This window comes from Zalophus californianus, chromosome 4 (genome assembly GCF_009762305.2).
Source record: "Zalophus californianus isolate mZalCal1 chromosome 4, mZalCal1.pri.v2, whole genome shotgun sequence".
Lineage (NCBI taxonomy): Eukaryota > Metazoa > Chordata > Mammalia > Carnivora > Otariidae > Zalophus > Zalophus californianus.
Window position 1 is genome coordinate 31035363 of NC_045598.1, and position 288358 is coordinate 31323720.

Consider the following 288358-nt stretch of genomic DNA (forward strand, 5'->3'; position numbering starts at 1 on the left):
AGAAGGGAGCCTTCCATGTATCAGGATCTTATGGGTCTTTTCTTTTTTCCCAAGTTTTTTTTTCTCCCCCAAACTTTTTTAACTTTGGTCTTATACTTCTATTACTTAAATTCCCGGTGGTCTTCTTTGTTAGATTCCATTTACATTTTGCTGGAGTATTATCTATTGATGTGAAATGTTGGCATGTTCGGGAGCAAATGGTCAAGAAAAAATTCTTGAGACATCTCAGTGCAAAAAAGGTGGTTTAATGAAGCATGGGGACAGGACCTGTGGGCAAAAGAGGGCTGCACTGGGATTGTGAGGAGTGACTGATTATGTACTTTAAGTTGGGAGCACATTAGGGATAGTGTAAATCTCTTAAGGAATTTGGAAACAAGGTTTCCAGCTAGCTAGCTGTTGTTAGGAAAAGGTCATTTTTGACTGTCTAGTAAAACTTTAGTCATGAGACCCTTCAGGGTATATCAGGGGGGCCATATGCATGGAGGATGATTGCTAACATATATCTTGGGGGGTAGAGATAAAGGAAGTTTCCAAGGGGATTTTTACAGGATCCTGGAGGTCAGGCTAATGTCCAAGCTAAGGTTGCCTTTTGCCTCTGGCAAAGTATTAACATTGAGGCAGTTAAACTCCCAGGGGAAGGTCACTCTGCCTGTCTCAAGGACTTGTCAAAGGGCTACAAGTTGTAAGGAAATTTAATTTTTTTCTACATTTCTTTTGCCTTTGTTCTCCGCATCATCTATGAGTAAATTTTTTTTCACAGCATTTGATATTAAGCATTTTGAGTTCCTACACATTTCTTATTTTCTCTCACGTTCAATTGACAGTTTGGCTAGGTATAGAATTCTGATAAAGTTTATCTCCTTGACCAGACTTCAGACTCTTTTGCCGTTCTTGGGATCTGTCCTCAGCCTGCACAGTCCAGTTTTAGCAAGAATCCTGTTAAGTCAGTTTGGCAAGAATTCCACTGCTATCTTTTTTTTTTAATTCCATTGATATCTGATCACCATTGATATTTGATCAAGTTCCTCATTCCACACCCTTGATGTCTAAAGAATCCTGTTAGACAAGTTTATCAAGAATCCCCCTACCCTGGGGCACCTGGCCGGCTCAGTTAGTAGAACTTGGCAACTCTTGATCTCAGGGTAGTTTGAGCCCCCTGTCGGGTAATAGAGATTACTTAAAAATAAAATCTTAAGAAAATAAAAAGAATAAAGAATCCCCTGAGATCCCCTTGCTCTGCTCGTTGCCTATAAATCGCCAGCTGTCTTTGCTGCATTTGGAGTTGAACTTGTCTTACTGAAGCCTCTTTGCTCTATTGCAATAGTACTGAATAAATCTATCTTTGCTGCCTCTAACTACTGTCTGGCTCTCGTTCTCGACAACTCTGGGTTCAAATAGTTTTTCCCTCACAACTTTGAAGACATTCATTACTAACGATGACAAGTCTCACTCCTTTACAGAGAACTTGTTTTGTTTGTTTGCTTGCTTGCTCCCCCCCCCCCTTTTAGGATGTCTCAGTGCCTACTCATATCCCTATAGAGAGAGCTAGCCCAAGTTTCCTCTGCCTGTGTGTTTTTTCAATAGACCTATCCCTTAACCTTGAATTCTATGTGAACAGGAGGTATGCATCATATCATTAGGCAGGCTTCTTCATAGGTTGCCTGGGGAGTAGGCAGGCTGTCCAGTGATATGACTGACTCCAACATGAGGGTGGAGCACACTGCATGAATCATCCCCGAATAAAGCCATCGTTCCCCCACCCACAATACCTTTTATGCAGAACTGATCTGCTTTTTGTCAGGCTAAATATTCTGTCCAGGAGCCTGCTCTAGGTAAATCCTCACTGTCTTCAGAAAGCATCTATGCTGTGATTAGCAGACAAACCTTTAAAAGGAAGCAGTTGGGTTCTTCCTCTGGTGGATTGTCTTCCTTTGCCATATTGTCTATTGGAAATTCACCCTCCTCTGTGCTATTCCACATCACAAGGACTGGAAATTTGGGATCTGCATTTTCCAAAATCCCTTCGCAGTGGAGTTCATGTTAGTGCCAGCCAATGAAAGGCATTCAGGCGAGATATGGGTAGAAAACAAGCAGCAGAAACCATGCATTATCCTTCCTCAGGCAGCAGCAAGAAAATAAGAGGTTTTGCAGTGGCTTCCAGGTAATTTCCCACAAATGGCCCACCGAAAACTTCTCGTGGCAAGTCTGGGAGCAAAGGATGACTTTCTCTGACTTTCAAGCCTCCAGTTCTTCTAATGGTTTGGTAAAACAGCTATTTTCCTGAAATAAATTCCTTCCTGCTTAAAATATCTAGAGTAGTTTCAGTTTCCCTGACTGATCCCCTTCTGACACAATGACCAAGACAAGGAAAGCTGGGAAGATAAGCCTACTTTCAGACAAAATTGGCTGGAGAAAGTCCCATACTGTGAAGGCAGGAGGTGGCCGCTCTGAGAAAAGACAAGAGCCGAAATCACTAGAGCTCACACAAAGAACAAAGGGCCAATAACCCTTAAAGGAAAAGGTGACTGGGAGGGTGGGGGCTTTTAGACTGTGAGGACACAATTTTCTTTGTTACTACCGTATCCTTAGTGCATGGCATGTGCTTGATACAAAATTGGTGTATGAACATGTTTAATAAATGAATAACCCAGTAGAGGACTGCACCTGTCTTTGTGCTTCAGTTAGGATGCTTTTGGTTGCAAAATCAACCAAAAGCATTTTGGTTGGAAAATCCAACTTGAACTGGCTTGAGCAATAAAGGAAATCTATTATTCCACATACCTGAAAAATTTTTAGAGCTATGCTGAAACTTGATATTAGAACTTCAGGCAAAGCTTTTCCCAACAGCTCAGCGAAGATCTAATTTCATTTCATCCCTTAGTCTCTGCCTTCTAAAATGTTGGCTTCATTAAAATGAACTTCTTTTCGGGGTGCCTGGCTGGCTCGATCAGTAGAGCATGTGACCAGGGTCATGAGTTCAAGCCCCATGTTGGATATAGAGAGTACCTTTAAAAAGAATACTTTTTTAAAAACAAAGGACAACAACAAAAACCCTGACTTCTTTGTTGTTCCAACACTGATGTCTATACTTTCACGGTTACACACGTTCTCTTTCATGTCTTATAGAAAACAGGGGTCTTTGGTCTAGCATTCCTAAAAAGCATAAATTGGATCGTATTAGATCACATACCCACCCCTGGACCTATGGATGTGGCTAAGTATGTACTGATACGCTCCACTCACGAGTCAGAGTCAGCTTCCTTGGTCAAAATGAATGCTATGAAGGGAGACAAAAAAATGTTTTCTATTCTTAATATATGGTCTACTGTGTTGCCAGTTCTTGGGGGACGCTCATCTCTTGTATAGCTGGGGTTGGGCACAGGAACTACTTGCATGGGGAGTCACTGGGTAGATGTAGACTCCACAATGGATGAGACATATCCAAATGACTCCACTTAGTGGGAGAGGAGCCTGTCTATCTCAAAACAAGCCCCAGCCATTCTCCAGGCAAAGATCTTCATTCTCTGGAACCAGTGTTGATAAGGAAGAGGGAATGCCTCCATCTAGGATCCAACCACAAGAGGCAAGGCCTGGGAGCTTTAGAATTTCCAAAGCTACTGAAATGAGTGATCTAAAAGCCTAGATCCCACTTCTCTTACTTACTCCATGACTTAGCTCAATAATTTGTTCCCTTTCACTTGTACATCATCAGAATGCCCCTCCCTACTTGACTGTTTCCAGGAGGGTATAAATACGCTGTAATTTCTCCTATCATAAAAATGTACCTCCTTTGAACTTTGCACCTTCTTCTGGTTATTGCCCTGTTTCCCAGATCCCCTGTTTTAGAAAAAAAGATCCCTTGTAAAGTTGTATGTACTTTAAGACTCTGTTGCCTCTCCTCTCAATTTCTCTTGAACACATTTTAATCAAGCTCATATGCTTATAACTCCACTAAACTGCTCTCATCAAGGTCACTAATAATCGCCACTTTGCTGAATCCCAGGGTTACCTTTCAGTCCCCATGTCTCTCAGCTTCTCAATAGCATTTGGCACAATTGGTCACACCCTCCTTCTTGAAACCCATTTTTCACCTGGCTTCCAAGACCACATGCCCCCCACACCTTTCCTGCACCTCGCCTGATCCTCCTTTTCAGTCCCCTTAGCTTGTTCCTCCTAACTTCTAAAGGCAGCATATCGTGAATTGGTCCTCATAACTCTTCTCTATTTATACATATTCCCTGGGTAATATCCAGAATTTGCTTTAAAATACTCCAGCCTTGGGGCGCCTGGGTGGCTCAGTTGGTTAGGCGTCTGCCTTCCACTCAGGTCATGATCCCAGGGTCCTGGGATCCTGGCTCCCTGCTCGGGGGAAGACTGCTGTCCCTCTCCCACTCCCCTTCTTGTGTTCCCTCTCTCGCTGTGTCTCTCTCTGTCAAATAAATAAATAAAATCTTAAAAAAAAATTACTCCAGCTTTGGGGTCACCTGGCTGGCTCAGTTAGAAGAGTGTGTGACTCTTGATCTCAGGGTCGTGAGTTAGAGCCCAACGCTGGGATTAGAGATTACTTAAATAAAATAAAATAAATAAAATAAAATAATAAAATAAAATACTCCAGCCCAGGGAGGAATGAGGAGGGATGGGACAAGACTAACAAAATATTAATCATTGATAAAACTAGGTGATGGGGGGCGCCTGGGTGGCTCAGGTGGTTAAGCATCTGCCTTCAGCTTAGGTCATGATCCTGGGGTCTGGGGATGGAGTCCCACGTCAGGCTCTTTGGTCAGCAGGAAGCCTGCTTCTCCCTCTCCCACTCCCCCTGCTTGTGTTCCCTCTTGCTGTCTCTCTCTCTCTGTCAAATAAAAAAAAAAAACACACACACACACACACAAAAACTGGGTGATGGACACACAAATATTCATCATATTATTCTCTCTACATTTGTATATGCTTAAAATTTTTCCATAATAGAAATAAATGAATAAATAAATACAATCTGTATACTGAACACTTCTATATTCATGCTTCCAGGCCTTTTTCCCTAAACTCCAAACACGTGTTTTCAACTCTCTCCTCAACATTTCTACTTGATGATTCAACAGTCATTGCAAACTTAACATGTCTAAAATGAACTACCTACCACAACCCTCCCCACCCCATAAAAAACTCGCCTCTCCCAGGGTTTCCTGTCTCTGTAAATGACATTACATTCACCCAGTTGTTCAGACCAAAAACTTTGGAGTCAACCTTCCCTCCTCTCTTTCAGTTAATAAGCCACATCCAATCCCATCAGCAAATTACACTCAGTATCTGACAACTTCTCACCACCTCCAGTGTTACCATCCTTGTCTGTCATTATCTATACCGAGTCTCCAGCCTCATGTCTGGGGCTGCAGCTCTCCCTGCAGCTCTCCCTGCTCTCCCCCTCTTTACTGGGCTCCAGTACACTGGCCTCTTGCTGTTCCATGAGCCCATGAAGCAGACTCCCACCTCCAGAGCTCTGCTGTTCCTTCTGCCTGGAATGCTTTTCCCCCAAGCATTTGCCTGGTGTAAACTCTCTCTTCATTCCAAACTCCATTCAGTCATTACCCATGCAGAGCTTTCCCCAAACAATGTATGTGAAACAAATGCTGCGTTCACTGTCTGTCTCCTTTCCTGTTTAATTTTCCTCCTGCTGTTTTATATATCCATTTGTTACCTGCTTTGTAAGCTATGTAAGAACAAGAACTTTGTCTTGTTTACTGCTATATCCCCAACACCCAATGGCTTGTGTTATGGCACAAGGAGTATAAGTAAACCTTATTTGTTGAGGGAACGAATGATTAGATGAATGGGTCTCAGATAAGGGTAGAAGATAGCTCTGTATTTGAATCCTTCAGGATGAGAGGAAGTAACTCTTCCCCACTTCCAACTTCTCCTGTGCTCCCCAGAACCATGCTCTGTCCCTTTAACAACCAAAGGTTTTTTCTTAGGGTGGAATCAACTAAGTGGGTGTCACCTTAGACCTACTATCCTTTCAGGAGGAAGGCAAGGAGGATCTCTCTGTAACCCCATGAAAGCACCAACTTGCCCAAGTGAGTCTATCACCTGATCCAATAATGGGATTGTGAATGCTGCTAGCGGGTCCCTCAACTCCTATTTGCCTTGGCAAGCCTAACTTTTATGACACCGCCTGCTGCTCATTTCTAAAACGTTTGCCAGGCTCTGCAACTCTGCTCTGCTTCAGGATCTCAGGTGACTGAATACACAATTCATAGATGGGCAGAGGGTAAATCCAAGCTCTTTCATCATGACCTACAGATTCTGCCTCCACCTAGCTCTTCAAACTTGGGTCTTGGACCACTTTCCTTCTTGCTCACAAAGTTCTAGCCAAAATAATCTTTCTGTTTCTCAAATACCCCAAGCTCATTCTCACTTCAGGGCATGGGCACTTGCCTCTCCCTCCTCCTAGAATGTTCTATCCCCAGATCTTTGCATGACTGGCTCCTTCCTTTTATTAGTTTTTCAACTCAAATGTCAGCTCTTCAGAGATGCTTTCCCAAAGACCATCCATCTCTATGGCATCGTTGTCTTTCATTTTTTTCAGAGTAATTTCTTTTTTCTTTTTTCTTTAAACTTTTTATTGTTATGTTAATCACCATACATTACATCATTAGTTTTTGATGTAGTGTTCCATGATTCATTGTTTGTGCATAACACCCAGTGCTCCACGCAGAACATGCCCTCTTTAATACCCATCACCAGGCTAACCCATCCCCCCACCCCCTCCCCTCTAGAACCCTCAGTTTGTTTTTCAGAGTCCATCGTCTCTCATGATTTGTCTCCCCCTCCGATTTCCCCCCTTCATTCTTCCCCTCCTGATATCTTCTTCTTCTTTTTTTTTCTTAACATATATTGCATTATTTGTTTCAGAGGTAAAGATCTGTGATTCAACAGTCTTGCACAATTCACAGCGCTCACCATAGCACATACCCTCCCCAATGTCTATCACCCAGCCACCCCATCCCTCCCACCCCACCCCCACTCCAGCAACCCTCAGTTTGTTTCCTGAGATTAAGAATTCCTCATATCAGTGAGGTCATATGATACATGTCTTTTTCTGATTGACTCATTTCACTCAGCATAACACCCTCCAGTTCCATCCACGTCGTTGCAAATGGCAAGATCTCATTCCTTTTGATGGCTGCATAATATTCCAGTGTGTGTGTGTGTGTGTGTGTGTGTGTGTGTGTGTGTGTGTGTGTGTGTGTATCACATCTTTATCCATTCATCTGTCGATGGACATCTTGACTTCAGAGTAATTTCTATTCTTGTCCATTTTTGTTTACTTGCTTATTGTCAGACTCCTTTCTCTAAAATAGCGCTGACCAATAGAACTTTCTGCAGTGAAGGAAATGCTTTTATATCCAAGCTATCTAGTACAGTAGCCACTAGTTGCCAAAAGACTTAAGCAGTTGAAATGTGGCTGGTGCAACAGAGAAAATAAATTTTAATTTGTATTGCATTTTAATTAATTTAAATTTAAATAGCCTCATGTAGCCAGTGGCTACTGTACTGGGCAATGCAGTTCTAGAATGTAAACTCTTAGAGAACAGGGACTTTGTTCATTTTATGCTTTGCTGCATCCCCAGAAATTAGAACAATTAAATAGTCCTAACCAAGATATTCTCTAGAAGATGAATTCTTGCCAAGGTCTAGGGTGTGGATTGGATACAGTCAACACTAAACCCTCAATTGATTTGACCTTTGTCTTAAGAACATCAAAGTGAAGGTCAAGATCCCCTTTCTGAAAAACAAAATGTTGCCAAAAAGTCAGTCAACATCGAAAAAAATTTTTATGCAATTAACTTCGTAATTCCCCCAGCAAACATTGCAACTATTTTTTTTTTATTTTATTTATTTGACAGAGAGAGACACAGCGAGAGAGGGAACACAAGCAGGGGGAGTGGGAGAGGGAGAAGCAGGCTTCCCGCTGAGCAGGGAGCCCGATGCGGGGCTCGATCCCAGGACCCTGGGATCATGACCTGAGCTGAAGGCAGACGCTTAACGACTGAGCCACCCAGGCGCCCTGCAACTATTTTTATTTTTGCATACCATCTTCCAGATTTTGTCCACATGCAGATAGATGTATTTTCAACCTTTTGCACAGAAGACACCATCAAAATTTTGTCCCTGGGGGAACAACTCCAAGGCCAAGGTCTGTGGCTCAGATGGAGCCTGATTCCAGAGTCATTTGCCTGTGGCTCACCCAGGGAGGAGGAGCCTTTGCTTCCCACAGGCACTGGGAAAGATCTGGGAGTGGAGACATGGGACTTGGCCCCGGGTTTGCAGCAACTGATGATCCTTTGGGGCCAGACATGGACCACAGCAGGTGTTCTGCTAGTTTATTCGTTCATCCAATAACCACTATACTCTGCTGCAGAATCTCCTAAATATTCTCTTTGAGTCTACGGGCTCTATTTTTTCCCTTATCATGGCTGGGTAGTAGACCAACCATAATTTATTGAACCTATTATGTACTCATTTTTAGACCTTACAGAATTTTGCAATCGATTCTTCCTACATGGAGCTTTTTACTTTCATTGTACCATTACCTTACACTGTAGTAGTTAGGAGTGCAGGTTCTAGAAAGAGAATGTCTGTTTTTTGACACTAGTTCGATGACTATCTGTGGTACTTTGGGCAAAGTACTTCTCTGTCTCAGTATTTCCTCTCTAAAATAGGGTCACTGGGGGCGCCTGGGTGGCTCAGTTGGTTAGGCGACTGCCTTCGGCTCAGGTCATGATCCTGGAGTCCCGGAATCGAGTCCCGCATTGGGCTCCCTGCTCAGCGAGGAACCTGCTTCTGCCTCTGGCCCTCCTCTCTCTCTCTCTCTCTCTCTCTCTCATCCTCACTCTCTCAAAATAAATAAATAAATCTTTAAAAAAAAAAATAAATAAAATAGGGTCACTGGGATGCCTGGGTGGCTCAGTTGGTTAAGGGTCTGCCTTCAGCTCAGGTCATGATCTCAGGGTCTTGGGATCGAGCCCCACATTGGCTCCCTGCTTGGCAGGGAGCCTGCTTCTCCTTCTGCCTGCCACTCCCCTGGCTTGTGCTCTCTCTCTCTCTCTGATAAATAAATAAAATCTTAAAAATAAAATAAAATAAGAGTCACTAATACCACCTTCCTCATAGGATTGTTGAGGGAATTGAGAGATACATTACATGTAAACGCTTGGTCCTAAGTTAGTAGTATTCAGTAGGGGTAACAACTAGTATTATTACTTATTGACACAGGAATAATTTCAAGGATACTAGTATCTTCAAGACTGTTTCTAGATTGTTGCAATGGGTGTACAAACTAAACATATTACATATATGGTAGATATATTAAAAAAACATTGAATTGTATACTAAATGAAAGACTATGGCTAGTTATGACCATTCTGTTTTTCCAAATGGTATTCTTTTTATTTTTTAAGATTTATTTATTTATTTTAGGGAGTGGGGAGAGGAGCAGAGGGAGAGGGAGAGAGAGAATCCCAAGCAGTCTCCACGCTCAGCACAGAGTCCAATGTGGGGCTTGATCCCATGACCCTGAGATCATGGCCTAAACCGAAATCAAGACTTGGGACGTTCAACCGACTGAGCCACCCAGGCGCCCCACCAAATGCTATTCTTGTCTTCATTTCTATTCTCACCTCAATTTTATCACAGTCGCATCAGCAGTAGAGGATATTATTTTAAATACAGCATTCTTTTTTTGCAAAGGGTCAAACGGAATCCTAAATGTTCTTTCTGTGGGGTTTTTTACCCCTCATTACTAGCAAGGAGGAATATTATTGCACATATTGTTTACAGTTTGTTCCTCTTCTTCAAACTCTTTGCCCACCTAATTACTGCAGCTGAATCCCTTTTTAACAATCTATTCCTTTTTTTTAAGTATATGTGCTGCTGAAGCGAGCACCAATCTATTCCTTAATACACCTATTTCGGTCACAGGAATGGATTGGTCTCCAACAGGGGAGCTTCGAGGAGGCCCATTGTTTCTCTGTAAAGGACTCCTCAGTGTTCCACCAGACCCATTTTCCTCATTAACCAAGGATCTTCCCATTAACTAGAGCCTATCCCAGCATAGTCTTTCTATCACGAAGTACCTACAGAACAAGAAAATTGTTTGAATACCCACTCCTTTCTTCTTGATCTCTGCAACTGCTGATTGGGCCTGGGAATTCTTCCAAGGCAAACATATCTTCTATTTCAGGGAAGTGCAAGGTTCTTAACTATCTTTGAGGGGCCTATTCCAGCTAACAGTTCCACAGCATGCTCACAGTATAGCTTCGGGTTGGCAAGACCCCCATTTTGGAGACAATAAAGCTCCAACTGGAAAGAAGCCATCACTACCTTTTCCTAGCAGGACAGTGTTTATTAAAATATATGGAATGTTGTCATTGTTATGGTTGCATCTAAATAAACTGAGGATGACATGCAGAGAAGTTGGCCACATGCCCAAACAGGGGCCTCCTAGTCCAGAGTCCAAGCTCTGTTAGTGAACCAAAGAGGATCAGAATCAGAGAGTTCACTCACAGTATCCAAATTCACAAGAGTCTAAGCCTTCATAAAGGAATGCTGAAAGTTCCCTGAGAGATGAGAAGCGGAGTACAGGTGTTAGTTTATGTGGGAAAAGGGAATGGTTCAGTGGTAGGGGAGACTGGATGCTCTACGGGTGGGCTCCTGTTGGTGCATCCTGCTTGTTCAGATGATATCCTGAGACCATAGATAACTCAGTGGCTTTATTCCTTCTAAAAATAGCCCAGGAACAGTCTGTTCAGGAGGGGCCACTCACAGAACTTCTAGCCACCCCCATCCTGAGGGAGAACACTGCTGGGAGAAGTGAGCAATTAGGGAGAATGAGGTTATTGGTGCTATTCCTTATTCCTTTGTCTGCTGGTACCCAGTAAATAAGCACCCTTCCCCTCTTATTAATAGCCTTGTGTTAGGAGAGATCCATTCAATGGTCTCTTGTGGGTGAATTAGAAAGAATTGGAAGTTCTTCTATCTTTAATTCGTCCGGCTCGTTTGGGAGCCATTTAGGACAATACAAATGCCAACTTATTAATAAATATTCTCTTTGATGAGATAATCTTGTCTGCTGAGAAGCAAAATAAAAGGCTAGCCATTTAGCCCTGAAAAGCACTGGGATGCTTCAGGCTCAGCTTTATTGGAGATCAGCCAGAAACACTAGGCCATCAGAGTAAACAGGGTCTACTCAAGTGGACATAGTTCTTTTCTTAGAACAAATAAAAACTGTTATTTCTAAGTGAAATAGAAAATGCACATAAGGTTATTTCACCATAAGAGCAGTTATCAAAATTTGCAGACTACACAAGGTAATTAAACTATACAGAGGTCAGCAATCCCTGACTGCTTGCTGGTTGCCCTCAGAGTTATCACAGTAGGAAACTTGGAGAATGTAGCTTGTCTCAAATATGCCTTCTGTTTGGGACTCATTCTTTTTAAGGTCGCCGCTGCCAGCAAATCAGAGGTTAGAGTACTAGGATTTTACCAGAGAACACAAGCTTCAACTCTATGCTGCCAACACCCTTAAAAGTCTATTGTAATAACTGTACAACATACTTTTCAACTACAAAATAATTTTTTAATATTAAAGTCTAACAAAAAGAACTTACATTTATGGATGATTCCATGAGCCATATTCATCTTCAAAACATCTTTTTTAATTTTTTTAAAGATTTTATTTATTTATTTGACAGAGAGAGACACAGCGAGAGAAGGAACACAAGCAGGGGGAGTGGGAGAGGGAGAAGCAGGCTTCCCGCCGAGCAGGGAGCCTGATGTGGGGCTAGATCCCAGGACCCTGGGATCATGACCTGAGCCAAAGGCAGACGCTTAACAACTGAGCCACCCAGGTGCCCCCAAAACATGTTTTCTAAATTCCTACTATATGCGAGGCACTATGCTAGATCCTGGAGATAGAGAGGTGATCAAAAAAGAATAAGTAGGGCCTTGCCCTCTTGGGACCTGCACTTTTGTGGGAAAGCCGATACAAATGAAATAACTATGTAAACAATTATAAAATTACGCTTCTGGTGAGTTCCAAAAAGAAAAGGTGTAGGAAGGGGATTTGACCTGGACTGGGAGGTCTGTGGCTTTTCTTACTGAAGTCACCTTTGAGCTGTGATCTCAAAGATGTGTGTACTTTGCAAAACTTGAGTTAGAGATGAACAGGGTAGCACTTTATTTTATTTTATTTTATTTTATTTTTTAATATTTTATTTATTTGAGAGTGAGAGCTCAAGAGCACAGAGGGAAAAGCAGACTCCCCGCTGAGTAGAGAGCCTGATGTAGGGCTTGATCCCAGGACCCTGAGATCCTGACCTGAACCAAAGACAGATGCTTAACTGACTGAGTCACTCAGCCACCTCCAGTGGAGCATTTTAGACAGAAGGAGGACTTGGGGAAGGAGGAAGTGTAGAATCTGCCCCCTCACTGTTGGTATTCTTAACACCTTCTATAGGTCACATCAAAACTATTTGTTGGTAGCCCTGGCCTCCGTGGATGTCCAGGGGGAAGACAAAGCCCGGTGATTATCGTTAACATATATTGAGCACTTAACTGTGAGCCATGAACTTTGTCAGATGCTATAGAGGAAAATGTGCTCTTCTCTGTGTCTTTCTCCTTTACTCTCACTCAACTACCGTACTTCACTTCCGACACCAGATGTGCAGAGTTTCCACACATTAAGCAATTCTCTGACACCAGCTAAATGCCCTACAGTTTAACTCAATTCTGACCCTGTAGCATCAGATCCCACAAGTTAAGGGTTCAATCCCACAAGACGGCTCCCACCTTCTGATGTTAATCACAAGTTCCAGTTTATCACCTGTACTTTTGACCAACTGACTATAAGTCTAGGTTCTCATGCTCCCGTGCTTGGGTTCAGTAATTTGCTAGAATGGCTTACAGAACTCAGGGAAACACTTATGTTTAATGGTTGATTATAAAGGTTATATGATAAAGAATGACCAGCCAGATAAAGAGACATAGGGCGAGGTCCATGGATTTGGGATGCACCACCATCCCAGCTTATAAATGTGTTCACTAACCCAGAAGCTTTCTGAACCCCATACTTTTAGGATTTTTATGGAGGCTTCATTGCAGAGACATGATTGATCATTAACTCAATCTCCAGCCCCTTACTCCTTCTCAGAGGATGGGTGGGGGACTGAAAGTTCCAAGTACCTAATCATGGCTTGGTTTTTCTGGTGACCAGCCCCATCCTGAAGCTATCCAGGAGTCTACGAAGAGTCATCTCTTTAGAACAAAAGACACTCCCTTTGCCTGGGGAAATTGTAAGAGATTTAGGAGCTCTGTGTTAGGAACCAGAATCAGAGATTATCTAATTTAAGCCAACAACAACCTAATGAAGTGAGCTCAATCATCCCCAACTTGCACGGGAAAAACTGAGATGCAAAGCCCAACGGGAGACAGCAAGTAAGAAATAGAATGATAAATTTAGACTTTTTCCAATTTGACAATTACCACACACTATTTTTTTTAAAGATTTTATTTATTTATTTGAGAGAGAGAGAATGAGAGATAGAGAGCACGAGAGGGAAGAGGGTCAGAGGGAGAAGCAGACTCCCCGCTGAGCAGGGAGCCGGATGTGGGACTCAATCCCGGGACTCCAGGATCGTGACCTGAGTCGAAGGCAGTCGCTTAACCAACTGAGCCACCCAGGCGCCCTTTTAAAACAATTCTTGAGTTTTAAAGGTCCTTTGGAAATTTGGGATTGGTAGTGAATAGAAAATATCTGTGGTTTTTCTTTTTAAGATTTTATTTATTTGAGAGAGAGAGAATGAGAGATAGAGAGCACGAGAGGAAAGAGGGTCAGAGGGAGAAGCAGACTCCCTCCCCACTGAGCAGGGAGCCCAATGTGGGACTCGATCCCTGGACTCCAGGATCATGGCCTGAGCCTAAGGCAGTCGCTTAACCAACTGAGCCACCCAGGCGCCCGAAAATATCTGTGTTTTAAAAGGCTTTCGGGGCACCTGGTTGGCTCAGTCAGTTAAGGATCCGACTCTTGATTTTGGCTCAAGTCATATCTCTGGGTCGTGAGATCAAGCCCCGTGTTGGGCTCCCCTGTGGACGTGGAGCCTGCTTAAGATTCTCTCTTGGGGCGCCTGGATTGTTCAGTTGGTTAAGCGTCCAAACTCTTGGTTTCCACTTGGGTCATGATCTCAAAAGTCCTGAGATCTAGTCCCACTCCGGTTCTGCACTCAGCACGTGCCCCTCCCCTCTGCTTGTGCACTCACTCTTTCTCTCCCTTTCCCTCCCAAATAAATAAATAAATAAATAAAATCTTAAAAAAAAATTCTCTCTTCCTCTCCTTCTGCCCCCCCGTTTCTCTCTCTCTCTCTCTCAAAAAAAAAAAGTCTTTGGAAATTATGAAGTTCATCCATTTAATTCATTCAATTAATATTTAGTGACAGCTCCTATCTGCCAGGCATCATTCCAGGCACTTGGAATAGGTGAGTGAGCAAACAGGACAAAGATTCTTGTGGTGCTTGTAGTAGGGGAAATGGACAACAGCAATAAACATAATAAATAAGCAAACCCATAATATGTTGGAAAGTGATAAGTACAATGGAATTAAAAAAATACAACAGGGCAAGAAGGATTGCATTTTATTTATTTATTTTGGGGGGGTTGTCATTTTAAATAGGATGGTCAAAGTAGGTCTCATTGAGAAAGGACATTTTTTTTGAAGACTTTTTAAGGAGGGGAATTTTGCCATGTGGTTGGGGAAGGGGGAGGCCCTTAACAGAGGAACTGATATGTGTAAAGCCTCCAGGGCAAAAGTGTGCCTAGTGAGTTTGAGAAACACTGACTAGGCCAGTGTGTCTGAAGGAAGAGGAAGCTGACAACAGGGGCAGACAGCACCAGATCAAGGAGAGCTTCATAGGCCATTGTAAGGACTTTGCTTTCTTTGCTCTATATCAAAGTGTCTCAGTCTTAACACTGTTGACACTTTGGGCAGGGCAATTCTTTGTTGTGCAGGACTAAGACAGTAAGCAGCATCCTTGGCTTCTCCCCACTAGATGCCAGAAATACCCTGCCAATGAGACAACCAAGAAGGTCTTCAGACAATGTCCAATGGCCCCTGGAATGGAACCTTCTTCCTCTCCCTGGTCAAGAACCACTACTATAGATGCTATGGGAAGCCATTGGAGGGTTGAAAGCAGAGTGACATCTTACACATTTTTAAACAGCTTTATTGACATATAATTGCATGTCATAAAATTCACCTGTTTAAAATTACATTTCAATGCTTTTTAGTTTATAGTTATGTAGTCATACCATTGTTGAAAAGACCATTCTTTCTGATTTAATTGTTTTAACACCCTTGTCTAAATCAACTGTAAGTATAAGAGCTCATTTCTGAGCTCTCACTTCAATTCCATTGATCTGCTTGTCTATCTTCATGCCACTACCACACTGTTTTCATTACTGTAGCTTTGTAATAAGTTTTGAAATCAGGAAGTTTGCCTTCCAATTTGTTCTTCCTTTTCAAGATTGTTTTGCCTTTTCTAGATCTCTTGTATTTTTAAAAAAATATTTATTTGAGAGAAAGAGTGCAAGCAGGGGAGGGGCAGAGGGAGAGGGAAAGAATCTCAAGTAGACTCCCTGCTGAGTGTAGAGCCTGATGTGGGGCTTGATTTCACAACCCTGAGCCAAAACCAAGAGTCAGATGCTCAACTGACTGAGCCACCCAAGTGCCCTGAGGTCTCTTGCATTTTCATATGAATTTTAGGATCAGCTCGTCAATTTCTGCAAAAAGTCTGGGTGGGATTTTGATAAGCATTGCCTTGAATCTGTAGATCCACTTGGGGGATATTTCCATCTTAGCAACATCAAGTCTTATGATCCACAAACATGGGATATTTTTTGCTTATTTAGATCTTTAATTTTTTAATGACATTTTTAGTTTTCTTCCTTTTTTTAAAAAAATATTTATTTATTTATTTATTTGAGAGAGAGAGAGAGAGCATAAGCAGGAGGGGCAGAGGGGGGAGAGAGAGAGACTCTCAAGCAGACTCCATGGTGAGCTTAGAGCCAAGCTGGGACTCAATCTCAGGACCCTGAGATCATGACCTGAAGTGAAACCAAGAGTCAGTCCCTCAACCAGCTGTGCCACCCAGGTGCCCCGACATTTTTAGTTTTCATTGTACAAGTCTTACACTTCTTTTTTAAAATCTATTCCCAAGTATTTTATTCTTTTTGATGCTATTATAAATAGGCTTGTTTTCTTAACTCTATCTTTGGATTATTCATTGTACAAAGGCACCTGATTTTTTTGTATTAATCTTGTTATCTTGAAATCTTGCTCAATTTGTTTATTAGTTCTAATAGTGTTGTGGTTTTCTTTTTCCTTAATAAATCTCTTTCTCTTGAGGCACCTAGGTGGCTCAGTTGGTTAAGCATCCGACTCTTGGTTTCGACTCAGGTCATGATCTCAGGGTCCTGGGATTGAGCCCTACACTGGGCTCAGCACTCAGTGTGGAGTTTGCTTGTCCCTCTCCCTCCCTGCTTCCCCTTCCCCTGCTCTCTTTCTCTTTCTCAAATAAATAAATAAAATCTTGAAGAAAAAAAGCTTTCTCCCTTGTGCTTATCTTCATATTTCTAAATAATACACTATGTCACTATTTTTTCTTTTTAAAGATTTTATTTATTTATTTGAGAGAGAGAGAGCACGAGAGAGTGGGGTGAGGGGGTAAGGAGGTAAAGGGCAGAGCGAGAAGCTGACTCCGCACTGACCAGGGTGCCTGATGCGGGGCTTAATCCTGAGACTCCCGGATCATGACCTGAGCTGAAGGTAGAAGCTTAACCTACTGAGCCACCCAGGCACCCCAATGTCATTATTTCTTGATTTATCATCTATTTTTGGCTTCCTACTATAATAGGGGTTTAGCTTACTTAAAGCCACCCCATCTCCTGCTCTCTTCTTAATTAGTAATTCTAATCAATATTTTACATATTTATTTTATGTCTAGGCAACAATAGAAAGATATCTAGACTCCACATTTTTGTAAAACACAAATATCAGCGACCTTCCTTCCCTTCAGCATTCTTCGCCACATTCACCTCCCAACTTCTGTCACTTGTATGTCTACTTTTATGTGACCAAGATGAAAAATGTTTACATTCAGTCTTCTGTGCCTTGTTAGAAGTTGACTCCAAAAGTTGAAGTCAACAACATAATATTTCTACTGTTTTGACTGTGTACTTATCATTCATAGCAAAGCCAAATCATAACTTGTAATTTACATAAATTAATTATATTTCCTTTCTTGCTTATTTTTTGTGTGTTTTTTAAAATTAAATTATTGGCAACGCTGTTTATGATGAGCAAAGGAACTCATTTTCCCGCTATTGGCAGGAAATAGCCAAAGAAGGGTTTTTTTTTTGACATGATCTCCTTGATGTGAAAATTCAAAGAGAGATGAAAATAAACAAAAGATTTTATTCACATGGTAAAAATAACATAAATTTAAGATATGATAAATTATGGGACGTCTCAATTTATGTTTTAACACCATGTCAGTGACCTAGTCTAGTTTATAGGCAGCTATTTGTTGTGATACAGATTTTACGCAGTGTTTCAATGTTTTTTATTCTATGTAGTCTTTCTGAATCAAATGTATATTGTTTGTCAAATGAGTCTATACACTAGTTCAAATGTCTAAAAAATTATTCTATTGGATCCTATGTACCTGCTCCTGAATATTTCTTCATAATGTCCTTAGATAAGATCAATTTTAGTGAATTTGATATTGCTACTAGTATCTCGAATCTGTTAACTATGAATATATTAATATTCAGTTGAGTAAACTGGAAAAGTTAAATTCATTTCCAAAGGAAATGAATAGTCATAGCATAAATTTAATGGGAACAAGCTGCCATATTTAAAATGGAATATAAATGTTTCTAAAGGTTTGAGTTGCATTGTAATTTAAACATATGATTTGGTGTGGCCATATATGGTGTGTGTCAATGTCTGCCACTGGGAGACCAGAAGGAACACACCTGTAGTCAATCAAAGTAGGGTTTATTGGCTCATCACCATCCAGGAGACAGTAAGCCATGGGGTCAGTGGGGTGTCTCTGTAAGAAGATGCCATAAAGGACTTAAAAATGTGAGCTTGGGCTGGATGATTTAGGAAAGGGTTTAAGGAAGTGTGGCTTTGCCTTGGATTGGATACTTTCAGGAAACAGGAATAATTCTGTGAAAGAGTAACTTAATAACGTTTATCCAAAAGTCAGAAGGAATAGAGCAGAGTTAAAACTCTACGGGTAAAGGAGCAGTAACAGTCCTGTTACCCGGGAAAAGGGCACGTGCTCAGTCGCTTTTGTGATTTAGATGACATGATTGTTTTTGTCTATTCAGATGTGATCATGGAGTGGTCTTGTTTTGTATGCCTCTATCATAGAGTGCCCTTATCTGATGTCTGTGCTCTGCAAAGTGTTTTATGGTCAGCAGAACACCATGGCTAAGCCATGAGTACCAGGCCAGCTCCCAGCTATGATAAGGCCGAGGTATAAGTACAAGGACAGCTCCACATGGAAGGGGCTGCTTTTCTCTCTCTCATGATGTTAAGAATGTTTATAGTATTGGGTGGGGGGGGGTGTCTGGCTGGCTCAGTCGGAAGAGCATGCGCCTCTTGATCTCGGGATCATGAGTTTGAGTCCCAGGTTGGGTATAGGGATCACTTAAATAAATAAATAAGTAAAAATTTAAAAAGAAACGTATATGGTATAGATATATCATGTGTTACAAATTAAGCAACTGACAGTTCAGATAAGAAAATAAGTGAAAATTGAGAGAGGTATATTGAAAATTTTAAGTACCATGGTAAAAGTAGAGCAGATGAGGGAACGTTAGAGAGATGGAATTGCACTGTTGAAGAATCCAGATTTTTGCATAATTTTGTTTAATTTCTATTCAAATTATTATTTGTATTAGACTAAGATAAAAATAATGAGGTGAGGGTTAAAGGGAGCTTAAGACTAAAAGCCTTCCACTCAGTCCATAAGATGGTTAAAGTCTGCTTTGTTCTGGGCCAGCTGACACCCCATAGTCACTGAGAATGGTACAAATGCCGCCTTAGGTCCTACATCCCTCACATTCTCCTTCATGAAAAGAAACCAGGGCTTCTTGGAGGGCAGCCAGTGCCAAATCTCCAGGCAAAGAAACTCCTGGTACATCTTGTTCCTGACGGGAAACAGCAGTTCTTCGGGGATCTCACGCATGGTGTTGGAGGAGGTGAACAGGCCAGTGTGAGAAGATGTTCATGCTTGGGGACAGTTAACACCACATATTGAAATCAATGACTGTCATCAAATGGAACAAGTTAAATCTATTTAAAAAAAGCCTTAAATCCAGGATAACATGAAAAAAGAGATATTAATACGAAGTAGTTTTGTTTTTTATTTCAATGGTTTTTTAACGTGAAGTAGGTTGAAAATATAATTGCATTGTGGAGGTAAATGATCAATGTATATTTATAAACATTTGGAAATACTATTTACTGATTAAGCCAAATTATGAGAAGTCCACCTTAAAGCTAAATAATTGCAGGGGCGCCTAGGTGCCTCAGTCGTTAAGCGTCTGCCTTCAGCTCAGGTCATGATCCCAGGGTCCTGGGATGGAGCCGCGCACTGGGCTCCCTGCTCCGTGGGAAGCCTGCTTCCCCCTCCCACTCTCCTGCTTGTACTCCCTCTCTCACTGTGTCTCTATCTGTCAAATAAATAAACAAAATCTTAAAAAAAAAAGCTAAATAATGGCAAAGTTTACCCTACAAGGCAGCACTAGAGATAAAATGTGAGCCACACATGCATCTTTATGTGAACATCTAAATGTGTTCTAGAAGCCACATTTAAAAAGTAAAAAGAAACAAGTACATTTAAATAATATATATATAATTTAATTTATATTTATATATATATAAATATAATTTAAATAATATATTTATTTAATCCAGTATACTCAAAATATTATAATTTACACATGTGATCAATGTTAAGATAATGAGATTTTTTTTCATTCTTTTTTTTTTCATGCAAAGACTTTGAAATCTGGGGGCGCCTGGGTGGCTCAGTTGGTTGGGCGACTGCCTTCGGCTCAGGTCATGATCCTGGAGTCCCGGGATCGAGTCCCGCATCGGGCTCCCTGCTGGGCGGGGAGTCTGCTTCTCCCTCTGACCCTCCCCCCTCTCATGTGCTCTCTCTCTCATTCTCTCTCTCAAATAAAATAAATAAAATATTTAAAAAAAAGACTTTTGAAATCTGATGTGTACTTTATCATCAGAGTTCATCTCAATTTGTACTAGCCACGTTTCAAGTGTTCAACAGCCATATATGTCCACAGGCTACCATGATGAATAACACAACCATAGGCCTCGAAAACGAATTGCTTGGCTGAAGAATAACTCTGAAAAAAACCAGTGCTTTTTATGATAACAAATGCCTCATAGGTCCAAACTGTGAAGAAAGGCAAGAGGTACCTAATAAAGGGGTGGGCTTCATAGGAAATCACAAAAACATCTCTTTATAACGATAATCAACATTTATTTAGCACTTTCCATGTGCCAGACGCCAGACCAAGACCTTCACAAGGGTTATCTTATTTATCTTAATCCTCACAACACCCGTTAAGGTAATAATAAGGGCTGACATTCATATAACAATATTCTGTTCTAAACATTTTGCATCTATAAATGCATTTGATCTTAGGCAACCCTATGATGTAGTTTCTGTTAATATTCCATTTTAAAGACGTAAGACAGAGATTAAGAGCCTTATCAAGTAAGTACAGAACTAGAATCTGTTTAAGGCTATTTGTAAAATATACATTGTTTATGATTTTTCTTGTCTTAGAAAAGTCATGGTGATGGGCGCCTGGGTGGCTCAGTTGGTTAATCGACTGCCTTCGGCTCAGGTCATGATCCTGGAGTCCTGGGATCTAGTCCTGCATCGGGCTCCCTGCTCGGCATGGAGTCTGCTTCTCCCTCTGACCCTCCCCCATCTCATGCTGGCTCTCTCATTCTCTCTCTCTCTCGCAAATAAATAAATAAAATCTTAAAAAAAAAAAAAGAAAAGTCATGGTGAATGCAGGCTAAATGTATTGTGTGCACGAATGAATCTGAGGTCACTTTATACTGCTAAGTGATAACTGGACCATAAAAGACGTTGTGATTTTGTAGTACTTTTTAAAGTTTTCTCCAGAGGTAAGATAAAAGCAGTCCTATCAAGAACCACTAAACTCCTCATGGCTCTGAAAAGGCCTTTGAAACAAACAAACCAGTGAGAGATAAGTTCTCTTTTCTGTTGTAATAGCCTTAGGAAAGTGGACCCAGAGTGTTACCGAGCCAGCTTTCTTACGGCTACAAACCGGGGAAGGGAGATCTCATAAAATGCTGTCTTGGGCTTTTCAAACTTTTCCCTACAGGGATCCAGTACCATTATGACATGTCTCAAAAAGTTTCCTAATTTCACATCTGTGGTCAGTTCACTACAATTTTTTTTTAAAAAGATTTTATTTTTAGGTAATGCCTCCACCCAACGTGGAACTCCAACTTATAACCCTAGATCGAGGATCATATGCTCTACTGACTGAGCCAGCCAGTCATGACCATTTTAGGGAGAACTTTGAATTGTAAGAATGTGTACCAGGGGTGCCTGGGTGGCTCAGTTGTTAAGCATCAGCCTTCGGCTCAGGTCATGTTCCCGGGGTCCTGGGATCGAGACCCACATCGAGACCCGCATCGAGACCCGCATCGAGCCCCGCATCGGGCTCCCTGCTCAGCAGGAAGCCTGCTTCTCCCTCTCCCACTTCCCCTGCTTGTGTTCCCTCTCTCGCTGTGTTTCTCTCTGTCAAATAAATAAATAAAATCTTTAAAAAAAGAATGTGTACCATTTCTTTCTATAGAAGAATATCTTTGAAACTATTTGGTTTTATAGAAACATCCATTCTCAGATTCATATTGAATTGCAAGGGACCTCCAATAGCCAAAACAATCTTAAAAAGAACAAAACTGTATGTCTCACAGTTCCTAATTTCAAAACTTAATCCAAACTGCAGGAGTCAAAACAGTTTGGTCCTGGCATAAACACAGACATAAAACCAAAGGAATAGAATAGAGGGTCTGGAAAAAAACCCTCACATATACAATCAAATTATTTTTTTAACCCTTGTTTTAATTGAAGTATAATGGACACAAATTTTATATTAGTTTCAGGTGTGCAGCACCATTTATATCCATTACCAATAATAAGTGTAGTTACCACCTGTCACCATACAAAGTTGTTACAATATCATTGACTATAGTCACTGTGCTGTACCTTCATCCTGTGACTTATTATTTTATAACTGGAAGCCTGTACTTCTTAATCCCCTTCACCTATTTTACCCATCCCCCAACCCTCTCCCCTCTGGCAACCACCAGTTTGTTCTCTGTACTTATGAGTCTGTTTCTGTTTGTTTGTTCATTTGTTTTCTTTTTTAGATGCCACATATTCTTGCAGGTCCATTCAGTACAACTAGAAAATAGGATGTCAGCTAGGAAATAGATTTATGGACACACATCGACATGAACATAGATATCATGTGCCTTCGAAAGTGTTGGGCTGCAGACAGCTCAGATGGGCTTGCGAAAAGCCCAGTGTTGAAAATTCAAGAATTCTGCAAGCAGCTGTTAAACCGATGGTGGTTTGAAATCAGCCATAGTAGGAGTATTTATACCACAGAAATCAGGAAATGCTACATATCGGTGTGGTTTTTTTCTAATTAGAAAGCCACTTCACCAGCACACCACTACATATATCACACACATGTATCTACTTTTTTCTCTCTCTCTTTATATATGATAGTTAATTTTAACTCTATCTCTATCTACATGCAGACGTGCACACACACGTGCACACACACATACACCATGGGCTCACACTTCTACCTTTAATTCCTTTTTTTTAAAGTTTTTATTTATTTATTTGAGAGAGAGAGAGAGAATGAGCAGTGAGGTGGAGCAGAGGGAGAGGGAGAAGCAGACTCCCCGCTGAGCAGGGAGCCCGATGCAGGGCTCAATCCCAGGACCCTGGGATCATGACCTGAGCCAAAGGCAGACGCTTAACTGACTGAGCCACCCAGGCGCCCCTTTCTACCTTTAATCTTTTTTTAACATCAGAGTTTGTTCTAGTCTTTACCATTTCCATATTTGTAACTGTCTTCCCCAACAGTGAGAAACTTGGCTCCCATAATTCTTGATATATTCACTTTTTATTCAATCTCCTGACCACAGGAACCATCTGCTTGGCCCCATCCCCACTGATTCTGAGTGAGAGAGCTGCCTCCTTTGCCCTGAGGGCCTACCAGTCCTGCCCTTTCAAGCCGCACTTCAGCCCAGCCCTGCCAGTCCAGGCCAACCCACCAGAGTTGCCTTCTTAGCCTGGGTCCCATCAACCCTAAACTCGTTAGCTAAATCTTGACTTTACCTCCTCACATTTCCTTGTCTCTCTTCCCATTAAACATGCCTGTTTCCCTATTGTTTTTGAGCTCATGGTTTTGAGTAGTTAATTTATTCATATGGGTTGCCAGATAAAATACAGGAAGCCCAGTTATGTTTGAATCTGGGACATACTTATACTAAAAAAGTATTTGTTGTTTATCTAAATTGGAAATCTTAACTAGATGTGCTGCATTTTAATTTGCTGAATCTGGCAATCCTAGTTAGAGAACTACAATAAGCTTCCTTTAATCCTAATCACAGTCCCTGGGTCATCTAAAACATGATCTGTAACTACAGACTTCCCTGCACACACTGGCCTTCTAGTTCTTCCTGGACCAAGTCCTATCCAACTACCTCTGCTTGAAAGACAAAGGTAAGTCCCCCTTCCTGGTCTCACTTCCTGTACAGCACCCTTTCTCTATCCTTGGTCCGCACATACTGCTTTTGCTTCCCATCAAACAACCACCAGAATTACAGACAGAAGCACACAGTTTAGTATACAACTAGAGGGTTTGGTTTACTAAAGAGTTCACGTGTTTTTTCGTTGAATACACACAAAGGAGATGAGGCTGTTCCGTCAATCCTCCAGGAAGCTTTACCTAAGCTAAGCTAGCTAGTAGTCTGTGGTATTCCACAGAACCCGCTGCCTTCTTTTCATCCCTCCGCCACGATTTTTACCTCCTTATATTGAAAACTCTGTTTGGAGTGGGTGGGTGGGTGGAAAGAAATAAAGAAAGGAAGGAAGGAAGGAGGAAGGAAGGAAGGAAGGAAGGAAGAAGGAAGAAGGAAAGAAAAAAGAAAGAGAAAGAAAGAAAGAAAGAAAGAAGAAAGAAAGAGAAAGAAAGAAAGAAAGAAAGAAAGAAAAAGAAAGAAGAAAGAAAGAAGAGAAGAGAAAAGAAAGAAAGAAAGAAAGAAAGAAAAGAAAGAAAAAGAAGAAAGAAGAGAGAAAGAAAGAGAAAAGAAAGAAAGAAAAGAAAGAGAAAGAAAGAAAGAAGAAGAAAGAAAGAAGAAGAGAAAGAAAGAAAGAAAAAAAAAGAAAAAAAAAAAGAAAGAAAAAAAAAAAAAAAAAAAAAAAAGAAAGAGAAAGAAAGAGAAAGAAAGAAGAGCAGTGAGGTGGAGCAGAAAGGAAGGAAGGAAGAAGGAAAGAAAAAAGAAGAAAAAGAAAAAGAAGAAAGAAGAAAGAAAGAAAGAAAAAAGAAAGAAAGAAAGAAAGAGAGAGAAGAAGAAAGAAAGAAAGAAGAAAGAAAGAAAAAGAAAAAAAGAAAGAAGAAAGAGAAAGAAAGACTATCTGTTTGATATGTTTCATTATGGAATTGTACATATACATATGCCATACTGAAATGTGGGCACTGAGGGATCACAGAGAGACTTATTTTTTTTTAAGATTATTTATTTATTTATTTGAGAGAGAGAGATAAGAGAGAGAGAGAGAGAGAGCACATGAGATGGGGGAGGGTCAGAGGGAGAAGCAGACTCCCTGCCGAGCAGGGAGCCCGATGCGGGACTCGATCCAGGGACTCCAGGATCATGACCTGAGCCGAAGGCAGTCGCCTAACCAACTGAGCCACCCAGGCGCCCAGAGAGACTTATTTTTTACTATCTATTTTTCTGTGCAGATTTTTTAAAAACAAGGGCATATTTTACTTATTCAAAAATATTTAATTTTTTAAAAGAGAAATTATCTGTTTATGTGTGGATCCCTCACTACACAGTAAGATGCTGCTTGAGGTGGGGGACCGTGTCTATTTCAATTTGTAGTCCAAGAGCCCAGCACTGTATCCAGGTCAGAGTCATCATCTGGCCTGTTCACATGTATAATAAAAACAGCATTTCCTCCCACTGATTCATTTCTATTACTGATAGTATGATGTTATCATGATATTATTTAAGATAAATTAATATTTATTAAATTATTTAATGTCAAGCATAAGTTAATGAATAGTAAAAATAATTTCAAATTCAAATACTACTTGAATCAATTTAAATAAAAGAAGTATCAAAATAATAAAACCTATGAAAGGATTGGATTTTTCTTCTTTTTTTAAAAAGATTTATTTATTTGAGAGAGAGGTGCACATGAGGGGGAAGCACACTCCCCGCTGAGCAAACACTCCATCTCAGGACCCTGAGAACATGACCAGAGCCAAAGGCAGACACTTAACCAACTGAGCCACCCAGGCACCCCGAAAGGATTGGATTTTTTAAAAAAATTAGCTCTATTGAGGTATAACTAACATACAGTAAAATAACAACATAAATGTACAGTTCAATGAACTTTGATAAATGTATATACACATGTAACAATGACCACAATCAAGACAGAACATTTATGTCAGCCCAAAAGTTTCTGTGTGCCTCTTCTCAATTTCTATTCCCTATCCCTGGCCACTGGCAACTACTTAATAATTATATTACATCTATTAATGGATTTTAAATATATTTAATTGCACACAATTAACAGAATGTCTGTGTTTCCTTTTAAAACCAAAAAGCAAAGGGCTGCCTACAAAAAAGTACAAAGTTTGACCGTATTCTTGTTTTTTTTTAAGATTTTATTTATTTATTTGACAGAAAGAGAGAGAAAATGAGCAGGGGGAAGGGGCTGAGGCAGAGGGAGAAGCAAGCCCCCTGCTGAGTAGGGAGCCTGACATGGGGCTTGATACCAGGACCCGGGATCATGACCCCAGCAGACACTTAACTGACTGAGCCACCCAGGCTCCTCGACCGTATTCTTGTTTTAATCCCCTTTTTTCTGATTCTCTCTTTATTTTTAGAGAATAAATTTGCCATTTGGCATAAGCAAGAAAAGTGGAAAGTCTGCCTAATTTTCTTTTCTTTTCTTTTAAAGATTTATTTTTTGACAGAGAGAGAGACACAGGGAGAGAGGGAACACAAGCAGGGGGAGTGGGAGAGGGAGAAGCAGGCTTCCCGTGGAGCAGGGAGCCCGATGTGGGGCTCGATCCCAGGACCCTGGGATCATGACCTGAGCTGAAGGCAGAGGCTTAACGACTGAGCCACCCAGGCAACCAAGGCTGCCTAATTTTCAAGAACAATAGTACCAGTTGCCAGTTATTGAGCATCTATTATGTACCAGGCACCATATTCACACTTTACACAAATCCATCTTCTCATTTGATACTCACAACAACACTGAAAGGTGGGTATTTATTATTATCTTCATTTACTGTGTGGCTCAGATATACCCATAACCTCATCTAATCATGGTTAGCACAAATGTACCACACATGTAGCAATAACCCCAATTTTTAAGCTCTAAGCAACTCACCAAATGCTTAAGTGGCAGTAAATCTGGTCTTTCACCCAGGTCCCCTCCCCAGTTCTCCCAAAAATAACTAGAACTACCACTGTCACCCTGCTGCTCAAGGATTGCTGCCCTCTTCCAGGCCTCTGAATTTTTCATCTGTGGCCCACCGTCTATGCTGGGGCCAACTCCCGCAAGGCTGCGAAGGGCCCCCCCCCGCCCCCCTGCAGGGGGTCAGTGTAGCTGGCAAAGATCTTCAAACATTCCCGGGATTCTGAGTCCACGATTCCAAAAACAAAAGCCCTCTAGGGGCAGTGTAGCTTAATACCTTGGCCCAACCTAACAAGGTAGCTCTGCCCACGTTAAAATTCTGTTACATGCGAAGCTTGAGGCTCAGAGAAGTTCAATAACGTGGTCGAGGTTGCCTGCGAGTCAGTAGCAAGATTGGGGTTCTATCTCAGTCTGTCTGACTTCAAAACAGTAACGGCTTTTCGCTCTGTCGGGCTATCTTTCCTGATCATTCATTAGACTGAAGGGAAAAGGAGAGAGCAGAAAGCAATTAAACATACAGAGAGCAACTACTCTGTGCCACACCCCAATCCATGAAGGAAACAAAAGAGGAGACGCAACACTTGAGGGGGGGGCGAGCCAGGGGTAAGTTAAAGCAGAGAAGAGACTGAGAATACAGGTGGTTTTGCTGATGATGGACCACGAATTCCACACATTATAACCCATTCAGTCGCTCCAGTCAGGCATCCAGCAAATGTTCGCGCTTGCCATGGCCTCTGTGTGAGGCACTGAAATAGCGCGGGGAACACACAGGCCTGCACGTTTATGACCTAGTGAGGTGGTGGCAGGGGTCTTAAACAAATAAACTAATACTTACATGCATAATTACAGATTTTGGTAAGTACTAGGAAGAAAAAAAGAACAGGCTGCTAGAAGAGAGACAAGCAAAGGACATACTTTAAGAGCAGAACCCTGAAGATTGAGAAGGAGCTGGATAGGTAAAGAATGTTCCAGACAGACAGAACAGCAAATACAAAGCCCTTGAGGTAAGAAAAAGATTAGGGTGCGAGGGGCTGAAGGAAGGGCCAGTCTACCATGACTGAATAATACTATCTCTTCATACCATTTAGTCTAAGTCTCAGGGAGTTGCACGAAGAGGTGACAAATTGAGCAAAGACACAAAGGTAGGAAAACGTGTATAAGGGGTGATGGTGAGATATTTGGGGAGCTAGCCAAGAGCTCTGTGCTCTTAGGAATAGCAAGTGGCGAGTAGTTGAATTTAAAACCCAGGCTGAAAATTTTGATTCTTTTTGGAGCGAGAAAGGGCTGAACATTTTTAAGCCATGGAGGTGAATTTAGGAAGATGAATTTCAGGGAACAAGTGGGGTGACCTAGAAACAGGGATAACTGTTGGGACACTCTCGCGATAGCTTAAGCCAGAGAAAAGTAGAACTTGTCGAATGGTGGTGGGACAGGGAAGGAATCTGTCCTTCCATAAATCCAACAAATGTAAAACCCCCCAAAAGATTTTAGAATAGCAAAGAATAGTTCTCTGGCGGTGGGGGGAATCTCTGGCAGGAAGGAAGGCTGAAACAGCGTCCGTGAGACTTTCGAGTTTGCATCTCCTCTGAGGGTCTCTGCCTTTGGGACCCCCCAGTCCTTCGTCAAAACAGAGCAACAAAGCCTCCCAGAATGGAACACTAGGCTCCTGGGATCCCAGGGAGGTGATGAGTCCAAAGGAGAGAGACTGGGAGGGTGTGGTGACAGTCACGGGGGCTAAGCGCTCAAAGGAGGTTCTGGAATATAGACACTGCTCCCTCACCTTGCAGCTACTCTCTCCCCCTCCCTGCTCTTCTCAGACCTTTAGAAGACATTACGCTGTGTTCTGAATATGTACCCATTCCCAGGGCATGGATAAGTAGGAATGGGTCAGAGAAAAGACGGATGGAAGAAAGTTTCCTGAGGACAAATGGTTAGGATTTGGAATCTAACCTAATTAGATCTTGAGGAAACGAAAGAGAGAGAAAATAATTATGGGGGTGCTGGGTGGCTCAGTCATTTAAGCGTCTGCCCTCGTCGGGCTCCCTGCTCAGTGGAGAGTCTCTTTCTCCCTCTGTTCCTCCCCTTGCTCAAGCTTGATTGCTCTCTCTCTCTGAAATAAATAAAACCTTAAAAAATAAACAAAATAAATAAAAGAAAATAATTATGAAGAAGCCTGGGTGTGGGATGGGGTGATTTAAGATCTTTTAGCTCCCTTTACACCCATCCTACCCGACCTAAGCAAACTTCTGATGCTAATTTTGTTTCCCAAGTTGACTTTTCTATAGGGACGCCATTATATTTCTTAGGGTGAATTAGTAAATTGGGCTCTTGTGACTTAATCACCACCTAGGTGAAATGATAGAGTCAAGTTCTTGAACTTGCAAATCGGAAATTCTAGCCTAATCAGCAACTTTAATGATCCACAATATAGGTCTGTCCTCTGATCATTTTGTGTCTCACACAGCAGTCATGAAAATAGACTGTTTCCATAGTCACTATGTGTGGGAGTCTACAATAAGGGAAGCTAAAGTTATTCTCCGAGACTCAACCTCATAGAAACAATAGTAATCTTATTTATTGAGCACTTATTATGTGTCCAGACCTCTTCTGGTCACTTTAACGATCTCTCTTTTTATTTTATTTTATTGTTATCATTTAAGAGGTGGGGAGGGGCAGGGGGAGGAAGAATCTTCAGAAAGTTCCACACTGAGTTCGGAGCTCAACACAGGGTTCAATCTCACAACCCTGAGATCATGACCTGAGCCGAAATCAAGAGTCAGATGCTTAACCGACTGAGCCACCCAGGTGCCCCTAACGAAAGCTCCTTGGATACATGCTAATATTATGTCCATCCTAAGATGAAGAACCTGAGGCTCAAAGAAATTAAATGATCTAAAGGCCCACAACTAATACACAGTGGAGCTGGGATTCAAACCCAGCAAACCTAACTCCAGAATCCTCTGCTTTTCATGTATTTTGAAAAGAAGTTACTACAACTGTGATAGATATCCACAATGTTTTTTGAATCTGAAAAGATGATTCATTCTGCAAAATGAAACTACCCTAAATCATCACTTGTAAATGTATTACTGATGGTGTATTGAGGGATACCCAGCTCATCAAGGAGAACTGGGGTTATCTGTAGAACTAGAATATGACTCAAGAAAGTTGCAAATAAGTTAACTGTATTGTAACTTCTGGGGATAAAAAAAGCAATATGAAACCCAGGGACATCCTTTATTCATGATACTTTTTTTTTTTTTTTTAAGTAGGCTCCACACCCAATGTGGGGCTTGAACTCATGACCCTGACATCAGGAGTCACATGCTTTACTGGCTGAGCCAGCCAGGTGCCCTTGTTCAATGACCTATTTCTGCCCCTAGGACAGTACCTGAAACATAGCAGACCGGCTATGAATATTTGTTAAACAAATGAAGAACGCCACTCAACACTGCCCTTCAGTCTTCATGCACACATTTAGTAAGTATTCTTTCCTATCTTGCTGTGAAATAGCTCTAACTCTGAAGTTTCTTCTCTCCTCCAACGTTCAACATTGCCTCTCCCCACCTCCTTAGTGTCACCTCAACAATTTATCTTGTACTTCATGGAGGAAGAAGTGCTCAGGCAGCAACTCCAGAGTCTCCCACTGCCACATAGACACACTTCCCCACATCCATACCCATATTTGCCAGCGTCCCTCCTGTTAAAATTAAAACATGTCTCTCATTTCTACCCTAGACCAAACCTTTTCCTGTATTCTGGATGCCATCTCCTCTTGCCTTCTCAGGGACTTTTCTCTTGTCCTCTTTTTTTTTTTTTTTTTTAAGATTTTATTAGTTTAGGGCACCTGGGTGGCTCAGATGGTTAAGCGTCTGCCTTTGGCTCAGGTCATGATCCCAGGGTCCTGGGATCGAGTCCCGCATTGGGCTCCCTGCTCCTTGGGAGCCTGCTTCTCCCTCTGCTTCTCTCTCTCTCTCTCTCTCTCTCTCTCTCTCCCTCTCCCCCTCTCCCCTCTGTCTCTCATGAATAAATAAATAAAATCTTTAAAAAAAAAGATTTTATTAGTTTATTTGAAAGAGAGAGAGAGAGCACAGGTAGGGAGGGTCAGAGGGGAGGGAGAAGCAGACTCCCCACTGAGCAGGGAGCCTGATGTGGGGCTCGATCCCAGAACCCTGGGATCATGACCTGAGCTGAAGGCAGATGCTTAACTGACTGAGCCACCTAGGTGCCCCAACATCGGCCATTTTGTTTTTTTTTTTTTAAGATTTTATTTTATTTATTTTTTTTAAGATTTTATTTTTTATTTATTTATTTGAGAGAGAGAGAATGAGAGATAGAAAGCACGAGAGGGAAGAGGGTCAGAGGGAGAAGCAGACTCCCCGCCGAGCAGGGAGCCCGATGTGGGACTCGATCCGGGACTCCAGGATCATGACCTGAGCCGAAGGCAGTCGCTCAACCAACCGAGCCACCCAGGCGCCCTAAGATTTTATTTATTTATTTGACAGAGAGAGAGCACAAGCAGGGGGAGTGGCAGGCAGAGGCAGAGGGAAAAAGCAGACTCCCTGCCGAGCAGGGAGCCTGATGTGGGGCTCGATCCCAGGACCCTGGGATCATGACCCAAGCCAAAGGCAGATACTTAACTGACTGAGCCACCCAGGTGCCCCGTCCTCTTTTCAACATCACATTTTTTCCTGTTTTCTTGTATCATTTCCATATGCACACAACCGTTACTATTTGAAGATAAGAATTTCCTTATCTTTAAGAATTCCTTCCAAAATCTCACATCCCGTTATAGCACAGTCCCATTTTTATGTTCTTTTTTTCACAGAAAAAAACTTCTTAAAAGTTTAAAATTCCTCCCTTCCCCATCCTACCTTTTTCACTTCCTTACCTCCAGTTAATTATTCAACCCTCACCATCAGGCTTCCATACCAGAGGTGCACAGAAACTTCTCTAGTCAAGGCTATTAACAATACCTATGATGTCATATCAAGTGGTCACTTTTCTGTCCTCATCTTACCAAATTCTTTTTTTTTTTAAGATTTTATTTATTTGCGAGAGAGAGAATGAGAGATAGAGAGCACGAGAGGGAAGAGGGTCAGAGGGAGAAGCAGACTCCCGCGCCGAGCGTGGAGCCCGATGCGGGACTCGATCCTGGGACTCCAGGATCATGACCTGAGCCAAAGGCAGTCGCCCAACCGACTGAGCCACCCAGGTGCCCTTACCCAAATTCTTGTTAGCAGTCTATACACCTGACTATTCTTTTCCTGCCACTTTCCTTCTTTTTGTCTTCAGGGGCGCCTGGGTGGCTCAGTTGGTTAAAGCGACTGCCTTCAGCTCAGGCCATGATCCTGGAGTCCTGGGATCGAGTCCCACATTGGGCTCCCTGCTCGGCAGGGAGTCTGCTTCTCCTCTGACCCTCCTCCCTCTCGTGCTCTCTCTCTACCATTCTCTCTCTCAAATAATAAATAAATAAATAAAATCTTCTTTTGTCTTCAGGAATATTCCACCCTCTGGTTTGTCCTCCACCTCTTTGGTGGCTCCTTCTCAACATTTTTGCTAGCTAGATTCTACTCTTGTGTATTAATGTTGGGATGATCCTGGACCCTCCTCTTTTTTTTATGTTTGAGGTCACAAATTATGGGTTCATCATCCAAACCAAAGCATAGGTGGACATTATATGGCCTGCAGCTTTAAAAATGGGGAATTGTGTTTAAAAACCTGGATTTCCAATTTTTCTGGGAGAATTCGAAGATCTAACAAAATGGGATCTACATTCTCCCATAGCAATAAATTGCTGGAGCTGAGTACCTGTGGCCTGGGTCATTTCTTAATCAGTTTACTATTCAAACATCTGATATCCAGCCTGCTTCATTCACTTAGGTTATTTGCCAAAGGTGTATAAGAATATGAGTTTGTTGGGGGACAGCTGGGTGGCTCAGTCAGTTAAGTGTCTGCCTTCGACTCAGGTCATGATCCTGGGCTCCTGGGATCGAGTCTTGCATCAGGCTCCTTGCTCAGTGGGGAGCCTGCAGCTCCCCCTGCCTGTGCTCTGTCTCTCTCTGACAAATAAATAAATACAATCTTTAAAAAAAAAAAAAGAATATGAGTTTTGTGACCCTTAGTTCACACTTTCCCTAGGAGAGCTCCTTCAATTCCATTTAAACACTGCAAACTTTTAAAGTTTCTTCTTTCATTTAACATACAGTTGCCCACAATATGCCAGGGTCTATTGTACCAGAGGCCCTAGGGTTACAGCATTGATAAAGTAAGTCACCCTACTTTCAAAGACCTTACCTTCTGTTATACGTCAGTTATATCTCAATTAGAAAAAAAAAAACTTTACCTTCTGGCAAGGGGAGACACACAAAATAATGATAATGTAAAGCCAATTAATTTGAAAAAAATTAAAGAAGAGAAAGGGGACAGAGAAAGCTATTTCAGATAGGGTCATGAGGAAATGCCTCTCCGAGGTGATACCTGAACCTGAATAAAATGAGAAAAGGAATAGTACACTAGAGAAAGGAATAAGTAGGTGCGAAAGGTCATGGACCTGGTTTGTCTTGTTCAAGCATGCTAAGGCCATTGTGCCTGGACCCACAGTGGAGTGAATAAGAAGTGGTGGGGAAGTGAATTTGGAGAGGTAGCAGGGGCCAATAAGGTAGGACTTTGTGGGCTCTGGTAAGGATGATGGGAAGCCACTAGAGTATTTTGAGCACAAGGATGCAATCTGTATTATGTCTTAAAAGTATTAATGTATTGTCTGGAGAATCGACTGCAGAAGGACAAGAATAGAAGTAGCTAGTTCACCAGAAGGATTATCACCTATGTTTAGATGGTCGGGGGGCCGGGGGAAGCGGATACTAGTGAAGAAGTCTGTGGGTAGAGCTGAGGAGGTAAGAATGGATTCCATTTGAGAATATATTTTCAGTCTAGGGCATGGATTAGATAAGGAGTGTGTGAGAGAGAATGGAGATGAGCATGACTCCAAAGTCTTGGGCGCCTGGGTGGCTCGGTCATTAAGCGTCTGCCTTCAGCTCAGGTCATGATCCCAGGGTCCTGGGATCGAGCCCCGCATCGGGCTCTCTGCTCCGCGGGAAGTCTGCTTCTCCCTCTCCCACTCCCCCGCTTGTGTTCCTTCTCTCGCTGTCTCTTTCTCTCTGTCAAATAAATAAATAAAAAATCTTTAAAAAAAAAAGGTCTTTGGCTTATGCAGCTGAATGAGTACACGGTCATTTACTAGGAAAGGAAAAGTTTGGGGCATGTTTTGTATGAGATGCTTGTTAGATATGTAGAGGAGACAGGAGACAGAGTCTTGATGTCAGGACGGTGGTAATAGTTAGCAGGTTCACTCTTATTATTTGTAAGGTCAGGAATAAGAGCACAAACGGCGATCCATATACCATATGTCGAGCTATTTAGAAATTGTAACTAGAGGCTCCTGGATGGCTCAGTCAATTAAGTGTCTGCCTTTGGGTACTGGGATCGAAGTCCGCATTGGGTTCTCTGTTCAGCAGGGAACCTGCTTCTCCTCTCCCTCTGTTGCTCCCCCTGCTTGTGTGCTCTTTCTTTCTCTTTCTGTCAAATAAGTAAATAAATAAAATCTTAAATTTATATTTATAAACTGCCAAAAATTGTTTTTTGTGTTTTAAATGTTATTTGTGTCTTAAAATATTCAAATTACCCATTAAAATGCAAAATAAAATAAAAATATCAGAATTTTAAAGATTTATTTATGTAAGTCATCTCTACACCCAGTGCGGGCTCAAACTCACAACCCTGAGATCAACAGTTGCATGCTGTACTGACTGAGCCAGCCAGGCACCCCTCCAAATATCAGAATTTCAAATCAAAATTTTATAAACAATGCTGGAAATAGAAAGTTATCCTTTAAAACCAAATTGCCTTATTAAATATTTTTTTACTTTATTTTTTGCCTTACTAAATATTTTTATACAAATAAAGTTACTCCCGATATATTCCCAACTCATTGTTTATCTATTGACAATATAAAGAATCAGTCTCTCCACCTATGTTACAAGTTACATATGAATATAAAATTTAAGGGTCAAAAGAATTGTTTAGTATTGCAAAATTTTCTTCAGCCTCTATGGAAAATTGTGCTAATTCATTAGTTGTTTCCGAACCATGAATTTGAACATGAAAAGAAGCAATTTTAAAAAAGTAACATTCACTATTACTGAGAAATAATACTTGGTTATGCAAGAATATGTTGCATTTGTGCTCTAAGAGGAAGAGTATGACAAATTAGTGTTTTCTCTTACCTAAGTACTTCTGCTGTTCAAATTCTCTTGGCACTGCAAAGCGGTACCTGTTTCTCTTAAGTGGTTCCACCCAAAACCGTAAAGGCATTAGGATGCAGTTGCCTTTCAGTTTTGTTTTTTTAAAGATTGTATTTATTGGGCAACCTTGTCGGGACCCCTTTCACTCTTGAGAGCTTTTTCTGTATCTCCACTTTAAATAAACTTCTTGCTTTACTCACAAAAAAAAAAAAAAAAGATTGTATTTATTTATTTGAGAGAGAGAGAATGGGAGAGGAGCACAAGCAGGAGAGAAGGGGCAGAAGGAGAGGGAGAAGCAGGGTCCTTGCTGAGCAGGAAACCCAACCCCAGACCCCGGGATCATGACCCAAGCCGAAGGAAGACAGTTAACCGACTGAGCCACCCAGGCACCCCTCAGTTTTTTTATATTGTGATAAAATATGCATAACATAAAATTTACCATTTAACCATTTTTTTAAAGACTTATTTATTTATTTGGGGGGGAGGGGCAGAGAGAGAGAGAAACCCAAGCGGACTCTGCGCTGAGCCCTGAGCCAGACACAGGGCTTGATCTCATGACCCTGAGATCAGGACCTGAGTGGAAACCAAGGGTCAGACACTTAACCAACTGCACCACCCAGGTGCCCACCATTTAGCCATTTTTATGTATATGGTTCGGTGACATTAAGCATATTCACATTATTATTTTTTAAAGATTTTATTTATTTATTTGATAGAGAGAGACACAGTGAGAGAGGGAACACAAGCAGGGGGAGTGGGAGAAGGAGAAGCAAGCTTCCTGCTGAGCAGGGAGCCCCATGCGGGGCTCGAACCCAGAACCCTGGGATCATGACCTGAGCCGAAGGCAGACACTTAACGACTGAGCCACCCAGGCACCCCGCATATTCACATTATTGTGCAACCATCACCACCATCCATCTCCAGAATTTTTTTATCTTCCTAAATTGAAACTCACTGCCTATTAAATACTAACTCCCTAGTCTCCCTTCTCCCAGCCCCTTGCAACCACTGTTCTACTTTTTGTCTCTGTTTTTAAATTCTTAGGATACCTCACATAGGTAGTATCACGTATTTGTCTCTGTGACTTACATATTTCACTTAATATAATGTCCTTGAGGTTCATCTATTGTGTAGCATGTGTCAAATTTTCCTTCCTTTTCAAGACCAAGTAATATTCCACTGTATGTATACACCACATTTTGTTTATCCATTCATCTCTCAGTGAATGCTTGGGTTGTTTCCACCTTTTGGTGATTATGAATAATGTTGTTGTGAACATGAGTATACAAATAACTGCTCAAGTCCTTGCTTTCAATTCTTTTGGTGCCTTCAGTTGAGGACATAGAGCAAAAGACATGGAAAAGATGTTCCTGAGCTTGAATAGTGGTAGTTATAAAAGCAAATATTTAGAGTTGTACTTTGTGGTGAGTGCTAGATCTTGAAAGACAGAGAAACCTGTGTTCTTTAATATAGTTATAGAGTGTATGTGTGTGTGTGTGTATGTATACATGTACAGAGAGAGAGAGAGATTTTTGCCAAGGCATGGTGCCTTTGGATGATATTAATGGACATAAGTATGTAAATGGTATTAGAACTGGGTGAGTATAGCAATGAGTGTAGAAAGAAAGGTTAGAACGCCTGGGTGGCTCAGTCAGGTAAGTGTCCAACTCTTGATTTCAGCTCGGGTCATGATCTCAAGGTCGTGGGAGCCCCGTGTTGGGCTCTGTACTCAGCATGGAGTCTGCTTGTCCCTCTCCCTCTGCTCCTTCCCACTGGCCACACTCTCTCTCTATCAAATAAATAAATAAAATCTTAAAAAGAAAAAGAGTTTGAAGGGCTGTGCTTGTGACATTTAGAAGTCAGAAAGAGAAGGGAGAGCAAGAAAAGAAACCCGGAAGAAACACCAGGAGAATATGGAGACATGGAAGCCAAGTGAAATCCAATGTTGGGGAACGATCAGCAAGCCCAAACACTGCCAAGAGACTAGATAAAGGACTGATAATTTGCCATTTGATTCAACAAAAATGGAAATTACTGGTAACATTAAAAAAAGCAGTTTCAGGGACGCCTGTGGCTCAGCCAATTAAGTGTCTGCCTCTGGCTCAGGTCATGATCCCAGGGTCCTGGATCGAGCCCCATGTTGGGGAGGGAGTCCCTGCTCAGCAGGAAGCCTGCTTCTCCCTCTGCCTGCTGCTTCCCCCTGCTTGTGTGCTCTCTCTCTGATAAATAAATAAGTAAGTAAGTAAATAAATAAATAAATAAAATAAATCTTTAAAAAAATAAAATTTAAATTAAGAAAGCAGTTTCAGTTAGGAGTGGGGAGGAAAGCCTGGCTGAAAAGTGTTCAAGAGAGAATGAGAAGAAAAGTACAAATGGAGGGTTTGGCCAGCTCTTTATAGGAGTTTTTCTATAAAAGAGAGCAGAGAAATGGGACGGAAACTAGAGGAGGATGTGGTGGAGTCAAAGAAGGTTTGTGGTTTTCTCTGTTGTTGTTGTCTTATAGCAGGAACATAACATGGCTGTGCATCTCCAGCCCTGCCCTTCCTGAAGTTCCAAAGACATATATCCAAGTACATCCATTTGGTTGTGTCACAGGAAAATTAAAATTAACCTGTACCTGTCCCAAGCAGAACTCTTGGTTCTCTCTCCCCTTTTCCCCAACCTGTTCTTTCCTAATTCTTCATTTTTCTCGTTAGGCATCATTGCCAACCATTCAACCCCAAAGCCATGCGGCCATTTCAGATTCCTCTTTCCCTCACTCCTCATAACCGGTGCATTGTCTGATGGTTCTGCTCCCAAAATGTTTCCTTAATCTGTCTATCTTCACAATTGGGACTGCTACAATAGCTTCATTCTTGCCTCCCACCACCTATTCTGCATATGGTAGCAGCAAGGGTATAAATCAGATGATATCATACAACCACTTAACACTTTCCAGTAGTTACCTGTCACACTTTATAAGATTTATTTATTTGAGAGAGAGAGTAAGAGAGAGCACGAGTGGGAGGGGGCAGAAGGAGAGGGAATCTCCAGCAGACTCGCTGCTGAGTGAGGAGCCAACGACATGGGGGCTAGATCTCACAATCCTGAGATCACAACCTGCATCAAATCAAGAGTCAGATGCTTAACCGACTGATCCACCTAGGTGCTCCTACCTGTCACACTTTAAATCCCCACTGCTTGCCTTGAGCTATAAAATCCTATATTATCTGGCCCTTTTCTCCTTGCCACCTTCCCCGTCTCGAACCACACTACAGATACACTGACCTTCTCTCCATTCCACCCAATCCCGCCTTTTTTAAAACCTAATTATTTATATTCTAAAGATACCAAAAAAGTACAGAGAATATTATAGAAAACCATGTGTCCACTACCTAGATCTAACACATTAATATTTAGTCACATTTGTCCATTAGAATATGCTGTTCTCTGAATCTCTCTTACCTGGGAAAGTGTTCAGCACACAATAGGTACTAATCAATCAATGTGGATGTAGGCAGTTTACTATGCTAATATATGAAGCTTTCATTCATTCATTTACCGGCTGTATATTTCCATGTGGGAGTATACCATAGTTTGTTTATCCATCTCTCTACTGTTGAACATTTAGGCTCTTTTTGATATTTTATCATTATAATAGTGTTGCAATGAACATCAGCCACATAGTGGTTAAAAGGTCAGATTCTGGGGGCTCCGGGATGGCTCAGTCAGTTAAGTGATGGACTCTTGATTTTGGCTCAGGTCATCATCTCATGGTCGTGTGATCAAGCTCATTGGGCTCCATGCCGGAGAGATTCTCTCTCTGTCTCTCTTCTGCCCCTATCTAAAATAAAAAGAGGTTAGATTTTGGAGCAGACTACTTGGGATTGAATTCCGGGCACCATAACTTACTAGTTCTGTCACTTTGGTCATGTTACTTAAATTCTCTGTGACTGTTTCCTGAATTATAAAATGAAAGTAATAATAGTAACTTTTCATGGTATTGTTAGTAGGATTAAATGTGTTGAAATATGTAAGGAACCTTAAAAGTGCCTGACATATATTAAATCTCAATGAATATCAACTCTTATTATTATCATTAGGAATTGCTGAGTCACAGGACATGTATATCTTCAATTTTATTAAATATTACACATTCTTCTAAGTGATGTACCAAGAAGTGCCTCCACCAGCAATGCATAAATTCCATATTCTTAAATCCTAAAACATGGTACTAATTTTAAAATTTCTGCCAATCTAATGGGTATGAAATTATATCTCTATATATTTTAAGTTTATTTAATCTCTACACCCAGCATGGGGCTGAACTCACATCCCTGAGATCAAGCATCGCATGCTGTTCTGAGCTAGCCAGGTGCCCCATATATTGTTTTAATTTGTACTTTGATAATTACAGTGAAGTTAAACATCTTTTCATGGGTTTATTGGCCATTCATATATCTTTTTTTGGTGAACTAGCTCTGTATATCCTTTATTCACTTTTCTACTGGATTGTATGCTTTTTTCCTTTTGATTTTGGGAACTTTTTTGGATATTAATCTTTTGATGGTTTTGTATATATGAATACCATCTAGTTTTTGGCTTGTTTTTGTGTTGCACCTTTTAAAACTTATTTTGTTAGAGAATTAACAAATTTTAATGCAGTCAAATCTAACAATATTTTCCCACATGGTTTGTGCTTTTGGGATCCTATTTAAGAAATTCTTCCTTATTCTGATATCACACAGATATATTTCCTGAAAAATATTTTGAGACCTTTAATCCATCTAGGATTTATTTTTGGATATGGTTTGAAGTAGAAATCTAGTTTTATTTTTTTTTCTATTGGAAAAAATTTTTTCAGCACCATTTCTTGAAGAGTTCATCCTTCCCCTACTGATTTGTAATGCCCACTGTTATAATGCACCTTCTCATGGAACTAGTCTTCATTTCAGCTTCATAACCTTTGCTTATGTTCCTTCTACTGGGGATGCTTTTCTCTCGTTCTTTAGATAGCAGCTCAAGTGTCATCCCTCTCATATCTAGGTATGTCTACATGTACGTCAGGCCCGGTGACTCCGTGACTCCAAAGAGTCTGGAAAGGCTGAGGCAGGTAGGAGTGAGGCCTCCAATGTTGCCAGGGCGTCTGTTAGAAAGGCCGCCGAGAGGAGGAGCAGCCTGTGTCCCAGTGACGGAATCCGGTCGGCGCCCGCGTCGCCAAGGAGTGCGTCACCACGTGCGGTCGGCCGGGGGCGGGGCCAGGTCTGAATCACGTGGCTTGGTTGCCTACGCGCTGCTGGGCCGTGGGAAGATGGCGGACGGAAAGGGAGACGCCGCCGTCGCCGCCGGGGCCGGGGCTGAGGCTCCGGCGGGAACGGGAGCCGGAGACGGAACCGAGACTGAGTCCATGGCTCGGGGTCATCGCCCTGCATCTCCGGCGCCGGGAGCCCCGGGACTGCGACCGTGCCTGTGGCAGCTGGAAACAGAGCTGAGGGAGCAGGAGGTGTCGGAGGTCTCATCTTTGAACTACTGCCGGAGCTTCTGCCAGGTGAGGGGCTGACTGGCTGGCTGAGGGCGGCGGGGTGGGGAGGCCAGGGGAAGAGGCCTCCGGATCCGTTGCCGCAGCCGGGGCCGGACTGAAAGGCGCCACCTTCGTGTCTCGCCGCGCCCCCGGGCCGGGAAGGCCCAGCTCGGGAAGCTCGACCGCTGGCCCCCCTTCACCACTGCCCGACTTTGGCCACCGCCAGGGCGGGTTGCGCTGGGCCAGACTGAGAGCCCGGAGGGCGCCGGCGGCTCCCTGGAAGGGCCGTGCCCTGTCGCCGTTGCCTGTCCCCCTGCCGGGTGGTTGGAGCGCCATTGCCTCCTGAGAGATTGATTACTCGTTCCTGCTGGGAGATCCTTTTTTGAGTGCATTTCTCCAAACTGGAAAACCTGGGTTTTCCTGAATAATCCGGAGATATGTGTTGGGGCCGGAGACTTATCTTTGGAGTCAACGTCATGTGGGCCCCTAAAAGGTCTGACAGTTGGCTTTGAAAGGCGTCTAGGGCTTTCTCATTAGGGATTGTGGAGCCCATTGGTTGTTTTTTTTTTCTTTCTTTTTTCTTATTTTATTTTATACATACATATATATATTTATTTATTTTTTGAGGCGGGGAAGGGGGAGATTGTTAAGCTGTTCTTTTCACCTCTTCTGTATTCCTTTGAGGATTGTGCTACCAGGAATGAGGCTATGGAGCCTTGTAGTGGTTATTACGGTCTTTGAGTAGAAGACGATTGAGAAAGATGTGGAGTGTGGTCTCTTTTGGCAATGGAATGGCCATTTCTGTGCTGTAGTGGGTCCTAACCCGTGGTTACATATTTATTGGAATGTTTAGTTTGGTCTCCATGGCCACTTCGAGATTTTTCTCTATAAATTTAAAGATATGCCATTATTACTTCTACTGTTTGTTCTGCCAGGTTTCAGGGCCAACCCTCTGCTCCTCACCTGGGGTATCTTAGAGAATGCAAAATAATAGTAGTATGTTGGGGGCGCCTGGGTGGCTCAGTCGTTAAGCGTCTGCCTTCGGCTCAGGTCATGATCCCAGAGTCCTGGGATCGAGCCCCACATCGGGCTCCCTGCTCAGCGGGAGGCCTGCTTCTCCCTCTCCCACTCCCCCTGCTTGTGTTCCCTCTCTCACTGTGTCTCTCTGTGAAATAAATAAAATCTTTAAAAAAAAATAGTGGTATGTTGGTACTTGGACTCTTGATGAGTAGTTGAGTGTGCTAGATAAATTGCAGTGTTCCAAAGTTGTAATTTTAGGGGACAGTTTGCTCTGTTGGTCCAACGGAAAATAAAAAGTAGGCTTGCTTGATTGCTTTTCTTCATCCACTCTGCTGAGCCAGAGACCTCTCATCTCTTCAAAGGGAATTTTGTCCTTGCGAATACATTGTATCATTATAGTTTTTATGTATACACTCTGCAGCATTTCCCTGCACCAAGAAGTGTTGAAGTGTAATCATTCTTTGCTTCTTCCCTAGTAATGAACATGCCTACTTTACTACACACATTTATTCTACAAACTTTTACTGACTGCATTGGATGGTGTCAGGCACTTTACCAAGTGCTGAGGAAACGAGTAAGACAGCACTTACCCTTGATGAGCTTACAGTTGGGAGGAGGTGATAGAAATAACAGTATTTCCAAAAACAGTTTTGGTAATGATGGAAAAGGAGGTGTTGTAGAGACAGTGGAGAGGGGAAAGCCGTCATGGGACATCCTGATGGGAACGACAGTTAACTAGTAAAAATAAATTAAAAGTTTAACTATGGATTGTAGTTATGAACTTAGAAGTAACTGGGAGAGGCCACTTTAGATAGGGTGGTCCAGGGAGCCCCTATGTCTGAAAGGATAAAAATGAGTCATGGGAATGTTGGGGGAGGGGAAGGGAGGGGAGAGGAGCGGGCATTTCAGCGCCAAAAGGTAGAGATGAGAAGGAAAGTTGAAGCTTTGGGAGGATGGGGAGCTAATTGGACAAGGAGGAGGAGTGAGGAGGAGGACAGGAGAAGAAATGTGGTTTTGGGGGAAGCCTTCTTAGCTTGTGTTGTTATCTTAGAAAGATAACAAGAATGGATGTAACTAGTCAAATTGAAGCTTGTCAGAGGATACAGTATATATACATATATATTTTCTCTCTGTCTTTTTTTGTTTGTTTATGCCTGGTGCTTGCAGCTTTCATCTCATTTTAAGTGAATGTTTTAATGTCTTGAGTCTTGGTGACACCTAGAAATGTAAGGGCACCGAAGAATTTAAGAAGGAAAGTACTTTTATAATTTTTTTCTATGAGTTTTCCTTTTGGCCTAAAAATTTTCCCAAATTATTTTTTTGGACTAATAAATGAAATAAGAAGTTCCTGTGATGACGATATGTTTTAATAGGAAGCACATTGGATTGAGCGCTAGTTGGGTCTTAATTCTGACTCTACCACTTATTAGCTAATAACCTTGGGCTAACCGTGCCTGTGGAATTTATTTTGTTTTCTGGCCTTTATCTCCTTATAATGCTTTATACAAACAGTAGAATAGAAAGTTTATATACAACTCTTCACAATATTTGTCACAATATTTTTGTCACTTTTTTTTTTTTATCAATAGCCCAGATAAAATCAATTCAGGGTGTCCTTGTTCATAATTTTATGATGAAGGAGGAACAATATCACCATTCATATTTGGTTGACTAGCTCTTGGTTTCACATTTGAAAGGCAGAATATAGATTGATTCATTGACTCACTATGGTGTGCCTGACATTGTACTAAGTGCTAGTGATAGGAATGTGCCCTCTAGGAGCACTTAATATGTAAAGATAGGTAGCTTGATTTGTGCTCTTTGGGATACTTAACTGCCACAAAAGTATTTTCATCAGGGATTTAGTTTTTTGGGGTTTTTAGAAGATTTTATTTATTTGAGAGAGTGCGAGCACAAGCAGGTGGCAGGGCAGAGGCAGAGGGAGAAAGAGACTCCCCTCTGAGCAGGGAGCCGATTAGGGGCTTGATCCCTGAACCCTAGGATCATGACCTGAGCCAAAGGCAGATGCTTAAATAACTGAGCCACCCAGGTGCCCCATCAGGTATTTAGTTTAGAAGTGTTCCAGAGACTTAGATTGTACCAAGTAGGTCCCTCCTGCAACAGGCTGGGACCATATTCTCTCTAGCTCTTGCAGTATGGCTCTATCTTTGGAATTGGACCAAATCAAGAAATAAACCAACATATGAAAGGATAGAGAGCTTGTCTCATTCTGGGCATGTTTTCAATTTTCAGAAGTTTGTGAAGATGATAAAAATGAAACTTAAAAAGTAATAGTTACTAAGAAAATGATACTTAGATGAACTTGTATTCAGTGAACATTTGTATTCAATGACAGTGGGAGATGGCTTTTTTCTCCTTTGCCTTAATTCCTTTTCTGAAAACATTTGTCTTCCAAATGGTGTGGATAAGATTAACTCCAGAAAACAAGTCTTTGTTGAAAAATTGCTAATATCCTCTCAAGTTTTTGCTGTATTTTGGGCATCATGATTCCTAAAGTTTTACAACTGGTAGTTTTCTATGTAATACATATTTTCAAGGTTTTTTAAGTAACATTAACAAACTTGAGATTATTGGGTGAATGATTATACTTTGAGAATAGCAGACAAAGTAGTTTTATGAGTAAACATTGTTATATGAAGCACTCTAGGTTCTAGTCTAATAGTGACTATAGATTTTTAAATGTTAAAATAAGTAATTACAGCATATATTTAAGTTTCTCCTAGGTCCCTGATTGAGTACAAAGGGTCTAAGTCAGATAGGCATACTGGCTTCACCCTTTAAGCTAGAGATGTGACCTTGGTATGTTATTTTCTTTAACCCTTAGTTTTCTCACTGGCAAATAGAATAATAATAGTACTTACTGTTATCCATGTAAATGTATTGTTGTATGGACTAAATAAGATAATCTGTAAAAAAAAAAACAATGTTCCCAGAATTGTCGAGTTACCCAGATTTCTTTATTTTAGAATAAAAAGTCTTCACCACCTTACCCCCGGTTTACTTATCAGCTCTTAACCTAGCCAGTCCCATCACCATAATCCTACTCTTATTTAGGGGTACTGTACTTGGGGTTCTTGGACCAAAATGTGATCTCAGTTACTCCTGTGATTAAAATTTTGCCCGTGAATTTCCAAGTGCATTATTTTGGGAAAGGTGATCTTAATTTTCATTTGATTCTTCAAGATCCAAGGCCTATCTTAGGCTTTCAGTAAATATTTACCAACTGCTTGATCTCCAAAAGGATCGAATTACTACTTTTACAAGATCTCAGGTCATTAAGCATTCTGTCTTTGCCTTTCACTATGCTGTTCTGTCCTTTTCTCTCATTTTCTGTAGGGCAAATTTTCCTTGTTTAGGGCCCAGTGCAAATACCACCTCCCCTGTGAAGCTTTCTCTGATTTCACTAGATTTCCTCTTAGATGTTTGTGTTCTTTTGACACTTTGTACATACTTCTGCTTTTAACTCTTGCTTTTCTTGCTGTCACTGCCTTAGTTCAGGCTTCATAATGTCAGTGGAGCAATCTTTTCACTAATTCTCTTGCTTTCTGACTGGCTTCATCTACAGTCCGTTTTGGTATTCTTTCTAAATTGTAAATATAGTCTCATTAGGCACTTTATTCCCTAAAATTCTTAAATAGTTTCTTTTTTTTAATTTTATATATTTATTTGACAGAGAGAGACACAGCGAGGGGGAGTGGGAGAGGGAGAAGGAGGCTCCCCATGGAGCAGGGAGCCCGATGCGGGGCTCGAACCTAGGACCCTGGGATCATGACCCGAGCTGAAGATAGACGCTCAACGACTGAGCCACCCAGGCGCCCCTAAATGGTTTCTTACCCCAAAGACAAGATAAAATTCTGACTTACTAGCCTAGCCTGGCACACAAAGCCTTTTAGAATCTGGACACTGCCTCCCTCTTTACCAGCTCCCAGCTCCCACCTTTCCAGCTTCTTCTTTTTTTGACAGGGCGGGGGGTGGGGGGGAGTCTACCTTCACTACAGTATCCATCTCTCAGTTGGCCTAATTAGCCTCAAGGTCCTCCCTTCCCCATCTGCCTATTTATCTTTTAAGACCAGGTTCAGATATTAAGTCTTTCAGAAGTGTTTTCTGATTTCAGCAGACAGAATGAGGTGATTCTTTCACTTAATGTACATCTTTTATGTAGTTGTGGTACCTGAATAGTTGTTTCTATTTTTTGTCTCTTTGTTACTGACTAGTAAACCAACCTGAGCAGGGGTCTTGTTTAGTCTTTTTTGTATACTTTGTACCTAGCAATTAATGCAGTGCCTGGCATACAAAACTAATTTGTTGAATGAATTTTATTGTAGAACTTCATGATATACTCAAGAGGTGAGTACTTCAAAAGGAACACTTGCTGTAAAATCTGCTATGTTAAAAAGCAACTTTATCATAAGTTACTATAAAGGAACAGGAGAGGACACTTGGCTCATTTCTTGGAAACATAACTTGTCAACTTAGCCTACATCTGCGGAATGAGGAGTAGTGTTGTTAGAGGGAGAAAATTGGAGGCATTATAGTATTGAGGAAGAGTTAGCAACCTAATAAGATAACAGTTTGAAGATGTAGAGCTGGAGAGGAATCAGTCTTCCTATAACTCCTTGAGACTGGTGGTCATGAAAACTCTTGAGCTCTTGTTCTTTATTTTAAACGATTTTTAAATACTTTACCTTTTCTTTTTTGTGCTGCTTTCTCTTGGGAGATGTCTAAATAGAGACTAGATGACAGGTAGTTATAATGGCAGAAGCTAGCATTGCACTGCATTATGACCAAAATGTAATTATAAATGTGACTTGTGAAGCAGTGAGAACTTTGGATGCTGTCATGTACTTGGTATCACCCAGTCTCTTTTATAGTAGTGATTCCTGTGTCTACCTGTGGATCATGCTCTTCTGAACAATGTTAATAAAAAGTCTAATACAAAGCACCATTTATTTCAAGCCTGCAAAGGCATTGGTAAACTAAAGTGTGCTTTGTTTTCACTTAGTTCTAGACACCTGTCACCTCTCCCAGAGGCCTTCCTTGACTATCTTAACGCTTCCCTATCTTCCAACTCCTTAACACTGCTTTCTATTTCTTTAAATCACCAACTACTATCTGATGTCTATGACAAATATGTTTGTCTGTCTGTCTCTGCATCTGGAATGTAAGCATCATGAAGGTGTTGACTTTCTTGTTTACCCAGTGCCTGGAATTGTCCCTGACACTTACTGGGTATTCAGTCAAGATTTGTTGCTCTTTTATCTCCTCCCTTCCTTAAATCCCTGACTAGACTTCTTGAGAGTAACAAGTCTTACCTGTCTTTATTAAGAAATAGGGACATGTTTTGGTTAGCTAGTTTATGTTGCTTCCCAGTAGGGATTGGTCTTATTCTTCTTTATCTTGATTACTAAAGAGTAGAAATTAGGGCGCCTGGGTGGCTCAGATGGTTAAGCGTCTGCCTTTGGCTCAGGTCATGATCCTGGGGTCCTGGGATTGAGTTCGAGTCCTGCGTCGGGTTCCCTGCTCAGCGGGGAACCTGCTTCTCCCTCTGCCTCTCTCTGTCTCTCATGAATAAGTAAATAAAATCTTAAGAAAAAGAGTAGATATTAATTTTATTTATGCTTTTTAAGAATTTCCCATGGTTATCTATATTCCACAGATATTTAAAGTAAAGCCCCCCCCCTTTTTTTAACAGGGTTTCCTTAGCCAGTTTGAAACATTTATTTGGGATATGATTGACATCAAACTGGAAAACTTGTACATAGATAAGGGATTGGGCAAGATGGTATAAAAAAAAATAGATCCTTCAAGCTTTCATTGCTCACTAAAGCCAGCATATAAGCCATTATATGAAAAATTAGAGGGACTGTTTATTTACTTATCAATCAGTCTTTTATGTGCCAAGCACTCAAATAGATGGTGTTATTTTCATTTTACAGATAGAAAACTGAGACTCAGGGAAATTAAGTAACTTTCCCAGGGTCACACAGTTAGTAAGCTGTGGCAGTCTTCAGACTCCTAAGTCCATGCTCTTTTTCCTATATCAGCATTTCCTAAACTGTGTTTTGTTCCATGAGTTCTGTGTATTAGTAATTACTTCTTGAAGTAAGGATTGTATAATCATGTAAGTTGGGATAAATGTTTTTTAATGTATCTTCTTATATATGTTAAGATGCACTGTGAGTCTCCTAGAGAGCATTAAGTGTTGTGCAGCATTTGCCAAACTTGGCTGGTCCAGAACATTAACATTTTGCCGTGTTCTAAACCTGATATCACCCCCATATCACATGTTTTTCTTTCATTATAGCAAAGTAAATCACTGGGGAAGAGTGGATTGCTTTATGTCTGCATACCACTGAATTTTGATTCCCCAGTTTCAGCCTAAAACATGACTATGAGCTTTTTATGAAAAAATTTCCCTTCAAAGTTTTTGCAGGTTTTGAATTATACTTACTGTCCCATATGAAAAATATTTCCATGTATTGTAATTTTTTGGAAATTGAGATTGAATTCTATTTCAGACATATCTTGAGTTCAGGGTTATTCATTTAGTTTTACCTGTATTTCTGCAACATAGCTAGCTAGGGAACTACAAATGTATTTGTCTATTTCTTCTCATTTTTGTGCTATGTTTGAATTCTTTAATTTGTTTTTTTAATGCCTTGCTTGTCTTTTTTGGGGGGGATCTATTAGGTTACTGTGCTGACATTTGATTACATAGTATTTTTACTCCCAAGGAAATAGCCTAAGCGTGTCACATTAGCCAGCACAATAATGCTTTATTGATACGGACACACGTAGGAATTATTACCAGATACGATAGAATGAATGGCCTAGTTTTGAAATTGCATTTTTATGATATATGGTTGTATAAAATAGGCATATTTTTCATTGTGCTTTCATTTTCTTTACTTTGCTTTTTAAATATGTATGCTTAAAATACATAAGGTATCTTAAAGTAATAAAACTAAATATGGGGGCCACTAGGTGGCTCAGTTGGTTAAGTGTCTGCCTTCGGCTCAGGTCATGATCTCAAGGTCCTGGGATCAAGCCCTGCATCAGGCTTCTCCCTCTCCCTCTTCTCTTCCCCCCCACCCCCTACCCCTGCTTGTGCTCACACACTCTCTCTCTTCCTCTCTCAAATAAATAAATTCTAAAATCTTTTAAAAAGCCTAAATATTTACATTTAAAAATTTTTGTGATTCTTATATGTGCTCATTCTAAAAGCTTAAGATGTATAAATGAAGAAAGTGAAACCACTATGTAATCTCACTGGTGTTTTAGTCTGATTTTTGGAGAAATATGTATACAGTATGTGTGTATATATAAGTATTAAAATTAAAAAAGAAATTTTGAGTATAGTTGACAGCGTTACATTAGTTTCAGGTGTACAAAATAGTGATTCAAATTTTCTGTATGTTATGCTATGCTCACAAGTGTAGCTACTGTCTGTCACCATACACATTATTACAGTGTCACTGAGTATATTCCCTACGCTGTCTTTTATTCCCATGACTTACCCATTCTATAACCAAAAGCCTGTATCTCCCACTCCCCTTCACCCTTTATTTCCATCGTCCTACCTCCTCTTCCTCTGGCAACCATCTGTTTGTTCTCTGTATTTATAGGTCTGATTCTCCTTTTTGTTTATTCATTTGTTTTGTTTTTTAGAATCCACATGAGAGTGAAATCCTGTGTTATTTGTCTTTCTCAGTCTGCCCTATTTCACTTAGCACCATACCCTCTAGATCCAACCATGTTGTCACAGATAGCAAGATCTTATCCTTTTTTATGGCTGTGTAATATTCCATTATATGTATGTATATGCATTTGTCTGTTGATGGACACTTAAGTTGTTTCCATATCTTGGTTATTGTAAACAATGCTGTAGTAAGCATAGGGGCGTATTTATCTTTTTGAGTTAGTGCTTTTTTTCCCCTGGGTAAATACCCAGAAGTGGAATTATTGGGTCATACCTACTTCTATTTTTACTCCCCCTCCCCCATTTTTACTTTTTGAGGAGCCTCCATACTGTTTTCCATAGCGTGGAAAAAAATTCGCTATACCAATTTATATTACCACATGTACAAGAGTTCCTTTTTTTTCCCCACATCCTCATCAGCACTTGTCATTTCTTGTCTTTTTGATTCTATAGCCATTCTGATAGATGTAAGGTGATATCTCCTTGCGGTTTTGATGTGCATTTCCCCGATAATTACAGCTGTTGAGCAATTTTTCATGTGTCTGTTGACCATTTGTATGTTTTCTTTGGAGAAATGTCTGTTCAGGTCCTCTACCCATTTTTTAATGGGATTACTTGATTTTTTTTGGTGTTCGGTTGTATAAGTTCTTTTTTTTTTTAAAGATTTTATTTATTTGACAGAGAGAGACACAGCGAGAGAGGGAACACAAGCAGGGGGAGTGGGAGAAAGAAAAGCAGGCTTCCTGTGGAGCAGGGAGGCCAATGAGGGGCTCGATCCCAGGACCCTGAGATCATGACCCGAGCTGAAGGCAGATGCTTAACGACTGAGCCACCCAGGCGCCCCTAAGTTCTTTATATATTTGGGATATTAACCCCTTAGCGGATATATCATTTGCAGATATTTTGTCCATTCAGTCTTTTTGTTTTGTTGATTGTTTCCTTTGTGATGCAAAAGGATGTAGTCCCAGGAGTTGATTTTTGCTTTTGTTTCCCTTGCATTAGAGATATATCTAGAAAAATGTTGGTAGGGCTGATGTTAGAGAAATTAATACCTGTCTTCTTTTCTAGGGTTTTTATTATTTCAGGCCTCACGTTCATTCATTCATTCATTTATTTTTAAAGATTTTATTCATTTATTTGACACAAAGAGAGAAAGCACAAGCAGGGGGAGCGGCAGGGAGCAGGAGAGGGAGAAGCAGAAGCCCTCTTCTGCCCCCTCAATCCCTCCAGTCACTCCCCAGAAGAGTTAAATCTGTGTATTCTTAAAAACTCAAATCTGCAGTTTAGGTTTTAATTTAATATATTGAGAACAATTTTCTATATCAACATATGTTGAGCATGTACCATAATTAAGCCATTGTGTTCTTTATTGTTATCATAAATAAGGTTGGAATTGAAATCACTGTATTAAAGAGAATGTTTATTTTAAATTTTGCTGAATACTGGCCTACAAGAAGTTGAATATGTACTCCTGTCAGTAGTGTTTGGGAGTCCCTGTCCCTTGCTAACTCTGGTGTTACTAAACTTTTTAATATTGGCCAGTCTGATAGTGGCAAATAATTGCTCTTGTACCGTTTTACTAATTTTCATTTTAACAGCATTTGCATGCTTTTTCGCATGTATTAGATATTTGAATTTTTTTCCTTTTGAGGTTTGTCTTTACTTTTTTCTTTTACAAAATGTTACTAGTTGAAAGTCATTAAAATGTGATTGTCTAATCATTGAGTGTGATCATGTAATCTTAAGCTTCCATGCTGCTTTGAGGTTCTCAAGATGCATAGTTAGTTGCAGCCTAACCTGAAGCCATTGGAATATATGAGACAAATTAGTGATTGATTGTTGCTGTGAGAAATGTCCGTGTACTCATTTCCAGCAAACATATATTGATGTTTTATATACCAGTGCTACTAGACTCTAGGAAGACTTAAGTCATAGCTGAATAACTGGAAAGACCCTAATGCTTTCCATTAGCTAACTTTTTCTTATATTGTTATTTTGATAGGTTTTCAAATAATGTGCCACAGAATGGATGTATGACCTTGGGCCAAATCAGTTTGTTTTGGGGGCTTCAAATTGCTGCTTAAATGAGATAATCTCATTACATCAAAAACTAATGATGTATTGTGTGGTGATTAACATAACATAATAAAATAAAATTTAAAAAAAGGGAAAAAATAAATGAGATAATCTTTAAGGTTTGGTTCTCCTTCAAAATTATATAATTCTGTTGAAAAACATTTGCTAAGGATTATTTTCTAAGTCGTCTCCAAAGATTTATGTATCCTTATTGAAATAAATGAAAAATAAATGTTTTATTTATTCAATACCTATGTTATAAGCAATCATAGAAAAATATAAAAGTGATGAAATTTTTGGGGCACCTGGGTGGCTCATTCAGCTAAGCGTGTGCCTTCGGCTCAGGTCATGATCTCAGGGTCCTGGGACTGAGCCCTGCATCAGACTCCATGCTCAGCGGGGAGTCTGCTTCTCCCTCAGCCCCTCACCCCTCTCCTGCTCTCTCTCAAATCTTAAAAAAAAAAAAAAAAAAAGTGATGAAGTTTTTGAAAATCATTTAAAGTGTTAATACTGTATTTCTGCCCCCAGTGAGTTATTACTTATCCCTCTAGTATAAATGCCCACACCAGTGGAAACCACTCTACTAATTTGAACTGAAGTTACTTGTTTACATTAGTTATGTTCATTATCCTTATTTGGCTTTTTCCTTCAGAGTGAAATCTTTATTTCAGTGTTTAAGGGACTTGCTAAATGAAAATATTAAATCTAGAACAAAATTATCCCATAAAGATCTAACAGTAAATGTGGATACATCAGATTTGGTCAGTCTTATGAAGTGGATAGCATATTCAGTAGAAAGGAGATTTGAGGGCGCCTGGGTGGCTCAGTTGGTTAAGCGACTGCCTTCGGCTCCGGTCATGATCCCGGAGTCCCGGGATCGAGTCCCGCATCGGGCTCCCTGCTCAGCAGGGAGTCTACTTCTCCCTCTGACCCTCCTCCCTCTCATGTTCTCTGTCTCTCATTCTCTCTCTTGCAAATAAATAAAATCTTAAAAAAAAAATTTTTTTTTTAAAGTATTTCATGGAGGGCAGCTTTCCACCATTTTCCTGTTGATGTACAGCTCATTGAAAAAAAAAGTTTCCTAGATGTTTATAGAGCATTTGCAGTATGGGTTTAGATTCAGAGAGCCTATGATGAGCTTTGTAGACTAGAAATGTAAGTTACAGTAAATTTTTTTATGTTTTTTTTTAAAGATTTTATTTATTTATTCATGAGAGACAGACTGGGGAGAGAGAGAGAGAGAGAGAGGGAGAGAGAAGCAGGCTCCCAAGGAGCAGGGAGCCCGATGCGGAACTCGATCCCAGGACCCTGGGATCATGACCTGAGCCGAAGGCAGACGCTTAACCATCTGAGCCACCCAGGCGCCCAAATTTTTTTTATGTTGAAACGATATGGATCCATATATAGTGGATATAATGAGTTTGACCTGTTGTAACTAACAGATCGTTCTATATACAATTTTTTTGATTCATTTGATTATTGGTTTTAACTTGGTTTATTGTTTGGCATTTAACTTATGTATTTCATTTTATTGAAATCCATACATTATCAAAAGTGATTTGAATTTGTAACACATTGGGTTTGAGTCCCTGGGTAAAAGGTGGTCATGTTTTCATAATCATATGTTTGAGGGAAGAACTTCAGAAGTTATCTTGTTCACTCCCTTTCCAGCTTAAAACTTCTAAGGGGGAAACTCCTTCTCAGTCGAGGATGTAGGCTGAGGATCAAAATACAGTATCAGTAAAATTCTGAACATTGACATAATTAATTAATTAATTTTTTTGCTTGATGAATAAGTTTATTATTGTCTTTATCTGAAAAATCTTCATAGAAAATTGTGGTTTGGTTTATTAACTCTCAGCAGCCCGATCCTGAGCTCTAGGGAAGCTTGCCTTCTTCTGAGCTACCCGATCTTTCTTTTGGGCAAGAGACATTTTGGGACGGTTCCACCTCTTCTTTTTAACTTCTTAGGCTTCTTCTCATAAACTGGATTCTCTCGTATAGCAGCTTCTTCATCATGTCTGGAGTTACGTTGTTCTTTATGTATTGAGAGAATTGTTTCTTGTAAGCATCTTCGTCTTCTTCCATTAGGTAACGCATATAATCTGCAACATTCTGACCCATGATGTGCTTTCGATGTACTTCTGCATTGAATTCCTTGCTTTCTGAATCATAACCAGGGAATCGTTTGGTACTGTGAGGGATAGACAAGCCTCCATCCACTGCTCCTTTGAGGGCCCCCAAAACTTTATTTCCAGTAGTTCTGTCAAGCCCTGCATCCAAATAGGTGAAGGCACCAGGTTGACCATCAGTGCTTTCCACATTGTATTCATCTCCAGTCACTTCCACTTGGCCTTCATAGATCTTGTCCATGCCAAACCTATTTAGGAGCCTGTGGGCCAGCAGCAGGCCTGTACAATATGCTGCAGCATAATTTGTCAGGCCAACCTTCACAGCATACTTTGGGAGTTCATGAGCATAAGCCGCACAAACTATCATATCTCCTTCTATGCGGGCATAAGCAATCTGACAAATGATATCTCTGTTGGTTACACGACCTATCATCCTATATTTAGGTGTGTTGTACTTATTTTTATCTTGAATTACCAAGCGTTTCCGGGCACAATAATCAGTTTTACCCTCTCGTCGTCTTCTAAATTTCACTTGGTATCTCTTGAAGTAAGCCTTATTCTTGACAACCTTAACAAACCCCAACCTGCAGAACAGAGACCAGCGGCCGCGGCTCGCCACAGACCAGCAGGCCCAGCAGCGCTCCGCTAGGGGGAAAAAGCTGAACATTGACATATTTATTTACCACCAAACAAAATTCATGGCTAGTGCATCATTAATCTGATGTGAACACACACCTAAAAAATAGGATCTAACCATTTCCTTTTAAAAATTCCCAGAAGTGCAGTTTGGTCAACATTATGCTGCTCTCCTTTGTAGGATTTGAATGAAGCAGTGAGAATCTGGAACCAAATCTACTTAGTTGAATTTGTTTTATTTATTTATTTTTATTTATTTAGAACTTTCTAAAACGATTTTATTTATTTGAGAGAGAGAGAGAATGCATAAACAGGGGGAGGGGCAGAGGGAGAAGGAGAAGCAGACTCCCTGCTGAGCAGGGAACCTGACATGGGGCTGAATCCCAGGACCCCAGGATCATGACCTGAGCTGAAGGCAGACACTTCACCTACACTGAGCCACCCAGGCACCCTCGAATTTGTTTTAGTATACAGTTGTATTTTACTCTAATCAAAGATACGTATCTGAAAAACTGTCTTAATCAAACTTCATAAAAATAAGTTAGCAAATCCTTTAATAATACTACAAAGCATCAGAAGCAAGTAATTACAGAATACCTGCTATATACTACTCAGTATGCTGGGTTCTGGTCTACAATGATGAAAAAACAGATGTGTGTGGTTCTTGCCTTCCTAGTTTATTGTCTAGTGGAGAAGATAAACATTAAACAATTTTTATGTTATCTTTGCTTATTGATACAATAGAGCCGTAGTCAGTGTTTGATTATTTATTCACCTTCAGATTAGTTTGTCCTTAGGTAAGAGGAGCGTAAGGGAAACAATTCCATGCTTAATTATTGCATAATAATTTTGAGGTCTAACATAAATGGTTTTGAATAAACATTACTGTTCTTTTCCAATTGGTATAGATTATAAAGAAATGATTTTCCATGCCACTTGTCTATAATCAGCTTCATTGGTCTTGGTTGCCAAACTAAAAATTTGAAGTAAGTATACAGTTAAGAAGGGAAGACCTTACTAATTTAAGGGAGAGTAGGAATGCTAGAAATCTTTCATATTTTAGGTTTGGAAATGCCAAAAATTAAGTACCCTTTGAACATTCCCAAACCATAAGACATTTGAGCCCAGGAGGTTATTATAAAGAATTGGAAAGCTTTTGTTTATGTACCTAAGGCATTTGTACCAAATTATTAATAGGGGTTATTTGGAGGTGGGGAATTGGGAGTGGAATTAGATGGAATATAAGTGAGATTTTTCACTTCTTTATTGCATACAAAATTTTAAAGTGGTGGGATTGCAGGTGAATTTTACTCTTGTTGTATTTCAGTATTTTTTCAAATAGAATTTAAACAGATGATAAGGTAGTACTATATGTGTTAGTATGAAAGGATGTCCAAGATACAAAGCAGTGATGTGATGTATAGAAAAAGTTTTGAAAGAATACTAAAGTGTTATGTGTTGCATGAATTAGTGGGACATTCACTTTGTTTCTTGTATTTTTATATGGTTTGTACTTAACCTGTTACCCTTTTGTTTTTATTTTATTTTAAAAAATATTTTATTTTTAAGTAATCTCTACACCCAGCATGGGGCTCAAACTTACAACCCCAAGATCAGGAGTTGTATTCTCAACCGACTGAGCCAGCCAGGTGCCCCACCTGTTAACCCTTTTAAATTAATTTTCATTTTATCAACTGTTGTTTCAGTACTTGTCTTTGCTTCTCTCCCTCCTCCTGTTTCCCTAGCCCTTGTGTCTTTTTCTCCTTTTACTCCTTTACTTTGGGTCTGAAGGAATACCCTCTGATAGCTTTCTGAGATCTTGCCTGTCTCTTGTTTGTGTTAGGCTTGGTGTAAGAATCTAGGTTGAAAACCAGTTTTGCTCAGAACTTTGAAGCATATGTTAAAAGTCAAATACCTCCAACTTACAAAGCAGTAAAGAGTGTATAAAATGAACATGACCTAAGAAATTAAATGATGAAGCTACCTATGTACCCTTTCACAGATTCTTTTATCTCCCGCCACCATCCTGATTTTGGTATTTAATCATTCTCCTACATCTCTTTACTTAGCATTTGTGCATTTTAATAGTCTGTAGTATTTTATGTGTTTTTCAGCTTTATTTAAATGCTGTACTATATGTATTCTTCAGAAGTTTTTAAAGTTCAACATAATAGAAAAATAAATTCAACATAATGTTTCTAAGATTTATCTATATTGGTATGTGTAGCTTTGGCACATTCGTTGTTCAGTGGCGTGTAGTGTCTTATTATGTAAATATATTATAATTCATTTGTCCATTCTTTTATTAATGGATTTAGAGGCATTTATTTACATTAACTGTTGGGGTGGACATCTTTCCACTCTATCTTGATACATGGGTACAAAAATCTCTTTAGGGTATATGCTTAAAGGGGAGTTTCTGGGTTCATCTATAGGCCTGACTTCAACTATAATAAATACTGCCAAGTTATTCTCTGAAGTATCTGTAGCAGTTCATGCCAGTTATCAGTGTATGAAAGTTAACGTTGCCCCACATTCTTGCCAATACTCAGTGTAGTTAAATTTTAGCCATTCGCGTGGGTGGACTGTGGTATCTCATTGTGGTTTTAATTTTTTTTCATGTTTACTTGTAAGGAGTTACCCGTTTAGTTATACTTATTGCTATTCATATTTCCTCTTCTGTGAATTGCTTTTAATTATTTTTTAGTTGGGTTATTTGCCATTGTATTTTATCTTAGATTTTATTTTTTAAATAATCTCCACACCCAACATGGGGCTTGAACTCAGAACCCCAAGATCAAGATTTGCATGCTCTACTGACTGAGCCAACTAGGCGCCCCTTATTTGTCTTTTTCTTTACTTTTTTTTTTTAAGATTTTATTTATTTATTTTTTTTGTGAGAGAGAGAGAGCGCACACAAGTGCAGGGAGGGAGAGGGACAAGCAGACTCTGCGCTGAGCGTGGAGCCCAATGTAGGACTCAGTTTCACGACTCTGAGATCATGACCTGAGCCGAAATCACGAGTTGGCCACTTAACCACTTGAGCCACCGAGGTTCCCTGACTTTTTCTTTTTTTTAGTTTTCTTTCTTTTTTTTTAACCCCAACTTCTTCTTTACAGTTTTTATGGAATTATGTATGTTAGACATAAATCTTTTGCTGGTCATATACCTAGAGTTATCTTCTCTCCAGTTTATCGTTTCATTTTTTATATTATCTTTATGCACCAAAGTTTTCTATTTTTTTGCAGTAAAAATTATAAATCTGACAATTGAAAAATAAAATTTATTTAAATTCCTTTTATGATTTTGTGTACTTTTGGCCCATATGTCTTCATTTTCTTTTAATTTTATTTTTTTAAAGATTTTATTTGTTTGAGAGAGAGAATGAGAGAGAGAGCACATGAGGGGGGGAGGGTCAGAGGGAGAAGCAGACTCCCTGCTGAGCAGGGAGCCCGATGCGGGACTCGATCCCGGGACTCCAGGATCATGACCTGAGCTGAAGACAGTCGCTTAACCGACTGAGCCACCCAGGTGCCCTCTTCATTTTATTTTTGGTGCACCTAGTTGGCTTAGTCAGTTAAGTGTCCCACTCTTGATCTCAGCTTAGGTCTTGATCTCGGGGTCGTGAGTTCAAGTGCCGCGTTGGGTCTGGATCTCTACGCCCAATGTGGGGCTCGAACTTACAACCCTGAGATCAAGAGTCACAGATTCCACTGACTGAGCCAGCCAGGCGCCCTGTGGCCCTTATGTTTTTAAAAACAGTGTTGTCGGGGTACCTGGGTGGCTTAGTCATTAAGCGTTTGCCTTCGGCTCAGGTTATGATCCCAGGGTCCTGGGATCAAGCCCCACACTGAGCTCCCTGCTCAGTGGGAAGTCTGCTTCTTCCTCCCCCACTCCCCCTGCTTGTGTTCCCTCTCTCGCTGTCTCTCTGTCAAATAAATAAATAAAATCTAAAAAAAAAAACAGCGTTGAATTATAATTGACATACAATAAACTGCGCCTAGTTAAAATGTTCAATTTGATAAGCTTTGGCATATCCAAACACCCATGAAATCATCACCATAATCAAGATAATGAGTATATCCATCACCCCTAGAAGTTCCTTCTCACTCCATTGCATTTCCTCTTTCCCTACCATCTTGCCACTGTCACTCAACTATTGATCTGCTTTCTGTCTCTATAGGTTAGATTGCATTTTAAAGAATTTTATATAAATAAAACTCTGCAGTGTCTTTGGCTTCTTTCACTTAGTATAATTATTTTGAAATTCAAGTTTATATTACTAGTTAATATGTTTTCTTGCTAGGTATTGTGTGGTTCTGTCATGATTTGCTCATTCACCTGTTGATAGACATTTGGTTTCTTTCTTGTTTTTGGCTATTACAAATAAAGTTGCTGTGAACATTTATGTATAAGTCTTTGTGTGGACAAATACTTTCTCTTGAGTAAATACCTAGGTGGAATGGCTGGATCACATGACAGGTTTTTCAGAGTAGTTGTATCATTTTACATTCCCACCAACAATGTGTGAGAGTTCTAGTTTTCCACCCCCTGATCAACACTTGGTGTGGCCACTCTTTTTCATTTTAGCCATTCTAAAATTAGTGGTAGCTCTTTGTGGTTCTAATTTACATTTCCCTAATGACATTTTTATTTTATTTAAAGATTTATTTATTCATTTGAGAGAGCATGGGGCAGGGGCCGGGCAGAGAGAGAGGGAGATGCTTAACCAACCATCCAGGCCCTCCTTGTTTTTTTTTTTAAGATTTATTTATTTTTGAGAGAGAGATATCCCATGCGTGGATGTGTGAGTGGGGAGAGGGGCAGAGGGAGAGGGAATGGGAGAGAAGGAATCTTCAGCAGACTCCCCACTGAGTGTGGAGCCTAACATGGCTTGATCTCACGACCTTGAGATCATGACCTGAGCTGAAGTCAAGGGTTGGATGCTTAACTGATTGGGCCACCCAGGTGCCCCACTAATGACTTACTATGTTGAGTACTTTTTCATGTGTTAATTTGCCATCCTTATATCTTTTTTGGTGAAATATCTTTTCAAACCTTTGCCCATTTAACAAAATGGGTTGTTTGTTTTCTTATTGTTGAGGTTTGAGAGAGGTGTGTGTGGGTTTCTGGACATAAACCCTTCATCAGATGTGTGTGTGTGTGTGTGTGTGTGTGTGTGTTGGTTTTTTTTTAAATTTTTTTATTTTGGCTTAGATGGCACAGAGTGGGCAGAATGGGGATGGTGATTTGTATCACTTCTAATAAGTTATATACATTCTGACTCTGGTTCACTTGGGACTCTCTGGAGGGAACACCCTTGGCCATGACAGATTTTATTGTGGTGATGTGACCAACAGGGAAAGCCTGAGGTGCTGTGTACCTGCTTATAGGGAGCAAATCACAAGGATGAACTGAGGTGGGTGTCAGACATTCTGGACAGAACTGTTGGTGAACTCATGTGAGATACTGTCAAGAACTACGAGGAAATACTGGGTAAGACAGGAAAGAAAAGTCCTACCTAACTAGGTGGGCACACAAGCAGCCAAGCCATGGTTAATTTCTATTAAGTTGATCCCTTCTATAACCAGAGAGTTGATGGGTCGGGGAAAAAATGGAATCAAATATATTCTTTGCAAAGTTACTCTCCTAGGCTGTGGCTTTTCTTTTTATTCTCTTAACAGTATCTCTTGGAAAACACAAGTTCTTAATTTTGATAAAGTTCTTGTCTATCAACTTTTTCTTTTATGAATTATGTTTTTCATGTTATATATAAGAAATCTGCCTGTCTCAAGACTACAAAGATTTTCTTCTGTTCTTTTCCAGAACTTTGAGGTTTTACATTTAGATCTATGATCCATTTGGAGCTAATTTTTGTATATTGTATGAGGGGTGGATGGAAGTTTTTTGTGTTTTTAAAATGAATATCTAAATGTTCCATATCTTTTGTTGAAAAGACTGCTTTCTCATTGAATTAAGAAATTGCCTTTGCACCTTGTTGAAAATCAATTAGCCATATGTATGTAGGTGTATCTCTGGATTCTCTTCTGTTCATTGATCTATTTGTCTACCCTGATGCCATTATCCTACTCTTGGGTTGCTTCTTTGAACAGAAAATATAATATGAAAGCAATATTGCACATAGAGATAGGAAGTAGAGTGGTGGTTGCCAGGGCACTGAAGGGAGGGAGTAATAGGGAGTTATTGTTTAATAGGTTCAGTTTCAGTTTTGCAAGGTGAAAAGAATTCTATGGATGGATGTTGGTAATGGTAGCACAACAACATAAGTATACTTAATGCCACAGAACTGTACTTTTAAAAATGGTTAAGATGATAAATTTTGTTATGTCTTTTTCTTTTTTACTGTAATCTTTTATTAAAAGCTGTATTGTACAATGTCTAGGGCAAAATGAATAGTCAGTTTCAGTTGACTGATTCTAAAGTAATCAAGACCCAGAGAGGTTAGCTGGCAAACGATGAGGGTAAGAGGTTTGAATGCACAGCCACAGGGCATATTATTTCACTATTTTACACAGCTCTGTCTGAATTGTAATACTTTTCACCAGTGTGATAAAGCTTGGATTTTAAAATCGCCAAACTTAAAAAGTATTCTAGATCAATCCTTTTATTAATAATGATTCACTAAAACAGAAATGGGGGATGTTTGAATTTATCCTCTTCTCCCCATCTTCCTGTTGCATGCTCACCCACTTATGTTTCTTGAAAGTTGCTAATCACAAATCTCAAGACATAAAGTTGACTCTTTGGGAGTGTTTTTTAAATTGTAGTGAAGTGTGCATAATATAAAGTTTACCATTTTAAGCATTTTTAAGTATACATTCACTGGTGTTGAGTATATTCCATTGATATGAAACCATCACCACCATTCATATCCAGAATATTTTCATCTTCCCAAACCAAAACTCTGAACCCGTTAGACACTAATTCCCCATTCCTCCCTCTCTCCAGCCTCTAACAACCATACTTCTTTCTGTCTCTTAAGAATTTGACTGTGGTACCACGTATGAGTGGAAACATACATTATTTGTCTCTTTGTGATTTGCTAATTTTACTTAGCATAATGTCTTCAAGATTCATCCATGTTGTAGCATGTGTCAAATTTCCTTTTTTTTTTCTTTTTAAGATTTTATTTATTTATTTATTTGTCAGAGAGAGAGAGCGAGAGAGAGCACAAGCTGGGGGAGTGGCAAGCCGAGCAGACAGAGGGAGAAGCAGGCTCCCCGCTAGGCAAAGAGTCCAATGTGGGACTTGATCCCAGGACCCTGGGATCATGACTTGAGCCCAAGGCAGATGCTTAAGCAACTGAGTCACACAGGCATCCCTCAAATTTCCTTTTTTAAAAAAGATTTATTTTAGAGAGAGAGAGTGGGGGTTGGAGCAGAAGCAGAGGGAGAGAGAAACTCAAGCAGATTCTGCACTGAGTGCAGACAGAGCCCAACGCGGCTCAGTCTCATAACCCTGAGATCATAACCTGAGCTGAAACCAAGAGTCAAAAACTTAACCGACTGAGCCACCCAGGTGTCCCAAGTTTCCTTTCATTTTTAAGGCTGAATAATATTCCACTGTGTGTTCATACTACAATTTGTTCATGGATTCTTGGGTTGCTTCCACCTTTTGGCTATTGTAAATAGTGCTGCGATGAACATGGGTACAAATACCTCATCACGTCCCTGCTTTTGATTGTTTTGGATGTATATCCAAAAGTGGATACTGGATCATATGGTAGTTGTTTTAATTTTTGGAGGAACCACCATGACATTTTCCACAGTGGCTGCACCATTTTACATTCCCACCGGCAACACACAGGCGTTCCACATTCTCCATTTCCTTGCCAGTGCTTGTTATTTTCTGTTTTTGGTTTGTTCTGATGTTTGATAATGGGCATCCTAATGGGTATGAAATAGTTATCTCATTGTGATTTTGATTTGCATTTTTTTAAAGATTTTATTTATTTATTCAGAGAGAGAGCACAAGTGTGGGGAAAGGACAGGGAGAGGGAAAAAGAGCATCTCAAGGAGACTCAGCACTGAGCATGGAGCCGATTCAGGGCTCGATCTCATGATCCTGAGATCATGACCTGAGCCAAAACCGAGAGTTGGGATGCTTAACCGACTGAGCTGCCCAGGTGTCCCTGATTTGCATTTCTTCTTCTAATTTGTTTTTAAAGATTTAATTTACTTTAGCAAGAGAGAGAGTGTGAGTGAGCATGAGCAGGAGGAGGGGCAGGGGGAGAGAGAGAGAGAGAATCTGAAGCAGACTGCCCTGCTGAGTGTGAAGCCCAATGCAGGGCTCAATCTCATGACCCATGAGATCATGACCTGAGCTGAAATCATGAGTCAGGCACTCAGCTGACTGAGCCACCCAGGTGTGCCACCTCCGATTTGCATTTCTTAATTAGTGATGTTAAACATGTTTTTATGTGCTTTTTGGCCATTTGTGTATCTTCTTTGGAGAAATGCCTATTCAAATCCTTTGCCCATTTTTAGTTGGGTTATTTGATTTTTTATTGTTGAATTTTAAGGATTCTTTATATATCCTGAATATCAATCCCTTAACAAATATATGATGTGCAAATATTTTCTCCTGTTCTTTGGATTGCCTTTTTAGCATGTCGATAGTGTCCTTTGGTATATAAAAGTTTTAAATTTTGATATAGTGCAATTTGTTTGTTTTTACTTTTGTCACCCATGCTTTTGATATCTTACTCAAAAAATCATTGTCAAATCCAATGTCATGAAGCTTTTCCCCTGTTTTCTTCTAAGAGTTTTTAGCTCTTACATCTGTATTGAGTTAATTTTTGTATATGGTATAGGGTAAGAGTCTAATTGCTTCTTTTGTGTATGGATACCTAGTTTTCTCAACACTGTTTATTGAGAAGATTGTCCTTTCTCTCATTGAGTGGTCTTGACACCCTTGTGGAAAGTCACTGTACATGTAAGGGTTTATTTCTGGGTTCTCTATTCCATTCGTCTGTATGTCTGTCTTCATGCCAGTATACATTGCTTTGATTAATGTGGCTTTGTAGTAAATTTTGAAATCAGGAAATGTGAGATCTATAACTTTGTTCTTCTTTTCAAGATTGTTTTGGCAGTTCAGGGCCCCTTGAGATTCCATAACAATTTTGGGATGGATTTTTCTATTCAAAAAAAAAAAGTGAGATTTTGATAGGGATTGCATTGAATCTGTAGATTGCTTTGGGTAGTATTGGCATCTTAACAATAGTAAGTCTTCCAGTCTGTGAACATTTCCATATCATGTTTTTCCATTTATTTGTGTCTTCTTTCATTTCTTTCAGCAGTTTTGTAGTTTTCAGTGTACAAGTCTTTTTGGTTAAGTTTATTCCTAACTATATATTTGATGTTACTATAAATGGAATAGTACTTCCTTTTCAGATTATTCATTGTTAGTGTTTAAAAATCAGCTGATTTTTGTGTGTTGATTTTGTATCCTGCAAGTTTGCTGAATTTGTTTATTCTCATTGTTTGTTTTTAATGTGGAGTCTTTATCATTTCTACATATACAATCATGTTATTTGCAAGCAGTGGTACTTCTACCTACTTTCTCTCAAATTTGGGTGCCTTTTATTTTTTTCTTGCCTAATTGCTCTCACTAGGACTTCCAGTACTGTGTTGAATAGAAGTGATGCAAGTGGACTTTTTTTTTTTTTAAAGATTTTTATTGTCAGAGAGAGAGCACAAGCAGGGGGAGTGGCAGGCAGAGGGAGAAGCAGGCTCCCCACTGAGCAAGGAGCCCAATGTGGGACTCGATCCCAGCACAGGTCATGACCTGAGCCGAACGCAGATGCTTAACTGACTGAGCCACCCAGGCCATCCCTTTTTTCTCCTGATCTTAAAGGAAAAGCTTTCAGTCTCACCATTGAGTAAAATGATAGCTGTGGGTTTTTCATCTAAGGATCTATATTATGTTGAGATAGTTTGCTTCTATTCCTTGTTTGTTGACTGTTTTTTATCTTGAAAAGTTGTTGAATTTTTCAAATGCCCTTTCTGCATTAATTGAAGTGATCTTGTGTGGGTTGTTCCCTTTATTCTGTTAATGTAGTTATTACATTGATTGATTTTCATGCACTGAACCGTCCCTGCATTCTAGGAATAAATCCCACTTGGTCATGGTATCTAATCTATTTTAATATGCCATTGATATTAGTTTACTAGTATTTTGTTGATTTTTTTTTTTAAATCAGTGCTTCTAAGGGATATTAATCTGTAGTTTTCTTGTAGTCTTTCTGGCTTTGGTATCAGAATAATGCTGGCTTCATAGAATGAATTAGAGAGTGTTTCTTCCGCTTTGATTTTTTTTGGAAGATTAAAGTTAACTTTTGGAGCTGTCCTCATCCAAGCTCTCTTCCTTACTGTTACTGATAACTCAGATGAAGATACTTATAGATGGCTATGGTAATTTTTAGGATGATCTCATAAAAGAAATATATGAAAATTTTACTCAACTTCACCAGTAATGAAAAGATTGTAAGTTGAATAAACACAATAATTGTATTTCCCCTATCCAGTTGATGCTCAAAAAATTGTATTTAGATTGTAATATACAATAAATTTGACAGCTTCCAATCTGTCACTGTCTTAATACTAATAATAGGAATGTAAATTGGAACATTTTCTGGAGCACAATTTGGCACTATGTGAAGCCTTAAAAATAATGCATCCTTTGACCCAGCAATTCCATTTATAGGATATTATCCTGAGAAAATTGTCATGGATACATGGAAGAAGTTAGAGCAGTGCTTTCAACATTATAATAATGCAAAGTTAAAACCATAATGTCCAGAAACAGAGAATTCAGTACTAAATTGTGGTACACATACAAGGCTGTGCAGCTATAACATACTGAGGTTGGAGAAAATTTTGCAAAATAATGTGTAGTATAATTCCACTAAAATGCTTCTATTTAGGCATTATAAAAACCTCTCAAACTTACCTGTTAACAGTGGTCTATTACCTGGATGGTAGTATGGATTCTTGATACTTTTATTTCTACTTCTCCATCTCTCTATTTTTCAAACAGTAAGTGATACTAGTTTTATGACAGAACAATAAAAGGCATTCTGTCAGAATTCAAAATGAAATGATGTAAGAAAGTATAGTTGAATCTTATGGCAGAATCAGTATCTAAAAATAGTCTTGGTAGGCTGAGATGATGGACTGAATCCAGTGAAATTTAATCAGGATGGATGAATTAGGTAAGTACGATAGAGTAATAAATAATATTTCTGGGTTTAAAAAACCAACTATAACCAGTATGGAAAGTGTGAGGTGGGGCCCAATAGTAACATACGTGAAAGACTTAAAGGTTTTAGTTGACTTTAGCTACCTTCTGTGTGTGAGCAGCCAGCCATTTATTTTCCTCCCCTTCTTTTTCATCTCACACCAGGCTTAGTCTCTTTATGGGAAGCCTCCAGTGTTTCCTCACTGAATGATGTTAAGTCTTGTCACCATTAGACCCCATTTGTTTTAGTCATTTCTGACTTTGTTCAACATTGCTATTTGGAGTCCTGTTCCTCTTACTTTTGCTTTTTCAAACTTGACCCATATTTCAGAAACCGAACTCAGTCTTGCTGGAAGCCTGTTTGTCATGGTGTGGTCACATTTTACTCAAATATATTTATTTCTGGGACTTTTGATGTGTTGAGAAATTAAAATCAATAAAGTTTCCCACTTTATGTGCAAAATTTGAAAAATGCAAATCCTTTTCTATTATTAAAAGTGACGTAATTTCCTTTTGCCATAGGACATGTAGCTTTAATGATAAATACCAGATACTTTTTTTCATTTCTTTGTGAACCACCAGCATGTGGGGTGTCAATCAGCACCATTGCTGCAAAAGCTTCCCAGAAGCAGTCACTTTAATGATTCTGCTTGCTGCAAAATATTAAAGATAGTGCGAAGGGGAAAAAAGAATTTAAAAGCACACTTAAAATAGTTGTAGAATTGTGCATTCTGAGAAGACCTGAAGCAAAGCGATGAAGTGTGGGCTCTGGAGCCAAATGACCCTGAATTCAAATTTAAATCCTGAATCCAGCAGTTACCTAACTGGGTGACTGGGCAAATAACTTAATCTCTCTGTGTCTTTGTTTTTTTCATTAAAAAAAAAAGATTTTAGGGGTGCCTGGGTGGCTCAGTCAGTTAAGCAGCTGCCTTCGGCTCAGCTCATGATCCCAGGGTCCTGGAATCGAGCCCCGCGTCGGGCTCCCTGCTCAGCAAGAGCCTGCTTCTCCCTCTCCCTCTGCCTGCCATTCTGCCTACTTGTGCTCTCTCTCCCTGTCTCTCTGTCAAATAAATAAAATCTTCAAAAAAAAAAATTAAAAAAAAGATTTTAAGTAATGTCTACACCCAGTGTGGAGTTTGAACTTACAACCCCAAGATCAAGACTTGCATGCTCCACCAACTGAGTGAGCCAGGTGCCCCTTTGTTTCCTCATTTTTAAAATGGGCTGGTGATAAATCATTTAGTTCACAAGGTTGTTGTAAATTGTGTTAGTAGCATGTAAAGCTCCTAGGAGAATGCCTAGCTTATACCATATGCTTAAAAATACTATGAGTATTCCATTGGGAATATTAGTCTTGAACCATTTGAGTTTTACTTATTTATTATTATTATCTTTTAAGGGCATTTTTTAAAAGATTTATTTATTTGAGAGAGAGCATGCACACACATGAGTGAGAGCAGCAGGAAGAGCAGAGGGAGAGGGAGAGAATCTCAGACTTCCTGCTGAGTGTGGAGCCCTACCCAGGGCTCAGTCCCAAGACCCTGAGATTACAGCCTGAACTGAAATCAAGAGTTGGATACTTTGCTTAACTGAGTCACTGAGGTGCCCCACCTTTTGAGTTTTAAATGGCGATACATCTCTACATAAAATAAGACCATTCTATAAAATGCTCCCTCTTTGGGGCTCTTGGCTGGTTCAGTTGGAAGAGCATGCAACTCTTGAACTTGGGGTCATGAGTTTGAGGAAATTGGGTGTAGAGTTTACTTTAAATAAATAAACTTAAGAAAAAAGAAATGCTCCCTCTTTGATAGTTTTAGAAAATAGGATGCCGCCAATCTCTTTGAAACCATGCAGTGAGGAATATAGAAGGAATTCGGATGAGGGGAGGGGCGCCTGGGTGGCTCAGTCAGTCAAACGTCTGCCTTTGGCTCAAGTTATGATCCCAGAGTCCTGGGATGAGCCCTACACCAGGCTCCCTGCTCAGCAGGGCATCTGCTTCTCCCTCTCCCTCTGCTGCTCCCCCCCTTGTGCTCACTCTCTCTTTCAAATAAGTAAATAAAATCTCTTAGGAAAAAAAATTCGGATGGGGGAGATTTTTTTTTTCCCTCCTAATCGTAAACCTAGTAATGTTCATTAAACTTTGGGAAGTTCAGAAAACTATAAAGACAAAAAATTGTTCATAATGCTACTACTGTCCCAGTGCTAGCCATATTAGCATTTTAGTTGAGTTCCTTCTAGGTTTTTTCTTGTGCATTACTTTTTTTTTTAATGTACAAATCTGTTCTGATTATAACACATACAAAGAGGGGCACCTGGGTGGCTCAGTCAGTTGAGTGCCTTCGGCTTGGTCATGATCCTGGAGTCCTGGGACTGAGCCCCACAACCCTATGTTGGGCTCCCTGTTAGCGGGGAGTCTGCTTCTCCCTCTCCCTCTGCTCCTCCCCTGCTGCTTGTGCTCTCTCGCTTGCTCACTCTCTCAAATAAATAAATCTTGGGGAAAAAAAGCACACACATATACAGAACTGGAGGGTATTTAGCCTAGAGAAGTAAACTATTGTAGAAGTCAAGGTGAGTCCATAGTACACTATGTTGGGGGCCTGGTCAGGGTCACTGGCTATAGACATAAAGTATAGGGGCAGGAAAAAGGTATTTCTGAGGTTGAATCAACAAACTTTTGGGGCAGTGATGTCAAAGATATTTTTTTTTTTTAGCTCTCGCTCATGAAAAAAGAGGCAGATAGAACATAGGAGGAAGAGCATATTTGCTGGGGGGGATGTTTGTTTTGTACATAGTGAGTTTGAGAATTGAGGACATTCAGATGGAAATGTCAAATAGGCAGTTGAGGTATATAACAAAGACTTGAGAGGTAATCTGCCTGGGATATGAATGAGAGCATCCCAGTAAAAATGTTTAAAATGAACAAAGATGGTATCTATAAAGATATAAATGTATTTGACCTCTCAGTATACCTTGCTCTAAAAGGGCAGGTGCTCAGCATAGTATTGCCACATAGAAGGCCTTTGTGGAATAAATGAGTTAACTGGAAGAGAGGAGCCATTAATTTGGTCTCTGTAGAATCCTAATGAACTTGTGGGAGTCATATTTATTTTAATTTTTTTTTTAAAGATTTTATTTATTTGACAGGGCACCTGGGTGGCTCAGTTGGTTAAGCAACTGCCTTCAGCTCAGGTCATGATCCTGGAGTCCCAGGATCGAGCCCCACATTGGGCTCCCAGCTCAGTGGGGAGTCTGCTTCTCCCTCTGACTCTCTCCCCTCTCATACTCTCTCTCTCAGATAAATAAAGTCTTAAGAAAAAATAAAGATTTTATTTATTTGAGCATTCAGGAGCCGGGGGGAGGGGCAGAGGGAGAGGGAGAAGCAGACTCCCCGCTGAACAGGGAGCCCAACATGGGGCTCGATCCTGGGACCCTGAGATCATGACCTGAGCTGAAGGCAGACACTTAACCGACTGAGCCACCCAGGCGCCCCAGAGTCCTATTTATTACTTACCTTCCCTTTCAGTTTTGTTGGTGTCTAAAATTTAAAATTTTTTTTTTTAAGATTTTATTTATTTTTTTGAAAGAGAGAGACACAGTGAGAGAGGGAACACAAGCAGGGAGAGGGGGAGAGGGAGAAGCAGGCTTCCCACTGAGCAGGGAGCCTGATGCGGGGCTCTATCCCAGGACCCTGGGACCATGACCTGAGCCAAAGGCAGAGGCTTAACAACTGAGCCACCCAGGCACCCCTAAAATTTCAATTTCTAAAGAGAAATGAGACCTCTTTTTCTTTCCTGCTTCTGATGGAATGTTATTTGGATGTCTGTAATTCATTTAACTTAATCTTGAATTTTTATTTTTATTTTTTTAAAGATTTATTTGAGAGAGCGAGAATGAGAGAGAGTACATGAGATGAGGGGGGGGTCAGAGGGAGACGCAGGCTCCTCGCTGAGCAGGGAGCCTGATGTGGGACTCGATTCCGGGACTCCAGGATCATGACCTGAGCTGAAGGCAGTCGCTTAACCAACTGAGCCACCCAGGCGCCCTAATCTTGAATTTTTAAAAGGTGATAGTGAGGAAGATTGTTCCAGTGATTCTTCAGATGCTCAAAGTATGTCATAATGGATATGTTAAAGGGGACCTATTTATTTGGACTAACACATGAGGGTGAAAAGATTCAGGAATATAAGAATATATAAAGCAGTATAGGGCAAGCTGTAAACATAAATACCCATGAGGTATTGAATCTTTGAAATTGTGTAACTTGTAGAAGTCTTAATGGAATGGTTGTGTCAGAAGATACTAGGTTGGTGTCAGGAGCATTCTGAGTGGGAAGGTGGACTTGGCAAGACCCACCTCATCTGTATGCACTGTGCCCTTCTCTTTATATACTTCAGGCAGCAGTTGGTTAATTTGCATGTGTGGTTTCAACTGTCACACTGTATTGACTCATTCAGAAAGCTGCATGAGGATAGGCACCCCCCATGTCTTTCTCCCCAACACCTAGCATAGGTTAGAGTAGGCTTCTCTATAAATGTTTGTCCAGTGAAGAAAATGGTGAATGGATCAGCAAACATTTAGTGAGACTTGAGAGAATATTCTGTGGTGGTAGAAGTGGGTGGAGAATTGTTAGGCCTGTAAAGATTGATAACACATAATATCTGACCTCAGGGAGCATAAAATCTGCCATTGAGTGTCAGTTTGTCAAGTTCTCTGGTTTTAGATTAACCAGTGCAGACAGTAAGTAATTCACTGACCTGAAACAGACTTTGTTTCTAACAAAGATTTTAATAAATTTCTTCAGAGATTGTGTGAACTCTTACTTATATAACAGATAAGCACATATTCTGCGTTCCGTCTCTGTACTCATTTAGCTGCAAAAAGGATTGTTATGGGTGAGTTTTAGGATCCTGTGTTATTAAGTTTTTTTTTATTAAAATTTGGAATTTGATTAAATGAGGACATAATGCTGTTCTGAAAATACAGAAGGAGCTCACATCTCTATAAAGTGTGGTAACGGCAGCAAGATACTTAATTGAATTGATATACTAAAATAAATGGCTTGATCATTCAGATGTGCAAAGACCAGATAATCCAGTGTGTTAGCTAACAGTTTTTACTATATATGGTGTAATTGTTTATTATATATTTCCTTTAAGGTTCTTCTTTTTTTTATTTTAAGTAATCAAGACTGTTCTTAATTATCGGAACTGATACGGAGACTTAGTTTGGAAACTAAAGCTGCAGAAAATCCAGTGGAATTCTGCAATGCTACCACAGCTATTTGTAGAAAAATTTCAGGCAGAAAAATTAAAGACAAGAAGTTAGGACTTTTTGAAGAAATTATTCCGGGGCAGGGGGTAATGAATTCAAATCACATGTAATTCACTCAGGATAAAGTTACCCTCTGAAAATAAGCCTTTCCTATAGAAGTAGCCCCAATCAAAGAGTTAGGACTAACCCAATCAGAAAGTAGAGGAAAAAACTTCTATCCTGCCTATGCATAATTCAAGCGCTAACCTAACTAGATATATCAACTGACCATAAGCAAAACCTAATCAGTTGTTAGGAGGAAGATACATATTAAGAGAGTACAACTCTGTGGAACCTAGAGAATCCCCAAACAAGAATTCAGTAGTGATTTTCTAGCATTGTCCAGAGAGAACATAAGCCAGCTTTCCACCATCATTTGAACAAATCCTTGTGTTGGACAGATGTAGTTTATCAGGCTTGATTGTATTCCATTTTCCTTTGTTTTAGATTTCATACTACCAGTGCTCCCTTCGGCAGCACATATACTAGATTTCATACTACCAGGTACTGTCTTAGATAACCACAGTATGGATCATGGGGTACTCTGGGTGGTAATATGACTATCCCTTATTATAAACAAACAAATTGGCATTTGGCCTACATGTTAATTTTTAAAAATAAACTTAGTTAAAAATATAAATATGACATCATTCTTTCATAAATCGGTTAGTGTAAATCAGGCCTAATCAGTTCTGTGTATGCAGGGAAAAATGGATTTTATGAAGTTATGGAGCTGAGGATCATACTCAGGAATAAGTCTCTTTTTGTACAAGGTAGGGATCATAGCCTTATTCTCGGATACCCAGTGGTTGGCACATGGTTGGGGCTCAATTTAATGGATTAATGAAACTCATCATTATTGAATTTCAGAGATTGAAACTCCAGACCTCTATTGAGAACAGCTATAGACATTTTGTGGCTTTATTCTTAGATTTATTCTCATGTCAAAAGAGCAGTTTTGGCTTTTCTTTAACTCAGCAGAATCAATTCATTAAGTGATGAAAATAGAATCCTCTAAACAAATCAGAGCCTAAAAAGGCAAATAAAAGGTGTATGCATTTATTAGAAAAAAAGGGGAGGGACCATGCATTTGAGAACAAAGACAGTCTGTTTTATTGTTTTTATTGTTTAATTAATACTTTAATTTTATTTTTTTAGACCTTATTGCAATATGCAAGCAACAAGAATGCCTCAGAACATATGGTGTATCTTCTGGAGGTATATCGACTTGCCATTCAAAGCTTTGCCAGTGCACGCCCATATTTAACTACTGAATGTGAAGATGTCCTCTTAGTGCTTGGCAGATTAGTACTGTAAGTTTAAGTACTTAAGTCACTGTTAAAATTGAGTACTTTAGATTGTAATGTTTGCTTGACTTCTCTTTACTATGACATCACGTTATTCAGAGCACCGAAAGTCATACCTTAGAATGAAATTTCCTTTGCTCTGAGTCTTCATACTCTGGTTCCCAGGAGATAAAGTACAAGTGAAGCTCCAGCCAAACATAATCAACATAATCTTTAATTGCCTCCAGAGTCTCTTTTTACTCAGGCTTAGCCTCCAAGAATGATACATTTTCTTTCTGTCCTTAGGTATGGATCAATATAAGTAACAGAGTAGCTGGAAACTGTAGTGGTCTTTGAGGGGAAATAACTATGAAATTTTGCAGTTCAGTTATGTTATTTGAACTAAGAATAATTTTACTAGCAGAAAATACCAGGATATATATAAGATTACCACCCTGAGTCCATGATAATTTAGCTGCTGTTTTAATATTTGGCTGCCTAGTAGCAGATATAACTACACCTTCAATGTAATTTTCATCTGCAAATTGAAAAGGTACAACAGCTATTCAGTTTTTAGATTGGTTTAGCTTACAGGTTGTTTGGAAGGATAACTTCTAATCTGTGAGAGGTAAAGAAATGGCCTTCCCAGTCCTTCTTTTCCTCTGCAAGTGACAAGAACCTACATAGATGACAGTTACATATATTTATTTCTTTATCAGCTGAATTGACAGTAGCATGAGCTCCTGTTTTTGTCTTCTGGGATCAGAACGGTTCCTATTCAAGTACCCTCCTATACCCTAATAAACTAAACTGCTTGGAATATTTTTTCTAAAAGGAATATATTATTACCAAATGTTTTAAAGCCACAATGTAACTGTAAAGCCTCCTGGTTTTTCTTTTTTTCTCTTTTTTAAAGTCGAAAAGCCAATATAAGTATGTTGAAGAAAATTTTAAAGAGTAAGGAACAAATTTCAAATAGTCTAAACAAATGTAAAATGTATATTCAGTATCATTGTCATACTGTATTTGATTATGCTTATAACCACATTTATATCCTGACTTCATTATTTTACATTATAGGAGTTGTTTTGAATTACTGCTTTCAGTGTCTGAAAGTGAACTGCCATGTGAAGTCTGGGTACTCTTCCTTCAGTCTCTACAGGTGAGTTGATTTGGGCTGAAAAAAGATCACTGTTTAGATATCCAAGACACCTAGTTAATTTCTCCCAGCAAACTAAAATGGAAAATTTGGAAGAAAAACAAGTATATTGTATATTGATATTAAGTTCATGAAATTTTGAGAAAGAGGTCTTCCAAATGAAGGGGTGTGTTAAAAATTGCTTTTGTCTTTCATTTGGTTTTGTTAGCCTTTATATAGCTTAGGAGTCAACACAAGTTTTCATTACTCAGAAACAAAGTTTAAAAACAAAAGCAACGTTTAGACAGAATAAAGCTATTAAAAATGTAAAATTGTATGTGGTTATAAGGTAGGAGTATTTGGATCATTCTAAGTACACTTATCTAGTAATTTCCCCCTAACACTTCAGGGATTGTGTCTAGCATTATAAGTCTCTCAAACAACCAAAATACTCGTCATAGATTCTATTCATGCATTTTACTTACAGAAGAGCTACATTGGCTCTCATATTGGCTTGATTATCAGCTTTCTGAATAGGTGAGCACATCAGAAAGTTTATGGAGGATAGAGTAGGATAGGAGGAAAATACAACAGGAGGCAAATTTGCGTGTTACTGATAGAGACAGAAAAACTATTCTAAAAAATAGACACAGTGGTAATAGCGGTCATTCATTATCACTGTGTACTAAATACTGCTCTACTGTTTTATGTGTTTTTTGTCTTGTAATCAAATTACAAACCTTATAATGTAGGGATCATTTGAATCTCCACTACAGACAGGGAGACAGGAGAGAGTGTTGATTAGCTTGCCCAGAGTTACACTCAGATTTATAGCCAGAGCTTGCTTTTGGCCAGCTGCTCCTCGAGGACACAGACTGTGTAGTAGTCTGGACCTGTGTCGTGTAGGCACAAGTAAGGATTTGAATATTAACAGACATACTTGATTATCTGGAAACTTCTTTCCTCTGGGATATATAACCCAAAATGAAATGATAATAATGTTAATCTTTTTCTTTTTGGGGAAAAGAGGATTGTTTCTGGTTGTGTCCTTGGCCTATTTTAATTTAATTTTTTTTTTTTTTAATTCATGAGAGTCAGAGAGAGAGGCAGAGGCAGAGGGAGAAGCAGGCTCCCCGCCTAGCAGGGAGCCCGATGGCGGGACTCGATCCCAGGACCCTGGGATCATGACCTGAGCCGAAGGCAGACGCTCAACCATCTGAGCCACCCAGGCGCCCCGAGAAATTCCTTGGCCTATTTTAATCCCTGTGATGTGATCCTGATTCGTCACATATTCATAAAGCTGCTAAAATCATCTTTCATACATAACACACTGATTTTGTCACGCTGTGTTTTGAGGCCTGCCAGTAGTTTTGTCCTGTCATACAACAGTCTAGAAGGGCAAATCTCATTAATCTTGTTTGGGTTGTTACTATTATTTATAATAGTATTATTTGCAGAGAGAATACTGTCATATTTCTTTATTATTTTCTTAGATTGTATGCCTGCATAAAATATTTGCCTTTTCCCTCTACCTGTGTGTCTTTTCCTACCATTTATCATACAGGATATATTTTTGAATATGTGTTCAGTAAAATAAATGCAGTAGAGGTACAGATAAATGTAAGACATGGTCTCCGTTGAAATCTGAAAGGTTAAAACCCTGAAGTTTTGTTATTTTAGTGATAAATGGACAAGGCAGCAGATAGTTTTGGGGAAGGTTTTGGTAAGAGAATAGTTTTATCAGAGCAGGCCACAGAGAGAACGCTCTCATTCACTGTTTTCAGCTTGTGTAACCCTTCCGGGTCTTTTACGTATGGATATGAAAATATACCCTGAAATGGATTTTCTAATAAACAAAAATGAGATCCTATTTTTTGCAACCTTTTTAAACCTAATTTTATCATAGTTGAATGTCTAAGTTTGTATCTATAGTTCTCCCTTATTTGGAATGCCTGTGCTTCTGTTATGTGGTTGCACCATAAATTATTTTGCCAAATCTGTTATTTATTGTAAATAGTGCTAAAGTGAACTTCCTGTGCTGGTATTTCTGTATTGTAGATTTCAAGATGTGGACTCGTATATTTTTTACCTTTAAAAAAAAATTTAAGTTTTAAAATGATTTTTAAAATTCTACCATAGTTTTTTTTTTTAAGATTTTATTTATTTATTTGAGAAAGGGAAAGTGAGAGGGAGAAGCAGAAGCAGACTCCCCGCTGAGCAGAGAGCCGGATGTGGGACTCGATCCGAGGACCTGAGCCAAAGGCAGACGCTTAACCGACTGAGCCACCCAGGCACCCTCTACCATAGTTTTTAAAGACTTTAATATTACCCTTTAAAAGTAACATTGCTATAATATATACCTGTTGGTAACAAAGGATTATACACATCATTCTTATGCAGAATATACTGTATTTTGAACAGATGAAAAATAGAAAGCTGCTTTTATATTTAACCCAGACTGTGGTCTTTTATTTTAGTTTCTGTGTATCATGGTGGATAGTATTATTTTCTGCCAAAGTGTGATGACACAGGTCTGTTAAATATTACATATAAGGTAATCAGACACTGCAAATTCTGAAATTTTTACATGGAATCTTCATCTTCACTGTAGAATAAATGCCTGTCAGCCTAAGTTAGGGAGAAAGAAGCCTGAGGACAATTCAAGCCCTTAAAGGAAAAATTGCAGCATCGGTTAAATACTGCTATTAGTAAACTGTTAATTGAAAATAGCACTTTCTGTGTCAATTCTCAATTTTAAACCCTTTCTCTGCAGAAGGTAACTCAGCACATTGGGAGTGCATGTGTTAAAAACCTATAATTCTGACATTAAAGTTAAGGGAAAAAATGAATTTTATTTCTTGTATTTCACTTAAGTGAATATAAGATTATATTCTTAGGTCTGTGAACATCATTAACTTATATTTTCCAAAGAATATTGCTGTAAATGGAAGCTTATGTTTCTTGAGAATTTTAGCATTCTAAAATAAGAGAAAACACATTAAAATTTTAAAAGATGGGAACAACCAATAATCCCCACTAGTAATAGAGGACAGTGGAGACATATACTTAATCTTTTATGTCAAGTTAGATTTCTGACCCCTTTCTCCTGACCCTTTGTGTACATAAATATTTTAAAGAACAAACTATTGGCAATTGTATTTTGTTTTCTGAGGAGATAGAATGATAGCTGATAACCTAGACTTTCCATGACATTTTATATAGAGCCACTTTTCATTTAAAAAGTCATTTGATAGAAGAATTTAAACAATGAAAAAATGTATTTATTGGCCTCATTAAGTAATATTTCTATTAGGAGGAATAGGTTATCTTTGTGAGTACTGCAGAATCCTTTAAAAGAAAGTTGAACAGTGGCCTTAAAATAATTTAGTAATGTGAGGTTGTAAATTGAATTGTGGTGAAAATTTTACCTAAGGAGAATTTAAGAAAACATTTTAAAGGTGCCCTTTAATTTAGTGAAAACACCCTGGTTTCATTTTTTAAAGAAAATAGTAATAGGGGCGCCTGGGTGGCTCAGTCGTTAAGCATCTGCCTTCAGCTCAGGTCATGATCCCAGTGTCCTGGGATTGAGCCCCACATTGGGTTCCCTGCTCAGCGGGGAGCCTGCTTCTCCCTCTCCAGCTCCCCCTGCTTGTGTTCCCTCTCTTGCTGTCTCTCTGTCAAATAAATAAATAAAATCTTAAAAAAAAACAGCAACAATTCACAAAGCTTTGAGGATAGGTTTTGTTCCTGCTTATTTCTTTTTAGGAAATGCAAGATAATAGTTCCTTTTGTAGATGTTCAGATACATTGAAAAGGCAAAACTTTTTTATATTGCTTATTAGCCTGTTTTCTGGATGTGCTGTTTTTGTTTTAGGAGTCACATGATGCATTATTGGAATTTGGGAATAATAACCTACAAATATTGGTTCATGTTACCAAGGAAGGGGTGTGGAAAAACCCAGTTCTTCTTAAAATTCTGTCTCAACAGCCAGTAGAAACAGAAGAAGGTAAGCCTTAAAACTTCACTGACTATTTTGAAGCAAGATTTAGATCTAAGAGAATTAGAATTCATTAATGGGTTAAAATTTTGTGAGTATCACCTGTGTATCTATACCCAGTCTGTTCTCCTTTGAATAGTAAAAACTAACCATTACATTAGCATTTAATGTTTTGGCTAAATATTTTTGCATTTTTAGTAGTGTTTTAAATATTCCTTGTACTTTAAAATGTTGCATTGAGTAACAGTGTTCATATAAAGTTCCTGAGATACAAATGAATAATCTGTTTCTAGTCTTTGGTATATGGTAGAGCTTTGCTCATATATTGTTCACTGGTTACTACAACTAAGACCATGAAAAAAATTACTTTTTTATTTTAAATGTATGAAATATTGGAATTTAGCATTTTGTAGAGAAACGCAAAGAATGAACATTTTTATTTGTAAAATTATTAGTTTAAGACCAGAAGATTTGTGGATTTGAATTGATATTTGCATTTTAGGCACACAAAATTATCTCATTTAAAACCACCAATTGTGATTTCATTTGCTTTAAGTTAGTAGAAAAAAGGATCACATTGTGTTAAGTATGTTTCTGGAATAAAAATGAAGTTCAGGAGAGTTTTTATACTTTTGGTATGTCTTTAAGAGCAAGAGTATGTCTTGCTCTCTATAGGCAAGCCTAAGCCCAAGAGGAAGAAGGGTGGAGTGGTGTTAAATGTTCCCACTTTATTTTCTCTTGATGTACCAATCAAATACATCACCCCACCTCAGGAATTAACAGTACTTAATTTCTTTTCATATAGAAAAAAATCAAGAAATGGGGAGAAGCACTGTTCTCCTAACGTCTCGTGGTATCCTATCTATTCAATAAAATTTAAGTACCTACTATCTGTAAGACTCTGAGTGGGTAGAGAACACCTACATATCTTAGGAATTATTCTGTGTCCCTTCTTCCTCCTACCTCTGAAGCCATTTTATGAATTCTCATGTGCCACTTGAGCCTCCAGTAAAAACAAAAATGGGCTTTCCTGTTAAAAAAGGGGGGGGGGGGAAGGCCGTTTTTAATGACCTTAAATGTTACCATTTTTTTTACATGATGAAGTATATACAAGGTAAACTCTCAATGATCTTTGCGATTTATTTTTAAATGGTTCAGGAAAAGAAAAGCTAAGTAAGGAAATACAACAAAACAGTTCAATTGTTGAATATAGATGGAAGAAAGGATATATGATTAAAAATTATTTTGTAAGGGCATCTGGGTGGCTCAGTTGGTTAATCAGCTGCCTTCGGCTCCGGTCATGATGCCAGGATCCTGGGATCGAGCCCCGCATCGGGCTCCCTGCTCAGCGGGGAGCCTGCTTCTTCCTCTCCCTCTCTCTCTGCCTGCCGCTCCCCCTGCTTGTGTTCCCTCTCTCTCTCTCTCTCTCTGTCGATTAAATAAATCTTAAAAAAAAAAATTATTTTGTACTAGGGTGCCTGGGTGGCACAGTCGGTTCAGCATCCAACTCTTGGTTTTGGCTCAAGTCATGATCTTGGGGTCCTGGGATTGAGCCCCCCATAGGGCTGTGTACTCAGCAGGGAGTCTGCTTGGGCTTCTCTCTCTCCCTATCCCTCTCCCCCTCTCACTTGGACTTTCTCTTAAATAAATAAGTGAAAATTTAAAAAAATTATTTTGTACTAAAATGACAAAAATACAGAAAGAATACAGCTGGGAATGAGACTTGTCATTGTACGCTTTATTTTCATTTTAAATATTGAAATGTATGGCTGGATTTCCTTTTTAAAAAACAAAGTTAAGGGGTGCCTGGGTGGCATAGTCAGTTAAGTGTCCGACTCTTGGTTTTTCCTCAGGTTGTGATCCCAGGGTTGTGAGATGAGCCCCACATCGGGCTTCATGCTCATTGTGGAGTCTCCTTGAGATTTTTCTCTCCCTCTTCTTCTGCCCCTTCTGCTTGTGCTGTTTCTTGCTCTCTAAAATAAATAAATCCTTAAAAATAAATAAAAAAGTTAAGATACATAACTTGAAATGAATTTTAAAATGCAAGATTAGGGACGCCTGGTGGCACAGTTGGTTAAGTGACTGACTCTTGGTTTCAGCTCAGGTCATGATCTCAGGGTCATGAGATCAAGCCCCGTCCTGGGCTCTGTGCTCAGTGTGGAGTCGCTTGAGACTCTCTCTTTCTCTGCCCCTCCCCCATGTGTACTCTTGCTGTCTTTGAAATAAATAAATAAATCTTAAAAAAAAAATGTAAGATTGGTTTGTGTGTTAAAAGTTGATACAGTGGTGTAATTGGTTGTAGTATATTGAGTAAAGTAGTTTTACCTCGTAGAAATAGTAGCTACAGTTGAGAGTGTTATGTGGTAAGCACCATGTTAATGCTTTCCATATCTCATTTAGTCCATAAACCAGGTAAGATTATACATGCCCAAGGCCACGTAGTTAAAATTGGAGGGCAGAATTTGAACCCAGGTGAGGAGATATTAAAAGTTTTTGATTGAAGAGTGATAACCACTCAGTTGCAAAATACATGGTTTTATTAAACTCCTCTAATAATGTAAGGCATCGTGCTTAGTGCTGAAGGGAATACAAAAGTTAACAAGACATAGTATTTGTTTACAGATTGCTGATGGTGTAGGAAGGGAGATGACAGAATCATAATAGCTAGTACTGAGCATTTACCCTGTGCCTGGCCCTGTGCTAACTATCTGATCTGCATTACTGGTATTTCATTTATGATTGGTTCAGTTCTGTGAGGTGGCTATTACTAACTTTTTTACAGATGAAGAAACTTGAAGCTCAGAAAAGTCAGTTAATTTGTCCAAGGGTCTCACAGCTTAGTATGTGCCAGGGTCATGATTCATCCTCACCTTGGTGGTTCCAGAACCTGAGATCTTAACCTCTTTACACTGTAATCCTTTATTCCTGTACTTAAAGAGAAAAGTAAGTGTAGTGAAAGAAGTAAAATGCTGTGAAAATTCAGAAGAGGGTAGGATGTATAGATGACACGCCTGTATTCATGGTGGGATTTGTGAATATGCTTACAACCTGGTAGGACAAATAAACAGCAGAATCTGATGTTAGGCAGAGTAGGATATTGGGGTGGTAGATGTGGCAGGCAATATATGGAAGAATTAGATTGGAGAGTTTAAAAAAGAATTGCTAGGATACAATAAGGGTATAATAATAATTGAAGGACAGAGTTGGTAAGGAAGGATAATGCCAAAATTTCATTTCTGTATGATTGAGAGAATACCATTACTGAAAATAGAAGGAATGAGGAGCTATTTGAGTGGGAGATATGATTTTGAGTTCATTTTGTGGAATTTAGTGCCTGTGAGACCAAAATGGAAAAATCCAAGTGGAAGTGATCTGTTTTCCATCCATACTTTTTGACTTTGACTATATTAGAGTATCTATGGAATTTAAAACCAACACACACTCCCTCCCCTTCTCCCCTCCCCCTTCCTTTTCCTCCCTTCCTCCCTCTCTCTCTCCCTCTCCTTCTCTTCTTCCTTCTCTCCCTCCTCCCACCCCAGGTCCAGGCTTCACCTGCTAAATCAAAATCTGCAGAGTTGGAGCTCTAGAATCTAGACCTTTTTGAAGTACCACAGGAAATGGGCACTTTCCACCTATATAGAATGAACTGTATGATATATTTTAGTGGGAAAATAAATAGGTCCTCTGTACTCAGAATATTTCTGGAAAGATAAACAAGAAGTTGGAAACAATTGTTTTTTGGGGAGGGAGACTAGAGTACTGGAGTTAGGGCAGAAAGGAGACAACTTGAACTTTACACCATTTTTTGTGCCTTTTGAATTTTGTGTCATGTGCATATACGGTTATTACCTATTTTTTAAGGAATTTTAAAAACTGTAAACAATAGCCAAACTGTGGAAAGACCCCAGTTGTCCCCACCAGCTGATGAATGGATAAAGAAGATGTGGTGTACACACACACACACACACACACACACACACACACACACACACACACACACACACACACACACTGGAATGTTACTGAGCCATCAAGAAGATTGAAATCTTGCTATTTGCAACAACGTGGATGGAGCTAGAGTGTATTATGCTAACCGAAATAAGTCTGAGAAAGACAAATACCATATGATTTCATTCATGTGTAGAATTGAAGAAACAAAACATATGAATCTAGGGGAGGGAGAAAAGAGGGAAACAAACCATAAGAGACTTAATGATAGAGAACAAAATGAGGGTTGATGGAGGGATGTGGGTGGGGGGTGGGCTAGATGGGTGATGGAGGGTATTTGTTGTGATGAACACTGGGTGTTGCATGTAATTGATGAACCACTGAATTCTCCTGAAACCAATAATTGCACTGTATGTTAACTAGCTAGAATTTAAATGAAAATTTGAAAAAATAAAAAACTGTACAGTTTTGATGTAGTTAAGACTGGGCCAGTGTTTAATCCCTCTCCCTGCAGTGGTTTATCATTAATAATTTCTACTCCATAGATGGCCTGTAGACATAGTAACATGGGCACCATCTGAGAGGCTTGTTAGAAAAGCAAAATCTCAGGTCCTATTTCCAGACCTACTGAATTAGAATCTGCATTTTAATAAGATACCCCTCGTTATTCAGAAGGCACTTCCAAGTTTGAGAAACACTATTTTCGATGAAATACCTAAACAGTTTGTTTGCTCATGACTTGTCTTGACATACAATATTATCCATTCTTTAAATAATGGTATATAATGATGTCACATACTTCTTGAGTATCTGCTGTTCATAAATTGAGGGATTATCTGGAACACTGTGAAAGTCAGTGCTCAGATGCGTAATATTTAGTACCGCTCAGAGCAGCGTTTTCCAAAGTGTGTACTGAACCAGGAACATATATTTTACATTGTACTAATAATATGTGTAAAAGGGTTCTCTGGTCAAATCAGTTTGGGAGACATTGGGTTAAATAAAAGTGAACAGTTTTCTTTATTGCAGGACTGTTCAGAGATTTGACCAAGGAATCCTTTTTTTTTCTAGGACTATCTCTCAGGTCTTTTGGTCGGTGGAACACACTTTGAGAAATTCCTGGTTTAGAGGAAAGAACACCACTGGCTTTGGAATCCTTGGCAAGTTACCTAATTTCTCTGAATATTAATTTTCCTAACCTTAAAGTGGGGATAATAATACTTGCCTTGGTGGTGGTGTGAAGAATAAATGAAAGGTATATAGAAACATTCAGCCTAAAGCTTGGTACCTCATAAAAGTGTTCAAGTGGTGGTTGTTAATATTACATAGGTTACTTCTTTTTCTTGCACTTATGCTTACAGTTCATTTCCGTATTCCGTAATATCCTTATCAGAAAGTGAGGGAGGAGAAAATCAAATAATTAATTTTGATAAAATATTAGTTTTATTAAGAGGTTTGGTGTTCAGAATAAAACTACTAAGTAATGTGGGAATCATTAGCAAATTTAATTTATTTTGCTCTCTGCTCCATTAGATGAGTATTGAGATCAGAATAAACTTCCTAAGTTATATCAACTGAATTTTTATTCAGTTGATACAACAAACCAACAACAAAAGATATCAAACTTTCATCTTAACCTTGATGTGTTATGAGGTATGTTATCAAACTTTTATTTTTCCTTTTTTCTAGTCAATAAATTGATTGCACAAGAAGGACCTTCCTTTCTGCAGATGCGAATAAAACATTTGTTGAAATCTAACTGCATCCCTCAGGCCACTGCTTTATCAAAACTGTGTGCAGAATCAAAAGAAATTTCAAATGTGTCATCTTTTCAGCAAGCCTATATCACATGCTTATGTTCCATTCTCCCTAATGAAGATGCGATTAAGGAGGTGAGTAAAGCAAATAACTGCTCTTGTCATTCACACTTATGAATTTAATAGATTTTGGTAAATGTTGCATGGCAAGATGAAAACCAAGACATATTTTTTTCCCCTGACTACTGAAAAGTGCCATTTTAATTGCATATAACTGTTCAACAGATTGAATATATAGTTGCCTTGTAGGTGGATTTGAAAAGTAGATAATTAAAGAATATGCAGTTGGGTATTTTATGTGTTTGGGCAAGATTTGCTTTGAAATCTTCAAATGTGAAAGTTATTTTAATTGATTTCTCTGTGTTTGGGAAATGCCAAAATTATTAATACTGATATCAAGGGATAAACTAAACAGAATGGCACTTAGCTGTAGTTTAAGTTACTTCATACATGTAAGTGTAAGCAGAGAAGTGTAGGACTTTAGAACCCATGAATACATTTTGAACTATTAAGTGGACAAGCTGGATACTATGGAAAATAATAAAGCAATTGAGTCTTTTTAAAAAACTATGTCAGATTACATTTTTTTAACCTGAATCATTTTCTTTAAAAAAGTTGGAATTTGCTTTCTCTAATAGTTTTTGATAAATTATACAGAGAAAGATGAGGAATTCCTAGCTATATTCCGTCATCTACCTATAATTCTCTTAGATCTGATAGATGGATTCTCACTTTACCTCTACACTGAACTTTTCTTATTAAAGGTTAGAATTCCAAGGGTCTGATTTATGACATAAAGTAATTCTTAAACTTTAATGACAATTTCAACTTACAGTTGTATATATAATTTCCTATTCCAAATGTAACTCTCTCTTTCTACCTCATTCACTCCAGGACCAAAAATCTGTTAATCCTTTCACCTGTTCACTGTCCCTCATCCTTCTCATGTACTCATTTCCCTCCTTACTCTTCTTTGCCATAGTCAATCAAAATTATCACTCCCTGAGTTCCTCCACTGGTTTCTCCCTTAATTGTGCTTATTTGACTAACGAGCATCCTGATTATCCCTGTCTTTACCTCCTCTGTATCTTTACCTGCACCAGTGGGGTCAGACTTGGGTGAAGAAAACCAGCCTACTGATTTTACTTGAAATCAGTCACACTAAATTTTTTTAGGCCATTCTCTTTCCACTTCATAGATTACTATTTCATACTTTGTTATTTTTCTTCAGACCTATACTGTAATGCCTTCTGCCCCATTGCACTTTCCATTGATGAACTTTCTCCCTATTTCCCTGAGGAAATTGAGGCAGTTGGAAGAGAATTTCCAAAGCTGCTTCCATGACATCTGTTCACCTACCTGTATCTATGCATGTGCATACCTTTGCTTCCATTACTAAGGATAACTCTATCTGTTCTCCTACCTAAGGCAATCCCCTTGACTTCAGTATCACATCCCATCTGCTCTCAGCCCCTCAAGAATAATGCTACACTACTTCTTTTCTCTATTGCATCATCAGTCACCCCTCTGCTGTAACCATCCTGTCAGCATTTATGCTGTTCTTTCTTTCATCTTTAAAAAGGAAATCTTTAGATTCCACTTCCCCTTCCAGAGACAGCCCCATTTTTCTCCTGGCCTTTCAGCATAATTTCTTGTTTGAATTGTGTGAATTTACTGTTCTGACGTTTTTCTCTTTGAACACATTGTTTGTTTTATAAGATTTTATTTATTTATTTAGAGCTCAAGATGTGGGGGGGCAGAGGGGTGGGGGGGGGAGAGAGAGAATCTCAAGCAGACTCTGTGCCGAGTGCAGAGATCAAGCCCCATGACCCTGAGATCATGACCTGAGCCAAAATCAAGACTTGGATGCTTAACTGACTGAGCCACCAAAGCACCCTTGAACACATTGTAATATGGCGTTCGCCCCTGCCAGTCCAGCACATCGCTAAATCCGATGATGATTTCTCAGTTTTCATCTTAGTCTGACTTGTTTGTCTTTTAAACTTTTAACAGTTTTCCCACTTGGATTCTAGGATATAACTTAACTCTCTTGGTTTTTTGTGCACTTGACTGGTTAGTCCTTCTCAGTTCTACTTTGTTCTTCCTCCTCATCTCTCTGTTGAGTAAATGTTGCAATACTCTAGGACTCTCCTTGTGCGTCCTCTTGTTTTCTACCTATACAGACTCCCTCATTGATCTCTCTTAGACTCATGGCTTTGAATACCAACTATGGTCAGTATCTGCAATCTCCAGCCCAGCCCTCTCTTCTGAACTCCAGACTCATATCCAGCTGCCTAATCACTGTCTCTACTGGCATGGCTAATAACATCTCCAGACTTCACATGTCTATAGTGAAGCTCCTGATCTTCCTTTGTTTGTTTTTATGGGCTTTCTACTGAACAAAGTCTGTAGCTGTCCAGGCTCAGTGTTGGAAGTGGAGGTGGGGAGGTAGTGAATAACCAGCTGCCATTTTTTTGAGTCCTTACTATATGTTAAGCACTATGCTAAATGGTTTATATAGATTGTCACATTCAGGGGCACCTGGGTGGCTCAGTCATTAAGTGTCTGCCTTTGGCTCAGGTCATGATCCCGGCGTTCTGGGATTGACCTCCACGGGAAGCCTGCTTCTTCCTCTCCCACTCCCCCTGCTTGTGTTCCTTCTCTCGCTGTGTCTTTCTCTCTGTCAAATAAGTAAAATCTTTAAAAAAAAAAGATTGTCACATTCAGTTCTCACAACTCAGAGGTAGCTCCATTTTATTGGTGGGGAAAGTGAAGCTCAGATCAAGTAATAGGTTTGTGCTTACATGAAAGTGGTTACACTGAGATTCAAACCTGAGTTTGGTGTATACTATCACTAATATTATATTAAAGATACAGGATAATAAATATTATCCTAGGTGATATATACCTAAGGGTTTATATGCCAAATGGTGTCTTAGGCATTGGAGAATCCACAAGCCTCTGAACTGGCCTACTTGTTTTCACTCTTGCCCTCTACATTTTATTCTTCCCAAAAGTAACTAGAATAATCTCTTCAAAACTTAAGTGGGGCCATGTCACTCCCTTGATCAGAACCACTCAACAGCTTTCCATCTTCTTCAAAATAAATCCAGAAGTCTTTATTGTGTGTGTCATGGCCTCTGGCTACTTCTATAAATATCTCTGACAGTATCTTGTACAACTTAATGCTCACTACTCTCTAGCCACCTTGTCTTTGCTGTTGTTTGAACAAACCAAGCATATTCCTGACTTAGAGCTTTGTAATTGCCATTTCTCCTGCCTGGAATGCCCTTCCACAAGATCATTGATGGCTTGTTCCCTTAACATCATTCACATTCCTCTTCAATATTGCCATATCAGGGAGACCTTCCTCACTGTTCCATCTAAAATACTATCCTAGGGGCGCCTGGGTGCCTCAGTCGTTAAGCGTCTGCCTTCAGCTCAGGTCATGATCCTGGGATCCTGGGATCGAGCCCCACATTGGGCTCCCTGCTTCGTGGGAAGCCTGTGTCTCCCTCTCGTGCTCCCACTCCCCCTGCTTGTGTTCCCTCTCTCGCTATGTCTCTGTCAAATAAATAAAATCTTAAAAAAAAAAAATAGTATCCTATCCCCCTACTTTGCACTCTTTTTCTTCAAGTAATACCTATTGTCATTATAAATATATACAGATACATCTAAAATGGCCCCTTTCATTCTCTGTCCCCTTACCTACCTGTTTCTTTATGTTTATATTACTACTACCACTAGACATCATATTTGCTGCTGCTTTTCCTCCCACTAGATTGAAAACTGTAAGGATGGGGACATAGGTTTGTTCACTGCTGCATCCCTACACTCTAGAAGAATACTTAGCAGCATAATAGGCATTCATGAGAGACTAACTATAAGCCTGTTTGCTAATTTATTTATTTGCATTGTTGGGAAGGGTAAGGAGATAGGAGGCTGCTTACCTCTAATAACAGCTGCAATATTTTGTGTTTGGGAAACTTAATCATAATTAAGTTACAGTAATGGTTATATTCAACACCTGATATACACCAGAAGAATTCAGAAGAAGCGAAAATACTAGACCATGGATTGATTCCTCTTCATTCTATAACAGTAACAACTTTTCCTTTAATGTCTCAGCCTTTGTTTATTTAAAACTTGTTTAATTTTGTTTGTAGCATTGTATGAGACATTGATAAAAACAGAAGAATATGTATTGCCTAGTTTGATTGCCAGAAACAATTCTAGGAAGATAAGTACTAAGCTCTATGCTATTGCCCCTAAATTCTGTAGAAGTGTAGAATCTTTGTGGACTGGCATATAAGGCTTTATAAAAATTGATCCTTCAGTTGGACCTTGAAATGATGGTAGGGTTTGGAAGGGTAGAAAGAATGGTTTTGGGATAAGTGCCTGTGATAGTAAAGGCAGAGAAATGAATGTATACATTACAGGGGCCCACTAGAGCACACCTTGCCACGACAGAGTATGTGTTGAGGTCTTAGGAGAAATAAGACCTCTTGGGTGGGGAGAAGGGGAAGTCCTTGGGGACTCTAGTGCATTAGAACTTAGGTTTGAGGGTCGCTTGGTGGCTCAGTCGGTTGAGCATCCAACTCTTGGTTTCAGCTCAGGTCATGATCTTGGTCATGGGTTCAAGCCCCACATCAGGCTCTGTGCTCAGCATGGAGTCTGCTTGAGATTCTCTCTTCCTCCCTTCTACCCCTCCCCTCGCTTATGCGTGCTCTGTCTCTCTCAAATAAATATTGGGGCACCTGGGTGGCTCTCAGTTAAGTGTCTGCCTTCCACTTAGATCATGATCCTGGGGTCCTGGGATTGAGCCCCCGCATCAGGCTCCCTGCTCAGTGGGTAGTCTGCTTCTCCCTCTCCTCCTGCTCCTCCCCCCGCCCCCGCTAGTGCTCTCTAAGTCTTAAAAAAATAATAATTAAATATTTTTTAAAAAAGAAAGATTTGATGCAGTAGAAAGTAGGAAGGTTTTGAAGGTAGGAAGCAAAATGACTATTCAGTGTTTTAGGAAGCTTAAGACAGAAAGAGGATGTATTAGGTTTAGAAGAGGTTGCATTTAGCAAGAGGAGAAAGAACAGGACTTGCTGATAGGACAGATATAAGAGGATAATGTGCAGAGACGCTGTTAAGAGACTCATAAGGCCTGGGAGACCAGAAGAATGGTAGTGTTCTGCTAACTGACTAGAATGGCAGAGGTGTGGACAACAGGGACGACTTGGGAGAATAATCGGCTTTGTTTTATTCATGACCTGTCCTGGTTTAATAACAAGACAACAAAACAGGATTTTTTTCCTGAAGTTACATAATTATTCCTTTGAACAAATTTGTTGAGTTTGTAAGGAATGGAGTTAGAGGAAATGTGATTTGATTCTGTACAACAGAGGTTGGCAGACCATGGCCTGTGGACCAGATCCACGCAACTGCATGTTTTTGCAAATAAAGTTTTACTGGAACACAGTCATGCCCATTTGTTTATGTTTTATGGCTGTTTTTACTCTACGGTGGCAGAGTTGAGTGGCTGTAACAGAAACTACCAGGCCCACGAAGCTGAAAATATTTTATATCTGGTACTTTATAAAAAATGTTGGCTGGACTCTACAAGAATCAGATTTTCCAGTGTATAGAAACATTAAATATCATTTAGTGTAACCCTCTGTGTTTTACCAGTGATGAAACTGAGGCCAAGATGATAATGTTTCCAAGGCCCTACCTGCATTAAACTAGAGAGTTCAAACCCAGTTTTTAACACAGATCTCCTTGCTTCCTGGCAGTACAACTTATTTCCAGTTGGTAAACATGATGAGCCATGTTAAAATAGGAAACATCTTAGTGGTACATCATTCTGTTCAGATTTATACATTTATATACAGGTGTTATTTAAAACAGTTTTATAATGATTGGGATTAATTAGTTAAATGTATCAATGTAAAAACATTTAGCACACATCATAAAATTATTTTAAAAGGAACACTGCTACCATCATAATTAGTCTCTTCTCCAGTGATGTTTTCTTTTGCAACTGACAACAGAATTAAAGAGAATTTTAAAAATTTGCTTTGGGAAAGTACTAATGAATCACTAGGTGTTCATTAATTGGAGTTTTAAAATCAGCATATGTTCTAAGGTAACAAGAGTTCTATACACATTTGCCATTTGCCATCTACTTGAACTGAGTTCAGGAGAAGAGTCAAATTAACTTCAGCAACAGCTGGGAATAAAAGTACTTGTACGTTGGCTCCTGTGGGTATCACTATAATGGTGTGTGTAATAGGAAACCTCTGATGGGGAAGATTTAGCCAGGCACATAACAATTAAGATTAATTGAGGGGATCAGCTTGAAAGCCAAAATTCAGAACCCTGAATTCAGAAGTCAGTGGAATCCTCAAGTTCTAGTTTCATTTAGAGTTGAATGAGATGATATTGCTATTAATTTTACATATGAAAGGTTTTTAATTAAAGTTACAGACTTGGCCATGGCCTAGTGTCCCACGTGGATGTTTCCTATATTTTTTTCATTACTGAAAGAGGAAATCTTCACAAAGATCAAGTTTTCCACATATAAGAATAATGATATTTCAAACATGAAACACTTCTATTATTATGAAGAGCCAAGGAATTGGTCAGTAGAACTCTAGGCATAGTTAAGATAGAGTCCATTTCAGTTTTAATCCCTGAATGAACTGTATCTTCAGTGTCTAATGTTAATAGACACAGCAGGAGAGGTTTGTTTCTTCTCTTGATGGGGAAATGAAAAGACAAGCAGGACTTAATTTACTCACTAGTCTAACACTGTTGGGAATTGACACAATCACTAGGTATAGATGATAAACAGAGCAAATACATTTAAACAGGACCCACTGAGAATTCAGTTTGGGAGTAGAAGAAAAAGTAAACAGGAGCATAGAAATTTTGGGTGTAGCTTAAATAAGAATCGAGATTAAGATGGCTCCTGAGCAAGGAATAATAATAGTGTATAATTAAATTTAAAATTAAAATCTAAATAATTTTACTTCATTATATGGGAAATGAATGGTACACTAAAAAAATACATTAAAGGTAAAAAGGCTATATGAAGAAATTGAGGATTTGCCTATTTAAATAATTTCTTTCCTAAGGCAGAGTTCTTTTAAATAGCTTTGAAGAGATAGCTTCCCAGGTGCCCCAGTTTTAAAATGTTATGAGAAGCAAATTATTTGCATTATGCCTTAGAACTGATCAGGAAAATACTAGATTGAAAACTGCTAATCTGGAGAAAGATAAATGATAAAATATTTCAGTAATGGCACTGACCAGAATACTAGTTTACCTTGGTAGCCTAATCATGAAAATAAGTAGGCAGATACGCTGCCTCTGCTGACCTCCTCTTATGCCACTTGGCTACCTGTTATACCACTGGTGTTTAATTGGCTGATTATTATGAAAGTCTTCTAATTGTATCTGTTCTTATCCCTATAGTTCATTTCCTACAATATCCAAGGTTGTCTTTTTTCTTTTCTTTGGTTGGTTAAGCATCCAACTCTTGGTTTTGGCTTAGGTGGTGATCTCAGGGTCGTGAGATTGAGCCTTGTGACAGGCTCTGCCCTCAGCAGATTAAGATTCTCTCTCCCTTCCCCCCCCCCACCCCCATGCTCTTGCATGCTCGCTCTCTCTTAAATAAATAAATCGTTAAAAAGTAAATAAAAGACACTTTGTTTTGAGATAATTTTAGATTCACATATTATTGTAGGAAATAGTGTAGACCTACTTCCCAGTTATTTAACATATATTCATTGGAGGAGTCTGTTAGGCACTAGAGATAAAATGATGAACAAGACAAAAGGGAGAAGAAAGGAGACAGTATTCACATACTGTGAGACTGAGAGGGAGAGGTCTGATTGGAAATTAAGAGATCCAAGTCATCAGCATTTGAAACCAGAGAGCAAATAAGATTAACTTTTCAGAACCCCAGAAATTAGCTGAAGGCTTACTACAGTCCAAGGAGGTTTTATTCAAGGAAAACAGATGAATCTCAGTAAGAACAGTGAAGTTGGTGGCATTTTAACTTGCCCTAATTCTCATGTCCTCCCCAGTTTCACAGTAATTTTGAAAACAAACATCCTCGAAACTACAGTAGCTATGAAAACCAGCAGCCTGGCAGCCAGCTGAGGAAGCAGAGTGGATTTTGGAACTCGGCAAAAGCTTATCCCCAGAGAATTGTCAGTATTTGATCTTTCTGGCATCTTTCTGAAAAGCTCCATTCTCAAGACTTGTCTTTATTTGGCTCACAGCTCACCATGCCAAAAGCTCTGTCCTCAGTGTATTTGCCATAAACAGTCAGTGGTAATTGTTTAACATGACAATTTTCCTCAGACAATTGTCTGAGGAGGCATTACCAGTCAGGCTAACAAGAGACTGGCCCAAAAGATTAAAAAGAAAACCTGGGATATGGGTTGTCCATAGGGGATTTTGAAAACCTCTGATATATTCCTAGAATTCTATAAGGTAACATGCATGTACAGGGCTATGTGTCTGGTAAGGAATGGCCCAAGATTGCCCTAATCCCTCACCTCCTGTGTACCTTGAGGCTCTCTGCACAAGTAGGAAAAGAAAGGCAAGGCAGAATTTTAAACTGCCTACTGAAATACTGAAAGTATGCCCCAACACACAGAACCGCTTGGCAAAAGGAGGGACTTACTTATTCAGGTATTTAAGTAAATTTCTTGAATATGTTGAACATGTAGCCGACCAGTAAGCTGACCAAGCAGAGACTTGAGTGGCCACACATGTGACAAAGAATACAGACTTTACAGAATTATTCTAAGAAAGTCATTAAACAAACAAATAGTAATAATCACAAGCCCTAAAGAGGTGAGGGAATCTGATTTCCACAGTTGCCACAATATATTACTTAAAATATCCACTTACCATGTAAAGAAACATGATAGTCCATACACAGGGGAAAAAACAGCCAGTAGAAACTTTTCCTAAGAACACCCAGATACTGGACTTACTAGACAAAGAATTATAAATCAGCTATTACAGATATACTCAATTCTTGTCATTTGTGTAGTTATGTTCTATATACTGACTGCAAACACTGAATTACCAAATACCGAAACCATTGCTCCTAGGGGAAATATGTGGTTAGGTTCCTGCAAGGCTCTGGTCGTGACATTTTTGTCAACTGAAGAGTACATAATTTTGTTCTATGTGTGCTTCTGTTAAAGACACCTTATTTAATATATATTGTTGATTCATTAACATTGAACTCACAGGCAATAGCATGGTAACTCAAGCCTGAATGAAACTTATCTAACACGTGCATTTTCTCTGTGAGGCACATCAAAGCTTCTTGCATTTAGCACTTCACTACACTGGGGAGCTATTTTAAACAGTGAAATCACCAGAGAAAAGCATAAAAATGCAAAAAGAAAAATGCCACTAAATAGAACATGAAAAAGACACTTGTTAGAGTATGAGAACTGAAACTAGAAGGCATAATGTCACTTTGGCCTTAGCTGGGAACGTGCACACCAGAGGACTCACATTTTTCACCACTCTGTGCATGTTCATGAATGACTCTGAAAGCATCATGAGTGGACTTTGGAAATCAAAAATACATTTTAGCAAGTAGTCAAATTTGTGATTACAGCATCTGTGAATAATGAAGATCAACTCTATATTCAGAGAACCAAAGGAACCAAGTGTAAAGAATTAAGGGAAAATATGAGAACAGTGTCTCAACAAGTATAGAATAGAGAAATAAATACAAATTACAAAAAGGAACCAAATAAAGGTCTAGAGTAGAAAAGTATAGTAATTGAAATTATTTTGCTAGAGAGACTCAACATCAGATTTGGATTAGCAGAAAAAAGAATCCGCAAACTTTGAATGAAAGAGGTCAATTGAGATTATGCAATCTGAGGAACACCTGAGCCCCAACATACATGTGTTGACAGAATTGAAGGGGGAAATAATTCAAATATAATATTTGGAGACTTTAATACCCTACTTTCAATAATGGATAAACCACTAGACAACAAAGAAATGAAGGCTTGAGCAACACTGTAAACCAACTAGACCTAGCAGACATCTATAGAATACCCAGCAGCAGCAGAATATACATTAGTCTCAAATGCACAGGGATCATTCTCCAGGAGAGGCTACATGCTAGGCCATAAAAGAAACCTTAAAAATTTTAAAGTTTGATTGAAATAATACAGAGTATGTTCTTCAGCTGCAGTGGAATGAAATCAGAAATGAATAACAGGAGGAAATTTGGGAAATTCACAAACGTAAAAATTAAACATCTTCCCAAATAAGGATTGGATCAAAGAAAAAAAAGAGAGAAATTAGAAAATATATTGAGATGAATGATGAAAGCACCACACACCAGAATTTATGGGATGCAGCTAAAGCAGTGCTTAGAGAGAAATTTACAGTTGTAAAATGTCAATCTTGAAAACGAAGGTCTCAAGTTAAAAACCCTACCGTCTACCTTAAAAACTAGAAAAGGAAAAGCAAAGTAAGCCCAAAGCAAACAGAAGGAAGGAGATAATAAAGATTAGCATGTAAGTAACTGAAATAGAGAACATAAAATCAGTAGAGAAAAGTAATAAAGTTGGTTCTATGTAAAGATCAATGAAATTGATAAACTTTTAGTTGAACTCAAAAGAGGAAAGAATACTCAAATCACTAAAATTAGAAATGAAAGAGGACATTACTACTGACCCTACAGGAATAAAAAAGATTATACAGGAATGCTATGAGGAATTAAATACCAAAAAATTAGATTTACTTAGATGAAATGGATAAATCCTTAGAATTTTTTTTTTAAAGATTTTATTTATTTGACAGAGAACACCCTGGACAAATCCTTAGAATTGATACAAGCTATTAAAATTGACTCACAAAGAAATAGAAAATCTGAATATACCTATAACTAGTAAAGAGATTGGTAATTTAAATTTCGCACAAAGAAAAACGCACATCCACATGACTTCAGTAGTGAATTGTACAAAATATATACAGATCATAAAGTCTTGCAAATAATAGAAGAGAAAGGAATGTTTCCAACACCCTGCTGTGAAGCCATCATTATCCTGATAACCAAAACCAAAGATATCCCAAGAAAGAAAGCTATAGACCAAAATCCCTAAAGAATAGTGATGCAAAATCCTCAACAAAAAACAGCAAGCCAGGGATGCCTGGGTGGCTCAGTCAGTTAAGCGTCTGCCTTGGCCTCAGGTCATGATCCCGGGGTCCTGGGATCGAACCGCATGTCAGGCTCCCTGCTCAATGGAGAGTCTGCTTCACCCTCTCTCTCTGCTCCTTCCCCCACTCATGCGCGCGCTCTCTCTCTCACAAATAAATAAAATCTTAAAACAGGGACACCTGGGTGGCTCAGTTGGTTAAGCATCTGCCTTTGGCTCAGGTCATGATCCTAGGGTCCTGGGATTGAGTCCTGCTTTGGGCTTCTTGCTCAGTGGGGAGCCTGCTTCTCCCTTTGCCTACCACTCTCCCTGCTTGTGCACACTCTCTGATTAATAAGCAAAATAAAACAAAACAGCAAGCCAAATCCAGCAACTTACACTTTGATCAAGTGGAATTTATCACAGGAATGCCAAGTTGGTTTAAATCAGTCAATGTAATACACCATATTAATGGGATAAAGGACAAAAGCCACATGGTCATTGCAAGAGAGGCAGAAAGCATTTAACAAGGTCCTACACCTTTCATGTTAAACACACTCAAATTAGGAATAGCAGGGAACTTCCTTAGCCTGATAAAGGGTAGCTATAAAAACCTATGAGTGATGTATTTAAGATAAAAAATTCAGTGGTTTTTCCTTAAGATCAGGGACAAGAATGGGTGCTTTTGCCACTTTTATTCACTATTGTACTGGAAGTTTTAGCCAGGCCAATTAGGCAAGAAAAGGGGAGGTGGGCATCCAGATTGGAACTGTCTCTGTTTGCATATATTATCTCGTATAAAAATAATCCTAGTAAGATCAATATACAAAAATTACTTTTCTTTATATACATCTAACAGTGAACAACATGAAAATGAAGTTAAGGAAACAATTTCATGGATAATAACATTAAAAAAACAAAATATTTAGGAAGAAATTTTTAAAAGGAAGTACAAGACGTAGCCACTGGATTTATAAAATGTTGAAAGAAAGTAAATAAATGGGACAACATTCTGTGTTCGTGGATCAAAAGACTTGATATTGTAAAGATGGAGGTACCCCACCTTCCTCTTTTGCAGAAATTGAGAAGCTGATCCTAAAATTCATGTGGAAATTCAAGGGACCCAAGATAGCCAAAACAATCTTGTAAAAGAACAAGTTAGAGGGGCATCTGGATGGCTCAGTCAGTTAAGCATCCGACTCTTGATTTTGGCTCAGGTCATGATCTCAGGGTCTTGAGATAAGCCTGGCATGAGGCTCCACTCAAGAGGCTGCTTAAGATTCTCTCCCTCTTCCTCCACCCCCCCCCCAACTCATGCCCCTTCTCTCTCTTAAAAAAGGAAAAGTTGGAGGACTCACACTTCACTAAAAAGTTAGAGTAATAAAGTCTGTGGTACTGGCAAAAAATAGGCAGAAAGATCAATGGACTAGAATTTAGAAATAAGCCTTCACACTTAGGGACAAATGATTATTTATATGAATACCAAGACAATTCAGTGGGGGAAAGAATAATCTTTTCAATGAATGAGTCTTTGACAACTGGTTATCCACTTGAAAAAGAATGAAAAAGAATATATATACATATATATAGCTGTATATAGCCATATATACAGTGGCTATATATTTTAAATCATATATAAAAATTAACTCCAAATAGATCATAAACTTAAATATAATAGCTAAAAATGTAACATCTTGGAAGAAAATACAGGAATAAATATTTCAGGCCTTGGAGTAGGTAATTGTTTCTTACATTTGACACCAAAAACATAAGCGACAAAAGAAAAATAAGATTTCATCCAACTCCATCCAAAGGACAACATAAAGAATGGGAAAAAATATTTGGAAACCAAAAATCTTACAAAGGACTTGAATCTAGACTATATGAAGAACTCCTACAAGTCAACAATAAAAAGGCAATCCAGTTTTAACAATGGTTAAAGGCTTTTTTGTTAATTAATAGACTTTTTTTTTTAAAGCAGAAACAGTTTAAGAAAAATTGAGTGGAAAGTACAGAGTTCCCAAATATATCTCCCAAATCCCGTTTTACCTATTAGCATCTTGCCGTTAGTCTGTTACATTTGTTACAATTGGTGAACTAATACATTATTGTTAACTAAAATCCATAGTTTAAAGTTCGGTCTTGGTATTACACATTCTGTGGCTTTTGACAAACTTAAAATGACATGTATCTACCATCACAGTATCATACAGAATAGTTTTACTGCCCTAAAAATGTCCTGTACTCCGCTTATTCATCCTTTCCTCTCTTCCCCCAAGCCCCTGGCATCCATTGATCTTTTTACTGCCTCCACAGTTTTGCCTTTTCCAGAATGTCATATACTAGGAATTATGTAGTATGTAGACATTAGCTTCTTTCACTTAGCAATATGCATTTAAGGTTCCTCCATATCACTTTGTGACTTTATACCTCCTTCCTTCTTCCCTTCCCTCTCTCCTTTCCTTCATCACTCCTATTGCTCTCTGCTTTTCTTTTTTTGAGAGCATGTGCTTGTGAGCTGGGGGGAGGGGCAGAGGGGGAGAGAGAATTCCAAGCAGGCTCCATGCCCAGTGCAGAGCCGGGAGCAGGGCTTGATTCCATGACCCTGAGGTCATGACCTGAGCTGAAATCAAGAGTTGGACGCTTAACCTACAGAGGCACCCAGGCACCCCTCTGCTTTTTTTTTTCTTCTTTTTTTAACAAACCAGAGTCCATGGTTAGGGTTCAGTCTTTGTGTTGTGGTGTTTTGTACATTCTGTTATCTGATGTTCTTGGGAGTCTAGTTCTGCTTATTGTGTATGCTGCATTTTCTGGAATGACTGGTGTATTTGTGCTTTTTATAGTTTGGGATTGTGAACTCAGTTTTGGTGGGGTGGGTGGGAATAAGGAGTGCTTTATTTCTGAGAATTCTAATATGCCTTATTTAGCATATGTCTCTATAAATCAGTTTTATATTTGCTTCTGCCAGGTGATTCAGAGATGTTACCAGCCGGAACCTTCTTTTTATTTTTTCTTTTTTCTCATTTTGGGGTTTTTAGACAACAGAGTAGTAGTATGGCAAATTCCAAGTTGGAAGGACAGGTTATAAATACTCAAATATTTTTTTATCCCAGCAGAACCCAGGATGAGATTGCCATCACCCTTTCTCTGAGTTTTTAGCTCTTTAAGAGTTCTAACTATGCAGAAGGTCTCACTGCCAACTTCCTGTTCCTCTGTCCAAGCTTTATCATCTCCCATCCATAAGTTGTAAAACACAAGCGTCTTAGTGAAATTAGCAATGATCCAGCAAGTTAGGGCAGTTGTCTGTTCACACTTAAACACTTTTTCCCCTTCATGATTTATTTTTTTAAACATGTTATCTATTTATTTGTCAGAGAGAAGGAGAAAGAGAGCACAAGCAGCGGGGAGGGGGAGGCAGAGGGAGCAAGGAGCCTGATGCGGCACAATCCCAGGACGCTGGGATTGTGACCTGAGCCGAAGGCGGATGCTTAACTGACTGAGCCACCCAGGCATCCTGATTTCTTTTATTTCTTGAATGTTCGGCAAGGCATTTCTGTTTTACCCAGGATTTCTAAGTGCTTTGCCACGGGAGAACTTGCAGGCATTACTCTTGTCAGGTCCAACTCTTTATTCCTTATTCAGCACCAGGATTGGCAGGAAGGTATGTAACTACCTACCTACATACATACATATACACACACACACCACATATATATATGGTTTTTATATATATAAAATTCATAGGGTAAGGTGGTACGTTTTCATCTTTGCCACCAGAGTTTTCAGCATTAGCCACTTTATTCCTTTTTTTTTTTTTCTTGAAAGATTTTATTTATTTACTTGAGAGAGGGAGAGGAAGACACAGACCCCTGCTGAGCAGGAAGCCCAGTTCGGGGCTTGATCCCAGGACCCTGGGATCATAACCTGAGCCAAAGGTAGATGCTTAACCAACTGAGCCACCCAGGCGCCCCTGAGCCACAGACAGCACTTTATTCCTTATGCTGAAAGTTTTGATTCTTCTAAATACAAATACCATTGATAGTGCTTATGCATGATTTATATTTTTGTGTCATTAAACTTAATCAGACTTTGTTATGAAGTAGATTTTGGTAAGGAAAAATCTGAGGAAACTAGTTAGAATTTTGAAGGCTTAAGGTGTGGAATGAATGTTCCTGACCAGTCTTTCAGGTGCTTTTAAGTTCTTGGCTGGTTCTGCTCACTCTCCTTCCATTTCAGTTCAGTAAATGTTTATTGACTACTCTTAGAAACAAAACAATCACATGTCCTCCAGTCTCCCGCTGTTGTTAGCCTATATGGTACCTTTATGGAAATTGGCAAAAAGTACCTCCTCTTTCACATTGTTGCCTTCCCGAGGTCTCCCTTCTGTGAGGAAGAGCCTCTCATGCCAAAACTTAGGGCTTGGCAAGCTGACTGAATTTCAGCCTCCATTAACCTCCTTAGCTGGTTATCTTTGTATAGTATGAAACTACACAACTCTAGGGCATGGCCTTATTTAGATGTCTTCTAGTGTGCAGTTGTGCTCTGTCCAAAGTCTCTAACCTTATTTAATCTGACCTTTTATTCACTGAATGCCAGCTTTAGCGGTAAATACCATTCTTTACAATTACATCACATAACCTTTCCCTGCCTCCTATTCCATGATGACTCTTATATTTATTAGTTTGTTCTTTCTGGCATCTTTTTTTTCTTTTTAGGCCATCCCCGCCCATATGCATCTAGACCCTGATATCCCCCAAGAGCTATTTTCCTTGAAGCCTTCTTTGCTTACTCTAGACCACATTAATTTTGTCTTCATTCTGTCCCACTTATTTATCCTGTGGCCTCTATGTTATTTATCTTGTGGTTCTTTTATTCCAACAAATATTTATTGATGTTCTCCCAGGTGCCTAGTACCGTTGTAGGCACTGAAGATACAGTGCTGAATAAAAACAGATTTTTGCCCTGACAGAACGTATATTCTACTAGGCAAGATAGATAGTAAACAAAGACTTAATTATTTGACGCATGTGTCCTACTCGTCTTAATAGCTATAGAATGTAAACCACAGGGATATGAATCATATTTAACACAAAAAAATGCGTTCAGTACCTATGCGGGTATTTCCTTGATACTCATTGAAATTCTCCGAAGCTTGTCAGTGGCCTCAATTTACAGTAACTGAAAAGTATTTTATGGCATAAATTTGGTTTTTAGTGTGTGGTTTTAAGGTATTTATTAGAAAAGGTTGGGGACCAGTAGTATAATCATACTTTACTAGTGAAGTGTTAGAAGTATGTCATTTTAATTTACTGGATTTTTCTAGTTTTTATTTTCCTGTTTATTTACTTTTGTTTCTTTATCATAACTCTTTTTCCTCTGTATTCAAGAAAATACGGGCTTTGGGGGCAAAATACTGATACTCTTTTTAACTAAAAATGTTAACTGAATGCTTACTTGTCACATAAAGATCCTAAAAGCAGGCACTAAGTGGGATAAAAGCATGAGATAAGATACAGTACCAGCTTTCAAAGGATTTAGAATCAGGGAGAGTAGGTAACAGATTGAAGGATTCAGTTTCTTCATTTGTAAGAATGATAGATTTTTTTCATTACTTAAACGAAAGTGAAAAAAGTCTAGAAGGATGCCCCTGTGTTAGTAGCATCAATAAGTATGTGTGAGGCAAATGAGTTCTTGAATTGGAAGGTTGTACAAAACCCCACTATAAACTAGTCCTATTTTCTTTTTTTTCTTTAAAGATTTTATTTTTGAGAGAGAGAGAGCACCCGCACTCAAGCAGGGGGGAGGGGCAGAAGGAGAGGGAGAAGCAGGCTCCCAGCTGAGCAGGGAGCTCCACATAGGGCTCTATCCCAGGACCCTCAGCCGAAGGCAGACGCTTAATCAACTGAGCCACCCAGGCACCCGCAAAGGTAGTTTTAAAATACTCTGTACCCGTTGTAGCAGTTAACATACATTGTAATTCTCAGCAATTGCCTGCTTCCTCATTTATTATCTGTGACTCAGCTGTGATTTCCATGAAGGCAGAAATCAGGCTAGTTTGTATCCCCAGTACTTAGTAAATAGCACTGCTTTGAAAGACGTGTATATTTTAATTTTAACATGGCTGTTTTTTTCCTGTGGATTTTGTGCACAGAGGATTTTGGATATCATTTGGAAGACTGTGGTCTTGTCTCCAAGGAATTCATAGTCTGGTTGGAGAGCTTAAGTTAAAAGCTCAAAACAAGAAAGTAATAAAAAGGCCAGTATGAGTCACTAGTTCTAAAGTTGACCCAAAGTAGAATAAAAAATATCCCAAATAAAAATGTTGATAAGATGCTGTGAATTCACAGCAGGGCAAGAGATCTTGGACACTAGAGTAATCTATAAGGAGGACTTCATGATGAAAAAAGTTTCCACTGAATGTTGAAGGATGGGGAGGATCAGCTTGTGCGAGAGGAGGAGAGCTGTTTGTTTAGGCTTACTATACACTAACAGATAGTGTTCATCCATAGAGTATTTGTAATAAATGGAAATAATAGAGTTATATATGCTTTATAAACTACTAATCTGGGTTTTTCATACCATATCCTCCCCCATCGTTTTAGGTTAGCGAATTTTGACTTGAAAGCTGTATTTCTAGCTTCCTTCACTTTGGTTCCAAGGTGGAAAGCTCCTCTCTGAATTGTACCCCTTTAAAACGTAAGAGCTTCCCTGTGGGAATAAAATGACATGAGATTCATTTTTCATTTTGTTTACTCTTCTGATTATTAGCCACAGTTGACTGGAGATGAGAAATAGTCTCTTCTTTTACCTGTGAAGTAGAAATAAAATTGCCTCCCTTGCTAATTTTACATATTTATCATGCTGATAAAATGAGATAATACAATTATCTCATTCAAGTTATTTGAAAAGGATAAAAAATGTTCTAGAAATGCAAGTTGTATGTTCTTTCCATTCTGATTTATATGTCTGACTTAGAGAGTTTTTCATGCTATTTCTCAGTGTAGAGATGTGATATTGCTGTTACGTTGCAAAATCAGATTTAGAATTCTTGGTTTTGGACAGGAGCTTGAACATGGCCTGGATGGTAGATGGCTGCTGTGGAACAGCTGTTGTTTCCTCTTGCTGTGGAATTCTCATTTTGGTCCCTCAGTCACTTCAATTTTAAATGCCCTATCGTGGGCCTTTTGTCTCTGGATGACCCTTCTGATACATTGAGCTGTGAATGAGGTTATGGTTGTTTAGGGCATTAGTAAAATTCCATCTTCATTAAGTATGATGAGGTCTTTTTTTTTTTTCCCTTACCTGAAAACTGAATTTAACTTTATGTTTTAGGCTTTAACAACTTAACTTTACGTCTCAGTACTCCTTCGATATAAATTTGCATCAAGTGTGATCTTGCATCTGAGAGTGATCTTTTGAAATGCTTTCTAGTATTCTTAAGGTTGACTTTCTTTTTTTCTTTTTCTTACATGTTTCATGAAAACAGTTTTTAACAGCTCTTCTAACATGCTCCCTATTAGCCAATTCCTGTTAGAACATATTTTTTAAGACTTAGCTGTAACTTTAATAGGCACAGATATCACATTTTTATTGATGTATAATTGACGTATTAACATTGTATTATTTCAGGCATACATAATAATATCCGATATTTGTATATGTTGTGAAATGGTAACCACAATAACTCTAGTTGATGTCTTTCACTGTACATAGTCACAGATTTTTTTTCTTGTGATGAGAACTTTTACGATCTATTCTCCTAACAACTTTCAGATATGCAATACAATATTAACTATAGTCACCATACTGTACTGAAACATATTAAATTCTTATAATAACTCCATGAGGGAGGTCCTATTATTTACATTTTTTTTTTTTAAGATTTTATTTATTTGACAGAGAGAGACAGCGAGAGAGGGAACACAAGCAGGGGGCATGGGAGAGGGAGAAGCAGGCTTCCCGCCGAGCAGGGAGCCCTATGCGGGGCTCAATCCCAGGACCCTGGGATCATGACCTGAGCCGAAGGCAGACGCTTAATGACTGAAGCCACCCAGGCGTCCCTTATTTCCATTTTCTAGATGAGGAAATTGATACGTAGAGTTAATAAGAAGTTATATGACTTACCCAGGGTCACACAGCTAGCAGCTATAGAGCTGAGAAGAGAATATACACAATCTGGTTTTAGAATAATTGCTTTTAACCACTATACTATACTGTTCACTGTGTCATTGTATTGTCTTTGAAAACATGAGAGATGGGGATTCTGACATGGTCTTAGAAGTGAGATGATTCTCTGAGAAAATGGCATTTGAGCTAAACTTTGAAAGAAGCCTTTCTATGCCTACCTGAGGGTATGACTAAAATTAGAGACTTAGAACCACCTATTGATAGGAACTGCATAGCACTTTGGAAGAGATGAGCTAACTCTTACATACCTCATTTACCCTGATATATGCTTCATTTATCCTGAAATTTAACGTTGTTTTGTACATTTGGTGTCTGGTATTGTTAACATTTATAGTGCTGACACATAGACAAATGACAAAGAGATTATCCTTCATCTTCTTTATTAAGATAGGGAAGTGATAAAATAGAGTTGAGAAAGGGTCTTTAGAGGCCTTATTCTCCTGTTTTATTAGTATGTAAAAAGAGCCCCAGAAAATTCTGATTTGCCCAGAGGTGGTTTTAAGATTTCTATATATAGCATAAATGAAAAAGATGTATTTCTAAGTGTATTAATTGTTTGAAAATCCACTTATGCCAAAGATTTTTTTTTCCTTAACTCTGTGAGAAAGCATTTGAATTTAAAACAGTTTCTCAACCGGCCTCCTTTAGCCTTACTGGCAGTAAGGATAAGCCTTGTATTTTTCTATCTGTAACTATAGTGACTTGAATAAAAGTGAAAGAGAAATAGGGGTGCCTAACTGGCTTAGTTGTAGGAGTATGCAACTCTTGATCTTGGGATTGTGAGTTCAAGCCCGACATTAGGTGCGGAGATTATTTAAAAATAAAATCTTTAAAAAGAAAAAGTGATGGTACTTCAGGTGAATAATCTGAAGTTATTATGTATAATTTGACTTACTTATATGGTAGCAGTGTTCATGAATAATTCTTTTTTTTTTTTAAGTAGGCTCCATGCCCATTGTGGGGCTTGAAGTCACCTGAGATCAGGAGTTGGATGCCGTACCAACTAAGCCAGTCAGGCGCCCCATGAATAATTTTTTTTAACTGTACAAAAATGTTTTTATCTGCATTGGGACTGCAGTGGAACTTCCTTATAGTGTTTACTGTCTCCTCTTTAATATTTTTTATATGAAATATTCCAGAAGACTCAGCCATGAGTTAATAGAAGAAAATTATATCCTTCTAATTGCCTCATCAATTATCAAAGATAGAAAACATTAAAAGAAGCTTCATATTCCATAACAAAATTTACAGGAAAGTCACCATTTTCTTTTTGACTCCATCTTCTCATTTTTGGTAGATCGCAAAGGTCGACTGCAAGGAAATCTTAGACATCATATGTAATCTGGAATCCGAGGGTCAGGACAACACGGCATTTGTTCTTTGTACCACTTACCTTACCCAGCAGCTCCAAACCGCGAGTGTGTATTGTTCTTGGTAAGTACGTTTACTCTTTATTCTCTTTATCTGTTTAGCACAGAGTAGGGCATTTAGAGTTTATGTACAACATTGGCTTGTTTCAAATTTAAAGCCTAACTGATGTGAATTAAATCTTGTTTAGAAGCTGAACCATTTAATTAAAAATATTATTGGTTTTATCTTTTCCAGAAGAGTCCAGAAATAAAGTGAAGGTAAAGTTTGAGCCCCTCCTGTAGAGGGTGGTCTGTTAACTTTAAGATACATTGTCTTTGAAGATAAAACTATGGCAACATGAAACACATTGGTGATAGGTCATTTTCCTTTACACTTACTATATCTTCTGGTAGTCATTTCCCCCCCTTATTTGGAAACCCACTAATTATGTAGGTTTCTAGGTCACCCTTGCACTAGAGAAGGAAATCCATTTGAATAGTAATCTCTTGCAATTCTGGTACTATATAGCAGAAGTGCACTGTTTTAGTTTTAATTCAATTTATATCTTGTTTGCTTACAGAGTACTTAGTTGCTAAAAAGGAAACAGTGAGTGTAACCCACGGATCTTTCATTCTAACTGTATGGAATCTATTTAGGCCAAAGGGACAGACTGGTACACAGGAAACCTCTAGAATGTAAGACTGTCAATAAGTATCATACTAGTAGTATGGATAATGCTATAGGATACTAGAGAAAGGTGCTCTCACTGTATGTTTAAGAAAGGTGTCAAGGAGGAGGTATTATCAGCTTTAATTCAAAGAATGGGTTGTATTTGCATGATCTTGATGGGAGGAACCTTGAGCATTTTAGAACCCAAGGATGGCTTGAAGTTGAAAATGAGCATTTTGATTGTAGGAAATCCCAGTGAAGCCCTTGGTGTACTTTAACCTTCATTGATCTCCTTTTGGAGCATCTGTGTGTATTTGTACAATTTTATTATTATTAGCATTTTATGCTACTATATTTCTTTTTATGTACTATTTTGCATAGAAATATTATTTGTGGGGTTGCCTGGGTGGCTCAGTCGTTGAGCGTCTGCCTCCAGCTCAGGTCATGATCTTAGGGTCCTGGGATCGAGCCCCGCATCAGGCTCCCTGATCCGCGGGAGGCCTGCTTCTCCCTCTCCCACTCCCCCTGCTTGTGTTCCCTCTCTCACTGTGTCTCTCTCTTGTCAAATAAATAAATAAATAAAATCTTAAAAAAAAAAAAAGAAAAATATTATTTATGTACTGTAAATTATCTTACCCAATCCTCATAATTATCATTGTGCAGATGAGGCAGTGGAGGACAGAGGAATCCGAGAAGTCTTGTGATTGCCCAGGATCTTAAGGCTAAAGTGATAGAGCTAAGATTCACATCCAGGATTTTTGACTGCTAATCCAGTGCTTTTCTTCTCCTTCGGTTGTTTTCCTGGCACAGGGCCAGAATTCAGATGGTAGTCTGCTACCACTGAGTCCACAATGCCAAAGTTATATGTCCTATGAGAAAGGAGATAGTGGAATAGGGAGTTAAATATATTTTGTAATAATCATTATGGGCATTTTGTCAAGATACTAAAAAAGAGGTGATACAAATAAAAAGAGTTAAGTAGCAGTAAGGGTTTTGATCATTAAGTAGAGGAGTTTTTTTTTTTCATACATTACAGATTAGAGATTTTAGCAAATATACTCTTAATCCCCTTGATCTGTTTAACCCGTTCCCCCCCTCACACTTCCTCTCTGATAACCACCAGTTTGTTCTCTGTATTAAAGAGTGTTTTTTTATTTGCCTCTTTTTTTTCTTTGTTCATTTGTTTTGTTTCTTAAATTCCATATATGAGTTAAGTCATGGTATTTGTCTTTTTCTGCCTGATTTATTTCACTTAACACTGTACTCTCTAGATCCATCCATGTTGTTACAAATGGCAAAATCTCATTCTTTTTTATGGGATATATATATAGTATGTATACACACGTACACATATATATATCACATCTTTTTTATACATTCATCTGTTGATAGACACTTGAGCTGCCTCCATATCTTGGCTATGGTAAATAATGCTGTAATAAACATAGGGGTGCACATATCTTTTTGAATTAGTGTTTTTGTATTTTTTTTGGTAAATAACCTAGGAGTGGAACTACTGGATCATATGGTAATTCTATTTTTAATTTTTTGAGGAACCTCTGTACTGCTTTCCAGAGTGATCGTACCAGCCTACATTCCTACCAACAGAGCACAAAGTTTCCTTTTTCTCTACATCCTGGCCAATACTCGTTATTTTTTGTGTTTTTTGTTTTGACCATTCTGACAGGTGTGAGGTGATATCTCATTGTGGGGTTTTTTTTGTTTGTTTGTTTGGTTTTACGTATTTATTTATTTTTTTAAGAGAGAACTCTCGAGGGGGGGCGGGCAGAGGGAAAGGGAGAGAGAGAGAGAGAACCTTAAGCAGGCTCCATGCTCAGTGTGGTGTCCAATGCTGGGCTCCAGCTCATGACCCTAAGATCATGACCTGAGCCAAAAGTTGGACACTCAGTTGACTGAGCCACCCAGGTGCCCCTCATTGTTTTGATTTGCATTTCCCTGATGATTAGTGATGTTGAACATCTTTTCACTGTGTCTGTTGGTCATCTGTATGTCTTTGGAAAAGTGTGTTTTTGTGTGCTCTGCCCATTTTTTTTTTTAAAGATTTTATTTATTTATGTGTCAGAGATAGAGAGCAAGAGAGCAAAAGCCAGGGGAGTGTCAGGCAGAGGGAGAAGCAGGCTTCCCGCTGAGCAAGGAGCCCGATGCGGGCCTCAATCCCAGGACTCTGGGATCATGAGCTGAGCCAAAGGCAGACACTTAACCAACTGAGTCACCCAGGTGTCCCCTCTGCTCATTTTTTAATTGGGTTATTTGTTTTTGTGTGTGTTCCATTGTATAATTTCTTTAAATATCTTTTCCCATTCAGTAGCTTGTCTTTTCATTTTGTTGATGGTTTCCTTTACTGTGAAAGCTTTTTATTTTGGTATAGTCTCAATAGCTTAATTTTGTTTTTGTTTCCCTTGCCATAAGAGACATATCTAGAAAAATGTTTCTATGGCTGATATCAAAGAGATTACTGCCTGTGTTTCCTTCTAGGAATTTTATGGTTTCAGGTCTCACATTGAGGTCTTTAATCCATTTTGAGTTTATTTTTGTGTATGGTCTAAGAAAGTGGTCCTGTTTCATTCTTTTGCATGTAGCTGTGTTGGTTTTCCCAACACCATTTGTTGAAAAGATTGTCTTTTTCCTAGTGTATATTCTTGCCTCCTTTGTTGTAGATTAATTGACCATAAAAGTGTGGGTTTATTTCTGTGTTCTTTATTCTGTTCCATTGAATAATGTATTGGTTTTTGTGCCAATATCATACAGTTTTGATAACTATAGCTTTGTAGTATGATATTGAAATCTGGGGTTGTGATACCTCCATGTTCCTCTTTTTCAAGACTGCTTTAGCTATTTGGGGTCTTTTGTGGTTCCATGCAAATTTTGGGATTATTTGTTCTAGTTCTGTGAAAAATGCTATCAGTATTTTAATAGGAATTTCACTGAATGTGTAAGTTGCTTTCGGTGGTGTGGACTTCTTTTTTTTTTTTTTAACAGAGTGGGAGAGGGATTGGGGAGGGGCAGAGTGAGAGAGGGAGAGAGAGAATCCCAAGCAGGCTCCATGCCTAGCACGGAACCCGACACAGGGCTCAATCTCAGAACCCTGAGATCGTAACCTGAGCTGAAATCAAGAGTCAGACGCTTAACTAACTGAGCCACTGAGGCGCCCCAGGTAGTGTGGACATTTTAACAATAATTAGTTTTACCAACTCATAAGCATGGAATCTTTCCATTTGTTTGTTTCATCTTCAATTTCTTTCATCAGTGTTTTATAGTTTTTAGTACAGGTCTTTTACTTCCTTGGTTACGTTTATTCCTAGGTATTTTATTCTTTTTGGTGCAGCTGTTAAATGGGATTGTTTTCTTAATTTTTCTTTCCACTACTTTATTAATGTATAGAAATGCAACAGATTTCTGTATATTAATTTTGTATCCTGCGACTTTACTGAATTCATTTATTGGTACTAATAGCTTTTTAGTGGAATCTTTAGGGTTTTCTGTATATAGTGTCATGTCATTTGTAAATAGTGAAAGTTTTACTTCTTCCTTACCGATTTAGATGCCTTTTATTTCCTTTTGTTGTCTGATTGCTGTGGCTAGAACTCCCAGTACTGTGTTGAATAAAAGTGGTGAGAATGGACATCCTTGTCTTGTTCCTGATCTTAGAGGAAAAGCTCTCTTTTTCACCATTGAGTATGTTTGCTGTGGGTTTTTCATACATGGCCTTTATTATGTTGAGGTATGTTCCTGCTAAACCCACTTCGTTGAGAGTGTTTATCATGAATGGACGTTGTACTTTATCACATGCTTTTTTCTGCTTCTGTTGAGACAATTATATAGTTTTTATCCTTCCTCTTATTAATGAGACATATCATGTCGATTGATTTGTGAATATTGAATCACCTTGCATCCCTGGAATAAATACCACTTGATCCATGATGAGTAATTTTTTTAAATTTATTGTTAAATTTGGTGCTAATTTTTGTTGAGGATATTTGTATCTGTGTTCATCAGAGATATCATCCGGTATTTTTCTTTTTGTGTAGTCTTTACCTGGTTTGGGTATTGGGGTAATGCTGGCCTGCCTCGTAGAATGGATTTGTAATCTTTCCATCCTCTTCTCTTTTTTAGAATAGTTTGAGAAGAATAAGTATTAACTGTTCTTTAAATGTTTGGCATTTCACATATGAAGCCATCTGGTGTTGGACTTTTGTTTCTTGAGAGTGTTTTGATTACTGACTCAATTTCACTGCTAGTAGTTGATCTGTCCACATTCTCTGTCTCTTCCTGATTTGGTTTTAGGAGGTTATATGTTTCTAGGAATTTATCCATTTCTTCTAGGTTGTCAGATTTAATGGCATATAATTTTTCATAACATTCTTTTGTAATCCTTTGTATTTCTGTGGTGTCAGTTATTCTCTTTCATTTCTGATTTATTTATTTGAAACTCCCCCCCCTTTTTTCTTTCAAATGAGCTGAAGGTTTATCAATTTTGTTGATCTTTTTTTTTTTTTTTTAAGATTCTATTTATTTATTTGGCAGAGAGATACAGAGAGAGAACAAGTAGGCAGAGAGGCAGGCAGAGGGAGAGGGAGAAGCAGGCTCCCCGCTGAGCAGGGAGCCCGATGCAGGACTTGATCCCAGGACCCTGGGATTATGACCTGAGCCAAAGGTAGCCGCTTAACTGACTGAGCCACCCAGGCGCGCAATTTTGTTGATCTTTTTAAAGAACCAGCTCCTGGTTTCATTGATCTGTTCTATTTTCTTTAGTTTCTATTTCATTTATTTCTTCTCTAATCTTTTTTTAGTTCCTTCTGTCCACTGGCTTTGGTTTCTGTTCTTTTTCTAGCTCCTTTAGGTGTAAGTTTAGGTTGTTTATTAGAGATTTTTCTTGATTACAAAGTAATTTTAAAACTATAGTCATACAGTTCTTTTAATATTCCTGATAGAGGTTCCCTTTTAGAGTGACCCATAACTTTTTTTTTCTTCCTTCTTCACTCAGCCACATTAGCCCTTCCAAGAATGTTAGTGGCTCTAGGATTAATGCTGCTCCCCTGCAGCAGGAAGGGATTAACAGGGATTTCTCTCTTGTTGGCCTCCTGAGGAGGTATAATGAGTAAAGAAAATATTAAGTCACTTCACACTTTGTTAAAACTAAGCTTCTTCCAAGCAATTCAAAGAGAATAGGATCTAAAATTTTCAAATTTGGAAACTTTTTTTTTTTTTTTACCCTTGCGTTGTTTTCATAGTTGTTTGTTTTGCTTTGGGATATTGGATATTGGAATTAGAATAACTACAACAAAACAGTGAATTTTACTAAAGAAAATGAAACTCAGGAATTCTGTTCAGATAGGATAGATTCTTTGTTGTGCTAGAAATGCTAGAAATTTCCTGTGTTGAAGATAGTGGGTTATATGGAATATTTGGAATCTGACAAAAGCAGTCACTTATTTTTTAAAAAAAATATACTAGGGGCGCCTGGGTGGCTCAGTCGGTTAAGTATTTGCCTTCAGCTCAGGTCATGATCTCAGGGTCCTGGGATCAAGCCCTAAGTCGGGCTCCCTGCTTAGCGGGGAGTCTGCTTCTCCCTCTCTTCCCCCTGCTCATTCTCTTTCTCTCAAATAAATAAAATCTTAAAAAAGAGAGAAATTTTCTTCAGAGATATTTATAAACCACAATAAAATATATTACTTTATAGCAGTCACCATATTATTGATCTCAAAAGGTGTATGGCTTAGCTTCTTCATTAACCCTGGCCCCAAATGAGTTTTGGCTCTCTGCAAAAATCAAAGACGTGCTGGAGGAATGAGTTTCCTATAGATGTCTGCAGTGGCAATATTCGAGTAACCACGAAAATTATAAAGATACCATTTTGAATGGGACAGTATACATATAGATGTGTAATTACTATTGCTACTTTTGTTTTTTATTTTTATTTTATTTAAATTCAAGTTAGTTAACATATAGTATATTATTAGTTTCAGGGGTAGAATTTAGTGATTTATCAGTTGCATATAACACCCAATGCTTACTTACATAAAGTGCCCTCCTTAATGCCTATCATTAATTACCCCATCCCGCCACCGAGCCCCGCCTCCAGCAACCCTCAGTTTGTTCCCTATAGTTCAGAGTCTCTTATGGTTTGCCTCCCTGTTTTTATCTTGTTTTATTTTTACTACTGCTACTTTTAAAATAAAGTTCATACAGGTGAACCTTAAACCTCTACAGAAAGCTTTCAGCAAGTTTGATAGGTTGATATTTGCTTTCTTAGAACTGAGTTTAAATCTTGTATGTGGTACATTTGTGTTTTTCAGATATAATTTCATGCCTGTTCTTTCCTAGCCTAGCCTCTAGACTATGATATACCAGGGTCAACATGTATGTTGCCCTCAGTGCCTGTCAAAGACCACCATATATGTTTTATTTAACCCAATTTTTTGGAAATAAAAAGTTAAAAAAAAAAGTCATGAGAATCAACTACTGTATTTGGAGGAGCTGCCTTTAGGGGTGGTCACTCCTTAATTCCACAAAGTTTTCTTTGCCTCATTCCCAAAATGCCTAAGTTCTGGATATCAGTGTGACGTATTAGCTGGACTCCAGGGGCTTCCTGCTATGCCATAACACAGTGTAGTTTAAAGTTCTTGCTTGGTAGCTAGATCTCTGCCAAAATGTGTTTCCCGCTATTAATAGAACTAAATTTCCTTTCCAGTTTTTATAAATTTGTGTATAATTTGTTGACTTGAGGTAGGCAGGGGGCTAATTTGAGGCATTGGGTTAATAAATTATCTGAACATTGGAAGCATCCATACAGTGGAATCATTTTCAATATATATTCTTTAATGGCTATCCATTTTAAAAAATCGTATCATTGTAGTAATTGAAGAAGTGTTTGTCCTTCCTCGTGCTGCATGTATGATCCAGCAGGCTCTGAGTTACTATTTATTGGTGGTTTCAGTTTTCCAGTGTGCAGATGTGAATGGATGGTATCGCGGCATTTTCAAGAGTAATATACTGTTTGTTTTGGTTTCATTCAGGCAAGTTTATATGTTTGGGTAGGTAATAGCAGTTCTAAATTATTGAAGTGTAATTGTGTAAATAGGCATAAAAACAAAATACATAACAATGACCTTTTCTGGTCACGGGTATTTGGATTTAAGATAACTATAGCTTGAAATATTTAATTTGGAATAAATCAAGCCCTAGACATTCTGATTGATTTTTTTTATATTTTTTTTTCTTTATTTTTTTTAAGATTTTATTTATTTATTTGACAGAGAGAGACAGCAAGAGAGGGAACACAAGCAGGGGAATGGGAGAGGGAGAAGCAGGCTCCCCACTGAGCAGGGAGCCTGATGCGGGGCTCTATCCCAGGACCCCGGGACCATGACCTGAGCCGAAGGCAGACACCCAACAACCGAGCCACACAGGCGCCCCTAAATATTTATTTTTTATTTAGAGAGAGAGCGCACATGCACACAAGCAGGAGTGGGGTGGGGTGCAGAGGCAGAGGGAGAAGCAGGCCCCCCGCCAAGCAGGAAGCCTGATACAGGTTTTGTTTCCCAGGACCTTGAGATCATGACCTGAGCTGAAGGCAGACACTTGACCGACTGAGCCACTCTCAGGTGCCCCTGATTTATTTTTTTAAATTATTTAACGGGTGCCTGAGTGGCTCAGTTGGCTAAGCGGCCAACTTGTGATTTCAGCTCACAAGTCATTTTCAGTCATGGGATCGAGCCCCGTGGTGGGCTCCTCGCTCAACAGGGAGTCTGCTTGAGATTCTCTCCCTCTCTCTCCCTCTTTTTCTCACCCCTAAAACAAATCTTAAGAAAAATAATTTGAGGGGCACCTGGGTGGCTCAGTTGGTTAAGCATCTGCCTTCAGCTCAGGTCATGATCCCAGGGTCCTGGGATCGAGTCCCACATCAGGCTCTTTGCTCCGTGGGGAGCCTGCTGCTTCTTCTGCCTGCTCCCCCTGCTTGTGCTCGTGCGCACGCTCTCTCTCTCTGACAGACAGACAGACTAATAAATAAATAAAATCTTTTTTAAAAAGTTATTTAAGAGACTTTTCTCAACTCTACTTACCACTTTATCAGATTTGCCTAACTTTAAACTTCTAGCTAATTGATGAATTTTATATCGTAGATATTCCTTATCCTTTTCTCTTCATAATCAGGTTTTACTGGTTTGGTAATTTTGTTCTTTACAAATAGGATAGATTTTATACATATATTTTGATAGAACTCCTTTTTATCTTTGAGCATATATAATTCTCCACTTCCTTTGTTATTCTGAATTTTGCACTATTCTCAAAAACTTTTTATTACTAAGGTACTTAACATCTAAAAGAAGCAATCTTGTGAGTTTAAAAATGAACAGTCATCCCAATTACTTGCCTGGCCAGTAGCTCTTTTCAAAGGTGACCTGTCTCAGTTTTTACTTTTCCTGGTTAGGAAAGCAACACTAGTCACCAAAGACAAATATTTAAAGTCATTTCAAGTTAATTTTATTTATTATAACTCAAATTTGCCATCACAAAATATTACAAGCTTTCATCATGTATCTTTTAAGGTGTATATCCATTTCAGTCTTTGAAGCAAGTTTTATATGTTTGTAAGAATTTTACAATATGAGAACCCCAGTTACCTCTTTAAAAGTATAATAATATAGGGGTGCCTGGGTGGCTCAGTCATTAAGCATCTGCCTTCGGCTCAGGTCATGGTCCCAGGGTCCTGGGATCAAGCCCCGCATCGGCTCCCTGCTCCACAGGGAAGCCTGCTTCTCCCTCTCCTACTCCCCCTGCTTGTGTTCCGTCTCTCGCTGTGTCTGTCAAATAAATAAATAAAATCTTAAAAAATAAAAAGTATAATAATGTAAGTTCTGTTAAATATGTTTATTTTCTGTTATAAAAAGAAATATGTTCATTTGTTAAGCTTTGTATTTGTACCCAGCTTCCTAGAATAGTCTTTTAACAGCAGTAAGGTATTAGTGTTCTAGAACTGGCTTGTGAAAATAATACTTTTTTAATGAAAATTATTTAACAAATATTACAGTATATATTGGAGTGGACAGAAAAAAAAGTCACTTTTTTTAAGTGATAATATTCTCTCTTTAGTTTTACCAAGTAACTTACCTTGCATTCATATTTCACATTCATATTAGCATTTTTATCCTAGGCATTTTTGGGTTTCTAATGCTTTTCCTTAAGAGTTTTCTCAACCCATTCAATGCTTTTAATTACCTTAATATTTCCAAGCTTTTCTTTGTTTCCATGATGAATATTTGTAGGATTCTTGTATTTTAGCCATTTCCAAGAGTGCCGTTTTACTAGTTTTATTAGTAAATATTTAAACATCCCCAAAGGGGCGCCTGGGTGGCTCAGTTGGTTAAGCGACTGCCTTCGGCTCGGGTCATGATCCTGGAGTCCCGGGATCGAGTCCCACATCGGGCTCCCTGCTCAGCGGGGAGTCTGCTTCTCCCTCTGACCCTCTTCCCTCTCGTGCTTTCTATCTCTCGTTCTCTCTCTCTCTCAAATAAATAAATAAAATCTTTAAAAAATAAAATAAAATAAACATCCCCAAATACATGCCTAAGTAGCATCATGACATTTTAGAGCTGGAAAGGGGCAGGAGATTAGTGTGGAGAAGTATACTGTTAGGATATTTATTTGTTGTATATATTTTGTTAGCGGTGTAGGGATGTTTGATGATCCCTGCCCACTAGGATAAGGTTTTAATTCAATGTAATTACCAGTGTAAGGGGTAAAACCTTTTGGAACACTATGGGATCTTAGTGTTTTAAAATGTCAGCATAAAGGGGTGCCTGGGTGGCTCAGTTGGTTGAATGTCTGACTCGGTCTCAGCTCAGGTCTTGACCTCAGGATTGTAAGTTCAGGCCCCTCGTTGGGCTCCACACCTAGCCTAACATGGAGCCCACTTAAAAATGTCAACATAAAGGAAGTAGTCTTTGTTGTTTTTACTTTTCCCCACCGCAAAGAAGAAAGAAATGGTGGAATTTTCAGGGAGGATTCTCAACAATTTTACCAGTTTGAGAGGACACAATAGGGAATATAAATAGCTTTTTCCCCATGTTTTTGCTTATTTTTACAAATAAACAAAACACCAAAATGGAGTGGGGAGATGGACAGCAAATACCAGTTGCTTTAAATGTTTTACCTTAATCTTTCTTTTTATAGGGAATTGACTCTCTTTTGGAGTAAACTGCAAAGAAGAATTGACCCTTCTTTAGACACTTTTTTGGAGCGCTGTCGTCAGTTTGGTGTCATAGCTAAAACACAGCAGCATTTATTTTGCCTGATTAGAGTTATACAAACTGAAGTGAGTAATTTTGCTTTTTTATGATGATTGTCCTGAAACGAAGAAATGGGTGGGAAGATAACTTCTCAGGCAACTCCTCTTAGATGAGGGAAAATGAGAAATAATGGACTTTAATAAGATTATGGAATTGGACATATCTAGCTGTTTCTGCAGATTGACCTTCTGGAATCCACAGCTTTTCTTAATGGAAAATAATGATTTGAAGTGACAGACCATTAGAGGAAAGGAAGATTATGTTTTTGGGCTATCACCTCAACTACTCTATATCTACTTTTACTAGAACGATTTTCTATTTTTTATGCAGGCATGTTTGTTTGCATGTTAACATTATTATAAACGAAGAAAATATATTTGTACTTTTTGTATTTTCCTTAAGAACGGAGTGATACATTTTCTAAGTTTTGAAATAATAGAACAGTTCTAGAATCAACTCTAGACAAATAGTAAACTTCTGTGCAGAAATATTTATTTCCTAAAAAGAATTGAAGTGCCATATGTAAAGCGTTGTGTTTTGGGTTCAGCCCTATATATATATATATATTAAGACCAGCGTAGAGATTCAGGATGAATCTTATACTATGCTCTATTTTTATGTTGTTTTTAGTGTCTGCTCATGACTGAGCTCTCAATATACCCGTATCTGTAATGGCTATTGGGTATGTTTTATGGGTTAATTCTTTGACAACATCCAAGGATTGTTTATACTAAAGTCAAGGCACAGTTGTATCTTTGATAAATCTAGTCTCTTTTAATATTGTAAACGTCTGTAGCCTGTATTTCATTTGAAATTTGTTGGTTTGGACTTCTCTAGGGAAGACCGGAAAAGGTAAAATATTTTATTAAAAGTAAATTCATGGTCAGATAAGTTAGGTGATAATTATTTCTAATCACTGTGAATGCAGTTGTATCTTCTATCACAGAAACAACATGTGCAAGTAATTATAGAACTTGCCTTATTTAAAAAAATTAGTTTTAGAACTGGCCTTTAAAAAGTTTTGTAATCTTTAAGGAAAGTATTAGTTTTCTATTGCTGCATAAGAAATTACCACAAACTTAGCACTTAAAAGAACACCCAGTTTGTTAGCTACAGTTTTGTAGGACACAGTGTAGCACAGTGTAGCAAGGTTTGCTGCTCCGAGTATCACAAAGGTGAAATCAAGGTGTTGGCCAGGTTGCATTCTTATCTAGAAGCTTTGTGGAAAATCCGCTTCTAAATTCATTCTTACTGCTGAAAGAATTCAGTTCCTTTTACTTGTAGGACCAAGGTCCTCATTTTTTTGCTGGCGGTCAGCCACGTTCTGTTTTCAGTGACTAGAAGCCTCCCTCATCCCATACCTGCATTTTTTTAAGCCAGCAGAGGTATAAGAAATTCTCCTAATTCGAATCTGGCTTCCAGACCTAGATTTAAAGGGTTTAAATGATTAGGTCAAGCCCACCTTGGTAATGCACCTGTCTACATAATCATAGGAATGGGTACCGTATTTACAGGATCCACTTAAACTTGAGGAAAGGAGATCATACAAAGGTGAGGGTCACTTGGAGTTCATCTTAGAATTCTACTTACCATGCGGAACCACAGAAAATGGGAAAGCTACCAGAGAACTAGGGAAAATGGGTTTCTGACACAGACTAAGGAATTTGCTGTCCACTTGCATAACCAGAACCCATTTCTCTTTAAGCCTAGCCTAGAGTACTTCCACTATAATCATTTGTGATAACTAGCCTGAAGGGTAGAAAAGATGTGGACTGGTAGGTGGAAGGGGAGTGAGTGTAGAATTCTTTACAAATTGAGAGACTCACCTCTAGGTTTTTAAAGAGAGATGATCTAACCTATTGCAATTAGGATCTAGTTCTGCAGTGAATGGTAGATATCCCACAACAGTAGTGGTCTAAAGAAGATGGAAGTTTCTCCCCCTCTCATATAGGTAGATAAACCAGGCAGAGTGGCCAAAGTTGCTTTTAGTGGCTCCACATACCAGAAACCCAGGTTCCTTTTGTCTGTCTGCCATCAACACAAGTTTCCATCTCATATTCTAAGACCTAACTATTCCAGTCCTCGGTATCATGTCTCCATTCTAGATAGCAAGGTGGCAGGGGGCAAGGAGAGAGGGGCAAACTACACAAACCACACTATGGTACATCTTTTCTCACTCCCTCCAGTAGACACACACACCACCATATCTAGCTGCAACGGAGATGAGATATATTCATTATTTCAGATTACTTTGTAACCAGATAGAAATCAGTCATTCTGTTTTTGTAGTAAAAGAGGGGAGAAGATATTGGGAGACAGCTAGTAACCAGTGACATAGCCCTTGGGATGGAACAGGTTAATGATGCTGAAAAGCTTATGTGGGGTTTAGGCCTCTTGCAGAAGGCAACAGTGAGTGTATAATGGAGAGGGCTTTATATAGTACCTCTTTATTTTCTGGGCTTCCATTTTCTATAAATAGCTTAAACCAAATCATCACATAAAAGTGCTTAGAGTAGGGGCAGCTGGGTGGCTCAGTCGGTTGAGCATCCGACTCTTGATCTCAGCTCAGGTCTTAATCTCAGGGTCATGAGTTCAGGCGCCAATTTGGGCTCCATGATGGGCATGGAGCCTACTTTAAAAAAAAAAATCGGGTGCTTAGAGTTGTTAGGCTTTAAAAATAGTATGACAGAATGGATGTAGATGAGGTTATATTTTGAAATGAAAGTAATAAGAGGGATCATCTTGAATCCAGTTTATTTGGCCGCATGGCCCTTTTTGGTGGAACATACAGTGCTTACTGTTTGCAAAACAAGACTTTGTCTAGTTGAATTCCTTCTCTTTAGTAATGAAAAGCTGAAAATTAGAGGTATGTGACTTGTAAGGATCATAAAACTAGTTTGCAGCAGAGTCAGGACTAGACCATGGGTCTTTTGAAAAATTGCATAATATGATAGAAGATTATCATTTGTAAATCAGAGCACAGGGGACTTGAAGGGTCTAGTAAGTTTTAAAGTAACTCATAGGTTCTCAACAAATTATTATTAATTTGTTAAAACTCCTTTTTAGAAGACTGAGATAAACAGCAAAGAATGTCCATTCTTTCCTAAACAGCCAAATCTGGTTGAAAAGGTAAAGTCTGTGAAATCACTAAGCACTTTTCAAAAAACAGTCTAAAAACACTGTTAATACATTCTGAACAAGTATAACAAGAAGTTACTTGTTAAAACAGTGGTGAATAAATTAGAATTAGGATATGGAATGTGGAGCTGAATTTTGAAGGCATTGAGGGACATGACTAAATTGATTTTAAACCAGGTAGCTGAAAACAAAGAGTGGTGTGACATATTATATCCAGGGCACATAGGTTATAGCCATGTCAGATAACCTTTGGAATTCTTATAGGCTATAAAGTGGTTAAGAACTGAGGTTATGCACAAAGATTGCTTTAAGTTTAAATCCTTGTTCCTCTGCTCACTACCTGGTGACATTGGGCAATTAACATGATGAGCCTTGGTTTCTTCATCTATAAAATGAGGATAATGTATAAAAAGAGTATTTGGAGTAGTGCCTAGAATGTAGTAAAGATTCTGTAAATTGATGATAGTTGTTTCATTGTGTTCATAGAATTTGGAATGGTGCCCAGCACAGAATAATTGCTTAACAAATTGATTACCGATTTGAGCAGTAGAATTTATCCTGTTATTTTACATGGTATTCATCAGAATACTTACAATATGCCAGCAATGTAGCAATCACTTTATATTATCTTACTTCATTTTTATAATAATGTTAGGAGGGAAATCTAGTATTACCACTGCTGTTACCACTGCTGTTACCATTTTATAGATGAGGCAGCAACAGCTTAGGAATTAAGAACTTGTCACTGCAGTGAAGCTGGGGTTCAAAGGCCATCAAAGTCTGATCGAAAATTCTATGCTCTTGGGGCACCTGGCTGGCTCAGTTGGTAGAGCACACGTGTCTTGATCTCGGGGTTGTGAATTTGAGCCCCACATTGGGCACAGAGATTACTTGTTTGTTTGAGATTACTTTAAAAAAATTTTTTTTTATTCTCTTAAGTACTGTATTTTAAGCCACTCTGCCATATAATTCCACTTGTCTTTGTTCATAGTATTTTCACATTCCATTTCAGCCTCTCACATAAATCATCTTGTATGCACTAGCCTTTTATCACATATGACCAGAGCTTTTTCCTGATTTTTGAATAGTTTCTAAGAACCCGTTGCTATAGAGAGATTTTAAAATTTCTCTTGTTTTCCCCATGGGAAGCTGAGATACAGTACACCTATAGCTAATTAGTACTAAAGTACTAATTCTTTTAGGAGAAAATGGGGAGGGGCCCTTCCTTGGGTGGCTCAGTCAGTTAAGCATTGGACTCTTGATTTCAGCTCAGGTTATGATCTCAGGGTTTGTGAGACCCAGCCCCACGTTGGGCTTGATGCTGGGCATGGAACCTGCTTAAGATTCTCTCTCTTCCTCTGCCCCTTCCCTCTCTCTAAAAAATGGCGGGGGAGGAAATGGGGAGAATCATTTATTTTAGCCTTGAGATTGTGAAAACACCCAGCTGTTCATGACACACGTATTTCTTGAATTGAATTCAATCCTAGACTCACCTTTATACAGGTGTTCCCTCTTATACCCATTTATTTAAGCCATGTCCTTCCTAACCAGCTTAAGACAATTCTTTTTTTGAATCCTTCAATGACCTTATTTATCCTGAATTCCTTTGAATTCATGTACCTTTATTGTTTATACATTTGGCATATAAGCAAATTCCTTGAGGGTTAGAGATTGCTTTAGTATGCCAGTGCCTTTTGAAGTTGGACATTCTGTAAATGTACATTGGTTATTGTTCATGGTTGTAACATCTAATCCAGTCCTTTGCATGTTGAGACAAGAAGGATCTAAATGTAACTTGCAGGAAGAAAGATTAAAGATAAATTTAAGAACTCTAAACATTTTGAGAAGTGTATGTCTTACCAGTGAAAGTTATGTATTATTTCCATAATGAAAAAGAATAATAACCCCTCCCCCCGTTTTTCTTATAGGCACAAGATGCTGGTCTTGGGGTGTCAATTTTACTATGTGTCAGAGCTCTTCAACTCAGATCAAGTGAGGATGAAGAAATGAAGGCATCAGTTTGTAAAACAATTGCTTGTCTTTTACCAGAAGATTTAGAAGTCAGACGAGCCTGTCAGCTTACAGAATTCTTAATTGAACCCAGTTTGGATGGATTTAATATGTTGGAAGAACTGTATTTGCAACCAGATCAAAAATTCGATGAAGAAAATGCACCAGTTCCAAATTCTCTCCGATGTGAGCTCTTACTAGCTTTAAAGGCCCACTGGCCTTTTGATCCTGAATTTTGGGACTGGAAAACTTTAAAGCGACACTGCCACCAACTGCTAGGACAAGAAGCCTCTGATTCTGATGATGATTTAAGTGGCTATGAAATGTCTATTAATGACACAGATGTTTTAGAGTCATTTCTCAGTGACTATGAGGAAGGTAAAGAAGATAAACAATACAGAAGAAGAGATTTGACAGATCAGCATAAGGAGAAAAGAGACAAAAAACCCATTGGTTCTTCTGAACGATACCAGAGGTGGCTTCAGTATAAATTTTTCTGTTTGTTATGTAAGCGGGAATGTATAGAGGCCAGGATTCTTCATCATTCTAAGATGCATATGGAAGATGGAATTTATACCTGTCCAGTTTGTATTAAAAAATTCAAGAGAAAAGAAATATTTGTTCCTCATGTGATGGAACATGTTAAAATGCCACCAAGCAGAAGGGACCGCTCTAGAAAGAAATTACTGTTGAAAGGCTCTCAAAAGGGAATTTGTCCCAAGAGCCCCTCTGCAACCCTGGAGCAAAACCAGTCATTGGATGAACAAGCCAAAGGAGAGTCTCATGAATATGTCACATTCAGCAAATTAGAAGATTGCCACCTGCAAGACAGAGATTTGTACCCATGTCCTGGCACAGACTGTTCCCGTGTATTTAAGCAATTTAAATACTTAAGTGTGCATCTTAAAGCTGAACACCAAAATAATGATGAAAATGCCAAGCACTACTTGGATATGAAAAACAGAAGAGAGAAGTGTACTTATTGTCGACGACATTTCATGTCTGCTTTTCACCTGCGGGAGCATGAACAAGTGCATTGTGGTCCTCAACCTTATATGTGTGTATCTATAGATTGTTATGCAAGGTTTGGATCAGTGAATGAACTACTTAACCATAAGCAAAAACATGATGATCTGCGTTATAAATGTGAATTAAATGGCTGTAATATTGTTTTCAGTGACTTGGGACAGCTTTACCACCATGAAGCACAACACTTTAGGGATGCGTCTTACACCTGCAACTTTGTTGGCTGTAAAAAGTTCTATTATTCCAAAATTGAATACCAGGATCACCTCTCAGTGCATAATGTTGAAAGTGCGAATGGAGATGTGAAGAAATCGGTGAAACTTGAGGAGGCTGCACCAGGTGAAAAGCAAGATTGTATTGATCAGCCCCATCTACTTGACCAAACTGATAAATCACATTTACCTGAGGATCTTCTTTTCTGTGCAGGATCAGCTAGTTCTCAAATAGAAACTGCAGAAAATCTGAAAGAAAACAGTGACAGTAATTCTAGTGATCAGTTAAGTCATAGCTCTTCAGCTTCCATGAATGAAGAGTTAATTGATACACTGGATCACTCTGAAACCATGCAGGATATATTATTATCTCATGAGAAAGTCTTCGTGCCCTCCAGTTTAAAAGAAAAATGTTCCAATGTGGCAGTTTGTTTTGATGGGACTAAGTTTACCTGTGGTTTTGATGGCTGTGGTTCCACGTACAAAAATGCAAGAGGGATGCAAAAACATCTACGTAAGGTTCATCCATACCATTTCAAACCCAAAAAGATAAAGACAAAAGATCTCTTTCCCTGTTTGGGTAATGAACATAATCAAACAACTGAAAAGTTTGATGCAGAACCTAAACCCAGCTCAGATACAAACAGTGACTCTCCAGATGAAGGTCTAGATCACAATATTCATACTAAGTGCAAACGAGAATATCAAGGTTATTCCTCAGAAGCTTCCATTTGTGCTTCTAAAAGGCCATGTACAGAGGATACCATGTTGGAACTTCTGTTACGCTTGAAACATTTAAGCTTGAAAAACTCAATAACACACGGATCTTTCTCAGGGTCATTGCAGGGGTACCCATCCAGTGGTGCTAAGTCTCTTCAGTCGGTTTCACCTACTATCTCAGACCTTAATTTTCAGAATCAAGATGAGAATATGCCAAGTCAGTACCTTGCACAGTTGGCAGCTAAGCCTTTTTTCTGTGAGCTTCAAGGATGCAAATATGAATTTGTGACCAGAGAGGCTTTGTTAATGCATTATCTTAAAAAACATAATTATTCAAAAGAAAAAGTCCTTCAGTTAACCATGTTTCAACATCGGTATTCCCCATTCCAGTGTCATATTTGCCAAAGGTCATTTACAAGAAAAACACACCTTAGGATTCATTATAAAAATAAACATCAAATTGGCAGTGACAGAGTAACTCACAAACTGTTAGATAATGAAAAGTGTGATCATGAAGGCCCATGCTCAGTAGACAGATTGAAAGGTGATTGCTCTGCAGAACTTGGCGGTGATCCCAACAGTAACTCTGAGAAGCCACATTGTCACTCTAAAAAGGATGAATGCAGTTCAGAAACAGATTTGGAGTCATCTTGTGAAGAAACAGAAAGTAAAACCTCTGATATTTCATCACCAATAGGTAGCCATAGAGAAGAACGTGAAGGACGAGAGGGACGAGGTAGCAGGAGAACTGTTGCCAAAGGAAATCTCTGCTATATTTTGAATAAATATCACAAACCATTCCATTGTATCCATAAAACTTGTAACTCCTCATTCACCAATCTAAAAGGCTTAATTCGTCATTACAGAACTGTACATCAGTACAACAAAGAACAATTATGTTTAGAGAAAGACAAAGCAAGAACCAAAAGGGAACTTGTCAAATGTAAAAAGATATTTGCTTGCAAATATAAGGAATGTAACAAACGTTTCCTGTGTTCCAAAGCTCTTGCTAAGCACTGTAGTGACTCTCATAACCTAGACCATATTGAAGAGCCTAAAGTGCTTTCTGAAGCTGAATCTGCAGCAAGGTTTTCCTGTAACCAGCCTCAGTGCCCTGCTGTTTTTTACACATTCAGCAAGTTGAAGCACCACTTGATGGAACAGCATAATATTGAAGGAGAAATACATTCAGATTATGAAATTCATTGTGATCTTAATGGCTGTGGCCAGATTTTCACCCATCGGAGCAATTATTCTCAACATGTATATTACCGACATAAGGACTATTACGATGATCTGTTCAGAAGCCAAAAAGTGGCAAATGAAAGGTTACTAAGAAGTGAGAAGGTGTGTCCGACGGCACTCGCTCAAGGGCATGAACATCAGACTACCAGGAGATCATTTAATGCTAAGGCTAAAAAATGTAGTTTAATCAAAGAAAAGAAGGCTCCAATTAGTTTTAAAACAAGAGCCGAAGCCCTTCATATGTGTGTGGAGCAGTCTGAGCACACACAATACCCCTGCATGGTTCAAGGGTGCTTGTCTGTGGTGAAGTTGGAGAGCAGCATAGTGAGGCATTATAAACGCACCCATCAGATGAGTAGTGCCTATTTAGAGCAACAGATGGAAAATCTTGTCGTCTGTGTTAAGTATGGTACCAAAATTAAGGAGGAACCCCCTTCTGAAGCAGAGCCCTGTATAAAGAAAGAAGAAAATAGCTGTGAATCAGAGCACACAAAGCACAGCCATTCCCCAGGTGACAGTAGCGTGACTGCCCAGAACACGGATTCCCTTCATCCAGGGGAAAGGGAGGGAGGTCAGAAAGGATGTACAGAGAGCAAACCAGTGTTTGATGCAGATAATCTGCTCTACAGAGGAACTTTGAAATGTAATCATAGTTCAGAAACCACTTCTTTGGAACAATGTAATATAGTTCAGCCTCCTCCTTGTAAAATAGAGAATTCCATACCTAATCCTAGTGGGATTGAAAGTGGGACTTACTTCACAAGTTTCCAGCTGCCTTTACCAAGGATTAAAGACTCCGAAACTGGGCAGCAAAGTTCAGGGCAAGAAAACACTGTAAAAAATTCAACCCATGTCCCAAAAGAGAATTTTAGGAAGCATCCACAGTCCAGGTCATTTGACTTGAAGACTTATAAACCTATGGGATTTGAATCTTCATTTCTGAAATTTATTCAGGAAAGTGAAGAGAAAGAAGATGATTTTGATGATTGGGAGCCTTCGGAGCACTTAACTTTAAGTAATTCTTCACAACCCAGTAATGACTTAACAGGGAGTGTTATGGCAAATAATATGGTGAATGACAATGACCCTGAAGTTGACATACCTCATTCTTCCAGTGACTCTGCAATTCATGAGAACCTGACTGCAATCCCACCTTTGATAGTAGCTGAGACAGCAACAGTTCCTTCCTTGGAAAACCTGAGGGTTGTATTGGACAAAGCATTAACAGACTGTGGAGAGCTTGCCTTAAAACAGCTTCATTATCTTCGGCCAGTGGTTGTCCTTGAAAGATCTAAGTTTTCCACACCAATTTTAGACTTGTTTCCAACAAAAAAGACAGATGAGCTTTGTGTAGGAAGTTCCTAAATAGCAATTTTGTTTTAGAAACAGACTGGCTCCAACACTGCAACATGGGGACAATTGCCAACTTGAACAAAGGCTGAGAACCAGCCACACCGTTGTTTAGGGTAGAATAGGCTGTGTATTTACATGAATGTATAATATCTATGTCAGCAGTATTGGCTGAGTCCATTAGCTCTCCAGTTGGTTTATTGATTGGGGTTTTTTTTTGTTTGTTTGTTTATTAAAAAAAATGGAACTGTACTCTTGTTTGGTGCTAATTAATACATCAAAAATATATTGGGGCTTCCTTTTTCAAATTAAGTGTGCATGATTGTATATGGAACAAATACTAAGATCCCAGGGTGGGAGGGCTAGGGAAAGGGGTATGGAGTTCTTACTTGACTTGAATGTGCACCTGAGGGTGCTTTGTGTAATATATTGTACACTACAGCATCTTATATTTTTTGAGTTGAGTTTCAATAAATTACAATTTTTCACCCATTTCTTGTTCACTCATAATGAGTTTTCATGCCATACATAAACTGAAACTGCACTTGTATTTTCTGGAATGTGCACTTATATTTTGCCCCAGTAGTTTTTCTTTCTTATTAACCAAACCATAGTTGAAGCTTCTTTCTGAATGACTATTGTCTTAAAATTTTTGTGCAAAGAAAATTCTGAAATTGAGTAATTAGCTCTTAGAGTCAAGGTAGCTCCCAAAAGAGGATGTCCAGGATTTACCTGGATAGAAAGAGAATACCAAGCAGGACATGAAGAGCATAGATGGATGCAGTCATGTTTCCAGAGAACTACAAATAATTTGGTAGGCTGCAATGAAAAGGGAGCACTGAGTTGGATGAGATTATTGTAGAGAGAGATGGGCAGGAACCCAGCCATGAATGCTAAGGAGTTTGGACTTGAGTCCACAGGCAGCTGAGAGCCTTTGAAGGATTTTAACAAAATAACATGATGTTAATTGTAATAATGTTAAATTAACAATTTGTAGATCACTTGAGTGATTTGAGGAGCTGAGAATGGAAACAGATACTAAGACTGTTGAAGTATCTGAGGCAAATGTGATGAGTACTGATGGTTGCAGCACTAGGAAGAGGACATGAAATTGAAAAATTTAAAGAGAAGGTTGTTAGGCTTTGGAGGGTGAAAAAAATACTTTGAGGAAAAAAAGATTCAGTAGTGATGCATCCAACTGGGGAGGGAATACAAAGGGAAGAAATGAATTTGGGGGAAGAGAATGGAAAGCCAAGATGAGCTTGGACTTTGGATGTGTTGAGCCTCAGTGGACTGTGAGCCATGTATGTCTGTTGATAAGGAAAGCAATGTGTTCTTACAAATACAGCAGCTTTATTTTCTGTTCCTTGTGAGGTTCTCAAGTCACTTTCATTAGCTAGCAATGAAGTGATTCAGACACTCCTAACATTCCTTTCTTATGCCTATGGTTAGAATTTTAAGATCTTTTCTCTGACTCTTAAACCTTGTTTCTTTGGCTCTTAAGCAATTTCATTCTGCCACCTCCTTACTGTAAGTCTAAAGCACACCCCTGCCTTTTTAAATTCAAGAATGCCCCCTAAATGGTGGGTATAAGTTGGGTGTGCCAGACACTTTCATTCTATTATTTTGCCCAGAATTCTCTTGTTTCAGGGTTTCCCCATGTTCATGAACACCTGTGAAAGAGAGAGGGTGGGGAATGATGGAGAAGAAAGTTTTTGATTAGCATTCCTAGAGGTTCCATCTCAAATCTATCCTCTCTTCTTTGTCCCAGGTTGCCTACTTCTGACCTGCATTGCCAAGAACATAGTCACTGGAGGATGGAATTGGTCATTAACCAAATATTTAAGTGCACCCATATTTAGAGACCATTTCAGATGCTTTGGGAGATAAAAATACCAAAGTAAATTTATCAAGGCATCTGCCGATGTGGAGCTTTCATGTGAGGGCTGGGGTAGCTTAAACATTATTAATCAAAGTTTGGCAGTGGACCAGCAGCATGGGCATCACCTCGGAGCTTGTTAGAAATGAATGTCGGGCCAGGCCCCACTCCAGACCTCCTCGCCCCAAATCTGCATTTTAGTAAAATCTCTAGATGATTCATAGGCACAGAAAAATCTGAAGGAATGACGAACAAAGTGGAAAGTACCGTGAGAATTCAGGATAATTACACTTTTTTAAAAGCACTTTACATAAAATTATTGAATTTTCATAACTTAATGAAGTAAGTGCTCTTACCCTCATTTGACAGATAAAAACTTAAGGGTAAAGTGTTCTGTCTTGCTGATAAAAGCTGGGAATAGGGGGCGCCTGGGTGGCTCAGTCGTTAAGCGTCTGCCTTCAGTTCAGATCATGGTCCCAGAGTCCTGGGATCGAGCCCCGCATCGGGCTCCCTGCTCAGCGGGGAGCCTCCTCCTCCCTCTCCCACCTCCCCCTGCTTGTGTTCCCCCTTGCTGTGTCTCCCTCTGTCAAATAAGTATTAAAAACAAAAAACAGGCACCTGGGTGGCTCAGTCGTTAAGCGTCTGCCTTTGGCTCAGGTCATGATCCCGGGGTCCTGGGATCGAGTCCCACATCGGGCTCCCTGCTCTGCGGGAAGCCTGCTTCTCCCTCTCCCACTCCCCCTGCTTGTGTTCCTACTCTCGCTGTGTCTCTCTCTGTCAAATAAATTAATTTAAAAAAATCTTTGAGAAAAAAAATAAAGCAACCGCTCAGGTTTTAAAAAAAACAGAACTGGGAATACGTGGAGCCTAGTCTCCCAATTTCTTCTGATATCAGAGAAGGGAACTTAATGTGAAGGAAGAACATTGGAAAGTTGCAAGTGACATTTAAATAAGTACCAAAAAACGATAGTTATGTAATTGAGTATATTGTTTGTGGAAGTGAATAATGGGAAATAAAGTTTGAAGTATAAGTAAAAACCAGGTCATGCAGATCCAATTCCAATCACACATCTATTATTGACATTTTCTCATTTGAGGAAAGAAAGGAAAACTGGTTCATACTGTTTCTGTGAGTCCATTTTTCTTTCTGAGAGAAACTTGTAAAAATCAGAAAAGTTGCTCAGTCCCTTCTCCCCACTTCCCACCCCCACAATAGACTGTGATGCTGCCTGGCTTTATATTCCTAACTCGGGGGCAAAGCCTCCTCCTAGCTAGAGCTGAGTCTGGAAGGAGTGCCCCACTCTAATCTAACCTGCTTGGTCTATACCTGCAGGAATAGATTCTGTGACAGACTGCATTTGGAGGTCTGAACCACTTTGAGAAAGGAAACCAGGATAGGAGATTTAAAAGCCTGTCAACCTGTATTTGACAGGTTTAGCCTGGAAAATAAAGAAGACTGGAAGCACAGGAAAGATAGCCAAATATTCACTAAGCGCATACCATCTGCTAGCTCCCAGGTGTTGAACATGACACAGTAGGTTTTCCTGCATTGTGGAGGTTAGAGTCTAGTAAAGATAGACAATAAACAAAACACTACAAATGAAGTGCTACTAAAGAAACTATGGCGGTGATGGGACCTCAAAAAAGTCCAGGAAAAGCTTCCTTGAGGAAGCAATGTTTGAACTGAAACCTGAAGAACCAGTAGGAATTAGAGAGGATAATCCTATTGTGTGCAAAGGCTTTGTGGTGTATTCATGACATTGACAAGTCTGGTATAGCTAGTGCTGAGAGTCAAAATGGGAAAGGGAAAGGAGAGAAGGCTGCGTAGGTAAACAGCAACCAGGTAGTTTAGTGCCATGTAACCAGCTTCTAGATTTTGGATTTTGTCTGAAAGGCAATGAAGAACCTTCTGAAGCCATGAAAGTAGGCATTGCAGGAGTCATAAGTTAAGAGTATGTATGCCAGAGTCTTAATACAGTCTGATGTGGAAGACTACTGGGTGGAAGTGACTGCTGGCTGGCTGTCTGGATAGATGGATAGATGACTCTGTCTAAAAGTGGGCTGAGATGCCTTGCATAGTGATAATTCTTCATTGGAGGTTTTCAGGTATCTAAGAAGGGAGTCAAACTATAAATGGGCTTTTTGGACTAGATTCTTTTAAGGCACCTTACATAATTGAGATTGACAATACCTTGTATTTGGTCATGGATGTCACTACAAATAATAGTTGCACTTATCTATACGGGTAGCTTGTTCTTTTATACAAATTACCAAATTCTCGTTACAGGCCTACAAGGTAGGAATTACTCCCACTTCACTAATGAAGATATTAGGGCTCAGGTTAAGTAAATTTGCTCAAGGTAACAAAGTTAGTAGGAAAGTCAAAAATTTTAACCCAGATCCATTGTACTCCCAAAGGCCTATGCTCTTAACAGCTACTCTGTAAAGATTCTATCCAAACAAGTACACAAATAGGGTAATAGGCACTTGATGGATGAAGAGTTTAGGCCATAAAGATATTTAGAATTCTTCCAGGGGACTTTGCATTCACCTAATATTTAATGCCCGCTATGTGCCAAGCCCTAGGGATACAGTAGCCAATTAAAGGGACATGGTCCCTCTCTTCCTTAAGTTTACAACAGTCAGGGAAGACAGATGTTAAACCAAAAATTGCACAAATAACTATAACTGGGTTAAGTGCTTTGAAAGTAAAGTGTAAGGTGCCATGTAACAAGGAGATCTAGTATTGAGAGTCTCAAGTAATGATTTAGTTGTCACAGCCCCATCTTTCTCCAAAAAGTTTCTGGTTACCATTCTTTAATGGTTCCTGACCTATGTTTAACCTATAATAGCCAAGTCCAGAGTCTTATCTGAGTCATCTTTATTCCTTGCTAGAAAGGATTCTGACTGTTGTCACTCACTAGCAGACTGTGGGTTTAACATCAATAGCAGTCACTCATATATCAGTAGGCCATTTCACCCTGACATAAGTACTGCATTTCCAATAGCACTCTAGACTCCCTTTTTCTGGATGTCTCTGACACCCCAAGCAACTTGTCATACCACTTCCTACAAGAACAAAACAACCGTTCCTCCTATTCCAAGCCTCCCTGTTACTGTTCTTTCAACCAGAATGAACAAATTGGAATAGCATCAGACAGTATTTTTCTAAAAATTGTCATAACCTTTTCTCCTCTTTTTGCCTCTCCCCTCCTATTGGTGCAAACCCTCTTTTGGATTCTTGCTGTCTTCACAGTTGATCTCAGTTTAGAATATACACGTGAGTGAACTCTTCCAAGTTTTTTGGGTACAGACCATAGATACTGTATTTTCATACCTCCTTGCTGAATGTATATAGGTACTAGTCAGTAAATAATTGATTTGATAACATGCCATATAAGTTATTATACAGCACACTACAGTTCACAAAGTGTTTAGAAAATTATACCGTCTGTTTCTGATATAAACCTTGCAAAGGATGTGGAATCCCCATCTGTAACGAGATGAGCAAAGTGAGGCTCAAATATGTTTAGTCTTCTCAAAGATCACAATTTCTAAACAATAGTGATGTGTAAAAAAAGGGAATGCTACAAAATAATCCAGTAATAACCTCCCTCCATATTTACCAAGTAAACTATTCATTCTTTAGGAAAGCTTTCTTTAAATTCTCTCCTCAAATCTCCACTTAATCTGTTTTCTCATTTGCCATGTGACAATAATTGCTGTCCCTTCCATCCTGTCCCTTCCATGCTGTTCCAACATTGGAAATGTTCTATACACTCTCCAAGAAGGTAACCACTAGCCACATTGGCTACTTAAATGTAATTAAAATTAAATGTAAAATTCAATTCCTTGGCCACACTATTCACATTCCAAGTGACTAGTGGCTACCATATTGGACAGAGCAGATAGAGAATATTTCCATCATTGCAGAAAGTTCTATTGGACAGTGCTGTGCTACAGCTAGAACTTGCCAAAGATCAAGGAAAGCAATATGACTGAACTGAAAATCCAGGCCATGTCTTGTTGGTTTTGATTGAGAAAATTCACTGGGTGAGTGGGAAGCAAGCTGACCTTTAGAACGGTGACATCACAATGCACAGTTCACAGTGGCTCTAGAACACCTGGGCTCCAGGCCACTCTCCCTAACTCATATCTAGGTTCCTGAAGCTTCTATACATGTAGTTCCTGGAGCTGCTGTCTTATTAAAATGTCAACATCTTTTCCTTCATCTTCATCTGTCTGGGACAACATCGTAGATTATCTTTCTCTGAGCTCGATATGGAATTGGCTACAAGCAAGTCTTCTGGGAGAGACTAGTCCACCTCAGCAAACAAATTTGGGTCTACTAGATAATCTTGCTCCAACTGTGCAAGTTATCCTGGGGATTTCCTTTTTGCTTTTGTTGGGAATAGGAGTATATGCCTTATGGAAACGAAGTGTTCAGTCAATTCAGGTTATACTCTTTTGTTACAGAGGAATTTAAATAGTTCTAAATTGAAATTTGGTTAGCTCTCTCCTGCATTGTGCTACCCAGTTTTAAAACCATGCAGATGAGCAAAGATGAACCCTAGTCTCTGAAACTGGTTGAAACTAGGTTAACCTTAAAAACTTTTGCCAATTAGGTTTTGAGCATAAAATGCTCTTTCTCACAGTAGTCTTCGACTAGTTCTAGAATAAAATAGATCACACAAGTTCATAAACTGAGAAGGCAGCCTAACCCCAAATTTACATGATCACATATTCATCTTTGATTTTCTACTATGTGCCAGACACCATGAGGGCCACCTTTTAAAAGAATAGGCATTACAGATATAATTGGGATCTTGGGTTTGGCCTTTCTGTTCTTACTGTGACATTGTTCTGTAACCGATCACAAGGCATGTATATTCATTTAGGCATCACAATATTTTCATTATTTCTTTGTTTTAACAATATCAGGCTCAATAAATTTACAGGGGTTCTTTTTGGGAATAGGAGTATAATTGGTTGGGATTGTAAGAAACATTTAGGATTTTACATACTTCTAATCACCAATAATAACTTAATAGTTTAATCACCAGCAATAATAGCTATATTTACAATATTAGTCAAAATGCTTTTAGAATCCCAACAATTCCATGAAATGGATAGAGGTTATTTTCATAGGACAAGGAAACAGGTGCATTGAGGTTCAGTGGAAATCTAAGGGGGTAGGATTTTTAAAAGGACTTTCTTAAAGTTTACTTGGTAAACACTGAGAGAAGTTATTACTGGATCATTTTGTAGCATTCACTTCATATATCACTACTGTCAAGGAATCATGGTCACATGCATTCTCTTAACCTTTCAAAACCCTGCATGGATCATTTTGTAGCATTCACTTTTCATATATCACTGCTGTCAAGGAATCATGGTCACATGCATTCTCTTAACCTTTCAAAACCCTGCATGGTAGGCAAGGCAGAGAGTATCATATCCATCTTGTGGGTGAGGGAACTTGGTTATCACTGAACCAAGTTGACATAGATTGTAAAAACTGGCAAATCTGAGATTTGAACCTAATTTTTAGGATTTCAAATTCAAATCTTCTCCAAAATCTCATTTACTATAATCCAGCTAACCTAAATCCCCAACAGGGATATGTGGGTATACACCCACATTTCAATTAGCTAATCAAAGAATATAAGGTAAAAACAAAACAAAACAACTATTATCTGTAATTCTGGGTTCTGCTCTTGTTTGGTTAATGTTCAGCTCAATTAGATGAATTTGCAGCCCTCCAGACACCTCAGCCAAGAAAGAGGTAGTATAGCAAGTGATTAATAGCATGAGCTCTGGAGTTGGACTGCTGGGGTACAAACCTTGGTCCCATCACTTGCTGTGTGAACTGAGAGCAACCAGCCTCCAAAACCCCACTTTCCTTATCTGTAAGATGGGTTTGTCAACAGTCCCTCCCTTAGGGTGGTCATGAGGGTTAAAGGAGATACTGTGTGTGTATAAAGCTCAGCACACAATGAATGAATACTCAATAAACAGTGCCAGTTATCATAATAAGGAAAAAAGATGATTGGTTTTTAATTTTTCTCCTGACAGGAATCTGTCCTAGGTCGTTTTAAAAAAAAAAATGTTTTACCAAAAAACTAATGATGTAATATATGGTGATTAACATAACAATAAAAAATTAAAAAAAAAATGTTTTCCCCCATGACCAGGAAATAGAGTATTTCAGACCACAGTGTCCTGAGGGAACTTACATGGAAGTCAGAATTCCTGGATTTCAGTCCTGGCTCTGTCATTTCCAAATATATGACCTCGGACAATGTTAGGGTCCAAACAGGAAGGTATTTAAATGGCTACCCAGTTCTGGGCTTTTTCTACATAAATAGGTCATTCGTAGGCAAAACGACCGCCTAGCACAGAGCCCTGCGTGTGGCAAATTTTTAGCAAATGGTGTGTGTTATTATCTTTATTAATTAAATGCAAATAACAATCCCTGACCTGCCTGTCACTCTATTTTGTGATAAAGATCAAAAGACAAAATAATAGATGTGAAGATGTTTTGCTGAACAGAAGGCCTGGTATAGGAATGAGGGATTATTGTTACTACTAGGTTTTTGCTTTGAATCCGAGGCATTCCCATGAATAAACAAGTAACGTTCAACTTCTGTTGTTTTATTTTAGAAAATATTGTTGTTTGTAATCACCCTCTACAAACTTTACAAGAAGGGCTCAGATTTTTTTCAGACTTTGCTGGTCAGCCCAGAAGGGAATCATCTCCCAATTCAAGACAATAATCTCTTTCTGTCCTTGGGTCTGCAAGAGAGAATTTTGAAAAAACTTCAGGCAGTGGAAAACAAAGTGAAGGACCTGGAGGGGATGATCATTTCCCACAAACCTGCCACGAAGAGGGATTGCTCCTCAGAGCCTTACTGCAGCTGCTCTGACTGCCAGAGCCCCTTGCCCACATCAGGGTTCACGTCCACGTCTGAAATGTGATGGACTCCAATCTTTTCCAGGAAAGCACTGTCTTTCCCTTGTGTGTGTGGTGGTGTATCAATAAAGATAGAGAACTATATCGAAATGACCCTGCAAGGACTGGCTCCCTATTCGGTAGGGCCCGGCTTCTACTTACGTGTGTGGGATAATGTGGGGTGTACTAGTAGTCAAAAATGTCTCGGAGATGATGATGCCACTGGGTAGGCTGGAGGCCATAAACAGCCATATAGAAAAGGAAAGCCAAACTGGAATCCATGGGAAAAGAAGGGAAAGTGGGTCAGGGATATGGCCTTGAGCTCCATGCTGAAGAGGTTGGATTAGATAGAATAAAAACAGCAAAAAAGTGCTGCTGAGGGCAGTGCTGTGGACTGTCCTATAGAGGTAGGCTGGCTCTTGTGCTGGCCTTCAGCCTAAAGGTCTGTCTGCATTAATTACCCAGAGATGGACAAGGATGGGGTGGACATAAAGGACTCTTTACTTTTATCCAACTTTTATTGATACTTACTCTGGGCTAAGCATTATGATAATCCTTGGGAATCTGTCCTTTGTGTTTCAGGAGCACCCATTTTGGCTGGTTGGGCTGGTAATTTCAGAACAAGGAGTTATATATAATACAGTGGGATCACATCATCTTGAATTTAGCTGAATTCTCCTTTGTGAATCCCAGCTTGGCAGGGAGGGAAGGAGGCACCTACCTGTCATTTCACTTGATGAGTGTGTACTCTGACGGGCGTGGGGGGGATGGCAGCAGATCATCCCCTCAGTGGGTGGGTCTCAGATTCCACAAGCCTTACAGTGTGTGCATTTTTGCCACAATAAATGTGATTATACAGCCATTGAAATACTTTGTATCTGACACCCAAATGAAATATTTCATTTGTGCAAAGAAAGACACAGTGATTTATTGCCATGCTGAAGAAAAACCTGGCTGTGCTATTCAACAGGAGACAATATAACAATCTCCTTAGTGGCATCTTCCTAAGGGATTATGAGGGTAATTTTGACCATAATTTTTGTCCAGTGTGCGGCATTAAAATGCAACCTCTGTATAATATAGTGTACTCAGTGTAAAAACAGGTCAGTGAATACAGGGTAGGTCCAGCAAAGGCTGTGCTAAGGAAGTGACACTGAGTAGTCCCATAAAGGGTTACATGGGCAGACAATGAAATGGAAGGTATTCATGCTTCACAAATTATCTTGGAGCCATATAAAAAAGAGCGAGGCTTGGCTGGAAAGCAGGAGAATTTCAGGGTTGCTGAAGCACTGGCTACTTCCTAAGCTACAATGAAGAATTTTGGCTTCAGGGTAAGACACACTAATCTCATCCTCAGATCAGCTTTAATTCATGATGTGGTGAACAGAACAGATGGAAGTTACCAACAATGTGCATTATCTGACAGTGTAGGTGAGTAGTTTGTTAACTCTGCTGCTGAAGGTGTGCCATGCAATCTTTTAAAGTCAATTTCTCAGGGCAACTGGCTGGTTCAGTCGGTGGCACATGTGATTCTTGATCTCGGGGTTATGAGTTCGAGCCCAATGTTGGGTGTAAAGATTACTTTTTAAAAATTTAATTAAAAGAAATTTGGAAAAATTAAAGTCAATATCTCAATTTTTTGCACTGTCTACATTTCAGTGTCTTCCTGTATAGTTCCAGTCATCTTATCTTAGTTATGTCTCTGGGGTATTTTTTTTTTAAGATTTTATTTATTTATTTGAGAGAGAGAGAATGAGAGATAGAGAGCACGAGAGGGAAGAGGGTCAGAGGGAGAAGCAGACTCCCCGCTGAGCAGGGAGCCCAATGTGGGACTCGATCCTGGGACTCCAGGATCATGACCTGAGCCGAAGGCAGTCGCTTAACCAACTGAGCCACCCAGGCGCCCAATCTCTGGGGTATTTCAAAGGGAAGTGTCGGAAGAAGGGCCTAGAAGAATAGACTGATGTCAGGTAATGAAGGCACTTAAAGGTCATACCATGTTGTTGGAAATGGATCATTGTAGGTTTTCAGACAGGAGAGTAACATAGATATGGCAGTCTCTGTGGGAGATAGAATAGAATGAGCTAGATGTAGAAGATAAAACAGGCTGGCTGCTTCTATGAGGATACACAGTGTGGTAGAAACTGAGGGAGCCACCTTGTTTCTGGCTCTCAGCTCCCCAGAAAGGGTGTGTGATTCACACCACAATCACAAGAGATTGACACCAAGTATTCATTCCCAGTGTGGGGAGTTGGTCATTCTTGAGACCAGAGCACTTACATCCAGGGCATCAGTTAAGGAAACTTGGATGCGTGCTAAGCAGAGAATCAAGGCAAAAGGGAGAAAGGGCTTGAGAGCTACTTTATCCTTCAGGTTAGATGGGGTAGATGAATTATCCTACACCAGCGTCCACCGCTCTAGAGAGGAGAATCCTTATCCTCCAAATTCAGGCTGTCTCCTTTGGCAAAACCCTGACAATAACCTGTTTTGAGGCTCCCATTTCGGTCTTCACACACACCCGCCCCTCTATTTACAAACACTAGCTTTCTGCAGTGAACAAATGATTCACTTTCCATACTTTATTTTCCCTCTGCTGATACCACCCTAGTCTAAGCCCCCATCATTTCTCACCTGGATTCTCAAAATGGCCCCTAACTGGACTCCCTGCTTCCATCTGTGTCCCTGTTCAATTTATTCTCCACACAGTGAGCAAAGAGATGTTAGTTCTCTGCTCAAAACCTTCCAATGGCTTCTCATTTCACTCGGAGTAAAAGTCAAGTTCTTAACTAAAGGACTGTGCATGTTGACATGATCTGCCCTCCCCCTCCTTCTTACTCTCCTCTTTCCCCACCCTCTTATTCCTCAAATACGCTAACCATTGTCTGGTCTTAGGGCCTTTGCACTTGCTATTCACTGTCGCACACTTTCCCCAGATACCCATGTGGCTTCTTCTCTTACTTTCTTTAGGTTTATGCTCAAATGTCAATCTGAGAGGTCTTCCTTGACTATTTTAAACTCCTTTTTTTTAAAGATTTTATTTATTTATTTGAGAGAGCGAGCGAGAGAGCGAGAGAAGGGGGAAGGGCAGAGGGAGAGAGAGAATCCCAAGCAGACTCCTCACTGAGCCTGGAGCCCAACATGGGGCTCAATACCATGACCCCAAGCTGCAACCAAGAGTTGGATGCCCAACGGACTGAGCCACCCCATCTAAACTGAAGGATAAAGTAGCTCTCAAGCCCTTTCTCCATTTTGCACCTTCTTTGACTATTTGATATAAAGAAGGTGCCCTCATGCCAACATGCTGTATCCCCTTTCCCTGCCTTTTCTGACAGCATCTATCACCTCCTCCACTTTTACTGTTATGTATTTGCATATTATCCATCTTCCCCTCCACCTACCCCAGGCCACTAAGAATGTAAGCTTCAGGAGAGAAAGTTCACTGTCTAGTTCACTGCTATATCCCAGGCACCCAGAATAATGCCTGCAACTTAGCAGATATTCAATATTCATCGAATGAATGAGTGAATTCCAGTCTTCACTTGAGAAACCTCTTACCAGCTTCCTGTTCCCTTATCTCTTCAGACACATGGTGACAGATCAACACTGTGATGCGGTTCTCCCAAGTACGGGGAGCTAGTAGCTAGTCTTTATAGGGCCAGATACACTGCTAAAAGCTTTACATGATTTTTCTCATTTGTTCCTCACAATAGGAGGGGGTATGTACTATTATTCTCATTTTACTGATGAGAAACTGATGCACAGAGGGGTTAAGTAACTTGCTAATATGTGGTGCAACTGTGACTGGCACTCAACCAGCCTGATTCTAAATCTGTGCTCTTCGCCACAAAGTTTGGTTGGCAGGAGTTTCTGTGAGGCTTTTGGACAAACTGCAGCAGGATGGAGCTGGATGAACCCAGAGAGATGAAGACAAGAAAACCGAAGAGGACGTGGCAATGACAGCCCAAAGGAGAGAGAATTTTGAAAAAATGTTTATCCCCTCATATTTTTAAGTTGATAACTAAAAGTTTTCATCATAGGGGCACCTGGGTGGCTCAGTCGGTTAAGCCTCCAACTCTTGATTTCAGCTCAGGTCATGACCTCAGGGTTGTGAGTTGGAGCCCCGCTGGCTGTGGAGCCTGCTTGGGATTCTCTCTCTCCCTCTCCCTCTTCTCCCCCAACCCCCACTCATACCCAATCGTGTGTGTGTGTGTGTGTGTGTGTGCGTGCACGCGCGCTCTTTCTCTCTCCAAAAATAAAAGTTTTCATCATAAATTTAAATAGCTGCAATAAATGTAAACTCTGGCAAAATGTAAATAATGACATTTGAAGATAAAGCTGTTAAATCGTTTTTATAGTGTATCCAACGGATTCTACACAACAATGGCCATCATCATCCACTTAAAATTACACAAATGAGCTCTTTTTTAAATTTTTAAAAATTAACATATAATGTTTGTTTCAGGGGTACAGGTCTGTGATTCATCAGTCTTACAATTCACAGCGCTCACCATAGCACATACCCTCCCCAATGTCCATCACCCAGCCACCCCATCCCTCCCACCCCCCTCCACTCCAGCAACCCTCAGTTTGTTTTCTGAAATTAAGGTCTCTTATGGTTTGTCTCCCTCTCTGGTTTCATTTTTCTTCATTTTTTTCCTCCCTTCCCCTATGCTCCTCTGTCTCATTTCTCAAAGTCCTCATATCAGTGAGATCATATAATTGTCTTTCTTCATTTCACTTAGCATAATACCTTCTAGTTCCATCCACATCGTTGCAAATGGCAAGATTTCATTGTTTTGATGGCTGCATAATATTCTATTGTATGTATATACCACATCTTCTTTATCCATTCATCTGTTGATGGACATCTAGGCTCTTTCCATAGTTTGGCTATTGTGGACATTCTGCTATAAACTTTGGTGTGCACATGCCCCTTCGGATCACTACATTTGTAACTTTGGAGTAAATACCCAGTAGTGCAATTGCTAGGTTGTAGGGTAGCTCTATTTTCACACAAATAAGCTCTTTTACATTTGGTAATTCTATATTGTTCTTTTATCATCTCTAAATTATATTTATGTTCTACTCCCCCATAAAATGTTATCCAAATAATTTTTGTTTCAAAAACTTTTTATTGTTTAATCATGATAAAAGTATTATTAAGAGAATTAAAAAAAAATCCTGTAATTGTATAGCTCTCTGTATTAGAATTCTGAGTTGAGTAATCATTACAATTATCTTTAATATACCTCTGCTCAAAATGGCAGGATTATAAATTTTGATAATAGATAAATATAAAAGGTAAAATTTTACTGGAAATGCATCTCTCAGTGAGATGGATGGGGCTTCCCCACCAATTAATGAATGTATCTAAATGACTATTTCTTGCTGCTAGATTAACAGGGTTCAGTTTCAATTTTCTCTTTTCATAGATACAGTGCCAAGAAATCCTACTCACATAAATAAATGGGAATGCTGGTAATTTTGTTACAGAAATGTCAGTGGGGCGCCTGGGTGGCTCAGTTAAGTGTCTGCCTTCAGCTCACGTCAAGATCCTGGGGTCCTGGGATTGAGCCCCGCACAGGGCTCCCTTCTTGCGGGAAGCCTGCTTCTCCCTCTCCCACTCCCCCTGCTTGTGTTCCCTTTCCCCCTGTGTCTCTGTCAAATAAATAAATAAAATCTTAAAAAAAAGATGTCAATCAATTCTTTGGTTTCCTTCTGAGTGATATGCCAAAAGTCAAACAGTGTTCCTTCCTCCGCTGACAGTTCAATTAGGTCTACTACTAATTCTGTCGAAGGCAAAAAACAAAAAACAAAACGGAAACAATCTGTCTAGCAAAAGAATTTATCCTGTCATTAGCGTCCTTCACTTTCTAAAGTGATTTTTAATTATACTGATTACTTTCTCTCAGAGGCATTTAGGAAGAGTTGGGAAGTTGGAGATGTTAATTTCAACACATCTTTAGCATTACAATATTAACTGTAATTTAAATATATTTTAGTTGCAGCTGCAGATTTAGCTCAATTTATTGTAAATAATAATTATGCAAATTAGCAACGCCAGTCTCTTTGACAAACCAATTAACCAGATTAGACTTTCCTTGGTGAGAAAAATTTTCCCTTTTCACGTCAAATAAATGTGTTAACAGGTGTTCCCCTGACTACATTTCACTTCTCAATTCTAAGATAAACATGGCACCAGGCTTTGACTTGAGTTTGTCCTTAGAGAAAGTAAGGCGCTTTCAGTTCAGCTGTTTTTAACCTATGCTTTCCTTGCTTCGCTCCAGAACACTATCTCAGGCAAAATGCCACCTCCACCTTCACTTGGGGTGGCAGAGGCGACGTCTTCAAACGAACATCTCGTCACTACCGCCCACTCTCCAACAGGCCTGCACTCAGAACACCCCAATGCGGGCCAAAATACTACACTTTTAATACCAAGTCTCGCTCCTAGCTATCCCTTTAGCCCTAAGGTATCCCGGGCGTGGACACGGGTCGAAGTCAGCCCCTCCGCCGTGCTTCCCGGCCACCTCAGGGCGGGAGCGGCGGCCCGGTCTGCGTCAGCCCCCGCTTGGTCCGGACTACCAGTGGGCTCGCCCTGGCCGGGAAAGCCAGCGAAAGCCTGGGACCGAAAGACGCGCCTGCCGCTCGGGAGAAAGCGAGAGCTTTCCTGACCCAGGAGGGAGGCCGGAACCCTCGGCGGGAACCGGGCGTGGCGGGGAGGGAGGGGGAAGAAAGCTGGTGTCACGCAGGTCAGCGTGATCGGACCAAGCCACCGAGCTGGGGCCGGCTGAGGCCGGAACTCGGCGTAAGAACTTCGGCCCACGTCGGGCCGGAAGTGGAGAAGGCGCGATGGTCCTTTTCCGGCAGAAAGTAGGAGGTCCTGGGGGCGTCGCCATGGGGAAGAGTGTTGGTGTAACACTGCGGGCTGCGCGGAGGGGGTGGGATGGAGGCGGGTGTCGGTGTAGGGGCCCTCGGAAGGGACGGATATCGCTGTGGCACTGCGGGGACGCTCTGAGGGGACTGGTGTCGGTGTGGCACTGGTGCACGCTGAAGGAGCCGGCGGAACCGGGTGGCCATGGGGATGTGGGCATCGCTGGACGCGATGTGGGAGATGCCAGCCGAGAAGCGTATCTTCGGGGCTGTGCTGCTCTTCTCCTGGACAGTGTATCTTTGGGAGACCTTCCTAGCACAGCGGCAGGTGAGCCTAGACAGGGCCCACCCGACCCCGACACCTGGGCAGCCCAGGCCAGCGTCGATCTCGACCCCGGGTCCCTGGATGATCGCTGTGGCCCCAGCACCCGCTTCGACCCCGGGGGTCCCTGCGAGGCCTCCTAACTTGGCCCGATGGCGGGCTTGGCCTTGAGGGTATCTCGTGCCTCTGGGAGGTTTTCCGCAACGTGATCCTGGGACCCAGGCGGGTTAGGGCCTGGTGAAACGGAAAGCAGGGCTGCCGCCTGGTCAGACTTGAGCTCTGGCCCACAGCTTTCTCAGGCCCCTCAAAAGGAAGGCAGGCAGGCAAATTTTTAGTAATTTTGTCATAGAAATGTCAGTCGGGGCGCCTGGGTGGCTCAGTCGTTAAGCGTCTGCCTTCGGCTCGGGTATTGATCCCGGGGTCCTGGGATTGAGCCCCGCATAGGGCTCAAAAGAAGAGGCAAAATTTTTAGAATCACAACTTCCCCATGACATTCGTGTAATCATGCGCAACCCCGGGGTTAGGAAACCCTTTTCTGAAAATATAAAGACTTCACAGTCCTTCCTGAACTTTTTTTCTAAAAAAATAAGGATACAGTATGTCGTTTTGCCCAAAGAGCAGTATTTTCTTGTTTTAGTTAAAAACGTCTTTATTATTGTTTAAGCATTTAGAACTGTGAAGCAGGAAGTGAAAGTTACTTAATAACAAATTTCTGGAGATAATCATAATGAACAGCCCTCTGGGTTAGAGATCTGAACTTTTAAATGAGATTTTAAGTTTGTGTCCTTTATTGCAATCTCTCACTGCTGATTTGCTTTACCTACACTCTTCTATGTTGTCACAGAATTGTGTCAACCATGATGGTTATTTATGAGAGCCTTTCTCTTTTTAACTGCTGGAACTCTTTTTCTTGAGCATTACAGCTATTTTCCTCTGCAAATTTCTTCTCAGATTACATTCTGCTTGAATATATTGAAATTTTTAGTTTTTCATCAATGTCTGAGTTGTATCTTAATCTCTTCTTTTAGTCCAGAATCTTTACTTATTTTTAAATAATCTTTTGAGTCATCTTGTTTGTCTTTTTTTAAGTAATCTCTGTGCCCAACTCAGAACCCCAGGATCAAGAGTCACATGCTCTACCAACTGAGCCCGCCAGGTGCCCTTAGCCCAAGTGTATAGCACTGGGTTCTCTGACACGGATATGTTTGGCTAACTTCATGAGGACAGAACCTTGAGGGCCTAGAGAAGATCCTTTGCATAAAGTAAACACACAGTATATACTGTTGAAATTGGGGATGAGGTATTGAACATCTCTCTTTAATGATAAGCCCAATTACAGTAACTACTTTTCAGTAATGTCTCCTTTACTCTCTTATGCGTTGAAGTACTGCTTTTATTGAGGGTCTGGTAAAGTGCCCAACAATATATAGAGAAGCCATGTGTCATAAAACCATTGCAGGAGATGCTGTCCATTATATTTAGTTTTTGTGCCCTGTATTATGTCCCATGGGCTGAAATTACTGTTTAGGATTTGATGTGATGATAGAGTTTGTCTTTCTTGAAGACCTGATCTGTTTCTATTTGTCATTCCTCAAATTTCCCTTAATTTGGTTTCTAGGACCACGTTTAATAACTAGTCACAATATCTGTTAATACTTACGGCTAGCATATTTGCTTCCTTCTCCTTTCCATGAATTTGTTTTCTAAATTATATAGGATGTATGTTTTACTTGGAGTGAGTGGTACCCTTTGTGATGTACCATTTTGGTTTACATACGCAGACTGAAGTGCGATACCCCTGATTTTAATTTTACCTAGTCAGCTAGCTGCAGCTTCTCGTTCTGCTTTTACTTTCCTGAATCAATTGTTTTAGTGATCAATGCACTTGATTAAATGCAGTATTATGTATGAATAAAGCAAATTCAGTAGGCTATACAATAAATGCTATAAGCCACTCAGTGTTTGATCATAAATGACGACTGTAATAAAAAATGAGTTGGTTTGACTCTCTCAAAGTGTTTTCTTCAAAATATTTCAGAGACGGATATATAAAACAACAACTCGTGTACCACCAGAGTTAGGACAGATCATGGATTCAGAAACCTTTGAGAAATCCCGACTGTATCAGCTGGATAAAAGTACTTTCAGCTTCTGGTCGGGACTCTATTCAGAGATTGAAGGCACTGTGAGTAATTTACTTCTTGGAGAGACTATCAAATTGTTTAATACTTTGTAATGTTTGTTTTCATCTTGTATTTTTGTAACACAAAAGAGGGTGCCATATCTACAAATCCCAGAATGCTTTCTTAACCTTTGTCATCAATAGTAATGGGTGTAGAGCAAAAGAGGCTGAAACGTAACTGTCTGGGAGTTGAAAACTGTGGTGTATGATAACTGTCATAGGTCAGGTGTGAAAAACAACCTTGCGTTGTTAAGTTATTCTTATAGCAGTCCCTCCTCGTCTTCCTGCCTCTTTTTTTAAAGTTTTTTTATTTTTTTAAAATTTTTAAAATATTTTATTTATTTATCTGACAGAGAGATACAGCGAGAGAGGGAACACAAGCAGGGGGAATGGGAGAGGGAGAAGCAGGCTTCCCGCTGAGCAGGGAGCCCGATGTGGGGCTCGATCCCAGGACCCTGGGATCATGACCTGAGCTGAAGGCAGACGCTTAACGACTGAGCCACCCAGGCGCCCCCCCCCCTTTTTTTTAAACTACCGGTTCCTCCTCCTGTTCCTGTCTCTCTCTTTTTTTTTTTTTAAGATTTTATTTATTTATTTGAGAGAGAGAGAGAATGAGAGATAGAAAGCACGAGAGGGAAGAGGGTCAGAGGGAGAAGCAGACTCCCTGCTGAGCAGGGAGCCCGATATGGGACTCGATCCCGGGACTCCACGATCATGACCTGAGCTGAAGGCAGTCGTTTAACCAACTGAGCCACCCAGGCGCCCTCTCTCTTTTTTTTTAATATTTATTTAAGTAATCTCTACACCCAACATGGGGCTCAAACTCACCACCCCAAGATCAAGTGTCACTCGCTCCACCAACTGAGCCCATCAGGCACCCCTCAGAATGGTTTCTTTCTTTCTTTCTTATTTTCTTTCTTTCTTTTTTTAAAATTTTATTTATTTATTTGAGGGTGCCTGGGTGGCTCAGTCATTAAGCGGCTGCCTTTGGCTCAGGTCATGATCCCAGGGTCCTGGGATCGAGTCCCACATCAGGCTCCCTGCTCCATGGGAAGCTTGCTTCTCCCTGTCCCGCTTCCCCTGCTTGTGTTCCTGCTCTCGCTGTCTCTCTGTCAAATAAATAAATAAAATCTTAAAAAAAAAAAAAAAGATTTTGTATAATCCATCCATAAAAAAAAATAAAAAAAAATAAAATTTTATTTATTTATTTGAGAGAGAGAATGAGCACAAGCAGGGGGAGTGGCAGAGGGAGAGGGAGAAACAGACTTCTTGCTGAGCAGGGAGTCTGACCCAGGGCTCCATCCCAGGACCCCAGGATCAGGACCTGAGCCAAAGACAGACACTTAACTGACTGAGCCACCCAGGCGTTCCCTTCCTGCCTCTATTTTTTTTTTTTTAAGATTTTTATTTATTTGAGAGAGAGAGAGAGAGCACGCATGCACATGCAAGCATGAGTAGGGGCAGGGCAGGGGCAGAGGGAGAGGGAGAAGCTGACTCCCTGCTGAGAAGGGTCCCCCTTCCTGCCTCTATCTTAACTCTGACTGTCCTCCACATTGGAGCCAAAGGAATTCTGAAGTACAGGTCTGATCATGGTATTCTCCTATATAAAACCTAACACTGGCTCACTGTTTCCTTCAGGGTGGAGCCCATATTTCTTCATATGGATTTTTGAGGTCCTTTTTTTTTTTTTTTAAGATTTTATTTATTTATTTGACAGAGAGAGACACAGTGAGAGAGGGAACACAAGCAGGGGGAGTGGGAGAGGGAGAAGCAGGCTTCCTGTGGAGCAGGGAGCCCGATGCAGGGCTTGATCCCAGGATGCTGGCATCATGACCTGAGCTGAAGGCAGACGCCCAACGACTGAGCTACCCAGGCGCCCCTTTGAGGTCCTTTTTGACCTGGCCATTGCTTACTTCAGCTTCATCTTTTTATTCCTTCCCCCAAATTCTTTCCCCTTCTTTTTTGTCCATCTCATACCCAGCATGGTTTCCTGTGACTTCAAGTCTTTTCACATACTGGTATCTTCTAGTGGTGCCCACCTCTTCAAGTCCACTCTCACTGGAAGCTGATTAATCCCCACTCTTCCTATTAGGTTCCAGCTGAGACATCATCTCTTCTAAGAAATAGTTTGAAACTTCCCCTGTCCCTCAGAATTGAATAAGGTATTATCCTATCATTATTCCTATCAGAGTACTTATCACATTCTATTGAATTATCCTGTTGACAGGCTGGGAGTTCCTTAAAGAAAGGATACTTTAAGGTTTTGTAATCTTTTGGTACCTAGTGCCTGGTATAAAATAAGCATATGATCTGTATTTATTGAGTGAAACAGGTGACAAATCATTTTTACTTAGTAAAACAAACCCAGTCTTACCCCCATGCCAAAAGAAGAAAGGCTCTATAGTGTAGAGCAGTGTTCTCAGTCTTTTTTTCATGATCGACTCTGGCCCCTGGCCCTGTATAATTTTAGATTTTTTTTTTTTTTTTTTTTTAAGTAGGCTCCATGCCCAGCATGGGGCTTGAACTCACGACCCTGAGATTGAGCGTTGCATGCTCTACCAACTGAGCCAGCCAGGTACCTCTAGACATTTTTTTCTTAATCACCCCTCCATGAAATTTTAATACCACAGATATATTATATATCTCTTTCTGAACTGCAGGTCACCACTGCTGTGCCTCAGTTTTCTCGTCTTAAAATTGTGTGGCAATGGGGCGCCTGGGTGGCTCAGTTGGTTAAGCGCCTGCCTTCAGCTCAGGTCATGATCCTAGGGTCCTGGGATCGAGCCCTGCATAGGACTCCTTGCTTGGCGGGGAGTCTGCTTCTCCCTCTCCTTCTGCCTGCCACTCCCCCTGCTTGTGCTCTCTCTCTCTCTCTGACAAACAAACATAAAATCTTAAAAAAAAAAATTGTGTGGTAATAATTTCTCATTTATAGTGTTGTTGAGAGGATTAAATGAGTTAATATATGTAAAATGATTAGAACAGTGCCTGATCATTGTAAGTGCTCTGTAAGTGTTGGCTATTATTATTTTTATCATCATGATCATGATTATCATCACCCTTCCTCCATAACTCTCTTATATCTCCTAGTATCACTAAGAGGAAGATTCATATTGAAAGTAAATGAGATCAGCTACCACAACTGTTTCATCAGTTAAAGAGAAAAAACCAGCTGTTCATGGCTTTGTTAAGTAATAAAAACATTGTCTAGCTAGTCACAAAATTTTCCTTGACAGTTATGAACTAGTATGGTTAGAACCAAATCTTAGAAGACTTTCCCATTTCCTCAGGATGATGAAAAAGTAACAAAGAGTTAAGAAGAAAAGTTAAATCTTCGTGTTTTAGAAAAATTAGTAAATGATCTGAAAAAATTGCCTTGGTTTTTGGCATACATAGCAATTGCTAGTAATTAGTCTTTTCAGTATTGATTTTTTCCCCCAATATTGATTTTTTAATTATATTTTTACTAGTCCAAGTCTATTTTAGTTACTGAGACACTGAAGATTAGTATTGAAACCTGATGCTTTCCAACCAAGCCAGGAAACGTAGCTTTATTGTGGATTATATTTGGCTTTGGTTAATTTATCTGAAGCATTTCTTCTGTTAGAGTCCAAGCAGGAAATCAGCCTTTACAGAGAGTTGGAAGTAGAGGTGGTGAATTTAGACACCATCCTCTTTCCTCACTAATGTTTGATTCTGTGATATTCTTTGGCTTACCCTGCACAGGGCCATTATAAGAAAAACAGGCAAAATATTTTCAATCTCCTTAGTTATCACTAGTAAACAGTTCCCGGAAAGATGGGCAGTAGCTTGGTGGTTACGGTTGGTGAGCATGGGGATGGCTTAGTTTGTTCTAGGAGAGGACAGAGGCAGGGAGAACATATAGAATGAGAGCTTCGTAGTGTGCTGTAGCTCTAACCAGAAGCAGTACTGGTTTGTACTGGGCTAAAGCTGGGGATAGTAATTGTCACCATCATCATCATCATATGGGTAGTAGTGATTTTCACTTCATATATTGTTTTTATATTTATCATTTTGTTTGATCTTTACAAGAGTGCTTGGATTTATGGACGAGAAAGCAAAGGCTTAGAGAAATTAAATGGCTAGTCTATTTAATGGCCAATGACATTAATAAGTGGTAGAACTGGGTTTCAAACTCTGCTCTTCTGAGTCTTTAAAATTACATTGAAGAAACCATTCTTTTTTTTTTTTTAAAGATTTTATTTATTTATTTGACAGAGACACAGCGAGAGAGGCAACATGCAAGCAGGGGGAGTGGGAGAGGGAGAAGCAGGCTTCCCGTGGAGCAGGGAGCCTGATGCAGGGCTCGATCCCAGGACCCTGAGATCATGACCTGAGCCGAAGGCAAATGCTTAACAACTGAGCCACCCAGGCGCCCCGGAGAAACCAATCTTTTTTTTTTTTTTTTTTTTAATTTATTTATTTATTTTAGAGAGAGAGAGGGAGAGAATCCTCAAGCAGACTCCCCACTGAACCCGGATCCCAATGTGGGGCTTGATCCCAGGACCCTAAGATCATGACCTGAGCCAAAACCAAGAGTTGGACCTTAACTGACTGAGCCACCCAGGTGCCCTGAAGAAACATTAAAACTCCAGGGACATGGGCGCCTGGGTGGCTCAGTTGGTTGGGCGGCTGCTTTTGGCTCAGGTCATGATCCTGGAGTCCCGGGATCGGGTCCCGCATCAGGCTCCCTGCTCGGCGGGGAGTCTGCTTCTCCCTCTGACCCTCTTCCCTCTTGTGCTCTCTATCTCTCATTCTCTCTCTCTCAAATAAATAAATAAAATCTTAAAAAAAAATAAATAAAACTCCAGGGACCACATCATAAATGTGCTACATTTATCCTTGGGGAATTAGTAGCTATATTTATCACAGGAAGCATTTTGTGTTACTTTGAAATCCTGTTCTGTTTGAAAACAAGTTCATTAATTCCTATTTTATCTTGATTAGAATTAATAGGTTTTTATCTTTTGGTCACAAAGAACAAGTGCAAAGATTAAGTTAGACTTTTTTTTTTTTTTTTTGCCTCCTTTTTTCTACCTGAGGGAACATAAGTGGAGGCCTTTTTTGACTAATTATAGGTGCCCCTGTTCACACAAATGTGACAGAGAACCCACAGAGAAGATGTCCAGCCTTTCTGAGACAGACTTTCGTCATAGCTCACAGATGTTAGTGAAGACCCGTCAGGAAGTGGAATGGCTGGGCAGTCGAGGAGGGCAGTGTAGAAAAGTTCAAATTGTTGTTTCTCTAATTTCTACACATTTCTGAGTGAGCACCTTAGCCTTTTTGAGCTTCATTTTTTTCCTCTTTAAGATGAGAAGTCGAGGGGCGCCTGGTTGGGTCAGTCTGTTAAACGTCTGCTTTTGGCTCCAGTCATTATCCCAGGGTCCTGGGATTGAGCCCTGCATTGGGCTCCCTGCTCAGCAGGGAGCCTGCTTCTCCCTCTCCGTCTGCTGCTCCCCCTGCTTGTGCTCTCTCTCTGTCAAATAAAATCTTTAAAAAAAAAAGATGAGAAGTCAATACATATTAAACCACGTCTCACGTGATTTGTGGCAAGGACTAGGTGAGCGAGACCATGTCAATGAAGCAGTTAATACAGTGCTCAATACATAGCAGTGACTTCAACCTCTCTGAGTTTCAGTTGCTTCTTCTGTAAAGTAGAGATGACTATATGCCGTGCCTGATTTTCAAGACTCTAGTGAAATCGTATATGTAAAAGTATTGGACTTGTTTTTGTTGGGTTCATTAGTTCTAAGACATCTCCAGCAGCATGCTCAGTGAGATTATCAATAGAAACTTTACTGTTTACTGGGCTTTATATTTCATTCCCCAAAGTATACTAAATAAGGCTTACAACAGCAGTTTCCAAAAGCATTCATAGATGCATTCAAAGTTCATATTAAAGCTACCCTTGATACATACTTAAAAGCTGGACTTTTAATAATAGGTGTTTCAGCCTTTCACCAGAAGACTTATAAATCCTTAATTTTGCATTATATATTAGTTTTGAGAATAGGCTGAAAGAAGTGCCATCTCAAGTCAATTAGTTCAAGTGGAGCATATACCATACAGTGGTGCCAAAGCATGTCTTTTGGGGAAACAGGGTTTATATCCAAGATTGAGTTAGGTGCAGAAGAATGGAAATAGCTGGACGTAGAGTTAAGGAAGCCTTTAAGACAGCAGTTTATTAAACCAATTATTTTCAGACTTCGGTGTACATCATTTTACCTGGGGACTGCTGGGCTCCACTTTCAGTTTCTGATTCAGTGGCTCTGGGGTGGAGCCTGAGTATTTGCATTTCTAACACATTCCCAGGTGATGCTGCTGCTGCTATACAGAGACCATATTTGAGATCCATGGCATTAAACCAAGCCAGCATACAGGAAAACATCTAAAAGATGGATAGCACCAAGTATGCTTGAGATTATGGGGAACAGGAACCATGAGGTACTGCTGATGAGAGTGTAATTTGGTATAAACACTGTAGAGAAAGAACAAGCTGATAATATACCGAATAAAGTTAACGGATCACCATGGATGGATCTAAAAATTTGTAGAGTGTAAAAAGTAAGTTGTAGAATGATAAGTACAATATGATGTCATTTACATGTAATCTTAAAAAGCATATATAAATCACTATAGTATTTATGGATACATATACAAAAATGGAAAGTAGATTGGAAGGCTACCCATGAAATACCTAATAGTGTCCAAACTCCTCAAAACCACAAGGAACCATGTGTGAACCAATGAGAAAACTGTGCTTCTAACCAAGGAGTGTGATTGATCACTGTGTTCCTGAGGCTCCACAGAAAGGAAAAATAAATTGATTCCTTTTGAGTTCCATAAATTTAATATCTTTTGGGGGAAGTTGTGTTTTAGAAGCATGTATTCTTTTCAGATTTTAAGACCAGCTCACTCATTCGAACGTCATGGTGATTTGGTGAATATCTTTATTCACTTTATCTGCCCAAGACAAAGGGTGGTGCTGGAAAGGGGGCCTCCTCCTATGAAACCCTGATTCCTACCGCAGGACTCACCTTTTCATTACCTGGGGAAAGCACAGATACCCCATTTTGTCTCTCAGTTTGGTAAGTGGACCTGACTCTCCACCTACACTGATACTAATACTTTGTCCTGATTGAAAGGGGCTGTTTCCTTTCAAGGAAAAGCCACTTAGGAAGCCACATAGCCTGGTTCACATTCCATTTATATTGCTTATCAGGTGTGGGATTCTGGACAAATTGCTTACTTTTTCTCTAAGCTTATTTCCTGATTCATAAAGCCTTTGTTGTGGTTTTTGGCAAGTTGTTTTTTTTCCCTCCAGCTTTATAGAGATATAATTCACATACCATACTAATTTATCCATATAAAATGTATAGTCAAGGGGCACCTGAGTGGTGCAGTTGGTTGAGCATCCGACTCTTGGTTTTGGCTCAGGTCATGAGCCTCAGGGTCATGAGGTCGGGCTCCGTGCTCAGGGGGGAGTCTGCTTGAGATTTTTTTTCTCCCTCTGCTTTCTCTCTCTCAAATAAATAAATCTTTTTAAAAAATAAAATAAAATAAAATGTACAGCAAAAATCTTTGCTGGTCTAAACTTAGTATCTCAATTGGCTTGTATTCATCTAAATGCATAGCTTATCCTAAATAAGATAGATTTCTTTTTTTCTTTAGAGATAATTATTTTGTCCTTCTTTTCTTTTCTTTTTTTAAGATTTTATTTATTTGACAGAGAGAGACACAGAGAGAGAGGGAACACAAGCAGGGGGATTGGGGGAGGGAGAAGCAGGCTTCCCGCGGAGCAGGGAGCCCGATGTGGGGCTCGATCCCAGGACCTCGGGACCATGACCCAAGCCAAAGGCAGCCTCTTAATGACTGAGCCACCCAGGTGCCCCGTCCTTATTTTCTTTATAAAATGCTCTCATCTGTTAGTTTTTAGTCTGTTCAAATGTAACCAAAGTGTGTCTCGTTTTATAGCTAATTCTTCTTTTTGGAGGAATTCCTTATCTCTGGAGACTTTCTGGACGGTTCTGTGGCTATGCTGGCTTTGGACCAGAATATGAGGTATGTGATTCATTAGCATATATTTTTTAGAGTCTTTTTGCTTGGCCAGCTTTATATGAAAGTTAATTTTTTGACTCTGTTTTTAGGCTTGCTTCTCTATTTGTACAGTCATTGTCCACACATGCTTTGTTAGGATAATGCTGGTTGTTGTAGCAAACTCCAGAATTCCAATGGCTTATCACAATAGTTTATTTTTCAAAAACATAATAGCCTAGTGTGAGTATTTTTGGTCAGCAGGTGACATTCTTCTATGTGGGAAGCTAGGGACCTGGTCTTTTTTCATCTTAAGACTCTGCCATCCCCTTAGTGCCCCAGAGTTCTCTGCATCCAATAGGCAGATGGAATGAGGGGGTGGAGAAAGTACATCCCCTTCTTATCTCCCTTGTCTCTGAAGTGTCCTTTGCATTCACATTTTGTTGGTGAACCAGTCCTTTAGTATCAGATGTAAGGGAACTGGGAAATGGTGTCTCTGGTTAGGTAGCTATTTCTCTGGGACAACCCCCTTGCAGTGAAAGGGGAAGCCTGAATTTTGTTGAACCCACTAAGCAGATACTCTTTGCCATATGCGCTTAGCAGATACTTCAAACAAGGACAGAGGGTGTAACTTCTAGAATCTCCATGGAGCTACTTGAGTTGACTACCCAGTCTTACAGAAGCTCCATTTACTGGGCAAAGCCTTAAGCCTGAGACTCCCCACCTGTGATGGATGCTAGGACACTGTCTCCTGACTTTTTCTTGGAAATTGCCAAGTCTCTTCCCTCTTTCCTGATTATTTGAAATGATGGCTCTCTTCTACATGTATAGGTACCTTGGGTTTTAATTCAGCTCATCCCGTGTCCCATTTCTATATACCTTTTTCGAAAGCAGCCAAACTCTTTGAAGACCTCTTCTTCCTGGGGTATTAATGTATCTTCATTGACTCTTGTCCTGGTCTGTTCTATGTGGCGTTGTGGTTTACTTACATATTCTCTGCCCTGTTTCAGAAATTTGTAAAGATTTTATTTTTTTTAAATAATCTCTGCCTGCCGTGTGGGGCTCGAACTCACAACCCCAAGATCAAGAATCGGATGCTCTACTGACTGAACCAACCAGGCACTCCATTGTTTCAGAAATTATTTAAGGTGGTTTCATGTAAACATCATGACTGACTCCTTATGCATTTCTCATCTTAAATGTCTCTTTCTCAGAGAGACCCTCCCTGACCACTCCATCTAGAGTAACAAGTCTGCTGTCACTCCTCAGTGACACACATCACTGTGTTTCTGTATTTCTGTATTAAAGGCACTTACCACTCTTGGGGCACCTGGGTGGCTCAGTCATTAAGTGTCTGCCTTCAGCTCAGGTCATGATCCTAGGGTCCTGGGATCGAGCCCCACATCGGGCTCCCTGCTCAGCGGGAGGCCTACTTCTCCCTCTCCCACTCCCCCTGCTTGTGTTCCCTCTCTTGCTGTCTCTGTCAAATAAATAAATAAAAATCTTAAAAAAAAAAATAAATAAAGGCACTTACCACTGTCTGCAGTTACCTTATTTACTTTTTATCTGTCTCCCTGACAAGAATTTTAAGCTCTAAGGGGACAGAGACCTTGTATATTTTCTTCACTGCTGTGTCACCAGTGCCTTCAAAAAGTTTGATACCAGACATTTAACTTTTTTGAATACATGGAGAATGAATGCATGGATGTATGTATAAAGGGTTCAATATAGCATTGGAATGACTGCTATCATGGAAGTAACCTAGGTGTCCACTTATACAATGGAATAGTCTAGAGCCATTAATAATGAAGAAATAGCTATATATTGATATGGAAAATTTTTACGAGATATTATGTGAGAAAAGCAAGTATTCACATAATGAGTACAATATGATTGCATTTTTGGAAGATGGGATTCTCATTCAGTAGGTTTAAGGAAGGTCCTAGAATCTGTTTTTTAATTTTTTTCCCATCTCCTGTTTGGGAACAGTGCTGAAATAAACTGCCCTGCATGTTATAGCCAGAGAAATCTTCCTTTCTCATCCCCTCTCCCTTCTTCCTACATTTAGAAACTTATATCGGCTGCATCTTTGTTACCGAATCAAAGGTGTTTTGGTGGTGGGTGGTATACTGACATTTACCTTAAAAGAATTCCATTTTACACCATGTGGTGAGAGGGCCTCATCACCCTTTCTCCCTCCCCCAACTCCCTTCATACCAAGTAGCCCTTTTCCTCCACTATCCAAGAAAAGTTTGGAAAGAGAAATGAGGCAGTTCTTGGCTTTTGAATTTCGTAAGGATCTGTTGTGAAGGCACTTAAAGTAGTTCTTGAGGGCAATTTCTTGGTTTTTGGCTTCTTGTGAAAACTTTAGGACATCCCACCCCACCTGCCCTAGTCCAGCACTTAAAGTAGTTCTTGAGGGCAATTTCAATGGTTTTTGGCTTCTTGTGAAAACTGTAGGACACCCCACCCCACCTGCCCTAGTCCAGCTTTTTTGATGCTCTGCGATAAATTTCTGTGCCTTGCCCCACCCTTGTCCCAAGGCCTGTCATCTTGTCATCTTCCCCTTACAGGGTGCCCCATGCTTTTGCAAATTGCAAGGCATTCCTCCTCCTTTCCTTGTCTCTCCTGTCCCATTCATTTACCTCTTTGTTCAGAGGGGCATCCCGAGTCTCCTCAGCCTAGTAAGTCTTGCTTGAATTCACCACTGTATGTGGTTGTCTCTCATTTTTTAGTCCTTCTTTGTCTGTATGGCTTCAGGTAACTTTAACATAGTGCCTGGGTAATAAAAGAGATACTGTTTCATTGCCTCCTTCTCTCAAGTAAACTCAGAGGGTAGCGATGTTTCAGACCTTGCATTACCCATAGAATCAAGCACATTGCTTGGGATGTAATAAGTGCTCAACAACTACTTGTTCATTCGTTCACTAATCATTCATTTGAAGAACGAATTAATATTACACTATAAAAACTGCCATTTTTTTCTTCTTGTGTTTAGATCACTCAGTCCTTGGTGTTTCTCCTGTTGGCTACACTTTTCAGTGCATTGACTGGTTTGCCATGGAGTCTTTATAATACTTTTGTGATAGAAGAAAAACATGGTTTCAATCAACAGGTAAACTAGAGAATACACATGTTCTCTTTTAAATATAAAGACTTTTTTGTGCTTTCTTCCCGTCTGCTGGTAATAATTGAAACATAATTTGCTACTTTATTTTTTTAAAGATTTATTTATTTATTTGAGAGAGCAGGGGAAGGGGGAGAGGAAGAGGGAGAGAGAGAGAATCCCAAGCAGACCCCCGCACTGAGTGCAGAGTCCATGATCCTGAGATTATGACCTGAGTCAAAATCAAGAGTCTGATGCTTAACCAACTGAGCCACCTAGGGTCCCCCATAATTTGCTATTTTAGAGCATGAATTAATTGAAGGGAAAGGAACTGCAGATATGGTAAAGATCATAGCTTAAAGTCTTGCCGTAAACTCTTCGTACTAAAGTCTAGTGTTTTTCTGCTAACATTTAAATGGTGTATTTTGAACTATAAAATGCCGTTTACTTACTGTATTAGGCTACCTATTGTCATATAATATAGACTCACTGCCTTTTAACTTTTAAAATTGCTTTAATAACGTACCTTCTGTATTCATTTATTAGTTATTTTAAAAGCATTTTTTCAGTTTCTTGTGATGATCTTTTCTTTTTTCAGACTTTGGGATTCTTCATGAAAGATGCAGTCAAGAAATTTATTGTGACTCAGTGCATTTTATTGCCTGTGTCTTCACTTCTACTTTACATTATCAAAATTGGGGGTGACTATTTTTTTATATATGCCTGGCTGTTCACATTAGTTGTTTCTCTGGTGAGTAAAATCTTTGTTTTGGTTTCTTTTATAAGATTTCCTTGGTGAGTTAACGGTGATTTAATCTTCATTAGCATGTGAGCAGTTCTTAAGAAGCAAATGAAATATAAATAAGTGGTCATATAAATTTCCCTCTTGGTTTCTGCTTTTGGGTATAGAAATAGAGAGCTGACTCTGACCATAGATTTTCTCCTCCTAACGGTGACTCAAATCCTAGAAGCTGGTTGTTAGTTTTGTTAATGATCCAGTTGTCAGGCAGTTTTGGACTATGCATTTGTGAGTTGTCACTAGAATGGATGACTAAGTTTGATCATTTAATGACTCTTTACTGAGCTCCAGTGCCTAAAATATTGTGGATGTTTTAATAGACTTTATTATTTATTTATTTAATTAAAGATTTTATTTATTCATTTGAGAGAGAGAGAGACAAAGAATGCACAAGCAGGGGGAGAGGCAGAGGGAGAGGGAGAAGCAGGCTTCCCTGCTGAGCTGGGAGCCCGACGTGGGGCTCTATCCCAGGACCCTGGGATCATGACCCTAGCTGAAGGCAGACACTCAACCATCTGAACCACCCAGATGCCCCTATTGTGGAATTTTTTTTTTTTTTTAAGATTTTATTTATTTGACAGACACAGCGAGAGAGGGAACACAGCAGGGGGAGTGGGAGAGGGAGAAGCAGGCCCCCCGCTGAGCAGGGAGCCCGACGCGGGGCTCAATCCCAGGACCCTGGGATCCTGACCCGAACCGGAGGCAGACGCTTAACTGACTGAGCCACCCAGGTGCCCCAGCCTATTGTGGATGTTTTGAAGAGAGACTAGATTTAAGAGGGATAAGAAAAAGAAAGCCTAAACGTACCCAATTTTGTCCTGCCCTCCCTCCCCGGCCTTTCCCCTCCTCCTTCCTCCCTTCTTTAGCCCTTCTCTGTTCCCTTTTCCCTTCCTCCTCCCTTTCCTTCTCTCGTTTTTCTCCTTCCCTCCTTCTGTTCTCCCTCCCTTTTCCTCTCACCCCCCACCTTCCCTTCCTCACGTCTTTGCTTCTTCTCTCTACCATATTCTAAACCACTTCACAACACACACTACAACACAATGAAAACCGTCTGTTCACAGCCTCCAGAAAATAGCATCTGTTAGCTTTTCAGCCCCTCTGATGATGAGGTTTACTTTAGTCTGAATTACCATCATGTTCACTGCTTTACTTTCTACTGGTGGGATCAAACTCTGAAAACAGGTGCTGGTTGGATTTACACACATCTGTGTATGGCAAATGAAGTGAGAGGAAAGAGAACAGAGGAAATGCTCCCAAAATGCTTAAGGAAGTGCCATTCCAAACACAGTGGATAGTTTTGCACTGCAGGTAATTAATTTTAGCAGACCAACCAAAAAACAGCACACAATCAAGCTCTAGTAATTATTTTTCTAGCAAAGACTGCAGGTCTCTCATGATTACTCTCAAAGGCAGAATTCTCAGTTATGATGGGCTTATGAAGTGTCAGAAATTCCCAGGATAGTTTTGAATGGACCATTTGACTTTTCAGTTATTACCACATAGAGACTACTCACTTTGATTTAATTTAACAAATATTGAGCACTTACTCTCTGGTATTATTTGGGTCTGGGAATACCAGAGCAAATAAGAAAAGATCCATGTTCTCAAGGCTGGATCTCAAGGCTGTTTTAATATAATCTATATATATAGCAGTTTTTCTTTAAGAACATATTCATAGGTTGTTCTGACATTTATTTTTCAGGTGCTTGTCACAATATATGCTGATTATATTGCCCCTTTATTTGACAAATTCACACCTCTGCCTGAGGGAAAGCTTAAACAGGAAATTGAAGTAATGGCAAAGAGTATTGACTTTCCTTTGACTAAGGTGTATGTTGTTGAAGGTAAGGCTACCTGGGGGTAAGGAAGTTTTATTCAAGTGATTTGTTTTGATTTGTTAGGATTTTATATTTTGCCTTTTCAAGATTTCTAGGAATTGATGACATAGTCCAGGGATAGAAACTAATAGCCTGATACCAAGCCTGCTCTTACCTGCAGCTGTATTTGGTTGGCTTTACAGTGTTGTTTGGCCAAGGCCTTCTTCACTCCTTGTTATATCATGTGTATTAGATTGATTTATGTACCTTTGTTACCTACCTGGCTCCCTCAGGTAATTGAGTTGGACTTTTGCATAGTCAAGTTCCATTTAGCACTAGTTTGGGGGCTCATAAATAAAACCAGTGTTACTGGCTTTGTCTCATCCAACAAAACTTCCAGTGTTCTGGAGGAGTGTGATTTCACTTGCACATTACCAAAAACTGTATAGTACCTTTGGAAACTTCAGATCAGTATTCTCTGCTTTTTTGATAATTGCTTTTTTTTTTTTAAGATTTTATTTATTTATTAGAGAGAGAGAAGAGCAGGGAGAGAGGGAGAAACAGGCTCTCCGCAGAGCAGAGAGCCCGATGTGGGACTCGATCCCAGGACCCCAAGATCACGACCTGTGCCGAAGGCAGATGCTTAACTGACCGAGCCACCCAGGCACCCCTGATAATTGCTTTTGAGAGTTAAGCTATGTATTAGTTTACATAAAACTACTAAAGTCTCAGGCCCAAAAAGATGTAAAGTATAAGTGTTGTATGATACCATGATTTTTGGAATCTACAAATTAAAATCCTCATAAATGCGTGAGACTGGTTCTGCCTCTGCCACTTAGCAGCTGTGGGATCTTAGATGAATCCCTTCACCCCTCCAGGATTCAGCTTTGCTTCCCCTAAACCATGATTTGGCAAACATTTTCTGTAAAGGGCTAGTCAGTAAATATTTTAGGCTTTATGGGCCACATGGTCTGTCTCTGTCATAGCTGTTCAATCCTGCCATTATAGTACAGAAGCAGTCACAGATAATACATAAACAAATGAGCATGGCTATGTTTTGTTTTTTTTTAAGATTTTTTATCTATTTGACAGAGCAAAAGAGCACAAGCAGGGGGAGCAGCAGAGGGAGAGGGAGAAGCAGGCTCCCTGCTGAGCAGGGAGCCCGATGCAGGGCTCCATCCCAGGGCCCTGGAATCATGACCTGAGCCGAATCATTAACCAACCAGGCGCCCCATGAGCATGGCTATGTTCTAGTAAAACTTTATTTATAAAAATAAGTGGCAGATTAGATTTGGCCTGCAAACCACACTTTGCCCATCCCTCTTCTAAACTAAAAAAAAAAAAAAAAAAAAAAATCACCAGTGAGAAACAGCTGTATTGGATGAAGGAGTGGAAACTGAGAAGTAATTATGGGGTCCAGGAAAACAGAGATGGCCACAATGGAAAAGAATGAATTAACAGCAACTAGAAGAGTAGAAATCTCAGACATCTAGTGGCTTCTGAGGTTATACAGCCCAGCTAAGGGCACAGTTGGGACATCTCTATGGGGGAAATGGTAGAATGACAATCCCACTACTTTTTAGGCTCTGAGAGCGCTATTCTTTTAGTTAGTAAACTAGACGTATACGAATCAGTACAGTAGGACCATCTTTTAGGGACTTTTACTGATGGGGCAACCTAAGTTGCTTATCACTTAAGTGATAATCAGATAATATGAAATGACAGCTAATGATATCACAATAGAGGTAATTGATAAGATAGGTAATATAGACTGTCAGTGCCATGTGGTTTTAGATGAAGTAGGGAAGGCTTTATGGAGAATTATAACATGAGCTGGTACTTTATGGAATATCAGAATTTAGCGTTTTTTTTTTCCTCACTCCCCAACCATCTTGTGGGGCCGGCTCGCACCTAAGGCAGGAAGACAGTGGCTGCAAAGAAGACAAAAAAGCCACTGGAGTTGATCTACTTTGGGTTCCAAATCAATATGAAAAGTGGAAAGTATGTGCTGGGGTACAAGCAGACTCTGTTAATGATCAGACATGGCAAAGTGAAACTGATCATCCTCACCAACAACCCCCAGCCTTGAGGAAATCTGAAATAGAGTATTGTGCCATGTTGGCCATAACTGGTGTCCATCACTACAGTGGCAATAGTATTGAATTGGGTATTAGAAAGTGGAAAGTACTGTGGAGTATGCACACTGGCTCTCATCGACCAGGTGATTTTGGTATCATTGGAAGCATGCCAGGACAAACCGGTGAAAAGTGAGTCGTACAAGATTTTTTCTTTAATAAAACTGGCCAGAGCTTGCTTGAAAAAAAAAAAAAAAAGATTTGAGGAGGTGGAAGGTAGCATTTCAGAGGTCAGGCTGTGAGGTCAATAGGCTTGGGTTTGAATCGCGGTTTTATCACAAATTACCTGTGTGACTTTGGCAACTTACCTTTGCTAAACAGAAGTTTACTGATAAGTAATATAAGTTTTTGTTAATAATGGTAACAATCCTCAGAAATATTTTGAATGATTAAGTGTTGTTACGAATAATAACAACATACATTATGGATTTGTAAGTTGATAGGGATATTGTAGTGAAAAGCCAACATTCTCCCAAAACATATCAGATAGCAAGTGTTGTGCAGAGAATGAAACTAGTGTGATGTGATCAAGGATGACTGAGTAGATACTTTAGATTGGGTCATCAGGCAAGAGCTCTCTGAGCGAGTGAATCTGAGTTGACGCCTGAAGGAAGAAGCCATCCATGTTGAGATCTGGGAATGTGGGAAGCCCTTCTAGAGCTTTGTGTCTGCAAGAAACAGAAGTCCAGTGTGGCTGCAGCACAGCAGGAAGGTGTTATGACATGAAGTGTGAGACACAGGCAGGAGTCAGACCACATAGGCCTCGGTAAATCAGGATAAGAGCTTGGGTTTTATTGTGAGTTTGGGGGGAAAAGCCATTGAAGGTTTTAGTGACATGGTCTGGTTTGTAGTTTTTAGATATTGTGGGTTGCTCTGTGGAGAAGAGATTGTAGTGGGAGGGCAAGAGCAGCAGCAGGTGAGCAGTTTGGAGACTGGCAGTGGTCAGGGCGGAGATCAGGCAGCTTAGACTAGGACAGAAGTAATTTACGCAGAGAAGTAGATGCACTGGGGATATGTTTCAGGGGTATAGTTGATGAAATTTACTCGTAGGTTACCTGTGAAGGAATTGAGGAAAGGGAGACATTAAGGGTAATGACCTAGATTTTTGGCCTGAGCAGCTGGGTAAATGGTGGTTTACTGAGATGGGAAAGCTGAGCAAAGAGTAGGTTTGTGGGGAATTAAGTTCTGTTGGATGTTACGTGTTGCGGTATCTATTGAACACTGGATTAGAGTTCCTCAGACAGTGGTTGGCTCCAAGTGAGCAATCAAACCAACTGTGGCTGATTGAAGCAGGAAAATTCCTTATTGAGAGAATCTTTGATAGCTCACAAATCACCAGGAAAGTTAAGTTTACAAGCTTGGAAAATAGGCTGTTCCCAGGGAGATGAGGAGCTCAGAATCTCGCTGTAGAACCGGTCTGGTGAGGACCCTGCTGTTGCCTCCTGCTGTTGAAATCGGTGGTTTGCTCTCTTAACATCCCACCGCTAGCACCCATGGCATTAATTCCTCACTGCCCAGCTTCTTTGCATAATTAGCTAAATCTTCAGAGTCCCCAGTGGGTGTATCTGATTGACTGAGCCCCAGGGCATGGGCTAGGTGCCAGGAGTGCTGGGGACACAAATATCTGGCCTTTTAGATTTCTCAGAAGCAGTCTCCCACAACACTTACATGGTGAGAAAGTCCCTGAACTCTGAAAGGGGGGGGGGGGACCACACGCACACACATAAGAATATAAACAACAAATCTGCATTATCAACATCCTTGTGGAGATGCAGAGATGGCAGATAGGCAGCTGGATATACAAGTCTGGAGGTCTAGGGAGAGGGCAGGGCCAGAATATTGATAGGAAAGCATCTGGCACAGAGATGGTGTTTAATGCCATGAATGGGGGCATTTAGAGAAGACAAGGGGGCTCAGGCTGGAGTCAGCAGGGGAAGAAGATCCAGTAACAGAGGCTGAGGAGGAGTCTGTTGAGGTAGGAAGAAAGCCAGGAGAAAGTGTCATTTCTTTTGAGACAGGAGAAAGTCTTTGGAGGAGGGAGTGGTCAGCTGTGTCAAATGCTGCCGAGAGCTGACGGTAAGGCGGCATAAAACATAAAGACACGGATGGCAGTGCCTTCCATTGGTTTTCAGATCCTCACATACATTCCTTTGTACCTCAAGTGGTCTCATCAACCCATTCCGTAAACACTCATAATTGAATATATATTACATGCCAGCACAGTGATACAAAAATCTTATGGTCTAGGGTAGGGACCCCTAAGCTTTAGTAACTGTAAGAGTTTTCAGGAGAGTTTGTTAAAAGACAGATTCTTGGGCTCCATTCCCAGGTGTTTTAGTATCTACTTTTAACAAGCGCCCCTAGGCGACTCTGGTGTAGGTATTCCTTGGGCTACACTTTGAGAAAGTTGGACCAGTGGGAGATACTAAGACATTAATTTTATTTTGTTTATAAGCGTACAGTCTGCCTACTTCCATAAATAACTTAAGGCAGCTTTTAAGAAATATTTTTATTTAAAAATTAGAATCAGAGAAGACAGAAATGAGAGAGAAGTGTAAGACCTCTGAATGATACATAGCTTTCCAGATGCTGAGGTCCTATACCACTGACAAAATTGGACCACGTGTTTGGCTCTTCTCTGCAACGAAACCAAAAAATGAGAAAATAATAAAATAAATAAAAAGCTACTATTTATCAAAGCCTTCCTAAATGCTAAGCGTACTGCCAAGCGTACTGCTATATATGTACAATATATTGTATCCTAAATTTATTGCTAACCATACTTTATATTAGAAGTATGAGTAGATACAGAATACATATTTTCTGTGAGACATCTCAAATTCTCAAGAGAAACAAATGTTTTATCATTTCTTTTAAAAAATGTATATAAGTAATAGTAGTAGTTTACGGATCAGGCAGTATATGCATTGATTTGCTTAGAATTTCTCATGTAATCTTTAATCCAGCTCAATGAGGTAGAGATTAGCCTCACATCATAAACAGGTAAATAAAGCTTAAAGAAATTAAGCTTAAAGAAATTAAGGAAGTTTCTTATGTTTGCACAACTACTACATGGCAGAGCCAAGATTTGAACCCAAAGTCTGCTCTTAACCACACAGGTCCCTGCACAGTGTAGAACATTTAGAAAATAAAGAAAAATATAAAGAAACAAATAAAAAATCACCCATAGTTCAGCTTCTGTTAGCCACATACTGTTAGGTATGTTTTTTTTTTTTCCAGTCTTCTTTAAAAATGGCTTTAACTTTTCCTGATTATAGAAGTAAGTGTACTTATTTTATAAAGGAGGGAACAAAAATCCATAGTTCCAGAAGCCAGTGGTAAACACTTCAGTATTTTGAAATATGTCTTCATAGGCTTGTTTTATGCTTTTCTATTTACATGTACTTTTTTTTCATGACAATAATGGAACCTTATATATATGAAGTTTTATATCCTTCACAGTATATTGGTGAGCTTTTTCCTATCTTGTTAAGTCTCTTCAAAAGTATTGCTTTTTTTTCTGGCTGGTTAAAATTCCATTTCACAGCTCTACCATAATTTAACCATTCCACTACCGTTGGATATTTAGACTTTATTTATTGCTGTAAAGCTGCAACGAGCTCAAGTATTTGTTGGCAGGACTGTAGGAAAGCAGACACTCTCCACTGCAGGTGGTGATTTATATTGATAACAGTTTTCTTCAGATATTAAACAGTTTGAAAATGTTAATGTCCTTTCCACTAATGCAATTTCTAGGAGTCTCTCCAGAGGAGCCCAAACTTTTTAATTATTTTCCATGCTTTGAACTGTCTTTTCCTTAGGATCTAAACGCTCTTCCCACAGCAATGCTTATTTTTATGGCTTCTTCAAGAACAAGCGAATAGTTTTGTTTGACACCCTACTAGAAGAGTATTCTGTACTAAACAAAGACATCCTGGAAGAGTCTGGCATGGAACCCCGCAAAGATGGAGAAGGGGACAGTGAAGAAATAAAAGCTAAAGTTAAAGTGAGTTCTTCTTTTCCTAAGAGACCCTGGCTTAGTTTTTATAAACAGTTCCTATGACAACTCAAAATAACATCAGTTTCTATGTAGTGAGTGGTAAATTCAAGGAGACTATCAAATAAGAACCCCATGGCCCCTTTATAATTCTGGTATTTGGGAGAGATTATCACTGTTATTACATGCTAACTACTTCTCAAGCTTTTATAGAATGTACCCATGAAAATTAGAAGCATAAGATAGGAAAATTCTTATGATTATAAGCTATCTTTAAAACAGGGATGTTGTATATATTCCCTATATGTTTATGTTCAAAGAATTCCACCAGGCAGGATAAAGAGAAGATAAACATCTGATTTTTAGCTCATTGAGACACAGTAATGATAGACTTTGGCAATGGAGAGACTTGGATTTGAATCCTGGTTCTGTCATTTAGTAGCTGTGTGTCCTTGGGTACACTATATAGTGTTAGTCAGTTTTCTTTTGTTTGACAAATATTTATGGAACACGTGTTCTGTTCTGAGATACTTTGCCTCGCACTAGAAGTGCAAGAATAAAGAGGGAAACTTTGCTCTCGAGGAGCTGATAGTCTGAAGGGGAGAAAGTCATCGAAGCCCAGTACATTATGATAATTGTAACAGTGAAGCTTTGTATCCTGGACGCAGTGGGAGCACAAGAGAAGACATTTCTTAAATCTGACCTGAGTCTCAGAAGCTTTTTCTGAGTTCTTTCCTGGATGAGGTGAGGCTGAGGCTGATTAGCAAGATCTCAAGTACCAAGACTAAATGGGGGAAGAGGGACAATGATAAGAAACAACACAAATTTAATCAGAAACAGTTGCCAGTATTTGTATATATATGGGAATGTGCTATTGGCTTTGGTGTCATCCAGAGATGATTTTGGATCTATGTAACTCTGGGCAAGTAAGTTCTCTAAATCATAGATTTCTTAACTAAAAGATAATGCTAGCAGGGTTTCTCACCTTGGCACTATTGCCATTTTGGGCCAGGTAATTTTTGTTGTGGGAGGGTATCTTGTGCATCATAGGACATTTAGCAGCATCCCTGGCCTTTCCCCACTACATGCCAGTATCAACCTCCCCTACCCTCAACAGTTGTCACAACCGAAAATATCTCCAGACATTGCTAGATAGCCCTGGGGTGGGGGGTCAGGGATTCGGGGGCAAGATCATTCCTGGTTGAGAAACACTGGGCTAAAGATGCCTGCCTTTTAGGGTTGGGAGGATTAAATGAAGCAATCTAGGGGAAATACCTTGTACTCCATTTTATGCATTCTAACTACCAGAAAATAACTATTATCTTTCGAACATCCATTTCGATCCTAAAAAAGAAAGTCAAGTAAAGTGCCTAGCCTAGTCATATGTATGTACAGGAGGCAAGATTCTGTGAAGGGATTAAGTAACATTTGGAGAAGGCTAAGTGCTTTGATTTTGCTTATTTTTGAAGTGAGTTTATCCTGCCAGTTAGGTTGCTTGGTCTGACCAAGCATCAGGATTTTAAGCTAGGAAGAGATCTTAAGGTCATCTCATCAGTAGGAAAACTGAAGTCCAGAAAGGGTAACTCAGCAGCGGCAGTGGGGAATCATGCAAGTTCAGCAAGTCAGCCTGCTTAAGAGGTATCTACATGCCGGCATGCAGGGATGGGGGTGGATAACATCATAGCCAAACCATGACGTTAGATAGTGGTCCATTGATTTCAAACAATGTAGTGAAATACTGACCTTTAGTATCTAGGGGAACATTATTCTTGGGCTTAAATCTTACAAAAGATTAGATAGTCTTTAGAAGTGTGTTGAGCAGAGTTTGAGTTATTTTGCTGACTTCTTGAAAAGCCTGCTTAATTTCATTGATAACTACAAATTTTTAGCATCTAGGTACAGGTTACATGATGAAGATACATTAGACATAGTCCTGCCCTGAAGAACCTATAGTAGAGGAGACTAGCCATGTACACAGATAGCCCATAAATTAACACAGGCTGTGGTAAATAGTGGCTGGAATACTGTGGCTTTTAGAAGTTAAGAAATTAATGAGAATTCTAGTGATAAATAGTGGCTGGAATAGTGTGGCTTTTAGAAGTTAAGAAATTAATGAGAGTTTTAATAGACATTTTCTTAGAAGATATTTGACCTAAGTAGAATTTTGACTTGGGATTGGGGCTTTTCAGGTTGAAGTTATGGAATGAATAGAGCTATAGAGATTAAAAACAAAAAACAACTACATGCTGGCTGTTCTGAGACTAATGATTATGTGGATTTTTGTAGATGGAGATAGAAAGGTAGACTGGGACCAGTTTATAAAATTCTTCCTGAAGACATCGAGTGGTTGTTTCAGGGGCCTGGAAGGTTTAGATTGATTTGGGTAGAAGCCAAAGCTTGCTTTAGGAAAATTACAATTTGGTGGCAGCATACAGGATAGAGCAGACTGGAGGCAGGGAGACTTCTAGGGGCCTATTGCATCAAAGTAACCAAGATAATAAGGGTCCGCAGTAGAGTGAGAATCAGAGTAAGTGCAAGAGTCACAGTAAAAGGTGGATTTAAAGTACCTGGTGATTGCTGTTGTGGGGAGTGAAGGAAGTCAAAGATTGACTCAGCACAGAGAAAGACAAACACCATATGATTTCACTCATACGTGGCATTTGACAAATAAAACAAACGAGCAAGGGGGGGAAAAAAGAGGAAGAGGCAAAGCAAGAAACAGACTCTTTATAACTATAGAGAACAAACTGAAGGTTGCCAGAGGGGAGGTGGGCAGGGGGATGGGTGAAATAGGTGATGGGGATTAAGGAGTGCACTTGTTGTGATGAGCACCAGGTGATGTACGGAAGTGCTGAATCACTGTACTGTACACCTGAAACATAACACTGTGTGCTAACTATACTGGAATTAAAATAAAAAACTTCATGAAAACAACAACAACAAAAATTGACTCAGCACTCATTAACTATAGTGCTTTCCGGTGCATGTGCCACACTACTATTTTAGGTAGCATAGCAGGATCTTAAATTTGAATAGCTATATATTAAGGTAAATAAAACTAGTTCATGAATATGGCCATTTAGGACAAGGCTAAGTTTTAAAAAAAGTGAATTGGTTTAAAGAAAGCTGTTGAGTAAATAATCACACGGAGAGCACACAGATGTAGCAGAAGTTTAGGAAACAGTGGTTTATTCACCTGCTACTGAACGCCAACTGTGTACAGCACAGTGTCGGGGGAGGGGTTGCAAAGATGGTTTTCAGTCTGGATGAGGTTGAGAAAATGAAGCGATTCATTTAAAGTTTAAAAGAAAAACAACTAAGTGATCTGAAATCCCTCCTCAGAGAGAGCTAGTAATGTTTTGATGAATGGCTCTATACTGGTTATTAACATCTTAAAAGATGCTGAGGAAACTTAACTCTGGGATTTTACCCTTCTGGAGACAAACAGAGTATTTGGAACAACCTGTCTTGAAAGTAGTTTGAATAAAAGGAAAGGTAAAACTCTAGAAAAGCTGCCCTTTTGTAGAAGAAAAGAAGTATGTCCCAGCAAGTGCTAGGGTTATGTGTAAGTCTCCCCAGTTAATAAGAGTAATAGAAAGGGCAGAGGCCCCAGAGATGTGGGTTTGGGGTTTACCCACTACTCACTAGCAAGATGATCTGAAGCAAGACATTTTTAATTTGTCAGCTTCCTTTTCTTCATCTCTAAAATGAAGATAGTAACCCCCCATCCTGCCCAGTTTGGTGGTATTGGGATCAAAGAGTCAGTGGGTGAATCTTGTGAAAAATAAAGTGCTTTAGAAAAATTGAAGATGTGTGATAGTTCTCTTTCTTCCTTTATGTGAAGTTAGTTTGGGAAGTAAAGGAAATCCAGTTTTGTCCAAGAATCTGTCGTAAGGAAGTAAGTCTCCTTTGTGTGGAAAGTGACCCTCGTTTAAGTTCTCATTCCAAATCTTTGTGACTCTGTGTACTTCCAAACAGCGTCCTAAACCCAGCCACATGCCACGACACAGAGGCCTGTGCTATCCAGTAGAGAGCTGGTTGTTCTATGAAAGAATTCATAGTTCATATCGGGAAGCCAGCAACTAGTAAAAACAGAGGCCTGAGGACCGTGTTACTTTATCTACAGTGAGGCTACTGAGAGCTGCCTTACAGCAGTGGGGTCATGAGCCGCTCGTAAACTGTCTGATACATCCGCGTCTGCCACATAGGCCATCCCTGAGTGGAAGCTATTATATTATTACTGTTATTAAACAAAACAGCCATATTTTTGCTTATTGTGAAAACAACAGAAAAGTTAGAAAGCATGAATAATCTAGCTGACCATAAATATCTTCCTATATGTATTTCTCATCTTTATAAACTATCACTTTTTTCATCATTCTCCTCCTATTGGATATATGGGTTTCCAGTTTTTTGCTGTTAAAAATATTCTTGTAGTGAATATCTTCATATGTGAATCTTCACTCTTAATTTCCCCCTTGGAATAGATGTCTCTTAATTGGTGCTTAAAATTGGTACTCTTTCTTAATGGCCCTGAAGGTACAGGCACACATGTGGCCCTGCCTTTTAAAGAACTAGGTCAGTTTTTCATTCTTTTGTTCCCCTACCAGATAGGCTCTGACCTCAATTTCAATATTTGAAAGGAAAAGAGATAATAAATGTCGATGCTGTCTTGCAGATCTCTTTATCTTTCTCTGTTATGTTATCTACCCAGAAGAATTGGAGAAGGAGAGGAAAAGTGGTAGAATCAGTCTGGCTGCTTGTGTTCCCATTAGGTTGCATTTTTCTAAATTGTATAAAACAAAATCAGTTCCACATTCATCTGTTTTTTTTGTACTTCACCCTTTTAAGTAGCTGCAGTTTATTTCAAAACCCTTAGCCTTCACTTTTCTAGGATGTATATTCTCTAATTTTTTGTTGCAGGATACTGTGTGTGTCAGTAGGTCAAGCTGGTTTATTATTTGGCTCAGATCTTTATATCTCTTTGATACTTTATTTGCTTGATGTCTCATTATTGACAGAGGTGTGTTAACAAATCTATTCATAGATTTGTCAGAATTGATACATTCCGAAGAAATAGTATTAGGTACATATAAATTCAGAATTAATGCATCTTCCTGGTAAATTCAATCTTTGACCGTTCTGTGGTGACCTTCTTTAATAATGCTGTTAAATCATCTTTTTTTTTTTAAAGATTTTATTTTTAAGTAATCTCTACCCCCAACATGGGACTCGAGCTTACCACCCTGAGATCAAGAGTCCCATGCTCCACCAACTGAGCCAGCCAGGCACCTCTTGAGCCACCTTTTAAATTGATTTTGTCTGATGTTAATACAGCTATAGCAGTTTTTTTTTTTTAAGATTTTATTTATTTATTTGAGAGAGAGAATGAGAGATAGCACGAGAGGGAAGAGGGTCAGAGGGAGAAGCAGACTCCCCACTGAGCAGGGAGCCCGATGTGGGACTCGATCCTGGGACTCCATCCTGGGACTCCAGGATCATGACCTGAGCCGAAGGCAGTCGCTTAACCAACTGAGCCACCCAGGCACCCGCTACAGCAGTTTTCTTTTGGTTAATGTCTGCTAGATGTCATCCATTTACTTTTTTAAAAAAACTAGTGAGCTAAAACTTACCATTTCAACCATTTGTAAATGTACAGTTCCGTGGTTTTTAGCATATTCATCATGTTGTGCAACCAGCCACCACTATCTCATTCATCCTTTTACTTCCCACCTTACCATCCTCTGTCTTAGATGCCTTATACAGGGCAAGTAGGTAGGTTTTGTTGTTACGGTTGTTTTTATTTTTATTTTTATTTATTTTTTAAAGATTTTATTTGTTTATCTGAGAGACAGAGCAGGAGTGCGGGGAGGGGCAGAGGGAGAGGGACAAGTAGACTCCCCATTGAGCGGGGAGCCCAACATGGGCTCGATCCCAGGACCCCGAGATCATGACCTGAGCAGAAGTCAGACACTTAACTGTCTGAGCCACCCAGGGCCCCCATTATGGTTGTTTTAAAATCCAAACTGAGAGTCACTATCTTTTTTTTTTTTTAAGCTTAGTTTATTTATGTATGTTGTGATTACCGATATATTTGGAATTCTTTCTACCATATTATTTTATGCCCTTTTCTTCTGTCCTTTCCATACCCCGACCCTACCTCCAAACATACACATGTACACCTTCCTGCTTTTTTTTTTTAAGAACTGTATGAGGGTTTTTTTTTTTAAATTATATTTTAGTTGTTATTCAGATTGGAAGGTTCTTGTATGATTGTTCTTTCAACTACTGCTGTTAAATATTAAGCTTGCCCATATAACTTAAAATCTTAAAATATCCAGTTATCTTCACTGCTTCCTGAACAATCCAGGGACCATACACCCTTTGATCCAATTATTCCTTTCATCTTGTGTTTTAGTTTTGTTTTAATTTTTAGCCCACAAATTAGCATTATCATTATCTTATGCAGTCATTATTTAGATTTATCCCTATGCTTACCTGTTTATTTGCTTACCATTCCCTATTCATCTTACACCTTCCTTTTTGACATAACTTTCCTTCTTCCAGAAGTATATGTTTTAGCAACTTTTTTTGAAATTTCTGGGTTTTGTTTTTATTTCATTCTCAGTCTTGGATGTCAATTCAAGACTATCTTATTGAGTTATTTATCTTAGCACTTTATTTTTATTTTTTTAAAAGATTTTATTTATAGGGGTGCCTGGGTGGCTCAGTTGTTAAGTGTCTGCCTTCGGCTCAGGTCATGATCTCAGGGTCCTGGGATCGAGCCCTGCGTCGGGCTCCCTGCTCCTCGGGAAGCCTGCTTCTCCCTCTCCCACTCCCCCTGCTTGTGTTCCCTCTCTCGCTATGTCTCTCTCTGTCAAATAAATAAATAAAATCTTAAAAAAAAAAGATTTTATTTGAGAGAGAGAGAACACAAGTAGAGGAGAGGGGAAGAGGGAGAGGGAGAAGCAGTCTCCCAGCTGAGCAGGGAGCCCCACGTGGGGCTTGATCCCAGGACGCTGGGATCATGACTTGAGCCGAAGGCAGACACTTAGCCAACTAAGCCACCCAGGTGCCCCATTATCTTAGCATTTTATTTATTTATTTTTTTAAAGATTTTATTTATTTATTTGTCAGAGAAAGAGAGAGAGAGCACAAGCAGCCGGGGAGGGGGGGGTGGGCGGCGGCGGCAGGCAGAGGGAGAAGCAGGCTCCCCCCTGAGCAGGGAGCCTGATGCGGAACTCGATCCCAGGACCCTGGGATCATGACCTGAGCCGAAGGCAGACGCTTAACGACTGAGCCACCCAGGCATCTCATCTTAACACTTTCAAGATGCCATTCTGGGGTGCCTGAGTGGCTGAGTTGGTTAAGCATCTGCCTTTGCCTCAGGTCGTAATCCCAGGGTCCTGGGATCAAGCCCCACGGCTGGCTCCCTGCTCAGCCGGGAGTCTGCTACTCCCTCTGCCCCTCCCCCTTCTGGTGCTCACTCTCTCTCTCTCAAATAAATAAAAATAAAATTTAAAAAGATGCCATTCCATTGTGTTATAGCTTCGTTGTTCCTGTTGAAAAAGTCTGCTCTGAGCTTATTGTTAACTTCTTTATAGTTCTCTCTGGTTGTTCTTAAGATTTCTCTTTGATTTTCATGTTCTGCAGGTATGGACTTCTTTAACTCAGCCCTACTCGGGATATATTGTCGTTCCTAAATCTAACAACTTAGATCTTTCCTGAAGTTTTGAGAATTCTTAGCCAATTATACCTTTGAGTGTTGCCTCTCTCCCATTCTCACCAGTCTATCTTTCTGGAATTCCGGTTAGATGAATGTTATACTATCACATTCTGTCTTCCACAAGTGATAATCACTCTTTTTATCTTTTCCGTCTTTTTGTCTCTACATCCCAGTGCACTGATTCCTTCTCTGGATATATTTACTCTATTCTTTAACCAGCCCGTTGTGTTTTAATTTTAAAGCTCTATTTGTTTCTTTTTCAAGTCAGTTTGGTTGTTTCTGGATGTCTCCTGTTCCTTCTTCATGTTCATAGATCTCTTCTTTGTGTAAAGTATCCTTTTTAAAATATTTTGTGTCTAACAGTTCCATTATCTAAAGTCTTATGGAGCTAATGATGCTCTTTATTTTTTCTGCTAACTCTTACTCATTGTTCCATCATTTTCTGAAGTCTTTGGCAATTTTTATTGTGAGCTCACAATGCATCACTGATTTTAATCTTTAGGAATCCTGAGGGGTCTGGGTTTAGGGTACAGTCCTCAATTAGAGGATTTGCATTTGCGTCTGTCATCTGTCCCCAGTGCTCCCAAACTGGAAGTACTTTCATCTTTCAGCTTGGGATTTTTCTGGACCATACAGATCATGATTTTGAATTTTAATCAGAGACTTTTTTCCCCACTTTAAGTAAGACTTAACACAATTGGGTGATTTTACCACCGTATTTTTTTCTAGCTCACTCTTTGACTCAGAGTGTAGTCTTTCATGGATTTATGCAAGGGATCTCAATTTCATCTCCTCACCTTTGGCTTTCCCTTACTTTCTAATAAACTAAACTCTATGTCTAAAAGGATATTTATGGGGTGCCTGGGTATCTTAGACAGTTAAGCGGCTGCTTTTGGCCCTCATAGTCTCAGGGCCCTGGGATTGAGCCCCACATCGGGCGCCCTGCTCAGCAGGGAGTCTGCTTCTCCCTCTCCCTCTGCCCCTCCCCCCACGCGTGCTCTCCCTCTCTCTCTCTCTCTCTCTCAAATGAATAAATAAAATCTTTAAAAAAATTTTTTTAAAGGATATTTATAATCCCTTAAGCATTTTTAGATGTCTGAGAGTTTTTCAGACTAGTTAGTAATGTTGCCAGAAGCAGGTGTCCAGTGGTGGGTATGTATGTATGTTTGTGTTGGTGAGTAAACATGTATGTGCACATGTGTGAGTGTGTATAAGATTAAATTGTTCATTGTGTCTCGGCACTATTTACGTTGAATCTGGGAAGTTATAAACAATTTTATTTGGCTTAGTAAACATATTTCATTATTGATTTGACCACCATTTATGTTTAATTATTTTGCAGTACTGTAATAATATGCAAATGGTTACACATGTGTCAACTGAAATTATTTTATTTGATTGATGAATATTGAATAATTTACTTTTACATTCATAATTGTGTAAAAGTTGAAAGCACAGGTCTACCAGACTACCTGGCTTCAAATGCCAGACTTTGGCTTTGTGGCCAGAGGAAAATTAGTTAACTTCTCTGCCTAGATTTTCTCATCTGTAAAATGGTAATAATAAGAATATGTCATATGGTGGTTGTGGTGTATAAATGAGATAATTAAGTATTTAGCACAGAGGGTCTATGTTTGTAGTCATTGTTTAATAAACGTTAGCAATTTTTGTAGTTATTTTTTTCATCTTTCCTGGCCCAGTCTTCATATGTGTCGAAGGGGAAAAATTTAAAATTTTCTCCTTATATAATGTCTGTTTCTTCCATATTGCTTTTTTATGGATCTAATCTTCCATCTTAACAACTTCCCTAATATATCTGATAATTCTTGGTTGTCTACTCCTTAGTAAGAGAATGGGACTAAAAATTTGCCTGGAGTCTCTGAGCCTGTCGATAAGGTGTTTTCACTTTGGGCTTTGCTGTAGGCTTTTTGCCGGGCAACACCTGGTGTTAGTATCCTCCAGTCTTTCCTGGTGGAGTGGTCCTGAATTCCCAGGGAATACTCTTTTGATCTTCTGCCTGGAGGGTAGTGTTCTGGGAGCCAGGTGCGGGGGTGAGGGCTGGGTCAGGAGAGAGAGTTGTCAGTATTCAGCATACCCTACCGACAGCTAACCAGTTACATAGTCTGTTGCTAGCGCACTCTAGTCTTCGCTGTGCCCAACCCTTGGTTGAAAAGTTCTCTTCTTTTGCCCTATCCAGAGAGAATAAACGTTCAGGCTCCTGCCACAATGAGGGAGGAACAGTTGCCTTTTGGTGTGGAGCTGGAGAAGGAATCTGAAGCTTTAACTACTTCTGAAACCGCTCTTTCCCAATTCTTATTTTAGGGCCTTTCCCTTTTCTCCCAGTTCCAGAAGTACCTAATGTTGTTAGTTCCCAAGCCCTTTGCAGACTGTGTGGTGTAAATCAGGCTGGTCTGTTTGCTCCACTGCTGGCTTGTGAGTCAGCTTTCTTTAGTCTGCTAAGTCTGTTCATATGCCCATATGATTTCCTGGTTCTAAAATGTTGCTGTTGTCACCTCTCATGTTTTCCCCATCCATGCGGGTTTGTATCTTTTAAAAAAGTTCCTTGACTATAGTTTTAATGGGGATTTTGGAGGGAATAACATTAGTTGTGAATTGTGAATGTTCTTTCCACCATCTTAACTTGGAAGTCTCAGTTTTTTAAATGGCAATTCATGGTGTATTGGGAGGTGATCATAAGTGATATGTGCTTATTTGTAGATGATTTGGAATATAGGAAAGATATAAAACAGTTAAAACACCACCATAATTGTATCATGTAGAAAAACTGCTGTTAACATTTGATATATATCCAGTTTGTTTTCTGTATTTGTTTTTTTTTTTTAAATATTTTATTTATTTGACAGAGAGAGACATAGCGAGAGCAGGAACACAAGCAGGGGGAGTGGGAGAGGGAGAAGCAGGCTTCCCGCGGAGCAGGGAGCCCGATGTGGGACTCGATCCCAGGACCCTGGGATCATGACCTGAGCCGAAGGCAGATGCTTAATGACTGAGCCACCCAGGCGCCCCTCTGTATTTGTTTTTATATACACATTCACATTTTTTCAAAATTGGAATCATTATTTTTAGTTTTGTATCATGCTTTCTTCACCTAATAAACCATTTTCCCATGTCAGAACATAATTTTGGAAACATTTCTAATGGGTTTACAATATGGCTGTCATATAACTTTGTCATGATTTATTTAAATATTGTCTATTAATAAAGATTTGTGTTATTACCATTCTTTTTTTCTAATAAGCTTCATGAAGTCAGGGAATGTCTGTCTTGTTCATGATTCTTTCTCCAATGCTTAAGCTACTGTCTACCATCGAGTGATTCAGAGAATGTTTTATTAAGTAGATGAGAAGTTTTGCACAAAAGTCTGATTGTTTTCTTAAGTTAGTTAGAATCTGAGAAGGGCTCTTACTGGATTAAAAGGCATAAACTTTTTGAAGGTTGTTAATAATTTTATTTTCAATGTGTTCTTTGATTTAGAATAAGAAACAAGGATGTAAAAATGAGGAAGTGCTTGCTGTACTTGGCCATGAACTGGGGCACTGGAAGTTGGGACACACAGTCAAAAATATCATTATCAGCCAGGTAAGTTAGGAGTGACAGTTCTCTTTTTACGGCACGGTAGTCAAAGAAGTATGGCAGACAGGAGAGGTGGTCTGGTGGAGAGGTGGCTGCATCTCCTGGCTTCCTGACTTAATACCTGTAATCTCAGGCAAGTTCCTTAAGCCTTCTCTGTCTCCAACCCTTTATTGAATGATAATACCCCCTAGGACTGATGTAAGAATAAAGGAGTTAAGGCAGGCATGTAAAGTCGTATGTGGAAGCAGTAAGGACCGTGTCATTTTTATTGCTGTTACCACCATTGTGGCCCCCTCCAGAATCCCTCAGCTCTAGGAACTGCGAAGATCAAAAGCCATGAGCCTTGATAAGCTGGACATTAAAATGCTTTCTTTTTAAACTTTTTTTTCTCATTTACAAGCCATTATATATCTATTGAAGAGAACTGTAGTAGCTATAAAGAAGAAAATAACAATTCCTGTAACATTCTTCCTCTGGGGTCTAAATCAACTCTAAAGCAACAGTTACCATGGTTGTGAGCCTCCAGGCAAAATAGCACTATATCCTGCTGACTGGTTCTGAGCAGATGTGGCCTTAACCGAGTCTGAAGTGGGTGTTTGTTTTTGTTTTGTTTTCATGTCAGACGGGTAATGTGCTAAGGTCATAACAAGGTTTGAGGGAGGCAGATGTCACACAACGGCATAAACATCCAATCATCATACTTAAGAACTATAAAAGGATCAGAAGTGGGTCTTTGTACCTTTCTAAAGGCCTGCTATTTCTGGATGGTGGTCTACATGGGAAGATCTGTGCGCTCCTGTGGGCCCTTCCTGTTGCCTTGCATCTTTCAGTAAAAAATGAATTCCTTGGCTTGAAGCTAATTGTATGGATAGATGGCAGTGAGTAAGACAGTAAATAAGTCCAAATCCAAGTTTAGAGTATTTAGTCTAAAGAGGAAAATCACTGCTGCTTTCATGAAGGAAGGGGTGCAGTGGAATCAGGCTACCACGAGGTAGTGAGCTGGTCCCTGAGGTGTGGTACCCCATCCAGGGAGGGGTTGACTGCCCCTTCTAATAGATTGTGCACTCAGGAAAAGCCAGTGGAGGGATGGATATCTAGGTTGTTGACTAATGCACTGACTCCTTCCCTGGCACCTTGGCCATTTTGTTCAAGAGCACCTTGACCAAGTCCTAGAGTGGCTGGGGAGAGAAGCTAACATCCAAAGAGCAGGTATCTTCTCCACCTTATTGAACGCCTCCTTTACCGTGGACTCTTTTAGTGAATATTCACATAGGACCAAAGTACTATCATACTCTTGGCTAGTTTTGGAAGTTTTTTCACATACCTCTTTTCCAGATCTTGTTAGCCATCCTAGAGTTCGTTTCAAGGCCCTGATCATTCAGCCAAACTATTATTTGCCCACTGCCAATAATTATATATTTTTAGCTCAGGCCTTCTATCCTTCCAGACTGAGTGGGCAATGAGATACACTACCTAAAATTTCCCTCACTGAGAGTATTTCCTTCACCGCTGCCTTCCAGGAACAGCCCCAAGTGATTCTGTAATACCACAGCAGCCCACTTTCAGCCAGTGCCAGAAATAATGTATTATTTGTAAAATGGGTGTTCAACTTTTTCATCCTCAAATGATTATGGGGAGCTCCCCGTGAGTAAGGGTTGATTGAGGGGTGGCAGGAGTTGGTATACTGGGCGTATAAGCCACTTGCTCATTTAACTTCTCTCTTCATGACATCCTTCATTCCCACTTGCATAGATACCACTTAGACCTGATGTTAGAATGCTTCGGGGCATACCAGTTTCCTGGCTAGGTGGATCATCAGGAGGGGCAGCTCAGGCTGCAGGATCCTAGTGTCCCACGGTCAGGAGTCAGCCTCTGGGAGGACCCAGTAGCAAACCAAAAGTTGTTTTTCAAAAGGCAAGTAGTTACTTGACATAAATGGCACGCATAGCTTCTAATCCTAGGGGCCTTCCCTGTGCTGAAGTTTTCTTTTGGAGCTTGTCGTGTTGGATCCACTGAGTTAACAAGGACTGAATGGTAGAGCTGCTTGTGCTTCATCCTGGGCCAGCTGGTGAATCTTATGCTGAGCCCCACTCTAGGCTGGTAGCTTTTGAGGCATCTGGCAAATGGTTTGGAGCAACACATTCAGATATGGTACCTCTGGCCTCTAAGATCCTGACCTGCCAAGGGAAAGAATGGTATTTGTTCTCCAACCTTACTCTAGCACCCCTTTACTCATATTTTGGTGCAGACTTTTGATTTTTTTTCTCTTGTTTATTGTTAAAGATACATCTACTTTTTTCTTGGACCTAACTGCTCAGTACAGCTCCAGTGGTCCTAAAGAGTATTCAAGGGAATCTTGTTTTTTTGGAGCTTCCATATCAAGGTGAGGTGGAAGGCCTTATGTCTGATTATGATTTAGTGCAAACAAAGCCAGAATCCATTCTAGCCCTTTAACTTTTTACAGAAAGAAAATACTCCATTGCTATTGGCCACTTCAAACCCTCAGTCATAGGAGGCTCCACTTAGGCCTGTCCTTACAGAAAACTATACAGGTTAGACATTTGGGGAAATTTTATTTTTCTTTCTAGAATAAAATTATAAAGTTACCTAAATAACTTTTTCTGTGATTACACTAACACCATTCTTAGAATCACACCATGATGTCTGATTCTAGTTTTTTGGTGCTTCTAAAATCACCTTAGTAATAAGTTAGAAATTTTGTGTCTTTCTTTCTAGATGAATTCTTTCCTGTGTTTCTTCTTGTTTGCTGTATTAATTGGTCGAAAGGAGCTTTTTGCTGCATTTGGTTTTTATACCAGCCAACCCACTCTAATTGGATTATTGATCATCTTCCAGTTTATTTTTTCACCTTACAATGAGGTAATGTATAATTGTTAAAATTATCTCACATATGCCCTTGCATTTCAAATCTAGAACCTTTAAGATAGTGAAAAAAGGAATAAACAAAACTATAGTTTTAACAAGTAGATGAGACAGTCTTTTAGTCTCTTGATTGACTGGCCCGTCTAAGAAAGTAGCAGAAAAACCCAAGCCTGTTAGCAGGGGGAAAAAAATAGAGGACTAGACTTTAGTGGTGGAAACCTTGATCTAACGTGTACCTCAGAGACTTGGTGGATGGAGATTAACTATTAGAATGCTATGTCCTAGATCACACATTCACCAGTGCTTGGCTGAAAATCTTCTGTGTGTGAGGGAATGAAACAATGATAGTTGAGTATATGTATGGCTAGATGTGGGAGGCTGTATGACACTGCTCCTCTGATCTGTTCTCTGACTACCCGCTTCAGAATAGCCTTGGGGGAGGGGTGGTGCCTGGGTGGCTCAGTCGGTTAAGCGTCTGCCTTCGGCTCAGGTCATGATCCCAGGGTCCTGGGATCGAGCCCCATGTCGGGCTCCCTGCTGCACTGTGGGGAGCCTACTTCTCCCTCTCCCTCTGCTTGCTGCTCCCCCTGCTTGTGCTCTCTCTCTGTCAAATAAATAAAATCTTAAAAAAAAAAAAAAGAATAGCCTTAGGGGTCACACCATAGGCCCTTTAAATCAAAATTGGGTGTGTTATGGTAAGTGAATTTCAAGAACCACTGCTCAGATTGCTCAGTAGGGGGACTCCATGCAGGTGGTAAGGCATGGATTAATGAGACTGTATATTAACAAATCTGATGATGGCAACATGTCATGATATTTGATAAATTAAGTCAAATTAAGCCAAGAAATAATATTGGGGATTTTGAGATGTCTCCATTCAGAAAGATTCTTTCTTTGAGACAGGTTGTAAAGATTTTAAGATAAACCAAATGAATCCTCTTTCTCCATTACAAAGGGGGAAGGGGTTCAGAAAGAACAATAGAGAGGAATAGATGATATTTGCATAGCGTTGTCCATATAAACTAACAAAGTTTTCCAGAGCATGGAGATTTACTACCTTTAGAATCTTTTTTTTAAACTGGGGAAAAAATGTTTATAAAATATTTGTAAAATATGTATAAAAAATTTTATAAAATTTTACATATAAAATTTTATAAAATTTTTATAAAATATTTATAAAAATGCCTTATGCAGTTTGTTACTGCTTAAAGAGGTTAGAGACACTTTTTTAAAAATTTATTTTATTATGTTATGTTAGTCACCATACATTACATCATTAGTTTTTGATGTAGTGTTCCATGATTCATTGTTTGTGTATAACACCTAGTGCTCCATTCAATATGTGCCCTCCATCATCAGGCTAACCCATCCCCCATCCCCCTCCCCTCTAAAACCCTCAGTTTGTTTCTCAGAGTCCATAGTCTCTCATGGTTCCTCTCCCCCTCCAATTTCGCCCCCCTTCATTTTTCCCTTCCTACTATGTTCTTCTTCTTTTTTTTTAACATATAATGTATTATTTGTTTCAGAGGTACAGGTCTGATTCATCAGTCTTACACAATTCACAGTGCTCACCATAGCACATACCCTCCCCAGTGTCTATCACCCAGCCACCCCATCCCTCCCACCCCCCACCACTCCAGCAACCCTCAGTTTCTTTCCTGAGATTAAGAATTCCTCATATCAGTGAGTTAATATGATACTTGTCTTTCTCTGATGGACTTATTTCACTCAGCATAATACCCTCCAGTTCCATCCACGTCGTTGCAAATGGCAAGATTTTGGGGTTTTTTTTTGATGGCTGCATAATATTCCATTGTATATATACACCACATCTTTTTTTTAATTTTTTTTTTAAAGATTTTATTTATTTGAGAGAGAATGAGAGAGAGAGAGCACATGAGAGGGGGGAGGGTCAGAGGGCAAAGCAGACTCCCTGCTGAGCAGGGAGCCCGATGTGGGACTCGATCCAGGGACGCCAGGATCATGACCTGAGCCTAAGGCAGTCGCTTAACCAGCTGAGCCACCCAGGCGCCCTATACCACATCTTCTTTATCCATTCATCTGTTGATGGATATCTTGGCTCTTTCCATAGTTTGGCTATTGTGGACATTGCTGCTATAAACATTGGGGTACATGTACCCCTTCGGATCACTACATTTGTATCTTTGGGGTAAATACCCAGTAGTGCAATTGCTGGGTTGTAGGGTAGCTCTATTTTCAACTTTTTGAGGAACCTCCATACTGTGTTCCAGAGTGGTTGTACCAGCTTGCATTCCTACCAACAGTGTAGGAGGGTTCCCCTTTTTCCACATCCTCACCAATATCTGTTGTTTCCTGACTTGTTAATTTTAGCCATTCTGACTGGTATGAGGTGGTATCTCATTGAGGTTTTGATTTGGATTTCCCTGATGCCAAGTGATGTTGAACACCTTTTCATGTGTCTGTTGGCCATTTGGATGTCTTTGGAAAAATGTCTGTTCATGTCTTCTGCCCATTTCTTGATTGGATTATTTGTTCTTTGGGTGTTGAGTTTGATAAGTTCTTTATGGATTTTGGATACCAGCCCGTTATCTGGTATGTCATTTGCAAATATCTTCTCCCATTCTGTCAGCTGTCTTTTGGTTTTGTTGACTGTTGCCTTTGCTGTGCAAAAGCTTTTTATCTTGATGAAGTCCCAATAGTTCATTTTTGCCCTTGCTTCCCTTGCCTTTGGCAATGTTTCTGGGAAGAAGTTGCTGTGGCTGAGGTCTTAGAGGTAGCTGCCTGTGTTCTCCTTTAGGATTTTGATGGACTCCTGTCTCACTTTAGGTCTTTCATCCATTTTGAGTCTATTTTTGTGTGTGGTGTAAGGAAATGGTCCAGTTTCATTCTTCTGCATGTGGCTGTCCAATTTTCCCAACAGCATTTGTTGAAGAGACTGTCTTTTATCCACTAGACATTCTTTCCTGCTTTGTTGAAGATTAGTTGACCATAGAGTTGAGGGTCCATTTCTGGACTCTCTATTCTGTTCCATTGATCTATGTGTCTGTTTTTGTGCCAGTATCATACTGTAGAGACACTTTTTTTTTTTTAAGATTTTATTTTTAAGTGACCTCTACACCCAGTGTGGGGCTTGAACTCACAACCCCGAGATCAAGAGTCACGTGCTCCACTGACTGAACCAGCCAGGCACCCCTAGAAAACACTTTTTAATGACATTGCCCTTTCTATCTTCTGTCACAGTTCAGGCATGCCTTAAGGACAGTGAGCTATGTCTACTAAGTGACCCCCCTCCCCGGTTTGCTTTTTAAGCAGTTATGCTATTTATTTAACTGATTTTTTTGTCTCTTCCTCACTGTCAGGCTGATAATCCTTACTACTGTCGGTGTGACTTTGCCTTACATTGTTGTCTCTTTCTAGTTTTCATCCTTAGCCTACCCTAGGTGGGGAAATCAGATCATCAAACTCATTAAGTAGCAATTACTAGATTCTGACTGATTTGAAAGGTCCTATTGGAAGTATAGGCATGCCCAGTGTTAGCAGTTATCCTTTGTGTCAGCTAATTTGGCCACACAGAGGGTTTTTGTTTTTCTTGTTTGCTTCCTTATATTGAGTGGTTGAGTTCGCTTCAAAAACCACCTAAATAAATGTGGGTATTAGAGTAATTTGAAATGTGATTAATCTGCAGAGATACTAGCAACTGTTTAAAAAATCTTAGCCCAGAAGATTTGTTTCACAAACAAACAAAAAAAACTTATGCTAATGTCAGTGTTTAAGAAGGCATGACAGGAGGGACACCTGGGTGGCTCAGTTGGTTAAGCGACTGCCTTCGGTTCAGGTCATGATCCCAGGATCCTGGAATTGAGTCCTGCATTGGGCTTCCCACTGAGCAAGGAACCCGCTTCTCCCTCTGCCTGCCACTCCCCCTGTTTGTGCCCGCCCCCACACCGACAGGAAGATAAATAAAATTTAAAAAAAGAGAAAAAGGAACCCAATATGACATTGTTTCTTTAAAAGAAAAAAAAGGCATGATAGGAAAGAGCTGTTTTCCTGGGAAAGTTGGGGAAATTGCCCTATTGAGAAGAGTTTGGAAACCTACAGCAGAGCAGGAAAGTGCAGGTATAATATCTGCTTATGTTTTTACTTATTTAATAAGAGATTCAAAGAATGCTTGAAATCAGATAGGTTGATAGGGGCCAACCACATAATGATTCTATCCTAAAAAACTATTCAAGATGTAGAAAGAAATTTCAGGCAGAATTCAGATAGTAGCTTTGAATATGTTTAAGAAGGTATTAGGAACTCCCAGACTTTATTTTGAAACTATTTGCTAGTAGAAATGAGAGGTACAAATGAGAGACTTTTTTTTAAACTTATTTTTTTTAATGCTGAAGTATTTTAAGGTAAGAACTAGAATTCATGTCGTTCATCCTGAAGTACTCCAGTGTGCAAAGAAATTGTTTTTCCCTCAGAAATTTATATTTTCAAATGAAATTTGACTCCTTTGTAATGGTCATCTTCAGTGACTGGATACTTATTCTGGCAATGCTGCCATAGCTCAGAACATTGTAGAAAATTCAATTGTGAGGTTGTCATTTGAGGCTGAAGCCTCTTATGTGGAACTAGCAAGAATATGTTTTTATAGAGAAAGAGTCTGAATGAAAATCACCACGACTTAACTCTGACCCTGAAGAAGGTGATGTGTGTGGTCTGCAGAGCCACTGAGACTCTCAGTGCCATCACCTTCTAGCTATGTGACTTCCACCAAGTTACTTCACCCCTCTGAACGTCACCTTCCTCATCTGAGAAAGAAGCAGTAAGAGTAATTACCATGTGGGATGGTTGGGGAATACGTACAGTGCCTACCTCAGTGGCTGACACATGGCAGATTCTTAAAAATTCGTGTTTTTTTGGTCAGAATAGCATTCATTGGGATATATATCTGTTTCTGGTCTGTTTGCTTGGGGGGAGAAAAAGCTCAATTTATAATCCCCCACCTCAGGTTCCCTAAATACGAGTGATCTTTCTCTGGGCCTGCTGCATCTCCTATCCTGAGCTGACCTCCCCTGCAGGCCTTGCTCATGTAGCTGTCTGGGGCAGCAAAGGAGGGGGCAGTGGTTAAAACCCTTCTGTTTACTATTTCAGGTTCTCTCGTTCTGCCTAACCGTCCTAAGCCGCAGATTTGAGTTTCAAGCTGATGCATTTGCCAAGAAACTTGGGAAAGCTAACGACTTATATTCTGCTTTAATCAAACTAAACAAAGATAACTTGGGATTCCCTGTTTCGGACTGGCTGTTTTCAATGTGGCATTATTCTCACCCTCCGCTACTGGAGAGGCTTCAGGCTTTGGAAAACTCAAAACAAGACTGAGGTGCCCAGGGTCTGCGACTGAAGACATTTCTGATTATTTCTGTCCTGGCAGCATGTTCCAGCTCTTGATGTTTTTAAACTTTTTTTTTTTTTTTAAAGAAAAATTATTAAGTACAGAAAAACCCGGATTTAAATACATTTACTATCTCATGTCAAAAATGATTTTAATGATCCATTTCTTAAAGAAACCACTGGATGAAATTTTGAGGCTTAATGTTTTTAAAGGCATAGTTTTATCTTTAGCATCTAATTTACCATCAACTTTTAAAATTCTTTGAGAAAATACAAAACTTGTTTTATTTACACACTAATATGGAATCTGCATATAATGTGTTCGGGGGCATACGTTTAAAAGGGGAACACCACCTCAGTCCTCTCTGAGGCAGAGACAGTGTCCCAAATGATTGTGCTCATATCTAAGTTGAGATTTGTTTCTGCTTTCATGCTCTTGTGATCTAACATGGCCAATCAATGTTTTAAATAAGGAAGAAGATAATCGGTAAGGCTGATGTTAATTAAATGAAAGCAGTGAGAAATACGTTCTACTGTTCTGCCAAATTTCTCAGTTCCCTCTCTTGCTTCACACTGATCAGGAGCTTCTAATAGTGCTTTGAAATTTAGAATGTTTTAAATCACTGGGTTTTGTTTTTGTTTTTAGGAAAATATCAGTCTTTATCTTTCTACGTGGTGGGTATGGTCCCATTAGGGGTAAACTGGTATTTTTCAGAACATTCAGCTTTTTTCTCATTTGTACTTTTATTAAAAAATAGTGCATCCTTTCACTTAGCAGAAATTGCCCTATCGAACAGGTTTTGCTATTTTTAAAGTGGCAGAATGTGGAAAGAAGAAAAAAGGAAATGTTAAGAGACATAAGGGTGAAATACTGATGTTTCTTTTAAGGTATTTCAGGAAAAAATATAGTTTTATATCTCTTTAAAGGACAGAAGAGTTTTAGTTTTTATTTTTGTAATTTTTATCAGGAAGTCATAAGTACTATTTAATCAGGCCTGATTCCATTTTTGAAAATCACAGTTCTTGATGTGCAGCTAATTTTTATTTTCAAAACAAATGTCATGAAAGATTTCCAGTTTTCAGAGCTGTGTGTTTGACTGCTTCAAATCTCTGTCCATTTTCTGAATGAGAACTGACTTTGTGCCAGAGCTCCCATGCTCTGGTAATGTTTCCCTTCTGGGCGTTTATTCCAAAGTGGAATCAGCTGTGCACCTTTGGTATCTGGCCAGAAAGTCTTTTACTCAGCTCATATTTGGGTAATGTCTTTACATGGAAATATAATAAAAATGAAGGTCTAGTTTAGTGCTGCATTATTTATTTTCCTAAGGCTAAAGAGGAGCAGTTTTTTGCTTTTATCCAGCATCCTTTATCTGTGAATTCACGCTGTGATAACTGCCTTTCCTTCCTTCTGTGCCTTTAAATACAAATTTCAGTTCTGCACAAGTGAAACATTAAAAATTGCCAATGCAGATTGATACTGGACTTTGTCTTTGATTTGACAAAATTGTGTGTCATTTGTTACCTAGATGTGTGTTTATTACCCCAGAAGAACTGAGGGCTGGTCATTAAGAGTAGGAAGCAGCAGCCCCACTGCTGAGTGACAACAGCGCCACCCTGTGCCTAACCCGCACAGTCTTCCTCCGTGTCTTCCTCCTGCTCCGCTCCAGAGCACCTGGTTCTTGGTGTTTCCTCAGAAGCTGCATCTGGAAGCACTCCTCCATTTCCATCAGCTCAGATGGTCCTGGGCCTGTCTGGTCTGCTCCAGCTGCCTCTTTGGGCTCCTTTACCTGTGGCAGCAATAACTAGCTTTTTAATATGTGATTGTTTTGACCTAGTCCCCTCCAGTTTATGGATCGCAGAGGCATAGGGATGGCAGACAGTACCAGTGGATTCCTGAGGTATTGACCAATCAGGCAGGAGGAGAGAGGCCAGCAAGGGAGGTGGCGCTCTGTACCCTAATACTCGGTGGATATGCAGGGGGCAGGATGAAACAGATCCAGGCCTCAGGTAAAACGGCATGATCTCAGCAGTGTTGATCTCTGAATTGAAGGTAGAGTGTACACTGCCTTTGTCTAACTTGGCCCTTTGTGGAAGTCTGAGAGCTACTAGTAAATTTTACCTCTGTTTCGGATAGGAGCAGAGTTCCTAGGATTAATTCAGTAATTTTAGTTCCAGTGATGGTGCCAGCTTGCCCTTGGCCCTTACAGTCTCACTGTCATCCCTAATCCTTTGTGCGGTATTCCCCTCCCTGAGGAAGCCTTCTTCCGCTTGGTCTTCCTCAGTCCTTTGGATTCTTCTGCACATATATGCATTATGTTACTTTGACTGTTTTGAGTGTTTTATCATCACTAGCAGGAAGCTTACTAAGTACTACCTGAGAGCCTTAAGTTCTGTCCTAGGTGCTATACAAAGAAAATTACAGGGAACTTAGATCCAAAAACTCATGTTTCAAGGCCACCATGATGTGAGCAAGTAACTTGTATATGAGGCTATACATAGAGTTTGGTGGGAAGGCAGAAATAACCCATAGTGGAATGGTATAGTCCTGTTCAGACAACATGGATAGGAAAACGTCTGGGTCTCCTCATCCAGGATGCGTTCCAGGGAGGAGGATTTCCCAACGATTTGACCAGAGACAGATAGGATGATACCCCCATGTTTTCTAAAAATCAGTGAAACCAGAATTGCCCACACCCAGTGAGCAGGACGAAGCCGGCATCTGAGATACCAGCCTGTACCTTCAGGTCAGAGCTCCTCTCCTGGCTCTCTGGAGGATGGTTGATAAACAGGGAAGATGTAACTTCAGGTTAAGACCCGGGGTTCTACAATCCAATATACCACATACCACTTACTAGTAAAATCTTGGGTAAGAAATGTGAGTCTTCATTTCTCCATCCGTTACTTAGCAAATACCAAGTCCCTACTCTGTACCAAGCTGTGCTCTCGGCACTGGGGGATACGTTAGTAAATAGATGATAGAAAAATCACTACCTCATGGAGTTTACATACTAGAGTGGGGGAGACAGACAATAAAATATATATATAATAGGTACTAAACAGTGACACATATTTTGGAGAAAAAGAGCCCGAGGTGTGCAAATGTGTTGGGAGTGGGAGTTGCAATTTATTATTTTTTTAAAAGATTTTACTTATTTTTTAATTTTTTTTAAAATTTGTTTTATTTATTTTGGAGAGAGCACACGCATGCACACAAGCAGGGGGAGGGACAGAAAGAGAGAGAATTTCTTTTTTTTTTAAAGATTTTATTTATTTATTTCAGAGAGAGTACAAGCAGGGAGAAAGGGGCAGAGGAAGAGGGAGAAGCAGGCTCCCCACTGAGCAGGGAGCCCGATGTGGGGCTCGATCCCAGGACCCTGGGATCATGACCTGAGCCGAAGGCAGATGCTTAACCACCGAGCCACCCAGGCGCCCCGAAGAGAGAGAATTTCAAGCAAACTCCACGCTCAGCGCGCAGCCGCAGCCCCATGTGGAGCTTGATCTGACAACCCTGAGATCATGACCTGAGCTGAAACCAAGAATTGGATGCTTAACCAACTGAGCCACCCTGGCGCTCCGGGAGTTGCAATTTAAAATAGGGTGGGGGCGCCTGGGTGGCTCAGTCGTTAAATGTCTGCCTTCAGCTCAGGTCATGATCCCTGAGTCCTGGGATTGAGCCCCACGTCAGGCTCCCTGCTCTGTGGAAAGCCTGCTTCTCCCTCTCCCACTCCCCTTGCTTGTGTTCCCTTTCCCGTTGCAAATCTTGCTGTGTCTCTCTCTGTCAAATAAATAAAATCTTAAAAAAAAATAGGGTGATCATAAAGTGTTGCTAGAGGTGATGTCCGAACAAAGACCTTACAGAATTGAGTAGGTGATTTGCAGGAAGCAGGTGTTTTGGGGAAGAACATTCCAGGAGGAGGGAATAGCAAGTATAAAGGCCTTGATGTGGGAGTGGGTCTGGTGTGTTTGAGAAACCCCAGAAGGCCAGAGTAGCTGGTATGGGATGTACCAGAAGGAAATAGTGGGAGATACAGTCAGAGAGGTAGGGACAAGGCAGATTTTACAGGGTCTTGTGGGCCATTGTAAGAACTCCAGCTTTTCCTAGGGAAGCCATCTGAGGGTTTGGGGCCAGAGAGCAGATCATCTCTGTTTTAACAGGATCACTATGTTTGCTTTGTTGAACAAGGGTGCCATCGGTGGACTAGTTGAGAGGCTCTTGTAATACTTCTGCAAAGAACTAAAAATGGTGCCTGGGTGGTAGTCAGGGAGGTGGTGAGAAGTGGTTGGATTCTGGATGTATCTTCAAGGCTGAACCAACAGGATTTGCTGATGGAGCAGATGTGGGGTGTGAGAAAAAAAAGTAGAGGATGATCCCAGTGTATTTAGCCTCAGTAAGTGAAAGCATGGAATTGCCAGTAATGGATGGGGAAGGAGGAAGGAGAAGGGCGTTCTGGAGGGGCAGGTTGGGACTTGCACTGTGGGCAGCTTAAATTTGAGATGCCTACCAGACTTCTCAGGGGAGATGTTGAGGAGGCAGTTGGAAAAATGGATTGATTTAAGGGGAGAAGTCTGGGTTAAGGATGTAGGGATGGAATTTAAAGCCATAAAGCTGAAGGAGATTACGAGAGGAGTGAGAAAACAAGTGGTTCAAGGACAAGCCACGTGGCCCTCTGACCTTCATGTACAGGGAGATTAGAAGTCAGCAAAGGAGTGGCCTTTGCAATGGCCCACAGGACCCTGTGGAAAGCTAGAAGCCAAATCAGACAACACTCTGTCCCACTGAAGGGAGCAAAACTATGGGATGGTAGCAGTAGGTAGAAATGGGGTCGAGAGAGTTACTGTATTTTTTAACATGAATGGGGATACTACCTGTGTCACAGGGTTGCTGTAAGGTTAGAATAAGATCATGTTTGCAGGGTGCTTAGCACAGATATCTGGTCATAAAAGCTCAATAAGTGGTTAATAGTAATAATAGTTACTATTAATAATTTACCATAATTGCTATGATGTAAATAAGCACAAGAAACAAAAGTGCCTAACCCAGCTGGCAGTTGGGATGGAGAGGATCCCCAGAGGACATGATGATCAAGTTTTGAAAGAGGAGCAGGAATCCGCTGGGGGGGGGGCGGGAGTGGTATTCCAGGGAACAGCAGGTACAAAGACATGAGAACATGGGGCATTTTAGGAATCGCAAGAAGTTAGGAGAAATGAGCCTGAAGAGGGAGATGGGCCAGGCTCGAGGGGCTTTTGTGCCATAATAAAGCACATGGATATTATCCCGAATAATACTCATTTAGCTAATAGGTATTAAGTTCCTGCTAAATACTGTATATTGTTGAAAGCTCAGAGGATCCAGCAGTGAACAAAACCGACAAAATTCCCTGCCTTCATAGAGCTTACGTTCTAGCTGGGGAGACAATGGTATTTGTGGAATGAATGGATATTTGCTGAACAAAAAAGGAGAAATCATCCTGGTTGGAGATGAATTAGTGATGGGGGTGAAAGCCAAAGGAGTTAAAGATGATCCAGATTTCAGGCCTGGGCACCTGGTAGATGGTAGAACTAGTTACTGAGATAGGGTACACTGAAGAAGCAGTTTGGAGGGAGGGGAAAGTCTGCAGTTTAGGACAGATTGAGTTTGAGGTCTTTATCAGATAGGGTAAGGACACAGGTCTCCTCATCCACCTAGAGCCAGACCCACTAGACTTTGGTTGATTGTGACCTCACGGGCGGCATGACAGAGGCCCAGTAACCAAAGCAACTGGCTGTGGGTCCTATCACCAATCGCAGCCTTGTTCTGTGGATAAGAAACAAGCTCTCCATTTACCTTGGAACTATTTCTGCCCTTATCCAGATCCTTTAGGGCAGCCTCCGGACTGCTGCTCTGCTCTTCTCGGGCCGTGATTACCCGGCAGAGGACCTCGTCAGCTTCTAAGCCCACCTGGTGCCACCATATCAATGCCCACTTCAGAAATTGCCCAAATACCCAGCCGCCAACTTGAGACCCTGTGTGTCAGTAAAACACCAAAGCTCTGGTTGAAAGCCCTCATCACTGTTGATTTTAGCAGCATGGGTTGGACGCCAGCCATTTGGGTTGGAAGATTAGTGACTTACTAAATTACTTGAAACAAAATCCCATCTTCCAGACTCCTGGAACTCTGCCAGGGGCAGGTTTGGGACCCTGAGTCCTCAACAGTCTACATTATGGAGGAGAAGCTGCTAAACCTCTGGGAAGGAGCTGGGCTGACTTGATGCAAAGCTCCATTAGGCTTCCTGCATCCCCCTTTTCTTTATTTTTTTTTAATTTTTTTTATTGTTATGTTAATCACCATATATTACATCATTAGTTTTTGGTGCAGTGTTCCATGATTCATTGTTTGTTCATAACACCCAGTGCTCCATGCAGAACGTGCCCTCCTCAATACCCATCACCAGGCTAACCCATCCCCCTACCCCCCTCCCCTCTAGAACCCTCAGTTTGTTTTTCAGAGTCCATCATCTCTCATGGTTCGTCTCCCCCTCTGACATACTCCCCTTCTCTTCCTCTCCTGTTATCTTCTTCTTTTTCTTTTTTCTTAAAATATGTTGCGTTATTTGTTTCAGAAGTACAGATCTGTGATTCAACAGTCTTGCACAATTCACAGTGCTCACCGTAGCACATACCCCCCCAATGTCTATCACCCAGCCACCCCATCCCTCCCACCCCCAACCACTCCAGTAACACTCAGTTTGTTTCCTGAGATTAAGAATTCCTCATATCAGTGAGGTCATGTGATACATGTCTTTCTCTGACTTATTTCACTCAGCATAACACCCTCCAGTTCCATCCACGTCGTTGCAAATCCTGCATCCCCCTTTTCCTAATTGCAAACAGGGGAGTTGAGTTCCTACTTCATTTTTGTTATACTAGACTTTTGTCTCTTGGTTCAGTTGGGGAGGTTCATTCTTGATGGTGAAAGAAGTAACCTGGCTGCTATGGGCCATCTTGGAACATGCCTCAGCCCCACACAAGCTGAGACCAAATCCCTTCCTTCCTGGTGTGATGATTGGTGGGGTCTCCCTTTCAGCATCCTGAACATACTATTTATTTACTTAATAACTATTGAACACTTGCTATGTGCCAGGCATGTTTTTTGTTTGGTTTTTGCTTTGTTTTGAAACTATTTTTCTCCTTTCAAATGCTTTTTTCGCGCGCGCGCGCGTGTGTGTGTGTATACCCTTAAGTTCTCAGCAAGTTTTAATTATACAATACACTGTTCCCAGCTGTAGTCACCATGTGATTAGATCCTCACACCAGGCAGTTTTAGGTGCTGGGGAATGGAGCGGCAAACGGGAGACCAAAGTTGCTGCCCTCCGGAGCTTACATGATGTCGCTGAATAGTGCCAAGTACAAAGGAGAAAGAACGAAGCACGGAGGGGAACCTGGATATCAGGCTGGGGATGAGAAGGTCACTTAGGAGTAAAGACTTGCAGTGAGGGCACCGGCAGGGATGGGATTTTGGGGAAGAGCAGTCCCAGCAGGGGCGCAAGGCCGAGGAAGGAGGAAGCCCCTCGCCACCAGGGACGAACCCCCACCCTGCTGCTCCCACCCTCTTCCCCTTGTCGGAGCCGGCTCCAGCAGACACAGCGGAAGTCGGGCCGCCTGGGGGAGGCGGGGTTGCTGTGATACAGGATTTGTCGAAGCAGCGAGGGTGAAGCCCCCTCTGTGGCCCTTGGGGCTACCTCAGCTTATCTTTCCTGTTTGTCCCTCAGTTGAGACAAGGGGACTGAGCCGTCACTGTGTGTGTGTGTGTGTGTGTGGGGGGGGGGGGGGGGTGGGGTGGGAGAGGCATGACTGGGGGTGGGCTAGTGAGAGAAGGGTGCCCAGCTTGGGTGTGTGTGTGTGTGTGTGTGTGTGTGTGTGTGTGTGTGTGTGTGTGTGTGTGTGTGTGTGTGTGTGTGTGTGTGTGTGTGTGTGTGTGTGTGTGTGTGGGGTGGGGTGGGAGAGGCATGACTGGGGGTGGGCTAGTGAGAGAAGGGTGCCCAGCTTGGGGGTGTGTGTGTGTGTGTGTGTGTGTGTGTGTGTGTGTGTGTGTGTGTGTGTGTGTGTGTGTGTGTGTGTGTGTGTGTGTGTGTGTGTGTGTGTGGTGGGGTGGGAGAGGCATGACTGGGGGTGGGCTAGTGAGAGAAGGGTGCCCAGCTTGGGTGGGGACCTAGTGCCAAGTTTAGGGGGAGGTATAGGAGGGCCCAGACTTCTGCAAATGCTTGGCTCTCACACTGGTGATTTCAGCCTTCAGGAGGGGCTGAGGCCAGCAGAATGCTTCATTTGGGAACAAATGCCCCAAAGCAATAATGGAGCATGGGGATTGGTCACTCCCTATCAAAAGCTCTCATCCTTGCCTGGGTCCGAGGTACCTGTCATGCCCTCCCCTGCCACTCCTGCTGCTTGGAGCAGCTTTGCTGGCCTACAGAGCTATGAGGCTGAGAGTGCCCAGGGGTACTGATCAGATCCGAGCCAGTCTCCCCTAGACGTCCCGAGCGAAGGTGGTGTGAATGCACGTCCCTTCTGCTCTCATCATCCGGGTCCCACAGACCTGGGAACCCCTAAGGCAGGAGCGAAGTCTTTCAGTCCTGCATGACCAGCTCCTGTCCCAGGGCGAGCATACGGTGGGTTCTGGGTCTCAAGAGGACCCTCTGTGTGCTAGGCCCTGGCAAGATGCTGGGTGTGTCCTACTGGGACATGGCTGAGTCCCTGCCGTAGCCAAAGGCTGGGAAGGAATTTGCCCAAAGTTACACAGCAGGTCACCGTCCTGACTCCACCGTCAGGTTCTTCCCACAGATGCTCCTCAAATGTATTATGCTGTCTTCTTGCTCACAGTTCGGGGAGTGCCCAGAGGAAGGTGCATGCATCCAGCAGGAATGACGCCCAGCAACTCCCATCCTAGTTTGTACCCAAGTCAGGGGCTTTTATTTACAGAAAGGCCTGGGTGGATCTCGGGGTGGGTGGGTGGGTAGGTGGGAGGGGGTGCTGCCAGGAAGAGAAGGGGGATGGGTGTTTAAATACTCAGATGGGAGGAAGGCAGGGAGGAAGTAGTGGGGCTGGCTTCAGGATGGCCACCTCGGGGTAGTCACCCAGCAGCAGTCACCCAGAAAGTCCAGGGGAGCGAGGTGGGGTCAGGGACCCATACCCCAAAGAGGGTAGCAACTGGAGGATGGCACAGATTAAGGAGACGTTTGTTTTGGTAACTTCTGAGTCAGGTTCTGGGAAGGAAAACCACCCATCTCTTGGGAGCTGGGACTCTCCAGTGACACTTGCCCTGTCCGTTGGCCTCCACCTTTTCATTCCAATGTCCTCCCTTCCCTTCCCCCACGTTTTAGAATTTCCTTCTCCTCAGGACTCCAGGGGCCCAGATGGAAGGTTCTGGGAAAGCTGGCTTCCTGGTCTGAGCGATGGGATGTGTGTCCACCCAGAGGGAACCTAGTCCTCTCCCCCCAGGATGCCCGCCAGGCTCTGTCCTGGCCTCATGCTCATGGCCCTTTGATGGATCCAGGCTCCGTGAGGCGTGCAGGGGCGTAGGCTGAGGCTCCAAGGCAGGCCGCAGGCTCACAGAAGCCTGGCAGCCCCACGGGGCCTGGCAGACCTGGTCGGCCTGCTTCTCCCGAGGCCCCTGGGGACCCTCGAGCTCCATCCTTGCCGTTGATTGCCTGGCCGGGCCGGCCAGGGAGTCCTGTGTAAGGGAGAAGACCCAAAGACATCAGGGCCTTCTCCTGTCTCAGCCCTAGGATTCTAAGTCCCGTTCCTCAGGGAGGTGGGGTGGGGGTGGCAGGGATGAGATGGAGACTGAGGGCCGGAATAGACACTGCCCCAGACACAGGTTCTGAGAGAGTCGCATGGCACTGCCCATCACTCCCAACTCCCAGTCTGTGAGTTCTGGGAACAAATGCCTCCTCATTTTCCTCCATGAAGCAGATTTTGGTGCAAGCCAGGAAGTTCTCAGCATCTCAGCTGTCCAGCTCCCAGCCAGACCCCACCCAGGGCTCCTGGGTGCTCCAAAGGGATGCCAACGCTGGATGCATGGGACGGAGGCAGCTGAGCAGGAGGCCTCCGTGGCAGAGACCCAGGTGTCTGGGGGGCAGGAATCCCAGAGCTGAGGGGCAGGGCTGCTGGGCAGGGCCCAGGGCTTACCGGGGATCCCCGGGGGCCCAGGCATCCCGGGGTGCCCGCGTCCCATCTCTCCCTGGTCACCCTTCTCTCCACGTTTTCCTGCAGAGAAAGAAAGAGGCTGTCGTTTTTCAGAACTGGAGAATGTTTTTTCTACTTTGGCTGCTATTTCATTTCTGTTTCACACACAGCAATTATGCCTGTTTTGTGCTAGTTTATACTAGGGGAAAGTTGGAAATGCCTGCAGAACTGGTTAAATAAAGGAAGGTCCGGACAGGATGGAAGGCTACAGCAATCAAGTTCGTGACAGGAAAGCATCTAATAATAATCATAGCTAGCATTTACTATGTGCCAACTCTACATAAATTACCTCCACATGCAATCCCCAGGACAATGCTATGAGGTGGTTGTTATTAACATCCCCCATTTTACAGATGATAAATCTAAGGCCCAGGGAGATTAACAGGGAAGTTGTCCAAGTCTACAAGGAGAAAGTAGTAGAGTCTGGACAGACAGCTGTCTTGTGACTCGAGTTTGCAGGCTTTACTACTTTGCTAACCTGCCTCCGGGCTTCCAGAGACCCAGAAAGATGTTTAGGGGGCACGACAAAGCAAATTTATAACAAAAACACCACCCCCAAGAAAACCCCCAAGTTATAAAATAATACATTGATCTCCATCAATTTGCTACTGAGAAAGCAAGCCCAGGAGTCACATATGACTTCTGGAAAACGTTGCTGAGGGAATGGGGGAAAGTGTACCTCATCCCGAGAGGGGGGATGATGAAAGAGAAAACAAGAGGCTGAGCCATCAGCCCACATAACCCATAACCCAACCCAGGCCTGGCCTTGGCCAAGTCCACATCGCTCGGCCCCCACCCCCACCACAGAACAGCACTCACCCTTGGGCCCTGTGTTGCCAATCTGACCCACGGCGCCCACGATGCCAGGAACGCCCCGAGGGCCAGGGTGCCCATGGGGTCCCTGCTTGCCTGGGTACCCAGGAGGCCCAGGGGGTCCTGGAGGACCCACCATCCCGACTGCACCCAGGGCCTCCCGCTTGGCACTCACAGCGACCTCTGCCAGTTGCTCTGGAGGGAAGGAGGGAGGGAGATGAGAGGTGTGTGAGATGGGGGTCCGCTCAGTAAAACAGGAAGGCAGAGCGTCCCCACGCCGGGCCCCTGGACGTGCAGACGCAAAAGGTGCGTGTCTCATCTCCCCTTCCTCCGCGGTTTGCGGAAACCAAAGGTCCGGCGAGGGCAGAGATGTACAGAGGTCCCGGGCCTCTTGGAAGCAGAGCTGGAAGGAGCACGCAGGCCCGCAGCCCCTCGGGCAAGGCCACTTGGAGCAGCTCCCGAAGGGTGGCACCGCGCTGACTGGGAGTGGGACGAGGAGGGGTTGCCGCCCCCGCCCTCACCTTGCATCATCTTCATCATCACGGTCACGATGTGCTGGTCACTGGCGTCTCGGCCCTGCAGGCAGACAAGGCCCTCCAGGAAGAAGCCCCTGGCCGGGCCCCCCCCCCCCCCCTCCGTTCTCCCACCGGAAGCACATGCCGCATCTGACGGAAATCCCTCCTGCCGCACCCACCCCCAAGCTGTCGGTTGTGGGGCCTCCTGGAACCAGCCCCGGGGAAGCCAGCTGGCCCCGGGAACTCCCAGCCTTTGGGGCCTCGGCAGCACCCGCAAAGGGATTTCCTCGCGGGAGACTCCCCGCTCCGGCGGGCCGACTCACCGCCACGCCCTGTCTCCCGGGCAGTCCCGGCACGCCTCGGTCTCCAGCCAGTCCTCGAGGGCCTGGGGGCCCGGGGTAGCCCTGCACCCCCGGGGCGCCCGCATCCCCGCTGGGGCCGGGGTAGCCGGGTTCTCCGCGGACTCCTTGCTGCCGGGGCGGGGCGGGGCGGGCGGTGGTGCAGAGCGGGGGGGTGAGAGTTGGCCCGCGCCGGGGAGTTCCGGGGGGGGGGTGGCGGGGAGGGGAGATGGTGGGGGAAGGTAGGGGTGGAAGGAGGGGGACGGTGGGTGGCGGGACAGGAGGAAGGCGGCGGCGTCGCAGGGGCTGGACTCACCTGTCCTTTGGGCCCCGGCTCGCCAGACTCGCCCTGCAGGTACAGGGCAGCTGGGTCAGGACCCGCCGAAGCCCCGGGGCCCACCCCCGTCCCGCCGGCCGCCCCCGCGCAGCCCGCTCACCTTCTCGCCCTTCTCTCCCGGGAGGCCGGCCACCCCCGGGTCGCCCTGCAAATGAAGCCCAGCGAGTCAGGGCACCTGCGGACCCCCACCGGCCGCCGCCGCCGCCCGGGACGCGGGGAAGGGAGGCGCGGCTACTCACCACGCTGCCGCGGGGGCCGGTCTTCCCTGGGGAGCCCTGCAGCAAGCGGGGAGTCAGGGACTTGCCGAGTTCCCCTCTCCAGGGATGGCTGGGTCCACGGGGTCCTCGCCCCCCAACCCCGGGTCCCGGCCGCACCCCTCTGCAGCTCCGCCTCGCCCCCCAGGGCCGCGCGGGACCCGCCCCAGTACTCCTCCCGGGAAGACCTGGAGCGCTCAAGGAACGACCTAATTGAGCTCCGTTGCCCCCCCACCTCCGACCCTGCAGACCTTGGGGCCTCTTTTCCAGGTATTTTCCAACCCCATTTGGTACCTTGTCTCCCTTGATGCCTGGCAAGCCTTGGGGCCCTGGAATTCCGGGGGACCCCTGCTCCCCCTTGGGGCCCTGAGGAGAAAAGAATCCAGAGCAGGAAGTCAAATGAGGTGCCCAGGCCTGCTCCCCACGGCCCCTCACAGCGGGCCTCCACTAACCTGCCGTCCTTGAGGGCCTGGCTGCCCCCCCGGCCCCCTCTCACCCTGGTCACCCTGCAACGGAAAAAGAGAATGACCCACGGACACGCAGCAGGGGCACCCCGTCCTCAGCCCCGTGTCCAGCCCCCAGCCCCTGCTGGGCAGGATGCCCTTCCTTCCTGCTGTCCCAGCATGGAGGTCCCTTGCTCCACTTCACAGGCCAGCAGCCAGGCAGTTCTGGGAAGGCCTCACATAGGCTGGGCAGGACCCGGCAAGTGCTAGAGCCACTGATGGGACCCAGATCCTGGGTCCAGTAGAGCCAGCTGCTGCAGAGACCCCTGGGGGAGGGGGTACCACTGTTACCTTCTGCCCTACGATGCCTCGGGGTCCGATTTCTCCTGGAGGTCCCGGCTCTCCCTGGCAGACAGAAACTAGGAGTGAGCAGTAGGCCTGGTGGACCCGTCCCTTCCACAGCTGGCTAACCCCTACCCACCCTGGTCACTTTCTCAGGGAAGCCTTCCCTTACCCCTGTTCTCTGGGTCCCTGTACTTTTCCTTCACTAGGACCCCACACAGTTGTAGTTAGTCATCATGTGATCATATATTTAAGATCTGTCTTCTCCACTAAACTGTAAGCTCCGTCTGAGTAGGAGACTATCTCAGCATCTAACACATTGCAGGTATTTGGTGAATGTTTACGGAAGAATGAATGAATGAATGAATGAATGAATGAATGAATGAATGACTCTGCTGGATTCTTAGCCCCAGTCAGCTTGGCTATCTGAGGAGATCACGCCCGGACGGGACAGAGCCAATCCCCCCCATCACTGCATTGTACATAGAGAAACAAGGATGCAGAGAGGAAAAGGGAGTGTCCCTGGGTCAGTGGGTCAGTGGCACAGCCCAGACTGGCATCCACGGCAGCCCCCAAACTAGGGCTTCACCACACACTCTCACCCAGGCCCATATGCTGAGCGCAGGGTCTTCAGGCCTGGGAGGGGGACCAATGCAAAGAGCCCTGTGTCCAGGGTCGAGCACTTACCTCCTTCCCAGGAGGACCAGAGAATCCAGGGAGGCCCTGCTGGCCTGGTTCACCCTGCAGGAAAACACAGGTTTAAGGTGAGTCTGGGGGGCCCAGTCAAGCTCTTGACCTTGGAGAAGCCTGATGAACCCGAAACAGAATCTAGAACTACATGGACTGGGGAGAAGGTGTTCTTGGTCAGGTCCTCTGGATTGGGAGCCATACCATCCTGTCTTCACAGAAGGTGGGAGTAAGCGGCAGGAGGGAGGTGGCTAGGCCCAAGGGACTTGTGTCCAGGCCATGTCCTTGAGCCTTGGGTGAGGCCCGGGCCTTGCAGCAGTCTTTCAGCCATGCCCCTGGACCCTGCCCGCAGGCTCCCTTGCTCACATGAAGCCAATTCTGTCCCCAGCTTGGAGTCACCTTACCTTGTCTCCTGGGTCTCCTTTTGTCCCAGGCTGGCCCGGCACACCCTGGAGAAAGAAGTTGATACCAGTTTCTACTCTGGCACTGGGGAGCCCCAGGCACCTCCTGCTTTACCTCCCATCCCCAATCCAGATCCCCTCCCTTCTTCAGCCCTGGCCTGTGGAAGCCAAATAGCAGAAGGCCCTCCCATGGCATCACAAACTTGACTGTGCCCTGAGCCCTGGGGGGAGCGGAGCGGGGTACAGAGGGGCCTGTAGTCTGTGGGGAGAAGAGAAGCACCCCGTGCTCACAGGCACACGTGATACAGGAACACGGTCTGCACCTGGGCGTGTTATCTGGCTTGGGCCTCAGGACCCCCAGCAGGGAGGGAGGGGGTTCCCATGGACTGGGCTCCCGGAAGGTGTGGGATGGAGGTGACCCTGAATGGTGAGAAGGCACAGAGAGATGGGGAAGGGCATTCCAGGCCAAGGCACCTGCAAAGGCCCGAATGTGGGGGTAGAAAAGGCAAGGCCACGTGGGGAAAGGAGAAGACACAGAGGAGCAGTGGCTGATGAGGACCGAAGGGCAGGGTGGTGTCCGATTACGCTGGTCCCTGAATGCGAAGAAGAGCCGTGCGGACAAGCATTGTGGCTGTCCTGTTCACAACTTTCCCTGCCACTCAGCGTGCCTGGGGGGCTCAGTAACTAGTTCTTGGATGACTGGATGGGATGACTTTCCTGGAGGCAATGAGGGCCATGGAAGGTGCTGTAGCAGGGCACAGCTAACACGGAGAGCTGGGTTGGTCAAAGAGAAGGCTGGAGCAACTGTCCAAATGAAGAGGCCTAAGCCAGGCCAGAGGCCACAGAGGTCCAGGTGGGGACAAGGACTAGAGCAAGGTCCCTGGGTGTGTGGATTTCTGCCTCATCAGCCACTCGTGCCACAACGGGGCAGTGGGCAACACTGAGGAGGAGAAGCAGTTTGTCCATGGGGCAGCCCCCAGGACTCCACCCCATACTCACCGCCAGGCCCTGGTGGCCCTGGTTTCCTGGCCGCCCGGCCTGTCCTGCACTGCCCTGGGAGAGACAGAGAACCAGAGGCACAAGTGAAAGCTCCAGCTAGGTCTATGGCTTCCACCCAAGGGCAAGTAGAGAAACTGAGGCCCAGCAGCGAGCAGGGATGTGTCAGTGACACACTTGAGGATCTCAGGCTCCTGGGCCTCCAGGATCAATGTGGTGAGACTCGGGGCCTGAGCTGGGAGGGGCCCTGACCCTCCCCAACCCAGCAGCAGTCCCCACTCCTACCTTCATGCCAGGTGTGCCTGGGGACCCGTCCTTGCCATCGATGCCTGGGGGGCCCTGCTCAGAAGGAAAGTTCAAGGGAGACTCACGGTGGGGAGATGCCTGTGGTCCAGCCACCCACCCATATCCCTCTGTGACAGCTGCAGTGTGCAGGTCGGAAGCGCGTCTGGTTATCTCGAGGACCCCCACCAGCCAACTGGGAGAGGGGAGCAAAAATGGGAAGAGGATTTGGAGGGATGGACCACAGTCCTTCCTCTGTGTGGGTGACAGGTGTTCCAGATGGCCCCAAGCTTCCCCAAACTTCTGCTACAGCACCACATGCCCTAATTACAGGTGAAAGAACTAAGGCACAGCAAGAGGGTGTTTCCCAAGGTCACAGAGCAGCCCGCCTGCAACAGAGTTCGGTCTAGAATCCCAGGCTCTTCGTCCTCTAGGAGCTTGGACAGAGTTGACCCCACTCTCTGGGTAGGCCCAGGCCACTTACGGTTGCTCCCTTCGGGCCTGTTATTCCCTGGGGTCCTTGAACACCTGGGCTGCCCTGCAAAGTAAGTAGAAATGAGGTCACCTTCAGGATGCTGAACCCCCAACTGCCTGTCCAGAGAGGGGAGCAGCTGAGAACAGTGGCCTCCGGGTCCCAGGATCTCTCTTGGCACAGGCCACAGCGTGCAGGGGCTGGAGGAGAGGGGCCTGGGAGGGAGTAGAGGTCAGCACCGAGGCGAGGGGCCTGGGCCGGGCCGGGCAGTACAAGGGAAGGATCCAGTACTCACTGAGACCTCCCTCACCTGTGCTCTGAGTGCCACTTACTGAAGAAACACAACTAAATACAACGTGTGGACTTTGTTTCGGTCTTGATTTGAACAAGAACCCTGAAGAGACATTTTTGAGATAACTGGGAAACACGGAAACACAGACTGGTTATTTGCTGACACCAAGGAATCATTGATAATGTTGTTGGTTATGATAATGAATGATATTGTGACTATGTGAGGAAAAGTCCTTATTTTTAAGAAAGGCATACAGGAGTATTTAGGAGTGAAATGACATGATATTAAGGGATTTGCCTGAAAAGATGAGCAAGAGTGCTGGATTAAGTGAGTGTGGCAAAATGTCAATTTGGGGAGACAGGTATATGGAGGTTCACTATATAATCCTCTCTACTTTTATGTATGTTTAAAAACTTCCATAATAAAAAAAGTTTACTTTCTGCTCAATTTTTCTATAAACTCAAAGCCGCTCAAGAATAAAGTCTATTAATTAAAAAAAAAAAGTTAAGAGAATTGGGATGTGGGCCAAGTCCCATTAGCCCCATGGCTGATTTGCTGGAATTTCATCGTCTGGCTGCAGAGAGCCTGGGACTGGATCCCATGACTTGTCCCAAATTGAATTTGATCGGCACAGGCTGGGCTTGCAGGAGTGGGGGCTGGTGGGGTGACTGGGCCCCCAGCACAGAGGCTCCCGCCCCACACCAGTCACTCACCCACACAGACACACACAGTAACGCTCGCACACACACCCACGCATCCGCACCGACACAGAGTAGCACATACTCGCACACACGCAGCTGCAGAGACACACAGGGTAATGCACACACTCGCTCACACATGAGCCCGGGCGGGGGGGAGCTGAGTCCCTCCTAGTACTCTCCAGGGGCCCTGACTGGACAAGGGGTGGCTGAGGACTCACCACATCGCCTTTCTCTCCGGCTCGGCCTGGTGGCCCCCGCGGACCTTCCTCACCCTGGCAAGAAGGACAAACAGGAATCCAGATCACATGGGCTCAGGGGGAGCCACATGCCCTTCGCAGCCCCAGGAGCTCCAGCTGGAGGAGGTACGTGTGCAGGAGCAAGAGGACACTCACTGGTGACCCGGCGGCACCAATGGAGCCCACCATGCCTTTGTACCCATGAGGACCCTGGGGAGAGGAAAGGGTTACAGTCAGTCCTGGCTGGACCCCAGAGCCCAGAGCGCTGGTCACAATGACTCTTGCAGCCCACCCCCGACCTACTCACCGTCTCTCCTTTGGGTCCCTCCATGCCCGGGTAGCCCCTGATGCCCTGGGGACCCTGTCAAGACAGAAGAATGACAGCAATGGCAATTTTAAGACCCACTTCATCATAGCTTCTCTGACCCCCACCCCTGATCTTCACGATGCCCGTCTGAGGCGGGCAGCATAGTCCCTATCTCAGAGAGGGGATGCTGAGGCTCAGCGATGGGGGAAGGGCTCACCAGGGTCACTCAGGGGACAGTGGCAAAAGCTGGGCCTCAGCTGCGTTTTCTGGCTGATAGCCTTGGTTCCTGTCCCCCAATTTCTGACAGCCTCAACCCCCCTCTCCCCACCCGAGACATGCCAACTGGATACAGGTGTTTCTTCTACAGGTTGGAGGCCAGACCAAGGGAATGGCTCCACTGAGATCTCCTGGATGAGGAGGGGAGGGCCCCGGGCGAGGGTCCCTTACCGGTGGTCCAGGGATGCCTTGCTCTCCAGAGGCACCCACGTCTCCCTTGGGACCCTATGGGGCAGGAAGGAGTGATCAGACAGGCAGGCAGATCGAGAGACAAACATAGAAACAACCAAAGATACCATCCCCTTCCCAGAAAAAGCAGATGGGAAGGACCCTAGAACCCATATAGTCCCAAGTGACAGATGGATGGGGAAATGGAGGCCCAGCAAGGAGAAGGTACTTGCCCAGGGACACACTGACCTAGAACATAGGCCTCCTGCCTCTCAGCTCAAGGCTCAGTCCTCAGAGACCCACAGGGGAAGGAGAAGGGATGAAGAAGGGGAGGTTCTTGTAAGGCCCTCTTCCCACACACTCACCGGCTTCCCCTGGCGGCCAGAATCTCCCAGAGCCCCGCGTCTGCCAGGATGCCCCTGCAGGGAAGGAGGGAACTCCATGTGAGGTCCCCTCCCAACCACCTGCTCTGCCCCCCAAAGACTTGGGCCAGTAGCTTACCTTTACTCCCTGCAGCCCTGGGGGGCCTTTCACCCCCGCTGGACAGTTGGTTGGACACTGGAAAGAAAACCCCGCCGGGTTGTGTGCTCACCAGCTCGCCTCAGGCCAGCCGGGCCGTGCTTCCCCTCTTGCCAGCTCCCAACCCTCCTCTCAGCCCACTTGGTTGAACCTCTGTGCGGCAGCCCCCTGACTCTACCTCCAAAGAGGACCCACCCCTTCCCCACATTAGCCCCGCCCCAGGGCCGCCTCTCACCAAGAAATCCGCGCTGCCTTCCAGGCCCTGGATGGTTCCGGGTCGGCCCTGAGAGGAGATGTACGAAGCTGGAGCCTGACCCGAACCTTTCCCACCCCAGGCTTGTGCCAGAGACCCTCGTCCTTCCACATGTGGGAAGTTTGAGGACACTTACCGGTTTGCCAGGTGGCCCCGGGGGCCCCGATGGCCCCTCTGGTCCAGGATCCCCCTGGAAGCAAGAGGGGCCCAAATCATATTCTGGTCCGGCTCTGCCAGGGTCACTCTGCCCCCTCCTCCAGTCCCTGCTGCTGCCCTACCCGACCCTGTCCTCCAGGTCACCTTCTGAGATCTGGGATGGCCCCAGCCATCATTCAGGTTTCCCTGAAAGACCTATAGCTGAGTGGGCTCAGCAGGAGGGAGTTCTGCCCCAAGCCTAGAAGAGCTCCTTGCTGGCCAGAAGGAGGCCCAGGGTCTGCTGGCAAGACTCCCCAGCTTGCCAGCTTCGAGGTAAAGGGCAGGAGGCAGAATGAGCAGAGGGATGGCTGGGGCTCACCTTGGGGCCTGTGATTCCAATCTCGCCCGGGAGGCCAACAGGTCCGGGTGGCCCCTAGGAGCAGAGGCGTCACTGGCCAGGGTGCCTCGGAGGGTTAGCCCACCCTGACACAAAGGTAGGGACTGGTACCCAGAGGCCCCTTCCCCACTTTTACTTTGCAACCAAGCCCAGAGAGACCGACAGCTTAGGGCTTTAAGGGCCAGAGAATCCCAGAGCCAGCAAATAGGCCCAGCGTGAGCTGGCCCAGAGTTCTCTGGCACGTCTGCCCGTTCCTGACACCATCACAGCATGCTGGCCCCTCCCCTGGATGGCCAGTCCCCCAGAAGCCCTTCTGTTTCCCCCTTCCCCAAGAGTTCCAGGGACCCTGCCCCATTTGGGAGGACTTACAGGAGGTCCAGCAAAGCCAGGGCCCTGGAACAGAAGGAAAGGAGATTGGGTTCATGGCTCCTTCTATAAGCCCCCCCTGCCCTCCCCCCGAAGGGTCCCTTGAAGCCCTTGCAGATTACACTCACCGGCAGGCCAGGGGGACCTGGGAGCCCAGGCTGGCCCTGAAAGAGCAATGGGAGAGGTTCAGAGGCTGGGGTCTCCTGTGTCCCCACTCCTCTCTAGTATAGTCCCTCCCTGGGACTGCCCAAGCCGAGTCCCCAGCAGGCCACTTACCTTGACTCCAGGGATCCCCATGAGGCCAGGCTCCCCCTTGGCTCCAGTTAGACCCTGGGGAAGAAAGAGAAGGTAGATCAACGAAGAGCAAACTTGCTCCCTGAACCATGGGACAAGCCAGGGCCTGAGGTCTCTCCTGGGTGGGCCCGAGCTGTCTTGCACTCCACTCCATGAAGGCCAAGGGGCCTCAACACCTTGCTTTCTCTTCTCCCAGTTCCCACAGCAACCCTGGGAGCCAAGCAGGCAGAGCGATTACCCTCTTTAGAAAGATGAGAAACCAAGGCCCAAAGATCTGTCTGCACAGGCCACACACCTCCCAGGTTAGGAGCCTGGAAGATCTAGATGTACGTCTGGATGGGCCATTTTCTTGATGTCTGCCCTTGGCAGCAACTTTTTCTGAGCCTTAGTGTTCACATCTGCAAAATGGGCTAATCATGTTCCCCTCTCTGCATAGATGTGAGAACCAGTGTGCTAGTGGAAGGCCATGAGCTTTTTAATCTCTGCAGGGTGTGGAAAATTTGGAGAGGCCCTGGTTGGTGGCTGCTAATAGCCCCGATGGTACCTCTTGCGCCAGCAGGACAAAGGCAACTCATGGGACCTCTTTTTCCTCCCGTCTTTTAGTGACTGACCCAAGTGTATTCCTCAATCAGGTGACGGTCCCAGTGGTCCTGGCTGTGTCCAGGAGCCCGTGACCTTGGGGCCCCTGGGAATTCTGTGGTATCAGCCAATAATCTTCCTCTCCTGAGTTGCTCCTGTGGCTTTGAGGGGGCAGGGTGTGGCAGGGAAGGGGGAAGGAAAGGACAGCTCCTTCCATAGCATTTAATTTGACGTTTGGAGGCCAGAAATGTGAGACTAAATCTTGGCTGCTGCAGATGAACAGAACCCCTCTTTGGACCCCCATGTGTCTGTGACTCATGTTTCTGGGGTGGCCGCGAGGTCACGGGTCACATGAAGGTGAAGGGAACTCATAGCTTTATAAGTCTCCATCCTGCTGCCCTGCTCTGAACAGAGGAGCAGGGAAGATGTCAGAACTGGGCTCTGGAAGTCAGCGAGTGGAGCCCTAACCTGCTTTAGCGGATGCTCAGGTACTCACATCAATCCCAGGCTTCCCGTCCGGCCCATCCGGCCCCGCTTTGCCAGGCTCTCCCTTAGGTCCCTTAAAAACAGAGGTGGGGCAAATATGAGCCGGAGGAGGGCAAGAACTGGGAAGGTCAAAGGTCAAAGAGGAAACAGCACTCACCGGAGGGCCAGCTTTCCCGGGGGGCCCCTTGTCACCCTGTAAGATACAAGTTGGTCAGACAGCCCCCGGTGGCTCATGTTACCCCAAATGGGCACATGCAGGCCCTGACTGGCTGGTCCCACATGCTGCTCTCCTCTCTCTCTTCCTTCTGCCCTGGGACCCCTCAGCCTTGCAATTTTGGGGGAAAATAACTCCCTTTCCCTCAAAACAAAACAAACAAACAAAACCACCAAACAGGTGGACCGAGACCAACCCCAGCCAGGCTGGAGAGGGTGCCGTCAACGTGCAAGCTGGTCACAGACACACCCACGCTGCTGAGGTGCTGGTACAGCCCCGCAGAGAGGGTTGTGGGCTCCAAGTTACCTCAGAGACTGGGTGCTTCTTAGATTTGGGCAAGTGTGGGAGAAACTTGGGCCTTTCAGAAAAACATGAAGGGGAGGTGAGCCGGGTGGGCAACAGCTCTTTTTTGGATCGGGGTGAGGAAAAGAAGAGACTGGGCCAGGGACAAGGACCAGGAGGGCCTATGAAGGGGGCCGATTCAGTCTGTCCCCAAGGCAGGAAGGACCTCCTTCCCCAGCGACAAAGGACTCCTGGTGGAGGACAGGCAGGGCCTGTGGAGTCACATTCAGCCCCAGAGAGGCCTTTGGGCAGTTCAGGGCCTGCAGCAGCCAGAGAGCCTGGCAGGGACCCAGCGCCCTGTGTTTGGAGGGTGGGGGCACCAGGTTGAATAGAAGTCTGTCCAGATGGGTAAACACGGAGCTGGCCTCCTGGGGCAGCCTCCTGAATGAGGCATTTAACCCTCCCCATGCTAGCGAGAGCAGCGAACAAGACCTGCTGGTTCTAAATCAGGGAAGAAAAATGCAAAGGAAGAGACAGGAGTCTGGCTTCAGCTGGTCAGCGGTCTGACCAAGGCTTCCAAGCCACCCTGGAGAAGCATCCAGACGTGCCAAGGGGCAGAGCGAGAGGTTAAGGCGTCTCCCACCCCCAAAAAAGACGGGAGAGTAGGGGTGGGGGATAAGGAATCGCTGTGAGCTCCGGCGGGCAGACGGAACAGCAGCTCCTTGTCCGCGGGCCGCTATAACGCGCTCTGCACCTCAGGGCCAGTTCGAGGTTTTCCAAGAACAAACGGGCTCCTTGTGGCGCAGGCCGGCGCCGCCCGCTGACCACAGGGGGCGCTGCATCTCCAGGCACTGACCCCCCCCCCCACCCCCCCACACCCCGCTCACAAAGTTCCCCTTTGTCTGCAGCTTCCCTCCCCCTCGCGTCCCAGGTTAGAGACTCACGTCGATGCCGTCAGATCCAGGCACTCCCGGCGGCCCTGGGGGGCCCGGGGGCCCCAGTTCTCCTGGCGGACCTCTCTGAAAACACACACAGGGGTGCAACCCTCAGACTGTGCAGGGAGCGGGGCGTCCCAGCCGTGAGCCTCCCCGGGAAAGCTGCGTCCTTCTTTTTATTGATCACCTACTCTGTACCGCACTGTGCACCACTACATGTATCATCTTATGGAACGCTCAGAACTGGGAGGCGGATACCATTATCAGCCCCAGTTTGCAGTTAAGGAAACAGGCTCGCAAAGATTAGGAATGATCACAGAGAGTAAATGGTGGAGCCGGGATTCCGCCTCCTTCCACCGGACCAGGGCTGCCCTCGCGCTGCCGCGGTGGGGAAGAGATGAAGATGCTGACGGCGCAAGTGAATCACAGATGGTAGGCGAGGCGGTGCCCAGCAGACAGTTGGCTCCAATGAATGGCTGCTCGTATGATCATTTTTAGACGAACAACAGGTATAGATGGTGAGTAGGTACCCCCCGCCGCTCCCCCTAGGGCGAGTAAACCCGAAAGGAAAGTGGGGGAGGCGCAGGGAGAGGGGGTGTAGGGAAGGGAAGTCTGTTCTCCCTTCCCCTCAGAGCACCCCTCTCCCAGCACCGTTCCTCCGTCCTCCCTTGGGTTGTCCTCCTATGGGGCCAGCCCCGATCCAGGCAGGGGGCCCGCGCCCGCCAGGTGCCCGCGCCCTCCCCGGGCAGAGAAGTGCCAGCCTGGCTCCCGGGCCCGGCCTTGTCGCGCCCCCGTCCCGTTAGGCCCCCCGGCGGCCCTCGGTAGCGCGACGGGGGGGGGGGGGGCGGCGGGAGCCGGAGCGGGGCCGAGGGGCAGCCGCCGCGGCCGGAGCGGCGTCTGGCTGGAGCCGGCGCCCCCTGAGAGGAGGCGGGGCGGAGGCTCCGGAGCCCCGTGAATGGGCACCATTGTCTCCCCCGCCACCTGGGCTCTCGGGGCTGCCAGCACCGGGTGCCAGCTCCTGGCCACGCTGCCTGTCCCAGGCTGGGCCGAGCGTCTCCCGACAGGGTCCCTCTTGGCTCCCCGGCTCGTCCGCCTCGTTTCGCGGCGCCGGGCCGCGGCCCCCGTGCGCACCCACCTGGGGGACGTGCGCCGCGGGGGCTGCGCCCAGCCGGGAGTGCGGGGAGAGAGGCCGAGCCCCTCACCAGCCTCCTGGGCCCCGCACCCCAGACCCCACTCCCCGCACCCCGGCCCCCGCGCGGGGGCGGCCGCGGGACTTACGATCTGCGCCAGCGCGAGCCCGAGCACCTGGAGGAGCAGCAGGAGGCTGCGGGGGGCGGCCGCGGCGGCCATGGCGGGCGGTGGGGTCGCGGAGGACGGGTGGTCGGGTGCACGCTCGTACCGGCCCGCAGAGGCTCCCGGAGCGGCGGCGCTGGCTGCTCTCGGACGGGGCGGGCCGGGCCGCCTGAATATGCGGCGGGGCGGGGCGGGGGCCGCGGGGTCTGTCACCTGAGAGGGCCGGGGGTGGGGTGGGGGGGGGAGGGAGGCCGGCGCCCTGAGCCCAGCTCCGCCCCTCTCCATCCCTCAGCCAGTGCCCACCCTCCGCCGTCCGAGGAGCTACCGGGGCGCAGGACTGAGACCGTGGTCCCGTTTCTCTGGGAGGAGGCACACGGCCGTCCGAGGTCCCCCTCCAGTCTGACCTCCAGGGCTCGGCACCTTCCCGCCACCCGCAGCCCGCGCCCGGTGGCCTGGCCGGTCCTCAGCCACTTCAGTCTGCGAGCCCTGGCCTGGGTCCATCCTCTCTCCTCCAGGGCCCAGGCCGAGAGCGACCCTCAGGTCCCGCGGACCTTGTAGCAGAAGCCCCCCTCCACCTCGTTCAACTCCAAAGACGGTCAGGCCCCTTGCGTATGAAAACCTACCAGAGCCCTTCCTGGATCAGCCGTCCGGTGTCTGATACCCCCATCCCCGTCTTCCTTCCTGCTTCACCACTAACTCCATGGTGGAGTTGGCCTTACCCCAGCTCCAGACTCCCTCATCTCCCTCTTATCTCCCTGCTTCCGCCCCAGTTGGGACATCAGTCTCCTGGAGGTCACCGGTGAGGCCCAGCCTCTCTTCAGTGCCCCCTGAACCACTGAAGGTCCTGTTGCTGGGAAGCTGCCCTTGGCGGTTCTCTCCCTGAAGCCTTCCCTGCCCAGGCTTCCACCATCCAGCCCTCCTCCTTCTTCTGTTGCCTTTTCTTCACTGCAGCTTCTTTAAGCACCAGAGTCTCTAGGGCCTGGCTTTCTCTCACTGAGGGTAAGCTCCTCCATGAAACAACCCTCCCCCCATTTATCAGAGTTTCCAAAGCCCACCTGTCCAACATCTCCTCTCTCCCAGTCTCTTAAATTCCTTTTCGTTCACTTAAGCAATATTGATAAAGTGCTTTGGAATCTGTCACTAACTATGACCACAGGCACCTAAAACTATATAGTGCCTCAGTTTCCTCATCTGTAAAAGGGGATAATGATAGTCCCTACCTTACAGGGGTTTTGTGAAGATTGGATGAGATGATGCATATGACGTACTTAGCACACAGTAGGTGCTTCATAAATTTTAGCTTTCATTATGATTTATGGAGGACACTTTGTTTACCAGTCCTGTACCCAGTGTGGGGGAAAAAAACCACAAGATCAGCTAAAATAGTCAAGAAGAAAACCCTCTGGAACCTAGGGAAGTCCAAGCCCACGCGGCATGTGAGCAAAGGGCGCTGGGCTTTGAGAGGGGTTCCTGGAGCTGAGTTTGGGAGAAAGGGGGCTTGAGAGAATTTGATTGCTCTGCCTAACGGAGTGAGGAAGAATTTGGGGTTTATAGGAACATGAGAGGAGGAGGAGGTGAGGGAGGGATGGTGGGCATTGCCCGGGGTGGGAGGGTAGTATGTGTAAGGGACTTCTCCGAAAGGGGCTGGCCAAAGTTGTTGGTTTTTATGTTGTTCATTTCTTCATCTCTTTGTGGGCTGAACACACCAGGGCCTCATGTAAGTTTTCTTTGTGTGTGTGTAGAAATTATGGAAAGGGGGTGCTCCTTACATCTGCACAGCACATATGAGTATATTAGTTGTCTATTGCTGCATAGGAAAAACACTGAAAAACTTAGTGGCTCAAAGCAGCAATTTCTTGAATCAGGAATTCAGTGGCTCTGTTGGTTGGTTCTGACTCCGGGTCTGTTATAAGGTTGCAGTTAGATGATGACTGGCCTTGGCTCAACCAGAAGGCTTCTTCACTCCTGTGTCTGATGTCTGTACTAGGAAGCCTCCAATAGCTGGGGCCGGGACAGCTGGAATTTCTTGGGAAGCTCTCTCCTTTATCTGTTTGTGAGCTTTCCACAGGGTCTCTCCAGCACAGCAGCTTCAAAGTAGCTGAACTTCCAACACAGCAGCTCAGAGAGAGAGGGAAAACACCAGACTGAAGCAGAATTGCCTCTGAGGACCTAAGTCACACAGCATCAATGTCACCACATTCTTTTGGTCCAGGCAATTTCAAAGGTTTGCCCAGTTTCAAGGGGAGGGAACAGAGACTCCACCTCCTGATGAATGAGTATCAGTGTAACAACATTTCAAGAGGAGCATGGAGTGTATGTGTGGGGGGGAGTGGGATAGAACATACAGTGGTGCAGCCATCTTTGGAAAATGTAACCTATCACACTTGGGATTATAACCTGAACCAATTCAGTGGAAAGTGAAGCTCAAAGCAGGAGCTGATCAAGAGAAATCGTAGGGAGGGCTTTGGACCCATAAATCATGGACTAGAAGTTGGGGCCAGTCATACACAGCTCTTAAGGGGCAGGGAGACCATGAATAAATGGAGAGTCATATATCCACATTCCTGTGGATATATACATCTTGTTGCAAAGATGTCAAATTAATCTAGGGGCGCCTGGCTGGCTCAGTTGGTGGAGCACGCTACTCTTAATCTCGGGATTGTGAGTTCAAGCCCCATGTTGGGTGTAGATATTCTAGGAGAGAAATGACATGAAATAGTCAAGAAAATTTGAAAAAGCAAATGAGAAAGATCTTTCCCCACCACAGATCGAAAGGGAGTGTATTCAAATAGTGTTTTATTAGCCCAAGAATAGATTTTTTTTTGGAGAGAAAGACGACACACACACAGAGACATTTATCATATCTGTTTAATTTATGAGAAAGGTCTATATATTTAATTTACAATAAAGGTTAAATTTAAAGTATTGAGGAGGGGCACCTGGGTGGCTCAGTCAGTTAAGCCTATGACTCTTGATCTCAGCTCAGGTCTTGATCTCAAGATTGTGAGTTCAAGCCCCGTTTTGGGCTCCACGCTAGATATGGAGCTTATTAAAAAAAAAAAAAAAGTAAAAAAAAATGCCATTGGGGAAAGTAGCCCAGTCAGTACATGTTGGGGCAACTGGATACATATTCAGAAAAAATTCAGGTTATGGGGCACCTGGGCGGCTCAGTCAGTTAAGCATCTGCCTTTGGCTTAAGCCCCAGGTCAGGCTCCCAGCTCAGCGAGAAGTCTGCTTCTCCGCCTGCCCTTCCCCACGCTCATGCTCTCTCTCTCTCAAATAAATAAATAAAATATTAAAAAAAAACAAAAAATTCAAGTTAAATTTTTATATCAGTATACAAAAATATATTCCTGGATGAATTAATGTGGGACCTAAATATAATAATGACAAACTATTAAGACCTGAAGGAAAGTGTTTTTTTTAAAGTAATTTTGTAGTAAAATAAATCAATAAATCAATGAAAACAAATTTGTGGTGGGGAAAACTTTCCTGAGCAATACACAAAACCATGAAAGGATGCTCAAGCTTGACTTCATAACCCTTAAACATGTATTTATAATAAATATGTATGGAGAAAATTAAAAGACAGGAAATATTTATGATATATACTACTGGACAAAGAATTAATATGGATAACATACAAAGAAGTCTTACAAGTCAATAAGGCAAGCTCTAGCAAACATTTATTTTTGTAAAGATTTTATTTATTTATTTATTTGAGATAGAGCGAGAGAGAGAGCACAAGCAGGGTAGAGGGGCAGAGGGAGAGGGAGAAGCAGGCTCCCAGCTGGACGGGGAGCCCAATGCAGGGGTAGATCCCAAGACCCTGACATCATGACCTGAGGTGAAGGCTTAACCGACTGAGCCACCCAGGGGCACCTCTAGCAAACATTTAATGGAATATCCAATTTGAATCTCCTACAAGCTTTTAGAGAATGAAAGAAAACAAAGAACACTCAAACTCATTTTGTGGGGCTAATATAACTTTGATTTTCAAACCAGTGATGGGCAGTACGAGAAAGGATATTAGTGGCCAATCTGTCTTATGAACAAAGACAGGAAAATCCTATTTAAAGTATTAGCAGATTGAATATAGCAACCTATTGGAAGATACATCATGATCAATTGGTTTCATTGCAGGAAAGTAACGATGATCTAAAGTTAGAAAATCTAGGGGCAACTGGCTGCCTCAGTTGGTGGATTGTGAAGCTCTCAGTCTCAAGGTTGTGGGTCACTTTTCCTCACTCACTAATGATTGGGGCACCTGGGTCACACCTTCCTCTCCTTCAGAGTCCTGCCGTTTGGGGTGCTTCATCATCTTCTCGAATGACTCCTTAACACCTTGGATTCCCAGTGCCCTAACCACTTCCTTCCTTCCTTCCTTCTTTCCTTCCTCCCTTCCTCCCTCCCTCCCTCCCTCCCTCCTTTCTTTCTTTCTTCTTTCTTTTCTTTCTTCTTTCTTTCTTTCTTTCTTCTTTCTTTCTTCTTTCTTTCTTTCTTTCTTTCTTTCTTTCTTCTTTCTTTCTTTCTTTTCTTCTTTCTTTCTTCTCTTTCCTTCTTCTTTCTTTCTTTCTTTCTTTCTTTCTTTCTTTCTTTCTTTCTTTCTTTCTTTCTTTCTTTCTTTCTTTTTCTTTCTTTCTTTCTTTCTTTCTTTTCTTTCTTTCTTTCTTTCTTTTCTTTCTTTCGAAGGAGACAGGAACAGAGAGGGGCAGAGGCAGAGGGAGAGAGAGAGACTCCCAAGCAGGCTCCAGGCCCAGCCCAGAGCCCAACGTGGGGCTCAATCTCACAACCTTGAGATCGTGACCTAAGCCAAAACCTAGAGTCGGGCACTCAACTGACTGAGCCACCCAGGCACCCCTAACCACCTCATTTCTAGTGATCGTCTCCTCAGCTCCACTTTAGCCATATTCTCAAGGCCATCCCTGAGCTATGGTCTCATTTAGAAGTGCCCCGTCTCTGAGACATTAAAATCAATCAACACTGGGATCCCTGAGCCGTAGTGTAAGAAGTCTGACCATCCTGCTGGGGAGACTATGTGGAGAGAGAGGCCCAGCTGAGCCCATCCTTCCATCTGTCCACACCAAACCACCAGGCATTTTGAACCTTCCAGACCAGAGTGATCACCTGCTCAATGCCACTGAGGGCCTGAGCAAACACCACATGGAACAGAAGAATTGCCCATCTAAGCCCTAATTCCTGATCCAAAAAATTGTGAGGTTTTCTTTTAAAGATTTTAAAACCTTTTTTATTTTGAATAATTATAAATTCACAGGGAGCCTCAAAAATAGTACAGAAAGGTCCCATGTTCCCTGTACCCAGTTTCTCTCAATCATTGTGTCTTACATAACTCTAGAGCAATAACAAAAGCAGAAGATGACAGCACAATCCCAGCACATTGTGATTTCCAGCAAACAGGCACTGCATGACTTTTGGTAGTAGTTCTGTACAGTTTTGTTAGTTATATATTGTAAATATGCAACTTCCAAGTGATTGTGAATGGTATTGTATTTTAAATCTCTCATCCATGTGCTTGCTGTAGTAGACATAAATACAGTTGATTTTTGTATATTTGTATCCTGATACCTTGTTGAACTCACTTCTAGCAGGTTTTGCTTTGGGGTAGATTTAAACATTTTTTTCTATGTAAACAACCACCTGCAAAAAGAGACAGTTTTATTTTTTCCTTTCCTATCCATATGTCTTTCATTTCCATTTCTTACTTCACTGCACTGGCTAGAACTTGCAGCACTATGTTGAGTAGGAGTGAGGAAGTAGACATAACTCACCTTGTTCCTCATCTTAGGAAGCTCAATGGTCAGTTTTATGTCAACTTGGCTAGGTTATAGTCCTCTGTTATTGAAACACTAATCTAGCTCTGCTGTGAAAAAAATTTTCTAAGATTTTATTTCTAAGTAATCTCTACACCCAATATGGGTCTCGAACTTATAACCCAGAAATCAAGAGTTGCGAGCTCTCGAACCGGCCGGTGCCCCCCTTGCGTGCCTCACCTCTGTTCCCTGTGTCGCAGCTGCTGGGGCTGTGTCCGTGACACACAGCCCTAACACACACCGTTCCCTCTGCCTCCACACTCTTCCTCCCATCCCCCACTTAGCTGACCCTAAATGCTTCTTCCTCGGGAGCTCTTCTAATTTCTTGGTGTAGAAAGCAAGATTTTCCATTGGATCGTCTCTTAGCATCACACTTATTCCAGAGTACTTATTCCAGTGTTGGTTTTAAGGTTACGGATGTGGGACAGCCATCTGGGTCACCGCCGGATTCCCAGCATTGGGCGCACAGTTGCTGCTCAATAAATTTTGATGGGCGGAAAAAAAAAAAAAAAGAGTTGCGTGCTCTACTGACTGAGCCAGCTAGGTACCCCTGTGAAAATATTTTATAGATGTGATCAAGTCCAGTATTGGTTTTTTGTTTTGTTTGTTTTGTTTTTATTTAAGAGAGAGCGCGGTGTGGGTGGGAGGGGCAGAGGGAGAGAATCCCAAGCGGACTCCTCACTGAGGGCAAGCCCGGTATGGACTCGATCTCACTCACGACCCTGAGATCATGACCTGAGATGAAATCACGAGCTAGACACTTAACTGACTGAGCCACCCAGGTGCCCCATTAGTAGGTTTTAAGTAAAGGAGCTTATCCTAGGTAATCTGGATAGGCCTGCTTTAATCATTTGAAAGGCAGAACTGAGGGCTCCCTGAAGAAGAAATTCTGCCTGTGCATAGCGGCTTCAGCTCCTTCCTGAGAATTCCAGCTACTTTTCCTGGTAGATTCCCAAATCTGCCTGGTAGATTTGGGACTTGTCTTCCCAGCCCCCACAATTGTGTAAACCAGGTCCTTGCAATAAATTTCTTAATATGTATCTCCTGGTTCTTTTCCTCTGGTTGAACCCTAAAGGATACAGGGGGAAAGCATTTAATTTTTCATTATCAAGTATAATGTTAGCTGTACTTTTTTTGTAGATAGTTTTTATCAAGTTGAGGAAGTTCCCCTCCATAGCTGGTTTGCGGACTGTTTTTTGTTTTTTGTTTTTTGTTTTTTTAAATCATGAATGGGTGTTGAATTTTGTCCAACGCTTCTTCTGCATCAACTGGTATAACCATGTGATTTTTCTTCTCTAGTCTTTAATATAGTGGATTCCATGGATTGATTTTTGAATATGGAACCACCCTTGCGTCTCTGGAGTAAATCCCACTTGGTCATGATGTATAATTTTTTAATATACTGGTGAATTTTATTTGCCAATATTTTGTTAAGGGTTTTGCATCTGTAGTCATGAAGGAATTGGTCTATAGTTTTCTTTATTTTGTACTGTGTTTAGTTTTGATAGCAGAGTAATTCTAGCTTCATAAAATGAACTGAAAAGTGTTCTCTCCTTTTCTATTTTCTCAAAAGGATTATACAGAATTGGTGTTAATTCTTCCTTAAACATTTGATAGAATTCTCCAGTGAAACCATCTGAGCCTGGAGGGGTGCCTGGCTGGAGGGGTGCCTGAGGGTGGAGCATGTGACTCTTGATCTTGGGGTTGTAAGTTCGAGCTCCACATTGGGTGGAGATTACTTAAAATAAAATCTTAAAAAAAAAAGAAACCATCTGAGTCTAGAGAATGGGAAGGTGTCAAGTTACAAATTAAATTTCTTTAACTAATTACAGCGCTACTCAAATTGTCTGTCTCATATTGAGTAAATTATGGTAGTTTGGGTTTTTTGAGGACTTGCTCCGTTTCATCTGAGTTGTCAAATTTGTGTGTCTAGAATTGTTTGTAGAATTCCCTTATCCTTTTGATGTTTGTGAGGTTTGTGGTAATATCCTTTGTTTCATTCCTTGGTGATTTGTGTCTTCTCTCCTTTTCTCTTTGTCGCTCTGCTAGAGCTTTGTCAATATCATTGGTCTTTCCAAAGGACTAATTCTTAATTTCATTGATTTTCTCTATTGTTTTCCGTTTTCAATTTTATTTCTCTTGTTATCTTTTTTAATTACTTCATTCCTCTTGCTTCGAATTTTACTCTTCTTCTAAGTTCTATGGTGGGAGCTTTTTAATATTAAAAATAAAATTTTAATTTAATATTTAACTTTTATTTAAATATTTTATATTAAATATAATTTATTATTTAAATTTAAATATTTAAATAATAACTTAATATTTAAAATAAAAACACTTAACCATATTTTTCATGGTTATTTTTAAGTCCTTGGCTGCTAATTCCAGTATGTGGGGGTTGTCTATGGCTCTGTTTCTATTGACTTACTTTTCTATTTGACCTCGGATCACTTTTCCTGGTTTTTCGTTTGCTCATTTTGCATGTCTCTTCATTTTTATTGTATACTGAGCACAAATGATGTGTTGTAGAGACTCTGAATTGTGTTCTATTCCTCTGGAGAGTGCCAAATGTTTTTTCAGCCAACAGTCAATTTACTGGTGGATCATCTTGAACTTATGTATGCTGAGTTTTACTCATTGTTAGGTTAATTCTGCTTTTGGCTTTGCTCCTAGTCCTTAGGTATATCTCTTAGTTACGTGATATAGGATTTTCTCCTACATCACCTTCTGGGACTTCAATAGAATGCTCCAGGTGTTTACCAAGCACTTCTACGTTGGCATAACTTAAGCTCCAAATTGTTTTCCTTGTAGTGGGCAGCAGCCGAAATCTTGGCTCAGTTCTTTCATCCTCCCAATCACCGATTTCCACGTGGGTTATTTGGAGTCTTGTCCGTGCATGTGCAGTCCAGGGGTTAGCCTTGAATTCAAAGGGAGTTGATGGACAGATTTTTGGCCATCCCTCCTTGTGGCTTTTTTAGTTGGGGGGTTTTCCCTCAATCTTTTAGCCATTGTGGCAGCCCTGGACTCTGTCTTCTGATTCATCAAATGCATAGAATCCTGGGTTTTTACTTGAATTTTAGCTTGTCTGTGCTGTGAAGACTAAGGGATCCCCTTGGCAGACAATCCATATCAATGTGGACCATATCTAGTGTGGTTCCCTTCTTTTAAATGCTGAATCCTCCTCCAGTTTATGCTTGCTTTTGGTCACTTTACAGTTTTTTGTTACATATTTTGACAATTTACTGCACCATGACCAGAACTGGAACTCAGCCCACTTTAGCAATTAAACAACTATTTAGTGAACATCTGCTTTGCACAAGGTATGTATACTTTTGAGTAATATCGACCACAGTTCCTGCCTTCACAGAGCTCACACTGGGGGACAAGGGCTCAAATAAGAAAGAAGTGTGCTGAGGGCTGTATTTGGGCAAAATTTGGAGGACCGTGGGGGCCTAGCATATATTGATATTAACTCTCTACTAAGCATTTTGCAAAGGATCCTGTTTGCAGGCCCTTCTTAGAGATCCTTAGCTCAACTCAAAACCTCCTTGAGCTTTTTTTTCAATCCTCTTTCCTTCCTTTACTTCCTTTCTCTCTTCCTCCCTCATTTCCTTCTTTCCTCATTCCTTCTCTCCTCTCTAAAGTATTTACTGAGCATTTCCTCTGTCCCCAGGAACTGTTCTGGATGTGGTTATCCTTAGCAGCGGGTCCTTAAAGACCCCACCTCTAGAAAGTCTTTCCAGTCTCTACAAGCTGGAGCAGCCCAGAGAACATGAATGAAATTCATTTTTTTAATGTTTTATTCCACTAATATTTCCCAAGGACCTGCTATGTATCAGGTCTATAGTGTGAGGAAATAATTAAATAATTGACATAATCATAAAAAGGGCAGCTAGGAACTACTAATTATTGCAAAGATTTTTTTTTTTTTTTAAGTAAGCTCTACACCCAGTGTGGGGCCTGAACTTGCAGCCCTGAGACCAAGAGTCACATGCTCCACGGACTGAGCCAGCCAGACTCCCCTCGGAACTACTAATTACTACTAATAAAATGTATCACTTACATATTTATATTATTATAGTTATTGTATATTTATAGTCATACTTATTGAGCACCTGCTATAGGACAGTGTACTAGTCTGTTCTGTGCGTTTTGTTGTTAAGTCCTCACAACCTCAAAGTCCCTCAGTCAACAACCTTAAGTCCTCAATGAAGTAGGTCCCGTGATTAACTCCATTTTATGTAAAGACTGAGGCTTAGAGGAATGAGAGGTTTTCCCAAGGGCACCCAGTTGTATTTCCACCATTTCTGGCTCATGGTGAGTACCAATTATGTGCATTTCCTCCCTTTTCCCTGAAGATCACAGCAGTTTGGGCTCCACGCAAAAACGAATGGCTGAAATCCAGCCCCAGCCACAAGCTTGCCACAAGCTTTTATTTTGCTGGTCCTCGATTCTTAGGATCTTTGTTTGACTTGAGGCCTGAGCCACTCCAATTTACAATCCTCAGACCTCTAATCCCTAACCTTCGAATCTCTTGCTCTTTCCTCCCCAGCTCTGATGGGGAGGAGGGGTGGGCGTGGAGAGCAAGAAGTAAAGGCCAGGCTCCCTTGTCCTCCTCACGCACCCCCCTCGTCCCCACCGCGGTTCCCCCATTCTTCAGGGAGTCCAACCCCTGGTCAGCAGGAAATCAGGCTGTCTGGTACTCTGGCGCCACCTAGTGGTTCTCTGCTGCAGTACACAATGCCGACAACCTGACAAGTTGAAAAACAGCCCTTTTCTCAGGGAGAAAAAATCGTGGGGAGATGAAATGGGAGAGAAGAAAATAAAACACGGTGGGAACTCAGGGAGGGAGAGATCATGGCTTTTGGGGAATTAGAGCTTAGAGTTTGTATTCGGCTAGCCTTGTGTCCTGATTCGACTGCATACTAATTATGTGACCTTGGGCAAGTCATTTCACCACTTTGAGTCTCGGTTTCTTCATTTTTTTATAATTTTTTTTTAAAAGATTTCATTTATTTATTTGACAGAGACAGCGAGAGAGGGAACACAAGCAGGGGGCGTGGGAGAGGGAGAAGCAGGCTTCCCGCTGAGCAGGGAGCCCGATGCGGGGCTCGATCCCAGGTGCCTGGGACCATGACCTGAGCCGAAGGCAGACGCTTAACAACTGAACCACCCAGGCGCCCCGGTTTCTTCATTTGTAAGATGGGGAGAACACCAGTGCCTCCTGATGTCCCAGAAGTGCTTAGCACAGTGCCAAGCAAGCTTCGGATATTTATTTTAGGCAGAAGGCACTTTGTAAGCAAAGGCAGGGAAGAGGGCTAGTGTTTAGAACACAGTGTAGGTGACTGTGTTGCTAGAATCCCTTCCTGGAAGGGAACCAGGTGCCCATTCTAGGCTTAGCTCCAGTCGGCAGGTTTGCTCACCTGTACTCTGGCTGCCCTCATTTGCCTGGGCAGAAAGTGCCAAGCGCTGTGCTTGCTTCTTGCACTAGAGCAGAGCTCCTCCAAACTCCTCTGAGCTGCCCAGTCATGCTCCTGGTTCCACCTGACCCCCTATTTGTTCCATCTGATTCTCTCCCAGTGCAGGTGCAACACTGACAGACGGGGAGGCTGGCTTCCATGAGCTGTTTTCTCGTGGTTCTCCTCCCACCTCTCCAGCTGTTCCTTCTGAGGCTCCTTTGTGGGTTTCTTTTCTCCGCACACCTACGTAGCAGTCTGGAGCATCCTGTCCTGTACTTACTCCGCATGTTCTTCCCGGGCCATCCTACTGCCTCCTCCAACTTTAACTATCACCTCTATGTCTTCTGCAGAGCTTCAGCCCCGCTTATCCAACTGCCTCTTGGATGTTCTGTAGGCAGTTGATACGTTCAAAATGAAATTATCTGTTGGCTCCCAAACCCGCTCTTCTTCCTGGGCGGCCTACACAGCCAGTGGTTTCTCTGTCCTATTGCTTACGCCAAAAATATGGTTGTCAGCCCTGACTCTACCCTCTTTCCTCCCCTGGTTTTATCACTACACTCCAGTCACAATACTCATACATGTTTATCTAATCCTTCCACCTCTCTCTTTTTCCCCCGCTGCAACTGCCTCACCCTGGACACCATCCTCTTTTGCCTGGATTATGACAGCTACCTCTGAATTTGACTCTCGGCTTCAGTTTTACCCTTCTTTACTTCTTGTGTTCCCTTCTGGAAGCTCTAGGGGAGAGTCCATTTCCTAACACTTTTTACCTTTTAGAGGCTTCCCACATTCCTTGATTTATGACCCCCTTCCTCTATCTTCAAAGGCAGAAAAGTTACACCTCTCTGATCATTCTCCCTTAGTTGGATGTCCCTCTACTTTTCTGTTTTCATCTTCTACTTTTAAGGACCCTTGTGTTTGCATTGGACCCACTCAGATAATCTAGGATAATCTCTCCATCACAAGATCCTTAACTTAATTATATCTGCAAAGACCCTCTTGCCATGTAATCTAACAAATAAATTCACAGGTTCTGGGGATTAAGGTGTGGACATCCTTGGAGGGTTCCTATTCTGCCTACCACCTGTCCTCTCTCTGACCCCCCAATATTTGTCTGGCCTACATGCAAAATACACTTACCTCTTTCCAAACCGTTCCCAAAAGTGCCTCAAAGTCTCAGCCCATTAAAGTATCAACTCAAAGTCCAAAATCTAAATCTCATCAGCTCACATTCCCACATGTTATCAGCAATTTCATCTCTATTAGGTGTCCGGTGAGACTCATTGTAATCTATGCTGGGGTGGAGCTCCTCTCTATCTGCGGACCCATGCAACTAGAAAACAGGTTCTCTGCTCCCAGAGTAGAATGTCAGGACTGGCGTATGGTCACAGTTACAGACATTCCTGTGCAAACGGAGAGAAAATGGAAGAAATAAAGGAGTCATGGGTTCCACGTAATTTCAAAATTAGGTTGGACAAACTCCATTAGGCTTCAAGGCCTAAGATAACACTCTGTAGCTCAAGGCTCAGCCCTCTGAGTCATTTTTTTCTTTCTCATGAAAGACAGCACCCACTTTCAGCCGGACCATTTTTTTTTTTAAAGATTTTATTTATTTATTCATGAAAGACAGAGAGAGAGAGAGAGAGAGAGAGGCAGGCAGAGGGAGAAGCAGGCTCCCAAGGAGCAGGGAGCCCGACGCGGGACTCGATCCTAGGACCCTGGGATCATGACCTGAGCCGAAGGCAGACGCTTAACCATCTGAGCCACCCAGGCGCCCCAGCCGGACCATTTTATCAGCCTGTCTCCTGCCTGCAGAATTTTGGGAGTCCTGCAGCGTTCTTTCATTTCAGACTCTCTCTGTTCCTTTCAGTCCGGGTTCTACTGTTTCTCCTGGTATAAAAGTCTCAAGAACCTTGTGGGTCTCTGGTGTATGTTTCAGAGATTCGCTCCCTTACACCAGAGGCTCCTTCACAGATGCTCCCTGGATAATCCCATTTCTGTTTTTGGCTTCTGTTGAGACAGCTGATGTGATCTATGAGTCACACACTAAAGCTCTTCAAAAAGCCTTTTACGTGACCACCTACTTGGACCTTCAGATCTTTCAGAGATGCTACAGTCACAGCCTCAGCTTTTTCTCTAGAGCAGCCTTTCCCTGACAGTGACTCTCTTCATTTTAATACCATTTGCAGTCTAGATAGGCTACGAATTCCCCCACATCACCAAGCCCTGGTTCGTTGTTTTTTTTTTTTTTAAGATTTTATTTATTTATTTGACAGAGAGAGAGACAGCGAGAGAGGGAATACAAGCAGGGGGAGTGAGAGAGGGAGAAGCAGGCTTCCCACGGAGCAGGGAGCCCGATGTGGGACTCGATCCCAGGACCCTGGGACCATGACCTAAGCCGAAGGCAGATGCTTAATGACTGAGCCACCCAGGTGCCCCTCCCGGTTCATTTTTGTTTGATGGTTCTTTTCTCAGTGTATCTGTGTCCCCTCCTTTTTACCACGAGCAGCAAGAAGCCAGGCCACACCTTTCAACGCTTTGCTTGGAAATCTTCTCAGCTAAATACCGAACTTCATTGTTCATAAATACTGCTTTCCACATGACTGCAGGACATGCGATTCGAGGCTTCTTGCTACTGTGGAATGGGTTTCCAATAACGTGTTCCTCATTTTCTTCTTAGCTGTTACGTGCAGAGCCTTTAACATCCTTTAACATCCATAGTCCTATCAAACTGGGATAAAATCAAAATGTGAACAGGTCTGCCTTCCTTTCTGGAGACTCTAAGGGAGTCGATTTCCTTTCTCTTTCTACCTTCTAAAGGCTTCCCACATCCCTTGGCTTGTAGCCCCCTTCTTCCATCCCCAAAGCCAGCAACGATACAACTTTGACCAGTCTTCCATCACAAAATCTCCTCTGCCTCTCTCTTCTTCCTCCCTCATCCACTTTCACAGATGCTTGTGGTTACTTTGAGCCCAGCTGGTTAATCCAGGACAGTCTCCTCAAGAGCTTTACTTTAATCACCCTTGCAAAGCCCCTTCTGCCGTGTCATATAACATATTCACTGGTTCCCGGGATTGGGACATAGACATCTGGAAGGAGCTTTGCTCTGCCCACACACCCTCCAAATGTTAGCCAGTGTGGTCTCTCTGAACAGAATTGGTCATGTTTGTCTCCTGTTTAAAACGTGTAATGGCTCCCCACAGACTTTGGGATACAGACCAAATTCCTACTTTGGCTGATCTAGAACAACTTTTGTGATCTGGTTGTTCTTGCTGTTAAACACTACCTCCCACCTTTCCCTCCCTCGTGCCTCAAGCACCCTGCATTGCAGCCACACTGGCTGTTGGCAGCCTCGCAGTTTCTGTGATGCCATCAAGATCACGGCTCAGCTAGCTCACTCTTACTGTTCTTCAGGTCAAGTTTAGGCATCATCCTCTTCCGGAAGCCTTCCCTGGGTTGTGGAGGGGGCCACAAGCCAAGGGATGTGGGAAGCCTTTAGAAGGTAGAAAGAGAAAGGAAAGAGTGGAGGAGGGAGAAGCAGGCTTCCCCTCCCTCCCCTGCAACATGCTCCAGCACTTCCCCCATCAGGGTGTATCATATGGCATTGGCATGACCGTGAACTTCTCAGCCTCTTCTAGTAGACTGCAAATGCCATGAGGGCAGGACTGTGTCTGCCTCTTTGCTGTGTCTTCGGTGCCCAGCCCAGGTCCACTATGAAACTCTTCATGTGTGTTTGCTTTGAGAAGTTAATGGGCACGATTCCTTCCAGCTCACACCTTCTGTTTTGTGAGGTCTCATTGCAAGACTTGCTCAGGGATTTTGGCAGAGGTGTTGAAGGCAATCATCGTGCTAGGGGAAGCCATCTGAGCTGTGAATGGGAGTGGCAAAAGCTAGAAGGCTGAGCAGCGGGCCAGACCACTAACACCTGTGCTGGTTGTAGCTCATTCCCAGTTCAGGAGGCAACACTTCGACGTGCTACTGTCACAATCCAGTTTGGTCAAGGAGGAGTTTCTTTTCTATTGATGGAAAGAGACTTGAAAGGTTGACGCTTATTTGCTTTAATTTTTATTGTTGTTTCCAAAAAAACCCAAAATAATAAATAGCATTCAGATTCCAACCTCTTAAAAAGGTCCCCTCTCAGCTTTCTTGATAAACTTAACCAAAGAGGTAAAAGACCTATACTCTGAAAACCATAAAGCACCGATGAAAGAAATTGAAGATGATACACAGAAATGGAAAGACATTCCATTATCATGGATTGGGAGAACAAATATTGTTAAAATGTCTATACTACCCAAAGTAATCTACACATTTTTTAAAAAATTTTATTTATTTATTTTAGAGATTGAGAAAGCATGAGTAGGGGAGGAGCAGAGGGAGAGGGACAAGCAGACTCCATGCTGAGTGTGGACCCTGACATGGGGCTCAGCTCGATCTCACAACCACATCATGACCTGAGCCAAAATCAAGTCAGCCACCTAAGAGACTGAGCCACCGAGGCCCCAGCAATCTATACATTTAATGCAATCCCTATCAAAATACCAATAGCAATTTTTACAGGACCAGGACAAATAATCCTAAAATTTGTATGACACAAAAGACTCCAAATAGCCAAAGCAAACTTGAAAAAGAACAAAACTGGAGGTATCACAATCCTAGATTGCAAGATATACTACAAAGCTGTAGAAATCAAAACAATATGGTACTGGCACAAAAATAGGCACATAGATCAATAGAACAGAAGAGACAATAAATTAACCCATGATTATATGGTCAATTAATCTATGACAAAGGAGGCAAGAATATGCAATGGGAAAAAGAAAGTCTCTTTAAATGGTGTTGGGGAAACTGGCTAGCTACCTGCAAAAGAATGAAACTGGACCACTTTCTCACACCATACACAAAAATAAACTCAACATGGATTGAAGACCTAAATGTGAAACCTGAAACTATAAAAATCCTAGAAGAGCGCACAGGCAGTAATTTCTCTGACATTGGCTGTAGCAACATTTTTCTAGATATGTCTCCTGAGGCAAGGGAAGCAAAAGCAAAAATAAACTATTGGAACCACACCAAAATAAAAAGCTTCTGCACAGTGAAGGAAACAAGGAACAAAACTAAAAGACAACTTACTGAATGGGAAAAGGTATTTGCAAATGACATATCAGGTAAAGGGTTAGTATCCAAAATACGTGAAAAACTTATACAACTCAACACCAAAAACCCCAAATAATCCAATTAAAAATGGGCAGAAGACATGAACAGATATTTTTCCAGAGAAGACATACAGAGGGCCAACAGACACATGAAAGGATGCTCAACATCACTCATCATCAGGGGAATGCAAATCAAAACCACAGTGAGATATCACCTCATACCTGTCAGAATGATTAAAATCAATAACATGAGAAACAGTAAGTGTTGGTGAGGATGTGGAGAAAAAGGAACCCTTTGGTGGGAATGCAAAGAGGTGCAGACACTGTGGAAAACAGTATGGAGATTCCTCAAAAAATTAACAATAGACCATCTGATCCAGTAATTCTACTACTGGCTGTTTACTCAAAGAATATGAAAACCCTGGGGCGCCTGGGGGCTCAGTTGGTTAAGTGACTGCCTTCGGCCCAGGTCATGATCTCGGAGACCTGGGTTTGAGTCCTGCATCGGGCCCCCTGCTCAGCAGGGAGTCTGCTTCCCCCTCTGACCCTACCTCTTGTGCTCTCTCTCTCTCCCAAATAAATAAATAAAATAAAAAAATCTTAAAAAAAAGAATATTAAAACACTCATTTGAAAAGATATAAGCACCCCTATGTTTACTGCAGCATTATTTACAATAGCCAACATATGGAGGCAACCCAAGTGTCCATTGGTAGATGAATGGATAAAGATGTGGTATGTATATGTGTACACACACACACACACACACACACACACACAGAGAGAGAGAGAGAGAGAGAGAGAGAGAGAGAGAGCGGAATATTACTCAGCCACAAAAAAGAATGAACTCTTGCCATTTGCAATGACGTGAATGAACCTAGAGGGTACAATGTTAAGTGAAATAAGTCAGAGAAAGACAAATACCATATGATTTCACTCACATGTGGAATTTAAGAAACAAAACACATAAACAAAAGAAAAAAGGGACAAACCAAAAAACAAGACTCTTAACTATAGAGAGCAAGCTGATGGTTACCAGAGGGGAGGTGGGTAGGGGGATGGGTGAAATAGGTGAAGGAGATGAAGAAGACATTTATCATGATGAGCACTAATGTATGGAATTGTTGAATCACTGTGTATGTTAACTATGCTGGCATTAAAATTTCAAAAAAAAGAAAGAAATCAGCTTTCTTGGGGCACCTGGGTGGCTCAGTCATTAAGCGTCTGCCTTTGGTTCAGGTCATGATCCCAGGGTTCTGGGATCGAGCCCCACATCGGGCTCCCTGCTCAGCGGGAAGCCTGCTTCTCCCTCTCCCACGCCCCCTGCTTGTGTCTTGTGTTCCCTCTCTCGCGGTGTCTCTCTCTGTCAAATAAATAAATAAAATCTTAAAAAAAAAAAAAAAAAGAAAGAAATCAGCTTTCTTGAATCTCAGTTCTGAGCTATTTCCACCAGGTCATGCTGGCCCCCCCCTACAGCAGGAAGCAGCCGGCTGAGAACGGAACACCCCAGTTTACAAAATGGGCTTATGTCATGGTCTTCTTTTTTAAGTTCTGAGTTTCCCATTACATCTCTCTGAAAGAACCAGTCATGTCTCCATTCTACTGCATCCCATTACTTATTCATTCCGTAAGCTTTTTTAGAGTGCTCCGTACTGAGCCTGCAACAATGAAAGTGATGTTTTGGCTGCACTGTGCAGATAAGCAGAAACACACTGGATGTTTCCTTGAGTGTCTGGGGCAGGATATTAATTTGGCACCACTTAAGCCAAGAGCCTTTAAATATTTATTCTAAATTTATTCAGAAATTTATTTAGCAGAGAGGATGAATACTATAAAAAGAAAGGTTGGAGAAGAAGGCCTATTGGGGCAAGTATTCTCTTTCTCTCTCATTATATCTTAAGCAATTCAGCTCTGGCCCCAAACTTGCAAAACGAAAGTTCTGCTATTGATTAGACTCACCCTTCCTCTTTATTTTTTTTTAAGATTTTATTTATTTATTTGAGAGAGAAAGCACAAGCAGGGGGAGTGGGAGAAGGTGAAGCAGGCTCCCCGCTGAGCAGGAAGGCTGATGCGGGGCTCTATCCCAGGACCCTGGGATCATGACCGGAGCTGAAGGCAGACGCTTAACCGACTGAGACACCAGGTGCCCCTCACCCATCATCTTTAGAAGTTGGTTGCAGGTTGCCTGGATGGCTCGGTGAAGTGTCTGCTTTCAGCCTGGGTGGCTCAGTTGACTGGGTGTCTGCTTTCAGGTTAGATCATGATATCTGGGTCCTGGGATTAAGCCCCGCATCAGGCTCTCTGCTCAGTGGGGAGTTGGCTTCTCTTCTTCCTCTGCCACTCCCCCTGCTCATGCTTGCTTGCTCTCTCTCTCAAATAAATGAATAAAATCTTTGTTTTTAAAAAAGAAGTTGTTTGCATCACGTTCAGTAGTTACTTGAGCAAAACTTTGGAGTCTCAAACCCTCCATCCCCACCCATCAGTTACACACAGTATTCTTGAGAGGAGTTTGACTTTTTTTTTTTAATACAACCAATCTTTGTGTTTCCAGGGTTTAGGCTTATGATTTGGGGTCTAGATCTGAGTGGAAGCTGGCCAAAGGAAGAGGAGAGACGAAGTGAGGATGAGGGGTGTGGAGTAAGGTGTGGTCTTCCCGGCAGGGGGAACAGCAAATGGAGGCCCAGAGGGTAGGAGAATCCTGACTCTTAGAAGAACTGAAATTGCAGCTGGCTGGAGGGCAGGGGGAGGGGAAAAGTGTGAAGTTAAGAGTTTTTTCCCTCCTCTTATATATCATATTAGAAAAATAGTCTTCAGGGGCACTTGGGTGGCTCAGTCTTTAAGCGGCTGCCTTCAGCCCAGGTCATGATCGCGGGGTCCTTCCCACGAAGATGGGTTCCCTGCTCGGTGGGAAGCCTGCTTCTCCCTCTCCCACTCCCCCTGCTTTTTGTTCCCTCTCTCACTGTGTCTCTCGCTGTCAAATAAATAAAAAAATCTTCTAAAAAAATTTAAAAAAGGAAAAATAGTCTTCACACCTGGTATTTTTACTCTATGTCATACTTTTCAGATCATTTTTAAAAAGATTTTATTCATTTATTTGAGAGAGAGAGCACGTGTGCACAATCAGGGGGAGTGGGAGAGGGAGAAGCAGGCTTCCCTCAGAGCAGGGAGCCCGATGCGGGGCTCGATCCCAGGACCCTGGGATCATGACCTGAGCCGAAGGCAGACGCTTAACCGACTGAGCCACCCAGGCATCACTCAAATCATTTTTATATATATCTGTGGTGTCCACCAGAATATGCATGAGGCGCTAGATGAGACCAATGCAACTGGTCTCCCTGCCCTCCCCCTCCATCCCTATAGAAATACATTACTTAACTAGCCTCTACATTCGCAAAACTGTGAATGATGCTGTGAGGAGAGTTACAATACATAATTCTTTATGGATTTTTGGGATCGTTTCCTTTGTAGAGTGCTAGCGTTGGAACACAGGGTCTGATTTTTTTTTAAAGCTATTTAATATACTGCTGGTGGTTTTCCAGAAAAATTTTTTAAAGCAATTTAAACTCCCAATAACAGTTAGTGAAAGTATATAGTTCCCTATATCCTTAACAGCACTGGGTATTATAATTAAACTTCTTTTGCTGACTTGGTGCCTTTCTTTTAATAAGGCTAAATATTTTTCTTATGTTTATTAACCATTTATACCTTTTCTGTGAATTGCCTTCAGAGAACTAACTCTTTGTCTATTTTTCTATGAAGGCGTTTTTAATTTGTAGTGGTAGGACCTTAATTTGCCAATTTTGTGGTACATATTTTTCCAGCTTGTTGCTTGCTTTTAAATATACTTTTTGATTTTTTAACATATAGATTTCCTTCTTTTGTACATGTGAATTCTACTATAGTTTTTATCCTTAGGAAACTCTGTGGTGGTAACCTCTAGATAGTCACCTTTTCAAAATTGATTTTGGTGTGTTTCCAATTTTTCAGTATTATAAATAGTGCTTAAAGAATATCATTGCATTCAGCTATAATTACTGCTTTAGGATAAATTCCTAAAACTGGAATCATCATAGATATGCACTATTCTAAGACATCTAATATATATTCCTGAATTGTTCCCCAGAATTGGGTTAATAAGTCATATATCCCTCCCTCCAGTGATATATAAGATTACTGGTTTTCTATCTCCCAGCCCAGATGAGGGTATCATAATTTTAAAACCTTTGCCAACATGACAGATGAAACTGATTTTATTATTCCATTAGTTCATATTTCTTTCTAGTGAGAGCAATTTTTTTCATGTTTATTGATCATTTTGTTTTTCTTTTAATCAAAGTGCCTGCTCATATCACCTACCCTGCTTTTCTACTGGGACTTTTAATTTATTAAATTCTCTCACAATTGCATTTCTGTGAATTTTTCTGAGATCACTATTTCTGCTTTTTATTGTTGATGTTGCTGCTATGTTGTTTAATGCATAAGCTTTTATGACTTCAGTGATAAAGTGGAGGGCGAAATAGCTCTGCTGTTCTTAGTTAATAATAAAAATAGACATCACTTGTTAAATACTCACAATAACCCAGATCTATCTCAGACATTATTTCAAATTGTTGTAACTACTCTTTTAATCCCATGTTAAGGATGAGGACACTGAGGCACATAGAGGTTAAGTATCTTGCTTGTCTGAGGTCACACATCAAATAAGTGGAGGGGGCTCTTTATGATTTCTAATCCTCATGTTATTTTCTCTGCAGTCCAAGCACCCTTCCCCCATCCTTTCTCAGGTCACTTACAGGTGCACATTTCCCAACATGGTAGCTCATAGACAGCTGTTGGAAATGGCAGAGGGCTGGTAAGTCAGAAAGAAGAGAAGTGTTGTCTTCAGCCATTCCACAGGGTTGAGGTTGGTGGGGTGGACTCTCCAGCCCTCTGAGAGGCTGTGGGGGTGAATCTCCCTCTAGTGAGGAGGAGCAGATATATGGCCATGGGATCCCAGTCTCAAAAAGCCATGGAATGGTAGCCCAGCTAGGTGCTCTGAATTTACTGAATGCACCACAGGATGAAGCCAATAGCTGCACATCATTAGTACCAGAGACCAGGCCAGGTGAGCCAGCAGAGAAATCACTGGTTTCCCTGGCCGTGACATTCAGCAGGGATCAGCAGGGTACCCAGACAGAACCAGCTGTGCCTCAGGGCGCATTAGCACCAGATACACAGGACTCAGCTCTGACCCATCATACCATGTTGGAGATTAGCAAAGGGTACAAAGGGCAGTGAACAAACCTGAGGTCCCTACCCCACGACACCATAAGAGCATGACCAGAAGAGGTCCAGGAATCAGTGAGGACTTTGGGAATAGAAGAAAGTGGGCTGACATGTCTCTTTCTGGTAAGAGACAAAACCAAGAGGAAGATGGTGCAAAACAGAATTTGTGTGGTAGTTTGCAAATCTGGGCCACTTCCTGTTCAGGCACTATTTCTGTCATATGTTTGGGTAAGTAGGGCCCCTACTCACTGGGTCAAGGGTAGTTCCTACCCAATCAAGGGCAATAATGGTTGAGGTCTGTTGAGTCTACTTGGATGAATATTTCCACTGTGTGGTACCTAAAGGGCTAAGAACATAAAACTCAGGAATTAATCCAAAAGAACCAATATAACATCATTGGTGAGCAGGTTTAGTCATGTGAAGGACATTTCTGTGTCCTCTTCTAAAACAAATGTTTTTAAAGTTGTTGTTCACTGTGATTTTTGTAAAGTAATTTCTTTTTGAGTTAAGAAAAATAAGTGATAATATTCTGCCCCACCCACTGTGCTTGCCCACTCATTACAAATAATGATCGCAAGGTTCCAGAGATGAGACTTCTGAAGACTCAAGGTTGGGAGCAGACTTTGCCAAGAATCACAGGGGTAAATCATGGACAAATTCCGTTGCACTCATCCCACTTCCCTTGGAAAAATCCACTCCTGTTCCATTTTCTGGTGCCTTCCTGGGGTGCCATTCTGGAGTGTCCCAGCTGTGATGGGAAGCCGGTAGATCGCTCTTCACAGATGTCCCATCCCTTCCTTTCTCATTGTATGGGAATGGTGACCGAGACAGGACTGAGAGGTTTTTGGAGAAAGAAGGAGCTCTGTGACCTGGCTAGCTTTTCTCACATACTGGAGGAGGACCTGTCCTTCTCTTGGCACTTCTTGGAGATTGTGCATTGCAGAAATTGCAAAGGAAAGGGCTCTGGATGGGAAAATGGAATCCTGGTTCTAGTCTGAGCTCTGTCCTTTTCTAGTTAACCTGGATCTAGAATCTAGAGTCTGAATTTATTCTGGTGAAAAAAAAAATATAATGACTAATTCCTTGACTCCTTAAAGAAGTAATTCCTAAATTAGTCTGGGTTACACATGTCTTTGCAAATCTAGCACCCACTCCTCAGAAAAGTACACATACCCACACAACCATGAAACTTGTCATATAATTGCAGAGTGTTGACAAAGTCCCAAAGTCCATCTGTGGACCCAGATAAAGATACTCTCTGAGCTTTAATGATATTAGGAAAAGTGTGGAGTCCAACTTCAGCACAGCACACAAGGCCCTTTGTGATCTGACCTCTGCTTCTTCTCCAGCTTCTCCTAATGCTCACCACATACATCCTCGCTAACAATCTGCAATTCTCCTTTCTCACTTCTGCACTTTCATGCGTGCTAATCTCCCTGCCTGGCATGTTCTCCCTGATTGCCTGGAAACTGTGATTAACTCTATTAAGGCAGAGTTAAGCACTTCTTTTTTTGTGTGGTGTTCATCCAAAGAGGGTATTTTGATGGGCTGCTTTGTCAATGGTATCAAAGTGGTCACAACATCAAATCTCCATGTTAAAATATAAGAAGTTTTTCTTTAAGCCAATGTGGCTGGACAGATTGTTTTTTGTTTTTTGTTCTTGTTTGTTTGTTTGTTTGTTTGTTTTGTCCTCTCTTCCCTCTTGTTCTTTCCCCTGCTCATTTCTGATGGAAAGGGATTCTTTTGACATAATGAATTATGACCAGAACCACTATTCCATGAGAGGCAGATAACATCAGTAAGAATGAGATTTCTATGTCTTAGATTCTCCCATTGGAAGAATTTGGAAGTTCTAAGCCTACTTTTGCAGATGAGTGTTAAGATCTTCTGCTGTTCTCCCAGGTGGGGGTCAGGAATGATGTTATCTGTGGCCCTGACAACCATAGGCCCTGTGGCAGACGTTGTCTTCTGGCTGGCCACAGCCATTCCCAGCCCTTTCTCTCCTGCTGCCTCCCACTGAAGGGGCTGGAAGGCTAGATCCATGCTTTCCTGGCTACCTTTGTAGTTAGGTGTTGAGCCATGAAATCTAATTTTGGCCCAGGAGTCCTAAGGGAAAACCTGTTGGGAGTTTCTAGGAAAAGTTTTGCTTCCCTGATAAAAGGAACAACCAGATTTGGAGACATTCCTTTTCCCTTCCTCCTGCCTTCAAAGATGTGATGTTTGGAACTATGGCAACTATTTTGTGACCATGAGGCGATTTGCATGAACAGTGGTCTCAAACTTGAATGTGCATCAGTATCATCCAGAGGGCTTCTTAAAATATAGACTGCTATGCCTCAAACCCAGAGTTTCTGGTTTCTAGGTCTGGAGTAGGACTGGGAATGAGCATTTCTAACAAATTTCCAGGTGATGCGGCTGCTGTTGGGCTGGGAACACACTATGAGATCCACTGAACATGAGGATGAAAATTCCACAGGCTGATGATGGCAAAATAGGATGATAGAGTCTGGATGCTGATGGCCTTGTCAGGAAGCTGAATAAATGTAAGTAACTGCCCTGCCTCTGGATTTCTTGTTCTGTCAAAAAGCCACTGTTTGGGCGCCTGGGTGGCTCAGTTGGTTAAGCAACTGCCTTTGGCTCAGGTCATGATCCTGGAGTCCCGGGATCGAGTCCCACATCGGGCTTCCTGCTCAGCAGGGAGTCTGCTTCTCCCTCTGACCCTCTTCCCTCTCGTGCTTTCTATCTCTCATTCTCTCTCTCTCTCTCAAATAAATAAATAAAATCTTTAAAAAAAAATAACAACAACAAAAAAAGCCACTGTTTATTTAAGCTATGGTTAGTTGGGTTTCTTATGATGTACCTTCAAAAGCATTCTGGACTTATAGAGAGCTGGGTACTGTGGAACGGGCAAAAGGAGAGAAAAATCCAGAGGAATGCTCATCCAAGGCTAACTTAGCATGGACTAAAAACTACCTCATCAGGAAATAGTTTGAAACATCTCTTAGCATCAGTGAGCATTCATAATAGTAAGATTGTGGGGTTTTAAAAATATTAGGTTAATTAAAATTTTTCTAATCAAAGTAAAACTCATACATAGTTAAAAAGTCAAGTAGTTATACAAGGCGTATAATGACACATGATAATGCCCTGCCCCATCCTTACCCACCCTGATGCCTACTCCTCCAAGGCAGCCATTCTCAACTTTTGTAAATTTCTTCTGGAATTTACAAATTTACCTAAATGACATGTTATACTACCATTATATACCTTTTCATCTTTGTTTATTCACTTCCTGCTATGGAAGATAAGAATTCAGATTTCTCTTTATATATTCTACCCCCTTTCTGTGCCATAAACTTCCTCTCCCACATTTTCCCAATGTTAGGTAACAGCGTTTTGTTAAATTAATGCTTGAGGTCTGTAATATTATGACTAAATAGTATTGACAGATAAACTTTGATTACATCTCTTTTCTGGTTAGACTTTTTTCCCCTTGGAGTCAATAATCACCCCATTTTTTATTTGCTTCATTTTTACGAATCTCTGATTAATCCATCCACGTATCCTCTGACAGAAGAGAACTTCCTTTTAGTTCCAACATATCAGCTCATCTATGCATTTCATTTTTCTTGACCTCTGTCTGTTCTAAAGTTTCTGTCCCGTGGCTCCAATCAGGAGTAGGCATTCTGCATAACCATCACCCTGGAATCCCCCTTCACCAGCACACTGGGAAAGACCTTTGTCTTTTCCTGTGCTAAGTGCTGTGTTTTCTGGATTTGGTGTTTTCCTTTTTCTTGGTTTACTCTGTCATTTTTGACAAGATATGCAGGGGAGGTGACCTGGTTAGAGTTCCAAGAGGAAGCATATGGCCAGTGCAAAAGAGGCAATTGAAGAGAGTTTACAGAAAGGACTTTTTTTTTTTTTAAGATTTTATTTATTTATTTGACAGAGAGAGTGAGAGAGCAAACGCAGGGGGAGAGGCAGAGGCAGAGGGAGCTGAGCAGGGAGCCCGATGCAGGGCTGGATTCCAGGACCCTCGGATCATGACCTGAGCCTAAGGCAGATGCTTAACGACGGAGCCACCCAGGCGCCCCAGGGTTTTGTTTGTTTGTTTGCTTGTTTGTTTGTTTGTTTAAGTAGTCTCCAAGCCCAGCATGGAGCCCAATGTGAGGCTTGAATTCACGACTCTGAGACCAAGACCTGAGCTGAAATCAAGAGTCAGATGCTTAACTGACTGAGCCACCCAGGCGCCCCTAAAGAAAGGACCATTTAAAAAAGTATGGGCAGGGTTGGAAACACCAACAAGGGGCATGATGTATGTTGGGGCTAGTAACAGCCAAAAGCTGTTATCCCCAAAGTCAGAAAGGCCAGAGGAGAGGGTATTTCCAGAAGAACCTCAGCTGTAAGAGAGGGCCACGCTCACAAGACTCTAGATGTCATTTAGGGATGTGATGGTTCTGCCAGCAGGGAGGGAGCAGAGAAAAGAGCTCAACCTCTCTCCACCTCTGCCCTCTGATTTCCCAGTCATGGCTCCTATTGGCTGAAGCCAGTCAGAAGCCAGCCTGCCATGGAGTCCTGTGGATGTCTTACACAGAGTTGGCCTCTGGGGGCACAGAGCAGGGTGAAGAGTGGAATGGATGCGGAGGGGCAAGGGGGCACAGCCAGCACAGGAGGTGAAAGTTTGAAATCTAGTGTATCTAGAAGTGTCTCTGTTCAACACTGCCTCTAGAGGAATGCTTTGGCTGGTATGGAATTCTGGGTTGGTGCTCTTTTTCCTCAGAATTTTAAAGGCAGTGTTTCATTGTTTCCCGGCTTCCAGAGTTGCTGTTGAGAACTCTGTGCCACTCTGATTCCTGAACCTTTTCTTTTCTTTTCTTTTTTTTAAAGATTTTATTTATTTTTTTATCTGTCAGAGAGAGAGAGAGAGAGAGCACAAGCAGGGGGAGCGGCAGGCAGAGTGAGAATCAGGCTCTGCTGAGCGGGGAGGCCGATGTGGGGCTTGATCCCAGGACTCTGGGATCATGACCTGAGTAGAAGGCAGTCGCTTAACCGATTGAGCCACCCAGGGGTCCCTCCTGATCCTTTTCATGTGACTTGTTTTTTCCTTCCTGGAAACTTAAGATCTTGTGTTTTCCCCCAGTGTCCTGCTATGTGGTGAGGGGTGAGTTTCTCTCATTATACAACAGGGTCCCCAGAGTAGGCCCAGGCCAGGTATATACTTGCTCAGTCCCTTGTAGGCCCTGAAAATGCAAGAAATATGGCTATAGGTGCCCACTTTCCTGCATCAGTACATAGTTGGAATGCAACTGCTCATGTGTGATGTCTGGTCATTATTATGCCCCTGGGGACCATACAGCAAGATTGCAAGGGTGCTGAGTTAGGCTGGGATTCAGACACTACTACAGACAACTCTGCCTCCTCCCTCTCCCAGAATCTGTGCTGGTTGATGGTAATGGGCGGTTATATTGTAGAACTAGGGGTGAGGAGGGAAGAAGGAGATATTTAGTAGGAGTAGGGGGCACAAACTGTTTCAAAGAAGCAGGTTGGTATGGCACGAAGTCTGTTCCCATTAGGCTCCTAAGGTCCCTGGTGATGGGCCTGATCCCCTAGATTAGAGAGAGAGGTTCAAAAGCCAGCCAAGCTGTCTTTAACAAAGACTGTGATACTGCACACAAGTAGTTTGGGGCCCAAATGACAATGTGTGACACAGAGTTGGGGAGAGGTCATTCTTTCCTTCTTGGCAAGGGATTGCCTGGAGTCCCGAGGAGTCCTGGTGCTATGAATATCAAGAAGTACTGCTGTTGACAGAGACACCAGCTTTCTCTTAGTGGGCTCCATCAGCAATGGAAAATCAAGGCTCTTCCAAGAGTGTCAGGCTGTGGAAATTGACAGCCTATGAACTAGGAAGTGGGGATTTCACCAGGCATGAAATCTGTTGGTACGTTGATCTCAGACTTCTCAGTCTCCAGAATTGTGAGAAATATATTCTGTTGTTTATAAGCCACCCAGTCTACCGTTATGGCATTCTGAACTAAGACAACCACCATTTTGAACGTCGATGGTTGCCATGCCAGAGGGAAAGAGAATCAGAGGAGTCTCAAAGCAGCAAATAAATGATATGGGTGTGAAGTGACACGTGTCCTTTCTGCTCAAACTCATTGGCCACATCCAACCATAAGAGGGCCAGGAAATAAAATCCTACCATGTGGCCAGAAGGCAGAAAGTCAGCAATATTTACTGAAGAGAATTAATAGTCTATCACTCACTTTATGGCAAGAGCTGTTCTAAATATATTACAGTCATTAACTCAGTTAAGCCTCATAACAATTCTATGAAATAGGTACTATCAATACCATCATCATCCCCATTTTATAGATGAAATAACTGAGGTACAGAGAGGTTAAGTAACTTGATCAAAGTCACACAGACAGTAAAGATGAAGCTGAAGATTTAAACCCAGTCTTTCTGGTCCTGGAAACAGACTATGCAGTCTCTCACTAGATGGGAAAATTTGAGAGGCATGGTCAGAGATGATCGAGAGTCACTAAAGGAGTTTTAAGTAGGAGGGTGTGATTCAATCAGATTTGCTATTGAGAAAGCGCTCTCCAGAGAGTGGGGTGAAAAATCAAATTGAACTAGGGTTAGACTAAGGCAGGAAGGCTATTTGCATAGTGAAGTGATGGAGATGAGGAGGATTGAACTCAGGCACATTTACTACAATTAACTGGGTAATCTTGAGCCTCCATTCCAGCAACTTGAGCCTCTGTTTCATCATTTCTTGAAACATGATTATGGTAATACCTATCTTAGTGGGTTTTTCTGAGGATAATAAAATTAACATAAGCAAAAACTGACAGTACTAAGGCTCTAGACTTACAGACATTTGCGTTAAAAATCCCAGCTCTACTACTCACTAGATGAGGGAGTTCATTATTCTAAGTCTCACTTTGCTCATTTATAAAACACGTGTTAAAGTCAGAAACGTTAAATAAGTTAAAGTAAGAAAATTGATTACAAACTGGTTGCAGGTTGAGAAAATTAGCTCAGGAGAAATGCAGAATTCCTTCTAGAGAAATAACTGAGGTTTTGTTTAGGAAAAGATACCTTAATGAACTTAATGTGTTTATGAAAATCAAGTCTCCTAGGCATGGCTAGAAGGGAAGAGGTTTAGATGGAGAATTAAATAATTTTGATTGATAAAGTAATAGCAAATGTTGGTTTTCCTCTGATGAGATGAAAGTTTTGAGGGAAGCCTGGGCTTGGGAGAAAGTAAAAAGATGGAGGGGAGGGTTTCACTCAAGAGAACTGTGAGCATCTGTTTTTAATCAGTTTCCTTGATCCATTCTTCCCATGGCAGCCAGAGTGCTCTTTAAAACCATTAATTGAATCATGTTGGTCCCTTTCCCCTAGTCCAGTGCCTGATACTTAGAAATTTCTCAGTAACAATTTGCTGAGTAAATGAATGAATGAAAACATTTGCCAGGGAGCAGGTGAATCCCTAAAGAAAAGGACTTTTTTTTTTAAAAAAGATTTATTTATTTTAGAAAGAGAGTGAAAGAGGGAGGGAGGGACAGAGAGAGAAACCTCAAGCAGAATCCTTACTGAGCATGGAGCCCCATGTGGGGCTGATTCCAGGACACTGAGATCATGACCTGAGGTGAAATCAACAGTCAGCTGCTTAACCAACTGAGCCACCCAGGCACCCCAAGAAAAGGACTTTTGTGGAGGAGTTCTGAGTAGTGAGGGCTGATGTTTATTTTTTTATTTTTATTTTTTTAAAGATTTATTTCTTTATTTGGGAGAGAGAGAGCACAAGCAGGGGGAGCTGCAGGCAGAGGGGAAGCAGGCTCCCCACTGAGCAAGAAGCCCGATGCAGGACTCCATCCCAGGACCCTGGGATCATGACCTAAGCCGAAGGCAGATGCTTAACTGACTGAACCACCCAGGAGTCCCTGGACACTGATGTTTGCTAGTTATTTTAAGTAGTTCTCTATTGTGTGTTTTGCTGTAATCACCCTTCCTCTCCACCACATCCCTCCAAATAACCTTCAGTGAAAGCCTGCCGCACAAAACTGCACTGTTTTGGGAGGATTTAAGAGATGAAAGGAAGTATCCAGGCACCAGGTAAACAATGTCCAAAGATGGCAGGAAATGTAATGAACAGAGGAACCCAGAATTCAGTGGGAGCAGTAAGAGGTGACCAGAATCCTCTGAAAACTTGGGGAAGATGTGCTGTCCCCCTTATCCTGGGATTAGGAGGTTGGGCCCTCCATTTGGCTATTGAAGAAAAGAATAAGCTGGATGACTTTGGAGTAGCCACAACCCTCAGGTTACATAAGAATGATATTTAACTCATAGAGACGTTTTGAGGATTATATTGGGATAATTCATATAAAGCGCTTAACACAGAGCCTGGCACATAGTAAGAACTCGGCAAATGTTAATTGTTGTTTTCCTTCACTTTCTTCCACTCCCTACACTCGCTTTCGGCCAGGCTCCATTCATTCTTTTCCAAGGACATGCAAGAGGCGTGCCCACTCCTCCCTCCACCCACCCCCAAGCTCCGCCCCTCACTTCTGCCCGGATTGGTCCCTGAGAGGCGGAGCCGAGGGAAGAGCCCGGTGCGACGCGGTAGGGGCGGGGCGCATGCGCGGGCTGGGCTGGGTGGAGGTGGAGAGGAAGAGCTGCCGGAAGTAGGCGGCCGAGGTGGTGGCCGAGCCGGCGGCAGCTGCCAGGGAAACCGAGGTGCGGGACGCACGGCCCGCAGACAGGCAGGCGAGGGGGTCGTCTCTGCGCGCCCCGTTCGCCTGCGCTGAAGGTCTCTAGTCCCGCAGCCTCCTCTGGACTCGGGCCTTTCCCTGAGCCCGCCAGGGGGCGCCGCACTGAGGGGCTGCAGAGTGGGGGGCGGGCGTGCCTGACGAGAGAAGGGGCACCGGGCCGGGCCCGGGGGGTGGGGAGGGCTTTCCCCCGCTCAGGAGGTGCCCCTGGGCGGGGGACCGGGAGTCCTCACCTCCCGACTGAGGCAGGGGTTTCTGGGGCGGGGAGGGCGCGTCGCCCTCTGCCCCCGCCGGCACCCTGGCCATGACGGGCAAGTCGGTGAAGGACGTGGATCGGTACCAGGCGGTGCTGGCCAACCTGCTGCTGGAGGAGGATAACAAGTTCTGTGCGGACTGCCAGTCCAAAGGTAGCGCATCCCTCCCGGCGGGCGAGGGGTCCAGCCTCCGGCCGTGCCTGGGACGTGGCCTGTATGGGGAGGGGGTTTCTGGAGCTTAGGCCGCCCGAATCCTATTAAATGGTAAAAGGCGTGCTCCTCTGGCTGAGGAGGCTGCTGGGTGTTCTGCGGCGCCACGATCTGTGTGGGGAGAGGCTGCGAGGGCGAGTGTGAGTGCTTAGGGGGAGGGGGAGCCGGTGATGGTGGGGGGGGGGGGTGTGTGTGCAGGTGAGAATGTCGGTATGTCAGGGCTCCGAATGAGTTCTGGGCCGGCTGTCATTCCAGAGGCAGCCTGGAGCTCACCGCCTTCCACTTGCAAAGCTGAGGGATGAACTGCAGTGTGTGTGTGTGTGTGTGTGTGTGTGTGTGTGTAAGTGTAAGAGAAGGAGGGAGGGGGAGGAGGGAAGTGAGATGACGGCGGAAAACCGCTTAAATAATTTTTTAAGGTGATGATTGTTGCTGCCCGCTATTTGCTTAACAGCTCCTTCTGTCATTTTATAGTCTTGCTGAGATCTGACAGAGTGCATAGGTGGCTTTCTTCTTCCTGGTTGTGTGAAGTGGGAACCTGCCTTATGCAGTGACACAGTGCGGATTTCTAGACAGCCTAGCCCTGGCCGTGGAGTGCGTTGGAGCCCGTGTGTGTGTGTGTGTGTGTGTGTGTGTGTGTGTGTGTGTGTCCGCAGAAACTAGCAGATTGTGGCTGTAGTGCAGGATCTGTTTAATCAGTGGAGAGAAGGAAGCAGGGGATGCATCAGATTTGTTGCTTCCCTGGTCATTACCCTTCCAAAGGTGAAATATGATCATTGTATATTGTTAGAGCCATTTAATCTTTGTTTGCTGTGCCCTCCAAGGTGCATGATTTGATCCAATTAAAGATCAGTACGATAGGAAAGCTTGGTTATAAGTGAAAGCTTGGTTATTAGCACTCAGATTTTATAGATACAAACTTCTGTAAATATTTTGTTTCCTTATTTTCTTTCTGAATTCTTTGGGATGTAATTGGAGAAGTTGGGAAAATTCTTTTCCCTTTGGGGAGAAGGGCATAGTTATATTTTGGGAGCTGTTGTTAATTTGCTTCTATTCATAATGCAGTGGATTTACCACAGTCGTTTGGCATGTAGCATATTGGGTGCATAGTATACAACAAAGATTCAGATGTATTTGTGTTTATCAATATTGAGAAAGGAAATACATGCCTAATTGATGCCTTTAGGTAATTACCTTTTATTTTAGAAAAATAAGGTTATGTAAGGAGAACAGAGGAATGATACATTGATTTAAACATCTAGTAGTATATTTTAATGTCCTCTGCCAATAAATAAATGGCATGTACTTTTAGGAAAACATGTACCCAGGCTTCTTTCCTGCATTTTTGCCTTAGCAAGAATTTGATTTAAAAAGTATTTTAGAATCCATTTATGTTGAGTAGGTTAATTTCTTAATAGTTGACTCTTGTTAATTCTTGTCCTAGACTTTTTGGAAGATTCAGTTTAAAGTTTAGGAGTATTATCTCCTGGCTTTACTCAAATTCTCTTATGACCTCAATTAACAGATCTTGAGTCACAGTGAAGCAATACACTAGAGTGAGCATTGCTACATTTGGGGAGTCAGATGCCATTTTGATGACTACCCCAACACCCTATTTCTCCTACCACTCATACTTACTCATATTCCAATGAAATATAGCATATGGAAGAGAGAGCTTGATTCATCACTTCTTCTCCCAAATTTTCCATTGCTTTTTATCAATAGCATTACTGGGGATCAGATAATGAAACATTAGTTAATTCTTGATGAGAACTAGTAACTGATGGGTTGTAAACTTTATTAGCTGCTGTCAATGGTTGAATCCTGGTTCCTGAAATGATTTCTTTTCACAAATTAGTTTTACATTTTGGCTTGGTGGCCTCAGTGAATTGGCCATTGTATTAAACATGAAATGACAAGGTGTCAGTCATCTTTCAGTTCAGTTAAATAACATGGTTGTTTAGGCCTCAGTTTATCCAGTTTGTGTATTATCTAACTCCTTCCACACTTTCAACTCTTCTCACTAATTTTCCTCCTCCTTTTCCCTAATTTTGGTTGTCATAATGATCATACAGACGACTATTGGATCATGGCAGGAAGAGACACTCATATCAGATTAAGTTACCTGTTAGCTCTGGTAAAAAAAAAAAAATACATGTAGTGGGAAGAGGTATTTAAAAACTATTGGGTTTGGAAAATGAGATTTGGATCTGAGTTTATCCCTGTGTCTCATGTTGTTTCTTAGAAAATTGAGAGCTAATTGTACAGGACCTGGAAGTGAGTGCTAATCTATTAATATTAAATCATGATGTAGCCCTGGACTGCAGACCCATGAGCAGTATTTTTCTGATGTTCTAAAATAACCCTTTGGCAATGGCTCTTCTTTTAAATACACTTGTTTAAGGATGTGATTATCTTTGGATATGTAATGTGAACATCAGAGTAGAGAACAAGCATGTGTTTTCTTTACGTAGTACAAGTTTTGTTGATCCTGGGGTTTTTAACTCTCTTGAGCATAAGACTCACTGGTTTCTGGGATCCCTAAGGCAGTGAAGTGATTCCTGTGTGGCAGAGAAAAGCTGCTTAGATATTGCCTTTTAAAAAATGCTTTGACTTACTTTTAGGCCCAAAGATACGGTTTCCTCATCACCCAAAGACTGTGACCTTTAGGGTAAATTTTTGGACTGACTTTAAGTAGTGATAGGACAAAGGACAAGCATACTAAAAATTCCAGATATGTCAGTGGTAACTCTACATAGTTTAAACTAGGCTTGGTCCCATTTTGGGATAGACCCTTATGTGGTTGTACTAGTCCAGGGCTTAATCTTTAGCTCTGCGGTTCCATGTTTTATCAGTGTGCCTGGAATAGCTCCTAATCAACCTCTTCAGAGACTGGTTTAAACTAGGCACTATCTTATTTACCATGTAAGGATCTATCTGTCTGATGACCTGGGTACCTGTGTCCACTATTTGGATATTACTTTCTCAGTACCAAGGTTTATAAAAATTTGAGAGCTTTTTAATGAGCAAAGAATTAAAATAGAAGAGATTTGATGGTCTTGTGGAATATTTACTTCATACTTCAGATTGTGAAACAGCACCTAGAATTCTGGAGTTTGACAGAAACTTGGTAATATTTTGTACTTTTCCCTTCTGCTACATCCTACCTCTGAAATGTTTTACCTTGAATTACCTAACTATTGCCTCTGTTCCAGTTTCCACTACATCCTCTTAGATTTAAATATGCTTTTTGGAAAAGGTAGCACTTTCAGGTGTTCAAAATATAAAAGGTTCAAAGGCAAATATGTACAATGAAAAGTTGATCCCTTAGCCACCATTTCCCCTTCCTAGAAGTAACCACTTTTGGTAATTTCTTATGGGACTTTTAAGAGATAATATATGCACAGGCAAACAACTACATTTAAATATATTGTTTTGCAGTGCTTTTATGCAAGTAGTAGTGTATTGCTCACAGTCGATGGCACCTTGCATTTTTCAATCAGCAGTATAACATGGAAAGCATGAAAGTGCTCTCTCCATGCACATTAAAGAGCCTCTTCATTCTTTCAAGGGATTTTTTTTTTATTACGTTATGTTAATCACCATACATTACATCATTAGTTTTTGATGTAGTGTTCCATGATTCATTGTTTGCGTATAACACCCAGTGCTCCATGCAGTTCTAAGGCTATACCTAGGTTATCTTGATTAAGTTGAAAGATAATGCCTAAGTGATTTGGAAACATCTGCTCTTGTTGAAAGCATCTTAGAAAGTGTCCTAGGCCCATCCATAGCTCATATAAGCCCACCTTTCAGGTGGCAAAGAAGCAAAGTAATGGAAGGGGCTGTTGACTTGATGTTGTAACATCCAGTTGAACTCTTTCACTCTGCTTATTTTAGCTTTGTGACCTTCAGTACTGCACTGAACTTTCTCAGTTTAATTTTCCTCATTTGAAAAATGAAAGTGCCTGGTAACTGAAGTGTTAGACAAATGTAAGCATTACTTATTACCACCATTGCTAGTCTTATTTATTCTATCTTGGTTTTATTTGTTTCACTTTCTGACTTTATTCCCTTAAGTACTCTGGTTACTGGAAGCCATGGTTAGAATGACTCACCCAGTAATTCCCTAGTCTTTAAGCCAAAACCATTTCCTATATATGGGGGTACTGGCACTTTTGCAAATGTACTTTATGGTACCCTTGAGGATGGTCTTTGGATGTTTCCTCACTCTTTAAACTTGTATGAAAGATTAGACCAGGGAATCTTTGTGTAGAAATTTTCTACAGTAGTCCTAAATTTCAATTGCAGTAAATTAATCTCTAGCTTTGCTTTATATTTGTTTTGTGTTGATAGATTGCTAAGTCATTGCTTGTTAACTAGCATTCCTTAGAACATGAACTTTCCTATCAATTTTTAATTATTTTACCTGTATCCGTGGCACCTTTTGAGAGGTTAAAAAAAATTCCATCAGATCTAGACAACAGAAGTTTTGCGTCCATCTCTAGTTGTTAAACACCCTTCTCCAGCCAAGATCAAATAACTTATTTGGGTTTTTATTTTTTTTTAAAGATTTTATTTATTTGACAGAGAGAGACACAGTGAGAGGGGGAACACAAGCAGGGGGAGTGGGAGAGGGAGAAGCAAGTTTCCTGCTGAGCAGGGAGCCTGATGCGGGGTTCAATCCCAGGACCCCGGGATCATGACCTGAGCCGAAGGCAGATGCTTAACGACTGAGCCACCCAGGTGCCCCTTTTCTGGCTTTTTACAGCGAATGTACCTTAACTCGAACAGTCATGGTTGGGTTGACACAGTTACACTGAAAGTAATTTATCAAAGTCCTCATTAGATTGTCTTTTAATATCAACTTGTTCAGCCTGTTCCCTGGGAGATACTTTCCTATTCTCCTTGTCCTTTAAATATCATTCTGCGGCAGTGGGATAGAGAGTAGAAAATGCCTTATCGTTTAGGGGGAACTCTGCAAGCCTGCAATCCCACACTATATATATTCATTCTGAAAATATTTGTTAAGCACTTACTTTATGTCAGACACCGTATCAGGATATGTGGTAGATTCAGAGGCCCTGTCTTTGGTCCAAAGGATCATACAGTTGAATGGGGAAGCAGATGTGTAAACTGATAAATGATGCAGTGTAGTATTATCATGGCATTGTGTGCAGGGAGAAATGAAAGCTCTGGAGAAAGCAAACTAGTCTGCCTCAGGAAGTCATGGCTTCAAAGAGACAAGTAGATTGTGTCTTGAATGATAAGCGTGACTTTGCCAGGTGAATTTAGGGAACTTGGCCTTGTAAGCATAGGAAACAGAATGTGCAAAGCCTCCAAGGTATTTAGTGTGTGTGTCGGAGGGAGGATTCTCTAGTATATTTTAACTACATATTGGGGAGTGGCAAGGTAGGCAGGGGCCAATAAGGTTAAAATCCTAGCCCTGTAGTTGATTTGCTTTATAGTATTGGGATTATGAATATGCTTTAGACTCTCTATTGTGTAAGAAGCCCATACTATTGGAAGTCCACCTGCTACTCAAATGAAATTAAAAGTATTAAAGACACAAGACCAACATGGAAGTGTACACGAGTACATTAAATTATCTTAGAAAAGTCTAGTGAAATGCCAGCGGTAGATATTATGTCACTTCTGGAGTTGACATTGATTTTTGAGGCTGAGCATGCTTAATACTCAAGTGGTCTAAGAGTGCTGAATATTTGATGTGTTCTCTTGGTTGCTCAGTGCTTAGGAGGTGTAAGCAGGTAGCTGCAGCCTGATCTCTCAGTATACTTTTCAGCAAACCTATTGCTTTCCAATAAATCAGAAAACTACTTTCTGCATTTTTCATCTGATGTCATTATAATATGTAGGTGGCAGCTTTCTTGGGCACAGTTGTCTATATAACTGTTCACCACATGAGTCATTGTCTGTTTCTATTCTTCTGCCTGAAAATTCCATCTTGGAAATGACGTCTTGTAATTAGTGACTGCTGCACTTTACTCATTATCCACATTGCAGCTGGCTCTGTATGTTATGTTGATGGACCCTACCTATGGCACAGACAGGGGACAAAGTGACTTGTTAAACGGAGTCAGACTCAACTCCTCTAAATGATATCTCTGTAGAAAAGATGCCAAGCAGGAATCTGCATAAAGCACACATATGTTTTACATTCTAAGCATATAGTGCCTAACTTCTGTTATTGTGTCTGCTTAAATCCTTATCACAGTTGTACTTCTGTTTGAGCAAGTGGACAGTTTAAGTAGATACTAATTTTGAAGAAGTTCTGTGTTGGCCCCTGGAATGTGACAGTTCAGCTTACCACACTGAAAAGGTAGGAACCAAATCTATGTAGAGTAGAACACCTTAAAGTTAATTCACTTTAACCAAATTCCTCTGTTGTTAAAGAAATATTTTTATATTGATAAATTTTTAAAAATTATACTGTGCCACCATTAACATGTCCACTAGAATGTAAGCTCCATGAGGGCAGGGGTGGTTGTGCCTGTTTTATTCACCGTAGTATTTCCAGTACCTAGAGTAGTGGTTAGTATAGATGTAGCTCTTAGTAAATATTTGTTTGAATGAATGAATTGATCTTGTCATCTATAAATCTTTTGTTTCTTATTAGAAGAAATCTTTAACAGGTTATCTGAATATTTGTTTAATTCTTAAGAAACCTAAGTTTTAAAACATATTTTAAAGTCAGGGACCTAGCAGAGAAACAGACCCCACTGTAGATAGTACAAGCAGAGGGAATTTATTTTTTTTAAAGATTTTATTTATTTATTTGAAGGAGAGAGAGAGCAAGAGAGCAAGCGGGGAGGAGAGGGAGAAGCAGGCTCCCCACTGAGCAGGGAGCCCGATACGGGGTTCATTCCCAGGACCTGGGATCACAACCTGAGCTGAAGGCAGATGCTTAACTGAGTGAGCCACCCAGACATCCCAAGCAGAGGGAATTTAATATACAGGTTACATGGATGATATAAGAGCCTAGAAGGTAAATGGGCTCGTGAGGCAACCCAGAGATTAGCAACACCTGGGAGCTGGTGTGCCCCTAAGGAAATTCGAAGGTGCTGGTGATACCAAAGGCCAGAAGTCTGAGCTATCTGGTGTGAGCTAGAGGCATGGAAAGAAAAGCTGTTTGGTGACAGCTGGAACTGTGACCCTGTTAAGAGAGCATTACCCTGGCTTCCCTCCTCCTCCTCCATCTTATCCTTATTGGTTACCTCCCATTGATGGAACTTACCCAGAAATTGGTTGGCAAGGGAGCCTGGGAGATGTAGCTGCCACTGGCAGAGTGGAGCAAGGGTAAGATCTAAGTGGAAACAGGCAGAGGCACAAAGCACTTAAAAAAAAAATCTCCCAAGATGCAGTTCTTTCTCCTTGGAGGTTAATAGTTGAATTATTTTGGATGAGAGATAAGAAGGGTTTTCAGGCAGATACAACCTCTTGTGCTTCTAAAGAATCTTAACTGTTGCAGAGACAATAATTAGTCCCAGGAAGCAACGTAACAACTCAGTTATTGCCTAAATAATTAGGATGTGTGTCTAGAAAAATTGGCTTCTGTTGAATCTTCCAGGGGCAGTTTATCAATTTGCTTACTCAGGAAATAAGTTTCCCACCCTGTTGATTTTGGGATGCCTTGGGCATGACTGTGTGTGTGTGTGTGTGTGTGTGTGTGTGTGTGTACATATATGTATGTACACACATACAATGAGCTTGTCCCATCTACAACTGAAAGAATTGAGTCAACACATAAGAGGTACAAAGAGAGTTTTGAGGATTGCAACCTCGTGGTACAGATTAGACTTTCCTTGACAGTTAATGTTAAGGTAATTGCAATAGACCTAATTTTCCTTGTGCCACATATCATTTTAACTAGTCTTATTGGTTTGTCTGGGGTTTTCCCCCACGGCTTTAGGTAGGTTAGCACTGGGGGAGGGAGGTAAGACCACTGGATCAACTTTCTTCTGGACCTGAAAAGTAATTTTTGTCTTACAAGGGAGGTTGCTGCTGCCCCATTTCAAGGCCAAACTTTCCAAGTTATTGCTAGTAGCTTTCTTCTTGATTATAAAGTGTTTAATGAGCTACGTGATAGAGTTTGGCACTTTCTAGAAGGGCTTTTTTTTGTCAATCAGGTCACCTGCCTTTGGGCCCCTGCTACATTAATGGACTTGGTGGAACTAGGCCAGTGAAGGTTTTCAGTGGAGTGTGAGTATGTTTCTTCTTAGGCTGTTATTTTCCACAGGGACCACATGTAGGGGACTCTGAGTAAAGTTACCATCTATAAAAATTGTGTAGGTTTCATTGTTTTTCTCTTTCCTCCAAAAATCAATTTCCTCTTGGCAGGTGTAATTCACAGATGTAATTAAAAAGTACTTTGGTTCTAAAAAGCTATCAGACTGCTTCCCAGAGTACCAGTTCTTTTCAGCTAGTTCATTTCAATTTAAGAGGTACATCTATGCATTTTTGAAGCCTCATGTTTAATAATTACAACATTTTGCTACTGTATTTGACTCTTCCATTTTCCAAACTTTCTCCTTCCCTACCCCACTCTTCTGGCTCCTGTATTTCCCCACAGGCTTTGTGGATGCTGGTCCACTGATGGCTGAACTGCAGGTCCCTTCCCAGTGGAAAACCCCAGAGATGAGCCAAATCTGCCTTCAGCTGCGGCCATCCATCACTGTAAGGTTGCCCTGGCGGTTGTTTTCAGTTTGTCCAACACTCCTCTGGCCGCCCCCCTTCCCCATCATCCTCCCTTATGTGTGGCTGAAACTTGCCCTGGAATCCCACCTTTGTAACATCACTGGGTAGTAATAAGGTTTTAATATTGCTGCTACTTTTCATTTTCAAGTAATGTTAAGCAGTTCTCTGACCATAGCCCTCCCCCCGCCCCAGTTTGCATATTTCCTATGGGTATTCTGGGTGCTTTTAAATGCATGTAGGATAAAATTTATTTAGAAAGTTTTGGATTTCATAAGTCCAATTGGAGAATGTTGATTTTTTTTTTTTTTAATTTCAAGTCAGGACTTTCAAAAAGAAATTTCTTAATCTGAAACAATGAGAACTGGATCCCTCAGGCTCCATGTCCTTTCTTCTCACCCAAAAAATAAATGTGTAATATTCTTATTTTATGATGTGTCGAAAGTAATAAGGCAAATACAGGAGTAAGAGAGACCTCCACTCAGCCATAGTCGATAAGCCTGGCCTAGCATAGTGATTTGAGAAAATAGAGCACCTTTTCTTTTTTTTTTTTCCAAACAAGCATGCTGTCTTTCAGAGCTAGTTTTGGGAAATCCATAAAATCCCCAAGCCTCTACTGCAGAGCTTACATCTTTAAATTCAGGTTTTACTGATATTAATCCTACAACGTTACTTCCTGAAGTGCACTGAAAGTACATTTTGTTGTTCAACTTCTTCCTCTTTCCTTGCCTTACTGGATGGAAGTCCCCCAGTGTATAGATTTAGAAATGAGTTCTCTAGTGTTTCAAGCCTTGAGTTAAACATTTTGTCTTAATATTGTTTAGATGGTTGCTTTTGTTCTTATGCCTTCAAAACATAATTTCTTACAGAATTTTCTGTGTGAGTTGATACCATCTTATGCTGCAATATAAAGCTCAGAAAGGAGAGGGTGCTGGTGTCTTCTTCTTGTTGATACTTTACCACTTGGGTTATAACTGACACAAGGCCTTCAGTGAGAAATAGGAAGGAAATTCCCTTCTTACCAGTTCTTACCCTGACACTTTTGTTCAAAATAGCAATAAACAGCACAGTTAATGGAAACCAATATAAGTGTGACAGCTGAATTGAGAAAGAGTGGAAAAGATTCAGGCTCTTCTGCTATGTTGAAAGCATATTTGTTGAAAGAACAGCTGTTTGGAACCAGGGACCCTGTCTTTCTGAAGGTAGGCCTGAGGAGTTTGGTTAGAGGAGCTGTTTTAGACCGAGGAGAATTGTGAGAAAAACTCTTTCTGAAGTGTGAGTGCTGTGTTAACATCCCAGTTTGTAGGTGAGAGAAGGAAAGAATCATTAAAACAGCTCTGGAAGGAAGATTCCAAAGCAGTTCTTCTGAGCATTCTGATTTTGTTCTGAGCCTCGTTTCTGAACAGGAGTCTGACACAAGTGACTCAAATCAAGGGTCCATACTGTGGGCAGAGTAAAAATAGGGCCCAGTTTCATTAGACTTCTTAATGCATTGAAGGAAGAAAAAAGATTCATTACCATAGACCAGTTATTTTTTGTCTTGTGGGATATTGGGGAGTGGGGAGGCGTGAGCATCCTTATGCTTATTAGCTAAACATCATTAAATGCTATTTTAAAATTTTATTTATTTTTTTAAAAGATTTTATTTATTTATTTGACAGAGACACAGCGAGAGAGGGAACACAAGCAGGGGGAGTGGGAGAGGGAGAAGCAGGCTTTCCACTGAGCAGAGCCTGATTCAGGACTCGATCCCAGGACCCTGGGACCATGACCTGAGCTGAAGGCAGACGCTTAATGACTGAGCCACCCAGGTGCCCCTAAATGCTATTTTCTTAAAAAGCACTTTGGGGCATCTGGGTGGCTCAGTAGGTTGGACAGCCGACTTTTTTTTTTTTTTTTAAAGATTTTATTTATTTATTTGACAGAGAGAGAGATAGTAAGAGCAGGAACACAAGCAGGGGGAGTGGGAGAGGGAGAAGTGGGCTTCCCGCTGAGCAGGGAGCCCGATGTGGGGCTCGATCCCAGGACCCTGGGATCACGACCTGAGCTGAAGGCAGACGCTTAACGACTGAGCTACCCAGGCGCCCCTGGATAGCTGACTCTTGATTTTGGCTCAGGTCATGATCTCAGTCGTGGGCTCAAGCACCCCCCACCCCACCCCACTCTGTCACCTCTTCAGGTTCCATGCTCAGCACAGAGTCTTTTTGTCCCTATCCCCCACAACCCCACTCCCGAGCACTCTCATAAATAAATAAATAAATAAATAAATAAATAAATAAATAAATAAATAAATAAATAAAATCTTTTAAAAAAAGCGAACACTATTTTTTTTCTGCTTTTGAAAATTACTCATTTGTGAAAAAAATCTTTGTGAAGTATGAAAAAGTATAATGATGGAGAAGATATTTCACAAAATCCCTATCATCCATTTTTTTTACTTGCACTTATTCCATAATAATTTTTTGTCATTATTGTTTTGCTTAACATTTATCATAAGCTTTTTTCATGACATTAAAAACATTTAAATACCTTTATTATATTCCATCATTTGAATATGTCATTACTTATTTAACTCTTGCCCAGTTGTTGGACATTAGAAATTTTAGTCTTTCAGTATTATAAATAATGGTACAATGTAAATTTTTGTGTTGCTGTTAGACTAATGGATTATGTGTTCAGAGGTGAGTGGTCATGTGGGCCCTCTAATTTTAAAAAGTTGCCAGGAAGTCCTCTGGGCTGAGCCCATGCAGAGACGACCTTGCTGTGGGGGGTTGTCATTCTGAACTGCTTCACTGTAGTGGACATCTGTTGAGGCAAGGAGTGGAGAGCTACAGAGAATCCTGGCTTGACCATAAGGAACAGATTTATGGAACATGATCACAGCAAAATGGGCCAAGATATATTCTTATCTCATGCATAGTCTTCCACATTATATGGTTGATATATGGAAATATTGTTGTGTATTGATCAGCATCTTAATGTTGTTCATACAGTCCTCCTTCACTTAACCAGTCCACTGGGAAGATGGATTAGAGGTCCTACATTGGTAGAAAGGGGCTAATACTACCGTGTTTTTGTTTGTTTGGGGGGGGGGTTTAGTTTTGTTTTTTTTTTTAAGATTTATTTATTTGAGAGAGAGAGAAAGAACAGGGGAACAGGGAGAGACAGTCTTAAGCAGACTCTGCACTGAGCACAGAGCCCGACGTGGGGCTCAATCTCAGGACCCTGAGATCGTGACCTGAGCCGAAACCAAGAGTCAGGCGTTTAACCGACTGAGCCACCCAGGCACCCCTGGTTCTTTTTTTAATAAGAGCTTTCCTTGGACTATAAATTCCATCAAGACAGGGACTGTGTCCCATGTATATCTGTATGCCTAATGGGCAGCATCTGACACATAGTGTCTATGCCTCCATTGTGAACACTTATTCTTTTAATGTGTGTTCAGATCATATTCTTTTTTTGTCTTCTGAAAGTTATTCTTATGCTGTTAACTCAGATATTTGAAGATCTGTGACATTCCAGGAAGCCAAGCAGGTGAATTTCATGGTTGCTTTGTTGTAGTTACTTTGTGCCATTTCTTTTTTTGTGCTTTTGGCATCCGTGCCACATTGAAAGCTGGAGCCAGTCACGAAGCTAGTACTCTGCCCTCTCAGTAGGAGGTTGTAGTGTGCCACATAATCTTGCATCTTGGGAGAAATGTAGTATGGGGTGTGAAACAGGAGGCTGAAAAAGCACTTCTTTAGCCTTTTTGTGGGATGGGAGTAAATATTTAGACACTATTCTCAGGTGCTGCAGAAATTAATAATAACCTTGCAGCAGTTTTAGAAGCTCTTCTTGTACCCACTGGAACAGGTTTGTTTAATTTGAAGAACCTTACTTTAGCTCTTTTGAAGCTGTGATTTTTTTTCCTAGAGACCTGCCCTGGATTCTTCTACACACCGTTCTTTTTGCAGGACCTTTCTATCCATACCGCTGACTTTTGCCCCACCCCCTTGCACCACACCTGACCCGAATCTCATTATACCCAATTCTGAAATACCTAGTTTTTAAACAAGGTAGTGTTTTCTTTTTGAAAGAGCCAAATCTTCACCCTTTGTTCTCCTCCCTTAAGCCAGGGCTGTTTTGATGACTAACATGTGACCCTCTGTACTTTGATCCCAGAATTAATTTCTAGTCTGCTGTTTGTTTGGAAATGAAAGTTCTCTAGCTTGTTTGGATACGGTTGTGATTCAGTTAAACTGGCACTGATTTTCCGTCTGTTTGCCATTGGTTGGGGCTCCTCTGATGTGTTAGGAAAGCTGCTGCACACCGTTGGGGAGAGAACGTCATGTGTTCGTGGTCTTGCACAAGGGTTTGTTTGTGGACTCAGGTTTTGTGTAAAAAGCCTCCTTCTGGCGGAAAGGCATGAGCCTCCCTTTAAATAATTGAAAGGCGTATTCTGCCTGGCCACTTGCTCTTGAGCTCTAGTATATTCTCCACTTCTGGGCTTCCTTTGAGGAAGAAAAATATGGGTAAGAAGAGGTGTGGATAAGCCTTCATACACAATCTCAGATGTTGGGCTTCCTAGCAGCAGAGAGTGAATTGTTTGTTATAATAGAAAAGACCACCTAAAGAGCGGGAATATCAATTCAGCGACCATTATTGAGCACCCATGTATAACACATATTTGGGGGTGTATAAAGATGATTCTAATTCCAGCCTAGCTGGTAATTTCTTCTATGAACTTGGTTAAATGACTTGACCTCTCTGGACCTTAGTTTCCCCAACTGTGCTTGACTAGATAATCCTTAAGGTTCTTTCCAATTTTGGAATTCTGTATCTAAATGTTCAAACTAAATGGCGTAGAAATGATTCCTTCAGAGGAGGACTTCTCAACCTCAGCACTGTTGATACTTTGGATACTTCTTTGTTGAGAGGTTGTCCTGTGCCTCATAGGATGTTTACCACCATCCCTGGCCTTGTCCACTAGATGCCAGTAGCATTCTCTGCCCCCCCTCCCCCCACCAGTTGTGACAACTAAAAATGTCTCCAGACGTTGACATTATCCCTTGGGGGAAATTGCTTCCGTTGAGAGGCATTGCTCCAGAAAGAGGAGAGTGGTACTGTTTGAAGGTGGGCTATTTTTAATTATCTATTTTCATGTTGTTCCTCTTCTGCTTATTACCAGTCCTGGGGATGGAGAATGAAGAGCAACCTCATTGGTCAAGAGCTATATCACTCTTCTTTAGTGGTTTCTTTTCAAGATACGCCTTTCCTAACTGGGCGGGCTCACTTTGCATCTTCAGTATTTTTTTCAGAATATGAGTAGATGCTGGTTGTTGCCAAGAGGAAGTTAAGGCTTTAACCTGAAAGAACCTAAAAAATGTACAGAAGTAAATGTCCCTAGAGGGTGAAGACAATGACTTCTAGTGAATCAAGTGAGCTTTTGTTACCTAAAGTGAGGTCATGAGTGATAGGAATTCATTTAATTATAATATCAAGTTTTGAAATATCAGGTCCACCTGGCCAACTTTGAAATGATTGCCTAGCTTTTAGCTCAGTAATCCCTCCCTTGCCACCTCCCCACAACCTGCTGTTAGCCATTGAGGTAGTGATTGAAATGTATTAGTTCTCTTATGAGATCTAATTTTAATACTTGTTACTTTTGCTGTAATATGTTGATTTTAGGTTGAATAACTTTGCACACCTCCCCCGCCCCCCCCCCCCCCCCCCCCCGTGCCATCTTTTCCTCATTTCTTGCAAATCCATAGTCTTGCCTGGGTTAGGTACAGAATGATGCTGTTTGCCGACTGGGTTAGAGTACGTTTTGTGAGCATCCTTACTGGGATGCTGTGGGATCCCAAAGCCATGATTGAGACACTTAAGCCTGTGTCAGTCCCTATCCCTCGGTCCTGGCAGGCTCTGTGTTCCATCCCAGCTGAGCCTTTGCTGGAGTAATTGCCCACATAGAGCCTTCAAGCCAAACAATTGTTCGTACTGAGATAGTCTCACTGTTTAGCTCCTAATGAAACAATCTCCTTCCTGCCCCCAATGAAAGCAGCTATTTTTTTATTTCCTCCCTCCCTTTTTGGAGACGCCATGTCTCAGCTGCCACTCTTCTATCTTATTCATAAATGCTTTAAGCAGAGTCTTTGTGCAAAGGAAATTGGCTAGAGCCAAAATATCATGGGCTAAGCAGGAGACAAAGAGCATTAAGGATACCCTTTCCCTAACTTTCTATGTAGGATATTTAAATTATCTTTGTGTGATTTTCTGAGTAATAAGCAATTTAAACCTCAAGTCCACATAAGAAAAATACTAGGTTTTTAAAAAGTATATTAAATGAGTTGTTACATAAAGGAGCTTACGGAAATAAAAATAAAACTCAACAACAAAAAACTATAGATGAGTGCCACAGGACAACAAGATGCTCTGGGAATCAGGGCAGGAAGAAGAGGCTTGATTGGGAAAGTGGATAGAGCAAGATTTTCACAATGATGTTTTGCAAATACAAGTACTCTCCCAGGTACAGCTATTTGTGAGAGATCCAAAGTTAATCAGGAAAGTATAAGTAGTCCAGTTTTCCTTACTGGCCAAAATTTAGAACCTCCAAAATATGAGTTCAGGAAGGAGAGTCCAAAGTAGAAATGACAGGTTGCCCAGGTAGCTGCAATGTGTCCTGCTTCTCTTCCCGACTTGGGGTTGCTTCTTCTGGATTAGCGATGCTTTCTTCATGTTGCCATCTCTGTTCTAAAGCTCTGGCTCATACAGAGACACAAATCACTTCCTTTGATTCTTTCCCCTTAACCCTGTTAAGACTGTTTAGAACTTTGAGTACAAAAAAGGGAACAAAAAAGGGAATTTATTACAAAATATACACCCTTAAAAAATAATCCACTATTTTCGGACTAAAAAATAATCACCCTTTCAAAATTTAATTGCTGATGCTACCTGGGTTTGTTCCTAGTCCCTCTTCTATTTCCTGATCCTGAGGTCTCTGTGCCCTAGCTTTATGGGACCAGTGTAGCTTCCTGGTTACTTTGCTTGATTTCTTTTTGCTGAGCACCACGCTCTCCTCCAAGAGAAGGGTGCTATCTAAGGATCCACCACCCATGAGTTTACTCTCTAGAGAACTTGACCTGAGGTAAAAGTCAAATTAGCCTTTTTGTGCTGCTGCTCACATGGGGCTCTGTTACTCATTTCTCTGTACTTAGGCATCCAGGCCTCTTCCTGAGGTTGTTGACACAGTAAGAGACCTCATCCTCCAAGTGGAAATGAAAGTTCTCCAGAAAGAGTGGGGCTTCCCACTTGGAGGCCCAGCAGCATGTACTACAACTTGTATACTGCTCTCTCATGGGAGCATTTATTTAATAAGAACTGTGTGCATACTGGTTTTTCTTTTAGAAGGGAAAACTTTTATTTTGACTGCCTTAAAATTTAAAAACAGTTAAACAGCAAAGCACATTTTTTTTATAGCAAAGAACATTCTAAATGAAGTAACAATGGTTAAAAGGAAATTTAAAAATTAAGAAACAAATCATTGCAAGATGTTAATTCCCCTAAATTCATCTATGAATTTAGGGCTAAACGAATATAAACATTACTAAGTTTAGCTGGGGGTGTCGTTTACTTTGTGTTGCATTGTTTTTTTGTTGTTTTTTAGAGGGGGGAGGGGCAGAGGGAGAGAGAGAGAGAGAGAATCTCCAGCAGATTCCGTGCTGGGCATGGAACCCATCTTGGGGTTTGATCTCACAACCCTGAGATCATGACCTGAGCTGAAATCAAGAGTCAGATGCTTAACTGAGTGAGCCACCCGGGCACCCCCTGTTGCATTGTTTTTAAAATTAATCAAAATTTATTGAGATAAATGTTAAGTTACTTTTGTAGATTTTTAGATAACAGCTGATTGCATTTCCTGTATTGTTTCAAGTATCTCTATGTGGTTGTGTCAAACTTCAATTAATGGTTTAAGTAATAGTGGATATTTTATTTCCATCAAAGTGCACTAGTCGTACGGTCCAATTCTGGAGAGTCCAATGAATTGGAAATAACATGTTCCTAAGAATGATATTAAGTAGTATCTTAGGAATTATAATGAGAGCAAATGTAGCATCCATTAAATAACAGCCATTTCCTAAAAAGAGATAAATCAAAATTACTTTTAAAGAGAGAAATAGGCAGATGCCCCATGGATGGCTGTGGATATTCAGGGGGCAGCCGCTGTAGAGGCTAAATCAAACCTGCATGTGACCCTGGGTCCCTTTGGCCTCATGGTTTAACCCTCCTCCTTCCTGGGGAACCTGATGAAGGAGAGGGATGCCCTGGCCCTTTCAGGCCTCTGCTTGTTGAATAGCCACTGGGGGGGAAGTTGGAATTTAAACTCTCTTTTAGCCAATTTTTGTCTGCTGTGACCAGTTTTTTTTCTTAGCTCATTGAGGTTTCCTCTCAGTCGACAGGGATGCCAACCAACTTTGTTGAGCTTTTTTCTCATGGGACATAATCCATCTTTGGCAGAGGAAGTGTTTCTTTCCAGTTCTCTCTCTAGGTCTTTGGCCCTCTCTCCATAGGATCTGCATTTCTGGTGTATACCGCTGATGTTTTCATATACTTTGGGAAGTTTCTTCATTTCTAAGCAGTACATTACCTCATTGATTAGTTTTCTGCACGTTTCATTATATGTTCTTCCTGTAGTTGGGTCAGTGTTCGAAGTTTCAGCTGAAGCTCTTGAATTTCACTTCCAAGCTGTGAATCTTCAAATTGCAAAGATGCTTGCTCAGTTTAGAAATTTCTTGTTGGATGTGTAAGCTCTTTTTTCATTTGATTTTCTTCACATAATTTTTTAAATGTTCCTAGCTTTTTCCCTTCAGGCCTTTTTAAGGGGACATTTAAGTCATGGAGGCGTTTCTTCAGTCGACTTTGGACTCATAGTCTAGGTGGTCTCCATTTTCTGATCCACTCTTTTTGTCTAATCCCAAATTGCCGTCATTCATGCATCTCTAAAGAGAGCAGACAGGTGTATCATTTCCAACACAGTTTCAGTCAGAGATTTTTAGCTGGCTCTCTGTATCATTTACAACCTATTTCATTTGTGTCTGAGTTTTCAAGGGTTTTTTCCCTTCTGTTCCCATGCTCTTTGCTTCCACCCTGCGGCTTACTGGGAAAGCAGCTCTAGGCTTTCCTGAAGATAAGTATTTTCAACCATACCATCCATTCTTTTCCTCTGAGGTTGTTTTACATTCTTCCAAGATGTTTTTAGTGTTTTTGGCACCAGTCAGTAGGAATTGGAGAGATTTTGATGTATCTTTGAGTGACCATGTGTTGTCCTTGAAGGCAAGCCATCATCCCTGCATGAAATGAAAGCTTAGGGGGCTCACTTTTCTGTTCTTTTTCGAGAAAGCCTATTATTGTGTCTTCAAGTGAAGAGGTGGCCATGTTGGTGTTTTTTTTTTTTTTTTTTTTTTTTTTTTGCCGTACTCTATGTTCGTAACATCAGAGGACTGGCCTCCACTGGAGGCATCAGCTTGTGTAATCAGCTGAATCTTCTCACTGACTTTATGAGATTCTTCAACCTCGGGCAGAAAATCTTTTAACTAGCTCTTTTTCCCTCCTTAAAATATGTTGGCTCTTTACCATAAAAACAATCATAGCAGCACATACCAGAACCTCCCAGGGAAACCCCAAGAGACTTGGACCTTGTCTCGAGCTTTCACACAGCACCACCAAGAATACTGCACAGCCATTCCAGGACTGGCTGGAGGCCCTCTGGTTGGAATCAGGGACTCATCTCACCCGGGAGTCCCTCTGCCTGTGTCCTGTTCCTGAATGTGAAAAGGCCCCTGGGTGTCTGTGGGTAGGATTTACCTTCAAACATTTGTGTGTGTGGCTGGAACATAGCAGCTGGTACCTGTACACACAGTTTTAAGGTTATTGGTATATAGAGGTGAGAGGAGTAATAAGAATTGATTCTAGAAAGGCCCAGATCAGGCAAAAATTTAAGCTACACTTAGGAGTTTAAAGTTCACTTGGCCATGGGGGTCCAGTTCCATGTCTTTGAATGGGGTGATAACATCATCAGAATATACCTTGCCAGAATGTCCTTTCCAGAGCCAAAAAAAAAAAAAAAAAGGCCATAGGAGGATCTGCCCTTTCCCTTCTGAAGTGTTCTGAAGAGTTGAGTAATAATGGTACAGATTGGTTGATTTGGTAGTTTTTTATTACCAGAAACATCACCTAAGTATGCACTAGTTATCCGCTGCTGGGACAATCGGACAGGAAGGGTTACAGCCTAAACTACAGTGAATCCCTACCTACTACTAACCAGGAAAATAAGACTGGTGCGGACCTAAATTAACTAAAAGTTAACTGCCCTTCTTTGAGTCTTTTCAGAGTAGCTCAATGAATTTTAGAGATACTGTTACTACCTTTGAGAAGAGGTAGGTTTCAGAGATAATCTTATCTAGGTAAGGAAATTGACTCTTGGAGAAGTGAATTGACTTGCCTGAAGTCAAACAGCTGATTAGTGGCACAGTTTAGATAACCCCTGTCTTTAACTGTGTGGCTAGCCGGGGCTAAGTAAATAACATGAGATGCGTACAAGCATGTTTTGGACTAGTTCAGAGCAAGTACTAGTTTTGCTAGGATATCAAGGAAATGAATAGCCACCGTATAAAGTGGCTGAGGAAAGCTGCTGCACCCAGCTGTAGACATGTGCCTTGTTTTGGCCCCTGGCCCTTTGGCTGTGTTATTATTTTTGGACTGACTCCTTTAGGCTCTTTTTCAGTTGTATTTAATTTTTTGGTTCTCCCTTGCCCAGGGCTGAGCAAAGTCAAGGCAAATCCAGGTCTGTAAACACTGCTAACACCTACGGAAAGATGAAGAATGTCTGCTTACCTGTTGACTTCTTAGCTTTAATGTCTTTAGAGAAAAGACATTTTAAGTTAACTGCTGAAATAAGTTTAGATGTAGATTGACTAATCATTTCATCAATGAGTGCTTAGTGTTGTACTTCACTAACCCTTCTTTGGGTTTCCTGGTAGGAGGATAATGTTGCTTTGCTTCATCTCCACTGATGTCATAGGAATCTGATTGCTGTCTCTGTTCTGTCACTGACCTCCTGGATTGAGTTGGTTCGTCTGTCTTGTATTTGGTCGGGTGTATGAGTAGATGCTATCTTTTTTTTTTTTAAAGATTTTATTTACCTATTTGAGAGAGCGGGGAGGAGAAGAGGGGGAGGGAGATGGACAAGCAGACTCTGCACCGAGCGTGCAGCCCGATGTGGGGCTTAATCTCAGGATCATGACCTGAGATCATGACCTGAGCTGAAACCAAAAGTCGAATGCTTAACCGACTGAACTATCCACGCACCCCTGAGTAGCTGCTATCTTAAGTTCCATCTTTATCTTGCATACCTTGTTATTTTATATAAATACCGGAGGAGTCTAGAAGCAGCACCAGGAGATAAAAATGCAGAATAATGGGACTCAGTATTAGGAAGGCATCTCTAATAGTGATTGCCATCTAACAGTAAACGTGACTACCTTTTGAAATGGTACATAACTGACTTAGCACTGGAGCTGTTAAAGGAGGACCCAGGTGGTCTCCTGTAGAATGATCTCCTGCATTCAGTGAGGGATTAGACTCAGTGACTTCTAAGGTTCTTTCTACCTCTTGATTTCTCAATTTAAAATTCTTGGTGTAGTATTTACTTTTATTCTCTAATCAGTCTCAGAAAAGTTTCAATTTGCTTTGTCTCAAACGTTTAAAAAGCTTAACTTCTGCTTTTTTCAAATACATGAACGTGGACAGTGTCTCTTTTTGTAAAAGGAAACAGCATTCTTGTAAGACAGACCGGATGGAAAGGAACTTCTCTTGCAGAACATCCTGAGAGCAGAGGTTGATTGAGTAAGCCCTTATTTTGATCTGATGGTTCCTTAAAATGTTTGTACATACAGAAATTAAAAGTTTCTGTTTATTGTTATTTTAGAAAAGGGAACTAAGTGAATTTTCTTCTGTAGAGATGAAAATAGGCTGGTGAATGTACCTCTCACCAGCCTTACTTAATTTTTCCAAGATGGCCCTGGTGTTTCTGTATATGCTTTGTAGTGAATCGGGGTGAAGGGACATGATGATTGGAGCTGAGGTAACTATCATTGAGAATTGTTCTTCACATAATCACTGCTTCTTCATCACTTTGACTCCCAAATTTTGTGTTGGAGTTAACGGTGGGCCAAGTCAAATAACCTCTGTTTTCAAACCAGAGTTCGTTGATTTAGCATCTTCCTCAAGTGTCTATCACATTCAGACCAGTTTTCAGTGCCAGTCACAGGCTCCAGACACTGAATTTGATTCAGTTCTTTAGGTTCATCAAAACCTAACATCTTCATAAATTGATTATCTCATGCTGCATTTTCAGAGCCATTGAACGTCAAGCAGGAAGGGACCCCCCCCCCCGCCATTACCTACAAATCAGCTAGTAGAACTGTGGTGTAGAAGTGACCTTGGGGCTTGTGGTTTGCCCATCCACTGTGCAGGGATCGTGTCTCTGCAATCCCTGAGAGATGCTCATACAGCCTCTGCTTCAACACCTGTACTTACTGGATTCTACCATTTCTGGATAGGCTGTATTTGTTTTTGTACAGCCTTGATTATTACAAATTTCTTCCCCAGAGTATGCTAAAATTAACTTCTACTCACTGGTGCTACTTCTGCCTTTGGAGCCTCACCAAAGTAACCTAATCCCTTTTCTGTGTGGTAGCTTCACCATTAAGGTGTTTGAAAACATCTCCCTTCATTTTGCAAAACAGGGAAAAAAAATTATATATACTTTTTATCTTTTTGAGGACTTCATTTAACAAATATTAATTTTGGATGTACTATTTGCAAGCATTGGGCTAAATATTTGGGATAAATGATGAAGGAGTGTGGTCCTTGCCTTCTAGAGCTCACAGTCTATTTAGGGCAAAAGAGACTTGGAAGCAACTAGCTATAATAGGATATTAAATATTAGAAGAACAAAGCATACAGTGACTATTAGCTATAAAAAAGGCCAAGATTTATTCCATTAGAGGGCCTCACAGAGGAGGTGACACTGGACTGGATTTTGAAATTTGTGAAGCAGGAAATAGGGAGAAAGCCATTCCAGGTAGGAAGAAAGGTGTAGGTAAACAGGTATGAGTACATGGCAGTGTGTACATATGAGTACATTTCAGAGTGATGATTTGCTCAGCATGTGTAAAGCACAAGCTCCTAGAGGGTTTTATATGTTGTGTTAAGGTGTTTCAGCCTCTCCTGCAGCCAGTAAGAAGTCATGGATGGCTGTGTTGTTTTTCAAATATCTGTACTGTTTTTTCTTATTACAAAAGTAATAGAAGTTCATTGCAAACAATTCAGTGAGTACATAAAAATATAGAGAAGAAAATAGATATTTCACAACCCTACTACCCAGAAATAATAGCTTTTAATATTTTACATATGTTCTTCTAGATATTTTTTCTGTGCATATGTATATATTTAATCACACTCTTTAAAATGGAATTGTTTTGCATGCATACACTGTTTTAAAACTAGATTTTAAGGAGCGCCTGGGTGGCTCAGTCGTTAAGCGTCTTCCTTCAGCTCGGGTTATGATCCCAGGGTCCTGGGATCGAGCCCCGCATCGGGCTCCCTGTTCAGCGGAAAGCCTGCTTCTCCCTCTCCCACTCCCACTGCTTGTGTTCCCTCTCTCGCTGTGTCTCTCTCCATCAAATAAATAAATAAAATCTTAAAAAAAACCAAACTGGCTTTTAAGATTAGTATAACATGGGGGCACCTGGCTGGCTCAGTCAATGGAGCGTGCAACTCTTGATCTGGGGGTTGTGGGTTCGAGCCTCATGTTGGGTGTTAGAGATTACTTAAAAATAAAATCTTTTAAAAAAATAGTATAACATGGAAATACTTATATATTAGAAAGCTACATTTATGTAATCTGTTATTTCTAATTTTTATTAAATCATTCTTAATATATTAATGAATGTTCTTAATATATTTGTGTTCTTAACCTGTTGTTTCCCTGATGAATTCTTACCTGTTCTGTCCCTGATGAATTGAATGGGTTGAGAGGGGGGGAGTCAAAGGATTTACTTACTTTTAAATATTTACCTCTCTGAGGAACTGTGGTATGTATGCCCAGATCTGCTGTCTGCTCTTGTGGCACTCATGGTTTAGTGGAAAAATGTGTTAAACCATCACACAAATAAAAATATGATAAAGTGTGGTACAACTTAGGAAAAAGCAAACGGTAAATGAAAGTTTGTAACCTTTAAAAATTCCTATCTTTTACTGATTTCCACCAAATTATATACAGATCAAATGGTATGATAGTTGAGATTTGCTTCAAAATGTTCCAAGGTTGTAGAAGTGACCTTGGGGCTCGTGGTTTGCCCATCCACTGTGCAGGGATCGTGTCTCTGCAATCCCTGAGAGATGCTCATACAGCCTTTTCCATACAGGAAAGTATGTGGGAGTATGGCTGAAAAACCATTGACCAGAGATTGATAATTGCAGAAGGTGATGGTTAATTATACTCTGCTTTTGTGCATTTGAAATTTTCTATAGTAAAATGCAAAAACCAGAAGAAAAGACGGAAGAGAGAGTATCACTGGTTTAGATTGGGGGCCCAAGGAAAGATTCCTTTGAGGAAGAAACTTTACAGCTGAGACCTTTGATATATATAGGAGTTGACCAGGCTACAAGTGGCAGATGGTGGTTGGGGAAAGAGCTTTTTAGGCAGTGGGGTCCGTGTGTACAAAGGCCAAAAGCCCTAAGTAGGAACATGTTGGTGCTTTGAGGAAATGAAAGAAGACTGGTATTGTAATTGGGAGGCTGGGGAAGTGGAGACCATGTTAAGCATTTTGTTCTTTAATCCAACAGTGATAGTAGGAAGCCTTTCATGGAAAGGTTTTACACAGCTGAATGACAAGGTTGCTTGTGCTTCTCTAAGAGTTCAAGCTGGCTGTTTTGTGGAGAATGGTTTTGGTTTGGGGCTAGAGGGGAAGAGAACATAAAAGTAAAAGTGGAGAGACATCAGAAGGCTATTGCACTAGTCCAGGAGATCTGGAGACTTTGTATTAGAGAAATAGGGTTGCCGATGGAGAGAAGGGAAACAACTGAGAGAGATTTCGGTCTTGGTGATGGTGTAGATATGGAGGGTTGAGAGAGAAAGGCATATACATTTCTGACTGATGCAGTTGAATGGGTGGAGGTGTAATTGACTAAGATCCTAAGAAGGATGGAGGAAGAGCAGGTTCTGTGGCAAGAGATTGAGAGCTTAGTTTGGAATATGCCATTCAGAAAATTCGCACGAGTTCACATTTTCTCATCTCTGTATGAGACCTGTGTAAGGTTTATATTCAGGGTTCTGATGTGTACAGATTTGAGTTTTAGAAAAATTATTCTGGTAGGAGGCTAGAGACCAGTTAGTCTGTGAGCTCTTTGAATCAGGGGATCTCATTTGTACTGTCTCTGCCTTTGTATCCCTAGTACCTAAGCAGGCCGAGTGTTTGACACATAGTAGGTACTCAGTAAATAATGTTCAAAGAATGAATGTTTATAGGTGAGATAGGTTTAAGTAGAGATTGATAGATTTGGGGAGTTTCCAGGGTAGATTCAGCAGGGCTTGGATATGAGATGGAAGGGATCTTTTTCTTCCTTGACCCTTCCTGTCGAAGATCTTTTCAACTGCTCCAGGATGCTGGCCAGTCTCAGTATGTGTAGCCATCGATGTATCAGTGTGTTTTTCTTTTGCTCAATACTTATTTGTTTGGAACTCCATAGGTTAGAGATCAACAAGCCGTAATTATTATAATAGTAGCTTCAAGCTGTCTGTAATTGTAGTTTTCTTCTTTCTACTGACTTCTCAAGCCCAGAATCCTCTAAGGCTAGCAGTCTGCTGGTGGGGGAAGTTAGAGCAGCAAAGGAAATTTACAGCGGGACAGCAATAGTTAGTATGTAGAAGCTGTCCAGTAGTTGAATGTAAATAGGATTTACTTACATGCTTTCCATTTTACAAATGGAAACATAAGCCCTAGAGAGACTTGTCAGAACATATGCAACTACTCAGTGTAAGCCCAGATTTCCCTGATCCTGGGCTGGTACTTATCACAGTCAAATTCTTGACAGATCAACCAAATCCATATACTTTAAAATTTTTCACTGATTGCTTACTGCAGAGTGGTTGTGTGTTAGTTTTAACATTACTTAATGCTTCTGGAACCCGCTCTTAGTGCCTGTGGAATATGTTCACTTAGCCCTGACCTTGTTCTTGTGTTATGCTAATTACTACCAGTTTATATCGCTTCTCTATCCTGTTTGCTTTCAAAATAGTTAAGAATATTGCCCTCAGAGTCTCCATTTTCAGCTTTGAAGGGGTATCTTTTGTATTTCCTCCTTCGTTGCCATGACCAATGTGTATTGAACAATTGTTTTTATCTTTGCAAGTTTACCAGATTTAAGTAGACTGGCCTTGCTGCAGCAATCCCAGGTACTGTGGAATCCAAGTATGTCAGGTTGACAGTTTGGGGCCTTTGTATGTGTCGTGAATATATGTGTGGGCACAAAGGCAGGGTGGGGGAGTATGGCAGAGAAGGGGAATAGGTGGGGGTTAAATAGTATATTTTCAAGGAATATTTTCAGGGAGATAAAGGAATTTGCTTATAAAATTTCATGTTTCTTAGAAGATTTGAAATTGGATCCAGGGCAAATTTTTTCTTTCAGATGTTCAGTCAGTCAATTTTGGTTCTAACATTTTAAGACTGGAACTCCTATTCCTGTCTAAAAAGAAGCATTCTGTGGTGTTGCATAGAGTGTTGGTATATGCATATTAATGAGTTAACTAGCCTTTACAGGGAAGATGATGAATGGGAAGTGGGTTCTGGAAATCTCATTTTATACCATGTTATTACATGTAGCTCTCTTCTATTGTTATCCCTCTGTATTCTGTGAGGTACACATTTTATAGATGATGAAACTGAGGCTTATTAGCAAGTTTAAGTATCTCTGAAGGTCACACAGCTAATTATTAATGGAGCTAACATTCAAACCTAAGCTTTTTCTGGCTGCAAAAACTGTACTTTTAATAACACCGTTTTCCACATTTTCAGCCATATAAAGTAACTTTTGTCTTTTGTATTTTCCTCTTACCCAGTTTCATAATCTTTTATGGAGCGAGCATGTAGTTATTGACTAATCAATCTAGTGGCTTAAAACTAAAGGAGGCTGAGTGTCTGAGCTAGAACTATCACTATTTCACTGGGAAAAGATTGTGGACAGATGTGGGAGGGGAGCAGAGGAGGCTCTCTGACTTTTCATGAAAATATTATTGCCTGCATTTTGTACTGAGGCCTTGTTAGTGGCTCCAGAGTATGAGGTCTTGGTCTTGTATTCCTCAGAGGCAAAGGGACTTTACATCCTCTGTAATGGGAGCTGGAGAAATTCCACAGCTGTGACAGTGGCTTAGATGATTGGGAATCACCTTCTGTGGACTTAGGGCCTGGAAGCAAATAGCGTAACATTCCATAGCTAACTTTTAGTTAGTCTTGTGGCTTCTGATTGTGTTAGCAAACAAATATATTTTAACTATCTCGTTATGTGTTCTAGAATCTAGAGCAAAGAGAAAATGGTAAAGAAATATGAAATATTAGCTTTTGGTCCCATTTTTTAATCCCATATAACTTAAATCTTACCTGTATTCCTTTATGAAAACTGTAGCGCGACGTAGACACACAACACCCTAAGAAACCTCATTCATATCTGTGGAGGCCTTTCATTTTGTTTTTATATAGTTTCCCACCAGTGAAAGATGTGTGTTCATCATTTGCGTGTTATCAAGTGTATGGCAGACCTGCTATGCACATCCACTTAGGGATTTCAAGGGACTGAAGGTTTTTTTTAGAAGATAAATCTGAGCCTATCAAGATAGTAGCAATCAGGAGTGAAATAAGTCAATCAGAGAAAGACATGTATCATATGACCTCACTGATATGAGGAATTCTTAATCTCAGGAAACAAACTGAGGGTTGCTGGAGTGGTGGGGGTGGGGGGATGGGGTGGCTGGGTGATGGACATTGGGGAGGGTTATGTGCTATGGTGAGCGCTGTGAGTTGCATAAGACTGTTGAATCACAGACCTGTACCTCTGAAACAAATAATACATTATATGTTAAAAAAAAAAAAAGAAGAAGATAGCAGGAGGGGAAGAATGAAGAGGGGGAAATCGGAGGGGGAGACGAACCATGAGAGACTATGGACTCTGAAAAACAAACTGAGGGTTCTAGAGGGGAGGGGGTGGGGTGGTGGGTATTAAGGAGGGCATATTCTGCATGGAGCACTGGGTGTTATGCACAAACAATGAATCATGGAACACTACATCAAAAACTAGTGATGTAATGTATGGTGATTAACATAGTAAAAAAAAAGATAGTAGCAATCAGAAGATATTGGGATAAAATTTCAGGCAGAGTACACCCCCTGGTGGTTATAGGGAGGATTTGAGCTTTCTGTATTTACAGTATTTGCCATAATATCTGAATGATATTAAGGAAATTACATTCTTATTAATAATGTGAATTCAGATTTCTAAGAATAATTTTCTGCCATATGATTCTAGCATTGTTCATTAAAATGGCTGTCAAAACCTGCAGACCAACCAAGTAATTGTGTCTGGCAGAATTGAAGTCTGGTACCCTTGGCTCTTCCAACAGATCCTGTTTATCTCTGTAAAAAATCATTTGGTGTCTTTTCACTCTATTGCAATCTCTAACTTTGATATCATGCTTATTTTATGTGGTAAATTTCTGCCTAGTGGAATGATGGAGAAGGAAATACTAGTGATTTTTCAGTAATTTTTTGGCAGGTAGCATATAAAAGCAAGTTGTTTTTTTCCTGTATAAAAACTATGAAGAGGAGTTTGATGATTTTCTGGAGTGATTATTAGAATAAACAAAGGTGGCAAGGGATGGGAGATTATGTAACAGTTTTATATTAAAATGTATACCTGAGATTTCTTTTTTATTGCAATAAGCATCTTTGTTATTTGACAGTCTTGAATTGAGGTAATTCTGTAGTTGGGTAAACTAGGGACAGCGGCTCAAGGGGAGAGGATCCTATTAAGTTAATCAGGATGCATATTTTATAGGCCTGGTGGGGAGGGGAAGATAAATAAAGTTTTAAATTTCAGGCTGAGACTTGGGCTGGCATGGCATGTCTGTATGTTTTTTCCTAGTAGGAAAACTGAATCCAGGCTCCACAATCATTGAAAAGTTTCTTGAGAAGGCTATTCATGCAAGATACTAAATAGAATGTGACATGACCTTGCACTATTCTCCTGGAATTATTTTTTGTATAAGTTAACAGTATTATAACATCTGCATTTTAGCAGTCGCATTATCGGACACTGTAAAAAGCTCCTCCATACGCACATGCCCACATACTGTATAATTCCACTTACATGAAATATTGAGAATTGGCAAATCTATAGAGACAGAGAGATTTGTGGTTGCCAGGGGCCTGGTGGGGAGGAATTGAGAGGAAATGGGGAGTGCCTTTTAATGGGTTTGCAATTTCTTTTTGGGGGGATGAAAATGTTTTGGAATTAAATAGTGGTAATGGTTGCACAACTGTGTGAATATACTAAAAAAAACCACAGTACTATACCTTTAAATTTAAGCTAAACTTAAAAAAAAAAAGCGCTGATCATGGAGGAGTGAACAAAACCTATAAAAAGGGTGAATGTGGTAACATTTCTCTCATTTATGTTCTAGCAGAAATGTTGTCTGATGATCTAAGTATTCCAGCTTGGGCCTTGAATGTTGTTTTAATTTGTATTTTACTGCCCTGTTCCTCACCTTCACAGGGCCACGATGGGCCTCCTGGAACATTGGTGTATTCATCTGCATTCGATGTGCTGGAATCCACAGGAATCTGGGGGTGCACATATCCAGGGTAAAATCAGTTAACCTCGACCAGTGGACTCAAGAACAGATTCAGGTACTTACATGGCCCAACAGTGAGTCAGCTGGTCCCGTATTTCCATGTAAGAGTAGTTCCATATGAATTTCAGTCATACTGGGCACAAAGGTGAAGATAAAGAAAAATTTAGTTGTGAAACACTTATGTCAGATTCTTATACCTTAATAGAGAAATTTTTACTCTTTCTATTTAAGATATAAGTTACCCTACCCATATTTTACCTCCTTCAAAACCCAAAGTCGATGGTCTAGGACCCCATGGATATACCCCCAGGGTATAAAGGGGGAATCTTTGGATTATTTTCTAAGGCCCCTGGCATGTGCAGATCTAACATTTGTAGTTTTATATAGTCACGTGCGCGCGTGCACACACACACACATCCTCCAACTTATAGAAATAATATTTTATCGCTAAAATATGTGTGTGAATCTTGCTTGCTGTTAGGTTGGTGGGCTGGGAGTAAGACACTTAAGTTAGCGAGTCTAGCTGGCTTAAGATCTGCACCTCTATATGGCTTCATTCTTTTCTATTCTCTTCCCACATCAAAACTTTTAAAAGTAATTAAAACTTTTTTTCTTTTTTGGGGGGGTTTTGGGGGTGGGAAGAAAGGATCCAAAGAAAACAGTTGCTAAAGTTGGTGATAGAAATAAGAGGTTTTCTTAACCAGAAAAGGGCTTTAGAAATTACTTTAGACTGCTTTTATAGATTCACTAAAAGTCTAAAAGATTAGTTGTATTTTTCAGTTACACTTTACTGTATCTTATGAAGGAAATTACATGCCGTGGAGGTATTTGGAAATTTGAAGTTTTAAAAAATTCTGAGATTTGTCCCTCACAAGCGTTAAGGAATCTTTTTCAAAGGTCTAATGGGAAACACACTTCTTTGTAATAAAGCTGAATAGATTAATTAATAGTATAAACTCAAAATTATAGTTATTGCTCAATTATTGCCCGCCTGATTAGGTACTGATTATTGCCTATCAAGTGGACATTTTAATTGGTAGTTAAGTGTCTTGGGCTTTCAAATGGGGTCTTGAGTTATTACTGAATTAAATGTATCTTGTCAGACAAATTTTTCAATAAAAAGCACTAGGGGGTGGGGGGTGGGAAGGACAACCATGGAGGCAAATGATTGCCAATAGAGTAGAGAGAATTGTGGACCAGAAATCAGAGTATGCACGTAGATCTTGGTTCTGCCACTGTCAGATTGGTTCTTCAATTGTAAAATGCTGCAGTCGGGCGAGAAGTTTTTCAAGTCTTTCCTCATCTGAAATTCCATGTTTCCACATCTCTTTGATTGCAGTGCATGCAAGAGATGGGGAATGGAAAGGCAAACCGACTTTATGAAGCCTATCTTCCTGAGACTTTTCGGCGACCTCAAATAGACCCGTATCTTTTCTGGAGCAACTTAGAAGGCTGACTGGTATTTTGGTGTTTTGGGAGAGTCACACAAGACTCAAGCCCCTTGATCTGACCAGGCCATCTCTATGTGGTTTAGTCAAAGTCTTGCTTTTCTCTCTTCTGCCACCAACACATACAAAAAGCATATTTATACTTTCTAATATCGGAATGGTGCTGTCACATGGGGAAGACTCATTCAGGAATTAAGACTGCAGTGGTTCACTGTGAGTTCTCCCATAAAGTGACATGTCTGATAGTTTTTCGATCTTTGAAGCTATTGTGTGCTAAAAAGAATAGATTGCTGTATTGAATCAGCAAAACTACCATTCGTTTTTAATGCCTTTTCTATGTCCTATGTGAAAGAATGAACTGTTACTGACCAGTTAATCAATAACTTTCTTCCCCCATCCCCTCAACAGGGGATAGTACCCTGCTCACAAAACCAAATCCCCTAAAGGCAGTGCTTCTTAAAATGTGGTTTGTAGACTGTCTTGTTAGAGTTTGCTTTTTGTTGGGTACTGGTGGAACCTGTTAAAATGCAGATTTGGGGCCCTGCAGAAGAGACACTGATCAGAATCTGGTAGTGGGGCTCTAGGGCTTATAGTTTTAAGGGGCACTCAGGTGCCTTTGTTTAAGGCCTTTGACCCAAGGGCTTTAAAATAGATCATTGACTGCTTTACCTGTATTCTAGAAGAGCCACGGGTTCCTCTGATGTCAATATGAAGATTAATCCCATTTGCTGCTATCATTATCCTGAAGGAAAATCATAGGAAATGGTGATTCCCTGCAGTAACTGTGAAGGGAGCATTTTAAGGTTTTGGTCAGGGAAACTGCATGTGAAGAAATAGGAGCCATATGGAGAAACCAGGCAGGAGGGAGAGAGGAGAACAACATTCCGTTGAATACAGATTGACCTTTTAGAGTCATAGTGTGGGAAAGATTTGTTTGATTTATCCTTAATAAGCTTTTTGCAGAGCTGTCGAGGGATTTATTCGAGATAAATATGAGAAGAAGAAATACATGGACCGAAGTTTGGACATCAATGCCTTTAGGGTTGGTTATAAATCTTTCAAGCTTTGTTCAAAATGAGTAATTTGCTTATAAATCAGGCCAGGGAAGAATTTGAGAAGAGCTACTGAAATACTCCAAAATCATTAAAAAAAAAAAAAAAAGCAGAATAAAGCCAGTTATTGAATCAAGGCCATGAGATATAATGGAGCAGACTTTTGTGTCAGAGACAGACAGGGCAAACCATGAGTGAGTTCTTTGCCTTGATCTGTATTTAGGTGTAAATGATTCCCAGTTCCAAATTATTTCTTCAAATGGACATGTTGGGCATACTGGATCAAGCAGTAATATGTGTATGTATCTATGTGTATAAATGTCTGTGTATATATGTATTTTTTTCTGTAAATGAAGTCAACAAAATTAATTAAATCACCAAAGTTTTCTTCAGTTTGGCCTGTGTGTATTTCCAGTGTGTCGATGGACATAGTGGGACCCTGTTCCTGAGAAGGGTTTTAGAAAGAGACTACCAGTTACCAAGCTTGCTTTCTTCCATCCTAGGCATGTCGTTAGAATCTGAAATACAGTGTAACTAGGACAAGTATAACACACAGGAGGAAACACAAAAGGTTTCCGGAAGAAAAAAAGGCACCTGACTAATGACAACTAAAGAGGAACCAGTATGACAACCTAAAAAAGCCTTTGATAAATTCTATAGTAAACTTGCTTAGGAATAATTGACTATTTCTTTAGCTACAGAAGTATAGAGAGTATGGGATTCTCCAGCTCTAGCGTGAGTCTTATCTCTCTATCATCTATCTAGTTTTGTATTTTAACGGAGGATATACAGGGCTCTAAGTCCTTCCAGGTGATTTAAAGTCAAACTAATTGGAATCTGCTCCAGATTGATCTTTTGGGCTTGTGTGAAAAGGGGCATCAACTAGTAGGTGAGTTTCAATGTAGGCAAGTAAGTGCAAGGTACTACATTTAGTTAGGTAAAGATAATTCCTTCTCAACTTAGTGTGAAGGACTCTTACTTCATAGTCATCCAGAAAAGGGACCTGGAATTTGTCATAACTGTTCCACGAAAGAATCAACCCAGTGTACAGCCACAACTTGGATGGCATCATCAAAAAAAGTTTGGAACCAAAGCACACAGATTTCCTTTGATTTATAGAAAATTGTAGTCTGTCTGCTTAGCTCTGTTCATTGTACCAAAAGATGTGAAATCAGATGAGGTCAGAAAAGAGTATCTGAGATAATCCAGAAGATGGGGGAGGAGGGAAGAGTTGCCATATGAAGATACTATTCATTCAGAATTATGTTGCTGGTGTACTGTACCCATGTAAACAGCCTGTGTTACTCACTGAATGTTTTCACTTAGGAAAGAAAGACCTCCTGTTTACCAAAAAGCTATTCCAAGAATTTTTATTTGATGTACTTAATTTTTAAAAATATTCTTGTGAAGATTTATATGCCAAGAATTAATATTTGCTAAGTGAAGACAGTTAATATCAAATTGAAAAAAAGTTGCTCTGTTAGAGTATTATTTTTAAATGGGCAGATAAAGCATTTTTTACTTCAAGAAATAAAGTGTTCTGTATTAAAGCATTACATCATGTATGAAACATAGTCACATGTGTTCTTTGTGATTATAATATCATATTACAGATATGAAAATTAAAGTGGAAAATCCATGCCTACCTTTATCATCTTTACCAGTGATGATCACCTTGGTGTGTAACCTCTTTTTTGTAGTTACTTTTAGGAGGCACAATTATAATATAGATTGTCTACTATTTTCAATCAGTTTAGCATGTCATGTATTTTTATGTTACTTATATAATGTTCATAACTTCTCATTGTTGCACCCTTCAGTGAGTTACTAGATCACAGTATATTTTACCATTCTCCTTCTGCGGAGGAGACAATATAGAAGACAAGAAAGGATGTTTAAATTTTTCTTCATAAATAATTCTGGGATGAACTTCTTGGTGCATAAGGTTATATTTCCATATTTTGGATTATTTTCTTAAGATACATTACAAGATACAGTATTATCTAGGTTAGAGCGGTTCAGTGTTTGTCTTTTCCTACTTTTGCCAGTATACTTCCCAGAAGTTGTACTGTTTTATGCTGTCTTCTCAGCATTGTAGAAGAGAGCTAGTTTTACTCCATCCCTATCAACATCAGGTATTATTTTCTCCCCTCAAAAAAGTATTTTAAATCTCACTTTTTATTTATTTATTTATTTGAGAGAGAGAGAATGAGAGACAGCACGAGAGGGAAGAGGGTCAGAGGGAGAAGCAGACTCCCCACTGAGCAGGGAGCCCGATGTGGGACTCGATCCCGGGACTCCAGGATCATGACCTGAGCCGAAGGCAGTCGCTTAACCAACTGAGCCACCCAGGCACCCTAAATCTCACTTTTTGATCATTGGCAAGGCTGAATATTTTTTTGAATGTACTTCCTTTTATATGTCCGTGTTCTTAAGTTTACTCTGTGGTTCTGTTTTGCGTTTAGATGTTCATTTGATGTTAAAAATGAGACCAATAATATTATAATCTATGAAAGTATTATGAAACTGCCTCTGGAAGTAACAAAAACTGAGACTTTCTAACCTTTTATTTTTGATGTGCTTTCTTATTTTATTCAGGCAACTCATTTAGGACACCCTAAAAGGGATACTTTGATCCTTTTACTCTTTTTTTTCCCCTATTTCCTTAATTTTTTGTTTTCCTAATCTTTAAGCTTGAAATTACAGTTTATTTTCTGATTTTAAAAAAAAGGAAATGAAGATTGAGAGGACTTATGATTGAATTTAAAATCACAAAGGATGTATGTCAAGTAAGGTGAACACGAATTTATTTACTGGTGTACCAAGTGAGGGGGGGACCCCTCAAAGGATGAGCAAGTTAAATTTGGGTCCCAAAGGGGCAGCCAACTGGTGAAACGTTTATAACTTCTGTAGGTAGCCTGGACTCAATTTCAGGAGTCATAGATGAGTTAGACAGAACAAGGGGTACTTAATGAGATGTGAAAGTTGCCTGTTACAGTATTGAGGCTAATGTGGAAGAGACCAGCTCTCATGCCCCGTACAAAGAAACCCCTAAGTTTGGCAGACTCCTGCATCAGATTCAGTAGGAACTTTTTGTGTCCTTTTTGCACATTTGGAATTAAAATTTGTCAAACTGTTAGTCACCATGGGGCCTGTGTTCTTTGTCTTGTTTTGTTAAATCATTATATAGAAAGAAAAAGATGACAAGTGGAAAAGAGGAAGTGAACCAGCTCCAGAGAAAAAAATGGAACCTGTTGTTTTTGAGAAAGTTAAAATGGTAAGTGGGAAAGTTTTTGCACTAGGTGGATGGCCTCGGATGTGTTTATATGTGGAGGGGAGGGGAAGGAGGCTTTCTGGTGGTGGGGTGGGGTCGGTAGCATATTGCACCATTTTACCTGGGGCCAAAGGGTTCCACATTTAGATTAGATTGCCGGCTGCCATTTCTGATGCTTTCGCATTGCCTTGCTGTTGCCTGATCTGCTCTGTGACGCTTCTCTTTGGGGCCAGTTGGGGGTTTGGGAACTGCATCTGTCCTATCTGAGCAAGAGGCACTTTCCATGCCAGAATGCCGTGACTGTGTGATACCTCCTGAAGCAGATGCTACATGCATCCTCTCTCATTAGATGCTCTCTACCTCATTTTCCTTTTGCAGTTAAGAACAGTCCAGAGGGCGCCTGGGTGGCTCAGATGGTTAAGCGTCTGCCTTCGGCTCAGGTCATGATCCCAGGGTCCTGGGATCGAGTCCCGCGTCGGGCTCCCTGCTCCTTGGGAGCCTGCTTCTCCCTCTGCCTCTCTCTCTCTCTCTCTTTCTCTCTCTGTCTCTCATGAATAAATAAATAAAGGCTTTAAAAAAAAAAAGTACAGTCCAGAAGTGGGGCCATACTGATCCGTTTTAATCCTTCTTGTATTCTTGCTTTGTCATCTTGAAGTAGACACCTTTCTTTTTTCACAGGACGTTGTGGCTGTAGTAGTGGATACTCTAATATAAGAGCTTGGAATCTTGGGAGAGAGGACTTTTTACTATTTGCTTAAGGAAGAGTCTTTGACTATCATTCTGAATCGTACTGTCTGCAGAACACAGTCATTAATGATACGGGCAGAGTGAATTAGGTAGTCTTTAAACTGATCTCCCTTTTGGTATTAAAGTTTTTCTAATCACTGGGAGATTTGTTGGCTCTTGGCTCTTACACCACAAAACACCTATCTTTATTCTTGGCTTTTCCTGGGATCAAAACCTGCTATTTTTGTTGGCCCTCCTGCTCTGTGGTTGTCTTGGTTTCAGAAAGCCAAACAAGCACAGATGATATCTTTTTCACTTTAGGTTTGGTTTATGCACTTGTGCTTCCTGACGTGATTCTTTCGCCTGACACTTCCTGAGTTTTCTTTCTTTGGAACTCTGAGGAATACCACAAGAACACCTGTGGCTTTACAGTGATGAAGGGAAAAAAGCGTTCAAAAACACCTGTTTATTTCTTTCTTTAACATATTTTCACCTTAGCCACAGAAAAAAGAAGATCCACAGCTACCTCGGAAAAGCTCCCCGAAATCCTCAGCCCCTGTCATGGATTTGTTGGGCCTTGGTAAGAGTCAGACTTTTCCCACTCCCATAATCTTACACATTATGATGAATTCTCTGTCACCCTGGGAAGCTAGGTAGTGATGGGATTCTTCAGTTTGTGTTTTCATCGTTAAGATTGTTCTCTCATGTTTTTTTCTGTTGTTTTACATCTGAGCAGTCATTCTAAGAAGTGTTTACACTTTTCAGAGCAACAGTATAGCGTAGTGGTTTGGAGTTAGAGTCCCATCTCTGCCACTTACTATCTTTGTGACCCTGGTTAGTTTACTTAACCTCTGAACATTGCTTTCCTAATCTGTGTCATAAGGATGATAACCATCTCTACTTCAGAAGTGTTGTTGGGAGGATTCAGTGAGATCGTTCCTCTGAAGCTCTTTGCCCCTTGCCTGGCACAAACTAAGCATTCAGTAAATGTTAGCAAGTTTCACTAAACCAGCACCCAGGAGCCATGTCCCCATCCCTCTCATTTTTCAGGCGCATCCTGTTTCTGAGATGGCCTATTAACCTTGTGGTTATTTTTCTCCAAACCTTTGAAACCCTGAACTAGTGGTTCTGCCCCTTTCAGAAATAGAACCTATTCTTTACCTTTCGCAGATATCATGGCTGTAATACTTTGGTTTCAGTGCATTTCTGCTGATTTAGGTTATTGGCTATTTAGGTTTATAATTTCTATACCTTCCATTTATCTCTGAAAAAAAGAGATGAAAGCTACACAGCTCTACCCCTCATATAGCCAGAAGGGAGCCAGCCAGCCCCTTTGCTAGGAGGCTGAGATAGCCTTCAGGTCTGGATTTCTGGTGCCCCATCCCAGATAGCTGGGCCGCAGGCTTCTCCAGCATGTTCCTGGGAGGGTAAGGTGAGGCCTTTTTTGAGATGCCCCATCCAAGCTAAATGGTTTCCGAAGCCTAGATTTCCAGGTCCCTGATGGAGCATATAGGTTTTCTCGGTCTGCTTTGTGTCTAGAATAGAAGGAAGGCATGGGCTTAATGAGCAGTGCTACAGTTGAGCTTTGCTCTCTCTTTCCAGATGCTCCTGTGTCCTGCTCCATGGCAAATAGTAAGACCAGCAATACCCTAGAGAAGGATTTAGACCTTTTGGCTTCTGTTCCATCCCCCTCTTCTTCAGTTTCCAGAAAGGTGAGTCATGTGGGCGCCTTAGAATTAAAGGACATTCTGAAAAGAATAATTTTGATAATATGGAACCAATTCATACTTCCTTGATGGAATTGGACTTTGGTTTTCTTAATTCTTGATTCTTCCCTTAACCCTGTCATCTCTGTTACAGCCTAGGATTACTGTCATTCCATTTTGTCTCCTGCCCCCCCCAAAAATGGGTCCTTTGAGTAGGCTTCTGTTGAAGGTGTGTCACACTGTAAAGAATGGTACTTTAGGTCAGCTCCCCAGCATGAGGGTTACTGCCAGAGAATTTGGAGGTGTGAAAGACTTGAAACTGTTAATGGCTACCATTTGTGGAATACCTGCTTATAACCAGGCACAGCGCTAGGTGATTTAGTATATCCATTCGCATATTTCTTTTATAACTGAAAATATTTACCACAGCCCTGCAAAATGGGTATTTTATAGATGAGGAAACATTAATTCAGAAGAGTTATGACTAGCCTCTCGTTACGCAACTAGTAAATGGCTGCACTGGGGTCTAAACTCAGTTCTCTGTGGCTGCGTCATTTGTAGATTTTTGTTTGTTTGTTTTTCACCAAATCACATTGTTCAACTGTAGAATAAAGAATTGCACCAGAGCTTAACTATCAGGTGTTTTCAATATTTGTGTGGTAGAAATGTCAGGAAACTATTCACTTGCCCATGAATGTAGAAGCAGCAGAGAAATGAGGGCGGTCCTTACCAAGACCTCTGTGAGGACCGTTCCAATTCTCCCCTCTCCCCCTGCTCCTTTTGCCCCAAGGTTGTAGGTTCCATGCCAACTGCAGGGAGTGCCGGCTCTGTTCCTGAAAACCTGAACCTGTTTCCAGAGCCAGGGAGCAAATCAGAAGAAACAGGCAAGAAACAACTCTCTAAAGACTCCATCCTTTCACTGTATGGATCCCAGACACCTCAAATGCCTGCCCAAGGTAGGTTTCACGGGGGTGGTGGCATTACGCTAGACAGAGACATGAGGACTTATGTGCAGGAATTATTTGTTGTAATAGGGGATAGTTGCTTTGGGGCCCCAGGACATTATACCCTAAACAGGCCTGAACATGACATTCTTTGTGAAGCTACAAAGTGTCAGGAGGTAGATATTAATGTAACTCAGAGCCATACTTTTGTGGGGTCTGGTGTCACACCTCTATGAAGTCTGACTCAAGGTCTGGACCTGGACCCTGAAAGGAAAGTGGCTAGGTCAGCAGTCCAGTGGTAAGCCATTGCAAGTCTTGTAGAGAATCTAACTGTTCTGCTATGTAAAAGAGCATTCTGAGTGGAGTAGAAATGCTACTGAGAAATTTTAGCCAGAAAGGAGTAGCCAGTGGGTTTGGACTGACTTGGTACACTTTCCTCTTAAATAGTTCTCTGCTTGTTTTCTTGGCAGCAATGTTCATGGCTCCGGCTCAGATGGCGTATCCCACAGCCTACCCCAGCTTCCCTGGGGTCACACCTCCTAACAGCATAATGGGGAGCATGATGCCCCCGCCAGTAGGCATGGGAGCTCAGCCAGGAGCTTCTGGGATGGTTGCCCCCATGGCCATGCCTGCAGGCTATATGGGTGGCATGCAGGCTTCAATGATGGGTGTGCCAAATGGGATGATGACCACCCAGCAGGCTGGCTACATGGCAGGCATGGCAGCCATGCCGCAGACTATGTATGGGGTTCAGCCAGCTCAGCAGCTGCAGTGGAACCTTACTCAGGTAAGATACACCATTTTCCTTGGGACAAGAGTTTTGAGCCTTCCTCAAGGCTGTCTCATGTCATCACTCCCTTATCCTTTGAACCCTTATAACTAACGTAAATGAGACAATGCAGAGACATTCTTAAGTTTGCCACCCTTCCCCACCCTTTTTTTTTCCTAGAAGGTCTACCTAATGTCAGACTTCCTGAGGAGTTCTGGGTTACTGTAGAATGAGGGTAATTGCCTCAATCTAAATTTCTTCACACATTCCTCAAAACAAAAATTTAAAAAACCCTATATAGGTAAATAAGGAATGCAAATAAAACCACTCATAACCCATGACTGCCACATCTAGTAGACAGAATACTGCAGACTTCAAATTACATGGCAGTAAACACCCAAATCCGGCAGAGCCAGCATCGGAGAGACTATGTGGAAAGAGGAGAGGGAGCAGGGGGCTGGAGATGACAGAACATAGGTAAAATCACCCCCTGGAAAGAAGACCCACCCTGATTAGAGGCATGGTGAGAAAAGGTCTGAGACTTCGCAATTAGAACTCTAGTTATGTGGAGAATTGAAAATGAGGTGCTTGAAATATATGGGGTTAAATGTGGTAGCTCTGGAAAAGCATTGCTTCTAGGGTAATGGGGGTGACTTGGAATCTTTTTTTTTTTTTTTAAGTTTTTTTTATTTATTCATTTGAGACACAGAGATAGAGAGCAGGGGGAGAAGCAGAGGAAGTGGGAGAAGCAGGCCCCCCGCTAAGCAGGGAGCCCGATGCGGGGCTCAATCCCAGGACCCTGGGATCATGACCTGAGCCGAAGGCAGACACTTAACCATCTGAGCCACCCAGGCGCCCTGGGTGACTTGGAATCTTAAGCAGGGCCCGTGCCTAGCCAGCGTGGAGCCTGACTCGGCTTGATCTCACGACCTTCATGACCTGAGCCAGAACTGAAAGCTGGTTGCTTAACCGACTGAGCCACCCAGGCCTCCCCTATGGGGGTGACTTAGAAGGAAGAGGTGCTCTTTGGGGACCTGGTAGTGAAGGGAAAGTAAGAAATGAGAAGTGGAAAAAGGAAACACAAAATGAAAAGATAAACCATCCTCTCCCCTCCTTCCAAATAATTTCACAATACCAACAGAAGAGGGTGCTCTTGAACTAAGAAATCTAGTAAGTCTCCCGGAACTCTCACACCTATCTATTATTCCTGATTCGGAAAAATAAGGCACTACAAAATAAATAGAAAGTGGCCGGTGACATTTATACAAACTGCTATGAGATGAAATAGAAAATGAAAATCAAAACGTATCAAGAAATGAAAATTCTCCCTCCCAAAACAGCCATGAACAGAAGAAAACTGTTACACAAGCCACCAACCTGAATGAAATGTCCTTTAACACTTGAAGACGAAACAGCTTGAATCAGAAATCTAAAAACTTAGAACCAAAATGGACAAAAAAACTGGAAGTTATGAAATGAAACTTTACTGAATTCAGGAAAGAAATTGAAGAAAGACGCAATTATCTTAGAAATAAAGTCTGAATTACAAGTTAGCCAAAGGAGAATAGGTTCAACTGAAAATATATTTGGCTTTGAAGAAAGGTATGACACAGGTCAGAGAATGGAAACAATATAGGAAGCAGGAAAATAAATCTAAGAGAAGGTAATGTAGAAATTAAGCAAAGAAGGCCTAACATAATTGGAGACTCCAAAGAAGAAAAACTAAATAGTGGAGCAGAATTAATATATTTAAATCTATAATACAGAAAATATCCTATAAATAAAAGACTTCAATATAATGTTGAAGGATCCCACTGTGTATGGAAAAGCTGACCCAGAATGGTCAACTCTAACATACATCCCAGTAAACTTTTAGATTTTATGGAACAAGAAAAATTCTCAGGGCTCCAACCCTCTCCTTACCTCTCATCCCCCCAGATCTGCCATTTTTTAAAGAAAAAAAACCACTCAGCTTGACATTAGACTTCTAAATGCAAAAAAAAAAAAAAAAAAGCAATGGGAGTAGTATTTTCAAGATACTCACATACATGTGAGACAAGTATTTTACAGCCAGACAAGCTATCCTTCAAGGATTGAGGCTGTTTAAAAAAATCTTAAATATGCAAGAAATCAGAGAATATCATACTTATAAGTCTTTCCTGTGGAATGTACCAGAAGATAAGCTTCATCCATCTAAGAGATGAGTCGGGACATTTTGGCAAAAGGACTGATGGTGAATAAATGTTTAATTGAGAATCTAAGACTAAAACTAAGGTAATGACAAGGATAGAAAAACATATGTTTTACTCAGAACAAACAATGGTAAGAAGAGAAGATTAAAAAAAGAGGAGAAGATAAAAAGGAGGAGGTAGGATAAATTATTGCATAGGAAATAGGTGGAAGTTAAAGGGTGTAATAAGCTGACACGCCAAATGGTAGAAGCTTGAGTACAGAATAAAGGAAGCAAAAGACAGAAATTATTAGTATAAAGGTAACCACTAGAACAAAAAATGAAGCTTTATAAATACCAAAGGAATACTTTACAACAAAATAGAATACATAGACTATGAAGTACAGCAAATATAACAAACACAGTAAAAATGTAACATGATAGAATTAAGACCAAACATCAGTCATATCAACAGGTAGCTCTTCTATGAAAAGAAAAAGATGTTTAAATTGGCTTACAAAGCAATGCCTAATCTTATACTAGATACAAAAAAATCCACTGAAACAAAGTGATTTAAAGTCTGAACACAAAGATGGGCAAAGAGTTGGAGTGGCATGTGTGTGTGCCCACACGTATGCATGCACACGCGGTCTTTCTCAGGTTTGGATGACAATGTTCACCTGCTGTATAAAAACTATTTTCATGTTTCCCTTTCTCTGTAGTCTGGAATAGTTTATGTAGGTCTTTGGAGATTGGGTAGAATTCCCACATGCAGTTATGCAGGCCTTTTGCTTTTTTATGTAGTAATTCTTTGATAGCATTCTCTCTTTGTTCTATGAAAGTCAGCTTTGGAAAACTCTGTTTACCTAGATTAGCTAAAAAATCTTTGGGAAAAAAAAAGAAGAGATAATACCTAGATTAGCTAATTTATCAGGGGTTTCAAATTCATTTATCAAAGGTTAAGCCAAGCAGTCTGTCTCATGATTTTTTAGTTTCCTGTTTCAATGGTTATTTCTCCCTTGTCACGTCTTATTTTGTATGTTTGTGGTTTCCTTCCCCCTTGCCCTTTCTATTAGGTTAACTAGTAGTCTATTTTGTTAATTATACATATACATATATAAAAAACCCACAGGATTTTGTTTTATTTATTCTACATTTTTTCTTTACTTGTTTTTGACCTTAATTTCTGGTTTATCTTTATTATATCCTTTTATATCTGCCTTTTGAGTTACTCTGATCTTCTTTTTCTAGCTTTCATAGTTGGTATTTGAATTTGCTATTTTCAGTCCTTCCTATTTATTTGTATAAGTAATGAAGTGCTATGAAACTGGTGAGAACATGTCAAAAGGACACATGAGCCAACTTCTGGAGGCTCCCACTGTCCAACTATGGGACAATTTGAACATCAAAAGGAATGACACTGATGAATTATAACACTAAAGGAAATGAATCCCATGAGTCCATAGTGATACATTTTTTGAAATGTGTGTGGGAAAGAGGGAGGGAAAGCCTTCTTTACAGAAGAATGGCAACTGGTAATTGTAGAAAGAATAGGATATTCACATATTCTCAAAGAAATACCCTTTAGATTACTTACTAATTACAGTAAAAAAAAAAAAAAGACATGGTGGATACTACCCATGGTAGTGGGTGCTCAAATGTAAAATTACCAACAATGGGACAAATGAACATCACGTGCTTCCTGGTATCTTGTACTGAGGAGGACATGATATCACGTCATGTTTAACTTGATCCAATCATGTGTGATGAAAATGTGAGGTAAATCCAAATTGAAGGATTTTCTGCAAAATAACTGGCCTGGATTCCGAAAACAATGTCAGGAAAGAAAAAGTGGTGGGGGAACTGTTCTGTATTAAAGGGAGACTAAGGAATATGAAAATGAAATGTAACCTATATTAGAGTATTGTATTCATATTAAATTTCTTGTTTTGTGGGTCCAGGAAAGTATTCTTTCTTCTGAGATGCCTCCTGACTTACTAAAAGGTGAAATGTCAGGACATCTGCAGTTTTCAGTGCGCATCAAACATGTACACATACATATGTACGAAGGTCCCATACAAGATATATAGATCTCAGAGAAAAAATGGGGCAAGGTGTTGACAGTTGTGAATTTAAGGAAGGATATATGGGTTCCATTATATTGTTCTTTCAACTTTTCTATAAGCTTGAGGTTTTCTTTAAAAAAAGTTGGTGGGCAGGATGCCTGGGTGGCTCAGTCGGTTGAGCGTCTGCCTTCGGCTCGGGTCATGATCCCAGGGTCCTGGGATCGAGTCCCACATCGGGCTCCCTGCTTGGCGGGAAGCCTGCTTCTCCCTCTCCCACTCCCCCTGCTTGTGTTCCCTCTCTCGCTGTGTCTCTCTCTGTCAAATAAATAAATAAAATCTTAAAAAAAAAAAATTGGTGGGAGAAAAACAGCCCTTCTCCTCAAGAAAAAGAACTTACACAGAAATGTCCCAGGCTTGGGAGATTTAAGGCATTTTTCTTGATAAATAGTTTTCCTCTCTTCACTGCCAGAGGCCAGTCTTTCAGTCTCATTCATAAGGAGTCCCCAGCCCCACTCAGACCTTATTCCACTGGTTCTTTTCTCCCAGCAACTTCCCCTCTCACACACCGAAGACCCATTGGTCTTTTTTCTCTTTTTCTTTCTTTTTGCCTTCCTTTGTTCATTCCAAACAGTCCAGTTTCTTTTTCCTTTTCTCTCTGCTTGAGCGTGCACAACCACTTTCAGTGGCACTGACAGTAATAACTCTGCTGGAGATAAGACAGGAGTGCTGGGGGCTCGTCTGCATGCTCTTGGGGCTAGCAAGTTAACAATAGGCCCCTTCTTTTTAGGATGAGAGACTAGAAAGGAAAAAGAACGTCTCATGCTGCTTTGATGTTGACTAGCTCCAGGACTCCTTTCCCTCCTTGAGCATTAGTCTCTGTCAACACCTCCCTTCTGCGAAGTCCTTCATTTACGTGGTCTGGAGCCCTCAAAATGATCTATTAAGGTTCAGGGCAGATCTGTACCATAACAGTTTCCCTTTGTCCTAATCAGCCCCTCCCCGCAGATGGAAGGACTCCTCCCCTGCCTTTTTGCAGTAACTGGCTGCATGCCCACAGCCTGGTCTAAAAGTCTCCTCTCTCCCTTTCAGATGACCCAGCAGATGGCTGGGATGAACTTCTGTGGAGCCCATGGCGTGCTGAGCTATGGACAGTCGATGAGCGGCGGAAATGGACAGGCAGCAAATCAGACTCTCAGCCCTCAGATGTGGAAGTAAAAACAAAAACACCTGTATGGCTACCACTCTCATCAACCCTCTCTCTCCCAGTTTTCCTCTTTCCCCAACTCCCCCATCCCATCCCCCTTTCCTACCTCTCTGTTTGGTTTAGAAATTGCTCAATCTGTCGTTTGGGGTTTGGCACTCTGCCCAGCCCAGCCACTTCTCAGACATGCAGGCCTCTCTTTGCTCTATGGTGTACGTGTCCCCTAGCCATCCCGACCTCCTCTGCAGCCTCAGCCTGTCCTCTTCCTGGCACCAGCACCTTAGGAATTGTTGCAGAAGGCACTTAAACTGTGGGAGAAAGGTGCACACCTTTGAGTACCTTTCCCCTGAGGTTAAAACCTCTCAGAAAGGTCTGGAGTTGTTGTCTTTTAGGCAAAGGTGGGGGAGGGTTCAGAGGTACTTCTTATGCGTTGCTAAGCTATTTCTACATGTTTAAATTTTTTGGTTGAAGAAGGAGACATTGTGCTCCCAAAATTTATGGGAATGGAAGAAAGTACTGAAATCAAATTAAATACTCCTTGAGTCTTAGATCGGGTTGGTCCCTAGCCCTGGGCTGAGGCAAACCCCCTCCTGTGAGGATGAGCAAAAATATTACTCTACTTTGCCCTGAAATGCTTTCTGGACCTGAGGCTTCAGGACTCATGGCTTCAGTTAGCCTTCATTAGCACCAAAGACTTTATGGAAGGTCCTGCACAAGAACACACACCCTGCCCCCGCCTCCATCCTACCTGCAGTGGGATCTGGCTCTATGGCTGGAGGACTAGCCCCTCCAGTGGGAATGCACAGCTTAATGTGAGTGTGCGTGTGTGTGTGTGTGTGTGTGTGTGTTGTGTGTGGTGTGTTTTCACCTCCCACTCTTTCCCCATATGCTCTGGGGTGTTTTTGTTTTTTGTTTTAGGTTTACACAGAGAGGAGTTTAATTTATCAACAGCCTAAAAACTGTGCCACTTTTTCATATAGTTAAAAAAAAAATTGCAATCTCATGCATAGCTCCCCCCCCCCCCCATCTGCCAATCACTCTTTCATGCCTGTGTATCCCAGGCTGCTCTGTTTCCCCACCTTCTCCAGGTGTGTGAGGCAGAGACCTGGACAGTTTTTTCCCTGTCAGTCATTGTTCACCCTACCTGAATATTAAAACAAGAAAACTTGCTTAAAAGATTTCCACCTGTGGGAACCACAAATCCTGGTTGCCTTTCTCCTGTGTATGTGTAAATTCCTTAATAAATATTGCAGGGAAGGACCCTTTGCTTGGCTGTTACTGTGTATCACTCATGGAGGAGGGTGAGTTGCATCTTGGTTTTCTGCTTTCCAGGAGCAGTTCCCCCACTTCCTGTGTTTTAAAAAATTTTATACTGGGGATGCCCAAGGACCGGGACCAGGCTCAGGCAGTCAGAGGGGGGGACCCCTGTCCTTTGTCCAGTGGTGTCTAGAGTTGCGAGCTGAGGGAAGTGTGGATATCTGCTCCTGCTAGAGCCACAGAACATCGAAACTTGAAGTCCTTTTCTCCCCCCCAGATAGAGAAGCTGAGACCTGCCTCCCTTCCTCCCTCCTCCCTTCTTTCCTTTGAGTACATCTTTTAAATACTTCCAGAGGTAAATGAGAAGAAAGCGCAGTGGCGAAGAAAGTAAGCTCTGGATCAGGCTGCCAGTATCCATGTTCCTTTCCGGGCAAGCTACTGAACCCTTAGGTCTCAGTGTAAAATGGAGCTAATGGTCATATTTAAGGTCAAATGAAGCAATTCTTGTGGTACGTTCTGCACAGTATTGGATCCTTAGCACTCAAATGCCAACAAGTATTATGTGCCAGACCTATGTTGGGCATTAATTCATTCAACAAATATTTAGTAAGTGTTTTTACAATGTGCCAAATACTGTCATAGGCTCTGGAATAAAGCAATGAATTAATACTTACCAATTTCATGGGATGGTATGGTGGGAGAGACAGACAATAAACAAGCAAACTATTTAATTTCAGATATGAGTTAAGGGGAGAGAGTGGGTGTGGGACCGCTAAACTGGAGTAGTCAGAAAGTTACATTTGAACTGAGACCTGAAGAAGCAGCCACTCATGTGGAGATCTGGAAAAAGAATAGAGCAAGTGTAAATGTCTGTGTTGGAAATTGTTTGGCTGGGGCTCTCAGTCTGAGAGTCATCAGGTATGGGTGGTATGTAAAGCCATGAGATCAGATGAAGTACCTAAGGAGGAGGCATAGCGAGAAGAGGACTGAGCCTTAGCGGCCCATCAGCTTTTAGAATTTGGGAACAACAGATCAGGAAAAATGAATCTGACATTGTTCCTGCTCTTAAGAAGCTCACCGTCTCACAGGGCAACAGACTTAGAATTGCTTAGATGGTGGATTATGGGAGCTAAGGGGCTCCTAGCCCAGTCAGGGGAAACTCTCTAAGGATAAGGGCGTTGAGCTGAGTCCTAAAGGAGAGGTAGGAGTTACCCGGCAGGTTGGATGGGAGTGGGGAGAAGAGTATTCCAGACAGATAGTACCCTGGGAACAAAGACAAGAGCACCTGCAGGAACACAGCTCATTTGGGGAAGCACAAGCAGTGCAATGTCTGTAAGGTCTGATGTGAGTTGGTATGGGGAGAGAGGAGACTGAGGTGCGGCCAAGCCAGACCGTGGGTGCTTCCTATATATCCTAAGAGGGAGTCTGGCCTTAGTGTTATGAATGGTAGAGTGACACTGTCAGAGTTGAGTTTTAGGCAGCTCACCCTTGCATTGTGGAGAACAATGTGTTTGAGGGAACAAGACCAGACCTAGGGGAGCAGACGGATGGCAAAAACTGAATGAGGGTCATGGTAGGTGGGGGTAGGGGAGAATGGAGTGGCTCAAAGCAGCAGCTCATAAGCCGCTTATGAGGCATGTGAGATGCTAAAAGGTGTTCCACAAAAACGCTGAAATAAGTTTGGGAAACACTGCATGTTCTATCATCTCTTGTGCATCTGGAATATATTATCCACATAGTAATGATATGAAAAATAATCTAAAAAATTAATAGACTTTATTGAAGGCAGTTTTAGGTTGAAATTGAAGGCAGCAAAATTGAGTGGAAAGTACGGAGTTCCCATATGCCCCCTGTTCCCCATTCCCACAACCTCCTTCACTATTGGCATCCCATGCCACAATGGTACAAATCATCTGTGCTCTGCCTCTTCATCCCTCCCTCTTCTCTAGCCCCTGGCACCCACTGAGATACACACACACACACACACACACACACACACACACACACACGGTTTTGTTTTTGTTTTACTGTCTCCATAGTTTTGCCTTTTTCAGAATGTCATACAGTTGGAGTCATGGAACATGTAGCCTTTTCAGATTGACTTCTTTCACTTAGAAATATGCATTTAAGATTCTTCCATGTCTCTTCATGGCTTGAGAGCTCATTTCTTTGTAGCACTGAATAGTATTTCATTGTCTCGATATACCGTGGTTTATCAATTACTGACAGACATCTTGGTTGCTTCCAAGTTTTGACAATTATAAAGTTGCTGTAAACATCCAAGTGCAGGTTTTTATGTGGACATAACTTTCCCAGTCATTTGGGTAAATAGTATGGAGTATGATCACTGAATCATATATTAAGAGTATGATATCTTTTGTAAGAAACTGCCAAACTCTTCCAAAGTAGCTGAACTATGTTGCATTCCCATCAGCAATGAATGAGAGTTCCCATTGCTCTGCATCCTCGTCAGCATTTGGCATTGTCAGTATTTTTTATTTTGGCCATTCTAATAAGTGCATAGTGGTGTGTCAGTGTTTTAACTTGCAATCCCCTAGTGACCTGATGTTGAACATATTTTCAGATGCTTACTTAGCATCTATATACCTTCCTTAGTGAGGTGTCTGTTCAGGTCTTTGCTTATTTTAAAAATCAGGTTGTTTTCTTAGTGTTGAGGTTTAAGAATTCTGTATTTTGGGTAACAGTCCTTTTTCAGAGGTGTTTGTTTTTGTTTTGGTTTGGTTTGGTGTGGTTTGGTTTGTTTTTGTTTTTTTGCATATAGTTTCTCCCAGGTTGTGACTTGTCTTCTCATTCTCATTAGTAAAGACCCTTTTTTCAAGGCTTTCTAGCATTTACCAAGACTTATTTTTCCATGAAATCCATTTTTTTTTCTGGAATACCTAATAACTATAGAATACTATTTGGGAAAAACAACCAGAAAAAAATATTTTAGGAAGTAGAACGGAGATGAGATGTGGGATGGAAGGAGAGGAAGGAATCAAATCTCCCATGTTTCTAGCTTGTGTGAGAGAGAATTTACAGGAGGAGAAGCTGGCTCTTCCCTTTCAGAGGGGAGATATAGAAAATTAGAAATTTGGTTTTAAGCATGTTGAATTTGCAATGCCTGTGATATATTCAGGTCTGGTTGACCAGCTAGAAATGGATTTGAATCTGAGGTTTGTTCAAGGAAGAAGCTAAGATGGAGAAATGAACTTGAGAGTCAGCCCCATGGAGGCTGGTAATTGATGCCATGGGAGTGGAGGGGATCATATAGGATGGATTTTTAAATTAAGAGTAGTGGGCTGGGCACAGTATCTTGGGGGAAATACTCATTTCTAATCAGGGTTAAGGAGGAAAGGCCCAAGAAGGAGAGGAGGTGGTGTGGGAATGAGGAGGAGGAGTCAGAGAAGTAAGGAAAGCAAAGCAAAACAAAAAACTCCCAAGAAAGTGCAATGTCAAGAAACCCTGGGGACTAGAATATCAAGAAGGAGGGATGATCACAAATATCAGATTAGCAGGAAAATCCATTGAGATACGGATTGATAAAAGGACCATTGGATTCAGCATTTGGAAACTTCTGCAGAAGCAGTTTTAGTGGAATGGTGGGACCAGAAGCCAGAGAATGGTGGGTTAAAGAGTGAATTGTAGGAGTTGAAAAAGTAGAGAAACAGGTCCCTTCAGTTAAATATACACGGCAGGTTTTAAGGGTTACTCTTAAGAATAGAAATAGAGTGTGTAAATCACAAACCAAAGAAGAGGGAACCTTGGAATAAGAAATAAGAAAATGCAAGCTTCAGGCAAAGTAAGAGTAAAAAAGAAGCATAGAGGGGTGCCTGAGTGGCTCAGTCAGTTAAGCATCCGACCCTTGGTTTCAAATCAGGTCCCGATCTCAGAGTCATGAGATTGAGCCCCAGGTTGGCTCTGTGCTCAGCATGGAGTCGGCTTGAGATTCTTTCCCTCTCCTTCTCACCCCCCTTCCCCTCTCCCCACTCTCTCAAATAAATAAATAAAATCTTTTTTAAAAACTAAGCATAGAAAAGTGGAACAAATAAAAATAAAAATACAGTAAATGGAGTATTTAAGGTATTGAGGTTGTCAGATTGGATAATTAAAGTCCATTTTCTGGCATCCTAGACCTTTCTTCTAAGACCATTTTCCTTCAACTGAAGTATATCCTTTGAAGTTCCTTTAGTGAAGGTCTCTCTGAGTCTTGCCTGAAGTATAAGGACAGGAAAATGTTTAAAATAAAAAAATGGAGGGGCGCCTGGGTGGCTCAGTTGGTTAAGCGACTGCCTTCGGCTCAGGTCATGATCCTGGAGTCCCGGGATCGAGTCCCGCATCGGGCTCCCTGCTCAGCAGGGAGTCTGCTGCTTCCTCTGACCCTCTCCCCTCTCGTGCTCTCTATCTCTCACTCTCTCTCTTTCAAATAAAAAAAAAAATCTTAAAAAAAAAAAATAAAATAAAATAAAAAAATGGAAAAAGAAAGAGCAGGCAAACAATCAAAAGTAAGAAGGAATCAATATGTTGACAAAATAGAATTTAAGAAAGCATTATTAGAAACAGGATTTCTATGTAATAATTAAAGGTTCAATTCACAAGGAAAATATAATTTTAAACCAGTATGCATTTTTAAAACCTCAAAATAAAGCAGAAGTTTATAGAACTTCAAGGAGAAAGAGCCAATCTACCATCAGTGCATAAAACAAATCTCCACCAGGCTTTTTTTGTAGGAACTGACAGTCTGATTCTAAAATTTATATGGAAATGCAAAGGACCTAAAATAGAATGATGATTTTGGAAAAAGAACAAACATTTGGAGAGATTACACTACCAGATTTTAAGATTTGTTATGAAACTAGAGTAAGACAGTGTGGAACTGGTACAAAATAGACACAGACCAACAGAATAGAATACAGAACCCAGAAACAGCCTGATACACATTGATTTATGGAATTGGCAATGCAGAGCAGTGAAAGAAAAGTCATCCAAATAAAGGAGGATGGAACATTAGATATACAGATAGAAAGAAAGTGAAAGTTGACCCTCTACCTCAGACCATAGCGAAAATTAGTTCTAGATGGATTGCACATCTGAATGTGAAATTAAAATGGTAAAGCTCCTAAAAGGTAATAGAGAATATCTTATTCATGGCAGAAGGAAAAACACTGAAACAGGAGTTAAAAAGCACTAATCATGAAGAGATTTATAAAGTTGGCTAGATTAAAAATAAGAACTGAGAATATATTTGAAACACATGATAAAGGGCTTGTATCCAGAATATATGAAGAACTCCTGCAAAATAAGAGAGTTTTTACTAGGTAAAAACTAGGCAATGGAGGCCTGACTGGCCACTTCAGGGGGAGACCCAAATGACTAACAAATATATGAAGAAATGCCCAATCTCATTAGTAATTAGGGAAATACAAATAAAACCACAGTGAGACGTTACTAAACACCTACCAGAATGGCTAAAATGGAAAAAGATAATCCAAGTGTTGACAAGAATGTGGAGCAATGGGAACTCTCCTACACAACTGGTAGGAGTATAAACGGATACAAGTGCCCAAATGTCCATCAACAGAAAAGTAAATAAACTGTGATATAGTCATACAACAATACTAAACTGCAATGGAAACGATCAAACTACAGTTCTATACAACCACTACAGTTCTATACAACCACATAAAGGAATCTCACAAACTTAACATTGAACACATTTTTCACTATATCATTTGAAAGTATGCTGTAGGCATCCTGATGCTTCATCCCTAAGTATTTGAGCATACCCCTCCTAAGAATGATAGTCTATACACCATTTTCATACCATTGTAAATAATTTCATATCACCTAAAATTCAGTCCATTTTCAATTTTTGCCACTTATCCCAAGAATGTCTTTTGTTGCTCTAAAAAAAAAAAAAGATCTAATCTAGGTTTATGCACTGCATTTGATTACTATGTCTATTTGATTTCTTTTAGTTTGGAACAGTGCCATCTTTTTTTCCCGTACCATCAACTTTTTGAAGGGCTCAAGCCAATTGGTAGAAAGTTCTACATTTTTGATCTACCTGGAAACTGAAAATTAGGTCTAGAGGTCCAATTAGATTCAGGTTAAATATGTTGGCAGGAATATCTCATAATTTATTTTGGGTACATCATATCACACCAGGCAGCAAATACAGAGGAGGCTATATAAGCCTCTTATACAGTCACTGGCAAAAA

General features: G+C 41.5%; 5 protein-coding genes, 1 long non-coding RNA gene and 1 other non-coding gene across 16 annotated transcripts; 4 read left to right on the forward strand and 3 right to left on the reverse strand.

Annotated features, from left to right (window-relative positions):
* The first annotated feature begins 40458 nt into the window (after nt 1-40458).
* Nucleotides 40459-124905, forward strand: RLF (RLF zinc finger). 3 transcript variants are annotated; one of them, XM_027613797.1, is made up of 8 exons: nt 40459-40703; nt 71988-72142; nt 73196-73277; nt 77128-77260; nt 82889-83091; nt 103681-103817; nt 114597-114738; nt 119779-124905. In XM_027613797.1, exons 1-8 carry the CDS (start codon nt 40467-40469, stop codon nt 124426-124428), a joined length of 5739 nt encoding a protein of 1912 aa, XP_027469598.1. In that variant the 5' UTR covers nt 40459-40466; the 3' UTR covers nt 124429-124905. The 3 variants fall into 3 exon arrangements, with proteins under 3 accessions (XP_027469598.1, XP_027469605.1, XP_035583125.1); XM_027613804.1 differs by lacking the exon at nt 40459-40703 and adding an exon at nt 65437-65493; XM_035727232.1 differs by lacking the exons at nt 40459-40703; nt 71988-72142; nt 73196-73277; nt 77128-77260 and adding an exon at nt 82277-82359.
* On the reverse strand, nt 41314-65302 carry LOC113933578. Its single transcript, XR_003523399.1, has 3 exons — nt 65232-65302; nt 44579-44623; nt 41314-41561 (listed from the first exon to the last, which is right to left on the reverse strand). It is a non-coding gene; the product is annotated as an uncharacterized LOC113933578 (long non-coding RNA).
* Nucleotides 124906-130427: 5522 nt separating the features above from the next.
* Nucleotides 130428-133346, forward strand: TMCO2 (transmembrane and coiled-coil domains 2). Its single transcript, XM_027576656.1, has 2 exons — nt 130428-130748; nt 132956-133346. The coding sequence occupies exons 1-2, from the start codon at nt 130503-130505 to the stop codon at nt 133268-133270; spliced, it is 561 nt and encodes a 186-aa protein (XP_027432457.1). The 5' UTR covers nt 130428-130502; the 3' UTR covers nt 133271-133346.
* A 6813-nt stretch (nt 133347-140159) lies between these two features.
* ZMPSTE24 (zinc metallopeptidase STE24) lies at nt 140160-188436 on the forward strand. 5 transcript variants are annotated; one of them, XM_027626506.2, is made up of 10 exons: nt 140160-140445; nt 142478-142624; nt 150617-150703; nt 153675-153791; nt 154381-154533; nt 156281-156422; nt 162352-162536; nt 173749-173853; nt 176584-176727; nt 187943-188436. In XM_027626506.2, exons 1-10 carry the CDS (start codon nt 140323-140325, stop codon nt 187949-187951), a joined length of 1212 nt encoding a protein of 403 aa, XP_027482307.1. In that variant the 5' UTR covers nt 140160-140322; the 3' UTR covers nt 187952-188436. The 5 variants fall into 5 exon arrangements, with proteins under 5 accessions (XP_027482307.1, XP_027482272.1, XP_027482289.1 ...); XM_027626471.1 differs by lacking the exon at nt 187943-188436 and adding an exon at nt 181855-183566; XM_027626488.1 differs by lacking the exons at nt 176584-176727; nt 187943-188436 and adding an exon at nt 181855-183566.
* Nucleotides 174464-174567, reverse strand: LOC113917737. Its single transcript, XR_003518341.1, has one exon. It is a non-coding gene; the product is annotated as a small nucleolar RNA U13 (small nucleolar RNA).
* Nucleotides 188437-190988: 2552 nt separating the features above from the next.
* Nucleotides 190989-206654, reverse strand: COL9A2 (collagen type IX alpha 2 chain). 3 transcript variants are annotated; one of them, XM_027582613.1, is made up of 33 exons: nt 206547-206649; nt 205909-206136; nt 204640-204714; nt 203357-203392; nt 203210-203272; nt 202117-202170; nt 201969-202004; nt 201844-201867; nt 201457-201510; nt 201079-201132; nt 200925-200972; nt 200672-200728; nt 200536-200589; nt 200174-200227; nt 199727-199780; nt 199576-199629; nt 199402-199455; nt 198203-198256; nt 197722-197775; nt 197440-197493; nt 196444-196488; nt 196040-196093; nt 195362-195415; nt 195020-195073; nt 194862-194933; nt 194553-194588; nt 194414-194458; nt 194293-194325; nt 193962-194108; nt 193645-193699; nt 193130-193318; nt 192254-192331; nt 191012-191795 (listed from the first exon to the last, which is right to left on the reverse strand). In XM_027582613.1, the coding sequence occupies exons 2-33, from the start codon at nt 205978-205980 to the stop codon at nt 191596-191598; spliced, it is 2067 nt and encodes a 688-aa protein (XP_027438414.1). In that variant the 5' UTR covers nt 205981-206136; nt 206547-206649; the 3' UTR covers nt 191012-191595. The 3 variants fall into 3 exon arrangements, with proteins under 3 accessions (XP_027438435.1, XP_027438425.1, XP_027438414.1); XM_027582634.1 differs by lacking the exon at nt 193130-193318 and having other exon boundaries at nt 190989-191795; nt 206547-206654; XM_027582624.1 differs by lacking the exon at nt 193962-194108 and having other exon boundaries at nt 190989-191795; nt 206547-206651.
* Nucleotides 206655-236285: 29631 nt separating this feature from the next.
* On the forward strand, nt 236286-282137 carry SMAP2 (small ArfGAP2). 2 transcript variants are annotated; one of them, XM_027616817.1, is made up of 11 exons: nt 236286-236816; nt 243106-243210; nt 265446-265579; nt 266864-266949; nt 267936-268014; nt 271215-271301; nt 272523-272604; nt 273627-273736; nt 274521-274686; nt 275145-275461; nt 280769-280992. In XM_027616817.1, exons 4-11 carry the CDS (start codon nt 266867-266869, stop codon nt 280892-280894), a joined length of 1050 nt encoding a protein of 349 aa, XP_027472618.1. In that variant the 5' UTR covers nt 236286-236816; nt 243106-243210; nt 265446-265579; nt 266864-266866; the 3' UTR covers nt 280895-280992. The 2 variants fall into 2 exon arrangements, with proteins under 2 accessions (XP_027472618.1, XP_027472613.1); XM_027616812.2 differs by lacking the exon at nt 243106-243210 and having other exon boundaries at nt 280769-282137.
* Nucleotides 282138-288358: the final 6221 nt, after the last annotated feature.

Coding starts and splice junctions, on each gene's coding strand:
- RLF (XM_027613797.1), top strand. CDS start 40,467: ATGGCGGACGGAAAGGGAGACGCCGCCGTCGCCGCCGGGGCCGGGGCT. Junction 103,818..114,596: donor GCGAGTGTGTATTGTTCTTG/GTAAGTACGTTT, acceptor TTCTTTTTATAG/GGAATTGACTCTCTTTTGGA. Junction 114,739..119,778: donor TTAGAGTTATACAAACTGAA/GTGAGTAATTTT, acceptor TTTTTCTTATAG/GCACAAGATGCTGGTCTTGG.
- TMCO2 (XM_027576656.1), top strand. CDS start 130,503: ATGTCAACATCTTTTCCTTCATCTTCATCTGTCTGGGACAACATCGTA. Junction 130,749..132,955: donor GAAGTGTTCAGTCAATTCAG/GTTATACTCTTT, acceptor GTTTTATTTTAG/AAAATATTGTTGTTTGTAAT.
- ZMPSTE24 (XM_027626471.1), top strand. CDS start 140,323: ATGGGGATGTGGGCATCGCTGGACGCGATGTGGGAGATGCCAGCCGAG. Junction 140,446..142,477: donor CCTTCCTAGCACAGCGGCAG/GTGAGCCTAGAC, acceptor AAAATATTTCAG/AGACGGATATATAAAACAAC. Junction 156,423..162,351: donor TAAGGTGTATGTTGTTGAAG/GTAAGGCTACCT, acceptor TCTTTTCCTTAG/GATCTAAACGCTCTTCCCAC.
- COL9A2 (XM_027582613.1), bottom strand. CDS start 205,980: ATGGCCGCCGCGGCCGCCCCCCGCAGCCTCCTGCTGCTCCTCCAGGTG. Junction 198,257..199,401: donor CCGGAGAGAAAGGCGATGTG/GTGAGTCCTCAG, acceptor CTTACTTTGCAG/GGCAGCCCAGGTGTTCAAGG. Junction 191,796..192,253: donor TGGGCCCCCGGGGATCCCCG/GTAAGCCCTGGG, acceptor TCCCTTACACAG/GACTCCCTGGCCGGCCCGGC.
- SMAP2 (XM_027616812.2), top strand. CDS start 236,714: ATGACGGGCAAGTCGGTGAAGGACGTGGATCGGTACCAGGCGGTGCTG. Junction 236,817..265,445: donor TGCGGACTGCCAGTCCAAAG/GTAGCGCATCCC, acceptor TCACCTTCACAG/GGCCACGATGGGCCTCCTGG. Junction 266,950..267,935: donor CGGCGACCTCAAATAGACCC/GTATCTTTTCTG, acceptor AGCTTTTTGCAG/AGCTGTCGAGGGATTTATTC.